Below are 281,464 nucleotides of genomic sequence, written 5' to 3'. Positions count from 1 at the left end.
GAAGGCTTTGGTCAGAGTATCTGCCTGAAACTCCACCGTTCAAGTGTCTCCTTTAAAGGCAGCATTAAGATATTTCTGTTCCACAGATTTGAAACCCTGAACAACATACTTCAAAGTAAAAAAGAGTCAAATACGTTTCCAGATGCTGGGGAAAGCACACTAAAGGCTCTGAGAAGACCTGCATGGAAGGACCTGCTTTAGCTTTGTTTAACTCCCACACACCTTTTAGCATAGCCTCGAAGGTCTACAGCTCCTGGAACATACTCTGACCAGCAAAAGCCCCCATTAAATGCCCATCATGACAGCCCAGAGGGGAGACTGAGGCAGTCAAGCTGCAGAGGGATCATGCCAACCCCCTGCACCTGGTGGGAGGGTGGGTGCAGCACGAGCTCTGCACGCCACCCCAGCCACAGGCCAGGCACATCCCCTCCCAAGGCGCTTCTGGAACAGGGCCGGCCCATCACTGCCCGCACCTCCTCCTACCGACCCACCACCACCCTGCTCCCACTCCAGCTCCTGGCTCTCTCTGAACTGCCAGTGCTCCCCTGAGACCCTGAGTTCTTCCCCCTGAAGTCATGTTTCCTGCTCCTGAATTCCATCCAGGCTGTGGCCGGGCCCCAGTGCCCACCCACACAGAGGCAGCATTGGTCTGTCAGCAAAATGCCAGCTTGGCTACTCGATAAGCCACAATGGCAGCAGTTAGTCGTTCATCTATTTTTCCTGACACCAGGGCTCAGACTTGAATCACAGAATCATGGACCCACCACATGGTCATGGTGAGGTAAGCTCGCCAGACCTCGTATGGAAAGCAGGGCCAGAGAAGGTGCCCATCACCGGGATTCCACAGGATGAGACCTGCCAAGTGCCAAGCCCGGGGTCTTCTCTGCTCACCACCTTCTAGGGCTCCCACCTCACACTGGGTAAAAGTTCAAGTCCTCAGAGTGACCCCCAAGGCCTTGCATGATGTGGCCATCACCTCCCCGACCTCACTCACTCTCCTCCAGCCACACGGGCCTCCTTAGGTTACTTGTTCAGTTCCATGAACAAATCAGGCCTGGTGCAACCTCAGGGCCTTTGCACTGCCTGTTCCCTCTGCCTGGTCACCCTATCTCCATTATCCTCCACTTCATTCACGTCTCTGCCTAAATGTCACCTTCCCTCACCTCCCTCTCTAAAAAGAGCACCCCCTTCTCTCTCTAGCCCTGCCCCAGGTTACTGTTCCTCACCACATAAAATATGATATTGTATCCGCTTAATGACATGTTACTTTTATCCCTGCTAAAACGTAAACACCGTGAGAGTGGAGACTTTGTCTTGTTCCCCTCCCTATACCAGGAGGCACAAAGGTGCCCAATACGTGCTCATGGTGTGCAGAGGCCACAGATAAGGGGGTACCTAAAAAGAGCTGCAGTCTGCTCTGATGGGGGGAGAACCTCTGCCTGCCCTTGGAACCTGACAGTCCGGTGAGGGATGAGGGGCCACAGGGCGTCCGTAGGAGAGGGGATGAATGGTGGGCCTGGAGGCTTCCTCCACTAACCATGGCGGGAGAGGACAGGAGCAACCTGGAGGAGCCTGGGCACGGGCTGATCCCTCTGCCCGGAGCAGCGCCCATTCCCCTCTCCTGCCCACATGCGTTGGGCCCCTCCATTGTCCCCTTCTCCCAAAAACATTCCGTGATTCCCACTCCTCCCTCCCCAGCCTGGGTCAGGCCCCTCCGCTGGGCTCCCAAGGCCCCTGTCCTCCCTGAAGGCCGCTGTCTGTTTGCTCCTCTGTCTCTGACCAGGCTGAGCTCCTGAGACAGGGATGGGTTATCTTGTTTTCTATGGCAGCCCCTACTTCCTCTCAATAAACATCTGTCACACGCGTAACAACAACCACAAGCGCTTCTGTGCTGGGGACTGTACCAGGCCTTTTACGAGCATTACCCATTGAATCTAACCCTCGCCACCACTCCACTAAATGAGAACTGCTATCCCCATTCCTCCGCTAGAGAAACTGAGGCTCAGTGAGTTTAACATCACGTTCAGAATCATGCAGCCTGCAAGCGGCAGGCAGGATTTGAACCCAGGTCTCTGCGGCCCAGCAGCCAGCACTAACCACTCTAGCAACTGTCCATGAGGAGGGCAGAATCCACGGCTCTGAGCTGGGTCCCTGGGGGCTCCCACATCTCCACAGACCCCTGGCTGCCCCAAGTGTCGCTGAAATTTGAGCTGCCTTTGACTGTCAGGCCCTAGAGAGCTGGGCTGTGGAGAGTGGGGGTTCAGGTTCCCAAACTCAGCAGACTCTCTAAGTATCTGTTTGTCGACTGAACAACGCCCCCCACCCCCACTCAGCAGGGCCAGCCCCCCAGCCCCAACCTCCACTTCCTGGGCTCCAGTAGCTCTGTGGCCTCATCAGGGAGGACCCCCTCTCTGGGTCTCAGACTCCAACTGTGAAAGGGAGATGGACAAAGCTGGTGTGAGTTGGGAGGACAGAGTTTGGTAGAGACCAGGGGACGACATGGGCTGTCCTGGGCCTTGCAGGGTGTTGAGCAGCCTATATCTGCTAGATGCCAGTAACGCCCCTGAGTCATGGCCAGAAACATCTCCAGGCACTATCAGCTGCCCCTGGGGGCTGGGGGAGGCATAACTGGCTCAGCATGAGCACCACCACCTCAACCCTGCTCCTTGGTGGCGCAGACAGTGGGCAGCATGGAGTGGTCCAGTTGCTGCAGCCCCCAGGAGGGTCCCCAGGGACTGTGGAGTCCACACCCGAGTCTGCCCAGGGCCAGTAATAATAACTAGGATGATAGCAGATGCTCATGTAGCACCTGCTACGCACCAGGCACCCTGGGTATATTCACTCACTTAATCCTCATGAGAACCCTGTGGGGGAAGGATTTGTAGATGGGGAACCTGAAGCACAGGGAGGTCGAGTGACTTGCCCAAAGTCACACAGCTGGTAAGTGGCAGAGCCAGAAAGTGAAGTCAGGTCCCCTGGCCCCAGAGTGTGCCCACCCACACCATCCAGCAGCCTGCCCAGGGTTCCCACCAGGGCTGCAGGGGTGAGGCTGGCGGACAGAAAAGAGAAGCTCTGGATTCAGCAGGAGGAGAACCTTCACGGGTGGCACCTAAGGACCTTCCATCCTGGGAGTCCCTGACCCTAATCTCTCAGCAGGGCTTTATTAAGCACCTACTGTGTGTTTGCTGCCTTGGCCAAGACAAGAGTAATGAAACTCATGGTGAGCTGTTCACCCACGACCCCTGTTCCTTCCTGCTGAGACTCTGTCCTACCTGGGACACCTTTCCCAGCTCTTACCCAACAGGCAGGAACTGAGCACCTACTGGGTGCCAATATTTGCATCTACATTTAACAGATACACAAACTGAGGCTCAGAGAGGCCAAGCAACATGCCAAGGACACACAGCGGCTGAACAGAACTTGAGTGGTTTGAGCCTTCACCTCTCCAGGTCCCCCTTGAACCTGAACTTGCCTACCAGAGGCTCGAGCCTGCACTGGGCCCCTCACGGGAAGCATCAGCATTTTGTTGTTCAAGTTCACAGCCCTGTTGAGTGACCCTTGTATTCACAGCACCTGGGGGCCAGAGTACACATTTGCTTTCTCTGGAGGTTTCTCCACTTCCTAGAGCCAAGGACGCAGCGCTGACAGGGCCCAGCAGGCCCGAGACTGAGCAGGTGTCTCTGTTCCCCTGACACTCCTGTCCCGCTAACCCTCTGGAGGGGGAGCTGCTTCCCTCCGGGTGGCCACAAGCCCTGTCTGCCTCCCTCTCCAGCTGGACATCACCCGTCCCAGTCCTGCTGCCCTCCCGGTCCTCCCCAGTGGCCTCCTGACTCCTGGTCCCGTCCTGCCCCAGACATGGGCCATCCCTGGAGACTGCAGCCAAATGCCGCTCTATCTGGGCACGACTTACCTGGGGATGTGTCGATGATGTCCAGGCAGACAGGCCACCCGCGGGGTGTCTGGTCCCCAACACCACCAGAGTGCTGGTCCGAGACGAAGAATTGGAGCTTAAGAAGCCAATGTGGGTTTCCCCCAGCCTGAGAGCCACTGTGGGCTCAGCACCCTCCTTACACACACGGGCTACGGATGTCACACCCCCGCTAGGGTTTCCCACTTGGGGGGGTTATTCACCCTCTGCTAGGTGCCCCAGAACCCCCTGGGATGGCCGCGGTGGCAGGACACAGGCAGAAGGCCCAAGGACAGACACTTAGCTGGACGGCCCCGTGGCAGCCCCTAGGCCCGAGCAGGGCAGGGACCTGGCCGGAAGGCCTGGTGTCTGGGGTGCTCTTGCCAGCGGGTTTCTCTGAAACTCAACCTATTTCCTTGATGTGAAGACAGGAAAGGGGGCTGTGCTTGAAGCTCACATCAAAGTCACAAAGTGCTGTGTTCAAGGAAAATCGCAGACCACGTGCTCAGGGGAGGGCAGAGGGCATTTCCGGGGCCAAGCAGTGCCTGCCCCAGCGGTGGGGTGGGACTTAAGGGGAGGTGAGGCTGGCTGAAGGCAGGAGCTGTACAAGGACGAGGATTCCAACAGCAGCCCCAAGCCCGAGGAGGGGAAGGCGGGACCTGTGTGCTGGAGTGGGGCTGGTAGCCGGGGGAGAGAGGGGACGCCCCAGCGCGCATTGGAAACTGGGATGCTCCCTCTTTCCCCTTCTAAGGGGCATCTGCCGGGGGCCTGCCCCTGGCTGAACCACCCATAGGGGTGATTCATTTATTCCATGGGCAGGTTAAAGCTGGGGGGAGGAGAAACCCTCTAAGTAAGTTAGCCCATGCTCTAAAGGTTTGGAGCTCCTTCTGCGTGCCAGGCATCAGGACGGCAATGACAGCCTGTCCCCGCCCTCAGATGGCTCCCAAGCTAGAGGGGGGCAGCTGGGTCCACAGGGAGACCAGGCCTGGGATGGCATGTACAGTGCCTGGCGTGTACAGTGCCCGGTGTGATAGTGCCCTGTGTGTACAGCCCCGGTGCAGCCTGGGGACCGTCAGGAAGGGTTCCAGGAGGAGGCAGACGAACAGTCAAGACACAGAGACAGGGTGTCTCGCCAGCACCCGCCCAGCCCCACCTGGGGCTTGCCCCACATGGCTGCACCTGGCTGATCACCACCTCCCACTCTGGCCACTGCCTCCCCTTCATCATCTTCCCCTCCCTTCCCTCACACTTGCACACCCCCCATGAGGGCACCCACCCACCCTCGGGCTGGGGGTCCCACGTCATATCCACACCCTCAGACGGGGGCCCACATAGCTGCTCCCTGGGCTCCATCTCTCCCTCCGGTGCCCCAAGGCCTCCTTGCCCTCTTGGGCACCTAGAGAGGTCTTCACAGCTCACCCGCCTGTGGGACCCACCTCAGGGACCTGTGTGGGACTGCCCTGGGTCCGCTGTTGAGTGCCCAAGAACCCTTCGGCTCTGGGTCCTGCCGCCCACAGGGGAAGTGGGCTGGGCTCCCCACTTTGCCCCGGGTTCCCTCCATGCCCCACCCTACGTCTCCTTCTTGGGGCCTCCTCCCCACATCTCTGCTCTCCTCTGGCCGCCTGAATCTCCCTTCATACTGGGCTCCAGGCTAGGATACTTTCACATAGATTCTCCGAAAGCTGTTTTGGTTTTTTTTTTTTTTTTTGGTTTTTCTTTTGAGACAGAGTCTCACTCTGTCACCCAGGCTAGAGTGCTGTGGCGTCAGCCGAGCTCACAGCAACCTCAAACTCCTGGGCTCAAGCAATCCTTCTGCCTCAGCCTCCCGAGTAGCTGGGACTACAGGCATTCGCCACCATGCCCGGCTAATTTTTTGTTTCCATTTTTAGTTGACTGCCTAATTTTCTTTCTATTTTTAGTAGAGACGGGGGGTCTCGCTCTTGCTCAGGTTGGTCTCGAACTCCTGAGCTCAAATGATCCACCCGCCTTGGCCTCCCAGAGTGCTAGGATTACAGCCTAAAGCTGTTTTTGTTAGAAGGATTCTCTGCCCCGGCAGGCATCAGTAAACTCAGGATGCAGGAAAAGTCTTTGTATCCCTGCTCCAAACTCTTTTCTTGGAGTATTGAGAGAAGACTCCAGAACACTGAAGAGAGGAGAAACTACAACATCAGAATCACATAAATACAGCAAGAATAAGAGTAGCACTTATCAGTGCCAGACAATGTCATAAGCACTTTGGGGATTAACAACCCACTTAATCCATCTTCCAGATGAGGTAAGTGAAGCCCAGAGAGGTTACCTGACACAACGGTCCCCAACCTTTTTGGCACCAGGGACCGGTTTCATGGAAGACAATTTTTCCATGGACTGAGGAGGGGGGTGTGCAAGAGAAGGTTTTGGAACGATTGAAGTGCATTATATGCATTGTGCAGTCAAACCTCTCTGCTAATCATAATCTGTATTTGCAGCCGCTCCCGGGCACTAGCATCACTGCCTCAGCTTCAGCTCAGATCATCAGGCATTAGAATCCCATAAGGTGTCATAATGACAGCATTATCGGCATAAACAAAAGGAAAAAGAAGAATCCCATAAGGAGCGCACCACCTAGATCCCTCACACTCGCAGTTTACAGCGGGCTTCGCTCTCCTATGAGAATCTAATGCCGCCACTGATCTCATAGGAGGCAGAGTTTATGCAGTGATATGAGTGATGGGGAGCGGCTGTAAATACAGATGAAGTTTTGCTCTCTTGCCCGCTGCTCACCTCCTGCTGTGCAGCTCAGTTGCTAACAGGCCAGGGGGCTGGGGACCTTAGAATTAACAGATGCCAGTGGCCAGGCAGTCTGGCCCCAGCCCACGCTGGTAGACATAAAAGAAGAAAACTGGTTGCAAAATACCTCCCTGTAGGGGGCCAGGACCCCAGAGAGCTGGGGGCTGAGCCAGCACATGGGCACCGCAGGGAGGCAGCGTTTGGAGCCCATGGGATGAGGCACCTCTGTGTGGGTGGGGGGCTTCCAGTCTCAGGGTCTCCAGGCCCTGAGAAGGGGAACTTCCAGCCTCTGCCCTACAGCCGTGCCTCTTCCTGTCCCAGAGACTGGTCCTGAAACTGCAAAGGAAAGCCAGTTCTGAGATTGGGCTGCAGATAATCTAGATTGGCCTGCAGATAAGGTCGTCTGTTCTGCCAGAGTGGAAGGAGGTGGATTCAATTTCTGAATGTTTACAGAAAAGGGTGAACGGATGGAAACATGGGCTGGGAAAGTTGCGGTGCACTTGCCCCGTTGGGTTCAGGTAAATGTTCACGCCAGACACCCTGAGGGCCTCGGAAGAAATTGATCACTCGCCTCCACTCCCCAGGTCTTTGCCCACGCTGTGTCCCTGGCTGAACTCTCTCCCCCAGCCTCTTCTACTGCCTGACTCCTAATCCTCTTTCAGCTCTCCCGTTAAACGTGGCTTCCTCCCAGAAGGTTTCCCCATCCTCAGACTGGGCAGGGGTGGGCTCTCCATTTCACCCAAGCTGAGCAGGCCAGGTCTGGCTGCACAGCTAAGCAGACACCAGGCCACCGCTGGGAAACACCAGCAGGTGGACCGGGGGGTGGAGGGTCCAGCCTGCGAGGATAGGGGTTACACCGCGGAACAGTGATCCCCCAAAGAAGGACAGCCCCCAGCACTCAGGGCCCTCCTGCATTCCCCCCCACACAACTGTGTGCAGCTCAGCTGCCTTGCCTCGGGGTGGACAAACGGTGGCTTTTATCTCCTTGTTCTTTTCTGGTTCTGCCATTTATCGCCTCAGGACCTGAAGCAAGTTCCTCCGCCTCTCAGTGCCTTAATTTCCTCATTTGGGAAATGGGGATGATAATGGCTCCTACCTCATAGAGCTGTTGTGAAAATTAAAATAGGGCTGAAAGCAAATGCTCCATTGTTGCCATCATCATCATCATCTTTCGATTTTCCCGGTTTCTGTAACTTGCTAGCGACTGCACGTGCAAGTGCAGCAACAGGGTTCCCTTGCGCCCTCCGGTGGCAGCTCTGGAGTATTGCACGCTGCCAAGCACAACTCAGGCGTCTGTAAAGGTTGCAAGCGACCACCGCCCTTCCCTGAAATGACAAGTTAGTCCAAGCTGGTTTAAGTCAGAAGAGAATTGGTTGGCCATATGCTGTGCCCTCCCCAGGAGGCTTCTCAAATGGCTGGCTCCTTCTGAATCCTTCGAACTGCCACAGCATTATCACCTTCTCAGAGGGCCCTTTCGGAGCTATTTATGCAACACGGATCACCTACTCTGTGCCAGCCTCTGTTCTAGGCACTGTCAATCTGCTCTGAACCACACGGATGAAAACCCCTTCCCTCGCAGGCTGACATTCGAGTCAGGGAGACAGAATTAAGAAAATAAATAAGTGTTCCACACAGTATGTCCCACGTTGCAAGTGCTAAGGAGTTAAATGAGAAGAGGGTAGGCGAGGGCTGTGGCATGTAATTTTAGAGAGAGAGGTCAGGGCAGGCCTTGCTGGGGGGATAACCTGTGAGTCAAGACTCGAGGGAGATGTGGGAGAGAGCGTGGAGATACAGGGGAACAGCACTCCAGGCAGAGGGAACAGCAGGTGCAAAGACCTGAGGCAGAACAAGGACATCTGTGAGGTGGGAACTGTCTTGTTCCCAGCTGTGTCCCCAACAACTGGAGGGGCACCTGGCACCAATAGTGCTCAATAAATACTGCATGGATGGATGAGAATCCCACATACGTGCTGCAGGAACAGCTTGCTCAGGGCTCAAGTGATGGCTGCAGTGTTGTTACCTCCTTCACCTGCTGGCTTCCTGCTCCCAGTAGTTTTCCCCCTGTGATCCAAGACAGCGACTCAGCTTTGAATCCCACTCAGGGAGCAAGAATCTGTCTCTCAGTATTCCCAGCAAAAGTCCCAACATGGCTCATTGGCTGCGTGGATCACATGTCCATCCCCCCAAAATCCCTGAAGCCAGTGGGATGGGGAAGTGGCTTAGGATGGGGTCACATCCCCTACCTCACCCCCAGCACAGTTTGGAAGGCAGGAGTGGCTGGAAGGAGGAGAAAGGAGGCTGGACAGGCAAAGAGCCAAAGTCTTGCAGAATAATAACAGCTACGATTCATTTATGTTAAACACTGTGCTGTGCTGGCCCCAGGTAAAGTACATTTAATACTTCTAACGGCCCCACCAAGTAGCAGGTTAGCCTCATTTTAGAGACATAAAAACTGAGGCCAAGAGGAAACTGAGGTTGAGATTTCACAGCTAGGAAGTGGTGGAGCCTGGGATCTCCTGGCTCAAAGGGAGCACGGAGGTGCCCCAGAGCTCGACCCTGAAGTCCCCTGTGCTGTCCTGTGGCCGCTCTCACCAAGCTAGGGGCAAGTAGGCTGGACCAGCCACTGAGCTGAAGGTGGGAGGGCTTAGCGTGAGGGCAACTGACAATACCAAGGCAACCACCTCTGTGATGGAGAAAGAGGAAAATCAAAATGATAGCGCTGGACAGGCTCCCAGTAGGCCCGCGGATAAGGAGGGGACTTCAGCAGAGGCCATAGGCAGCTGACCCAGCTTGTTCCTCAATGGAAACTCAGGGGTAGAAGGCCAATGGGGGCAGGGCTGCCTCTCAGGGCTGGGGTCCCCAGACGTTCTGATGAGGATGGGGTGAGGGTGCACATGCAACCTCCTGGGAATTCAAGGAAGAATGGCATTTGTGGTGTGCCCGCTGTATGCCCAACCCCTGACAGCTGCATCTCACGCCAGGCTCAGGAGGCCCCAGCAACCAGCTGTCGGGAAGGCTGCACCACCCACTTTCTACAGCGGCCCCAGCACCCAGCCCAGCACGGGGCCTGCACGCAGCAGGTGCTCAGTAAGTGTTTGCTGCTGAGCAGATCACCTGACAGCACTGTAAAGGGGGCAAATCATTAACCCCATTGCCAAGGTGAGGAAGCCAAGGCTCAGAGAAGGCCAAGGCAGGACCAGTACCCGAGTCCAGCTGGGCCTAGCTCCCCAGGGGGCCATGCCTGGGAAATGCCTGGCTCATGAGCTCTGGGGCAGACAGACACCAGGTGGAGCTGGCCACACTTCAGCTGCCACCGGTCCTCTCTTGGAGCACCTGCTCTGGCCAAGTACTGTGGCTGGCAGGTCACCCGGGGTGACTAGGACCCCATTCTTATGGAGTGTTCAGTCTTCCCATCCCCCTGCCCCCTGCCCCTGGCTTCAGTTTCCTTATCTGTGAAATGGGAATGGTCGTGCTACCTCACAGTGAAGGGGTAGATCACACAGGCCACACCCGTGGAGAGCTCTGGGAGGGCGGCATGATGGACATATTTGCCCACCAGGACACTGTGCCAGTGCAGGCAGGCACCCAATTAATGCTTACCTGAGTGGGACCAGTGCTCAATAAATACCATCTGAAGCTCCCTTCCCCTGCCCCACCCAATTCTTCTTCCCCATCCTCCTCCCACGTCACCCCTTACCCCCTCACCGCCCCCACCCCAGTTTCTCCCCCCCATCCAACACCTCCTCCCACCCCATTCCTCTGCCCTCCCCATAGGCACCCAATTCCTCTTCCCCTCATCCGTCCCCTTCCCCACCATTGTCCCCATCCTCCTCCCTCCCCTCCTTGCCCCTCAGCTTATTCCACCCCTTCCCCTCACAGCCCCCTCACCCCTCCATTCCCACCCACTTCTCCCCCTCCGCTCCCCCATGCCCTGAGGGCCAGGCCTGGATGGTGGAGTTAGGGGGTGGTGGCCAGGCCGGAGTTCAGCCTGGCTAATGCTTAAAGTTTCAGGTGGGAGTTTGACTGAACTGACATCATCCTTCACTGGTATGTAGCTGATGGGACTTTCTGTGTCACCTATTTGGGGACATGGAATTTGGAATTTTCATCCATAAACAGGACAAAATGGATGTTGATGGGCAAAAGTGATGAACTGGGCTTGACATTTTCAGTTTGCCTTTCTAAACCTGCTCTCTAATGTGGGGCTCAGAAACTGATACCCCCAAATATGGTGCTTTGACACGCTGAACTGAAGGAGCCCCAGTCTCTCTGACCTCCTCCCCCTTCCTGCTTCTCAATCCTCTGTTTCTCCCAAAGTTGTTCTCTGAGTTTCCCTTATCTGGCTAATGTCTGAAATGGATGTTGATGAGCAAAAGTGATGAACTGGGCTTGACATTTTCAGTTTGCGTTTCTAAACCTGCTCTCTAATGTGGGGCTCAGAAACCGATACCCCAAAATATGGTGCTTTGACATGCTGAACTGAAGGAGCCCCAGTCTCTCTGACCTCCTCCCGCTTCCTGCTTCTCAATCCTCTGTTTCTCCCAAAGTTGTTCTCTGAGTTTCCCTTATCTGGCTAATGTCTGGACCATCAAAGAAGAAAGCAATGACCTCTGGTCCCTTCCCTGAGTTTTCATTAACTGAACTCATATCACAAGAAAGACTGACATCTGTCAACACACCTGAACAGACTTTTGTCCCAAACCATTGTCTGCTCTGCGGGGCCGGCAAACCTTGTCCCAGGCCATCGTATGTTCTTCAAGCCCATTGAATTCCCCTAAAACTCATTTACTATGCCCCTAAAATCATCCACACTTGCACATCTCCCTTTCCTCTAAAAAGAAGGGTGGTTTCCATAGTGTAGTGGTAAAAAAAATAAAAATAAAAATTTTTAAAATAATAATAAATAAAAAGAAGTGTGTATAAGCATCTGTACCCCAGTGGGATATTGGGTCATCACTCTGTGGTTTTTCCCTGTGCACACTAATACATTTATATGTCATTTCTCCTATTAATCTGCCTTTTGTCAGTTGACTTTTCAGGGAACCCTCAGGACAAAGTGGATGTGGTGGCCCCTACACTGCTCTTCTCCACCTGCTCCATGGCCTGGGAGGCTGAGGACTGGCTCCAGTGACCCCCTTCCCTTCTAGCTTCCTGCTGGGTTTGGCCAATGGCAGCCATTTGCAGGAGAGTAAAGGGTGAGGGGAGGCAAGTTCAGGATGTTTATTCTCCTGATCTCTTCCTGTTGAGTGCTCACCGTGTGCCCATGTTCCTCCACCGAAGGGCACAGCCTCTCAGAGCCTCTCTCTTACTTTTCTAGATGTTGCAACTGCTCCCTCCCTTAATGGTAACAGCTTCCCATGCTTGCTCACACCAGGGGGCTTCATCATTCTTTGTTGGTTTCCCTTAACCCTGCTCACAGCTTTATAAATAACCCCTCTTCCTCACACTCTCAATCACCCCATTCCTGTGTCCTGGTCACTCAAGCAGGAAATGACCTCTCCTTCTGGTGAGCTCCCACGATTCTTACCAGTCTCTTCATATAATACTTGCCATATTCCACCTCCCGTGAAAGATGTTTAGTGCGGCAACGTTCTCACCCCACCCTAGACTGCGGTCTTGCTCAGGGCAGAATCTGTGCCTGATTAGTCTGTGGTTCCCTCATCGTGTTTTTGTATTGTCTACATATGAAGTGTTCTCTTAATATCTGTTCAGTGCATCAATACTTTATCAAATGAGTAAATCCATAGCTTGCCAGGTTTGTCCTTGGGTAAATCTGCTGAGTCTCCTGCTCTGGCCATCAGTGCCCTGTCCGCCCTAAGCATCCTGTGGTAAAGCGCTTTGTCTTGCCCATTCAAGATCTGGACAGGAAGGTAAACGTTTTTGCAGAATACACCTCACAGCCAGAAATGCAATGTCCTGTCCGCGGTGTTTGGATGGTGAATGTCCCCACATCACAGTAGCTTCAAGTCCTGGTTTGGCTGGCCCCACCACCTGGCTTAGACACAGAAATTGCACTTCAGCTGTGTCTGTTTTTTTCCAAATTCTCTGAGATTCTTTTCTTCAGAATTTTGCCACCAAGTCTTTCCATTCATTATAAAAATATTATATGTCATGTGTGCCGGAGGAGATCTAAAACAAAACACAACAAAAACCATACTGCTCAACGAAATGCATAAGAATTCTGAGGGTCTGCTTTTTGGGCAGTGAAAGAGGCTGATGCCTCCAAGGGGCAAGGATTCTCCTTCCCGGCAGGAAGGAGTGGGCAGGAAGGAGTGTCGGCTATGAAACGCGTTTTGCCTCTGGACAGCACAGAGCCTCCGGGAAGCCCCCTTCCCCCACTTTCCCATGCAACTGAGGCCACCCACAGCTTTGTCTCTGTAGGGTGAACCCACAGTCCTGACCACTTCTTTTGGTACCTCAAGGGGCAGGGAGGAAACATGGTGGGCCTGATGGACCAGCCCTGGTTAGAGGAGGAAGCTGGACTCGAGGGGTAGGTGGCTCCAGCCTGAATGGGCTACCAGTCCCAGGAGCCTTGGCATAGGGAAAGCAATGCCACTCCTGGGTCAGAAGACATTTCATCCCCCATGCACACCTCCACCCCCTTTCCCTGGGGGCAAGCTGAGCCGAGGGGCCCTTGGGTAGCTGCTCTTCCTTCTGCAATCGGGAATGTGTGTCCCCAGGGATGCAACACAGGGCACAAAATTGGGAAGTGCAGACTATTTGTTTTGTGGCATCTGCTCATGGTCAGCCCATGGTCATAACCAAACACTCAACAGCTGGCGCTGACCAGTCACAATGACCACTGGAGCAGAGCCCTGGGGCCCACTGCTGTGCCAGGCGTTAACCCTTCATTTGCAGGATCATGGGGAAGTCAGTGGGAGGTTCTGGGAAGTGGCTTTCAATACTCTAAGAGGCAGTGCGCCTCTGTCAGTGTGAATGAGCTGAACATCAGCCCTGCTCTCACCTCTCCCCCATGGCCTCATCCCTCCCCACCCTCTTATAGTCACATTTTCCTTTCTTTTCTACATCCATATTCTATTTGCCAATCTTTCAGCCAGAGGCTATGCCCTCTTTTCCTTCAGTAGCCCTCCATATGGGGACAGGTGTGGCCTTGAGAGGACAGCATGGCCCAAACCAGGGATCCCAAAACCTGGCAGTGCATCAGAATCACCCAGGCTGTGCCTGACACCGATAGCCCAGGTCACGTGTACTTTTACGGAGCGTGCCAGTGATGCTGAAGCATAACCAGGTTTAGTGGTCCCTGCCTTCCCCCTAAATCCAGGATCAGCAGGAAGCGCCAGGGGCAACGTTGCTTCAAACACACTCGAGTTCTTGGAAGGAAGGTCAGCGCTAAGAGCCACTCACAATGGCTGTTTCCTCCTGATGCATGTGATCAACCCCAGCAGCAACAGCACGGTGGCCGTGAGGATTGCTGCCACGGAGACAGCAGCGATGATGATGTTCCTCTGCAGGAAGTGCAGAAGCTGCCCGCAGGGCATACTCCTATAGGGAACATCTAAAGGAGAAGACAGGGCAGAGTGAACCAAGACAGATCCCTGCTGAGTTACCCAGACCAGGACCAAACCTGCAAGGACAATCATTAGTTCTGCTCATAGCAGAAATGAAAACCTTGGATCTCAGCCACTGGTTCCAGAAATTCTCTTGGGGGAAGGAACTGGCTTTGTTTGGGGAAATACATTCATAAGCTGTGTGGTGGTAAGATGAGATGCTGCTGGGTGGTGGAGATGAGATGCTAGGGTGTGCGCTGGCAGGCAACAAAGCAACCAAAAAGAGGGTTCAACAAACCAGTCTGTAGGAGGTGTTCAGAGGCAGGGGAGAGGGGAGGCAGGGGCATCACAGGAGGTAGAAAAGTCCTGCAGCAAGGGCTTTTAAGAACAATGGAGGCCAGGTGCAGTGGCTCACACCTATAATCCTAGCACTCTGGGAGGCCGAGGCGGTCGGATCATTTGAGCTCAGTTTGAGACCAGCCTGAGCAAGAGCGAGGCCCCATCTCTACTAAAAAAAAATAGAAAGAAATTAGATGGACAACTAAAAATATATAGAAAAAATTAGCCGGGCATGGTGGCGCATGCCTGTAGTCCCAGCTACTTGGGAGGCTGAGGCAGGAGGATTGCTTGAGCCCAGGAGTTTGAGGTTGCTGTGAGCTAGGCTGATGCCACGGCACTCTAGCCAGGGTAACAGACTCTGTCTCAAAAAAAAAAAAAAAGAACAATGGAGGCAAATACTCAGTTTGCAGCTTTCCATAGGGCAGTAACATAACCTCTTTTCTGCTGCCTCCTCCCTGCCCCTCGGCTTCAGGCAATTCTGCTGTATATACCATCCACCTTGTGTGTGTATGTTTGCGGGGGTGGGGGGGTTTCATGTCTGCACCAACATGAGGCAAACGTAATGCCAGAGGTGATTCAAGCTTGTGTGGCTCTCTAAGGACTTAACAGAAATCTTGAGGGTAGATTTGGAATACCCCAAGCACCAGTTTGGGAGTACAAGGCAACCTTTGCTAGATTTCAAAGAAGGGAGATACCAGCTGACATGGGGGACTCCTAGAGCTTCTGTCACCCCATTTGTGATGTGACCAAAAAAGAAAAAGAAATCAGGGAAATGGGGCATAGAAGTATGACCACAGGAACCAGCTGGTGGAGGACACCCAATGATGCAGGCAGGAGAGGGCGGGCCAAGGGCCTTCTTGGGTTATGGGGAGAAAATTGGGCATGTCCAGCTTCCACCTTCATCTGTGCTATGAGAAGAGGCAGCTTATCAAGCAGCTCTAAGGGCTTTGTGCAATAATTCAGCATTTAATTTCTGAGTTAGGAAGTCACAACCCCACTATAATTTTGACAGTGGCTGGCTGCGTGGAGGGGGTGTACCGGGCTTGGTGCCGGCCTGGGCGAGTTTCTACCCACTCTGAACAGGCCTGGGCTCAGGAGTGAACAAGAATGAAGATGCTAGGCCCTTCAGGGACTAGGTCAACATTTGGCATTTACTCTCCTGCTTATTCAAAGCCTCTGTGCCCAGCACTGGCCAGGGCGTGGCAGATGACACTCATGTTATGAATGACCCTGGCTGTGTAGAAATAACTTAAAAGTGGCATCTTCTTGAAAGGGTAGTCCAATTTCTGGAGTTAGTTTAGTTCCTAATTTTAACTGCAGATCATATGCTTTTGCGGTGAATTAAAGGTGTCAGTCAAAATACCATGAAAGGCAAAAGAGACGTTCTGGAGCCATCTGTACTTAAGTATCATAAGTACTTAATTTCACGCTGTTTAGATTATTACCTGTTTTAACTGCTTCTTGAAGTGTTTCTTTATCTACAGTAGTTAATTGCTTACTTAAATCCCTGTTGGATAGAGAGGATTCTCTGACCCTTTTCTCCTCTGAAATGTGATCTACAAAAGACAAAATGTGTTTAGCTATAAACAACCATTGGCCTGTGATCAGTTCTGTTTTTATGATGAAAGTAGCTTATTCTAGAGTCAAAGTGAGGAGTTAGGGAGGGATCAAGGGAAGAGTCTAAATGTGATACAGTACATCGGCATTTTGGTTTTGTTTATTTTTTTAAATCTAACAAATTCTTGGGTAAGCCACCCCTAGCTGAGGCAGTGTTTCTCACACTCGATTGTGCATCAGAATCGCTGAGGGGCCTTATTAAAACCCAGATTGCTGGGCCCCACCCCAGGGGTTCTGATTCCATAGGCGTGGGGTCAGCCTGAGAACGTGCATGTCTCGCAGATCCCAAGAGATGCATTAGCTGCCAGTTGGGGACCACGCTTACAGGACCCAAGAAAGAACCTCTCAGCCAGTCACTGAGCCTCCCTGAGCCCCAGCCTCGGTCTCCACTTGCGTAAAATACAGATAAGACCTACCTCACAGATAGCAAAATGTTCATGAAAATAATTTTTAAACCACCAAGTACTATAAAAAATGTTTCTTGAATTGCAAGGACAAGATAGGAAAACTACCCTGAAATATGCATTTATTGGTAGAAGGATTGCAGAATAGTAGGAAGAAGACAGAGTCGAAATGAGAAATATTTGCATTCTAGCTCTGCCACTGGGACCCGCGGAAGGGCCTGAGTTCAGCTTGGAGAAAATGGGGAGGCCAGGACGGCTGTCTCCCCCAGACGCGCTGTGGCCTGGGGAGTGGCTGAGAGATGTTCTGAGAAGTTCCAGGGAGCAAATTAGAACCAATAGGTAGGTGCTCCAGATAAATCTGTTTGGACTGTTTAGTATTAGGAAGTAGAGCTATGAAAAAGGGAATAGGAGAAAATGAGAAGTAATGAATCTCAAGGCCCCAGAAGACTTCCAGGCAGGCTGGAGCCCCCAAGCCCAGATGGGAGGACTCTGAGAGCCAGGGGGCAGCTTTGGATGAGTTTGGCACGTCTTTGTTGGCCAGGTTCATGAACGGACAGAGAATTATCGAAATGTGATTAGGATTATTATGTGGGTGTATGATACCAGCCTCATGAAGTTCTGATTATTCCTGGGAAAAGAGAGGAATTTGTTCCTTATTCAACTTGTCTTAGAAAAGAGAGAAAACTCTCAATTTAATATGACTCATACTTAACTTGACTTTTGAAATAACAACTTGTCAAATCAAAGTCAAGATATGAACCGCCACAGACAGAGAACTCTGGATAGCATGGAGCTGTCCGTGAAGGGGTTGTGCCTGCCTTGCTCTCTCATAGAGCTGTAAGAAAGAATAGATTTGACACTTGAACACAGGTCTTTACTTTCCTTGTCTCTATACCCGGGCAGGGGGAGCGACAGAATTAAGAGCCACTGTCTGTACTTATCATCAATATGGTTGTAAGTTTTCATTTACCTAAGGTTCTTTGGACAGTTTGAAGGATGTTTTTCACGTGTGATGGGCTGTGATTTTGATCATTTGTTGGATTATTTCTAGTGGGGAAAAATAAGCACAATTATCAAGTTTTCTTCTAGTTTGAGCTGCTGTCCACAGACCCGGGCACACCTTTTACAAGACACATCACTTCTCAAAGGGTAATTCCCCAGCCCTCTTCCTATGCAGCCCTTTTTGACTGTTGTTTTTTTATTATTATTATTGGAATGGTCACTGCTGCCAAGGAGGAGGTGCAGTCAGTGTAGTCTGGAATTTCCCGGTCCTTGCAGAGTGGCCTCAGAGCAGCTCCCTACCTCTGAAGATGGACATGGTCAGCCCCCTTACCTGGGGCGTGTGACCCTCACCACTGCCCTCAGGGTCTGCTCAGCCCTCTTCTTTCCTCACTCTCTCTACTAGGTTGACTCTCCTATGAGCTGTGAGCTCTGGGAGGACAAGAATGCCTCATTTAGCTTTCTAGCTTCTGGCATAGTACCTATGACCAGGTAGGAGAGGTCAGTAGCTAGGTCTTGAGTGAGAGAATGAGTCTTGAAGAATCTTGGCTGCAGCCTCAGGAGAGACTCTGAGCCAGAACCACCTCACTAAAACCTGTCTCGTTAGCCAAGACTGCCATCCTCTGAAGGCTGACCAGCACCGGAAGGTCTGTTTCCAAGATCACTCATACAGCAGTTGGCAGAAGGCCTCACCTCCTCACTGGCTGTTGGCAGGGGGGTTCAGTTCCTCACCACAAGGACTTCTCCTTAGGACTGCTTGACTATCCTCACAGCATGGCAGCTGACTTTCGCCAGAGTGAGTGATCCAAGACACAGCAAAGCAGAAACCACAATATCTTTTATGACCTAATCTATGAAGTAGCACACCATCACTTCTGCCATGTTCTAGTCATTAGAAGCAAGCCACTAAGTCCAAGCCACACGCATGGGGGAGCTCCACCTTTTGAAGGGAGAGGTAGCAAAGAATTTGTGGACATATTTTAAAACCATGATACGAATGGAATTCCAAAAACCATTGCTGAGTAAAGTAAACATGTGCTTGTGTCCATATGAACATGGATTTAAATCTGCTACCTCTGGCTTTCTGCAAGAATTGTGGCTGAAGAGAAATGACTCCCTTTCTGAGGCATTTACACTCTGCAAGAAGCCTGGACCTGGGTATGTGACCTGTACCATTAAGCAGAGACCCATGAATGGTTTCCAAGATATTAATAGTTAAGTTTAGCCATATGAGATTGTTGATATTTGACCATTTTTGACCTACATAAACAGTAAGTTCAAATGACTCAACCTCACATTATAGTCTCAAGGGAAGTTTTCTAATCTACATATTTCTCCTAATTTTGAGGTTCCTAGAAACCCAAAATCACTGATTATCAAGACAAATGTGATGACCAATTTGTAATGTGATTCTTTCTTAATAAAAAAATATAATATGTAATTGACTTCAAACCTAGTTTATATTGATTGCTGCACACCTTGAGGTCTGGGAAGATAGAGGAAGATAAGCCCACTTTGTACTTAGAAAGTGATTGAGCATTGAGTCAAGCTCCTATACGGGAGAAAAATACCAAAGGTGATGTCATCTTTGGTACTGTGCAAAAGTTCTAGAAAAAATCTATCAACACTGGAGGTTGAAACCTGCCACAGAGATCTGGGAAGTGAGTCATGCTTATTCCAGGGAAGCTGAGCTCAGCGGGTTCCCGGTCCCCTCCAATGTTACCACAGTGGAGCAGACAGTGATCATAGTCAGCTTTTATATTTGAAAAAGTATTTCATACAGTGAATACTTGAAAGGGAAAACACTACCCTCATTGCTCTCCAATGGCACAGGTGGAATCCACTCGGCACGAGGCAGAATGGCTAAAGGCAGAGTTTCCAACCTTAGGGACACTGGGCTACTGGTCTGGTTAGAAAATCTAAGGACTAGTCGTAAGAAATAATGGGAATTATTGCTTTATGTGATGACTGTGAAACTTTCTGCCTCAACATTTTTTGTTTTTTTGTTTTTGTTTTTGTTTTTGAGACAGTCTCATTCTGTCACTTGAGCTAGAGTGCCGTGGTATCAGCCTAGCTCACAGCAACCTCAAACTCCTAAGCTAAACAATCCTCCTGCCTCAGCCTCCCGAGTAGCTAGAACTACACACATGCAATGTTCTTTCGCGTATCCTTAAAATGGACACAAACTACGCAAGATAACTGGTGTCTCTTATAGGCATCCTGAGTTCAAAGACCAGCACTGTCTCCTACAAGGGGCTTGACCTGTGGGAAGTTACTTAACTTCAGTTTTCACGTATGTGAAATGGGGGTATAATAATGCTACCTACATAGGACTGCTGCAGGAATTAAATGAGATCATGTAGCTGAAAACTTCCACATCTTGCACACAGAAAGTACTCAGTAAGTGGTAATTTTATCATTATAATAGTGATTATTGTTACAGAGAAATGTGTCATTCATTCATTAACATATTATTCATTTAGCAAATATTACAAAGCACCTGCTACGTGCCAGACACTAACTCCTCATCCCTGGGGACACACAGTCTAGTGACCACACCAGAAAGTGTTAAGATTCGTCTTTTGGTCATTTCAGTGTATGTACTGAAACAATGATTACCAGTAAATTTAAAGGGAGAAATGGAAGGCCTTAAACCATAAGGCATTAAATAGAACATAATGTTTGCAAAGAAAAGAGGGAGATTATAAATTAATTCTAGTGTTAAAAGAAAACTTTGTCCTAGTTCCTCCTGAAGGAAAAATAAAGGTTTGAAAGTAAACTTTCTGGAAGCAACTGAATGAAGAAATAGTTTTACAAATCACAGGCTCAAGCTAGATAGTAATCTTTCTATCCCCTGAGTATATCATTTAATTATACTTAAACAATGAGCAATTGCATGTTATTATCCAGGGGCTAAGGTACATTATTATGCAGGGACTCAGGTGTTCTAGCGCTACAGTGTACACTCCTGAGCAGGCCACAACCAACATTTGCAGGCACCAGCACAAGAGCACAAATGGATCAACAAATGGTGCTGGGAAAACTGGATATCCACATGCAAAAGAATTAAGTTGGACATTTATCCAATACCATATACAAAAATTAACTCAAAATGGATGAGAGACCAAAATGTAAGACCTAAAACTATAAAACTCTTAGAAGAAAATACAGGACAGAAGCTTCATGACATTGGATTTGGGAGTGATTTCTTTGATATGACACCAAAGGCACAGGCAAGCAAAGAGAAAATAGACAAAATGGACTTTATGAAATTTTTAAAAGACAATATCAACAGAGTAAAAAGGCACCTCACGGAATGGGAGAAAATATTTGTAAACCATATACATGATAAGGGATTAATATCCAGAATATATAGAGGACTCCTAAAACCCAACAATAAAAAAAATTCAACAATTGGCAAAGGACTTGAATAAATATTTTTCCAAAGAAGATATACAAATGGTCAATAGCACACGAAAAGATACTCAACATCACTAATCATTAGGGAAATGCAAATCAAAACTGCAGTGAAATACTACGTCATACCCATTAGGATGGCTACTAAAAAAAACCCCAGAAAATATCAAGTGTTGGCAAGGATATGGAGAAATTGGAACACTTGCGCACTGTTGTTGGGAATGTAAAATGGTATAGCTGCTGTGGAAAACACTGTGGATGTTCTTCAAAAAGTTAAAAATAGAATTCCATGAGATCCAGCAATTCTACTTCTGGGTATATACCCAAAAGAATTGAAAGTAGTTATTTGTACACCTATGTTCATAGTAGCATTTTTCACAATAGCTAACATGTGGAAGCAACCAAAGTGTTCATCAAGGGATGAGTGGATAAGCAAAATGTGGTAACATACAATGGAATATTATTCAACTTTTAAAAGGAAGGAATATTCTAACATATGCTACAACACGGATGAATCTTGAGGACATTATGCTAAATGAAATGTCAGTCACAAAAATACTGAATACTGTATGATTGCATTTACGAGAGATACTTAGAGTTGTCAAAATCATACAGCAAGTAGAATATTGGTTGCAAGGGATACCGAGAAGGCAGAATGGGAGTTATTATTTAATGCATATAGAGTTTCAGTTTTATAAAAAGAGTTATGGAGATGGATGGTGGTGATGGTTGTACAACATTATGAATGTATTTAATAACACTGAACTGTACACTTAAAAACAGTTAAGATGAAAAAATTTACATTATGTATATTTTACCACAATTTAAAACTTGGAAAAAAGAGTACAAATGGAGTAACACATATATATCAACAATTAAAAATTATAAATTATGGCTCAGTCTACATATCTAAACAAGAACCTGCTGCTTCCTTGGTAGCTAAAGGAGCCCCAAGGCTCCTTCTCAGTCCCCCTGACAGTCTGAGTGATAACACAGATTTGCTGAAACAGGACAAAAGCTGGGCTCAGGCCCAAGACTCCTGAGCAGTGACTGGACTCACCAAATGTCACCGGGACCAAGTGGGATTTATTCCAGGAATACAAGATTGGTTCAACATTAGGAAATTAGTAGCATATGCAATCTTAATAGATTTAAGGAAAAAACTTATTAGTTCCATGGATGCTTTAAATAACCTCTCATAAAATTCAACACTCACTCCTGATTTTAAAAATACTCAAGCAAATATAACAAGTGTTCGTGAGGATGTGGAGAAATCACAACCTTTGCACACTGCCAGTGGGATTATAAAACGGTGCAGCCACTATGGAAAACAGTATGGAGGTTTCTCAAAAAATTAAAAATAGATCTACCTCACAATCCCACTGCTGGGCATATCTCCTAAAGAATTGAAAACAGGGTATTGGAGAGATATTTGCACACCCATATTCATAATAGCCAAGATGTGGGGGCAACCCAAGTGTCCATCAACAGATAAATGGATAAAGAAATGTGGTATACACCACAATGGAATATTATTCATCCTTAAGAAGGAAGGAAATCCTATCATATGCTACAGTATAGATTAACCTTGAGGACATTATGCTATATGAACTAAGCCAATAACAAAAAGACAAATACGGTACGATTCAACTTTTATGAGTTATTGAAAATAAGCTTATGGAAAACAGTATGAAGAGTTCTCAAAGAACTAAAAATAGAACTACCATTGGACACAGCAATCTCACTTTGGGTACAAAGGAAAAGAAACCATTACATCAAAACGAGACCTGCACTCATATGTTTATCACAGCACTATTCACAACAGCAAAGATGTGGAATCAACCTAAGTGTCCATCAACAGATGACTGAATAAAGAAAATCCAATCATTGTGGCATATATAATGGAATACTATTTGGCCATAAAAAAGAATGAAGTCATGTCTTTTGTAGGAACATAGATGGAGCTGGAGGCCATTATCTTAAGTGAAACAACTCAGAAACAGAAAGACAAAAACTGCATATTCTCACTTAGAAATGTAAACTAAATAATGTGTACACATAGACATAGAGTGTGGAACGACAGACAATGAAGACTCGGTAGGGGAGCTACGAGGGAGGTGGATGATGAGAAATTACTTAATGGGTATAAAGTATGTTATGTGAGTGATGAATACACTAGAAGTTCAGACTTCACCATTACACAGTATATCCATGTAACAAAATTATACTTGTACCCCTTAAATTTATATGAATTTTTAAAATAAAGTAATTAAACTCATAGGAACAGAAAAAATAATCAAATAGAAATGGACACACACATTCTCAATATGAATATATGTATATATGTATGTGTGCATGTGTGTGGGTGGACAGATGGATAGATGGCTAGATAATGTCTTACTCATATTAGTCCTACAATCAGTGTCTCATCAGGAAAACCTAAAGGCATTTCCCATAAGAGCAGGAACAAAGCAGATGCCCACTGTATCTCCAACAACTACTCAGGATTGCCTTAGAGGTATTAGCAATGCAATAAACATGATAAATAAATCAGAAGCACAATAATTGGTCAAACTATCTCTATTTGCAGATTATATACAGTATATGTAGAACTGAATAAAGCAGTAGGACATAAAATTAACATACAAAAATCAAGCCTTCCTATACCCAAACATTAAGTAGGTAGAGGATATAATGACAGAGAAACCCCCCCACTCATGCTAGCAACACAGAAAATTAAATTACTTAGGAATAAACTTAACAAGATATGTGGAAAAATATCTATATAAGGAAAACTTTAACATACACTGTAAGAAAACTTGAAGAACTGAAAAGACATTCCCATTTCTGGCATAGAATGATTCAGTATCAGTTTTCCCAAAGTGAATACTGCATTATAAACTTAATGCAATACCAATAAGAACACCAGTAGGCTTTTATTGAAGTTAGACAGGTTGATACTGAAGTTCATATGGAAAAATAAACATGCAAGAAGAGCCAGGAAAACATTTAAAAAAAAAAAAAAACTACACGCTGGGCGGGGTGGCTCATGCCTGTAATCCTAGCACTCTGGGAGGCCGAGGCGGGCAGATGGTTTGAGCTAAGGAGTTCGAGACCAGCCTGAGCAAGAGCCAGACCTGTCTCTACTAAACATAGAAAGAAATTAGCTGGACATCTAAAAATATATATAGAAAAAATTAGCCGGGCATGGTGACACATGCCTGTAGTCCCAGCTACTTGGGAGGCTGAAGCAGGAAGATTCCTTGAGCCCAGGAGTTTGAGGTTGCTGTGAGCTAGGCTGACACCATGGCACTCTAGCCGGGGCAACAGAGTAAGATCCTGTCTCAAAAAAAAAAAAAAAAAAAAACTACAAAAGGGGGACTAATCTACAAGACATTAAAACATACTATGTCAGCCTCTAATTAAAACACCCCCACCCCAGGCTGGCGCATGGTCAGGCTTAGGAACCACTGGCTCAGTTCCTATGCCTGCACCCAGGTAAGACCCCAAACTTGCCAGTGATATATTTGGCCTCGTTTTTTCTTTTAAATCTCTAAGTCTTCCGAGACAAGAAATGGTTCATGGGATTCTAGTTGCTCATCCTGTCTTCAGAGCCAACCTGCCTCTGCCTTCGTCACATCCGTGAGATCAGCCTCCGCTCAGGGGCTGGAGGGAGCGCTTTCCCACGCTCCCGATGCGGAGGGAGAGAATCCCTGGGGTGTCACCTCAGGAATGCGCTCAGCCCCTGCCTACCCACCACCACCACCCGGGGGAGGAAGGGCCTTTCCGGTGAGTTTGGGAGGGGGAGCCCGGTGCCTGCGGCCAGCTCTCCGTCCTTTTGTCACTCATCTGCCTGCAGAGAACAAACACTCTGACCTCGTCTGCGCAGTCTGTTTTACAGAAGCAGGCTCTCACGGGGTGCGGGGGTGGGAAATCACGGGTATCCTAACCACGATTGGGGCGCTCTTCCTAACTCGGGGTGAAGCGCCCACGTTATCCCGGCAAGCACACGGATTTGTCTACGAGAGAGCGTGAGCGCCACCTGCCGGACCCTCGGCTTGGCTCACATTCGGTCCTGAGCTCGGGCAAGAGGACAAAGAATGACCACTTTATGACCCCCGCTCCCATTTTATCCATATGCGTTTACCATTAGCGGGAATTTTGTCCACAATGCTAAAGAAATATTCTGGTCCAGGTGAATTCCAGGCAACATTGGCTTCTTTGGTGAAATGCATGAGAAAAAAATAAGAAAAAAGGTTTTTTTCAGTACACACTTAAAGGCAGCTTGGGTCCGTTTTGTTTTACACTTTTAAGCTGAAATGCTAATATAGAATTCAACTTGTATGTGGAAACGTGTGTTTGAAAGTTAATACACCAACGTAGAGAGAGGTGTCATCTGCTGATTGCAGAGGGGCCCAAGCAGCTGCCTAGGAAACCACCCTCAGGAATTGGAATGCACATCTGTACGCATAATGCCAACCCAGTACTCATTCCTCCTCCCTGCCCGGCCCTTGCATGCACTGCTGGCAGATTTCTGATACACAGTTCTATCCTTATGACCTGTGATCAAATACCTATCTTAATCCCCAAAGTGCTACTTTTTTCCCACAATATGAAGCCACTTTGGGGAAAGAGTATGTTCTTCAGTTTTGTCATTTCTATGGGTGTGCATAAGGCAGGTCGTTTATTTGGTCTTAACATCCACTGAATGGGGTATTAATGACACTGACCCTCTCAAACCACATCATACCCTTGAAATTACAAAATGTGTTGAGTGGAACGTTATCATGCTGCTAAGGGCTCCTGTTGTCAAGAATAGGGAACCACACTTGCAAATTGGGTTCCTGTCCCCTGAACAGCCTCCTGATGCTGCACATCAGGGATCACCCCAAAATACACAGATGTTCACACTTTAGACCATAGATTCCATAGTCAGTGGAAGGTTATAGAGACGATTTCAGACATTCTTTCTTTCACAGCTCAGTTTGGTTTTGCCCCACCAGTAGTTGGTTAAAAGAATGCTAAAATGATAGCATAGCACACTTAAGATAATACATAGGCCTGTAGAACTATGTACAGTTATATTGTTAGTGACATATACTTGCTTTCTTTCATGTTTCTCTTTGTGATTGATTTGACTGCTGTTCTTGTTTCATCAAATGGTGAATGGTAATATGGAACTTTGGAAAGAACTTGCAGTAAAATTTCATCTCAAGTGAAGCAAACAAAGAGGCATGTTAATACAGGCAACGCAATATTTTTCTCTCTAAGTACATAAAACAGTTTATGAATACTGTGAATAAATGACACAAACTCAATGCATATGGGACGTTAAGCCCTAAAATACTTTGTCTTGGGAAGGGAAACTCCAACTATCTAAATCATTTCTGGAAAAGCTGTGATTGTGTGAGATATCCTAGGCAGTAAACAATGCCCACTAAAGATAGGGCCCCAAATCTCATGCCATAATTTTCCTTCTTGTTCGCATTGTCACTCTGACCCACCTCTGAGAATGTCTCCAAAATGACCCATAGAAATGGGGCAGAGGCTGTGGGGTAGAAACGGAACAGATTCGATAAGCTCAGAAAGGTCTTGGTTCATAAAACTGTTGCTAATTTTTCAAGGTTACATTTTTTGAAATATATTAAGTTCTCTTTCCCTTTTAAAGATTTCAGGCTTCTACTTTCTCTGGGAAGTAGCAGTTTTACTTTCCCTTCTTTTTGATACCATTAAATGGAATCTTTTTCTTAATTTCCTTTTTGGGTTGTTCTTTTTTAATATAGAGAAACACAACTGATTTTTGTGTGAATTTGTATACTGCAACTTTATTAAATTCATTTATTGGTTATAACAGTTTTTGTGGAGTCTATAGAGTCCAACATTTAAGATAAAGTCAACACCAAACAGAAATGATTTTACCTCTTCCTTACCAATTTGGATGCTCATTTCTTTTTCTTGCCTGCTTACTCTGGCTAAGACTTCCAGTACTATGTTAAGTAGAAGTGGTGAGAGCAGGCATCCTTGTCTTGTTCTTGATCTTAGGGGAAAGCTTTCAGTCTTTCATCATTGAGTATAATGTTATCTGTGGGTTTTTCAATAGGTTTTTCTTATGCTGAGGTCGTTTCCTTCTATTTCTGGTTTGTGGAGTGTTTTTTATCATGAAAGGATGTTGAATTTGCTTAAATGCTATATCTGTATCGAGATGATCATATGGGTTTTATTCTTCATTCTGTTATTGTAGTATATTACATTGATTGATTTTGTATGTTAAACCATCCTTACATTCCAGAAATAAATCCTACTTGGTCTGGTGCATAATCTTTTTAATATGCTGCTGGATGGAAGTAATGTTCATCAGGTGCTGGGAGGGTGGCAGGGGGAGGTGGAGATGGGTAAACTCACAACTAGTGGGTACAGAGCCCACTGTATGGGAGATGGGCATGCTTGTCGCTCTGGCTTGGGTGAGGCACAGGCATTATATGTAAACAAAATGTTTGTACCCCCATAATATTCTGAAATTTAAAAATATATATATATGCTGCTGGATTTGGTTTGCTAATATTTTATTGAGGATTTTTGCATTTTTATTTATAAGGGATGTTGGTGTGTAGTTTTCTTGTAGTGTCTTTATCTGCCTTTGGCATCAGGGTAACACTGGGCTCTCAGAATGAGTTATGAAGTGTTTCCTCTTCTTCAATTTTTTGGAAGAGTTTGAGGAGGATTGGTGTTCATTCTTATTTATACGTTTTGTAGATTTTGCTAGTGAACCCACCTGATCCTGGGCTTTCTTTCTTAGGAAGTTTTAATTACTAATTCAGTCTCTTTACTTATTATATGTCTATTCAGATTTTCTATCTCTTCTGGAGTCAATTTTGATAGTTTGTGTGGTTTCAGGAATTTTTTAATTTCATCTAGGTTATCCAGTTTGTTGGCATACAAATGTTACATTGTTCTTCTATAATCCTTTTTATTTCTGGAAAAGTAGTAGTAATGTTCCACTTTCATTTCTGAATTGATGAGTCATCTTTGTTTTTTTTTTTTTTTTGTCAATCTAGCTAGAGTTCTGTCAATTTTGTTGATCTTTTAAGTAACTAACTTTTGGTTTCATTGATTTTCTTCTATAGTTTTTCTATTCTCTATTTCATTTCTTTCCACTATATACTTTACTATTTCCTTCTTTCTGCTAGCTTTCAATTTAACATGCTGTTCTTTTGCTAGCTCCTTTTGGTATATAGTTAATTATTTTAAGTCTTTCTTCTTTTGTAATGAATCTATTTATAGCTGTAATTTCCCTCTTAGCATTGCTTTCACTGCATCCCACAAGTTTTGGTATGTTGTGTTTGATTCTCATTCATCTCAGAATAATTTCTGATTTTCCTTGTTATCTCTTCTTTGACCCATTATTTGTTTACGAGTGTGTTGCTTAATTTCCACATATTTGTAAATATTCCAGTTTTCTTTTGTTGTAGATTCCTAGTTTCATTCCATTATCATCTGAAAAGATACCTCGTACAATTTCTATCTTGTTCATTTTATTAAACCTGTTTTCTGTCCTAACATATGGACAATCCTGGGGAATATTCCACGTGTAGTTCAGAAGAATGTATATTCTGCTGTTGTTGGGTGGATTGTTCTGTATATGTCTATTAGATATGATTGGTTTACAGTGTTGTTCGGGTCTTCTATTTCTTTGGTGTTCTTCTGTCTAATTGCTCTATTCCTTATTGAAAATAGGTTATTAAAATCTCCAACTATTCTTGTCTTTTGTAAATGTTTTGTTTTAAACCCTATTTTGTCTGAAAATAATATAGCCACCCCAGCTCTCTTTTGGCTACTATTTGCATGATACACATATTCCATCCTTTTACTTTCAATCTCTTGTGTTCTTATACCCTAAGTAAATCCCCTGTAGACAACATACACATAGATGGGTTTTTTAATCCAATCTCCTAATCTCTTCCTTTTAATGGTTTAATCACATCTAAAGTGATTACTGACAAAGAAGTATTTAATCTGACCTTCAGCTATTTGTTTTGTGTGTTGTATTTTTTCCTCAATTTTCCATTACTCTTTTTAGTTAGTTTTTTATAATGTTCCATTTTGATTTCCCTTCTTTTTTCTTTTACTATATATTTTTTAGCTATTTTCTCATGGTTACATTAAGGACACCTAGTTAAACTTAAACATCTAGTTATCTTAAACTTATAACAACTGGCTGGGCACAGTAGCTCATGCCTGTAATCCCAGCACTTTGGGAGGCCAAGGCCAGAGGATCACTTGAGACCAGGACTTTGAGACCAGCCTGGGCAGCAAAGCAAGACTCTGTCTCTACAAAATTGTTTTTAAAAACTTAGCCAGACATGGTGGCATGTGCCTGTAGTCCCAGCTACTTAGGAGGCTCAGGCAGGAGCATTGCTTGAACCCAGGAATTTGAGGTTATAGTGAGCTATGATTGGGCCACTGTACTTTCAGCTCAAGCAACAGAACAAGATCCCACCCCTAAAAATAAAAATTAAAAAAATTATAGGCCAGGCGTGGTGGCTCACACCTGTAATCCTAGCACTCTGGGAGGCCGAGGCGGGTGGATAGCTCGAGGTCAGGAGTTTGAGACCAGCCTGAGCAAGAGCGAGACCCCGTCTCTACTAAAAATAGAAAGAAATTATCTGGCCAACTAAAAATATATATAGAAAAAATTAGCCGGGCCTGGTGGCACATGCCTGTAGTCCCAGCTACTCGGGAGGCTGAGGCAGTAGGATCGCTTGAGCCCAGGAGTTTGAGGTTGCTGTGAGCTAGGCTGACACCACGGCACTCACTCTACCCCGGGCAACAAAGCGAGACTCTGTCTCAAAAAAAAAAAAAAAATTATAAACTTATAACAACCTACTTTGAATAGTATCAGCTTAGTTTCAATAGTATACACTCTGCTCTTATATATCGTCATACCCTCATTCCCTCCCCCTTTGTATTGTTATTGTTATTGTCACAGATTATATCTTTATATATTGTACACCCATTAACATAGATTTTTAATTGTTACTTTATGTATTTGCCTTTTAAACAATATAGCAAAAAGACTACTACCTACCTGGAGATAACAAAAAATAATAATGATAATGATAATAATAACAAACAAAAAACAGAGAAGTTACAGACCCACCAAAAGTACAATAATATTAGCTTTTATAGCTGGCAGTAACCTTTACTAGTGTTTTTTTTTCCCCCTATGGCTGCAAGTTACTGTCTAGCATCCTTTCATTTCAGCCTGAAGGGCTCCTTTAGCATTTCGTGTAGGGCAGGTCTCTCAGCCTTTGTTATCTGAAAATGTTCTGTTTCTCCTTTATTCTTTTTTTTTTTTTTTTTGAGACAGAGTGTCATTTTGTTGCCCTGGCTAGAGTGAGGGCCATGGCGTCAGCCTAGCTCACAGCAACCTCAAACTCCTGGGCTTAAGTGATCCTACTGCCTCAGCCTCCCGAGTAGCTGGGACTACAGGCATGTGCCACCATGCCTGGCTAATTTTTTTTCTATATATGTTTCAGTTGGCCAGATAATTTCTTTCTATTTTTAGTAGAGATGGGGTCTCGCTCTTGCTTAGGCTGGTCTCGAACTCCTGACCTTGAGCAATCCACCCGCCTCGGCCTCCCAGAGTGCTAGGATTACAAGCGTGAGCCACCACGCCCGGCCTCTCCTTTATTCTTGATGGATAGTTTTGTCAGATATAAAATTCTTGCCTGAAAGTATTTTCTTTTTCAGGACTTTAAATATGCTATTATTATTATTATTACTATTACTACTACTATTATTATTATTATTATTATTTTAGAGACAATGCCTTGCTCTGTAACCTCTAACTCATGGGCTCAAGCGATCCTCCCACCTCAACCTCCCAAAGTGCTAGGATCATGAACATGAGCCACTGCAACCAGCCTTTAATTATGCCTTTTGGCCTCCATAGTTTTTGAGAAGAAATGAGCTGTGAATCTTATTGAGGATCTCTTATATGTAATGAATCACTTCTCTTTTGCTGCCTTCAAGATTCTCTGTGTCTGGCTTTTGACAATTTGACTATAATGTGTTTCAATATAAATCTCTTTGTCCATTTCTAAACATAAAATTATAAAACATACAAAGAAACAAGAAAGTATGAATCACTCACAGGAAAAAGGAATTTGGCAGAACTCATTCCTGAGGAAGTTTATAGTTCTTCTTGGGTCATTTAGCTTCTTGGATGTGTATATTCATGCCTTTCATCAGATTTGGGGAGTTTTGGGCCATTATTTCTTCAAATATTTTCTTTGCCTTTCTCTCTCTCTTCTTCTTCTTCTTAGATTCCCATAACATGTATTTTTGTATGCTTGATGGTGTCCCAAAAGTCTCACATGTTCTATTTATTTTCTTTTCATTCTTTTTCTTTCTGTTCCTCAGACTGGATAATTTCAATGTCTTCTCTTCAAGTTTACTGATCTTTTCTTCTGCCCGCTCAAATCTGCTGTTAAACTTCTCTAGTGATTTTTTCATTTCAGTTATTGCATTTTTCAGCTCCAGAATTCGTCTTTGGCTCCTTTTCATAATTTCTATCTTTTTATTGATATTCTCAATTTGTTTATGCATTGTTTTCCTGATTTCCTTAAGTTCTTTGTCCATGGTTTCCCTTAGCTCATTGGACATATTTAAGACAGTTGACTTAACACCTTTGACTAATAATTCCAATGCCTAGCCTTCCTTAGGAATGAGTTCTGCCCAATTCCTTTTTGCTGTGAGTGAGCCATACTTTCCTGTTTCTTTGTATGTTTTATAATTTTATGTTGAGAAATGGACATTCTAAGTATTATATTTTGGTAACTCTGGAAATCTAATCCTCCCACTTTTCAGGGATTGCTGTTTTTTCTTGTCAAGGGCTGACACCATCCATTGGTGACTTTTTCAAACCATTTTTGCAAAGTGTACATTCCTTGTTATGTGAGGGTACTGAATTTCCTGTTTTGTTATCTCTGAGGTCAGTCAGTGACCCAGCAAAGGCTTCCTTAAGTGTCTATCTCCCAAAGGGAAACAAAAAAAATTGTCCCTTCAAATCCCCTTAACAGCCCATTGGATTTTTAAATGGATGTTTAACATTTAAACAATGATCAGTCTCAGTGCCAGCCCCTTGGTAATCTAAAGTAGCAATCAACAATCACAACACACACCCCAAGTTTTGGAGGACCAGGTCCCTATTTCCACCCTGGCACCAGCAGGCCACCAGGTATATGGACTGCTATTCACACAGCTGCTTGCCACAGGGCTTGGGAATGGAGAATAGTAGCGCTACATGAAATGATGAAATTCACCAAAATTTACAAGCCTCTTTATCAAGCTCACCGCTGGACACTGCAAGTGTTCAACTAGACATCAATGCTCTATAATAGCTACTTAAGTTAGTTCTTGCCAGCACCATTGTTGTTTTGGTGAAGGTACAGATTCCTGGAGCTTCCCACCCCACTGTCTTCCATCTGGGCCTTAGTTTATCTCAAGAGGTAAATGAGAGGCTTAGGGTAGGTCAGTGAGTCACAGCCTAGAATCACCAGCAGGGCTTGAAAACTGCTGATGCAAAGGTCTCACCCCACACCACAGAATCTGATTACTGGGGGTGGGGTGAAATGTCTCTTTTTACCATATGAATATGGGATTCTCCTGCTCCCGGAAGATGGCCCTGCTCCTCCTACATGGATTACTCTTTGAGAACCAGGGTCCTTTCCAACTGTTTATTTTCTATGTTTTGTTTAATTCCTTGGCACTTTGACACTTTGAGGAACAGATTCAAGCCTCAAGGCAAAGCACTTGCTTTCCCTTCAATCCAGCAGAAACAGGTCACCTGGGAGACAGTCACAAGGACAAACCTGTAACTCTTCAAATACAGCCTAAAGGTTTCACATGAGGAGATTACTTACCAAATATTTTAGCCAAGTGTTCCTCTCGCTTAGTTGAACTTGATGAAAATTCAAAATTTTTCAAGCTCGTTTTTTTGGAATAACCTGTGGGAAAATAAAACTTAGCTGGAATTAAAACTTTTGTTGTATCTGTATATATTCTCTTTAAATTAATAGTCTTCTGCATAGTATTTTGAGAGGCGCATCATATAGCTGGCCTACACCCATCTATTCTGAATGCCACAGAGCATTCATGAAGTATCGTGATCCTCTGAAGTTCCAACACAAAACCAAGAACTAAGCTCATTTTCACAAGATTTCTTTTTAAAAAAAAATTTTTTTTAAGAGAAAGGGTCTCACTCTGTTGCCCAGCTGGTCTCAAACTCCTGGCCTCAAATGATCCTCCTACCTTGGCCTTCCACAGTGCTGGGATTACAGACGTGAGCTATCACATCTGGCCCACAAGGTTCTTGGCAGACAATATGCATAGCAGTTGAGTAATTTGTGCACATAGCAGCTTTAACTCTACAGGAAAATTTGTAGAAAGGTCTGCATGGTGTATGCCAAATGATTTTAAGTACGGCTACTTTCATCCGGTACATGGAAAATGCACAGTTCTCTCTTAATGAGACATTGATGAATCAGGAATAGATACACTTAATCATGCAACCACTTTGCTAAAAATGTGTTTATCATACTGTGTCAGCCAAGAGAACATAATAAAACGTGGTGCAGGGCAAGCTATCAAGATTATGCAGTAAAATGTTCACACTTTTTCTTAATTGTGTGGCTCATGCATTGACATTAGTTATAAAGTTGGTTTACTGATAGTCTTATAATTCACAGCATACATGCCTGGCTTATCCTAATTAGCCTTTCTCAATTTTCTTCCTAATGTAGATATTGTCCATCTTAAAGGGTTTCTCTATTATTTATGGGATTTGGAGCTAAGGTGTGTGTGTTTCTTGTTTGTTTGTTTGTTTGTTTTTGCATATGAGACCAGTTGGTCCCTCTCAGCTTGGGCATTTGAGCATCAGTACTAAATCAGCTCTGCTGCTGTGGGCAAATATTTTACAGAGGCTGGGGTGGAGGTGGAGGTGATGGGGAGGGATATGGGAAGGCTTTGCTCTCCCTAGCCAGTGACTGGGGCACTCATGGGCAGTGAACTGTAAAGTGCTGTTGAATAGAAAGTTATCACACTACTCACAGCTCATGATGCAAGGAACACTGAAGCCCACTTGCAAATTGGTTTCCTGTCCTCTGAACAGCCTCTAGAGTGCAGAACCTGCCTAACTCTACACACCAGGGATCACCCCAAAATACAGGGATAGTCACACTTTAGACCATACACTCCCATAGTTGGTGGAAGGTTACAGAGAGGATTTCAGACAATTCCTTCCTTCTCATCTCAATTTGGTTTTTCTCCACAAGTAGTTGGTTTAAAGGATGCTAAAAGGATAAGGTAGTATAAATAATACAATACATAGGTCTATCGAAATATGAGCACTTATTGTAACAACATATACTTGCTTTCTTTCATGACTCTCTTTGTAACTGATTCAACTGATGATCTTGTTCCATCAAATGGTGAATCATATGGAACTTTGGAAAATACTTGCGGTAGAATTTCATCTAAAGCAAAGCAAACAAAGTCATGTTAACACTGGCAATGTAGGATTAATATATTTTGCTCTTTAAGTACCTAAAGTGGTTTATGAGTACAGTGAATAAATGATACAAACTCAATCAATATGGGACATTATGCCCTAAAATGGCTTGTCTTAGGAAGGTAAACTCCAATTACCTAAATAATTTCTGGAAAATTGTAATTGCACAAGATATCCTGGACAGTAAACACTGTCCACTAAAGATATGGCCCCAAATCTCATGATATTTAGTATCATAATTTTCTTTCTTGTTCCTGTTGTCACTCTGACCCATCTCTGAGAGTGTCCCCCAAGCCATCCCTACATATGAATAAACCACTTTCCTGTTTCTACAAGATGCACCTCATTTTCTTCCTTTAAGATCTTATTCCCTCTCCTAGGAAGCTTTACACAGTGAAAATCTTGATTTTGTGGCAGACAGAACTAGACCCAAACCCTGATTGTATAAAATATAATCACGGGCAAGTAACTTTACCTCTTGGATCTTCGGTTCCCACACCATTAGGATGGGGATACTATTATTTAACTCATGGGACTTTTGTGAAAATTGAATAAAACAATGTCTGTAAAAGTATTAAACACAGTGACAGTGTAAGGATCATGCTGAAGGCAAAATATCCGGAAAGTGTCCATCACCGTCTTTTTTATAACAGTAACCCCCAGATCAGCTAGTAACTTTTAAATGTTGCTACACAAGTGGAATATGTGGGTCAAGAATAAAAAAATACAATACAAAGGAAACAAAGATGTCACTAATATATGACAGAAAAAAGAGGAGTCTGCTGCAGATTCTATGGCACTTCCATCCCCACTCTTCCATTCCCACGCTCCCTGGCAGCCAGGGCAGGGCCATGGGACATGCAGAGGTCTTCAGAAGATTCCTGGGACCCAGGAAGAATGTTGCTTCTCTGGATAGAAGAGAAAGAAGTGCTGGGGCTGTGCTTCCCCACCCACTTTTCCTCCAGCCTTGAAAGCAGATGTGATGTCTGGGGCTGCAGAAGCCACCTTACCACCAGGAGACACAAGCATGGGGAAGGTCCTGTGATCTCAGAGAAACTGGCCCTACCTGAGCTACCGCATCAAAGCCATGTTGCCTCCCTCAGATGGCTTGTGACAGATGGAAAATAAACCACTCTCTATTTAATCCCCCGTAAGTCAGGTTTTTGGGTAATTGCAGCCAAGTGCATCCCTAACTGGCACAGTGATTATGCCAGTTAGGACTATGGCAACATGTGAACGCCCCTCACTGAGATGATCTTGGCTGCTCAGTTGTTATGACCCATTACTGTTTGGAGGAACCAAGCCTAAGTTCCTAAAGATCATAATGCTCGTGTAGATTGGGATAGAGTAGAAGACAGCATGTCATTCATACTACAAGCTTTTACCAAGCCCTAGCTCTGCAAAGAAACCGTCATGGTGCTGGGGTTCAGAAAGGAGGGTGACGTTCCGTGCTCTGCATCCCTGAGCCACCTAGACACATGGGAGAGGCAAACAAGTACACAGATGACCAGACACACTGACACAGCCACACAGAGCAGCAAAGCAAGGGCCAGGGGCAGAGAGGACAGAAGAAATCCAACTGGGCCATGGCAGCCAGAAGACAGGCGCTTGGCTGAGCAGACTTCAGGAGAGAGAAGTGGGCCGTGCCAGGTGAGGCTGAGTTCTGGATCCACTGGATCATGGTATTTACTGAGACCCCAAGGTCCCTCCTGTTCACAGCTGTTGAATGCTTCCGTCAGCTCTCTTCACCAACAATCTGATGCTCATGGTCTCACAGCAGCCCTAGTGGGCTAGTAAGTGACATGCAAGACACCTGGAAACAGCCTCTTGGAGACACTCACCAATGAGCTTCAAGCATCATGAAAAGTCCTCCAAGCAGTCATCGAGGGGCTGCCACAGACTAACACAGCCCGTACCAAGATCACATGTGACACCCCCCCCATCCCTATGCCATCAGGGAAGGACCTGGAGCGAGAAGGGTCTGACCCCAACCCTTCCATAACATTAGGACTGCCCAGGACCCAATAAACCCAAAGGGAAAGGTTGTCCTCAGCTTTAAAACTCATTTACAAATGTTGTTTATGAAAATTACACCCATAAAAATGGGGCAGAGGCTGTGGGGTAGAAACAGAACAGATTCTATAAGCTCAGAAAGCTCTTTGGTCATAAAACTGCTGCTGATTTTTCAGGGTTATATTTTTTGAAATATATTAAGTTCTCCTTCCCTTTTAAAGATTTCAGGCTTCTACTTTCCCTGGGAAGTAGCAGTTGTACTTTCCCTTCTAGATTTTCTTGCTAAGCCACAGAAAACAATGCTCACAAATCCCATTCATTTTGTACACATCCCCAGGCCATGTTCAAGGGCTCTCAGTGCTTTGGTGGGGGTTCTTCTCGCTTGATGGAATAGGTGCTTAGGACGGAGACACTGGAAAATAACTGTTAGAGTCACCAGGAAAATGATGAGTTCTCCTCACTACCCCCTCCTTGATGAATGTGTTGACCTACCAGTTCCTGAAAATGCTGCTCAGGGAGAACCTGGGGGGTTGAGAACCTCCAACGCCAGGGCCCACACTGGCTCATGCTGGGCAGGTCAGCAGGCCTTTGGGGGATGACGGGATCTTCCCAAACCCTGAACCAGACTCCTGCCTTCAGAGGCACTGGTTGCCCTCCCGCACATGTGGGACTGGATGCAGAGACATTGGGTCACCTGCAAGGCCAAAAACAAGCCTCCTGCCTCCTAGACATCAGGTGCTAAAGCACAGCGAGTGGGACTGCAAGTGCTGCCTACAGCTGTTCCTTCATTCCATCCTGGTCACCTGCCAGTCGGCCATCAATGCAGATTGCCTGAGCCTCTGTGATGGCACACGTGGAGAGGAGCAAACCCAGGGCTCCTGACACAGGGCTCCCAGAACAAAGGGTCCATCACGTGTCAAGAGATGGCCCCTCTTGCAAGCAGAAATCAGCAGGCATCACTCTGTGGTCACACCTCTGATCCAGCAGCTCTTCAAGCAAAAGGACACATCAGTGCTCACTCTCCTGGGAGCACCTTCTCACACCTGAGGCCACCCTCAGTCTCCACGTCTGACCCACACACAGGCGCCAGGGAGGAGAGACCTCATGGCATCTGGACAGCTTCGGTCAGCAGATGGCTGTGGTTCAGATCTGAATTCTCAATTTCAGCTCTCTGCTAGAGAGGACTTGCCTGGCCCTTAGTTTTTCTCAGATGTTAAATGAAAGGCTTAAAGTGGATCAATGAGTCTTAGCCTGGAGTCACCTGGAGGGTTTTAAAAACTACTAATGCAAAGATCTCTCCCCACACCACAGAATCCTCATCACTGTCTCTGTCTCCATTGTTAAAAGGAGAATTCTCCCAGGGCATTTCCATGCCCAATTAGGGCTAGGAACCCTGGGAGAAGCTCAGCTCAGCCTCAGGGCCTTGCCATCTCTAACTTGCAGAAACTGTGAGCACAGCTGGTCTGAGGTTGGGTCGACGCTGCAGTTGCAGGTTGCTCCCAGATGGCCTGCTCTGCTATGTGGACCCCTTGTTGGGTAGGGTCCCTTCCCAGTGTTTATCTACAATGTTTTGCCTAATTTGGGGGACTTTGACACTTAAAGGAACAGATTCAAGTCTCAAGGCAAAGCACTGCCTTCCTCTGAAAGCAACAGGAAGGGGTTACCTGGGAGACCACCAGAGACAAGCATGTGACTCTCCAAATAGCCTAAAGGTTTCACATGAAAAGGTTACTTACCAAATATTTTGGCCAAACCTTCATCTAGATTTTTCGAATTTGAGGAAAAGTCATTATTTGAACCTGTGGGGGAAATAGACTTAGCTGTGATTAAACCTGCCCCTGGATCTGCATGAGTTCTCTTTAAGTCATACTCTTACCCTTGGTAGTTTGAGAGGGGCATGGGCCGATTGCCTGCTCTACCCTGTGAGTGCTGAGTTGTCTCGGGCAGTACAGTTCTGTAGATTTGGTTCTCTAGCCTGAGGTCTGGACAACCCACAGGAAGTCACAGGATGGTGGGGATGCACATAAAATTTGCCGACATGATCTGTAGACTAAAAAGTGTCCCATTCTTATCATCATTCGGTGTTGTTATCCATCGTGAACTGCAGTACGTGATGCTGGTTCCAAGGATGGTGAGCTCGAGCTCAGTTTCGGAGGGAGAATGGCAAATGGTCACACATTTCAGGTTTTTTAATGAGAAACTTTCCCCTCCCTAAGGAATGATGCTGATAAGGAGTGACTGACCACTCTGGAAATGCGTTGCTGTCTTGGTTCGGAGAAGAGGGCAAAATGCTATTGCAAACTCTGCACAGATCCACACTGCAGGTCTCTATTTGGGAGGGGCTTAGAGGGCCTGAGCTGTCCCTACTTGACCTGTTTGTTAAGCACAAGGAATTCCTGATGTTGTTATTGATGAATGAAAAAAAAGGAAGGTACAAAGGAAGTGGACTGGGTCAAGAATCTCCCCTGGGACCTCAGGGACTGATCTCAAGACTTCTGCGGTTACTCACGTGCTACCTCGTGGATGTGAATGAATTGTGCTAAAAGATCGTAGCCATCTATGGAGATTTTGAGCTATAATTTCAGTCTTTTTTCTTTATTTTTTTTCTTCAAGTGAAACCCACTTCATCAGGCTTTTCTTTTTGAAGCTGTGATGATGTCTCAGTGTCCCAGTGTCCGACACATTTCCTTGATTCAAGGTCAAAGCTAATTCTTTTTTCTGGCCCCAGGGGAGTGTGGAAATCCACTGGGAAGGAGAAACCTATCCCCTAATAAAGGGGTTGGCAGGGTCACACCACCTGCCTATTCTAAGTGTCATGGAGCATTTATCTGCAAGAATCTGAAGTTCCAACACAAAACCAGTAGCAAAGGTCATTTTCACATGGTTTCCTGACCGACAGACTGAGTCTCTAGATTGAGCAATTGAGCCGTCTGGGCACATGACAGCTTTCAACTTTACAGGAAAATTGGTCATCAGGTCTAATGGTGCATTGGATATTGCTTCCAGGTGGGACAGCTTTTTGGCAAATGAAAACAACAAAAAGTTTCCTTTTGCTGAGATATTTGTGAATCATTAAGAATCAATACAATGCCAGTTTAAGTCATCTAGCAAGCCCGCGCAGCAAAACGTCACAAAAACCCTTTGGGTTTTAAAACATCCTGACAGACTAGTTACTTTCTCCCTTTTCCTGCTGTCACCCTGACTGACAGTCTCATCATTTAAAGTGATGCATCCCCTAGGCCATATGACACTTAATGTTTGCATAAGGCACCTGCTGTCCTCCATGGCAGAGGGCACTATTTAGTTTTGTGATTTTCGTACACTTAATTATTGGAGAACAATACTGGAGCCTCCTCCATCAGAACTGTGTCTACAGCTTTTACTTTTCTCTGCAGCTCTGACATCTTTAATCTGAGAGAATTTCATGGAATGTGGTCAGTCAATTAGTAAACAGCAAAAGTGGTTCCAAATGCGGTGAGACTCTAAAAATAGAGGAAGGAAATCTAATGTTCACTTTGAAGTGCTATGTTCATAACAGCACTATTCATAATAGCCAAATGGTGGAAAAAAACAAATGTCTATCAAATGATGAATGGGTAAACAAAATGTAGCATATGCATACAATGGAATATTACCCAGCCATGGAAAGGAATGAAGTGCTGACACATGCTACAACATGGATGAACCTTGAAAACATAGTAAGTGAAAGAAGCCAGTCACCAAAGTCCACATATTATATGATTGCACTTATATGGAATGTCTAGAACAGGCACATCTATAGAGCACACAGTATGGGGAATGGGGAGTGACTGCTAGTAAGTAGTACAAGGGGACTCTTCAAGGTGGAGAAAATGTTCACAACTCTGTAAATATACTAAAAACTGCTGAATTATACATTTTTGAAAGGGTGAATTTTATGGTATAAGAATTATATCTCCATAAAGCTGTTATTTTAAAAAATTGTGTGGGTGTGTGTAGATAAATCCAGGTTGGTGTTTCTTTATACCAATCTTTTTTGGTATATTTTGTATATACATTTTTGTGTATATATATATATATATATATATATATATATATATATATATATATCTTTTGCATATGTTTGAAAATTTGTAAAATAAAAAGTTAAAATCTACATGTACACTACCCTGTCATGGAGCACTGGATTTTGAGAAAGCTTCAAAGTTGGGAAAACTTTTTAAGTCACTCCCTTCTCCCAAGTTACAAATCCCTAATGGCAAATTGGGGGTTCCAACACATCAGTGGTAAATTTGGGGTGGTGAGGAAGGCAGGGTAGGGCAAAAGCCTATATTCACCACACCTGTGGGAGGGGTACATGATCCCCTTCCTGATTTGGACTCACAGCAAGTCTCACGTTTCTCTCTCGCTGCCACAATATACTTGTGACAGTACCTTGGATCAGGAGGAGAACAAAGGAGAGGGTCACAGCTCCACTCATCTTTGCCATAGTCTGTGTACCATCAGGGGAGCCAGTCTTCTGAGCAGCCTTCAGACTCAACACCAGCACTTCAGGATGCTGCGGAACCCAGGGGTCTGTGAAGTCATACCCAGAAGTGGGGTGGGGGGTGGGGTTGCTCTACAGTGCGAAGGAGGAAGGGACGGAGGGGCATGCTGGTGGCCCTGAACTAACAACCTCTCTGCTCACGTCCCTTAGCTCTCTAGTGCCTTCCTCAATCCTGCATGTTCTGCAGCATAAGGCAGTAGAATATTAACCAGGACTCTTAGGTTGCGAGTGACAAAAACTCAACTAAATCAACTTAAGTGAATTGGAAGTAGCTAAAGTAGCCAGAAAAGTGTGAAATTAATCAAGATATCACACTAATAAAGTGCTGTTATTTATTGTATTATATAAAATTATAACAACAAAAGTAGCATAGACCAATTGATAACGTCCGTGTGGTTACTCATGCATTGCTACTTCCCCATTACATTTTGTACGTGTTAAACTAGTTTCAAACTAAAAATCTTTATATTTCAGCACCTTTAACTGTGCTTTTTTACCTAGTTTTTTCCTGCATTTTTATTCTGTACTGGGTCCCACAAATTATGTAGCTGGCCCTGCCCTTGAGCCCTCATGTTCTCACATTGTGTGCAGTAGCTGGGATGGAGGACATCTTTTGTGGGCAGAAAGTCACACAAACAGTTAAACAGCAGTATTCTGGGCAGCTCAGGTGTATTAGTTTGCTAGGACTGCCATAACAAAGTCCCACAAAATAGGTGGCTTAAACCAAAGAAATGTACCAGCTGATCCTTGAGCAACACGGGGTTAGCTTAGGGGTGCTGATGCCCCACACAGTCAAAAATCCACATATAACTTTTGACTCCCCCAAAAACTTTAGTAATTTTTGTAATTACTAAAGTAATTAATAATGACTAATAGCCTACTGTTGAGCAAAGGCCTTACCAATAACATAAACATCAATTAACACATATTTTCTATATTACATGTATTATATAGTGTATTCTCACAATAAAGTAGCTAGAGAAAATGTTATTAAGAAAATCCCAAAGATGAGAAAATATATTTATTATTCATTAAGTGGAAGTGGATCATCATAAAGGTCTTCATCCTCATCATCTTTATGTTGAGTAGGCTGAGGAGGAGGAGGAGGAAGGGGGGTGGGTCTTTCTGTCTCAGGGGGTGGCAGAGGTACAAGAGGTGGAGGAGGTGGAAGGGGAGGCAAGAGAGGCAGGCACACTCCATGTAACTTTTACTGAAAAAAATTCATGTATAAGTGGACCTGTACAGTTCAAATCCATGTTGTTCAAGATTCCACTGGGCCGGGCGAGGTGGCTCACACCTGCAATCCTAGCACTCTGGGAAGCTGAGGCAGGAGGATTGCTTGAGCTCAGGAGTTCGAGACCAGCCTGAGCAAGAGCGAGACCCCAACTCTACTAAAAATAGAAAAATTATATGGATTTGGTGGTGGGTGGCTGTAGTCCCAGCTATTCAGGAGGCTGAGGCAGGAGCATCATTTAAGCCCAGGAGTTTGAGGTTGCAGTGAGCTGTGATGACACCACTGCACTCTAACCGGGGCGACAGAGTGAGACACTGTCTCAAAAAAAAAATTTCCACTGTATTGTCTCACAGTTCTGGAAGCTGGAAGTCTGATACCAAGATGCCAACAGGGTTAGTTCTTTATGAGGGCCATGAGGGAAGGATCTCTTCCAGGACTTGGCCTGTAGGTGGCCATCTTCTCCTTGAGAACCAAATTTCCTCTTATAAGGACACAGGTCACATTGGATTAGGGGACACCCTAATAAACTCATTTTAACTTGATTACCTCTGTGAACACCCTATCTCCAGACACAGTCACACGCTGAGGCACGGGGGGTGGGGAGTTAGCACTTCAAAATATGAATGTGGGGGGAACACAATTCAATCCATAACATCAAGTAATGGCAGCAGCAGAAAGCTTATTTCTTTAAAATACCTTCAAAAAATAAAACTAGAACAAAAAGTAACAGAAAGATTATATAAAACAACACAAACCCCAACACCCTCAGTATAACCAGAAGACAGAAAATGTCCAAATTCAAACGACCAGTAAATAGAAAAATAAATGCGGCCGGGCGTGGTGGCTCACGTCTGTAATCCTAGCACTCTGGGAGGCCGAGGCGGGTGGATCGCTCGAGGTCAGGAGTTCAAGACCAGCCTGAGCAAGAGCAAGACCCCGTCTCTACTAAAAATAGAAAGAAATTATCTGGCCAACTAAAAATACATATAGAAAAAATTAGCCGGGCATGGTGGCGCATGCCTGTAGTCCCAGCTACTCGGAAGGCTGAGGCAGTAGGATCGCTTAAGCCCAGGAGTTTGAGGTTGCTGTGAGCTAGGCTGACGCCACAGCACTCACTCTCACCCGAGCAACAGAGCGAGACTCTGTCTCAAAAAAAAAAAAAAAGAAAGAAAGAAAAAGAAATGCTAACCCAGCTCCATCTCTTTCGTTTCTGCTACTGGTCTTTGTAAAGAGGAAACTCGGCAGCCCAAGATGGTCTAAAATCTCCACCCTCAATTTGGAAGTGCTGAAAATGTGTCCTGGTAGATCAGAACAAATACCCAGCAGTGGGGAAGCCACGGGAAAGGAAATTGGTAAGATTGCAGTAGAGCAAGACCCTGGACTGGGCTCCGTGTGGGCCGTTTGGAAGCTGTTTACCAAGAAGATTTCATACAACACTGAGGGTGAATAGAAACCAAAGTAGGGGAAATAGGCTAGCACCAAACTTAAGATGCACAACCCCCTAACTTTATTTTAAGAGACAAAGTCTCACTCTGTCACCCAGACTAGAGTGCGGTGGCATCATCATAGCTCACTGCAGCCTCAGACTCCTGGGCTCAAGCAATCCTCCTGCCTCAGCCTCCTGAGTAGCTGGGACTACAGGTATGTACCACCATGCCCAGCCCCCCTAACTTTTGATCCCCACAGCATACTCCTGTAACCTCGCCCCATCTTCCTCATCTCAGCAGTGTCAAACCTAAATGACAGAGAAAGATTCTTTAAAAGAAAATGGTATTTATTCAGGCATGGACATTGCAGTGGGAATACATGTGGATAGATTCAGGGTGATAAAGGAAGACAAAGGTTTTTAAAGGAAAAATGAAGAGGGTTATGTAAGTTGTTTTAAGACAATTATCCTTGGCTACAAGGATCAATAACAAGGGTGGCAGCAATCCAAGGTTACACAGGCAGTTGCTGGGCAGCTGTCCTCACAAAAGTATGTTTTGTGTAAAGTTGTGGTGGCCTTTGTGCAAGGCTGTGGCCTCTGCAGATTCTTTGGTGATCGTTCTTGTTATCAGGTACATTTTCATAAAAACCTGCCCTTTGTGGTCTTCCCCCACTCCATTTGTCAGAGTTTGACACAGTGACTCCATTTTGACTCTGACAACTTTCACAGCAGCCAATCCATCTTTCCACTTGCTCAGGCTGAAATCAGGGGTTCCGTTCCAGACTCCTCTCTTTCTCGCCACCATCTATCCCATCCCTAAGCAAGTCCTCTCAGTTCTGTTTTCACATTAGTCTCCAAAGCTGCCACCTTCCCCACCTCCACTCCCCCAGTGAAACCAGGCCAGAGTCATCTTCATTTTATTGGCAATGAAATGAGAGGCCAACAAAGTCCCCTGAACATTCCTGGCCACTGTTGAATTCTAATGAGTCCCATTACCAAAATCCTCACCACCTCCTCTCCCACTCACCCCTTCCCTTCTCTCCCACCTCCTCCCATTACCAGAGGAAGAGAATATGGGCTGCTTTGCAACCTAGGTGCACCATGGGGCATGTGGGCGATTCATTAATTGCCTTTACCTGCTCATCAGACTTCCTTTGCCTGATTTCTGTCATTTCCAGGCAGCTCTGTCGAGGATCTAGACATGAGAGAAAAACATCTATTTTTATGCAGTCACCCAGGTCTAGAGCAAGAATCAACAAATTTTTTTTTGTAAAGACCAGACAGAAAATATTTTACGCTTTGGAGGCCACATATGTCTCTGTAACATATTCTTTGTTGTTGCTGCTTTAAAAATGTAAAAATCATTGAAATGTAAAAATCATTGAAAGAAAAACAATGAAACCAAAAACTGGTTCTTTGAGAAAATCAATAAAATATAAAAATGTCTAGCCAGACTGATCAGGGAAAAAGATAGAAGCCACACATTGCCAATATCAGAAATGAGAATAGACATCATTATAGATACCACAGACGTTAAAAGGAAAATAAGTGTACAATATGAACAACTTTTTGCCAATAAACTTGACAAGTTAAATAAAATGGACAAATTTCATGACAAACACAAACTAACAAAGCTTACTTAAGAAGAAATAAATAACCAGAATAGCTCCACATCTATTTTAAAGATTGAATTTGTGGGTAACAACATTCCCACAAAGAAAACTCAAAGCCCAGATGGCTTTACTGGTAAACTCTGTCAATATTTAAGGAAGAAATATCACCAATTCTACTCAAACTCTTCTAGAAAAATTGAAGATGAGGGAATACTTCTCAACTCATTCTATGAGACCAGTATTATCTTTTTTTTTTTTTTTTTTTGAAACAGGGTCTTGCTCTGTCGCCCCAGCTAGACTAGAGACCAGCATTACCTTGATACCAAACTAGACAAAGATATTATGGAAAAGAAGACTATAGATCGGCCGGGCGCAGTGGCTCACGCCTGTAATCCTAGCACTCTGCGAGGCCAAGGCAGGAGGATCATTGGAGCTCAGGAGTTCAAGACCAGCCTGAGCAAAAGCGAGACCCTGTCTCTACTAAAAAAATAGAAAGAAATCATATAGACAGCTAAAAATATATATAGAAAAATGAGCCAGGCATGGTGGCCAATGCCTGTAGTCCCAGCTACTTGGGAGGCTGAGGCAGGAGGATTGCTTGAGCCCAGGAGTTTGAGGTTGCTGTGAGCTAGGCTGATGCCATGGCACTCTAGCCTGGGCAACAGAGTGAGACTCTGTCTCAAAAAAAATAAAAATAAAAAATAAGTCATCTCTGACAAGGAACAGGCCAGTGACTGAGAGGAATGGGGCTTCTGGGGTGCTGGCCATGCCCCCTCCCCTCCCCGCCTCCTTGAAAGGAGGTCTGACTCTGTTGCCCAGGCCAGAGTGCAGTGGGCCGATCATAGCTCACTGTAACCTTGAACTCCTGGGCTCAAGCTATCTTCCCACCTCAGCGTCCCAAGCAGCAGAGATTACAGGCGCGCAAGACCACGCCCGGGCACGCTGTTTCTTGAACTCAGTGACAGTTATACAAGCGCATCCACATTTCTGCACATTTCTGTATGATACTGTGCTTCCATATTACAAAGTTTAAGCTCACAGTCTAGCAGGAGAGGTATATAAAGAGAGAGATAACTATGGGTCCCTTTAGTAAATGAATTTAGGACTCAACTATCTCATACTCTTGCAGCGCCTGAACCCAGTGCGGCCCGGGCTGCCCGCCTAGCTCAGTAACCCTGGGCAGGTTACCTATGTGTGAGGCTCCTCGGTTTCCTTACCTGTAAAATGGGAATAATAATACAACAGCAGAGATTGAATGTAACCTATGTAAAGTGGGTAGAAGGGTTCCGCAGGCACTTAGCAGGTACTCCATCAACGCCAGGACCAATTTACCACAAAACTGTAATTTTTACAAGGAAAGGAATCCTCCTGGCCGGGCGCGGTGGCTCACGCCTGTAATCCTAGCACTTGGGAGGCCGAGGCGGGCGGGTCGTTTGAACTCAGGAGTTCGAGACCAGCCTGAGCAAGAGCGAGACCCCGCCTTTACTAAAAAAAAAAAATAGAAAGAAATTAGCTGGACAACTAAAAATATATATAGAAAAAATTAGCCGGGCATGGTGGCGCATGCCTGTAGTCCCAGCTACTCGGGAGGCTGAGGCAGAAGGATTGCTTAAGCCCAGGAGTTTGAGGTTGCTGTGAGCTACGCTGACGCCATGGCACTCACTCTAGCCCGGGCAACAGAGCCAGACTCTGTCTCAAAAAAAAAAAAAAGAATCCTCCTCAATGCTCAGTAAAGAAATACTTTGGGTGAAATATCCAGGGACTGCCTCCTCGGAAAAGGTAGGCTCACAAAAGAACGTGGTCTGAGGTGCTGGAGCGCGGGAAAGACGTCTTCCTGGACGGGTGACGGGCCCGACTCGGTCCGCATCTCCACGTTCTACCGCCCGCGTCCCCTTTAAAAACAGAGCCGTGGCGTCATCCCCGACGCGGCTCAGCCTACCTTGACAACGCCCCGGCTATTCTTCTGGACGGCCTCAATTGGCTGGCCAGCCCCAGGAGGCCCCGCCCCCTGCCCCGCAGTCGGCCCCAGGCGTCTGCTGTCAATCGGGCCAGGTGGGAGCGGTGATTGGCCACGGGGCCCGCCCTCCAGACAGCCCCGCCGGGCTCGCGTAGGCTGCGCGCTGGGGATGGGAGGGGCGCGGCGCCGCGTCTGGAGCCGCCGCCGTCCGTGTCCGCCTGCCCGTCGGTCGCTCTTGCAGCCCGCCTGCTGGGCAGGGCCGGCCCGGCCCGGCCATGGAGTCCTACGACATCATCGCCAACCAGCCCGTGGTCATCGACAATGTGAGGCCCGGCAGCCAGGGGGAGGGCGGGCGCCCTGCCCCCGGGGGCGCACGCGGCTGCTCGGGGAGGGACCCCTGCCCGTCTCGGCTCTTCCTCCGCTCACTGCCCGTCCGCTGTGCCCGGCGTGCCCGCTCGGTTCGCCCCAGGGCCTCGCGCACACACCTGGCCCTGTAGCCCTGGCCTTGGGGCCAGCCCCCTCGCCGACATCGCGGAGCCCCTTCCCTGAGCCCTCGCCGAGCCGGGCGGGGAAGTCCGGGAGAGCTAGAGTGACAGCCGGGCGGCCAACCGGTGCACCTGTGCACCTGTGCGTCAGGCCGGCGACGGCGCACTTCAGACCCTTCTCTGTTGAGAGTGGAGTCACTGGGCAGGTTTCGACCCCAGCCCCTTTACCCATCCTTCGGCCCTGGCTCTGGCTGCCTGGTGGAGATGGGATTTGCATTTGCCCTTTTGCACACTGCTGGCCTCATCTTTTGGAGAGGGTTGACCAGGTGATCTGAACAACAGCACATCCCAGGGGGCTGCTCCCCAATGCGAAAAATGCAAGTTACTCTCTACCAGCCACATGTCCACCACTACTTGGTTGACCTTTTGGCTACTTTGATCCCCTTCTGAGGGGCTCCCTGTGCTGAGCAGAAATTCCACTGCCAGCAGGAAGAATTTAGAGCCACTGTTCCCAGGCCCGACAAGCAGTTTGGGGTAATTGTCTGGAAGCCTCAGAAGAAAGATATCTGGCTTCCTGTGGCCTTGTCCTTCAGCACTGGGGTTCGGCTTGCTTTCAGCTGCCCTGGGGGAATTTCTGGCCTCAGAGCCCTGACATGGGAAGAAAATAAGGGCCCGGGTCTATGGACCTGTCCCTAGCTGGGTACCCGCCTCTGCAGTGGGGACCGTGAAGTTTTTTGATAATGACTCACTTCTGCTCATTCTGGGATCTGTCTCCCTCCCACATGACCCTGTAGGGTCCCTGAATGGCTGTCTTTTTTGGGAGTACCCGTGTGGGCTCACCTGAGTCACAGCAGGGGATGTTTAATAAGGAGCCTAGAACTGGGCTTGGGGATGTGCTGTCACACCAGCTCTCCAGGAGGCTATAGGAAGGACCAGGCTACTTCCTTTCTTGTTGGGCAAATAATTCATGAAGGCTAATCAACAGGCTTATGAGTTCAGAAAGCAACTGCTTGGCCCCTCCGGGCTTCCAGCCCCTACTCTGTAACTTGTAGGTGTTTATTTCTGCTAGACCTGGAGGGTTGTGATGAAGATTGGTGGGAAGCGGGTTTGAGAAGCTGGTTCCTTCTCTGGGTGAGAGGTTTCTAAAATACAAGGTTGTTTTGGAAACCCTAAGTCCAGCTTCTAGGCAGGAGCAGTGGCAGAATCAAGACATTCTCCTTGTAGTCTCTAAGGAAGCCACTGGAGGAAAGGTGCCAGTTGTCCCATGCACCCAGTGGTCTTCCCCAGCAAGCCCTGTATGTGGTCCATGTCTGCTGGGGAGGCGGGGGGAGCTGTTGGGAAAGAAAAACATGCTGAGAGGTTTCTTCTCACTGTCTTTTGAGAGTAGCTTGTACCATGGAATCCTACTGCATAGAGCTGGTACTTGAGTGTGCAGAAGAGAATGTACTTGGTGGTTTCTCAATCTCTCTGCTATTGGCATTCTGGGCTGGATAATTAGTGGAGTCTGGCCTGTGCGTTGTAGGATGTTTAGCAGCATCTCTGGCTTCTACCACTAGATACCAGCACCGCGCCTCACATGCCTCCCTCCCCAGTTGCCAGACATTGCCAAGTATTCCTAGGGCTCAGGGATAAAAAATTGCCCCCGGTTTAGAACCACTGGTATGCTTGTAAGTGATCTTGTCCTCTTGGCAGGGTCTCTGGCTTCCTGCCCCACCTGCCTTGAAGGGGCAGCGAGCTCTCTCCCCTCCAGAGCACTATCTTCATCTGGAGGTGAATGTTGGGAGCTAAACATTGTTTTTCCTTGCAGGGTTCAGGGGTGATCAAGGCTGGCTTTGCAGGAGACCAGATTCCAAAGTACTGTTTCCCAAACTAGTAAGTGTTGGCTCAGGCAGCAGCCCTACGCCTTTTGTTTACTTCCCTTGAGAACATTGGCCCTGTGTCACAGCTGTCTTTGAGGACAACTCTTGCCCCTACCTGTAAGGAAAAACATGAAATTTGTGAGGTTGACACTACCCAGAGAGCTTGAAAGGGCAAGGCAGGTGCTCAGGGTTTCCTCTTCCTCTTTGGAGTCTCATTTGGTCTCTCCTTGAGCCAGTGAGGAGAAGCAGCCAGCATTCCCCTGAGGTGGGGTGTGGTAGCAGCTGCAGAATAAAAGGGAGATATCTCCAAAGGGAGACCTAAGCTTGGAGCAGAATAAATAGGGAGTTATAACTCCCAGCCAGCCCTTCCTCTCTAGAAATGTTTTTTTCAGGGCTTATTTATTTTCAGACTCTAGAAAATGTTTTGTTTCAGTCAAGGGAGGTCTTTCCCTGGATAGTGCTTGTAGTGGCAGGAATAAGAGGGAGGTGCAAACCCAGAGAGAGCCTGGAGTGCTCCTTAGGCCACCCTAGCCTATCAGGAAAGTTTCCCTCAGGAGTGCCTCTTCCCAAATCCTGGAGGCTTTGGAATTATTGTCCTAAAGGCAGGGGGCAGAGGAAGCCCCTAAGGCCCCCAAAGTGGCTTGGCCATAGGCCCCAGGCCTGGTCTGTGGACAGAGCCAGCATAGAGCACCTTAGCTTCTACTTTCCTCTCTGAACTCTAATCAAAGGTTCCTGTTAATGTGTGGGGAGCTTGGGTCAAATTTTGGAATGGTAGTTCATCAGATCTTACAGTTTCCGAGAACTGACTCTGTTCTGGTAGCTCTCACAATGGGAAGGGGCAGCATCCTCTGAGTGAGAGAGGGCTGTGCAGGGAAGCCCTGACTGCTGCCGGTGAGAGCAGTCGGCCCCTCTGAAGTCAAGAGCGTGGGCTGAGTCATTGTGGCTGCAGGAGCCTGACCCTCTGCCAGGTCTGGGCCATGGAAGCTGGGATTTCAGCTCTCAGTGGGAGGGACATCGTTCCTTCCGGCCCTGAGCTTCCTGTCTTGCCAAGGCCTACTCTGTAGGTCCGTATCCATATCCCCCAGGCCCCAGTTCCGACCTGTGCCCCATGGCCAAGTCCTGGTGCTTTAGAGGACAGTTACCCTCCGGACCATTGGAGTTGGACTTTGGTTTTCCTGGACACAAGCTCAGCCATGGCCCCTGCCCACCCCACTGATTTTATGTCCTCACAGTGTTGGGCGGCCTAAGCACATGCGGGTGATGGCTGGAGCCCTGGAAGGGGACCTCTTCATTGGACCAAAAGCAGAGGTAACACTGTGGGGCCTACCTTTCCCTAGGTTTGGGTCCTCAGTCACAGGGGCACTGGCCAGTGGTCAGAGGGCTCTGTTCTCAGGCCTCTGCAGATGCCATCTTGGTCCCCATTATATACTAGCTGTGGATCGCTGCACTGTGCACCTCTCCTCTGTGAGATAGAGTGACGGTTCATGTTCTAGGGAACATGAGTAGACCTCATCATATCCTGTCTTTTAGAAGCTATTTGGAAGCTACAGAGGAAAGAACTGATTCAAAAGGGACTTAAGAGTCAGAATCACCCAGACTTGCTGACTGCTCTGACGAGGGGGCTGCCTCTCATGTTCTGTCTGGGGTGACCTACCTAGGGGCTGCAGGGCCAGATCAGAACCTCAGGAAGAGCAGACAAGGGTGTGGGGAGATTTGGGCAAGCGCAGTTTGGGCATTTGGGGAACACAGCCTGGGGTGCTGGAGCATGCATGGGGCATGGTTCTGGGCCTGGAGAGGGGAGGCATGAGCTGGTGGTGCAGATGTGGGGCTCTCAGGAGATGCAGTCAGTAGCAGTCAAGGTGGCTGAGAGGAGCTTAGTAGTGCTCAGCAAGAAGAGGTGCACCTGGGGAGACATCACAGGGCAGGCGGAGGCAGCATGTGGGTGCAGGGGGCTGTCGAGAACCCGATGAAGGGCTGGCTGGCGGTGGGGTGGTGGGTGCAGGAGAGGCCATGTTGGATCAGCCAGGAGGAGGCACTGGTGCTGACAGGAAGTGGTGGGGATGGAAGTTGGCAGTGTGCAAGGAGAGGATGGGGAGCATGCACCATTAAGAGTGGAGGAGCGAGAAGCATGGCCGTGGGCTGTGGGATGGGAGGGGCTGGAGAAGCTGCTAGATGGATGAAGCTGTGCTGAGGACACCCAGTGAACAGGAAGGTTCTAGTCAGGGCAGGTGGGGGGCAGCTTCCAGAAGCATTGGCAGCAACTGCTGGGTGAGGGCCCTGGTGCCACATCTGGCCATCCCACCCCCTCCCCAGGAGCACCGGGGGCTGCTGGCCATCCGCTATCCCATGGAGCATGGCGTGGTGCGGGACTGGAACGACATGGAGCGCATCTGGCAGTATGTCTACTCCAAGGATCAGCTGCAGACCTTCTCCGAGGAGGTGTGGCAGCCAGCCCCTCCCACCAGGCTCTGAACTCCCTCCTCTGCTTCCTTCCTGGTCGGGCTCCCACATTTCCTCTCTGCATGTTGGGAGGGGAACATGCCTTTTCACTGTGTGTCTGGGTGTATATATATAGCCAGCGGCTGCCAGGCAAAATTTTCCAGAAAGACCTAGATCTTTGGAAGAGTAACTGCAGGCAAATAATGGGATGGTGCCCTCAGGAAGGAAAGGAGTCTGCAACTACCTAGGCTCATAGTGGGGGCCCTGGCTCTCTGGAAAGATCGTTTTAGGGCCTAGCATGTTGCCTTTGTGCATGCCCGTTATCCTCCCGTCTCCTGTAGCATCCTGTTCTTCTAACGGAGGCCCCACTCAACCCAAGTAAGAACCGGGAGAAAGCAGCAGAGGTGTTCTTTGAGACCTTCAACGTGCCGGCCCTGTTCATCTCCATGCAGGCCGTGCTCAGTCTGTGAGTGCGCCCTAAACCCTGGGCTCCCGAGTCCTCGTCCTCCCTGTGTTGTCCTCCTACTTGTGATGACCAGGCATCTGACTTCCTTGGAGAAACAGCCCCTTGATGACTATCCCTTTAGGGAGTTCCTCATGTCCCTTTTTCAGACTAGCTAATGCAAATTCCCAGGGTCCCTTTCGGGGTGAGGAGGTCCCTGTGCCTCAGTGGCTGAGGTGAGGGATGCTGACCTGGTGACAGGTACGCAACAGGACGCACGACAGGAGTGGTTTTAGACTCTGGGGACGGGGTCACTCACGCAGTCCCCATCTATGAGGGCTTTGCCATGCCACACTCCATCATGCGGGTGGACATTGCTGGCCGTGATGTCTCCCGCTATCTCCGGCTGCTGCTGCGTAAGGAAGGGGTCGACTTTCACACCTCAGCTGAATTTGAGGTTGTCCGGACCATCAAAGAGGTGACGAGGGGCAGGAGGGTATGGATACAATCTGGTCGGGGTGGAGAAAGGGGGGTGGGACCAAGGTTGAGCCCTGGGCTGTGGGTATCCTGGCTGCAGCCTTCTGAGGGTTGCGTCCCTGCCCCCACAGCGAGCCTGCTACCTGTCCATCAACCCGCAGAAGGACGAGGCTCTGGAGACAGAGAAGGTGCAGTACACCTTGCCAGATGGCAGCATGCTCGATGTAAGTGGCCAGGCCTGGCACTAGGGGGGCAGCAGTGTTAGGCCTGGAGGAAAAGGAGGCCTGGCTTCCTGGGGTACCTCTCTGCCTCAACCTTGTGCTCCAAAGGTGGGGCCTGCACGATTCCGGGCTCCCGAGCTGCTGTTCCAGCCGGACCTGGTGGGGGAGGAGAGTGAGGGGCTCCATGAGGTGCTGGCCTTCTCCATCCACAAGTCCGACATGGACCTTCGCCGGACACTATTTGCCAACATCGTGCTCTCGGGTGGCTCAACACTTTTCAAAGGTACTGTGGTTTAGGAGGTGGAGGTGGTCAAACAAGGCCAAGGGCAGCTGGACCCTCAGAGACTGTGCCCCCCCCCCCCCCGCAGAGCATGGACATGACCATTTTCTATTGGCTTTTTGGTAGTGCTCAGTGAGCATTAAAATTAAATTTTATTTCCTCTGAATGTATTATGGGGTATCAGTTGAGAAAGCATGCGGGGTCAGGTAGAACAGTGTGACTTGGGGTTTTGTCTCATGTGGCCTCTCTGAGGAAGCTGGGCCCACCCGCAGCTATGGAGCTGGATCTTTTCTGCCTTGGGGTGGCTCATCCCTGCCCTTAATTCTGGGGAGAACTGCTGAGAGGGACAGCAGCAACTGGTGGGGAGGGGGCTGGAGGCTGGATGCGGGGGGCTAGTAGCAAGGAGGTCGGACGTGGGTCCCCAGCTCTGCCACCCTTGTGTTCACAGGCTTCAGTCTTGTGTTCACAGGTTTTGGTGACCGATTACTAAGTGAAGTGAAGAAGCTTGCCCCGAAGGATGTCAAAATCAAGGTGAGGTTCCTGAGAGTTCCGTTAGGGCACCAGGAGTGCTGGGCAACCTTGGCCTGGGGAGGGAGGAAGGGCATATGCCACCTCTAGACTCCCTCTCCCGTCCATGCTCACCCAGCCCTGCTCCTCCTGGTTTGGCTATGCCCACTCCCAGCTTCGGCCCTGGCTGCCTGACCTCGGCCCTGGAGAGATGCCCCCTAGGCTGGGAGGGTGGCTGCTGTGTGGGGACCGGGCACTTACATGGCCACTTGTCCCCTCTAGATCTCAGCCCCCCAGGAACGGCTGTACTCCACGTGGATTGGGTGAGGCGGGGCTCAAGGGGAGGGCTCTGGGAGGAGACCATTTTGCCCTGGACGCTTCTCCCAGGGTTGGCCCAGGCCAGGTGGAGGTGGGTGGATTTCCCTCCCAGGTAAGGGAAAGGGAGCTCTGAGTGCCCAGGGAGGGCGGTCGACTCAGCCCACAGGTCCACAAGAATACTATCCCTCCGTCCTCACAGTGGCTCCATCCTGGCCTCGCTGGACACTTTTAAGAAGATGTGGGTGTCCAAAAAGGAGTATGAAGAGGATGGCTCTCGTGCTATTCATCGCAAAACCTTCTAGTGCCCCAGGAGGGTGGAGCATGTTGGGAGAATGGGAGGAAGGGGGAGCCAGAGCCCTTAACCCTTTTTGGTCTGGGCTCACATACTAGGCTTAGGGTCCCCTGCATGCCCTGAACCCGCAGGCAGGTGGTGCAGCAGTGCTCCCCTGCAGCCCTCCCCCCCATCCCCTGCCGCCACACACATATACATACACACACACGGTAATGTTTAGCTGTGTGGATGGGAGTCTTGAGCTGGAGCGTAGGAATTGAGGAGCCCAGTGTTGGGTTGTTCTGGGTGTCCCTTCAGCAGGGCCAGTTAGGCCTGTGGTTCCTTGCTCTGAGTCTCGGGGCTGCTTCCCGGAGCTCGCAGGGCCAGAGTGCCTGGATGCCTGTGTAACTAGCCTTGGCGGTGGACCAGGGGTGGCCAACAAGTCCACTGGTGCATCATTGTGTCCATTGCCACCTCCTCTTCCTGACCTGAAAGGGCAGCCTAGACCCTTTCACACGCTGTCTTCCTGGGCAGAGCCCTGGTGTAGGGCAGAGTACTGGGTAGTCTTCTGTCCCCAGCGAGGGGGTGTGGCCTGGGTCAGACCCTCCAGAGCCAGGGCAGAGGATGAGCAGTTGTCATGATCTCCCCTTCAAAGCACTTCATTGACTTGCTGCTCCCTCTCCTTTACCCTCAATTCCCTGCACGGGAAAGGATTAATGGTCTTCATTTGTTGAGTGGAAGCCACTTAATCAGGAGTCAGACCTGAGGAGGTAGGGGACATTTCCTTCTCTACCTCCCCTAAGAAAGAGGTCATCACTTTCGCTGTAGACAGGACCCCACCACCTCTCTTCCAGATATGTACAATAATTTATCACAGTTGCCTGAAAAAAAACCTTTTTTTAAAAATCATTATAGTAATAATTATGGACAAGGCACAATGTGTGGCTCTGTTTTCTTTGGTTCTTTGTGCTGTTGTTTGCTCATCCATCCCTGGGGACTTTCAAAGAAAGGACCAGAGAGAACACAGTGTGGCTCCGGCTCTAGCTCAGAAGCTTGAGCGTTTCAGTGGTTGGCAGGGCAACATGGCACAGGAGGCTGGGCTCTCACCCTGGAGCATAATTCCCGAGCCTCGTTACCTGCTTGCTACAGTCCACCAGGGGAAGCAGAGAACAAGGCTGCCTTCATCTGCGTTGTTCCTGGACAGGACCTAGGAGCATGGAGGCATCATCTGTTCTGTTGGACGCCTCTGCATGCCCCATTGGGCCAGGGCTAAAGCTGGCAGACACCAGCGATGATGCAGGCTCATTAGTTCAGACAGGTTGGTGTCGTGAAGGGAGAGAAGGACAGAAGAGGCAAAGCAGCAGGGGGAGGAGGGGCAGAGGAGCCCAAGGGAGCAGTGAGGAAATGAAAGTGTCTGCTCTTTTCTTTCTTGATTAAGTATTTAAGCACCTACTGTGTGTCCGGGAGGGTTCCGTGTATTTGGGCAAATGGTAGACAAGATAGATCCTTGCCCCAACAAACATACAGGTCCAGAGTAAGAGAAACAAGCCATTTTGGTAGAGTTGTGGGGACAAAGAGGACAAGCGTCTAACCCAACAGGTGGGTAGGCTGACTCACAAGGGCCCAGGTGTTAGCCAGATAGGGGGAAGGTGTCCCAGGCAGAGGTAAGAGCTCAAACAAGCGCCTGGGACCAGTGGGGCTGGAGAGAAGGGCATGCACCTGATGCCTCGGCAGGGAAGGGTAAGTGGTCTCCTATGGCTATAGTGTGAAATAAACCAAAAAGGTTTGATGGGTTGGGCTGGCATGTGGAGGGCCTTGAGGGGGTTGTTAGCTGTCTTTTGGATGGTGGGATGCCAGCCATGGAAGGTTGGTGACCAGACCTGTGTGTTGAAGGCAGTTGAGGTTTGTGGGGGACAAGGGAGGGCCCAGAACTGAAGAGATCAGGCAGGAGGGGAGAAAGTACTGAGTCAGACCTCTCTGCACAGGACATTTTTGTGAGGCTTTTTGGTCACGGGGCAGTTACACTGGCACATGCCCTCAAGGGGAAAACAATTTGTTCCAAGAACTCAGTAGGATGCCCTCCCGACCAACTCCTCCCACAGGGTTTTGTTCATGGTTCCATTGGCCCCAAGCCTGGAGCCTTGTCACTTGACTCCTGCCTCTTCCTTATGTCCCCCTCACTCAGTTACCAAGTCCCATGGTTCTGTGGTACCTTTCCCACCATCCTTTCTTTCCACTATGGTTACCACCACCTGAGTTCATGACCACAGCTCCATTCCCCTGCCCACCTGATCCATTTGCTCTCGGACCTAAAGGCCAGATAACCTTGGTTCTGGCACTTCCTACTCCAAAATGTCAAGCAGTTGTGTTCTCCACTGCCTGAGGAAATGAAACCAAATTGATGTGATGCTGGTAAAATCACCTTCATGAAGCACCCATTGTTGCATGTGGTTCAAGCCCCCTGAGATGCTTCTCCCCTGTGGTAGGCTTACCCATCGTCACATCCTTTGCCTGCTTGCCTCTGCGCTTGCTGTTCTCTCCATGGGAATGGCCTTCTTTATGTCCATAAAAATCCCGTTCTTCAAGGCAAAGCACAGTGCAGCATCCTCCCTGCCCCCTCTTCTGCCAGGGATAGTATGGTTAGCTCAGGCTCTGCTGGGATTCTCATCGTTGGAGAGAAGCTACAGATAAGGAAGATAGTATGGCTGGAATGAACCTTGGGTTGGACTAGAGTTGGAGGTACTGTGAACTCATGGTTTTGATATGCATACCGATAGACACGGAAGTAAATGCTTGTATATGTGAGTGCCAGGGTTAGAATATATACACGCATTTCCTAGCCCTGTCTGCTGGGAAGGCCTAGAAGCGTGACATCGGAGTAGCAATAAGCACGTACAATGTCCAGATCTTGGTTTCTAAATACCATTCTGGGAAAAAGTTCCTTCTTTACTTGCAGATAGTTTAATAAATACCATTAGAATGAGAACTATGTTCTTCCTTGGTGAGGGGAACAGGATCCAGTTAAACTGCTAAGCGGCCATAGGTTCAGATGGAGCCCACTTCTATCCAAGAGCAAAGGTTTGGTCCTTCTAGTGGGGCATCACATTTCCCCTGAGACAGGGAAAAATGCAAGATGAGCCTGGACTATCTTGTGGTACCACAAAATAAGGAAGCCCTTAAAAAAAGAAGGGGCTTGTCTCAAGGACACAGGAACAGCTTGGAGTGCACAGTGCTCAAATCTGCAATGGATGATAAGCCATAGCATAAGATATTTGTTACTCATACTGATATAAATAAATGAGTAAATATATACATGGGGGGAGAAGGAACAGCTCTCCCTTAAGATAGAATTCCAATGAATGTCAAAGGAATAATGAAAAAAAAAATCACCGTTGAGCAAACACCACAGTGATAATTGTTGCAGGCAAGAATGGATGCAAAAATCAATGGGCAAAAATAAGGATATTTGCATTGTCTCAAGAGTATCTCCCTACAAGATGCTTATTGATTACAAAAGGAAAAATAGTAGCTTTATGGTAGAGAAACCCAGTAAACACCACTTTAGCCAAATGGTCAAAGTTTACATCTTCAGTAATAAGTAAGTCATTGTCTCTTGATGATGCTCTAAGTGGGCCCTGTTTCACCTGTGATATTCGTGCATCACCTCAATCTACCCAGGAGCAAGCAGCAGGCAAACCCAGACAGAGGCAGTCTACAAATTAATGGCTCAGTTCTCTTGTTCAAAAGTGACAGGTCATGAAGACAAGACCAAGTACAATGTGAGACTCTGGGTTGGAAAAGACCTTACTGGGCTTTGCCCCGCAAAATCCAGATACGTCCTATTGATTAGTTAATAGTACTGCATCAGTGTTACTTTCTTGGTCTTAATGATTGTACTATAGTAATGGCAGGTGTTAACATTAGGGAAAATTGGGTGAAAGGTAAATAGGAACTCTACTATTTTTGCAACTTTTCTCTAAGTCTAAAATTATTTTAAAATAAAAAATTAGGAGGAAAAAGAGTTCAGGCTCTGGAGCTAAATGGTCTGGGTTCACAATCCTGCCACTACAAATTGCTAGCTACATAGTCCTGAGCTGTTCCTAGGTTTCCCCATCTCTGTCATGAGGGCGATAATAATAGCACCTGTTTCATGGGTTTATTAACAGCCTGGAAGATGAGCCTGGAACGTTTTGTGCTAGAAAATAAAAGAAGTGCTCAAAGAATGATAGGGGCATGTCAAAAGGCCACAGGAGCTTTAAGAGGTTCCCGGTGGCCAAATTTGGAACAAATTTAATGTCAAAAAATAATGATAGACATGGATTATAATCCACTGAATAAAATAAGAAAGCACAAATCTATACTGATATAAATAAATACATTGAAAGTTTAATGAGAAACAAAGTATTGACATCACAAAGTATTGCCCCGTAAGATACTTAGTAAAGAGCAACTTCACCGTGGAGAAGTTTGGCAGACAGTAGCTTAATCAAGTGACCAAAGTAAACCTCATCAGCAATGGGACAAGTCAGCATCATGTGCCTCCCAAGAAAGGTACAACATCACTTGTCCAAGATGCATAACCTGAATCCAATCACGAGGGAACAAACTCAAGTTGGTATAATTCTCAAAAGTGCCAAGGTCAGGAGAGTCAAGGAAATATTGAGGAAATGTTCCAGACAGGACAACCAAAGGCAACATGTGATTCTGAACCGATCCTTTTACTATAGAAGACATTATTGGAACTTTTAGCAAAACTTGAATAGAATCTGAGGATTAGATGGTAGAAATATGTAAATCGTACTTCCTGATTTTGATGGCCATATTGTGGGTATTAAGAGAATGTCTTTGCAAGAAATACACACTCATTAATAAATGTGATGGGACGTCAAATCAGCAACTTACCCTCAAATAGTCCTGGGAAAATGTTCTTCATTCTGTACTTGCAGATAGTTTAATAAATACCATTAGAGTGAGGCCTATATTCTTCCTTGGTGAGGGGAGATGGGATCCAATTTCTAAGATGGAGCCCACTTCTACTCAGGAGCAAAGGTTTGGTCCTCTTAGTAGGGGGCATTACATTTCCTTTTGGCCTCTAGGGTTTCCAGTTATCAAGAGAAAAGCAAATGAACTATTCACGTTTACATGGTTAGCCCAAAGCAGAGGTTCTTAGCCTTCCTGTTTTAAAGTTCTGATGTCTGGGTTCCACCCCTAGATACTCTGCTTTAATGGTCTGGGTGTGGCTTGGGCACTGGGATTTGTAGAAGATCCCCAGGTGATTCTGATGTGCAGCTAAATATAAGACCACTTACCCAGGAGGTAGCTGTTAAATTTACTGGTCTGTGTATTAGTTTCCTATTACTGCCACAAAAAATTATCCCAAACTTAGTGGCTTAAAAGAACACAAGTTTATAGTTCTGCGTAGGTCTGACGTGGGTCTCACTGAGTTAAAATCAAAGTGTCAGCAGGATTTAGTCCCTTTCTGGAGACTCTAGGGGAGAATCATTTCCTTGCCTTTTCCAGCTTTTAGAGGCTACTTGAATTCCTTGTCTCCTGGCCCCCTTCCCCCATCCAGCAACATTGCATCTCTCTGGCCATTCCAACATAGTCACGTCTCTCTTCTGCTTCCCTAGTTTTTGGAACCCACCTAGATAATCCAGGATAATCTCCCTATTTTAAGGCCAGCTGATTAACAACCTTAATTCCATCTGCAGTCTTAATTCCTTTTTGCTATGTGACCTAACATATTCACAGGTTCTGGGGATTGGGACGTGGACATCTTTGGGGGATCATTAGTCTGCCTACCACTGTCTGGAAATGTCCTGGAGATTTTTCTTTCTTTAGGATTGAATTGGGTAAAATTTAAATGAAAAAGGACTTGGAAATGAGGGAGGAAGACTGGAGCAATTATGTGGAGAGTCAAAAGCACCCCCTAAACAGTTTGGGTTATAAGAGGGGAAAGGGAAAGGGAAGTGCAGGCCAGCCAAACAGGACACCTTAGTGGTGGCACCAGACCAGTTTTAAAGGTAAATTATTGGAAAACTTGTTTAGAACAGCATTTAAGTGGGAGTGCTGGGGTTAGATTTAATAGATGGCCATCTAGGGACTCTCCTTCCCAGAGGGAAGGGCCTCAAAGGACAGATAAATGTTTGGGCATTTCCTGGCAACAGCTAATGACAGCAAGGAATGGAAGCAATAGCTCTGACTACACCTTCTAGACAGGTCAGCCAAGATAGGAGAAAGGGCTTTTTTCTTTGACTCTCCTATCATCAGTTCCCAGTAAAAGGTCAAGTTTGAACCAATTTTGTGGAGATAGTAACTGAAGCCACCTCTGGCTAATCTCCACACAAAATGAAAAGGCATTTCCATTTTATAGATAAGTTTTTGAGAACTTGTCCCAAAGTGTCAAAAGTATGAAGTAGCTGAAGTGGGTTTTGGTGTTTCTCCCAACTAATATTTCCATAAGAACACCTAACTCTATAAACACACCTAAAAATTTAATAAATGCCTAAATATCAATTATCCAATTGTATAAAAGTTCAAATTATTTTTTCCCTTTACAATTGTTTTTTTCAAATCAAGATTCACAGTACTCCATGGTGTACATATAAAGAAAAAAAATAAAAATGTTTTTAAAGATTCAAACAAGGTCCATACATTGTTGTTTGGTGTATCTCCCTGTTTTACTCTAAAGGTTTTTCCTAAGTATTTTCCCCCCACTCGTTGCAATTTATGTAAAGAAACATGGTCATTGGTTTCTGGAATTGCCCCATATTCTGAATTTTTCAGCTGGTATCCCCATGAACTCATTTCAACCTGGGTCCCTCAAGACTTCAAGGTCCCTAAAACTCTTCTCACATGGCCACCCCCTCTCTAAAGTGATACTGTAAAGACCTACTATCTGCCAGGGCTCTTTACACATTATTATTACTTCTGATAACTCACAAGGTATTTATCTTTTTTTAGATGTAACTGACCTTCAGAGAACATGCCCACAGTGACACAGCCAAATAATCGAGCCAATATTGTAAGTCCAAGCAGCCTGAATCCACAACCCATCCTTTTCCCTTGTACCAGGTGGTCCCAATCATTGCATTATGCGTTGTCAACCTATTTTTATTATTAATCTAAGCACTGTACACTGGTTGTACACTTTAAGTGGATGGCAAACTAGTATTAAGAAATAGCTATTCCCAAAGTAAGAATATTCCAAGCCTACCCAAAAATACAGGAAGGAAGTAAGACCAGCTACCTATGGGAGGAGCCAAACAATGGCTAGTCTTTAATGGAAAGAAGAAACTTTACAGCACATTTTGAGTAAATTAGTGCACGGGCTCAGTGTGCAAACTGGTGGGGCACCAGTTTGTAATGGGTTCCACAATTAGGGCATCGCTGGGTCTCGCCTTTGTGCAGCCAGAACCAGATGACGGCAGTGTTGTCCTCTTCACCTAAAAGGAAAAGAGGTGGCTGAAGGTCATACAGCCTAGAAAGGGACACTTTCAACATTGATTTCTTTTCCAAACTATGGCTGCCATCTTAAGACATCAGTTCAAGCTCTCCTCGTTTTTCAGATGAAATTAAGGCCCTGCATTTACCTGTGAGTAAACTGACCTTATGTCTGGGTCATTCGAAATTATAACAATTCCCATGCCTATGTAGAATCCCAAAGCAGGGTCCACTCTGGCATGTATCCCTAGTGCCTAAAACAGTGCCTGGCACAGAAGCAATACAACAATAAGTATTTTCTGGACGAATATTCCTTCTTCATGATGCACTTCCAGTGAGCCAGTCTTGTTGCTGTTCTCTTTCCAGTAAGGATGACCTACTCAGGCACAATGAGGCTTAAGAGGGCCAAGACACTTAGAACGACTTATTTACAAACATGGACTCACACACACAACACAAAAGATTTGAAGCAGCTTATAGACAACAATACAGCAGGATACATTAAACAAATGGATAAGAAAATAAAGGTGAGGTACTTACAGATACAGCCTACTATTCGCTTGTCGGTAATGGAAGGGACTAAATTAGGATCTTCTTTAGTGCCTGAAGCTGCTTTTGGGGGTAGCAAATTGTATGGGTCCTGAAAAAGACAAGAATTGAGCCATCATTCCAAATAGCCCCTCCCCTCCAGAAGCTCGGGGGTTGTGTCTGCAAGCCAGGTTTCCTGGATCAAATGCTTCCAGAGAGACTACTCTGATCCCACCCAAGACCATAAGCTCCACAGAAGATACAGAAGGGAGTTTCTCACCAGTCCCTTCCGTGCAGCCATCAAGACCTCCCTCTCCAGCCCAGTCGCCTGCTCATCATCAGTAGGAACACCACCTAAAGGAAGATGAGTAAATTACAGTACTGACTGAAATGATCGAGATAGAAAAGTACACATGGAAATGATCACCATAGGAAATGCGAAATTTAAACTTCTGCCTAAGTTTTCATGGGCTCACAAGCTCCTAAAGGCTACCCATAGCCACGGTTCCCTAAGGACCACCAAGTCACGATAACCCAAGGTGGCAGCTAGCTGAAGCCTTCCTTCCTCCAACCACAGAGGCCAATTTTTCTAAAAGCAGGTCAGAGCCCATCCGTCTTGAGGTAGGCGTAGGTTTGAAGGGCGGCCGGGCCCCTCCCCATCCCGGCTGCCAGCCTCTGCCCTCCAAGGTCACCCCCGCATCTCTGTTTAGGACACTTTCGCAGCGGGCTCAATTCGGCGAGCCGTGGCCCAGAATTACAGTGAAACGCCCAAGGCGCCTGAGGCACTCCGGGCCGTAAGGTGGTCACTGGGGCCCCGAAGAGCTGCACGGCCCGGCCTGGCCCGCTTTGCTGGCCCAGGACTACCCCGGGAGCGCAGCGGCGGCGGTCCCTGGCGCGCCCGGCGAGCCGAGTACCTCGAGACGCCATGGAGCGCACCGCAGCCGGCGCATTGGGACCGCGGGCCCTCAGGGCTTGCGCGGCCACAGCTCCAGCTCCGCGAAGTAACCTTGAAGCCATCACGCCCGCGACAAACAGCAACACTTCCGGGACGAGGCTGCAGAGACGGGCGGGATTTCCGGGGGCGGGGCTCTTTCCTCCTCCCGCTCGGCCTTCCGCCGTCTCCCCGCCCACTCACGCGACGCGAGGGAGGGAGTGCGCATGCCCGGGTCTGCCTGGCTGCCTCCGCCGCGCAGCCTCGGAGGCTTGTGGGGTATGGGTATCGATTGTGTCATGTCGAGGCTTTGCTGTTAGTAACGCATGTGATGTAGGCGAGTTATCTTGCATCCCTGGAACTCAGTGTCCCAACCACACTGGAATTCCTGTGTGTCTTGCCTGATAGTTCTGTTCAGCTAACGTGGAGGCTGCTGGTGAAAGTCATTAAGTTCTGGTCTGTCCAGAGACCTGCTGAACCCTAAATGACTTGAATTTAGGAGTGGGCTCCTAAAGACCACTGTGTTCGTTGATAGGCTAGTTAGTTAATGGCCATGCTGGTTCACCTCGCATGCGTGAGCCATTGCGAACTTGTTGCATTGGCCAGAACTTGAACAGGACCTACTTGCAGTCGTAGCATCGCTTTCCTGTTACATTTGTACTGGGGGAGGGGACAGGGTCCGGGCCTGAGCAGAGCTGGTGAGGGGTAGAAAGTTAGGGCCAGACGTGGGACCCCACCCAGGACCAGTGCGTTTTGTGGGGTCATGTGGGGTGAGGAGGTTGCTACTCCTCGAGGTTATTAGAGGAGGAGGAGCAGGAAGGGGAGTTAATAATGGGAGATGGAGTCACATAACTTACTGTGGCTCCTCCCCGTTTACTAGAGTTCTTTGTTTAAAACAGAAACCGTCTTCCATAGCTCTCCATTGTCCAGAGGCTAAGGTTTGCAAGTTTCTTAGCAAGGTGGGCATTCAAGAGCCTTCGGAAATGGTATCCCCTCCATCAGCTCCTAACACTTAATTCACAGCGTCAGTATAGTCCTGTAGCATTCTAGCTGCATGCAGTGTCTGTGTTTCCTTACCAGATGGAAAATCCCTTCGTTGTGGGAATTACGCTCTATTCATCATTGAATCCCCAGCGCATTGCAGAGGCCTGGGATATAATAGCATCCAGTAATTTTCAGAAAATTTAATACTTGGACAGAATATACAAAAACAGTGTATAGAACTTCTGGCCCAATGAGGTCAATATGAAGTAAATTGGGGAGGACTGAAGTCCCAGGTGTTCCCACCTGACCCGTGCAGGTTATGCTTTTTTTTCTTTATTTAAACCATGACGTTGTCTACAGGGTGGTCATAGCTTACTGCAGTATCAAACTCCTGGGCTCAAGCAATCCTCCAGCCTCAGCTTCCCAAGTAGCTGGGACCACAGGCATGAACCACCAGGCCCAGCTCCAGGTTATAATATTTTCAAAAGGTCCTGGTGAATGAAGCATTGCTTCATAGGATCATATCTGATCTTCCTGCCTTCTCCCATACTTCCACTGCATCCCCTCCAAATTAAATTTGAAAAAAAATTCTGAGGCATGTTCCCCAAGGATGTATAATTTATTAATACCTGTGGTTAGATGTTTGGTGGGGGAAAAAGTATTGGTCATAGCATCGCTAAAACAGCTAGCCCCACCAGCTAGTTCAGCCAGTCACTTTTTCTCCTTTTGGCTACCATTTCCTCATCAGTAAAACTATAATTAGACTAGGTATTTCCCTAGAATCCAAGTCTCTAGATATGCTCTCAAGAAAAAGTTGTTAAGACAGGGAAGTCCCACATTTAATGACCATCCTCTTGGAGATGCACACTAGCGCATATTAAAGGCTCTGATAAGGCCTGCAGCAAAGAATCATTTAATTTACATGTGGGTTTTCTTAGGGTTTTTTTTTGTTTTGGGGTTTTTTTGTTGTTTTTTTTTTTTTTGAAACAGTCTCGCTCTATTGCCTGGGCTAGAGTACCGTGGCATCAGCCTACCTCACAGCAACCTCAAACTCCTGGGCTCAAGCCTGAGCCTCCCAAGTAGCTGGGACTACAGGCATGTGCCACCATGCATGGCCAATTTTTTGTTTCTATTTTTAGTTGTCCAGCTAATTTTTTTCTATTTTTAGTAGAGATGGGGTCTGGCTCTTGCTCAGGCTGGTCTGGAACTCCTAACCTCAAGCAATCCTCCCACCTCAGCCTCCCACAGTGCTAGGATTATAGGCGTAAGCCACCGCGCCCAGCCTACCTGTGGTTAAAGACAGAGTTTTCCTATCTTAATTGACCACACAACCCTTTCCTGAGGAACAGCTACTAACCTGCCCCTCAGCAGACCAATGAGATATTCAGCTCCGATGTGTGATGATTCCCTGCTTCCTGACCATAGGTGGTTTAGCCCAGGCTATGAAAAGGAAATTGAGTTGCAGCTTGTTTCTCACTCTCATAGTAGGCTTGCCTCGTAATTGGGAAATTTTTGCAGGCCCCTGTCCCGGTCAGGAAAACCTCAATTGCACCCTGGGATTATTCAGATTGTGTGGGTGAGCTCCAAGGTCAGGACCAAGCCCCCCACCCATCCCCTGCTGCCTCCAGCTTCCACCACTCTCCTCTCACACCCCTGCCCACTCAGGTCTCCTTGGGACACAGTTTGACTTGGCAAACAGACTGCCACTCCTGCTCCATCATTGTCTTTGCCAGAACAATAAACTTTTATTGAATATTATTTTTTACTTTATAGGATAATTTTTAGTTGTCAAAATAAATGCACATTGTAATAAGTCAAACAACACAGATGTGTAAGGAAAAAGTTAACAGTGTGGTGTTTATGCTTTTTTTCTTTACGCCAGGGTTTCTCGACCTCAGTGCAACTGACATTTGGGGCTGGTAATTGTGGGGTGGGGTGGGGGTCCTGTGTTGTGTTCATTATATGGCTATGTCATTCAGTCATGATAACCAAAAATGTCTTCAGCTGTTGCCACATGTCCCCAGGGGGAAGGGGGACAAAACTGTCCCCAGTGGAGCATCATTGCTCTATGCATATATGAACATATTCAAACAAATACACACATATAGGACATTTCTGAAAAATACTGTATATATAAATATGAAACAAAAATATATAACTACTATACAAATTATTAATAAATTGCTTTTTTCACTTAAAATATTTTGTGAACATCTCTCCAGATCAATACATATAGATCTAACTTAACATAATTCCCGTAAACATTGCTTTCTATGAATGTACTGTAATTTACCCAGCCATTCCCCCTTCATGAGTATGCAGATGGCTTCTACTTTTGCCTCTCAAACAATGCTGCAGTGCACATCTGTGTACATATAACCTTGTATTCTAGAGCTTTTGTTTCTGAGGAATGGGGTCAAAAGGCATGTGTGTTAAACATTTTAATACATTTTACCACATTGCTTTCCCCCAAATTTGAAGCAATTCATGCTCCCACTGGTAGGACATGTTAGTATGAGTCCCCACCTCCAAGCCTGAGAGTAACAGGCCTTTTTTGAAGTCTGCTCACTGGATGAATGAAATATGAGGTGCTGTTAGTGCTGTTGGTATTTACATTTTCAGTTCCCTGACCTCTAAGGCAGCTGAGCATCTTTTCAGATGTTGACGGTTCATCTGCATTTCCTCAGGGCTGTGAACTGCTGGACTCAACCACTCAAACTACTTAACCTCTTTTTGCCTTAGTTTTGTTTTCTTTAAAATGGGCATAGCACCTACCTCTCAGGGCTATGGTGAGGAGGGAGTTAACACTTATAAAGTGCTTAGAACAGTGCTTAAGACATTGTAAGTGCTCAGGAAATGTTAGCTTAAAATCATCTACTCAATATATTTGTAGTTGCTTCTGTTTACCTAAAGGAACTCTGGAAGGATGCATAGGAAACTAATGTAAGTCATTACCTGTGTGTGGGCACTGGGGATTGGTGGAAGGAATTGGGCTCATAAAGGCAGGGGTGGGAACAAGACTTTTCACTGTGAACCTCTTACTCTACTTTGAATTTTTTGTTTTAACTATGTGAGTGTATTACCTACTATTAGGGCTCAGGACATACCACCCTACAGTATAACTGTAGGAAACCTGAATATGGCACCCCCAAATATACTTTTTTGGCATATTTTGAGCTGGTTATTCTGAGAAACTGCAGACACAGGAGTAGCTCTGAACAGCTGTCCTTTTGTAAAAGAAATTTACAACTATAAGGGAAATCTACATCAGTAAAAGTGTCTGTATCTGCAAGAGGGCTGCTCCAGACAACTTTTATTACCTGAGAGATTTATCTGCATAACAAGATAATCTTTATTCACCATATACTTTCTCCCCTCACCCTCCTATAACTTGTGTGACCACGAACCCACAAAAGCCCAAGCCCCTCTTCCTTTCTGTAGCTCAGGATGCTATATAAGCTTCAATCATCTGGCCCTTCTTAGAGTCTCATGTCATGTGTATGCATGTAATTAAATACGGTTTTTCTCTATGCTAATCTGTCTTATGTCAATTCCATTCCTAGCCCAGCCAAAGAACCTAGATGGGCAGAAGGAAGCCATTTTCCCCACCCCTACACTATTCAGAAATAAAATAAACATTTTTTAAATTGGCTATTCATATTCTTACTTTTTTTTTTTTTTTTTGTAAAGACGGGATCTCATTTCACCATCCAGGCTGAAGTGCAGTGGTGTGATCATAGCTCAATGTAACCTTGAACTCCTGGGCTCAAGCCATCCTCCTGTCTCAGCATCCTGTGTAGCTGGGACTACAGGTGCACGCCATCACACCCAGCTAATTTTTCCTATTTTTTGTAGAGATGGGGTCTTGCTGTGTTTTCCAGGCTGGTCTTGAATCCTGGCCTCAACAATCCTCCTACCTCAGCCTCCCAAAGTGCTGGGATTACAGGTATGAACTACTCCACCTGAACATATTCTTACTTTGAAGCGTTGTTTATCTTATTGATTTGCCAAGACTCTGAACATTAGGGAGATTATATTGAGTCCTTTCCTTGGGCCAAGGCTGGTCACTTTTCAAGAGTAAGTAAAACGTGGTATCTGCCTTAAATCCATTGCAAGAAAGAGAAAGGAACGAGGATTGTTCTTGGTTTCACAGAATCCACACAAGCTTGAAGTAATGGGGTCAAAAAAAGGGACTATTCTGCATTTCTGTTGCCTGAGGAGCAGCTGTGACTGGACCACAAAGCCCCAAGCATTTAAGACGGTGGGTGTTCAGCCAGCTTTTCGTTACAACTGGGCAAAGGGGAAGACTGCTGCATCCTGGGACAGCCCAGACCCAGGGCCCCTTCTGGAAGCCTAAGGAAGATGAGACAAAGTGGCTTAGCCTCTGGTGGGCTGCTGGAAGCTGGGACCTTTCCAACCAAAAGCCAGGTCAAAACAAACCATCTTTATGCAGATGCCACAAACCCAAAATGGGTCACCTAGACATCTGTCAGCATGGGGCCTGGCTGAAGCTTGGCTCAGAGGGGTCAGAGGAGCCTTATTTAAAGCATTTTTTTTTAATTTTAGGAAACAATAGGAGTCTGGCGCAGTCCTCTCCCTGCATTGGGCACCTTCCTTCAGCCTTCAAGGACGCTCAGACAGGAGTCTGTCAGCAGTGCAGCGCCTCTCTCACCACTCACCTGTCTTCTCTTTCCATTTCCGGCTAGACTTCTTGGAAGAGCTGTTCCCTCCCTGTCTCTACCCTTGCAGTGACCACTTACAGGTGGTCTCACCCGACCTGCCTTCTGGCCCCACTGTGCCCTGAAAATTCTATCACTTAGGTCACCCTTGGCCTCTTATTTGCCAAACCCCAGACTCTGTTTACAACCTTATTCTCACAGCCACCTTTCAGCTGTTAACTGCCTCCTCCTTACCACTCTCAAAACTAAGCTTCCTTGCCCGTGGCTTTTCAGCCTCTCTTGGTGGCCCTTCTTCCTCTGTCAGGTGTTGGTACCCAGCAGCCATTGTCCCGTCAGGCCCCCTCAGAGCTCTGTGGCCGCTCACAGCCCGCTCTCCCCAGCTAACCTGGCTACCCTCTTCTCCACTTCGTGGTTCCTAAGAGACTCCAAAGTCAAGTTACCCAGAACTCACCTTCTTTCCCCTCTGAGTTTCCTCTACCTCTTCCTCCCCCATCCATTTCTTCCCTGCTTACAAACCTTCAGTGATTCCTCCTGTTCCAGAGAATCAAGGCCAAATATCCTGGCAAGTCTAAATTCTGCCTCCTGCTGCCCTTGTCCTTGGCATTCCAACCACAACATATTCTTTGCCATTTTTCCAAATGCTTTTTCTGTAGGAGACTTCAAGACCAGTCCTGACACCTGTCTCCTGGGGTGGGCAGTTAATCATTCCTCATCTGTTTTCTCACAGCACTTTAAACAAATCTATGGAGTTGGGTTTAGATCCACTGTCCCCTTTTTATTAGCTCTATAACCTTGGTCAAGTAGCTTAACCTCTCTGAACTTCTATAAAATAGTGACAGAAATGCCCACATCAGTCCAGAAACAACCCCATATATTTATGGTCAATTGATTTTCAACAAGGATGCAAAGACATTTCAATAGGGAAATGCGTAGTCTTTTAAACAAATGGTGTTGGGAGCACTACAAATCCACATGCAAAAGAATGTGGACCTTTGCACATCACATACAAAAGTTAACTCAAAAGCAATCAAAGACCTAAATCAAAGCTCAAAGAAAGCACAGCTATAAATCTTAGTGACCTTGGATTAGGCAATGGTTTCTTAGATATGGCATCTAATTAACAAGCAATAAAAGAGAAAATAAAGTGGACTTCATCAAAACTAAAAACTTTGTGCTTCAAAGGACAATATCAAAAAAGTGAAAAGAACCCAGAGAATAGGAGACAATATCTGTAAATCATTTATTTTATAAGGGTCTGATATCCAGGATATATTTAACTAAAAAGACAAAACCTCTTACAACTCAATTTAAAAAAAACCCAAGTAATCCAATTGAAAAGTGGACAAAGGATTTAAATAGGTGTTTTTCCACAGAAGACAGACAAATGGGCAATAAACACATGGAAATGTGGTCAACATTACTAGTCACCAAAGAAATGCAAATCAAAACTACAATGATACCACCTTATACCCAATAGTATAACAAAAATAAATAAAAAAGACAAATAATAACAAATGTTAGCAAAGATGTGGAGAAATCAGACCCTCACACACTGTTGATGGAAATGTAAAATTGTGTAGCTGCTTTGAAAAACAATTTGGCAGTTCTTCAAAGAGTTAAACATAGAGTTACCATGTGACCCAGCAATTCCACTCCTAGGTATACCCCGGACAGAACTGAAAACAGGTGTCCACGCTGAAACTTGTGTGCAAACATTTATAGCCGCATTATTCATAATAGCCAAAAGGTAGGAACAACCCAAATGTTCATCAATGGATGAATGGATAAACGAAAAGTGGTACATCCATACAATGGAATATTATGCAGTCATAAAAAGGAATGAAGTATTGATATGTACCTGATATGTGCTACTTTTGATATGTGCTACTATGTGTACTGATATGGATGAACCTTGAAACATTATACTAAATAGAAGAAGCCAGACACGCAATGATTCTATTTATATGAAATGTTCAGATTAGGCAAATTCATACAGACAGAAAGTAGATTAGCAGTTGCCAGGGCCTGGGGGAAAGGGGGATTGGGGAGGGGCTGCTAATGGCTACTGAGTTTCTCTTTGGAGAATTTTGGGAAATTAGATAGTGATAATGATTACAAAACCTTGTGCATATACTAAAAACCACTGAATTATACACTTTAAAAGGGTGAATTTTATGGCATATGGATTATGTCTCAATTTTTAAAAATCAAGCATCAAGAAAGCAAGCAAGCAAGCAAGGCGCACCTCACAGGATTTTAGTGTGGCAGCGTGTGAAAAGCTCTGGTGCTCATGGCGGGGGGCTGCGTATCCACCTCTCTCTCCTACTAGAGTGTGAGCTCCTCAAGGGCAGGACCCCCCAGAACATATCCATCTCGTTATCCAAGTGCCTTGCACAGGCCCCAGCACAATGTATTCAATAAATCCTGACGGGCTGTGTGAAAGAGAATTCTGCTGGTTTTTGTAAGCCAAAAGACATTATAGATAAGCACACATGCGTGGGTGTATATTCAAGAAATAAGTGAATGAGTCTGCAGGGATGTTGGGACAATTCATCTGAACTGGACGCTTGTCTCGAACAACAGTCCAGATCAGAGTGAGCAGAAGATTCAGTATAGGAAGCTTCAAGAAGGTTCTTTTTCCAAAATGACGTAACAGAGCATGAGCTCAAATCATCTTCTACCTATATGGTTTAAGAAAAAAAAAGGAAAAGTGACGTTTAAGGAAGATAATGAAGATATGTGCCCTTTATTCATCCCTCATCCTGGAATCTCAGTTCTATCCTCAGGGGAGGCATTTTATGCCCCCAAAGGAATCCTGGGCCCATTGGTGGAGTCTTGAACAGTGTCACCTTCACTGGCTTTTGTCTGATATTATATGCTCAATCTGTAAGAATAACTTCCTGTTAGACCTCAGTCCCTGAATCCTCTGTGGGCTCTTAAAATTGGCAGGGCTTCCAAAGGAACTCACCTCGAGTCCACTCACCTTGTTAATGGGGTCTGTCCTCTGAGCTGACAAAATGGAGTACCCCACCCATCTCTCCCTCATGTCAGTCTCTTGGTTCTTCCTCAGCAATAGTCCCCAGAGTGGTCCCTATAAGGAAGGGCCTTGCCATCCACTCCCACAAGCACCCTTACAACCACCTCCTTTGGGACTCCCTGTTTCCAATTCCTCCCATTTCTGTTTGGCCCCTGTTCCTTCAATACTGAACAGAACTGGATTCTGCCCCTCCCTGTGAGGTCTTCCTCAGGCTGGCTGACACCTAGGAATCCTGCACTTCCCCACTGATAACTGACATCCCAGTCCTCAAGTACTCCATTTGCATTTATGCCCTCGCACATTCTGTTCCCTTTTCCTTGAAAGCTTTTCCTCCTTTTGGAGATAATATGCAAATCCAACTCAAATTTAAAAATTTTGGGCAAATGTTACCTTGCCTGAGGTCACAGACTCCCCCAGGCAGGGCTGTCATCTCACTTCCGTGTGCCTCAGGAGCACTCTGGGCACATGTCCATTATGAGGCTGATTACATTGCAGGGTTATTATCTTTTTGCACGTTTTGAGTCTAGGCAACATGGTAAGTGCTCAACATTTGTTGAATGACTATAGGATGGATGAATGCATTACAGAAGACAATTGTTTGTTTATCCATCTTTTGATATATCTGGTTATTCAAAACTTTGTTTATTTTATTATATAACATCCTTGTATAAGATGGTACATGAGAAATTACTTTGGAAATTGAAAATAAGGAAAAAAGTGTTATTTCCTTCTACCATAGAGACTCTATATTATAGACAAAAGCATGGAGCCCTTCGTGTCCCCTCCACTTTTTATTTTTCTTGTGTTCAAGAAGCTCAGACAGATTTAATGTTCATTGGCAATCATCACATTAGCCCTTCTGAACAAAATTTGGCTCTTCCTCTTCTTTGTGGTTTTGATTTTCTATCTTTTTTCTAATAACCTTTCTGAAATCAGGCAGTGGAATATGGAGGAAAAGGTATAGACTCTGGAGAAACATGAGTTCAAATAGCTCTGTACCTCATGGCTGTGTAGCTTGGGCAACTTACTTAACCTCTCTGAACCTCCAATTTCCCTTTTATAGGGTTATTATAAGGATTAAGTTACAATGCACATAGTGTATGTAGCACACACTAGAGAATCAATAAATGGTAATTATATGAAGTGAAGACTATAAATGAATAAAACAATTGAAAGTGTCACTCCAGGCTGGCCTTTGGAAGAATAAGCAGCCACTCGTATGAGATGACTTGGGAAGAGGCAAGGCCAACTTGCCTAAAGCCCATCTCCGCTGAGTCAGTCCCAATACTGGGATCACCATTCAAAGGACTCTTGAAAAGATACCTTTTTAACTGGGTGAAGAGATCAACTCACTAGGAGTAGGCACACACAGCATGTAGTTTCAGAGAAGGGCCTAAGGAAACAGAGATCCTAACAGAAGGAGGGAGGAAGAGGAGAAGGAAGAGGAAGAGACAGGGTAGGTCCTCAGCTGGGCATGGCCAGGCCCTGCAAGGGTCCTCTATACTGGGTGGCTGAGCTGCCTGAAGCAGCTCCATTTGCCAAAAATTTCCTTTTCTGCTCCTTACAGAGTCCTCTGGGAGGAATATAGAGGGTTTCAAGGATACAGAGCCTGAACACAGAGGAAGAAGTTAGGGCAATGGGTCCCTAAAGTGAGGGCAAAACCCTGGGGGATGTGGGGAAAGATAGGCCAGCAGCAAGACCCCTGGGCTTGAATCCCAGCTCTCATAACCCAGTGTATGGCCCTGAGCCCAGCAGGTGGCCCCCAAGCCTCAGTTTCTTCATCTGAAAAATGAGACTAGTAATAGCTTCCTCCAGCCTGCTGTGAAGATCAAATGAAGTAATGTTTCTGGAAGCAATTTGTACACCAAAAAAAGGGTTATTCTTCTGTAGGTTATTATGCTCAATTTTTCCTGGAGCTGGCTGTCTCTTTATATTAAACTTCCAAATGGTGCTCATTAAAATGGACCTACCTATATATGTTTAAAACATTTTAAATGGCAGTAGTTCTCCAAAGACCAGGAAGAAGTTTGGAGGGGATCCTTTCAACCTCTTCAATATTCTTTTTGACAATTGCAAGTCAGATGAATGAATGGGCCCAAACTCTTAGAGGACTTAATCAAAAAAAGTAAAGGTCAAGTACTAATTGTTGCTGGGAAGATGTTGCCAATACACCAGGACAGCTGCCCTCCCACCTATCATATCCTGGCCCCCAAAGAGAGGGCTTGCTCAGAGGACCGACTTGGCCAGAGTCCCAGCTGCACTCTGGCAAAGCTCAGCTCAGCTCAGCTCAGCTCAGCTCTACGGCCCTCTTGCCTGGGGAACCACACAGGAGAATCATTAATTAGTTATTCATGATGCCTAATTAAAAATCACTTCCCCACCCAGAAGTATAGGGCATGGGTTTGCATTGATTACAGAGCTGCTAGGATAAGGCAAAACAATGTGTGTAAACGGCCTAACTCAATGCCAAGCGCAGGGGCCCGGGTTCAGCTAGTATTTGTTGAGCGTGCATCTGAGGGCTGAAATACCCTAAAGCGCATAGACAGACAGACAGACAGACAGACACACACACACACACACACACACACACACACACACACACACACATACACACAGGTAAAGACCCAGGACAGATCTCTTTTCAAAGCAAAATGTGGCGAATAATAATCGTGGATGGTGGTCATGAGCAGAGTACTCTAAACACACACTCCTGTTAGCGTCTCACCTTTGTAAAGATCCGAATGGTCTGACCATGGAGTGGCTGCAGTCTGTTCTGAGTTCAAATGCTGACGCCACCCCCTTCTGTCCGGGTACCCTTGACAAGTGGCCCTTTCCCTCTGTGCCTCAGTGTCCTCCTCATTAAAAAGTCCTCCTCCGCAGGTGAGGGTTTAGTGACTTAATACACAAAAACGTCCGACAGGGCGCAGGCTCAGTGTAAGCACCAGCCAGGGCTGCGAGCGGCCCGCGTCAATGCAACGCGCACGTGGCTGCGGGCTCCGTGCTGCAGTGCGCAGGCGACCCCTAGGCCTGGAGTCCCCACTAGACGTCTGTTGGCCGAGCAAGTGCCCTGTTGGTGGCTCAGGGAGGCCCGGCGGCTCTCCCCAGACCTTCCGCTCCACCGCGGTGGGAGCCTGCTCCCACTTCCGGTCCCCGCTAGCCGGCCCCCTCCTCCGTGGCCTGCGCCCGTGCTGGCCTCCTGACCTCCTGACCCCTGCCCTTCCGCCCTCCGTGTGGAAGGTACCAGGTTTGGGCCTCGACCTGTAGCTCAAGTGGTAGGATCACCAACTCCATTTTACAGGTGAGTAAACCGAGACCGAAAACCCTCAGGGGTCTGGGGGGGGGCGGGGGGACAGATAGTAAAGGACCCAGAGGGGACCCCTATCTGTCCGAGCCCGGCCTCGGCAGCGCCAGCACAGCCGCCAGGCTCCGCTTTCCCCTTTCGTGGATCCTTGTCTGACGCTTGTGTTTGTGTTTCTCCCTGAGCCGGGCACTATGCGGGCGCGGGGACAGGCCACCCCGAGACGGGCTGGCCGTCCTCTCCAGCTACCAAGGCGTGGCTGGCTTTGCTGGGTGGTACTTTCCTCAAACTAATTTGGGAACTGGTTTATATTTTGGTTGATTTGGAGTGTTTTGTTTTGTTTTGTTTTCAGTGTTCCCCAGGGCACAAAGGGTAGCTGGTGTTTTTCTTTCCAGAAAGGCTTTCTGTTCCTAGTCCCTGCCCAGTTTGATGGATGTAGAGTTTATGATAGTAGAGACCGTTTTACTTTTCTTTTTGGATAAAACTCATCTCCTTTCATGTTTCAAATTGTGAGCTTAGGCCTTGCTGACCGGAGCCTGCTCTCACTAGCATTCCTAGGCTGTTAAATATTGGTTTAAAAGGACAGATATGAAACATGGTGTTAGGAGTAAGCCATCTCACAAAAACAAGACTACTGTAATATTCTTAATTAATCTTGGCTCTTCTGACATCAAGACTCAAAGCATTTTCAAGTCCATAATTATTTGGCCTCTTAGCTACGTTTTAAGACAGATTTTTTTTCTTGTAATCAGGAAAGTAAAAGAACAAAAAAGTAAAATGACATATGTTGAAATCATGCGATGGAGAGTGGGAGAGTGTGGGGAGGGAGGCTGAATGCTAAAGGCTGTGAGCCTGGGTTTGCAGGATTTGGAGAGGCACTAACCCAGGCAGAGGGATGTGGTAGGCAGATGGAGCCACAGTCCTTGGGCTGGATTGTAGAGTGAGTCTGGCTGAGCTAAAGAACCAACCTCCAAGATGGTTTCAGTCCTTAGCCTGGAAAATATATGAGTGAAATGGAGGAGGAACAGGTCCTGGCTGGGTGGGTACTGGGGGCTCAGGAGGGAGAGGGCAAAAGAAGAAGTGAAGTTTAGATGTTAAGTCTGTCTCCCTTTGACTGTAGGAAGGCCTTGACATTGTCACTTTTGTTCCCTCCCATTTTTCTTCCACACCTAGTGTACAGCATTTGGAGCATGTCAGACTAACCCAAACGATCTTTTTCTTTTTTTTTCTTTTTTTTAATTTTTTCTTCTTCATTTTTTTTTTTAGTAGAGATGGGGTCTCACGCTTGCTCAGGCTAGTCTCAAACTCCTGAGCTCAAACGATCCACCCACCTCGGCCTCCCAGAGTTCTAGGATTACAGGCGTGAGCCACTGTGCCTGGCCGCAAATGATCATTTTTCATTGATTCTAGGATGCATTTTTGTTCACATTTTTACAGCTCTGAAGTTGGGGTGAGTCTCACAGTTGATGGTGTCTTTCTTTGTGTCATCATTCACTTGACAGCTTTTTGTCTGTCTTAGTGGCACAGAGAGTCACAATGCCCTTAAGCTCAGCAGCATCTTAGCTCTGATGAAGTAGGGCAGTCAACTGTGGACTTGGTCCAGTAATTGCAGGTTTCAGAATTGGAGACCTGATCTAATCATGAGTAAACAACACACAAACCCAAACTGATAGTGTTAGGTTCATCTGTGTGGATGTTCCCTGGTCCCCTGGTTCCCAGTGTCGAGAATGAGTACTGGTACCGAGTCAACCTGATGACAGAGTGATCACAAACACAGAGCAACTTAATATAAACAATTTATCACATAATAGAAAGAATGAAAGTAAAGGAAGCTACACGAAACGAAAATAAATTCCAGAGAGAGTGGAGCGAGTCAGTCCCCACGAGTGGAGAAAGACACTAGAGGCTGAGCACATGTTGCCTTGTATAAGCCCACTAGTCTGTTCCACCTTTCCCCTGGCAGAATTGGTTGCCATTTCCTGCCTTTGGGGTGATTGACAGGCGGGTGTTATATAACAGATCACATGACAGTTTACAAAATGGGGTAGGTTATATAACGATTTCCCTTCCTGCACATGGGTCTTTTCTAGAATTTTCCACGAAGCTCCACCCATGTTATGCTAATTAGATGGTAATGAGCTCTAAGTCAGTTAAAGGTTACTAGGAACTTTTTACCATGTATGTTCCCACTAGGGAACAGTTCCTAGCCTCAATTTGGTTCCTAGCTACAGTTTGGCTCCCACTCTCTGCCCCTAGCCACCTCCTTGTCACCTGTTTACCCTGCATCAGACCTAACAATAGAATCTACAAAATGTATGATCTAGCAGCATCAAGGTCATATATTTACACACACACTCTAGAGAGAATTAATGATAAAGCAAACACAGTAAAATGTTAACATTTGGGGAATGTGGATGAAGGACATATGAGAATTCTTCGTATTACTTTTGTAACTTTTAGTGAGTCTGAAATTACTTCAAAATAACAAAATAGAAAAAACTGATTTTCACAATTTTTTCCAATAAAAATTATAAATGTGAGAAAGGATACAATAAGTTACATGTATTTGGCAGAGAGAGCTTGACAAATCTGTGTTGTTTTTGTAGTATGGTAACACTAAAACCTTGTGTATCCTGATAGATATCCAACAGAAACTAGTGCTTATGTCCTCCTAAAGACATGTATAGAAATATTCATAGCAGATTTATTCATAATGCCCTGAAACAAGAAACAACCCAAATGTCCAACAGGAGAATGGATAAATTGTGGTATATTCATATGAGAAAATACCATATAGTAATGAAAATTACTGAACTACTGCTGCATGCAACAACATGGATGAATCTCACATGCATAATGTTGAGCAGAATATAATCAGACACGAGAGAGTATAAAATGTATGATTTTATGTATATGAATGAAGTTCAAGAACAGGCAAAATAATTGATGGTAATAGAGGCAAGAGTAGTGCTCCTTTTGGGGGTTTTTGACAGGAAGAGATTTTTCTAGGGTATAAGAAATGTTCAATATCTTGATCTGGGTAATGGTTACTATATGTATGTATATGTATATATACACACACTTTTATACCAAATATACACATATGTATGTAAAAATTCATCAAGCTGAACATTTAAGATTTATGTACTGGCCGGGCGCGGTGGCTCACGCCTGTAATCCTAGCACTCTGGGAGGCTGAGGCGGGTGGATTGTTTGAGCTCAGGAGTTCGAGACCAGCCTGAGCAAGAGCGAGACCCTATCTCTACTAAAAAAATAGAAAGAAATCATATAGACAGCTAAAAATATGTATAGAAAAATGAGCCAGGCATGGTGGCACATGCCTGTAGTCTCAGCTACTTGGGAGACTGAGGCAGAAGGATTGCTGGAGCCCAGGAGTTTGAGGTTGCTGTGAGCTAGGCTGATGCCACAGCTCTCTAGCCCAGGCAACAGAGTGAAACTGTCTCAAAAAAAAAAAGATTTGTGTACTTTATCTAAGTTATATATCAATAAAAAATAAAGTAAAAATGTATCTTGTGTGGATTATAGATCCAAATGTGACATATAAAATAATAAAATTATCAAGGATAACATGAGAATATGTTTATGGTTTTGGAATAAGGGAAGGCTTCTTAAACAGGATACGGAAAGCACTAACCATAGGGAAAATGAACACTTACAAAGGTAACACTGAACAAAAGAAACCTGACAAAAGAATCCATACTGCATGATTCCATTTACACAATATTTTAAAAACCAGCAAAATGAATCTATGGGGTTAAGGTCCTACCTTTGGGACAGCAGGTGGGAGTACCAATTGGGAGGGGGCACATTGAAGACTGATTATGTGCTATTTTGTTTTGGGTAATGGTTACCTAGGTGAGTTCACTTTGTGAAAATTCATTGAGCTCTATTCTTATCTGGTACACATTTGTGTATGTATATTATACTTTAATTTCAACTTGATTAACTTAATTTGCATCTAGTGTAAATGTTTGGTATACTGCATGTTAATATACAGTAGCACCAAGTACCTGATTTTCTGAGAAACCATTCTGAGCCAGGCCCTGGGCTGGGCTCTGGGGTACAGAGACAAGACTTCTGTGTACTGTAGTGATACAAGAAGACAAATCGCTTATCAGTGTGGTATAGATTCACGGGAGGATGAAGAGGAGGGGCTGAGAAATTACATCATTTTTTTCAGTCAGCAATGACACATTTTCTCCTATGATAGACTTTAAAGTGCTCCCCCTTCTGTGCTCCCCTTGGAGCATAAACTGCTGAACTTACAGAAAGCAGAACATGCTGGGCTTCATGATCTTGAGAAGCAGCCAAAACTGGAACAGCAAAAACCGTCAACTCTGGAGTGGAACAAAGACTGGTATTATGTTTCCTGAACTTAGTGGGCGCTACATTGTTAGGATGACACAGAAAGCACTGTGCTCAGAAAAGAAACTGGTCTAAAAAGGAGAAAATATCCTTTCCTCCCAGTCCCCCCTCCCCATTGCATACAGCTTTTGCTGCATGGCATTGGCCTCATGGGTGCATCAGCAGTTTCTGCTTCTTTTTATATTTTATCTTTATCATCTCTATGGATTCTGAACACTGAAATGTTTGCTTGGTGTAGTTGGTAAAATTTTTCTTATTTTTGGCAAATGGTCCAAACTCATTAAGATCCCTAAATAAAAAATTTTTTAAAGAGCAGTTTCAATTCCTACCCCCACCGTAAATTCTCAAAAGGCATAATTATTCACATCAAGTTTTTCTAGAAAATTTGAGCTTTACTTTTTATACTTTGCTGCTCTTTTCCTTGTTGCTCCTTGATCAGCAGCTCAACGTGAGCCACTTTTAGCGTGTTTTCCAGTGTTTTGTTGCTGTGCCTTTTGTCCTTTTGGAAGGTCCAACTGCATCGTCAGCAGTGATCTTTAATTTTACTTTCTTTATACTTACTTTTGTTGTGTTTTTTCAACACAGGGTCTTACTCCGTCCCAGGGTAGAGTGCAGTGGCATCGTCATAGCTCACTGCAGCCTCAAACTCCTTGGCTCAAGCAATCTTCCTGCCTCAGCCTCAGAGTAGCTGGGACAACAGGTGTGAGCTACCACGCCCAGTTAATTTTTTCTATTTTTGGTAGAGATAAGGTCTTGCTCTTGCTGTTGCTTGGGCTGGTCTCAAACTCCTGAGCTCAAGCCATCCTCCCGCCTCAGCCTCCCAGAGTGCTAGCATTACAGGCATGAGCCACCACACCTGGCCCTATACTTACTTTAAAAAAAAAAACAGTTTTATTGAGATATAATTCACATACAATTTACCCATTTAAAGTGTACAGTCCATAAAGTTGTACTACCTTTACCACAATTTTATAACATTTTCATCACCCTCAAAAAGGAATACTCATATCCCTTAGCTATTACTCCCCAACTTCCCTCCTCTCTCCCAGCCCCAGGCAACTATTAATCTGTTTTCTGTCTGTATGGATTTGCATATTCTGGACATTTTATATAAATAGAACCATACAATATGTGCTCTTTTGTGACTGGTTTCTTTCACTTAGCATAATGTTTTTAAGGTTCACCCATGTTGTGGCATATTTCAGTACTTCATTCCTTTTAATGGCTGAATAATATTCCATTTTATGGATATACTATATTTTGTTTATACACTCTGCAATTGATGGACATCTGGGCTGTTTCTACTTTTTGACTTTTATGAATAATGCTGCTGTAGATATTTGCATACAAGATTTTGTGTGAGCATTTGTTTTCAACTCTCTTGGATTTTTCATCGTGATCAGAAGATAATGATTTTAATCTTTTTAAGTTTTTTAAGACTTGTTTGGTGGCCTAACAGCTGATCTGTCCTGAAGAATGTTCTATGTGTACTTAAGAAGATTGTGTATTCTACTGTTACAGCATGAAGTGTTCTGTATATGTCCATCCATCAGGTCCAGTGGTTTATAGTGTTGTCCTCTATTTTCTTTTGTCATTCTGTTTAGTTATTGCCTTATTGAAGTAGGGTGTTAAAGACTCAACTATTACTTTATAACTCTATTTCTCCCTTCAGATCTGTCAGTTTGCTTCATATATGTTGGGCTCTGTTTTTAGGCGCAAATGTATTTATAATTCTTATAACTTCTTTTAAAATTAATTATTTTAATTGACAAATAAAAGCTGTATATAGTAGCCCCTCCTTATCTGTGAGGGATACATTCCAAAACCCCCAGCATATGTCCAAAACCTCTGATAGTACCGAACCCTATATATACTATGTTTTTTCCTATACCTACATACCTATGATAAAGTTTAATCTATAAATTAGGCACAGTAAGAGGTTAACACTAAAAATAAAACAGAAAAATTATAGCAGTGTACTGTAATAAAAGTTATTATACACTGTGGCTGTAACTGGTGCAATTTGAGATGCAACAGCAAAACTAGCATGAATTTCTTTTTCCTTCTTCACAATTTAACAGAAGATTCCTTACTATACATTTTAGCAACTTCAGCATACAATTTTTTCCTTAGTAAGTTGAAAACTTTCATCTTTTTATTTAAAGGAAGCACTCTGTGGTTTCTCTTTGACATATCCAATTTGCCATCATTACTACTATTGCACTTTTGGGTCATTATTAAGTAAAATAAGTGTTACTTGAACACAAATAATCTTATACCATGACAGTTAATCTGATAAATGAGACAGCTAATAAGAGACTAATGGGTGGGTAGCATATAGAGTGTGGATATACTGGACAAAGGGATGATTCATGTCCTGGGCAGGATGGAGCAGGATGGCGTGAGATTTCATCATGCTGCTCAGAATAGTGTGCAATTTAAAACTTATGAATTGTTTATTTCTGGAATTTTCCATGTAGTATTTTTGGACCATGATTGACTGCAGGTAACCAAAATTGCAGACAGCAAAACCAAGGATATGGGAGGATTACTGTCTATTTATCATGACAACATGTTGTTTTGAAATAAGTATATGAGGGGGGGTAGGAGGAGAGGGAATGAAGAGAGGTTGATTAATGGGTACAAATATACAGTTTGATAGATGAAATAAGACCTAGTATTTGATAGATCAGTAGGGTAACTATAGTTTACAGTAATGTATTGTATATTTCAAAATAACTAGAAGAAAATAATTTGAATGTTTCTAGCATAAAGAAAAGACAAATATTTAAGGTGTTAGATATCTCAATTATACCAATTTGATCTTTACAAATTACATGAATGTATTAAATTATCACATGTACCCCCAAAATATGTACATCTATTATGTATCAATTTAAAATTTTTAATAAAAAAAGTAAGTATACATTGTGAAATGGCTATATTAAGATAATTAACATATATTACTTCACATACCTTTTTTTCTGGTGAAAACACTTAAAATCTACTCTCCTAGCAACTTTCAAGAATACTATATGTTGTTTTTAATTGTACCATGTTGTACAATAGAGCTCTTGAACTTATTACTCCTATCTAACTGAAATTTGTGTCCTTTGACCAACATCTCTGTTATAGCTTCTTGATGATTGATCCTTACATCAACATATAATGTCTTTTTTTGTCTCTTGGAATTTTTGACTTAAAGTCTGTTTTGTCTGATACTAGTATAACTACCCCAGTTCTCTTTTGGTTACTATTTGCATGGGATGTCTTTTTCCATCCTAGTATTTACATTTTTTTTTACTTTTAATTATTATGGGTACATAATAGTTGTATGTGTTTATAGGGTACATGTAATGTCTTGATACAAGCATACAATGTGAGTTAATCAAATCAGGGTAATTGGGATTCCATCACTTCAGGCATTTATCATTTCTTTGTGTTAGGAACATTCCTATTCCATTCTTTTAGTTATTCTGCAGTGCACCTGATTGATTATGGTCACTTTGTTGTGCTATCAAATATTGCTCATTCTGTCTAACTGTATTTTTGCACCATTAACCATCCCCATTTTATTCATCCCCACCCCCACTACACTTCTGAGACTCTGGTAACCATCATTCTAACCATCTCTGTCTCTGTGAGATCAATTATTTTTAATATTTAGCTCCCACATATGAGTGAGAATATGTGAATTTGTCTTTCTGTGCTTGGCTTATTTCACTTAACATAATGTTCTCCAGTTCTAGCCATGTTGTTGCAAATGGCAACATTTCATTCTTTTTGTGAATATATAATATTCCGTGGTGTATATGTACCACAGTTTCTTTGTCCGTTCATCTGTTGATGCACACTTAGGTTGATTCCAAATCTTGGATATTGTGAATAGCACTGCAATAAACATGGGAGTGCGGATACCTTTTTGATATACTGAATTCCCCTCCTTTGGATATATACTCAGCAGTGGGATTGCTGGGTCATATGGTAATTCTATTTACAAGCCTTTTTCTCTATTTTTCCTGAATTTGAAAATGAATAAATCTAGTTTTTTTGAGGAACCTCCATTCTGTTCTCCATAGTGGTTGCACTAATTTACATTCCCACCAACAGCATACGAGGATTCCCTTTTGTCTGCATCCTTATTCGTTATTGCCTGTCTTTTTGATAAAAGCCATTTTAACTGGGGTGAGATGACACCTTATTGTAGTTTTGATTTACATTTCTCTAACGAGTAATGATATTGAACATTTTTTCATACACCTGTTGGCCATCTGTATGTCTTCTTTTGAGAAATGTCTATTTAGATCCTTTGCCCATTTTAAAATCAGATTATTTGACTTTTTCTTATTGAGTTATTGGAGCTCCTTATATATTCTAATTATTAATTCCTTGTCAGATGGGTAATTTGCAAATATTTTTTCCCATTCTGTGGGTTGTGTCTTCACTTGATTGTTTCCTTTGCCATGCAAAAGCTTTTTAGATTGGTATGATCCCATTTGTCCAATTTTGCTTTTCATCTTTGCGTCTTCAACCTGTTTGTATCTTTGGATCCAAACCGAGTCTCTTATAGACGTCATATAATTGGATCATGTTTTCTTTTTTTTTTTTTTGAGACAGAGTCTCACTCTGTTGCCTTTGCCGTGGCATCAGCCTAGCTCACAGCAACCTCAGACTCCTGGGCTCAAGCAATCCTCCTGCCTCAGCCTCTCAAGTAGCTGGGAGTACAGGCATGTGCCACCATGCCTGGCTAATTTTTTCGATATATATTTTTAGGTGTCCATATAATTTCTTTCTATTTTTAATAGAGATAGGGTCTCGTTCTTGCTCAGGCTGGTCTCGAACTCCTGAGCTCAAACAATCGACCCGCCTCGGCCTCCCAGAGTGATAGGATTACAGGCATGAGCCACCCTGCCTGGCCTAGGATCATGTTTTCTTAAAGCCATTTTGCCAATCTCTGCCTTTTGATTGAAAAATTTAATCTCTTTACATTTAAACTAGTTGTTGATAAAGACTTCTGCCAATTTGCTCTTTGTTTTCTGTATGTCTTATACCTTTTTTGTTCCTCCATTATTGCCTTCTTTTCTGTTTAATTCATTTTCTTATAGTGTACTGTTTTGAATGCCTCTTCATTTCCTTTTCTGTATATTTTTAAGTCATTTTCTTAGTGGTTACCCTGCAGATTATATTTCATATCTTAAATTTATAACAAACTATTTGAATTCATACCAGTTTAGCTTCAGTGGTATACAAAACCCCAGCTTTTTTTACAATTCCCTCCCCTTTATGTTTTTATTGTCACAAATTGCATCTTTATGCATTACATGTCTATTAACATAGATGTATAATTATTGTTTTATGCATTTGTCTTTTAAATTATGTAGGGGAAAAAAAGAGCAGTTACAAACCAAAATACAATAATACTTCTTATTTTCCTATAAATAGTAGTTCACAATCTAGTTTGGATTAATACCAACTTAATTTCAATGGTATGCGTAACTTTCGCACCTATATAGCTCTGTTTTCTCTCCCCCTTCTGTGCTGTTATTCTCATTTAAATTATATCTTTATATGGCTTTATATAGTTGTTTATCCATCAAAACAGATTTTTAGTTATTGCTTTGAATCAGGAGAATAAATAGATACAAAGAAAAATACATTTATACTGTACTATGTTTATCTCTGTAATTATAATATCTTTATTGGTACTGTTTATATTTTCATGTGGATTCAAGTTACTCTCTAATATCCTTTGATTTCAGCCTGAAGGGTATTTCTGGTAAGACAGGTTTGTTATCAATAAATTTTCTCAGTTTTTATTTATCAAGAATGTCTTAATTTCTTCTCCTGTTGTTGGATATAGTATTCTTGGTTAGCAGTCTTTTTCTTTCAGTACTTTGAATATTTCATCCCACTGCTTTCTTCCCTCCATGGTTTCTGATGAGAAGCTGGCTGTTAATCTTGTTGAGAATTCCTTGTATCTGATACATCACTTTTCTCTTCCTGCTGTTAAGATTCTCTCTGTCTTTGGCTTTTAACAGTATGATTGTGATGTATTTAGTTGTGTATTTCTTTAAGTTTGACCTATTTGTAGGCGAGTGAACTTCTTGAAAGTGTAAATTCATGTTTTTATCAAATATAAGAAGGTTTCAGCCGTTATTTCTTCAAATGTTTTTTCTGCTTTTTTATCTCTCTCTTCTCTCCTTGTGGGACTCCCACTATGTACATATTGATATGCTTAACGGTGACCCACTGGTCTTTGAGGCTCTGTTCATTTTCAACATTCTTTTTGGGTTTTGTTCCTTAGACTGGATAATCTCAATTGACCTGTCTAAAAGTTCATGGATTCTTTCTTCTGCCTACACAAATCAAATGTTGAGACCCTTTACTGAGTTTTTCATTTCAGTTTTGTTCAAGTCCAGAATTTCCATTTGGTTCCTTTTTATAATTTCTACCTTTTTCTTGGTATTCTCTACTTGGTGAGACATCATTCTAGTCTCCTGGTTTCTGTCAGTTCTTTGTCCATGGTTTTGTTTATATTGTTGAGGGGTTTTTGTTTGTTTGTTTGTTTGTTTGAGACAGGGTCTCACTCTGTCACCCAGGCTAGAGTACAGTGGTATCATCATAGCTCACTGCAACCTCAAACTCCTGAGCTCAAGTGATCCTCCTGCCTCAGCCTCCTGAGTAGCTGGTGGGACTACAGATGCCACCATGCCTGGCTAATTTTTCTATTTCTTTGTGGAGATGGAGTCTCACTCTTGCTCAGGCTGGTCTCAAACTCCTGACCTCAAGCACTCTCCCACCTCTGCTTCCCAAAATGCTAGAATTACAGGCATGATCCACTGCACCCATGCTTTACTTTAATTCTGAGTATATTTAAGACAGTTGATTTAAAGTTTTGTCTAGTGAGTTCAATGTCTGGGCTTCCTCAGGAACAGTTTCTGTTTATTTCCTTTTTTTCCATATTCTCTTGTTTCTTTGCATGCCTTGTAATTTTTTGTTGAAAACTGGACATTTTGACTATTATAACACAGTAACTCAGGCAATCAGATTCTTCTACTGCCCCTACTTGTTGTGGGTTGTACTTGTTTGTTTGTTTAAGTGACTTTTCTAAACTGTTTTTGTAAAGACTATATTATTTTATTGAGTATGGTTACTGGTCTCTGTTCTTTTAGCTTTAGTGGTCAACTGATGATTTGATAGATATTAAACATATAGAGCCAAAAACAAAAACAGAAAAGAAAATTCCCCTGGTCCTTGCAGATTGACTGTGTTGGGGTACTCCTCCAGTGCTTAGCCAGGCCTTTTGCAACTCTACCTTAACTTTCACGTTCTGGTGATATGGAGCCAAAAGATGAGCCAGAGGTGAAAGCTGAGGGTCTTCTCAGGTCTTTCCTCAGCATGCTTCTAGCCTTGGGCACGCGTGTGGCCTTCTAGATTCTCTGGTTTATATGAGAGCTTTTCAAAGTCTTTATTTTCCCTCATGTATCTCCTTCGCTATCCTCTTCCTTTTCAGGCTTTGTGGTTTTCATTAGTTTTTTATTAGAACTCAGAGTTCCCTAAGTATTGGTTCTGACAATTTTTCCCAGCTTACTTGTTGTGTTTGTGGAGAGGCAGATTTTTGGGACTTCCCACTCCTCTATTTTCATTGATGTCGCTCCCAGATATGGACATTTTGGCAGTTATTTTTGTATTGATAGATTGCCATCTAAAAAGAGTAAACTATTTTCAATGCTAATAGCAATACATTTCCTCACAACTGTGTCAACATTCATTGTTATAGATTTTAATTTTTGATGATTATTGAATCATATGTCATAGTCATATTAATTTGATTTCTTTCACTGTTGTTGAGTTTGAACCCTTGTTGAGTTAGTGTTAGTTTTTCGTAAACTTCCGTTTCCTTTGATCCTTAGACTCTTTAGCCTTTCATCTGCATTGCAGTCTATCTGAGCCTGAGCCTGATCCAGTGGGAGACGTCTGTGTATGTGCCATGGCTCCCCTTGGCTGGAGATGGGCTGCTCCTCATGCTGGAGGAGGCTTGTTGGGCCAGCCCTAGGGTCTCTTTTTAAATCACTTGTTCATTCAACAGGAATGCACAGATCCCTACTGTGTGCCAGATCTGTGCTGGCACTTGGGGATCAGACATCCCTGCCTCACCCCTGTGAGCAAACAGCCTTTCTTACATGGTGACACCAAGCAAGCAAGACATGAGAGACATCGTGTAACACAGCTTTTCTGCTAAGCTGTTTCAACTTTGTATGCATTTTAAAAAAATGTTGATGTCCTTACAGTTGCTGGTCACGTCCTTGAAATGAGAAGTCAGATTGTGTCCCCTTCACCTCTGCAGCTTGACCTTGGTGGTACCACAATGCTTGGTCCTCAAGGTGGACCTGGAGGAAGAATCCCTCCTGGATACTGTTGGGCCCCAGGCCCTCATCTCTGGGATACTTAGGGGTTCAGAGCCTTTAGCTTTCTTCTGGAGGTTCACCTCACCTGACAGGCAGGCAGTTCTTTCCAGGACAGAACGTCGCATGGTTTGAAGATGGCCAGCCCCCAGAAGACTCTGCTGCCCCTCCCTCTGGGAGAAGGTAGGCGTCCCTCACCTGCACAGGTAGAGCCCACATGAAGTTTGGGGCCAAGAGGGAATAGAAAACCCACAGTTGAGGGATTTCCCTTGTATACTGCCCACACAAGGCCCATGTTGCCCCCTCACCCAGTTGCTCCTCTCATCACCCAGCATGGCTTGATGTCTGGGACAGTGGTGGGCAGGGGCACCACAGTTCTCGGTACCATCTGCAGGGGTCCAGGCAGCCGCCACTGTGCCCATCCTCTTGCCCAACCTGAACCACAGCTTCTTCGACCATCCCGTGAATCCGGGGCTCCTCAGCCCTGTCCGGCGGCCCTGCAGTCCCTCCTCGGCTCTGACACCCAGTGAGCCAAAGAAGCCCAAGATGCAGGTGCCTGGGGACATGTTCCCCACCGACTGGAGCCCACCACCTGTAGAGTTCCTAAATCTGAGGGTACTGCAGGCTGGCCAGGAGGCCCCAGCCCAGAGGTGTGTGGCGGCGGGCCCCCAGGGCCTGAGGAGACTGGCCTGCCAGCCACCCAAGGAATTGGAACAGGAACCCCCGGACTCACAGGAGCAGCTGTTCTGCAACATGGCAGGTCTGTGCCAGCAGGCTGTGGCCCCAGAGGTGGATGTCCATGCCTCGGTAAGCAAGTGTCTACCCCTTTGCCTCCCCTCCTTGGCTCTCCCTCTTCAGCCACCCTTTCATAGTCCCCTCAGGCCACAACTTTTGGCCACCCCTCCTCAGCCACGCCCCAGCTGCCCTTCCTTAGCCACCTCCCCTTGGCTATCCCTCCTTGGCCACACATGTCCAACCTCTCTGCAGCCCTTGGGCCTACGTGTCTGGGAGCATAGGCCCCCAAGTCTGGGTTGCTAATGGATGATTTGGAGGTGGCACCAAATCCGTGCCACTTCTGCATGGAGCCCGTCAAGGCTTCTATGGCTAAGGTGACAATTATGGCCCTGGAGCAAGGGGGGGGGGCTTGACAGGGCACAAAGACTGGTGCTGACTCTGGTCTAGTGGATCAGGATTCCTAGGTGGAGATTTCAGTAATGAACTTCCAATAGAGAATAGACTGCTGTTGCTAGGTAGACTGTGGGAACATTTAAGGACCCATAGATCCAGGAAATTTATTCTAAGAATAGGGCTTCAATTATTGGTAATAGCTCAAGATTATCAATAACCTAAATGTCTACCACTAAGGAATTAATAAATTATGTTTTAGTCATATATCAGAATACCCTGAAAATGTTTTTTAAAGAGAGAGAGAGAGGCCGGGCGCGGTGGCTCACGCCTGTAATCCTAGCACTCTGGGAGGCCGAGGCGGGTGGATTGCTCAAGGTCAGGAGTTCGAGACCAGCCTGAGTGAGACCCCATCTCTACTAAAAATAGAAAGAAATTATCTGGCCAACTAAAAATATATATAGCAAAAAAAAAAAAAAATTAGCCGGACATGGTGGCACATGCCTGTAGTCCCAGCTACTCGGGAGGCTGAGGCAGTAGGATCGTTTAAGCCCAGGAGTGTGAGGTTGCTGTGAGCAAGGCTGACGCCACGGCACTCACTCTAGCCTGGGCAACAAAGTGAGACTCTGTCTCAAAAAAAAAAAAAAACAAAACAAAAAAGAGAGAGAGAGAGAGAGATTGAAAATATGAGAATCCCTTTGGCATTGTTGGGAAATGATCCTCAGGACATTGTGAACTGAAAAGAGCAAAGTGCAGAATGAGGTGTTTGCTACCATTTGTGTTAGAGGGGGAAGCTATGACACAGTACTGCTTGTCTCCATAAAATCTCTCAGAAAGCACACAAGGAATGCCCACCTGTGGGCACCTGTTGGGCGGAACTAGGTGGCTGGGGTGAGGGGTTTAGTCATATAAATGCATTACCTAATCAGAAAAGTAAACAAAATAAATCAAGGGCTTAATTTAGATTTTTTTGTTGTTGTTGTTTTCCCTCTATCTTTGTCTTTCTCTTTCTTCCTCATTCTCATGTCTCGTTTCTCCAGTTCGCCTCTGGGGGCTCAGAAAGCTATGTCAACAGTTTGGATTACTTACTGCAGGAAAAGAGGTGAGTATGAGAAATAGCCCATTATGGGGTGTTCATGTCTACGGCGTTGGCAGCAATCCAGGACTCACAGCAAATTCCTGTCAGAATAAAGCAGCCTGCCCCCCGTAGACACTGTGTGCTCTGATTGACAATGAGCACGTGTACGGTAGCTAGGTCAGAGGGCCGCATCACCAAGGCAGAGAGCTCCTAGACCCCCAAAGCCCTCGTCCCAGGTCCTCTCTCCACCTTACTGCCGTTCCCCCCAACTCATGCCAGTTGGGGGTGTCATGACTCTCACTCACGTGTTCTGTTAGAGGCAAGTGGAAAATCAGGCAGCTTTGCTGCTGAGGCGCACGGCCTGACAGGAGTTTCCCGCACTTCCCTGCTGCCCTGTCCTAGCATTTGGGCACACTTTGCCCATTTTCCCATAGACTTTATCTATTTCACGCCTGCCTTCTCCCTGGTATTACAGTGGAACCATGTCTCATGTAAAAGTTAGTTGCTGAACTAACTTCTAACTAGCTTTTCCACTCCCTACCCTAAGCAGTTTCTAAGGGCAGCACCAAAGGCAAAAATTGAATCTGATCGGAATTGGAAATCCCAGGGAGGTGCAGGTGGTGTTACAGACCACACCCTGTGGCTCTTTGTTCTGTCGAGTGCCTGCCGATGTCTTTGGCTTGCATTGAGGGGCTATTTTGGGTGAAAATACTAGATCCCTGCAGCACACAGTGGCTCCTCACGCTGTGAGAAGCCCAGGCTTGAGAGGACCGAGGCTGGCCGGGAACGGCCTGCTCCTGTGTTCAGGTCGTCTCCACTGGGGCGTGCCCTTCGATGGCATGTGGGCAGATTGCTCACGCTACCTAATTCTTGTGTCTTCTCTGCATTGTGTTGTTTTTCTCAGTGCGTGTACATTACATTTGCAGAAGTCACATGTAGGTGGGTTGATGCCACTGTTCAGCACTTTGGGTCCTGCCTCTCCTCTGCTGCTGGGAGGACTGATGCCTCTCGCGTCTCTGCTTTTCCCAGAGTTCCCAGCCCCATGTACTTTTCTGCAGGAGGAGGGAGTGAAACACGTGGGATGAATTATTGTTTTCTCTGCCTTTGTTCATTCCTGGCCCTGTGGCCCACCCCACAGTCATCTCATCTCCCTCCTCCATAGAGCTCCTCTGGGCTCTCTTACTATCCTGACACGTTCATCCTTTAACTCCTTCACCTGAGTATATTTTCTCCCAATTAGACTGTAAGTGGAGCAAGGGACCTTGTCTGTATATTTCCACAGTGCCCACTGTGCTGTAAATTTAACAGATGCTCAAAAATGTTGTCAGGAAAGCGAGCAATGGTGGGGACTCCTCATGCCCGGTCATCAGTATGCCTGGCATTGGAGGGTCTTGCTCTTAGCTTGGGCTGCTGTAACAGAATACTGCAGAACAGGGCTTAAACAACAGATTATTATTTCTCACAGTTCTAGAGGCTGGAAGTTCTGATCAAGTTCTGGAGATCAAGGTTCTGGCTGATTGGTTTCCCTTCAAGGCTCTTTTTCTGGCTTCTTGCTGTGTCCTCACATGGCAGAGAGAGAGTGTGAGCTTTCTGGAGGCTCTTCTAATAAGAGTGGGGCCCTGTCTGGTCAGGGCCCCACTCTATGACCTCATTTAACCTTAATCACTTCCTTACTCCAAATACAGCTACACTGGGGGGTTAGCACTTCAACATATGGATTTTGGGGCACACAAACATTCACTCCATAGCACACTATGTGCTGGGCCCCATGCCAGGCAATGGATAATAGCCATTGGTGCAGCCCCTGTTCACCTGGAAATTGAACATAATGATTACAGAATTCCCCATGCTGTACAATTGCTGTGGAGGGGCCCAGAAGAGTGACACTGAACCTGGAGGTCAGAAAATGCTCCCCAGAGGTGTCTTTGTCCTTGAACCTTGCAGTATATAAAGTTTTGGGTTTGTGAGGGGGGTGTCCTCACATGAAAAGGCAGGTAGGACAGACCATGCTGGTGAGGACCTGCATCCTCAGTGCTGAGGGGTGGGAGGGGCATGGCAGGAGATGCAGCCAAGGTGTGCTTGGGGCTACCTCACGAGGGCCCTGTGAACACAGGCTGGGTGATGGGAGAACTTTAAGCAGGCAGATATGCTTTCCTAGTGTGTAAGAAAGATCTCATCTTCTGCCTTTGGAGAATGGATGGGAAGGGCCAAAGAGGGCCAATGATGAGGGATGTGGGGGCCTGGGGAGGGGCTTACCCTGGGAGGTCCCTGGGAGGAGGCCAGTGTGGCACCTGATGGCCAGGGTAGTGGACACATGCCACTGGAAGGGCCTGGTCACATTAAGCTGGAAATCATCCAGTTACTGGCTGGCTTAGAAGATCTGAGCTCAGGATGGGCCTGAGCTGGAAAGAAAATATTTGAGACCTGAGGACCTGGGAGCACAGAAGACTTCGGGCCACTGTGGAACAGAGGGAGAGAGAGGGAATGACAGGAGCTGGAGGGCTGCCGTGTGTGGCCACTGAGTTGAGCCATGTTTCAGGAATACTGAGGCATGGGGGCACAGCCCTCTCCCAGTCGTGTGCCTGGGCCCCAGGAGGAACAGAAAGGCCAGGCCCAGGCCTTGGTGTATTAAAGCGAATGAAGCTGGGTGCAGTGGTGCACACCTCCAGTCCCAGCTATTCAGGAAACTAAGGCAGAAGGATCACTTGGGCCCAGTAGTTTGAGACCAGCCTGGGCCACATGGTGAGACCCTATCTCTGAAAAAAAAGAAAGACAGGTAAATGAAGGCCAGAACAAAATACAGAAATAAAGACACATTTGAAATTGTGTAGTAAGAAACATCTTCCTTCAGGAGCTGTCTGTTCATCTCTGGTCATTTGAAAACAGCACAATCTATGCAATGCAACCCCTCCCTCCTCTTCTAAAAATCTAAATTTGAGAGCCTTTCTGAAGGTAGACCAGGCCAGTGCAGCCCTCTGGTTCATTGGCTCTAGGTGGGGGTCCCTGCAGCCTGGTGCTGGGGCTGGACAACCAGGAACAGCACTGACCTCTGGCTTTGGCTCTAATCCCCCTGCAGGCAACAGGCCCTGGAGTTGGAGCGAGAGAAACTACTTCTGCACGACTGTCTCAGTCTCAACTCCCTGCATTTTGATGAAGATGAAGTGTCTCTCACACCTGAGCATAGGTGAGAGTCCAGGGCCCTGAAGGGGAAGGACTTAAGTGTCCACCCACTGTGGTTTTGGACAGAGTTTGACCAGCAATTTGTATGCCATTTATGAGTTCTAAAGCTGCCTTCTTCTTTTAAAGCTGCATTCATTCATTGATTTGAGAAATATCCGATCACCTGCTGTGCATCAAGATCGAGTTTGAGCCTTTGAGGACACAGGGATCATAAAACACAGCCTGCTCTGCCCCCATTATCTGCCCAAATTTATGTAATAGAACCAGCTCTCTTGGGAAAATAGCTGCACAAAACCACAATCCAAATGAAAAAATGCCCTTCAAGGGGAGATTACAGCCACAGGACATTTTTCATCTTCCCTTGTCTGGGGAAAAGAAAGTGGCTCTGTCTGTGCTGTCATCTGGGTGGGGGCTCTGCTGCCTTGATTTAATTGGGCATTTGGCTGGAGAGAGGGCTGGATTCATCTGCACCACAGAGTCTCAGAGACGCCCAGGGGCCACGGTTGAATCCATCCTCAGCGTATGTTGGTTTCCATCTGTCTTAGTCCGTTTGGGCTGCTAGAACAAAGTGCCATAGACTGGGTGGCTCATAAACAACTAAGATCTGTTCCTTACAGTTCTGGAGGCTAGAAATCCAAGACCAGGTGCCAGCATGGTTGGGTTCTGGCGAGGGCCCTCTTCCCGGTTGTAGACTGCTACCTTCTTGTTGTGTCTTCACATGGTGGAAAGCAGTAGAGAGGCTCTGTGGCCTCTTTTATAAGGACAATAATGCCATTCATGAGGGCTCTGCCTTCATGACCTCCCCAAAGCCCCACCTCCTAACACTGTCACCTTGGGGTGAGGATTCAACATATGAATTTGGGGAGGACATAAACAGTCTGTAACACCATCTATACATTTGTCTGTCTGTCCATCCTCATCTGTCCAACAAATGTTTATTGAGTGCCAGCCATGTGCCAGGCTCTGTTACAGCCTCTGAGGATATAGCAGGAACAAAACCAGACAGATCACTGCCTTCATGTTGCTCACTTTCAGGCTGGGGAGAGAAACAATAAACAAGATAAATGAAACTCCATGACAACTGCTCATAAGAAAGCATAAAGCGGCAGTGGGGGTGAGATTTTGGACAAGGGGTCAAGGAATGCCTCCATGAACAGGTGACTTTTAAGCCAAGTCTGAAGGAGGTGAGAGCCAGCTGTGGGCATCCCTGCCATCGAAGTGCACCTGGTGTGCTGGGGAGCAGCGAGGAGGGGATGTGTGAGGGGACAGGAGGGCAAGGAGGCCAAGGGCAGGTGCTGGATCTCAGAGCTTTGCCTCTGAGCCGGCCACCGTCAATCTCAAACGTCAAAACATTTGCACCGGCCCCTTTGGCTGCGGTGTTGAGGAAAGACCAGTGAGGTGTGGTGGCGAGGGCCAGAGGGGGACCAGGGCCAGATGAGGCCATAACCCAGGAGCAGTGGTGGTGCCTGGGTGAGGTGAGCGGTGAGGGGTGGGCCAGTTCTGGAGATGTGTTCAGGGTAGAAGTGACAGGATTTGCTGGATGGAAGGTGTGGGAGAAAGAGGAATGAAAGGAGACCCCAGGAATTGGGCCTATGCAACTGAAAGGCTGGAATTATCTTTAATTAAAGTGGGGGAGACCAAGTGACCATAGGCTGTAGTGAGGGGTGGGCACAGGATCAAGAGTTCATTTGGGACATCCAGGGGCAAGATCTGGTAGGTGGTTCGGATGTGCATCCAGAGAGGCAAGCTTGGGAGTCCCCATGTACTGATAACACTTAAAGCCACGAAACCGGATGAGATCCCCTGGGGGGTGAGAAGAGGGAGCAGAGCAAGGCCCCCAGGGCACAGGGCCAATGGCATTTGGGGGCCAGAGGAGGAGGCAGCAAAGGATGCTGAGCAGGTTGGAGGGAAGCCAGGTGTCCAAATGCTGGGCTGCTGGTAGCTACAGTGTGGGGATGACTGAGAAATGACCATTACATTTGGCAACGTAGAGGTCACAGTGACCTAGACAAGAGCAGCACTGGTGGGCTGGTGGGGATGGTCCTGACTGGAGTGGGAGGTTCATGGGAGAACAGGAGGAGAGCATGAAAGAGAAAAATGAGCAGTAACTGAAGAGGGCAGTGGGATCAGGACAGGTTGGTTGGTTTCTTTCTATCTGTCTGTCTCTGTTTCTCTTTCTTTCATGGAGGAAGTAACAGAATGTAGGCTAATGGGAATGACCCAGGAGAGGAGGAAATTCATGTGGAGAGGGCCAGAGGGGGAACTTTAGGAACCATGTGCCCAAGAGGGGACGGGGTGGGATGGGGTGGGCTGCAGGAGACGGGACAGCCTCAGCTGTGTGGCCAGGGCAGGCTGGTCGGCACACCCTGCTGGCCTGCTGTCCAGGCCTTGCTGCTTCTGTGAGCCTGAGTTGTATTACTTGGCACTGGTCCAAGCAGTGATGGGTGAAGTTTGGGTACATACTTTAAGTTAGCATTCCGCATCCACTCCCTGTGGGACCATTGAGTGATAACATACAGACTTGCTCCAGGGTCCCTGCCTCTCAGATCCTCAAGTGATTTACACTGTATGGTCACCCAAAGGCAATTACCAGCCATGCCTAGGCTGCCACTTGCCTTGTTCTCAAATTTTTCTGATAATCATCTCTTGACTAGGTCAGGGAGCAACAAACTTTTTCTGAATAGTTGGTAAATAGATAGTAAATATTTGGGGCTCTGAGGGCCACATGATCTCCACCATAACTACTCCACTCTGCTGTTGTAGCGTGAACACTCCCACACACGATAGGTACATGAATGAGCGTGGCTGTGTTGCAGTAAGACTTTGTTTATGGAAACGGGCCATGGGCAGCGCTGGGCTGCAGGCTGTTGTTTGCTTGGTCTAGATTAGGAGGACCCCTGCCTCCTGGCTCGTACCAGTTTTCACCATGAAAATCTGGGAGTGTGTTCAGATTTGAACAGCATTCCACATAGGCAAAGAGAGCTCCATGCACACTGCACCGACGTTGAATCCCAAAAGGGCAGGTGCTGGGTCCTTTCTGATGTCTCAGGAAGCATCTGGATAGATATGGTGGAGCATGAAGACTGAATTTAATCATTGTGTTTAGGGCCAAAGGCCTCCTTTGACAAGAGTGCCATGGTGGGTATTATATGAAGTGAAAGCAATTTTCTCTCTGAGCTGAGACTTATGGATTTGGTTTCCAGGTTTTCTGCTCACTAGATAGATAGCCTTGAAATTAAACCTTTTAAACCCTTTTTAAAATTGCTGTAGTAAGAATCATTCTCCTAGTTCTTTACCTTCCTACCGAGTGTATCCAGGATTCCAGAAGTCATGGCTTGGATGTTTGGAAAGGGAGCTATCTGCGTGACCAGCTTAAGGCAGAAGGTATTCCTGGCTTTGAAATCACTGCTAATTTTCCAGGCATGTGAATTTCCCAGTGGTGCTTTGACAAAGCCTTTTTGACAACAGCCACTTTGAGGTGGTTGTTTTGATGTGAGATCATTTTGATGGGACTGTTCAACTTTCTGCTTTAAAGAAATCACTCACTGATACACAAAGCCAGCAGCCTCTTCCATCCCTGAATGGGGCCAGAGGAAGTGGTGGGGGCCAGGGAAGGGGCTGTGGGTCAGGAAGGGGTGAGGCTGAGGGTGGGGGCTAGACACCATCTGCCAGACAAGGCATCCTATGATTGCCACAACTGCCTGTACAGAAAGGACCCCTGGTCATCCTGAGCAGACCACCTGCGCATGCTCTAAGACTGGGGGCTTGTATCTTGGGTGGATGACATCCTAAATACTCCGTTTCTTAAAGTTGAAAGACCTCGTGTGTGTGTGTGTGTGTGTGTGTGTGTGTGTGCGCTGAGGCTGGGGGAGAGGCGGACACTTAAACCACAACATCATCCTTTATCCTCAGCTGTACAGGAAATCCTCAATTAGATATATGCATCGTCTCAGAACTCTTAATAATGCACATACATTATAGTTAATATCACAAAAGTCCCTTTGAATGATAGTTTTGGGGACAGAGCTAGGACCCATTACAGATTAGGCTAGTTCTTAGAGACTTTTAATAATTGTACATTTTTTCCTAACTGTAAAAGCAGTACATAGGAAGCAATAGAAACAAAACTCTAATGGCAAAAACATGAACAAAACAGAAAATTATTTTACCATTTGTGTTGCAGTTTGCTGAGACTGCTTTCAAAAGCCTGCAGGTCAGAATCCTCTTGGTTTTCCAACATCATTTCCATTTTGGGGGGCCATTTCATTCTCAGGATGGCCCTGCCATGTGGGTTGGGGCCTTACTTTGGGTCACTTGACTAGAAAGTGAGACAGATTTTGTGGGAGCCAGCCGGCATGCCACAGAGTAGGCCACTCCACCTCCAGCACCAGCTGCTTGTGTCCAGATCCTAAGGGGGCCTCTCCTGTGCTTGCTGTCTCAGACAGTGGGCCTGGCTGGAAACCTGGGTATGGGCCGTCTTCTGGTGAGAGGAGGGGAAGCAATGTCCGCAGCTTGTTAAGTGTGTGTTATATTGCTACAAAGTCAAGCAGAAGACAGTTATATGAAGTAAAACAAGAAGTGTCTCCTCTTTCTCTCCCGTCTCCCGATTCTGTTCCCTAGGGATGACCCTAGATAGTAGCTGGGTGTAGCCCACGTATGTGGGGTGCTGTGTGCATGTCTAAGTATGTCTGTATGTGCATATGTGTATAGAGACATACACACACACAGACACCCCTTCTGCAGCTTGCTGTTTTCACCCACCAGCATACTGGGTCAGGTACCCACACCAGTCCTTCATCATGCAGAGATTTAGCTCACTCTTAAGGAGTCATCTCAGCTGCCTCCCTTTTCCCCTTCCCCATGTCAGTGGGTCCTTAAGTCTGGACAGTTTTTACCTCTCCCTAATATAGTTGAAATGTATCTCCTCTCCTTTGTTCCTTCCCTGTCCATGGGCCCAGCTCCAACCTGCTAAATCAGACTCTCTGGACGGGACAGGGCCAGGATGTGCACTGCAGCACCCTCCCTGACCCTAGCCGCACCTCTCTCCTCTCCCTCTTGCAGAGCCACCCAGTAGTCTGCTCTGTCAGTTGTTCTACTAGCCAAGGGTGTTGCAGTGATTTGTTTACACTTTTCCTGGCTGCCCACACCTGACTCATCCTTCAGCACCTGGCATTGTAAACACACAGTGAAAGTTTGACCTAAGAGAGCCAATGGGTGGGGCTGGGGCTGTGATTATGACCAGCTCTTTTGGCTCCTGGAGTAGTGTGCTGAGAGGAGGAGTGTCTTGGCAGAGTGGAGAGCGAAGGGCTCCTTAGTCTGCACCTGATGGGCTCTTCCTGCATCAACAGGTGGCGCTGTCCCCCTGACCTGTGGGGAGTACTGCAGGGCAAAGAGCACCTGGCCTTCCCTGGGCCTGCCACCATGCTGCAGACCCAGGTGCACCTGCTAACCCCGGCTCTTCCGCGCCTTGCTTTGCCAGGATGCTGCTGGAGAAGTACTCCTTGCCACAGCAGGTCATCCCGCCAGTACATCCAGGCGAGACTGTGTTTCTGCCCAGGAGTCATCCCCTGCCTTGCATCCTGGACTCTTCACACATAAAACCACGAAACCACCTGGAAGGGCTGTTCCTCAGGTAAGTATGTGTGAGGGAGGGGGAAGGGGCTGCGCAGCCTGGACAGGTCCCCTCCCTCCTGGAGCCCAGGGATAGAGCCACCACAAAGGAGGAGATCCAAAGCAGTATTTTGGCCTATTTGGGTATGTCAGCTTTTAGGGATATAGGTGACATACTCACACATATCTATTTATAGTATTTACTAATTTTGATGCACATACTTTTTAAAAAATCTGCATTATAGCAAATATCTGGTTGTGCATTTACATGTTCATGTTGCTTTCTCTTCCCACACACCCCAGTTGCACAGAATAGTTTGAGTCAAACTCATCATACATGCCTTTGGGGTTATATCTCTCTCGGCCCTGAGGCCACTTTCTGGGCCATCCAGCGCATTTGGTGGTCTCTTCCATCTACTTTTTAGGGACACGGCACTTCTCCAGTCAGTATATGGTACTGACACTGAAAGGTTTGTCCCCAGCCCCAAGTACACTCTATAACACTAGGACAGCTGCTTTGTTCCTCTTCTTTTTGAGAGTAAATTCATGATCATTATCATATAACCACTGACTATGTTGCTTTTTAGGATGATTTTTAAAAGATTTACCACAATCATATCCAACACTTGCAATTGTGAGCTAATATATCCAAGAATAAGAGAAAGAAAAAGCCCACAGGATTCAGTGCAATGGCCATCCAGGGCTGGCACCCTGCTGGATTGGAGGCCAGGGGCAATGGGGGGGGGCACCCTGGCCCACCCAGTAAGGAGCTTAAAGGTTGGGCTGCTTCTGTAGTTTTTTCAGTTACCTTAGCACTTGAACACAGGACTCTTGCTCTCTTTTCCAGCTACTCAGGGCTTTCTTATGTTTATTTCATTAAGTTAAATTAATCTAATTAAATCCATCTTATTTTATAATATGAAGATTACCCTTAACATTTTGACATGCTTCCTTTAAAAGTTCTTATCACAGGAAGTTGCAAGTGCCTATAAATGTATGGAGACCGGTATAATATACCTCTGTACAGCCATCCCTTGGCTTCAGCAAGGACCAACTCAAAGCCAATCTTGTTTCCTCTCAACCCCTGCCCAATAACACCATCCCCACAGGACTACTTTTAAGCAAATCTTGTATATAATTTAATCTGTAAATATTTCAGGTTGTGTCTCTAATATTAATACATAAGACTCTATTTTTAGATGTAACATCAACACCATTATTATACCTAAAGAAATAGTTATTTCTTGATAGCATTAATATGTTAGTGTTGTTTCAATTGTTTTATAAATGTTTTTTATAGGTTGCTCAAATAAGAATCTGAACAAGGTCCAAACATTGCAATTAGACAATATAATGTTCATGAAATAATGTAACATTACATTGATGCTCTAACATATTTAACCATTTTCCTCATTTTTTTGAACATATACATTATTTCCCGATTTCCTCTATTATAAACAATGTGGTGGAGGATATTCTTATACATAAATATTTGCCTGGAGGTCTAGAATATATTCCTAGCTGCAGTGTGAGATTATCCTAAGTGTAAAAACATTAGTAAAGGTTCACACTGTCATATTGACATGATATCCAATAAAAAGATGAAAAGATAAAAAGAGGGAACAAAGGAAAAAGAAGAAAGAGTAGAGCTGGAGAAAAGAGAGGGACAAAGAAGAGGCTGGGCAGGAACTGCAATGGACACACAGGAAGGCGTCTTCCTGGGCTGCTTTGGCCTCAGGGTTTGTGCCAAGAGCAGGTTTTCTGTCCCAGACTGGATGGCGGGCAGGAAGTGTTTTGACAGATGAGATGGCCCATGGAGTGGTGACCTGGGATCAGAGCAGCCCTGCCAAATGGGGCCAGGTGGCTGCCCAGCTTCTCTGGAGTGCGGGATCCAGGCCCTCCTCCCTCAGATATGCTAATGAGGGACAGTGGAAATGGTGTTGCCAGCCCCTCAGATATGTGACTTTGGGAATCTGAGTGTAGCTTCCTGGAGGAATGCCTGCTGTGTGACTCTGTGACTGGGTCCGGGACTCCTGCTGGGCAGTGGTAAGGGCCGCTTCCTGGAGGTCACCATTTAGCCCGGGGTCATCTTTCATTTCCTGTTTGTGCCAAGGACTTCAAGTCCAGAGACACAAGAGTGAGAGATACTAGTCTTTCAATAATGACCCACCATATTCAGCCAGAAGCATGGCCATGAGGAGGACAACAAAGTCACTGGATCTCTTAAGAAGCAGTCAGTCCAATTTCTTGCCATACAGAAAGTGAACACTGTGAGCTGACAGGTAATTTTTTATTTTCCTCATTTTACTCCTCTGTATATTCCAAATTCTCTACAGTGAACATACATCACTTTTATCAGAGGCGGGAAAAGTGAATGGCATTTTTTAAAAATCACCTCTTGAAATGGATTCACTTCTTCTACCCTTTTGTGAAGGGGGAAAAATATCTTTCTTCCCTCCGAACAAAATGGGAAATGTCAGCACAAATTAAACAAGCAGTTTGTTTCAGATCACAGGGCAAGTACAGGCAGACAGACCTGGTGTCTGAGCCCCACAGCCTCCCTGTGGGACCGCGCAGGTTTATGTGTGAGGCCGCCCCCGCCCCTGCTGAGCAATTGCAGATGGCCCGGATGACCCTTTCTCAGTCTGACCTGGGGTCAGTCCCTGGGACCAAAGTCACATGCCTTTGTGACAGAAGCTGGTACCAGCCATTATCAGGAGCTGAACTTTTTCCTCCTCCCTCAACAGCGTTTCAAAAGGAAATCTGATCCTCCTGAGTGGAAAAGCATCATGACAGAAGCCATGTACAACTGAGGGGCAGAAGCAGGCTCCGTCAGAGGGGTGGAGGTGGACTTGCCCTGCTGAATTACTCACAGGCCTGCCCATGGTGTTTGCAAGGGTATCAGGGTCCACGTTTGTCCTCTGGGTGCATCTGCCACTGTGGTGTGAGGACCGGTGGGCTCTCCGGAAGCCCAGTGCCTGGCGTTCCCCGTGGACACGCCAGCAGGTGGGGTGGTGCAGGTGGGTGAGGCTGAGCTTCGCTTCTCCCTGAGGCCTGGCAGCCCCGGCTCTTGTTTTGCCGCAAGCTCCTCCTCTTCCTAGAAGAAGATGCCGAGGTTGAAACCCAGGTGAAATAAATCCAGCAGTTACGGAGTGTGGACAGGGATGAGCCGTTCAACTGGCTGCATCTGGCCCTGAAAGTAAGGAGCAAGCAGCAGGGCTACGGGGCTGCTGCGGGGACCTGCCTGCACTGGTGCCTGCTTATCTTTAAACAGAGGAAAGAAAGAAAAAGAGGGACACAGGTGAAAGCTTTGACCATTATGTGTTTCTGTTGTATTTAGGGATTTTATTTAGCCTTTCATTTGAGTAATTTGGCAAAGGCCCAGAAACTGATACTATATAAATAACCACACTTGGTGTTTATCCTTCCACCATCACTTGGGATTCCCAGGCATTTGAAGACTTTGCCCTCTGGGACTGCTGCCCATTAAATAGATGAGGAGGTAGAGGCTGGAGAATCTTTCCTTGATGGAAATTTCGAGGAGAAGGCTAGAGCTGAATGGCGCTGGCCCCCTGTTTGTTGTTACTTATTTTTTGTGTTTCCCCTTTTTGGCTCATTTCCTCTCCTTCCTTCCTTCTGTTTCAATGGGCAGCGAGAGTGGAAGCAGACACTTGCCCGCTGTCATTGCTGGGGATTAGCAGTGTTCTGACTGTGGCTGTGCCTTGTGCCTCTCTCATTCCCACTCATGGCTGAGGGCCCCAGTCGGAACCTCCCTTCACTGGGATCCTTGGGCCTGACAGCTGGGGTCTTCACGCTCAGCCAGGCCTGAGTGGCATCTGCTGCCCAGGGAGGCTCTGTCCCTCCCCTTCTCCCTCCAGGGTCCTCTGACATTCTCAGGATAACTTCCCATCTCAGCATTGGCTTGCCCATGGGCAAAGGCATGCACATGGACCCAGCGTCAGCGTTCTTGGTGTGGGGATGTGACCCTAACAACAGCTGATCCTGTCACCCAAGGATATTTAGCTTTCACTGCACACATCCTCCCTCTACCTTCCCGGACCCCTGTTTCCTTTTCTTCCAGGCTTCCCTAACTGGGTGCCTGGGCGGGTTCCCTCCTTCCTGCCCCAGAGTCAGGACAGTGTATGCACACGAGGCCCATTCCCTGCCCTGCAGCCAAGCTCGAGGTCACCTTGTGCCATCGTAAACTGCATAGAAGGGTTTATGGCTGAGCCAAGGGGAGCACTTCCCTCCTGCCAAGTGTGCACCCAGCCTGCAGAGGGAATCCTGACATCTCATCTAGCCCTAGACACAGAATTCCTTGAAAGCCATTCACTCCAGGGCAGAGCAGGACTATGTCCTTTCTGGCTCTCTCTCTCTCCTGGTCTTACAGAAGAAACCCAACTCAGCAGCAATGAACTTGAAGGCCGACCGATCATTCATTTCTCCGGCAGAAACTGCACAGCAAGGCCAGCATAGCAGAAGGGAGACATTGCAACCTGCCGGGTCTCCCCCTTCAGAGCACCAGTTAGTAATGTGTTGATCTGAGCCAACAGGGGCTTGTACAATCAATTCCCCTGCTGGGAAACTGGCAGGGTGGAATGCCAGAGGCAGAGTCTCTCTCCTCAGAGTCCCTGAAGCGCCAGCCTTCTCACCACATGGCCTCTGGTGGGGTCCTGTCAATTTGCAAGGTCTGCCTGGGTATTGTCTGCATTCAGGGTGCTGTGCATGTACTTGAACCATGCATCTTGGGGGTCAGCCCATGAAAGTCTCTGTGTGACCAGGCACGTGGAGTACAGCAGAGTGTGCCAGCAGCCCTGGGGTGCACACGTGTTTATATGTACAAATAAAGGTCTATTTCAGAGTGGTAAACTTCACAACCATGGGAACAAAGCTGCTTTCTCCTCTGAACTTAAATGACTTAGAAAAAAAGCATACAATTTGTAAATTGCCTGGACATACTCAGGGAGACAGCAGCTTGGCTCAGAGGAGAATCTTTGTTTTGTAGCATTCTGTTCCTAGCAGATTAAAGTATAATGTCCTTTTGAAAAAAGGAAAAGGAGGAGGAGGAGATTGGGCTGACTGAGGAACTTTTTATCTAGGGTCATGACATTAAATACTATCTGAAATGTTCTTTCCATGGATTTGGACCATTAAAAAGAAGAACAAACATGGAATTACTTTTTTATTTCCTGGAGCCCATATTAATTGTCATTGAAACATCGTCGAGAAAGAGAGAGAAAGAGCGCTCAAAGGAATAGTCACAAAATGCACAGGGAGTAGGACAATCCTACCCCAAACCCAATCTCTCTGGGGATGACCAGGAGTTCAAGAAGGGTGACAAAGTCCAGCTGACCCTTCATTAAAATGGCCTCTGAAGCACCTTCCACCAGAGGCCCTACAACTACAAGAAATATTTGAACTCCTCATTTTATAGACCTGGGATCTTATAGGTCAAGGTGATCTGCAAAGCAGTGACATACTCAGGGCAGGGCTCCTCTGCATGCCAGTGGTCTGATTTTCAGAGCTCCTGTTAGAAGGGAGAGGCCCAATGGGATGGTGTGGGTGGACACGCAGGTTCTGACCATAGCCTCGGGGCCAGTCTGAGTGCCTTTCCCCTGACTCTGGGACAGCTGCTGCTCACATGCTTTCCAAAGAATCATCTGTGGATTGAGATTTCCTTCCCAGAGTTTCCCTGTCCTGGGCTTCTTTCTGTTAATTTCCCATCTTCTCAGGTGTCCACTTTGTGTCAGAAAAGCACAAGGCAGCAGAAACGTCCTGTGAAACTAGATCCCCAGCCTCTGGCTGTGGCTGGGGGTAATCCTGCCCACCCTTCTCAGCCTGGAACCCAAGGCTAAGACCTCTGAGGAGGGCTCCCTCCTCCCCTCGCCAAATCCTGTTCACACCCCTGGCAAAGAGTTTGGTCTCCCCTTCTGTCAAATGGAAAGGACAAAATGTGCTCCTCAGCCCTATGTTTTAAACACTGTGAGATATGTTCATGAAAAGCACTGGAAAAAAGCAGATGATTCTGATGATGGCGTGGGTTGCTTTTCCTTCCAAGTTCCGCACATCCAGGGCTCCAAAAGCGTGTTTGTCCGTGGCATCGGGAAAGTGCTTCCCAGAGTCCCAGTGAAGCTGAGCGGTGACGGTCTCCCGCAGTGTTACTGAGGCAGGCGTGCCATGGGGCCGCTGCATGGAGCCTCTCCTAACCTGGCCTCTCTGCCCACAGCTCCCCTCTGGCCCAGCAGCTCTCCCTTCTGCGCAGCGGCCTCCTGAGCACGCTCTACCTGCACGTGCCCGACTGCCCGGTGCCCCTGCTCCAGTGGCTGTTCCAGGTGAGAACCACAGACCTGCCACTAGGTGGCGGGAGCGTTGCGGCCTGGTAGCCCCGGGCACTTAACCTCTTCTTGCCTTGGGTGCCGCTGGGCTGGGCGCAGGAGAGGTGGGAGGAAGGTTGATTGGGCATTAATCCTCACCGTAATGCTAAGGATACCAAGGTCAGGGAGGTGCAGGGACTCGCCTGTGGTCCCACAGAGCTGGCGACCGCCTGGGGGCCTCTGCCTCCCACCTTAGAGTGTGCATCTCAGGGTGCTGCCTGTGCCTTTCCTGAGGGGCCTGGTGTTCCAAGTGAACTTAAGGTCTAGCCTCTCAGTGATTCAGTCCAGGCCACTCAACAAGTGCTTCTGTTGTGTCAAAGCTCGTCTCAGGGCCCACCGCGGCCCTGCAGCACCCCTTGAAGTGTGGGGCCCTCATGAATCTGGAGCTGAGGCTACTTGGGTGTTTGAGCATTTGCTTTCCTCTGTGCAGTTGTAGGTTAGCTGGAAAAGCCTAGAATAGCTTTGTCCACACCGCCTCATTTCTTCCCTCACGGCTGCTGCTAGAACATTTTGCCTTGGGGGACATGCGTTCTGCCCAGGGCTTGAAACCTTTGCACAGAGGAAGACCGTGAGAGGCCAGCAGGACAGCCCAGGACCCACCTGCTGTGGTCTGAATGCACGGCATGAGGATGCCAGCCTGGCCTTGGCCACCGCCCAGGACCATCTCTGTCCAGGGAAAGGCAGGTCACAAGTTCCAGCTGGTCCCATTCCTGCCAGTTGGAGCCTGGACCCCAGCTGTAAATCAGAGCCACCATGCAGGGTGGATTATTCCAGGAACTCCTCAGCTCAGCAGGCTGGCCGCAGTCCAGAAGGAGCCCTCCAGCTCTCTCTTCTTCCTCTGGGGTCTTTCACATTGCTCATCCCTGCCCCAGAGGAAGAGGACACACGGGCTCCTGGGGTCCTCGTGTGTAGCTGTTGCCCCCCACCCCAAGGCCCAGAAGGAACAGTGGTGAGTAGCAGGAACAGTGGGGCCATTCTTCTTTACCCTAGTCAGTGCAGCCTCTCTGCTCCTTGCACAGTATAGACAAAATGTACAATTGGGCATTGGGAGGCACAAAGAGCCTGTCTGAGACAGTGCCCACAGAGGGTCCTTGTGTGACCCTGACACGGCGTGGCATGCCTTCCCTGTTGGTCCATCGGTTTCCACAAGGTTCTGTGAGCCCAGCCCCAGGAGGCACGGGCCAGCCCTCCCCAGCTCTTCCCCCACCTCCATCACGCTAGGAGACATAGAGGAGGGGAGTCAGGAAGCCAGCCCTGGGGTCACACAAACTAGGTGTGAGTTCTGGCTCTGCCTCTTGCCACCGTGTCGCCTTGGGGGAGTTACTTGGCATCAGTTCTGTGCCTCAGGATGCTGGGGCCCACGGTGCATGTGGAGGTTAGATGGGTGAATCCTGTGAACTTCCTTGTCCTTACGGTCCCCCACAGCTCTGCTCAGGGCCTGGCCATCGTCTGCAAGGAATGATGTTACTGTAGGGGTTTACACTCCGCAGGAAGGAGAAACAAATGCACCCCCCTCCCACGCAGCTGAAGGCAGGTCCATGAAAGGCATGCACTTGGCTTGGGGAGCCTTCTGGGCAGTGTACTCGGTGTGCTGCAGAACCTTGTGCAGGACTGTGGTTGCAAGAAGCAGAAATCCATGGGGGCTCCCTGAAGCCTCCAGGGGGATTCTGAAAAAGGTGCAGGGGATCCCAGGGCAAGGATATGCTGGGTCTTAGGAAGAGCTGGAACCAGGGGTGAGCAAGGGCTGGGATCCTAAGACAGGCCTCTGCTTCTCTTCCCTCCCCAGACTCCACAGCCAAGTAAGGCCAGATCCTGTTCCCATATCTAATTCCCCAGGAAGGAGAATCTGGTTAGGCTAAGAGGGGTTAAGTGGTCCCCCAGTCTAATCAAAGACAGCTAGGCAAGCGGCATCCCATGGCTGCCAGGGGCCACATGGGTGGGTGAGGAGGGCACACCTCTCCAACTCTGTTTGTTCAACTTTCTTTGAAAGGACATCCTGAGTTCTCTCAGGGACTTGGTCCTACTGCCCACCCTCCTCCCCTCTCCCGGGGGCTGCAGTGGGGTATACAGTGGGCACTTGGGCATTGGCTAAACAGGTTACAGCCTCAGTGCTGAAGATCTCTGTGGCTTGTCCTGGAGCCCTCGCACATACCTGCAGGTGAGGTATGGGGTAGGGGGACAAAAGCAGGTAGGGGGTAGGGGGACAAAAGCAGGTAGGCTATATCTTCAGTGAATTTATATTCTTGTTAGGAGATATGCAAGGATTCAACTACGAAAAAATTACCAGAAAGTACTAAAGGAGGAGAAAGGCACAGTTGTGGACGCTGAGCTGGTGGTTTCCATGCAGGTTTACTGGGGAGCACTCTCAACCACACATGTGAGGGAGGAAGAGCAGTCTCCTTGGGGCTCTGTAACCCCATGACCCTTTAGAGTTGTCCCGATTGAGGCAAGGAGTCCAGGCCCTTGGACCCAGCACCAGCCACTGGTCAGATGCGGGTTGCACTTGTTGAGGGACACGACCTTGGGCCAGGTGATTCCTCTAAGGTCAATGCCCAGAGAGAGCTTGGGCTCAGGGTCCCCCAGCAACTGTGCCCAGTCCCTGGGGAAACAAAGAGCCTCATCCTGAAAGGGGATATGCCCACAGTGCCACCACAGCAGGCTTGTCTCAGCATTCTTGGGAGAAGCAGTGTAATGGGCAGCACTGCCAGTCACGGAGGAGCCCCACCTCTGAGTGTCTGCAGACCGGTTGGCATTCGTGGGCAGGTCCTGTCCCATTGCTCATCTCCATGTTCCAAATCTCCAGCTTACGCCCCTCAGACTGAAAGAACATTCAGGTAAAGACCCCAGTGAGTCTGAGTCAGGTGTGTGACTGCCCTCTCAACCATTGTTTGAGGACCTGTGCTCAGTACCAAGGACCTTCCAAGCCAGTAGTCTCAGATGACAGGTTAAAGTGTTGACCTGGAAATGATTCAAAGGTCACAGAGAGGGGCTGCCCCCGTCTTTGTCCAGCTGACTGTGGTCAGTGCCTGCAAGCTCCTTCTCTCCTCCACACTGGCCCCTGCGGAGGGCATAGCTGCGACCAGGAGAACCAAGACTCCCACACAGGAAGGTGACCAGAGTAGGTTTCAAGTGACACAGACCTGAACTTGAATCCTGGCTTTGCTGCTTACTGTGTGATCCTGGGTGAATTGCTTGACCTCTCTGAGCTTGGTTTCCTCATATGTAAAATGGCAATAATAACAGTATCCTCCTACTGCGTGGACTTATGAGGATTAAATGGGATTTGTTCAATATGGAGTAGTAGAATTTTGCTACTATTACTCCATGGGAATGACCCAGCTAACCTTTGTTTATTTCCTCCTAGCTGCTGACATGGCCTCCAGAAACTTCTTTGGGAGCCTTTGGTCTCCTGTGGGATCTCAGTGTGGATGGGCTCTTCTGTCAGTCTGGTCAGTACCGAGGTGTGGGGTGGAGACTGGAGTCCTGAGTGCCCAAACTCTCAAGCCTGTAGGATATGTGACCCTCAGTCCCCCTGGAGCCCAGCGTGCAGGGGAGGTGCTGGTGGGGGCATTGCATCACCAGGATTGGAGACATCAGGTCATCTTTGGCTCTGGCTCCAGTCTTAGTAAAAAGCTGAGGTGACAGGCTCCTTGGCACCTTGATCCAGGTCACGCAGCCAAGTCCAAGCTGACCTCACAGACTCTCAGGATCCCAGAGCAGTCCAGGAACCGGGCTCAGACCAAGGCAGTGTCTGGGTCTGAGGGACTTCTTGCCTCCAGGTTCTTCCCAAGAGCCCCAGTTTGTTTGGGAGGGTTCCAGGAACATCTGCATCAAATCAGGGCAGCTCCTTGGGTTGGGGTCACAAAAGGGGAGGTCCCTAAAGCTGTCCCCCCACTGACAGCCCTGTTTGGCTGATAGGGCATCAGTGGTACCCCTGAGTCTGGTCTGGGCTGGAATGAGAGCCTCAAGTCCGTTCCTTGGTCATGGCATTTAGGAGGTGTATTTAATTTGTGTTTATGATACTGTAAGATGTGCAGAGTTCCACAGAAACAATTAATTTTCCCCTCAGTGGCTGCACCCTTCCCAGGCTGTCATCATTCAATACCTGAACCTAGACACTTTGGCACCAAAAAATATCATGTAACCAGTTAAAAGTTGCTTACAGCAGATGGTGAGAGGGATTCACAGGTGCCCAGACCCCGCCTTTGCCCCAACTGTAGTCTGCTCTCCCTCCTGCCAAAGCACAGAAGCACATAGCTCTGAAGGCCAAGGTTATAGACCTGTGATGCACCGTTTTCCCCTTAGACCTTTGAGTTTCTGCTTTTGTGCCTCTTCTGCTTTAGGAGTTGACTAAGCTGGGGAGCCATCTGTCAAATTAGAGCATTCCAGACTTGCCCCACACCCCACCATGGACCCCGCTAACTGAGGTCTTCTGAATAGCACCAGTCTTAGCACCCTCTCCCTTTCTGTAACCTCTGCCCCTGCAGCCCCAGCTGCCCTTTGGAGCCCCGGGGGCCGTCTCTGTGGCATGCCTGCCCTTTTGGGAACAGAGGCCTCCCTTGTCCTGCTCTTGTCCTCTGTGCAGTGGTATGTGTCTCCTCCGCAGAGGCAGAGGGGATGTCCTACCCTCCTTTGCTTCTTGCCACGTTGTTTCTGATTCACCCTCCATCACAGGGGCCAGAAACCAGTTCCCGGGTTACTGGTCAGCTCAGATCTGGCTCTCCTGACTCTAGAACATCTCCTGTGGACATTACATGAAAGCCCAACCTGGAATTCTGTTCCTCTGCTTAGTGGAATAGAAACTGATCTAGAGGATCTCTACTGATGAGGGGAAAGTCAGAGGCTGGGACCACAAGAGAACTGAAAGCAGGGACTTGAATAGATAGTTGCATACCTGGGTTCTTAATGGTGTTATTTACAATAGCCAAGAGGTGGAGTCAACCCAGGTGTCCAGTGAGAAATGGATAAACAAAATGTGGTATACACATAATGGCGGAATATTATTTAGCCTTAAAAGGAAGGCATTTCTTTGAATGTCATGATATGTTGTAAAAAAAAAAAAAGGGAAATTCTGATACTGCTACAACATGTACCCTTGAAAACATCATGCTAAGAGAAATAAAACACAAAAGAACAAATACTATATGATTGAACTTACATGAGGTACCCAAAGTAGTCAAATTCATGGAGACAGAAAGTGGAAAGGTGCTTGCCAGGGGCTGGTAGGAGGGGAAAATTGGGAGTAGTTGTTTAATGGATACAGAGTTTCAGTTTGGGAAGATGAAAAAGTTCTGGAGGTGGATGGTGGTGACGGTTGCACAACAATGTGAATGTACTTAATGCCACTGAATTGTACACTTAGAAATGGTAAAGATGGTAAATTTTATGTTATGTGGATTTTACCACAATTGGAAAAACCAAAAAAAGGCTGGTAGAGAGCAAAGAGCCAGGTGCCAGGAGAGAATCTGCCAAAAGTTAGAACTAAAATCGACCACCAGTTCAGGAAGCATTTCCAAGTGTAGATTAGATCCAGGATTGATGCAAAAGGAAGTCATGCTCCTCAGGTTTCACTGACAACCTGGGTGCTCTGAGTGTGTCTGAGAGGACTGCAGGGCTCTGGGGTACAGAGCTCGGGGCAGAAGGCTGACTCCCTTCCTTTCTGTATCCATGATTGTATGTGTGTGTTTTCAAGTGGCCATCCTTTCTCATATGTAAAACGTGAGATTTGTGTGCATGTAAACTTCTGTCTTTTCTGGACTTTGTGGTGACCGACAGTTCTTCCCAGAGTATGTGGGAAGGGTCTTATGCAATTGTCTTTATTCCAACCCACTCCCTGAGTAAGGGGAGAGTGGAGGGGCCCAGGACAGGGCCTGGGACCTGGACTTCAGAGCGTTGACTGTTATGAGTGTGCTCCAGTGACTGGGGCTGAGGGCTGAGCAGCCCAGGGTACACTGGTATAGGGGGTATGACGGGAAATTATATTCCTGGATTGAGAAGCAGCACACATCACTTGTGCAAAGCTCTTGATGAGCTTAGAGAATAGGATGTTCGAGAACATTGCCACTCTTCATTGCAGGGAGTATTTATTTATTTATTCAGGAAAGATGCATTCAGTACCTCCTGTGTTCAGGCACCTCGCTAAATAGCAAAGGGAGGTACAGGGATGAACAAGGCATGGTCCCTGTCCTCAGAAGGCTGATAGCCAGGGAGGAGGGGAGGAAATGAGCAAGTACAGTAGGAGATAACAAGGAGGCAAAGGAGAGAGTAATTATTTCTAGATTGGTGGGGCTTGGGTGTGGGGAGGCAGGAATCAGAAAGTGCTTTGTAGAAGAGGGGGCAGTTGAGCCATCTCAGGAAAGATAGGTAGGGCAGGGATTGCAAACCCAGTTGCCTACGGGGACCAAGTGAGCTCAGAGACAAGAGAGCTCCTGCCCTGTCTAAAGGGGCTGTCTGCACCAGTTTTGGTGCAGGTAAATGTAGGTCCAGTATTGCCAGATCATTCCATTTTCAAGAGAAGCCACATTTTAGTTAGGATATATTTTGACCATTAGTAACAAATACTCAGTTAAGAGAAGTTTGTTGTCACACATGACAAGAAATCCAGAGGTAGGTGATTCCATGATATGTTCAGCAGATCTGTAGTATCAGGGCTCTGGATTCTGTGTCTGCCCTTGTCACTACTTTCCCTCAAGATTGCAAAATGGCTACCATAGCTCCAGACATCATGTTCTCATGAGACAACAGTGTTCAAGGCAGAAAGGGAAAGGATAGGGCAGAAGAGGTCATCACCACTCATACTTTCCCTCTCTTTTTATCAGGACATTATTTCCATTTTGTTTCATTAGACAGAATTGGGTCACAGGCTTTAGAGGATACTTGCCAAGTTTTCCATCTGCCCAGTGCCTTTTGAACACCCTGGCTATACCTGAAGAATTTCCAGCCTCATGAATCCTACCCCTTTCAGGTAGAACCTAGGAGACTCGCTTTTCTAGCCTCCTTTTAGATATTTGAATTTTTAGTTTTGGAATTTCCATTTGGTTCTTTAATTTTTTTTATAGTTTCTAGTTCTCTACTAGATTTCCTGTTTGTTCATTATGAGCTTATTTTCTTTTACCATCTTGAGCACAGTTGTAATAGCTGCTTTAAAATCCTTATCTGTAATTCTAACATTCAGTATGAACGTGAACATCTATTTAGCATGAGTAAAGAAATCATACCGAGTGCTAGACCTTTGGAGATTGAAGTCCCTTTCTGCTCTATCTCTCTGGGATAGTTTCCAGAAATGTGCTCATAGCAATGCTTGCTGATTGCAACCTGGCTTCCCTACCTACCCTAGAACACTCACAGGGGCTCATGCAAGTGAGGGACCCTGGAGCCTAAGCTTACTTGGCTATGTGGTAGAGTGTCTTCCGGCATATAATAAACCTGTTTTCTGCTGAAGTAGCCAGAGCTTGTTTCTGTTGCCTGCAGCTCAGAGCTCTGACTGCTCAAGTAGCCACCTTAGGTGAGCCTCTGCAAAGGTGAGTGGAATGACATAGTTCTGCTGGGGTGGACGCACCTCCTTGAGCTGACACCAGAACAAAACCAGAGTTCCCTTAGCAGAGAAGAAGGGGATAAGGGTTCTTGGATGGGCAGCCAACAGAATCTGCCACAGCCAGAATATGAATATTTACTTGAAATCGCCTCTTGGTAACTAATTCAGTTAACAATGACAATTTAAAAAACACTATGAACCCATCTGCAGACATCATTCAACTACAAACCACTGATTTGCAGCCTTGAGAATAGGATTTGGGTGTGCAGAGATTTAAGGGAAGTAGAGAACAGTGGGAACAGATAAGGAGGTGGGAAGAAGGGGGCTTCCTTAAAGGGGGCAGAGTAGGAAATGAGACTGAAAATTTGGGGCCATTGCAGGCAAAGTGGGGCTTTATTAATATTTGGCAAGATGAGGATGAAATTGTTGTTTTTTTAAAGATATAAGTCACATGCCATACAGTTTACCCTTTTAAAGTGTATGATTCAGTGGTTTTTAGTACATTTACAGTTGTTCAACCGTCACCACTGTCTAATTCCGGAACATTTTCATCACCCCAAAAAGAAATCTCTCGCCCATCAGCAGTCACACCCCATTCTTCCCTCCTGCAACCCCTGGCAATTATTAATCTACTTTCTGTCTCTATGGATTTGCCTATTCTGGACATTTCATACAAATGGAATCATACACTATATGACCTTTTTTTCTGGCTTCTTTTCTTAGCAATATTTTCAAGGTTCATGCATGTGATAGCGTATATCAGTCATCATTTATTTTTACTTCTCTGTTCATCAATTGATGGACATTTAGGTTGTTTCTACCTTTTGGCTATTATGAATAATACTGTTATGAACATTTGCATACACATATTCATGTGGACATGTGTTTTCACTTCTCTTGGGTATATATTAATTACCCAGTATTAATATACTTAAGAGTAGAATTGCTGGATCACATGGTAGCTCTCTGTGTTTAACCTTTTGGAACTTCCAAACTGTTTTCTGAAGTGGCTACATCATTTTACATTTCCATTAGCAACACATGAGGATTCCAATTTTTCCACAACCTTGCAAACATTTGTTGTTGTCCATCTTTTTGATAGTAGTCATCCTGGTGGGTGTGAAGTAATATCTCATTGTGGTTTGCATTTCCCTGATGACTAGGCTTGTTGAGCATCTTTTCATGTTCTTACTGACCATTTTTATATTTTCTCTGGGAAAATATCTAGTCAATTTCAATTGGATTGTTTGTCTTTGTTGAGTTGCAGGAGTTCTTTATATATTCTTGGTATTAGACCCTTACTAGTTATGTGATTTGGACAAATATTTTTCTCTCATTCTGTGGGTTGTCTTTTCACTCTCTTGGTAGTGTCCTTTGATGCATAAAAGTTTTTAATTTTTGATGAAATCTATTTTATTTTTTTCCTTCGTGGCCTGTGCCTTTGGTGTCAAACTTAAAGACACCATTGCCTAATCTAAGGTCATGAAAATTTTCATCTATGTTTTCTTCTAGGAGTTTTATAATTTTAGCTCATAAATTTAGGTCCTTGATCCATTTTTGAGTTTATTTTTGTATATGATGTGAAATAGGAGTACAACTTCATTCTTTTATATGTGGATATCAGTTGTCCCAGCACTGTTTGCTGAAGACTGTTCTGTCCCCATTGAATTGTCTTGGCACCCTTATTGAAAATCAATTGACCATAAATGTAAGGGTTTATTTCTGGTCTCTCTAAATTCTTGATTACTGTAGCTTATAGTAAGTTTTAAAATAGAGAAGTGTGAGTCTTCCAAGTATTATACTCTTAAAAATTATTTTGGCTATTCTGGGTTCCTTGCATTTCCATAGGAATTTTAGGATCAGCTTGTCAATTGCTGCAAAATGACAGTGGGGGTTTTGAGAGTGATTGTTTTGATTCTATAGATAACTTTGGGTAGTATTGCCATCTTAATAATAATAAGTCTTCCAATCCATGAACATGGGATATCTTTCCATTTATTTAGATCTTTTTTAATTTCTTTCAACAATGTGTTACAGTTTTCAGTATATGTGTCTAATACCTCTTTTGTTAAATTTATTCATAAATATTTAATTGTTTTTGGTGCTATTATAAATGGAATTGTTTTCTTAATTTCCTTTTGGGATTGTTCATTGCTAGTGTGTAGAAATACAACAGATTTTTGTATATTGACCTTGTATCCTACAACCTTGCTACACCCATTTATTAGCTCTAATAGTTTTTTGTGTGTGTGTATGGTAGAATTTGGTTTTGAAAGCAAACATATTCTTGTGCAACTAATTGCTTGAGAGAAATGACCTCATGTTTCTTTAACAAAAATGTTTTGGCTGAGCCAGTGTAGGACTGGCCATTAACCCAGCACCAGTCTCGAAGCAGTGCCTCAAGAAAAGGAGCTCCATCGGCAAGATTGAAACACTTTAGAAAAGGAGCAAAGCACGCGTGGGTTCTTTCCCATTAGCTTCCAAGACAATGTTGTTCATTTTTACCTACCCATTCCATTCTGTATGAGCTTCTGTAATATTTGTGTAGGAGGAGGGGGATATAAAAAAATAGAATGACCCTGGCCAGTACATTCTTTGGATATTTTGAAAGTGGGCGAGATGTTCAGCTCTAAGAACAAAATAAGTTTCATTTTCATGAGCAGGGCCTTTGGACCCTTTATTCTTCGTTGCTTGGTCACCACACTTTTCGCTTTGTTCTTGGAGCTCTGGTATCATAGACACTTGGGCTTTGGGGTTCTCTTATACAGGCCCCCATTTCATGGGTCACTTTGTTTTTTTTTTTGGACAGAGTCTTGCTCTGCCCAGGCTAGAGTGCTGTGGCATCAGCCTAACTCAGAGCAACCTCAAACTCCTGGGTTCAAGCAATCCTCTTGCCTCAGCCTCCTGAGTAGCTGGGACTACAGGTGCTCACCATCATACCCGGCTAATTTTTTGTTTCTATTTTTAGTTGCTTGGCTAATTTTTTCTGTTTTTTTAATAGACACAGGGTCTCTCTCTTGCTCAGGCTGGTCTTGAACTCCTGACCTCAAGCAATCCTCCCACCTTGGCCTCCCAGAGTGCTAGGATTATAGGAGTGAACCACTACACCTGGCTGGCCACTTTCTTTTTGCCATTGTTTACTTGCATTTTTTTCCTTCTTCCCTCCCTTCCTTCCTTTCTTCCTCCTACCTTCCTTCTCTCCCAGATAACATTCATAAAATTGCTTCTTGTAAAAAGAATAAAACAAAAATAAGATGGCCAGTAGTCTCACCACCCAAGTAACCCCTATCATAATTTTTTAAAGTCCTCTATGTACCAAGTTTAGCAAATTCAAATCCTAGAGAAAGATGTAGAATAAAAACTGAAAGCCTCCCTGACCAGCCACTCCCACGACTACTTCCTCCCCCAAAGTACTCATTAGTAATAGTTTCTTGTGATTATTTCCAGGAACAAAATTAATGCACAATCCACATTTTATATGTATATTTTTGGTTATATATTTATCTATACTGTATTTCTTTTCCCACATCAGTATCAATCTGAAATTACCTCCCATGGAGAGTTGTTCTTCTAGAAATTTCCCAGTTCTCTCCCATGGGTGTCTGGAGAGGCCACAGCCTGCACAAGTCTGGTCAAGTGGGGGTCTAGGAGGTGGGATAGCCACTGGGGTACAGAAAGAAAACCTTAACATTTATATTAATATTTTAGCTCATCCTTCTTTTAAAAACAGCTTTATTGAGGTATAATTGACATATATTAATTTGTACACATTTGTACTTGTACAGCATATATATGTATACCCATAAAACCTCACCACAATCAAGCTAGTAAGTATATCCATTGCCCCCAAAAGTTTCCTTATGCCTCTTCATAATTGATCTCTGCCTCCACTCTTGTCTGTAGGAAACCACTGACCTACTTTCTTTTACTACAAATTAGTCTGTATTTTCTAGACTTTTATATAAATGGAATCACATGTAGGTACTCTTTTTTGTTGTTGTTGGTCTGGATTCTTTCACATAGCATAATTGTCTTAAAATTTATCCATGTCATTGCATGAATCAGTAGTTTATTTCCTTTCATTGCTGAGTATTATTTCATTGTGTGGATATAACATGGTTTGTTTATCCAGTCACCTGTTGACAGGCATTTTGGTTGTTTCCAGATTTGAGGCTATTTAAAATAAAGCTGCTGTAAACATTCTTATGCGAGTCTTTGTGTGGACATCTGTTTTCATTCCTATCAGGTAAATATCTAGGAGTGGAATGGCTGGGTCACATGGCAAATGTATGTTTACATCTTTAAGAAATTGCCAAACATTTCCAAAGTGGTTCTATCATTTTCCACCAGGACTGTACAAGACTTCCAGTGCTCCACATCCTTGCCAGCACTGGTTAGGGTCCATCTTTTTAATAGGTGGTAGCTCATTGTGATTTTACTTTACATTTACCTAAAGACTAATGATCTTCTTTTGGGCTTATTTGCCATCTGTATTATCTTCCTTGGCAAAGAGTCTATTTGTGTTGTTTTGCCTATGTTCTTACTAGGTTGTTTGTCTTCTTATTGAATTGTAAGAATTCTTTATGTAATCTAGTTACAATCCTTTATTAGATACATGTTTTGCCAATATTCTCTCCCAATATGTGGTTTCTCTTCATTAGCATGACATTATCTTTTGAAAAGCAAAAGTTTTTACACTTTAATAAAGTCTGACTTATTGATATTTTATACTTTGTGCTTTTTGTATCATATTTAAGGAATATTTGTGAAACTTGAGTCATTGAGGTCTCTCCCTGTTTTTTTCTAGTTTTATAATTTTAGCTCTTACATTTAAGTCTGTAATCCATTTTGAGTGAATTTTTGTTTATGATATTGGGTAAGGTCAATCTTTTTACATATGGCTATCCACTGTTCCAGCACCATTTGTTGAAAAGATTATTCTTTCCCCACTTAATTACCTTGGCACCTTTATCAAAAATCAGTTGATCATGTGTATGTGGGTCTATTTCTGGACTCCATTCTATTTTCTTGGTTTATATGTCTAAGCCTACCCCACTATCTTCATTATAAGTGTCTCTATTTGTAAGTGTTGAAATTGGATAGTTTAAATCCTTTAACTTTGCTCTTCTTTTTCAAAGTTGTTTTGGCTCCTTTTGAACCTTTGTATTTTCATATAAATTTTAGAATGAGCTTGTTGTTTTCTACCAAAAAAAAAAAAGTCTTGCTAGAGTTTTTATTGGTATTGCATTGAATCTATTGATCAATTTGGGGTAAAATTAACATCTTAACAATATTAACAATATTCACCTTCTAATCCACAAACATGGGATATGTTTTCATTTATTTAGATCTTCTTTAGTTTCTTTCAACATTTCAGTGTACAAGTCTCATAATTCTTTTGCTAAATTCCTAAGTATTTTATTCTTTTTTTTTTTTTTTTTTGGCGACAGGGTCTTGCTCTGTTGCCCAGGCTTTAGTGCAGTGGCATGATCAGCTCACTACAGCCTTGAACTCCTGAGTTCAAATGATCCTCCTACCTCAACCTCTCAAGGAGTTAGGATTACAGGTGTGCACCACCACACCTGGCTAATTTTTTAATTTTCTTATAGAGATAGGGTCTTGTCTCTAACTCCTGGCCTCAAGCAATCCTCACACCTCACCTTCCCAAAGTGCTGGGATTACAAGTATGAGCCACTTCTGGCCATTTTATTCTTTTTGATGTATTATAAATTGAATTGTTTTCTTAATTTCATTTTTAGATTGTTCATTGCTAGTATATTAAAAAACAACTGATTTTTGTATATTGACCTTTTATCCTATAATATAACCTTAATAAACTCCTACTTTGCTGAGAATTTTTATCAGAAATGGATGTTGGATTTTTTTTTTTTAAACAAGGTCTCCCTTTGTTACCCAGGCCTGAGGGCAGTGGCATGATCATAGCTCACTGCAGCCTCAAACTTCTGGGCTCAAGTGATCCTCCTGCCTCAGCCTCCTGAGTAGCTGGGATGCCAAGCATGTGCCACCATTCCTGGCTAATTTTTCTATTTTTTATAGAGACAGGGTCTCACTACATTGCTCAGGCTAGTCTTGAATTCCTGACCTGAAACAATCCTCTCTCCTCAGCCTCCCAAAGTGCTAGGATTACAGGTGTGAGCCACTGTGCCTGGCCTGGATATTGGATTTTGAGATAATCAAATGGTTTTCCTTTTTTAGTCTCTCAATACGGTAAATTAAATTGATTTTTGAATGTTCATTCGTTCTTGCATTCTGGAATAAATTCCACTTGGTCAATCTGTGTATTAATTTTTTTATGTGTTCAATTTGGTAAATTTTTGTTAGGATCTTTTGCATTTATTTTAATAAAGCTATTAGTCTATGGTGTTCTCTTTCTAATTGTGGTTTCATAATAATGCTGGCTTCATAGACTATGTTGGGAAGTATTCTCTCCTCTTCAGTTTTCTGGCAGAATTTGTGTAGAAGTAGTATTTTTCCTTAAATGTTTGGCAAAATTAGCCAGTGAAGTCATAGGGGCTCTTAGTCTTCTGTGTGGAAAGGTTTTTAACTATAAATCTGATTTCTTTAATAGATATAAGGCTATTTATATTATCTATTTCTTCTTGGGTAGACTTTGCTAGTTTATGTTCATTTCATCTGTCAAATTTATTGGCTTAGATTTGTTCATAGTATTTGTTTATTGTCCTTTTAATGTCTGTGGGGTCAGTGATGATGACCCTTTTTTTGTTCTGATATTGGTCATTTGTGTTTTTTTCTTCTTTCTGATCAATCAGGTTCAAAGTTTATCAACTTTATTGATGTTCTCAAAGAACCAGCTTTTGATTTCTTTGACTTTCTTTATTGTCTTCCTGTTTTTGGTTTCATTGATTTCTGTTATCTGTATTGCTTCCTTTCTTCTGCTTACTTTGCTCTTTTTTCTCCAGTTTCTTAAGGTGAAGACTTCGACCATAGTAGCTCACCTTTTTTTAAGTTCCTTTTTCAGTATAACTTATAATGTGCATATAGCATATTAGTATCATGTTACATTTATATAGTTTATAAATATATATTTGTTGGAGGCATAAATTAAACATTTTAAAATGATATGTATGCACCATCAAGAAAACAGTTTAGGGATCAGCGAAAGCAATCTTTGACTGGGGCCCTGGGCTGACTCCTCATCGTAAGTTCTTGAGACATGCATGGGAACATGAGGATGCATGATTGGGGGCAGTGTAGGGTGGGGTGGCTGGAGTGGAGGCAGAATGTCCTACAGTCAATCCCTTGGGAAAAACCCTCCAGTGGCATGGAGCAGTGTGAGGACACAGGTGGAGCTTGGACTGACAAGTACTCACCTGAGTTGCCAGCACTGAGCTGTCAGGATTGTTTTAAGGGTTAGAGGTAATAATGTATGTGAAACACGTGGTGCATAGTGGCCGCTCAAAACGTGATAGCTATTATCAAAACAAAAATCTATTTCTTTATGAAGCAGAGATCATGAGATAAACTGAAGGGACTGAGTAACACAGATGTTCTAAGTACCATCTACACCTCTTAATTTCTGTAGTTCTGTTTTGGCCATTTCTATTTCAACTTATTCTCAGATGGTTAGCTTTTTTTTTTCTTTTTGTTTTCTCAGATGGTTTTTAAGCAGTCAAAAGTCTTTGAGGCTGTCCATCTGGCTGACACTTCCTGCTCTTTGCTGTCTTATTAGGAGGTGTCCTCACCTTACCTGATCTGCCTCTCTCCTGGTGGTCAGGACGGCCTCCTGGTGGGGTGGCAGGAAGTGAGCCAATCAGAACCTCCTGGAGCTCCCGGGAGTGGGGGCCCCACTTGTGGACAGCTGCCTGCTGGAGCTCCACAACCCTGTCATCAGCGGATCACAACTCCTGTGGTGGCCCTGGCAGCTGCCCACATACGTGGGGCACTTTTGTGCCTGGGCCTTGGGCCCAACACTGTTCATGTGCATGGCGCCCTTTACTCCTTAATTCCACAGAGCTGGTCCCATTGTCCCCAAGCCCGGGAAAGCGGGCTGGGATCCAGATCTGCCACCCCAGCTGCACTCAGTCCCCACGCTGGTGCTGTGAGAATGTTGTGTAGACCCAAAGAGGCAGGAAAACACTTGGAGGACCACCCAGGAGGCCCCGTGGCCCAGCTCCCTCGGAGCCATCATTTGCCTGGCATGGCTCCTTCAAAGTCTCCAATTAGAATTAGATAATAACAGTAATTCAACTTCATAATTGATCCTTGTTTTTAAAATATATTATTGTTGGATCTGATAATAAAAGTAATTTAACTAAAAATAATAGCTAACATTTCTAGAGAACTTAATTTGTGCCAGGCACCAAGCCCAGGGTTTGGCCTATCTCATTTAATTGCCACAACTACCCAACAAGTAGATACTATTATTTTCCCTTATTGCAAATAATCAGGGAGCTGGAAAGCATGAGGAATGCTCGCCCAAGCTTCACACTGTTTGCATGATACATGGCACCTCCAGCGTGGGCAGCCAACCCCACCCAGCTTATCTGATCTCATCCTTGCTCTGACTCTCTGCACTCCAGCCTCACTGCCCTCCTTTTCTTCCATCTTCCCTCCTGCCACAGGGCCTTTGCATGTGCCAGTCTCTCCACCTGGGATGCTCTCCTCTCTCCCCAGCAGCCCCCTGACTTTGCCTCCTTACCTCCATCTATTCCACTCAGTTACTTGGCTTCTCTGGCATTAGCTGAGCAGGGAGGCCTGCCCTGCCCCCAGGTCCAGACCCTGTCCCTCTATGCTCAGGTCCCTCTTCCACTCTTTGTGGCTTTAGTCATAGTTGATGGTACATTCTTTGGTTAATATTGTCTTTCCTGGTAGGCTCTGAGCTCCAGAGTGTGGGGACCATGTCGTTGTTTTATTTTTAGTTTTAGTCATCTCTTGGGTTCCTGGCAGCTACATGAGCCAGGTACACACTGGGATGCAGGTAGTTTTTGTTGAATGAGTAGATGAGTCTTGAGGAACACCTGCATTACCTGCAGTGGACATCAGCGTCTTCTGCATATGGCTGCTCTAATCCTGGGTGGTCAGTCGGCTGTAGAGCCGCATGTGCCAGCCAAGCTCTGATACTCTGTCTGATCCTACAGGGTCAGGACATGGGGTCTACTGGGCCTGCGGGGACAGGCATGAATGCTTTACCCCAGCTCAGCTGGCATCTCCCCCATCTCCCTGCCTTGTGGAGCGTTTGAACCTTGTCCCCGCCACTACATCCCACACCTGTACAGCGGCGATGCTGTGGTGCTGCTCCCTCAGGTGCTGGCGAGGCTCAGGTGAGTTAGTTTCTACAATGCACTTAGGATAGTACCTGTCACCAGGATTTTTTAACGCTCCCAGGTGATTCTAACATGCAGCTGGGGCTGAGACACTCCAGGTTTATGAGGACTTTGGCTAAGAACATGAACCTCTTGGAGGAGGAGAGAGTGGCCATGCAATTACAGAGGCCTAGCCCACCTCTTTAGCTCAAGACTCTCAAACTGCTTTTTAAAATAAATTTTAAAAAGGGCAAACTAAATTTAAGTGATTTGAATTTGGAGAGAACTTCTTAGTGTTTGACTTTTAGACCCTGATCAGAGGGTGTCTGTGGCTCCCCCAGGACTCAGCCTCAGATGTGGCTATTTTCATTTGTAGCTGAACTTTAAAAAGGGCTGATGCCCAGGTCCTGCCCTCTGAGATCAGTTGGGGGTGCAGTCTGGGCATGCGTGTTTTGAAACCTCCCCTGTGACTCCAGCAGCCAAATGGAGCTGAGAACGCCCGGGCTACTGGGCCACGGGCAGTTGGTGTGAGAGGCAAGGCCAAGAACTTTGAGCATGAGGGTGAGGGTGAGCTGGGTCTCGTGTCCACTGATCGTGCCCACCCGCACCCCCTTATCATCTGCCTGAGTACGTGAGGGTGACCCTGGTGCTGCTCTGGAATGAGGGCCATGGCTTTCATTAGCTCAGTGGAGCCCAAACTTGGCTGCATATTAGAATCACTTGGGAATTTAAAAAAATTCCAAAGCCCAGGCCACACCCCAGACTAATTAAACTGCAATTGCTGGGATTGGGGCACAGGTGGCAGTAATTTTTGAAGCTCCCTAAGTGATTCCAAAATGTGCAGACAACTCTGAGAACCACTGCATCGGGTTCTCAACTGGGTCCTTGATCCCACAGGGAGCACACACCACCATCCCTTACACTGCAGGGTCCACTGTGCTGCCCACGGTGCTGTGTGTGGAGACCTCTCCTTCTGTTTCTTTCTTTCTTTTTTAAGAGTGCTTTTGTTGTATTTTTAACAGCCTTCATTTTTTAGAACAGTTTTAGGCTTACAGGAAAATTGATCAGAAACTACAAAGAGTTCCCATATCCTCCCCTCTCTGCTCCCACCCACTGATATTGCCTATTACTTACCTCTTGCATTAGTGTGTACATTTGTTACAATTGATGAGCCAGTAGTGATATGTTATTCATTGAAGTCCATGGTTTAAATTAGGATTGTGTTGTATGGTTCTGTGGGTTTTAACAAGTGTATAGAGGTGGCCATCATTACTGTAGCATACAGAAGGGTTTCATTCCCTAAAAATGCCCTGTGTTCCACATGTTCATCTCATCCATTCTCCCCCTAGCCCCTAGTCCCTGGCGACCACTGGTGTTTTTACTGTCTCTATAGTCTTGCCTTTTCTAGAATGTCATATAGCTGGAATCATACAGTACATAGTCTTTTCACATCGTCCACTCAGCAATAAGCATTTAGGGTTTTTTGTTTGTTTGTTTGTTTGTTTTGAGACAGAGTCTCGCTCTGTTGCCCCAGCTAGAGTGAGTGCCGTGGTGTCAGCCTAGCTCACAGCAACCTCAAACTCTTGGGCCTAAGGTGATCCTACTGCCTCAGCCTCCCGAGTAGCTGGGACTACAGGCATGCGCCACCATGCCCGGCTAATTTTTTCCATATATATTTTTTGTTGGCCAGATAATTTGTTTCTATTTTTAGTAGAGACGGGGTCTCGCTCCTGCTCAGGCTGGTCTCGAACTCCTGACCTGGAGCAATCCGCCCACCTCGGCCTCCCAGAGTGCTAGGATTACAGGTGTGAGCCACCGCGCCCGGCCAGTATTTAGGGTTTTTCCATGTCTTTTTATGGGTCAATAGCTCCTTTCTTTTTTATTGCTGAATAATATTCCATTATATGCACCATAGCTTATCTGTTCACTTGTTGAAAGCCATCTTAGTTGCTTCCAATTTTTGACAGTTACAAATGATGCTGCTGTAAACACACATGTTACACTTGGGAGAGTGATTTGCTGCTACCTTCCTGAGTCATAGTGAAGGAGCCCTGCATCCTTAAAAACTACCCAAGAATGCATACTTAGGTGACAGCATGAGAAAGTGATTGCCTGTAGTTGAAACGTAATAGCTGGGCCTCCAGCAGCCATCCTGGATCATGAGGTGGCCTTGAGCATGAGAGGCACATGCGGATGGCAGACCAGGAAGACAGGCACCCGAGATCCTACAGGGGTAGTCAGTTCTCTGCACCAGCTGTGATCTGCTCACCTCTAGACTTCTTTTTCATCAGAGAATAAAATTCTAGCTTATTGAGGCCCAGGAGGGGCTTTTGTTGTTTGGTTTTGCTTTTGTTTTTGTTTTTCAATTGTGTTTTTTTTTTGTTATTTGCAGCCTAACCTAATTCTAGCAGATTTGAGTGGTTCTGTGGTTTGGCACAATGCAACTCTGTCCTGAACACCAGGGGCCTCAAATGCTCAGCGGTGTTAGGTGATACCAGGCAGTGTGAGTTACAGAGGGCAGGAGAGAGGAGAGGTGGCCTGGGGACAGCATCACCTACCCTGTACACACACTCCCATGAATAAACAGGCCAGGGGCCTGCAGAGATGGTGTTGGGGGTGTGTGCAGGGTGGGTTACAGCAAGGCAGGGAGGATGTCAGGGGCACCAAAAGGAGGGCCTCAGGCTCGGGGTAGGTGGGGAGAAGAGGGAAAATGAACGTGCCCATGGAGCTGGTTGCAGGATGGAGAAGAAACCAAAAGAAGATTACAAAAGCAAGTGGGTACAGCTCTGGAAAAAAGGCATTGTTGGGGGAGAGGCCAAGAACAGCAAGTGGGTCAGAATTTATCAAGGTCTCCTGGGCACGTGGATCTCTGTGGGGAGAGGCAGTGTCAGTCTCAGGGAGACCTCGGCCTGTGTCCTGTGCTTATACTGCAGTTGGGGTGACAGAATGTGCACATTTTTAAAATACGACGTGACACAGGATTTTGGCCGTGTCCCCGGCTACAAGGCCTGCCCTGTCTGCCCCTTACCCACCCCCACTCTTCATCCCCACCCCTGGCCTTGTGCCCTTCCAGCTCCCTGGGCCTCTTGCTCCCCCTAAAACAAGGAGATGCCCTGGCCTCAGGTCTCTGTGAGGCTCTTTCTTCTGTCTGCAACATCGTCCTCTGCATCACTTGGGGGGTGCTCCAATGTCCACCGTTCCTCCAATCCATTTTTGCCACCCGGTGTCATTTTGTATATTCGTATATTTGCATTGTGCGGTTCCCCCACCAGACCATCCACCAGGAGAGCAGGACTTCTGTCTGTTGTGCTCCCTGCTGGGTCCTCAGATTTTAGAAAAGCGCCTGGTGTTCCATTAACATTGGCTGAGTGAATAAACAGTTTAAATGAATAAAGCTAAAGCTAATTGACTAAAGCTAGTAATATTGAGACAGTTTAAATTTAAGTACAAAAGTGGTGAGGGAAGTTAAGTAATTAGAGTTGGGAGGATACGAAATGATCAAATTTTAGGCCTCCCGTAAACATTGTGAGCCCTGCACTCCAGGTAGGATCAGAGTTCAGTCTGGTGGGTGGCTTGCTTTCCTTTAGGAACCAGCGCGTCACTGCAGGGTCAGAGAATTCGGACCCAAGGCAGCAGGTGCTCCTGGTGCAGCCACCCCCGTGCTCCTCAGCTGGTTGATTGTTGGGGTGGGGAGAACAAGAACAGAGCCCGCTGCTGTCATGCCGCTGAGACCCAAGATGAGAAAAGGGGGAGAATGTAGGCCCAGGGAGGGGAGCTGGAGCCAGACTTTAGAGCTGCAGGGGCTGGCACACAGGGCACCAAGGAGGTTCTTGGGATGTGCAAGGGCGGTTTTCTCATTCCATGTAAACGGTGCCAGGAGGACAGTGGGGGATTAACAGCTTCTTCCAGAGCCCAGATGGAAAAGTCACTTTTATTTTAGGCTTGCCACTTTTCTTCCCTTGCCTATCCCCGGAAGCATCAGTTCCGTCCCAGGAGAGAGACCTAAAGGAACGCCTCCAGACTCACAGCCTCTGCAGAGCCTGGGTGCAGCTCTGTTAGCGCTGGCATTTTAAAAGGCACGCTTCCCTGGGGCCCCCCTAGGAATCACCTAAAACGCCTGTTCTGTGCATGGAGGAACTGAGTTAGCGAGCTGGAGCCTGGCAGCTTCGTGTCTGAGTTTTCCTCTGTGTCAGCTCTCCAGAAATCCCTCATTTGGGACAAACAGTGCTCAGGAAAAGCTGAGCGTGTGTCCTACTTAGAGGCAGTGTTAATTATGGGCTTTGGGGTAGTATTTTCCTGTCGTCACATAACCAACTTTTAGGGCTGTTGATGGGGACTGATTTATCTTGAGACCTCCCAGGCCTCTCCTCTGACATGCTCATGACACCTCAGCCTGGGCCATGCCATGGTCTAGAGCAATTACTGGGTAGGAGAGGAGACAGGGAAGGATGCCAGCCTCCAGGCTTGAGGCTGGTGGGGTCAGCACTGCTGCCCATTGAGGTGTTTCACAGCAAAAAATGCACCAGTGTGGGCTGAGGTGGGGCTCGAGACGGGTGGCTGGACAAAGCCCGCTTTGGGGGCTCCCAGCAAAAGGTTCCAGCTTAACTGGGCCTCCCAGGGCCTCGCTCTGGGTCAATTGTCTTTTCCTCCCAGGAAAGTTCATGCACCCACCCACAGATGTGTGCACATACGTGCACAGTCCCCCAAAGGCCCTGGTAAACACTTCTTTCTTGCAAGTGGAATCTCTTTGTGTTTTGCAGATTTCATTCTTCCCAGCTTATTTGTGAAGTGGGCAAGGGGTATCATTATCACTCTCTACCTTGTTAAGTTGCCCAAGAGGGAAAAAAACAAACAAAGTTTTTCCTCCTCCAAGAGTCTAATTACTTGTTGGGTGAGTCCCGACCCATATACATTTCCGAAGAGAGAGACACTCAATGCCTGCTGAAGAAATGTCCTTGGACGGGTTTCAGAGACCCTCTGCTTGCCATTCCATTGTCTGCAGACACTGCAGCCCTGCAAGACTGTTGCTGAAACTTCTCGATGAGTTTAGGAAACTTTCTTGTAGTTGGCCTTGCGGAAGTGTCCAGTTCGCTCCAGCCTTCCCTTTTCTGTGCCCCATTCTTGCCTCTGGTCTCAACATGCCATGCCCTTTCATGTTGTCTTGCCTCTATCATCTCTGTCCCTATGATGGGCATCCAGTTCCCTTCCCGTTACTTGTGATGTGTCTCCTGCCTTGCCCCTTCCCCACGCCCACTTAATACCCCCTCTTCTGAGCAGACTTTGTGCCTCATATTTATTTACCTGCCTGGCTCTTCTCCCCACCAGACTGTGAGCTTCCTGAGGTCAGGATCTCCACTGGGTCACCTTTTTATCTTTTCATACCTGGGTAGTTCCTGCACAGAGTGGGTTGCACTGAAGTGGATCCTTAGGATGGAACACTCACCCTGCAGGATGGTGAAGGTTCAAGCATGTGCTTCTAATGCATCCCTAATCCAGCCTCCAAGTTCTTGATCCCAATGCCTTACCCATTGTCAAATTCAACATCTGTGTTCTTCACACTGCCAGCCCATCTTGTGACTTGTTTTCAGTTTCCCTCTGTCTTAGTCCATTTGAGATGCTATAACCCAGTACCTTAGACTGGGTAATTTACAAATAACAGAAATTTATTACTGACAGTTCTGGAGGCTGGGAAGTCCAAGATTGAGGTGCCAGCAGATCTGAGGTCTGGTGAGGGCTCAGTCTTTGCCTCAAAGATGACACCCTCTTGCTGTGTCCTCCCAAGCTTGCTCCGGCCTCTTTTATAAGGGTGCTAATCCCATTCAGAAGGGCCCCCCTCATGATATAATCATCTCCCGAAGGCTGCACTGCTTGACACTGTCATATTGGGGGTTAAGTCTCAATGTGTGAACCTTGTGAGGACACAGACACTCGGAACATAGCAAGCTTTTAGCTGTGTACTATTCAGATTTGTTTTGAATTCTCTTCATTCATTCATTCCAATTCTTCTACGCACCAGCCACTCTTTTTAGGCATGGGGCATGTGGAGATCAATACAGATGTAGGCCCTGCCCTCATCTAACAGGAAGAGACAGACAAGAAGCAAGTACATTGATGAGTAAGATACTGTGGAGGAATGATAATGGGGTAGAGACGTAGACGCTGCCTGTCCATGGAGTGTGGGAGGTCACAACACAGAGAACACAGGGGATGGATGATCTTGTGCAGCCATCTTTGGAAAAGATGCACAGAAATGTTATTTTTTATTTTTCTACTCTCCCAGTTGTACAAATGTCCTTAAATAGTCAGAGGAAAGGCCCTGAGTATGTAAGGTTTGTCCTATTGGTTGGTGTGGTCAGATTATCGTTCATGTTTTGTTAAATTGGTCAAGAGAGACTGGTACCTATAGCCCACCCTTGCTGAGAGGACATGTCCCAGGCTGTGGAAGGGAGGCAAGGTGTGCTCCTGGTAGGGGTCGTGGACCAGGGGACACCCAGATGTTGCAGAAGAGTGATGGTGAGTCAGCAGTGGACTCTGTCCTGGCCTTAGCACAGAGAGCCTGAGGGTGCTGAGACTGGTGTCTTCTGAGCCTTGCAGTGTCAGGGCCTCTCTTGTCACTTAACCATGAGCAGCTGAGCACCCTGACTGCTGCCTGATGTGGGTGGTCAGAGGGTTAGGGTGAGGGTGTCCTTGGGCCCTTGAACTGCAGTGCAGCCACACTGTGAGGACTCGATAAGGATGAATGTCCAGGTTCACAGAGCTCCAGTGATACTTGAAAACCCCTGGTTGCTTCATTTCTGCAGATTAACACCTGTGCTGTCAGAGAACATAGAAACCGGTTACTGGGGCTAGGGGTTGTCAGAGCCTGCCCCCTCTCTCCTCCTCTAACTCTCTGCCCTCCTTTGCTCACCTGACAGATGAAGACATGCACTTGTGGTGCCCCTCGCTGCCGGAGGTCATGGAGGCATTTCACAGCCTGGGAGCCCACATCCCTGCTCTGTACCCCCTGGGGCCCTTTCAGCATGGCAGCAGGTGAGCACTTCCCCTTCCTCCTGCTGTTTCTCCTTTGTTTGAAAGTTGCTGGGCTAGGGCTGTAGCCCACGTGGTGGGGGAGCACAGAACAACCGCATACAACACACCTGCCTGTGAATGGCATGTGAATTTCCACACTCCCAGCCTCAGGGAAGCACTGGGAGTGGGTGAGCCTGGCTGCTTTGTCTCACCGCTGTTTCTGCCACTTACTGACTCAGAGCCCTTCCTGCACAACCCCTCCCCCCACCTCTGGAGACACCCAGACTTCCCAGCCTAGTTAGTATCTTCCTAGACACGTTCCTGTCTCTTTTGTCTGTCTTCAGGCCTCTTGTTTGGCCAATTACTTAATATCAACTCATGAACAGCAAAGTACTGGTTTACATTTCCAGGATGCTGGGTTTTGTTTTGTGAGTGCCCCCTTTGTGCCCTGAGTTGGGTCTGGTTGGTGGTGAACAATGATGTTAATTTGCATATTCATTGTCCCTGCCCTCTAAGAACAGAGCCACCCAGTGCATAAACAACTATTGTCAGTGGATGGTGACTAGGTCAGAGCTGTAAAAGAGTTATAATCTTGTTCTACAAATGATAGCACATCTAAACTCTTTCTTAAGAATCCTTTGAGAAGTTGGTTTGAGAGAGCGTTTAGAACCTGGAGGGCTGTTACATAGGACCTCCTCCCGTGCATCCTGCCAATGATCACAGGCCCAGGAGGTGCCAGGACCCTTTCCTTTGCCTTGACAGGCAGATGTTCCTCTGCAGGGAAAGCCAGAGCTTTCTTAATAACCTGTTCCATGACCATGTTTAATAATTGTCTGCCAAACCAAAGCACATTCGGCTCTGCTATAAATACCCCAAGCATGTACCAGCCTGCCACGCTCCTGCCCCTCTCCCTCTCTCCCTCCGAGTTCTGTATCTTTTGTCATAAGCTACTTGCCTCTTCCTAACATGGAACTTCAATCACACCACCATCTTCGATGAGTGGGGGAAAGAACTACACTCAGAAAAACAAATGCATGTCACAGGGAGGGCCTGGGGGTGCCGTGGGGTTCAGAAGAACCACTTCTGACTGCTCTGATGAGCACCCAGTGTGTCTGTCCACCTGGGAAGTGGGAGATGACACTGCAGACCTATATCCACCTAGGTCACACTTCACTCTGCAAAGAGCCACTTTCCCCTCCCCTTCCTCCCAGCTCTCCCAGGATTTAATTGCTTGCTGCCTGCCCTTCATGCTGCAGGACAAATCTGTCTCCATCTCTGGGGTGGGGGGGTGGGGTGCTGTGGGGTGGGCATGAGAACTGTGGTCCTTTAAACGCATCACCTCAAGTACTTTGGAACACACACCCCAGCACGCAGACTTCAGCTTTCCCAGGCGTAGCTAAGCTCTGTGTGGGAGGAGGCAGAGCCATGTTTTCCTAAGCAGGGCCCAGAGAGCTGCCAAAGTCTGGCATTGCATTCCCAGACAGGCCATTTTGACACCCTGCCTCCTTTCCTGAGGAAAGACCTTGGCCTGGCTGTTGACACTGTTTCCCTCAAGAGGATTCACAACTGCCCTGGAGGATCTGGCTGATGGCCACAGGGGTGATTTCTCCGCTTGAGGCTCTGTAAGAGCAGGCTGGGGACTACCTGCCAAGCCACTCAGGGCTAGGAAGGTTTTTCTGCCTAGAGACCCCTCCCGTATCTTCCCTGGGGTATATGGATGGTGAAAATGCTCTAGGAGGTTTCCTGGCTGCCGCACTGGGGAAGCTCTGGGGGTCATGGGGTTGGAGGACAGCTCCTCCACAGTATTCAGGAAGCACCAAGAAGGTTCTGGCATCATCCACCAAGGGCACAACATCCTTCAGGCCACAAGGGAAACCTCAGGGCAGGCACCTTCTCCCCACGGTCCTTCTCATCCTTGTTCCTGACCAAACTCAGAGGTTTGTCTGGTGCCAGCTGGTTCCATGTAGGGCATCTCTTTTCTGTTGACTTCCAGGGATGTTTTCATCTAGGGCTCCCCTGGCAGAACAGATGCCTCTGTGACTCCTCTGGGGGCACCCACAGAGCTTCATACTAGCTGAGGCAGGAAAAGAGGGGCTGGGATGTCTCTGTGGATGGCCCCACGACTGGGCTGTCTAGTTGCTATGAGAAAGACAAGTCTTTCACCATTTGTTCCTCATCTCAGATTTCCTGCAAAGCCATCGCCATCTCCCATCTAGTGCTTCAAGAATTCCTTTCAAAAACACACAGTCCTTCTGCAGCAGATCATCTGATGTCCACCTTGTTGAAAACAGAATGGCTCTGCTCAGTGATAAGGCTGGGGAGGGGAACATGGGAGGACATTTGAGAGTGGAAGGGAGAAGAGGAGGGACCAGAGTATGCTGTGTGAAGAGGGAGGGAGCAGGAAGAAAGGCGTCAGCAACCTCGGCAGGGGAGGGGATGTGCCCACACCACTGTGCAGAATGGGCTTTGTCAGGCGCTCTGGTCTCACCTAGGAACATAGGGAAGGTCCTTAGGTAGCTACGGCTGTTCCTCCAAGGCTGCTTCTCCATACAAAGGCCAGCTGAAGAGCCCTGCTCAGATACACAGGCCTGGCCACTAAAGACCTGCAGCCTGGAGGTGCTGCCTGGTGCCAAAAGCCTTTGTGCACTTGGTTCTCAAAAGAGCAGCCCCTTGCATAGGCCAAACTGGTAAATAAATGACAATTAATACATTGACAGGGTACCCTATCAAGTGTGGGGCAGTTGGTAACTGGCCATCTTGGAACAGTGTATTTCGATCCAGGTAAAATTTGCATGTGTCCCCTCTTCCAGTAGCTCAGGGTCAATTCCTTTTCATTGCATTGAGCTGAGATGACAGGCGAGCTTTGGTTTAGCAGTACAGGCCTGTGGGAGAGCACCCTGCTAACTGCCAGCACACAGCCAGCGTGCCGGTGCCCCGGCCACAGGGCGCCTTCGGAGGGCTCTCGGTTACAGTGGTCGTGGTGTGCAGACACTTTGCTTACCATCTTCCCTCTGAGGACATGGGAGTGCCACATACATTGTCACTTTATTATTCAACTTTTGGGGGGAAAAGATGTAGAAACCCAGGTAGAGGTCAATGATGTGCCCCTCGTAAAATTACTTAATGAGCGTAGAGCAGTGTCACTGGGACCCAAATACCAGCTCCTGGATGCTGGCCTCAGACAGGCTAGGAGCCCCAACTAGCACAGGCAGCCTGGGTGGGGAATGGGGGTGGGACCTATCAGGCCACCCTGCTTGTGGAGCCCAGTGATGGAGCCATCAGCTCCCTCTTAACCTGCTGAGTCCAGGAGGGGAGCAGGAATGACAGGCTGTGACTTCCCCGTGCTGTGCTGTGTGGCCTCTTGCTGGGGGCAGTGGTGGAGTCCTGGGGATCAGCTCATGATACGTCTCAGAATAGCAGTCACAGATGCCAGCTCTTCAGTCAAGTGAGTCCTTAGGCAAGGAATAGAGGACCCCCATTATACTGCCTGTCAGCCTGCTGTTCCCAAGGAGAAATGGGCCAGGGGAAACGGTGGAGCTCGCACCAGGAGGCCATCCACCCCCTCACTTGGGAGGGCTGACATTCCTTCCCAAGGAGGAGAGGGCCCTTGTCGCAGCCACACTTCCCCTCCCTAGCTCACGCTTTCTATACTCCTCCCTTTGGCAGCACCAAATTTCTGAAAGCCCATTTCTCTTCAGACTTTTGAAGTCGACTCTGGCTGCCCTGCCCTTTGGGAAATCTGAAAGCATGACCACCCATGCTTGCTCATTTGGTGCATGCTCACAGGCTGGTACAAACCAGGACTCCCCCTCACATACTGGAGCATACAGGCCCCGTGTGTGCCCGCATGTGCAAACACCTCACCCATTATCCGGCCCTAATAAATGCTACAATCTGGAAGGAGGGCTGAACCCAGACCCCCACACTAACTTTGGTTTGTTGGTGCTAGCTTCCCACTGCCTAGGAGACGGATCTCTCCTCCTTCCCCTCTGAGCGCAGCGCCAGTGTCAGGAAGTAAAGAAAAGCAGAAACTTCACGCTCTTCCCCTTGCCCATGGCAGGGTGGCCACCTGGGAGCCCATTGTCGTCATCAGCACTAACTGCGTTTACTGCCAGCCTGATGTTCCCAGGAACACTAAGCGAGCTCAGGAGAGCTGAGCAGTAGTTGAGACAGCACAGGGGAGCCTCCTCGTAAGCTCACCCAACGTATCTGTAATCAACAGTGCACATTTGCCAGAGAGAGGACAATGTCGCGAGGGGGGCCTGGGAAGCTGCAGGACGGGTGGTGGGACTGTGCCGTCTTCTAGGGTGAGCCTCTTGCCACCCTGAGTGTGGCTCTGGTCTTTACAGGGGGTTGTTTTTGCACACAGCCCTGGCCTCTACCCTCATCTGGGGCTCAGTCAGATACATCTCATCACCAGGAGAACTGGCCACGCTGGGCTTGTCAGAAGACAACACTCAGCTCAAGGCAACACCTGTGGAGGAGGGTTTGCAAGGAACGATTTGCATTCTGACTTTCACCTTGCTGACTTTAGAAACTAATCCCCAGGTTAGCTAGCACATGCTGTGCCTTGCAGTGCACGCAGTCTCCACCATCAAGTGGAAAGAGAGAACTCTTTTGAGGAAGACCCTTTAGGTGGACTGGAGGTATAATTTTCTGGTTTCCAAGTCCCAGAAAACTGAAGCTGGAGGCCTCACGGGAATGGCAGCGTGCGGGAGTCACCCCCAAGGGGCCCTGTGGATGCCCACCTCCTGGTATTCACACCCGGTGGAGCCCCTCCCACACCAAGTCAGGCCAGCCTGTGTGACCAGGAGTCAGCTGCAGAGATGGGATGTCGCTCCAAGATTAGGTTATGAAGGGCTGCAGCTCTATCTCCCGCATATATTCCCCCTCCTTCTTCCCCAGATAGCTAGCTTTGGGGAGACCAGCTGCCATGTCACAAAACTTGTGATGAGGCCCATGTAGCAAGGAACTGGGGCCTGCTGCTCAGTGAACTTGGAGGCAGATCCTGCAGCCCAGTCAAGCTGAGACAACTGCAGCCCTGCCCAACATCTCCAGGGCAACCTGCTGAGACCCTGAGCCAGAACCACCCTGCTTAGCTGCCCCTGCATGCTTGGCTCCCAGAAACTGTGAGATACCAAATGCTGTTTTTGAGCCACTGGGTTTTGGAGTAACTTGTTATACTGCAGTAGATGACCAACACACAGGGTGACGATATCCTTGCAGAATGGGTCTTCTGAGTTCTCTGCCCCTGAGCAGAGGCCTCCCTCTGCCTCAGTTCTCCCGTTATGCCCGCCTCCTGCTTCATTGTCATCTCTGTTGTCTTACCTTAGAGTGCTTAGAAGTGAGGCTGGCCTGAGCGGAAATGAGCAGCAGGACACTCCCCAGGAGGTTGCCTTGGACATTAGTCTGAGCTACATCTATAAGGTGAGTCAGGCTGCCTGCCTCTCCCCGGAGCGCTCTTGGCTTGAAATCCAGACCCATTCAGCAGTTTAATTCAGTGTCATCGAGCATCTCTGGTGAGCTCAGCACCATCCCGGGCACTGTGCTGGCTGTGAGGCCTGACTGATGCTGCAGAAAGCACACCCGCTGCATGCCTGTGCCTGCCTCCGGGGACCCCAGAAGGGGCCTCGACTCCAGGCCTTGCTGCTTGTTTTCTCAGCTCCTACCCAGTTTGGCCAAGGGGCTGGCAGTGCCGACTATCTCCCAAGGAGATGGTCCTCTAAATCCTCTCCCCAACCCCTGCCCTCGTTTTCTCCCTCTCCGTCCAGTTCCTCACGCTGTGTGCCCTGGCCCAGCCGGGGACTTACACTGACGGGAGCCTCGTGGGCCTGATTGAGCTGCTGTGTCGCGCCAGCCTAGACGTGGGGCTCCGACTGCTGCCTAAGGCCGACCTGCAGCAGCTCCTGCTCCTGCTCCTGGAGAACATCCAGGAGTGGCCAGGGAAGGTACTGCATGCGCTGCGCCTGACCCTCGCACAGCTTTGTCACTGGGGACTGAGGTGGCCTCTTGAGTGTCCTGGATGGGGACAGCACTCCTGGGAGGTCATCAGAATGTGCCTGGCCTCTGTGACTGTCCCCGTTACTCCCTGAGCGGGCTGGGTGGCGAGGTCAGAGTGGAAGGCAGCTCGGTCTGCAGCCTGCCCGGTGCCTTCTTTCCCCGCAGCTCCAGCAGCTGTGCCGCACCCTGAGCCAGGTGTCCGACCACCACCACAACCTGCTGGCGCTCGTGCAGCTCTTCCTGGACGTGACCTCCCGGAGCAGGTGGGTGCAGCTCCTCCTCCTCCCTCGACACTCCTCCCCACGGGGTCCTGCCTGGATCCAGGATCCTCCCCAGCAGCCCCAACAAACCTCCCGCCCAACTTATAAACCCCAGGGAGGAAGAACTAAAAATACAACTTACTAATGAGTTCTTTACAAATGAAAAAAAGCCTAATTTTCTTAACATGGTCTTATTAGCAAAACAATTGCCTTGTGCAATTAGGTCCTGCCTGTGCAATTAGGTCCTCCTTTCTCTGGGGCTCCCTCGCCAGTCTGGCTGCAGTTCCTTCTTGCCATTGGGGCCTCAGCTGAATTACGTCCCCTGATCACCCGCCTCCCGCCCCTCCCAAACTCTCAATTCATCATTCTGTTTTACTTTGTGCACAGCGTCTATCGCTGCTGAAATTATCTTACTCTTTGTGTCCTTGTTTATGGCTGTCTCTCCAAGTCATCTGCACCAGAGCAGGTACCTGATTGGGGGCACTGCCATATTGCCCCAGATCTAGAATGGTGCCTGGCACGCTGTTGGCACTTCATAAATTCTTTTCCAATGAATGAACGAGCTGAACAAACTCAGCACAGAAGGGACAAGACCCATTGGCTAGATCTGGCCCTGTCTCTCCTCATCTCTCCACCTTCCTTGTCCCACTTTTGCCGACAGTGTCAGGGCATTCCCTGGCCTTCCCTGCACAGACCACTCCCTGTCTCCTCTCCTCCCTTCTCCCCTCTGGGCCTGTCCAGCTCCTCCACCTGGCATGACGCTCTTCTCAGCCCCAGCCTTCAGCAGGCACCTCTGCAGCCACCCTCCCCACTGGGCCCCGTTCCCTTGGGACTCCCTGGAGGGTGGCCTATGGGAGCAGCCTTGGGGCTTGAATAGCCTCACACCCCCAGGGCCCAGCCAGGTAAGAGCTCTGCTCACTGACCAAATGAGTAAGTCAGGTACAGCTATCCTGGGCTCAACTTCGATCCTGAGGTGGGGAGCTCCATCTCTTTCTCGTGAATCTGGTTAGAAGAGAGCCTGACTTTCCACAGTCCTGAGAGTGAAGTTTTTACCCTGTATTTGAAAAAACTGGGTTTCTGGTTAGCTCTGTCCAAGGCCTCCAGGGGCCTCAGTGGTTGCCACCTTCATTCAGCTTAGACATCTGGGATTTCTTTCCATGTGATCTGGAGTGGCTAACCCCTGCCTCCCGGTTCCCTGGCATCCCACAAGCCACTCATCCACTCCATTGCCCAGGCTGGAAATTGCAGTGCTAGAGATTTCTGCCATCCTTGCCTCGTTGTTATCCTTTCATCCTAAATCCTGTCCATTCTGCCTTCTGAATCCTAAACCATTATCTGTGGCTACCTCTCCATGTCAACTTAGGTCACTTCTAATCAGTCATCTCCTTTCCACCCTGTCCTACTTTCTCACCAGCTCACCTGGAGGGTGGCAGACACATTCTGTCTCTTCCTTCCCCACCCCAAAGTCTATCCGCCTTGCCTTGCTCCCCCTTGCCTGCAGGGCCAGGGCCAGGCACCTCCGGCTGACCCCCAAGGCCACATCATCCAGCCCAATTTCCCATTTTCTCCAGCCAGGCCATGTTGTTTGTGGTTGTTTATCACACACACACATATGATGAACCTCGCTCTTTTTCATAGCTGCATAGTATTCCCTAGTATGTGTGCAACCAGTCCTCTAACTCTGGACATTCATCCAATGACTGTCCAGGTATCTGAGCTTTGGGTATCTGTGCAAATATTTCTGTGGGATGAATTGTTTAAAGCAAAATTGCAGTCTTAAAGTATATACATTTAAAATTTAGCCTCCATAAAAAAGCTGAACCTATTAATAATACCACCCAATGGATACGAAAATGCCTGTTTTTCCACATTCTCATTAACACTACATATTCTCAGTTTTGTTTTTAAGTTTTAATTAATCTGGTGAGTGGAAAATATCTTGTGGTTCTAATTTTCATTTCCCTGATTGCCAGTGATATTGAGTTTCTTTTCATGTTTATTGGTCTCTTGTGTTTGTCTTACTGTAGATTATCTTTTGATATTTCTTACCCACTTTTCTATCAGCTAATTTATCTGATTAACTATATTGATCTACATGTTGCTCATTATATACATCACAATACATTTTCTCCTAAGGTTGTAAATTGTACTTTTTAAATTTTTCTGTGTTGTGTCTTTCAGTGAAGTAGAATTTGTTTTGGTTTTCTTTTTTACTTTTTCAATAGATTTTAAATTTCAGAATAGATTTAGACTTATAGGAAAGTTTCAGTACAGAGTTTCTGGATAGTACAGAGTTTTGATTGAGATTTTTGTGTAATTGAATCTTTCTATCTTGAATAGGAAGGCCTTCCCTACCCCAAGACCATAAAAATAGCATGTTCTATTTTCTTTCAGTGCTTACATAACTATGTTTCTATCAGCTCTTAATGCCATCTGTAATCTATTTTTCCTAGGTATGAGGCGAGGATCTAACTTGATTTTTTTCCACCTCAAAAGAGCCAGTGTACCCAACAGCAGTTATTTTTGTTTTAATATTAAATAATTCATCCTTTTGCAACAGATTTGAAGCTATCTTTGTCATATCCTAAGTATATGACTTTGCTGGTTCATTTGCTAGCCACATTAAACTGATTTCAGAAATCAGTGTCTTTTGCAGGGTCTCTGTAGCTGCAGGGCCTGTGGTAAGTGCCCCTTCAATGCCGAGGAGTGAATGAAACAGATGCCCTTCCCTTTTCAGACAGACACGTCAGCAGCGTAGTACCTTGTGCCAAGAGCTTTGCTAGGGAAGAGGGTTCCTCGTCGTAATCGGTGTTATTTATTATATATTTTTATTAAATTTATTTGTTTTTCTAAATAGATAGAGCATTCAAATAGTACAAAATTCAAAAGGTGCCAAGGAGTAGATATTGCAAAGGGGTCCCTACCCCTGTGCCAGAGCCACCTGGCTGGTCCCCAGTCTTCGTGTGCTTGTGCATGTGTATGCATGTTCTGCCCACGCCTTCTTTTTACTTCAAGGTATATTTTGGGAGTCGTTCCAAATTGGTTGGTAAAGAGCTTCTAATTCTTTTTTCCAACTGTGTTGTATTCACTGTGGGTCTTTAGTTAGCCGCTGCCCCACTGTGCTGCCTGTGGTGGTGGTGGAGAAGCGTGCTGGCTGCAAGCTCTGTCCTTGCTGGTGGCTGCCCCACTGGGCTCAGTGCCCAGACTGACCCCAGGAGGAAGGGCGGATTGTTATACAGGGGCTGTCACACTCCTGGTCTACTCGACTGACTGGTTAAGCACAAAGCCAGAACTCCCACTGGCATTTGTGCATTCCCCTCCACCACCCTGCCTTGTTGATCAAGACTTCATGGGATGTGCTGCAAATTTAAGGAAGAGTTGAGCTTCACCATGAAAAATGAAAGTAAATACTAGGGCAAACCACCTGAAATGGGGCCAATGGGAAGAGGAAGTCCTTGGAGGGAAGCCTGCCTTGGGAAGGTGGCCTTGCTGGGGTAGCTCTGGGGAGCTGTTGGGAAGAGCCACTCCCATCCCAGCTTCTGCTGAGGGCTGCAGCGTGCGCAGGAGCCCTGCCAGGAGAAGGAGAGAGGCTGTTCGCCCTCCACTGAAAGCTGATGTTCCCAGGCCCTGGGGACCTGCTTGTGTCACCATCTGTGGCTGTTTATTAAACATCCTGTGCATGCTCCTTCAACGTAGAGGGGACAATGAAACCAGCTTAAGCAGACTGCCTGGTCTGCCTGGTCAGATGGAGGAGTGGACCAAGGCTTCCAAAAACGGTTCACAAAACTGGCCCTGACACTGACGTAGAGTTCTTCACCCAGCAGATCGGCATAGATCTGAAAGGACAGTGCTGCCCAATGTTGGCAGGGTGTGAGGAAGAGGCATATGCTTCTCTGCTCACAAGGTGCCTGCCCGCAATCCCTCTGGAGGCCAGTTTGGCAAAATCAAGCAAATGGCTTAAGACTGTGCGAACCCTTCCACAAACAATTTAACCTAAGGGAACTAGATCGTGAGCAAAGATTTATTGACAAGGATGTTTAGCATAGTTATGTTCATAATAGTAAAAAATTGGAAACAGTCTCATCCCCACGATAAGTTAAGTTCTGCCCATACTATGGAATATTTTATAGTACTTAAAATGACATCACAGAAGAAAGGGAAAGTGAATCAAATAATGCTAAATGAAAAAAAGGCTTTAAAACCATATGTAGGCTGGGTGCGGTGGCTCACGCCTGTAATCCTAGTACTCTGGGAGGCCGAGGCAGGTGGATCATTTGAGCTCAGGAGTTTGAGACCAGCCTGAGCAAGAGCAAGACCCCCATCTCTACTAAAAAACAGAAAGAAATTAGCTGGACATCTAAAAATATATAGAAAAAATTAGCCAGGCATGGTGGCACATGCCTGTAGTCCCAGCTACTTGGGAGGCTGAGGCAGGAGGATTGCTTGAGCCCAGGAGTTTGAGGTTGCTGTGAGCTAGGCTGATGCCATGGCACTCTAGCCCAGGCAACAGAGTGAGACTCTGTCTAGGAAAAAAAAAAAAAAACCATATGTAAAGTGTGACGCCAGTTTTGTTTGAGGGGAAAAAAGGGTAAGTTTGCCGAGCACTGTGGCTCACACCTGTAATCCTAGCAGTTTGGGAGGCCAAGGCCAGAGGATTGTTTGAGGCCAGGAGTTGGAGACCAGCCTGAGCAACATAGCAAGACCTCATCTCTACAAAAAATTTTCTTAAAAATTAGCCAGGCGTGGTGGCACACTCCTGTAGTCCCAGCTACTCAGGAGGCTGAGGCAGGAGGATCACTTAAGCCCAGGAATTTGAAGTTGCAGTGAGCTATGGTGACACTACTGCACTGTAGCCCCAGCAACAGAGCGAGACCCTGTCTCAAATAACAAAAATATTATCTGTCGGTGTTGAGATCAATACAAATGAACTAGCTATCTGTGGGCTTGTTTTTCCTTTCTAAATACCCTATTGGCCTCCTGGCTTCTCCTCTCACCCTTACAGCCAGTTCTCACCATGTAGCGAGAATCACTTTTATTTACCAAATATTTCCTAAGCACCCATGATATCCTAGTCACCATTCTAGGTGCTGGGGACACAGCCATAAAGGAGACACAGGCCTCACCCTCAGGGATCTTACACTCTGATGGGTGAGGGAGCATAAGGTTTTTTAAGTTTTGTTATAGAAAATTTCAGAACATGTACAGAAGTAGAGAGGACAGAGAAGTGGACTCCACGCACCCATGTTCCATCTCAGCAGATACTCACTATGGCCACGGCAATTCCTCTTGCCTTCAGCCACTCCCCACCCCTGCTCCAGATCATGGTGAAACTAATCCCGTACTTCTTATCATCTCATTCAGTAGGTATCTCTAAAAGATAAGCCCCTAGTAGGTTTTTAAAAACATAATTACAACATTATTATCAAACCTAAAACATATAGCAACAAAAGAACTACCATAAGCAATTGAGTCACTTCCCTGCCCCAGGCTCCCCTCTTCCAAGCCTTCCTTGTCCTGCAAGGAAGCCTGGAGTCCTGAAGATGGCCCATAAGGCCCCTTGACTCACCTGGGCTCTTCCCCTCGCTGGCCTTGGCGCACGGTGAACACTTGCATCTTGACACCCACCAAAAACTGGCCAGAGACGCCCACTTTCACAGTCATCACTGTAGAGCCCTCAGCTGATCGTCCCTTCCAGATTAGCTCCCCCCTCAGAGCTCTCTAGAACCTCACTTTTCTCTATTTTTCTTCACCGACTTACCAGTACCAGAAATTTATTCGTTCGTGTGTCATCTGTCCTCTTGCCCATCAGAACATAAGCTCCCTGAGGGTGAGGCCTGTGTCTCCTTCACGGCCGTGTCCCCAGCAGCTAGAACCCTGACTAGGCTATCATGGGTGCTTAGTAAATATTTGATAAGTAAATGCCAACATTTGACTCTCATCTTTACTCCGTTTCTGTAATGGAAATATATTGAGGTTTTTTTCCGAGGGGGGAGTGTTCCCCAAACTGGCCATCCTGTTTTGGGGAAAATTCCTCATGCTTCCCTCTACACGGAAGCTCAGAGCCAAATCTTCCCTTGTTCCACCTCCTGGGAGCTAGATCCAGCTTAACTGACTGGCTGCTACTGAGGCAAGGACCCAGGGACAGCAGCCCTCACCAGCCTTGCCTGGGCCAGTGCTGCCCAGGGCCCCTTGGCCAGCTTTTCTACCTTCCCGTGAATTCCGGAGCTCCCCAGTATCCTCTCAGCGCCTGTTCTAGCTGAAGCAGCCAGCAAGGGAGGTGGTGTCTGAGCAGCGAGGAGGAACTGGCCGGTGGAGCAGGGGTGCAGGCAGCCGGGCAGAGAGCAGCCCTCGAAGTCGTCAGGCCTGCAGCAGGGACGTGTCAGCTGCCCCGGAGCTTCCCTCGACGCCCTCCGGTCTCCTCCCTGCCCCCGCTCACTCTCCTCACTGTGGGATGAGAGGGCCCCACCTTTCCTTCTCCAAGCTCACCACTGTGTCCAGGCCCTGAGTCAGTTCCTGGAGCCCGTGCTCCACCGTACACTCCCTCTCTTGTTCTTTAGATCTGCCTGCGCTGAACCTGCGCAGCCACATGGAGTGGTGCCACACGCAGATCCTTGACCCCACCTTGGCCCCTGACCCCTTTGGGCTGCCAGGAGTTCCTGGTCAGCCTCCTCCGGTCCTCAGCAGATTCCAGACTCCATCCCGCTTCCTGCTCCTGACGCCTCTGCATTTCTGCAAACAGTGTTGTCCCTGACACCTCTGCTCTGCAAACCCAGTACGAAATCTCACCTCCTTCCTTTCTGTCGGACCCACAGTTCTGAATCTCAGCAGTTGCCTCTTCCAGAATCTTTCTTCTGCAGTCACCTCTCTGTGCTCCTGTACTGTTAGCTTTCCATCCTCTGCGGTCTCACTCTCCACAGCAAATAAAGGCGCTCGTGTCTCCCACCTTGAGATGGCAATTCTGCCTCCACCCACAGCTGCCTTCAGCTCCTGCCAGCCCCAGGCTTCCTTCCCCCACTTCCCCGTGTCTGAATCCTGCCCACCCTTGACACGTTGGATTCTTCAGAGCCACGGAGTAAAGTTCTCACAGGAAAAGACATTCAGGCTTCTGGGGTGGACAAGGCCAGAACATTCTGGAAGGAAGCAGGCAAGGTCCAATTAACCCGAAGATTTCAGAAAGGCACCAAATCTGGTGGAGCAAGAAGCTGGGAGGAAGACAGCAAAGGAAAACTGCTCTGTCACCAGTGACCTCCTAAGGCCTTTCCTGATGAACAGTCATCACCTTCTTCCTTGGGCTGCACAGTGCCACTCTCCTGACCTCCTCTCTCTCTCTGGCCACCTCAGTTGCCATCACGGATGGACCTTCTTCCACTAGCCCTCGAGTCTTGGTATGCCTCAGGATTCTGTCCCAGTCCCTGTGCTCTCATGGCTCAGGCCCACAGAGCCAGCTGTGCTGGGTGCTCCACCCAGATTTCCTCACTTCGGGACTGACGCGCTCCCTCCCCAGCTGCTGGGAGTGTTGCCCTGCTGGCCTGCTGCAGGAATCGCCTCTGCAAAAGGAGGTCGCCTTACTTGGGGTTGGGCCCCTTCCTTGAGAGCAGCCCAGTGCCTCAGTTCAGGAAGACTCTGAAGGACCTTACCAGCCCCAGAGCCCCTCACAGGGCCAGCTGAGGCCTTCACTGTGACTGTGTGGCAGCCCAGCTTTCTCTGCTGCCCAGACCTGCTTCCTTTGCTCCCCTACAGGAGCTGGTCCTAAGGGCACCCTCCTCCCTCCTGGCCTCCATACGTTTCTGGCATGCTGATGTCCATTTCAGAGTCCACTTCCTGGGGAAGCCAACCGGAGACACCATCTCATCCACATCTGAGGATTCCACTCCAAGCACATGCTAGCAGCTCCCAGTTCAATACTTTTGTCCTGACTTCTGCTAAGCACCAGATCCAGGCGAGTGTTTCGGATTCAGTGTGGGAAACAAAGCCACAACCTTCTAAGGAGGACCACCTTGCAATGTCTTTCACAGCTCCGTGAAGCTGGAGTGCAGCTCATAGCTCACTGCAGCCTTGAGCTCCTGGGCTCAAGCAGTCTTCTCACCTCAGCCTTCCGAGTAGCAGCGAGGATGACAAGTGCAGCACCACCACACCCAGAGAATTTTTTTGTGGACATAGGGCCCAACTGGCTGCCTCCCTTCACTGACCCTGGGCTGTGAGCATTGTAGGGACAGGGCTGTGGCTTTGTTCTCTGGGTCCTCGGAACCCAGCACAGAGGAGGGGCTTGGCGAGCATGCATGTGCAGTTGCTTCTGGAGGGAAGATTTCAAAAAAGTGTAGGGAAAGAGATAGGACTTATTAAAATGTCTTTTTAGTAGCAGATTCTAAAATGAAGGCAGGCTCAGGTGGGCTGGGAGACAGTGCATTAAAACTTGGAATATGGATTGCAAGTGAACCCAGTGAGGAAAAGGGGAAAGTATCTAAAGGCTGCAGAGGCTACACCTGGAGCTTATGCATGATCTCAGGTTTTAAAAGACATGGAAGATAGAAGGGTACAAAGCAAGGCAACTGGACGAGTGGCATGGACCAGTGGTAGTATGGTTGGGAAATGCTAAGAGCCATAAAAGGGGCTTCTGTGTAGTTATTTTTGAAGCCTGGAGTGCTGTTTTGGGCTGACAGTAAAATGTTAACGCTGACGAAGAGAGAGCAGCACCACATGATTCCTATTTTGCTTCTCTCTTCTTTGTTGAGAATAATTTTCACCTGAAATCCAATATTGGCCGGAGGTAGTTAAAGCCTAAGATAGTGCAGGAAGCCATATGACGGCACCTCGCTGTGCAGATGAGGTTCAGTGCCCTCCAGTGGGAGCATGTCCCACCCCTTCTGGGAGACATGCCGGTGGGTGCCCTGACTCCATGGGGACCTGTGGAGGTGGAGGGTTTTTGCGAAATGGGGTGATGGTGCTTGATATGCCCCTCAATCCCCCAGGGCACAGTTTGTGAGCACGTACTTAGAAAAGGAAGCACTGGTTTCTAGAAGTCCTAAGACTAAATCAGGCCAGGTGTGGTGGCTCACACCTGTAATCCCAGCACTTTGGGAGGCTGAGGAGGGAAGATCACTTCAGGCCAGGAGCTCCAGACCAGCTGCGCAACATAGTGAGACCCCATCTCTACAACAAATAAAATAATTAGGTATGGTAGTGTGTGCCTGTCATCCTAGCTATTTGGGAGGCTGAGGCAGGAGAATTGCTTGAGCCCAGGAGTTTGAGGCTGCAGTGAGCTATGATCATGCCATGGCACTCTAGCCTGGGCAACAGAGTGAGAGAGACCCTGTCTCTTAAAAATAAATGAATAAATATACCAGGCTGGCCTCACTTATTTTTTGACAGGTCAACCAGAACCATGCTTTGGAGAGGACTGTGGAGTACGTGTATCTAGGTTTTAGTATGGTATTTGGTAGATCTGTCATCACATCCTGGGGACAATGTGAAGGAACGTGGGCTGAATGATGGTAGAATGAGGCGGGCTGGCCATCAGAGCGCACCCGGAGGGCAGGCCCCTGTGGCACTGGAGTTCCGTCTTCACTGACAGGTTGGCCAGGGCAGAACCAGGGTTTTGGATGAGGCCATTAATGAAACAATGGTCAGATTCACAGATGACCTGAATACAACTGACAGCAGATTGAAGATCCCAGAAGATCTCAACAGACCGTAATGATGGGCTGAGAGAAAAGAGAAGCCCAGCTGCACAATTAAGAACAGGATCTGGGAAATGGGATTTGACAGCAAGACGTGTGAAAAAAAAGACTTTGGGCTCAATCTGTTAACTGCGTCGCATTGTGGGGCTGCCAAGAAAATGAGCATCAGCCTCAGCTCCAAGCGTCTCACTTGACAGGGAACATTGACAACCCCCAGGCCTTCAGAGGACCCAAACCAAAATGGCAAATCGATTCCAAAAGATGGGAACATGGGGCTGTTGTTACAGCAGAAGGGGCAGCCAGGGGAAGGCAGCAGCTTCCTTCACCGGTCAGAAGGCTCCCTCCTGGGGCCCCCAAAGTACAGGATCCAGAAGCTTTGGGTAGAAGTCCCAGAAGAACAGATTTTGGCAAAATGTGGGAACAAGCTTCCTTTGGTTAGTTCCAATAAATGAACTGGGCTGTCTTGGCAGATACTGCACTTCCTTTGCTGAAATGAACACTTGTTAGGGGTGTGGCAAAGGGAATTAAATGGATAACTATGGTGGCTCACGCCTGTAATCCTAGCACTCTGGGAGGCTGAGGTGGGTGGATCGCTCGAGGTCGGGAGTTCGAGACCAGCCAGAGCAAGAGCGAGACCCCGTCTCTACTAAAAATAGAAAGAAATTATATGGACAGCTAAAAATATATATAGAAAGCCGGGCATGGTGGCACATGCCTGTAGTCCCAGCTACTCGGGAGGCTGAGGCAGAAGGATTGCTTGAGCCCAGGAGTTTGAGGTTGCTGTGAGCTAGGCTGGCACCACAGCACTCACTCTAGCCCAGGCAACAGAGCAAGACTCTGTCTCAAAAAAAAAAAAAAAAATGGATAACTATGCAGACATTAGAGTAGGTGACTTGGGTATTTTCTAAGCCTGAGGTTCTACAATCATATAATACAAAGAAAGAGAGATATCAGGCAGGTCTGCAGCTCTGTAAGAACAAAAAAGGAAAAGAAAGCTAAGAAGAATGCAAAGTGGGTTATGATTGTCTACATGTACCTTTTTATTTACTTATACATGCAGGAAAGGACACATATCATAGATGGACACTGTGGGCACTTTGCAGACACCATCTGTGTACCTCTTGACCGTGGGACAGAGCGTCAGTCGCTCCCTGGAGCCCCCTCTGCAGAGGCAGCGGCTTCCCTGCCTTCCATCACACAGGCTCACTTGCCTGTCTGCACATTTGTATATTAATATTAATAGCTTCCTTAGCGCAGCGTTTGTTTTGTGGGATTCCTCCCTGTTGATGTGAGTGGTTGTGGACAGACCCCTTGTGTGGTGGGTCTGTGGCCGGCTGTATCCTGCTGCCTCCTCCTGTGCACGCCACATGCCAAACATGTACGTGAATGACCAGTCTGGTGGCCATGGGCTTGCCACCAGGGAGGTCACACCAGCTTCTGAGCCCAAGCCCTGGCTTTTCCTGCCTGGGTAGCACACACTCACGTGCGAGATAGAGGAGTCCAAGTGAAGGGCTGAGGAGCGGTTGGTGTGACAGGCAGCGGATGGATGAGAGGGGCCATGGACAGCCCCAGGGACTCAAGCCGGGCAGAGCCCTGAGCAGGGTGTCAGGCAGCATTTCCCCAGCGGAACAGGCCACTTCTGTTGCTTCCTGAGCTGCCCTAGAGACGTGGAAAAGGCAGCTCATGCCTTTGGCCAGATGCCTGACAGCCTTTTAGGGCAGTGCAGCCTTGGCAGGGCCTGGTTCCCCTCTGAGGGACCGAAGACAAGGGGATCCAGAGGGGCTGCACTGACCCGTGTCATCACCATGACGTCCCAGTGGCCCATATGGCCTTTGCCTTTGCCTTCCTCCCTCGGTGCCCCTGCATTGCCTGCCCAGCTGCACTTCGAGGGGGCTGGGAGGCAGAGCGTCCGTATTCCACTTCCCGCCTCTGTGCTCTGGGTTTGGAAAAGTCATTTCCAAATTTCCCAGTGCCTTAGGCTCCTTTGAGTGCTAATCCAGTGTCCTGGTCTTACAGAGGCCCCTGGTGGGGTGGAGGGGGCGGAGGCGGAGGCTGGCTTGGCCTGGCCTGGCCTGGTGTGAGCGCCAGGGCTGGAGCCTGCTGCCTTATATGACAGTGGCTGGGATGGCTCCAGTGGCTTCCTCGTCCTCCTTTGCCTGCCTGGTTTGAGTTCTGGGGAGACTTTGCCAGGTGGGATCAGGCCTCTTCTGGGGGAGGAAGAGCACACAGCCAGCCGCAGCGGGCCCCTCTGCTTGCCCTCTGCAATTTGGCTGGTGTTAGGGGTGAGGCTTTTCTTTTTCCCCTCCGCGGAGTAAGTCCTCAGTCTGTAAAATAAAAAAGTGGTGCCACCACCCCACTGCATCCCGGCGGGAACTGAGAATGCAGGACTGTGTTTAAAAGGCAGGGAGGGCCATCAGGATGAAAGGCTGTGGGCAGGGAAGGGGCTTGCTGCTCTCAGATGTGGGTTCCTTTTCATCCATTCACCCGTTTGCTTTTTCTGGTGCTTTTCTTCGTTTCTGTCAGCCCCGTCCTGACCCACCCGCCTGCCTCTTCCCTTCTGAAACCACCCCAGCACTGCTCTGTTGGCTCCCCGCACCCCCAGCTCAGCCCCTCCCTGCCTGCTGTGCATAGAGAGCTCCCGGTGCAGGCCTCAGCTGGATTAATGAAGCCCAGATGCAGGACTTCTGACTCTGGCTATGGAGCAGCAGCCCAGCTCAGAGGGGCTGTTTACCTCCCACAGTGCTCCTGGCCAGCTGCTGTTGGGCTCCTGTGAACAGCTGGAAAGCTGGTCCTGGCAGAGGCCTGGTGGGGGGGGATGGGGAGAAAACTGAAGGTTGGGGCGGAGGTGTGGCCTGCACCCACGGGCGTCTGGCGTGGGGGCCATGGGTCGGGGAGAGTGGGGATGACGGGCTTCTGTTTGCTGTCGCATGGTTCAGTCCCGATGGAGGCTGCCTCTCCTCAGCACCCTAGTCCAGGGCACTGGGGAAGGCTGAGTGGGCACACGGTAGCCCTCTGCAGAGAGGTGTCAAGACTAAAGGGAGAGGACGTGGTGGCTCACACCTGCAATCCCAGCAATTTGGGAGGAGGAGGTGGGAGTATTGCTTGAGCTCAGGAATCTGAGGTTGCAGTGAGCTATGAAACCCAGTGGAGGTGTTCATCCCTGAAGTAGAGATATCTGCTGCATCGTGAGTGAGTCAGTCAGGACTGCTCCCACCTTCAAGCCCACCTCCCTCTCAGATTGTCACACCCTCTCAGGCTTTGTCACTCCTTCTCTCTCAGGCAGCTTCGAAGCCAGCTCAGCCTCGTGGTCATTGCCCGAATGTTGGGCCAGCAAGAGACGCTCCCTCTCTGGCAAGAGAAGACCCACGTGAGTCTTTGCCTTAGCTGGGGCAGGGAGGCCTGTGGGTGGGCAAAACACTCTCCCCACAGCCTGCTCACTCCCGAGGCTTCTCCCAAAGCCTAGGAGCCTCGGGCCTGGAGAGCTAAGCTGGGTTTGAATTTTCTACACGTTCTTTCATTCATTAGTTACTGTTTGCATGCTGACCATGAGCTAGGAGCAGTAAGCTGGGGAGGCTTTAGTACTTTTTAAAAAATTGTAAAGTATACATAACATAAAATTTACCATTTCAACTTTTTTTTAACCATCTTAACTTTTTTGTGGGTTATTTTTGTTGTTGTTTTTAGAGACAGGGTCTTGCTCTGTCACCCAGGCTGGAGTGCAATAGCATCATCATAGCTCACTGCAGCTTCAAATTCCTGGGCTCAAGTGATCCTCCCACCTCAGCCTCCCAGATAGCTGGGACTACAGGCATGTGCCACCATGCCTGGCTAATTGTTAAATTTTTTGTAGTGACAGGATCTCACTATGTTGCCCAGTCTGGTCTCAAACTCTTGGCCTCAAATGATCCTCCTGCCTTGGCCTCCCAAAGTGCTGGGATTACAGGTGTGAGCCACCACCCCTGGCCCTTAACTATTTTTAAGTATAGAGTTCCAACCATTTTTAAGTGTACAATTCAGGGGCCTTAAGTCCATTCATGTTGTTGTGTAGCCATCACCACCATCCGTCTCCAGAACTTTATCTTCTTCCCAAGATGAAACTCCATACCCATCAAACACTAACTCTGCACTCCTCCCTCCCTCCCAGTCCCTGGTTATATTGCTTTTTATAGGTGGAAAAACAATAACGATGAAAACAAATACTATTAAAACTACTCCCTCCAGTGTCCCTTTGGTCCCAGAGTTAGGCATCCTTGGGGCAGCAAGGACGTCTTCCTTCCCTGTTCTTCTTCTCTCCAAAAAGCTCTGACTGCAACCCCTTGGCAGCTCAGAGGCCATCGCTTCAGAGGTTCTGGGGGCAGTGTGGGTCACTGCCAGCCTGCGGATGGATGCTCGGGATGTCCTCACCTCCCGAGAAATCTCCCTGGAATCCCATAGAGTTGCTGGGTCCAGCTGCTCTCCAGCTCAGCAACACTAGAGGGCCAAGGTGCCCCAGACGGAAAGCAGTGTGCATCTCTAGTCGCTGGAGGTATACAGGGCGACCTTGTGTAACCCCTTGCCCAGAATGCTGGGATAATGTTCTGACACATCCCTGGGTGAGGTTGGACAATGACTGCAGTGCGGGAGCTGAGAGAGGTGACCAATTAAGTTGTCAGAGTGGCCTTGGCCTTGCTTTTGCTCCAGTTACCCCCTTTGCCTTGAATGCTTCCCCCTAAGACTTAGCATGGCTGGAGCTTCCTGTCATTCCAACTCCAGCTGAAACGTCACCTCCTCAAGGAGGCCTCCTGCCCACCCAACCTAAAGTGCCCCAGCACTGTCTATCACTCCACCTTAAATCGCACATGGCAATCACCTCCTGGTGTTTTCCTATTTGTTCAGCATCTGTGTTCTCCACCCTTCTCTCCCAGCAGAACATAGCCCTGGAGAACAGGGAACAAATGGTGTCTGCTCCCCACTGCCTTTCAGCACCTAGCAGTGCCTGGCACCAGCAGGAAGGCAGTGCACTCTGTGGAAGGAACAGACACCGGGTGGATTGTTGGGGCACATGGGGGAGAATGCACCCCAGGCCAAGACCTTGGGAGGCGTGGCAAGGCAGTAGCCTGCACTGAGGTCACTTCACAGATGGTCCCTGTGAGGAAGGGAGAGCAAAAGGACCAAACGATGTCATGAGGGACACCCAGCAATTAAAGGCAGGGCAGCAGAGATGCAGTGTGGGGGGCACAAGACAGAGGGACCCTGAGGGCTCTGGAAGGCAGGCATTGGCGTTGGCCAGAGGGGTCACTGAGCCCTGAGGAGCACAGCACAGTGCAGAGTGCGATGGCAGTGGGGCAGTCCTCCAGGAGCAATCTTGGCAGTGACCTGAAAGAGAGACAGTTGCTTGAATATAGGGGCCAATTCAAGCCTTGGGGTTTTGCTTTGATTTCTTTTTGCTTGGCCAGAGCCCCTGCAGGGGGAGTGCGGGGAGCATGGTAGAGCTGTGTTCCTGTTGGAGGCCGAGTGGCCGAGGGCAAGTGTCAGGAGTTCAGGCTGGGTCATGTGGGCCTGGAGGGAACTGCAAGGAGACAAGTGAAAAGGGCATGTGGGTGGCACCACCTCTCCCAGAGAGACCCTGGCCCACGAGGTCTCCTCAGCTCCCAAGGGGCTGGGACCTCCTGGAGCCAGGTCCAGCCCGGCCTTTGCAGTTGCCAGCCCCAGAGGCTTTTGCACACCCCAGTCAGCCCCCCTGCCTTGCACCTACCATGTGCTGCGTGTACGTTAGGCACTAGCTGAGCAGCCCGTGTACCAGGCTCTGCAGCAGGCGCCGACAGACACTGGGGAGACAGCACCCAGACGACCTCAGAAGAGAGGGTGAGCAAGCTGGCCACAGCCACAGTGACTAATGCTGCCCGGGGACAGTGAGGCGGCTTCTAGAGAAGACGACCTGAGCCAGGTCTTGGAGGATGAGTCAGTGCTTGTACTGCAGAAAGGAGAGAGGGAGTGAGAGGTGCATGGAGGCTGGAAGGATAGGAAGGACCAGCAGGGGCCTGCCCATGGCCTTGTTGATGTACTTCCCCATCTCACTGCAAGTCCAGGGCTGCTCACAGCCTCCTCCCAGGTCTCTGGGCTGCCAGGCACTCCCCTTTCCAGTCTGGCCTGTCAGACTGATCCTGAAACACGCCTTCAAAGGGCCACCTCGGCCCCACGGCGCCCACTCAAGCCCACATGCCCCCTTCCCAACTTCTCAACACGCCTGCCCAGTGCTGCCTGCTCTCCTTGTCCTCCTTGCAGGCCGGCCCAGCTTGCCCTCTGCACGCAGTCCTGGTGTGCACTGGTCCTCTTTTCCTTTCCACATGTCACACCCCCCTGCAATAGTGGTGGCTACCACAAACACAGCACTTGCTGTGTCCCAGATTCTGTTCTCAGTCCTTGCCCCTCGGCTGTAAGGACTGTTGCTGTCATCCATACTTTACAGATGGAGAAACTGAGGCAGGGGAACTTCTCAGGGTCACCTAGCAGGGAAGCAGAGAAGCTGGGAGTCAAGTCTTGCCCTTGCCCACTGCAGTGTGCTGTCTCAGCCTCTCCAGCCCCTTGCTTGGCTCTTGGCAACCTGGACCACACCTGCCACGTCACACTGAAGATGCCCTGCTGGCCCCTTGAGCTTAGTCCTAGATCACAGACAGGACAAAGGCTGTCCCTTCCTCTCCCTGATCGATGCACAAGTGCTCGATAAATCTTATCAGTTGATTGACTGTGAAGAGGGGTGCAAGGGTTGAGAATCTACTTGTGTAGGAGCAGAGGACCTGGGTTTAGCTCGGGGCAGAGCAATTCGCAGGGCACCAGGGGCAGGAGGCATCCCTGATGCCCAAATTGCTTGGCTCTGCCTCTCCCACAAGTGGCAGTCTGAGGCCCCGGGATCAGGAGCAGACACTGGAGAACTGAACTTGAGGGACAAGACTTCTGCAGGTGGTCAGGATGCTACAACGCCAAAGGTTACATTTTCCAGGAGAGCCCCAGGGTCAGACAGTGTGTCCTGGTGTTCCTGGGAATCCTAGTGGCCTCAGGTCCCAGTGGGCACTGAAGATACCACAGAGCAGAACTGAGTTCCTCCCCCTGGAAACTTAGTCCAGAGCGAGGCAGACACAGGCATCGAGGAGGAAGTCACTTTTTGGAATACCTGATGGTGATAAGTGCTGTGGAGAAGAATAAAGCTGATGAAAGGGGACTATAAGGATAAACAGAACAGGACATTTAAGCACAGACCTGAAGGAGTCAGGTAGGTTTCTTGGCAAAGAACATTCTAGGCAGAGGGAATAGCAAGTGCAAAGCCCCTGGGACATGCAAAGGCCTCTTAGGTTGGAGGGAAAACAGAGGCCAGTGTGGCTGGAGCAGAGGGCTGAGAGTGAAATAGTAGGAGTTGAGGTCAGACGAGTAAGTGGAGGCTTAGTCAGCCAGAGCCTCAAGGCCGTAGTGAGGGTTTCGACTTTTATGCCGAAGTGGAAAGCCACTGGAAGGTTTTGAGCAGAGGAAAAACAAAACCTGATTTGTAAACATTTTAAAAATTACTCTGGCTGCTGTGTTGAGAATAGACTATTGAGAGTGGAGAGAAAGGAGGCAGTTGCAGTAATCCTGGCGAGAGACAATGGCAGTTTGGCCCGGGGAGACAGCAGCGTAGGTGGTGAGAAGTGGTCAGACTGTAGGTGCGTTTCCCAAGTACAGCCAGTGGGACGTGCATGGGAGAGAGAGGAGACAAGGACTCCAAGGTCTGTGCAACTGGCAGGATGGAGACGCCCTTTACCAAGCTAGGCAAGACACAAGTGGAGCAGGTTTGGGGAGGAAATCAGGAGTTTGTTTCTTATCCCAGGCCACCTCTTGCAACACAGCAAACCTCTTTTGTCAAACCATGTCTTTGTTTGGGGTTTGGAAAACACAGCTTCAAGTGGCTGAAATCAAGGGGGATAAAGGTTTGCATCTCCTAGGAAAAGGTAGCTGCAGTCCTGGCTATTCATTTATTCACTCATTCATTTAACAGATGCTTATTAAACATATGCCATTGCTGGGCACAGTGCTAGGTTATGGAACATTGCAGTGGACAGAACTGCCCTCAGAGGGCGTACATCCAGTGAGGGGAGGGGCACAGCTGATAAATAAGAACGGAGTAAATTGCAAAGGCTGTTAGAAGGTGATAAATGCCATGGAAAGAAGTGTAGGGTAAGGGCATTGGCATGGGCTGCAGGGGGAGATGGGGAGCTCAGGTGGGCCCGGAGCAAAGGCTGGAATGGAAGGAGGAGAGAAGCAAGCCTTGCAGTGTCTGGTCAGAAGGCCCAGTCAGGACACTGGCTCCAGGGAGCAGCAGAAAGGTCACTAGGACCACTTGGGGCCTCGCAGACACTTAAGATCTTGGCTTCCTCCCCTGGGTGAATAGGAGCTGCTGCCAGGACTTGAGCGCAGGAGCTGCATGCTGTGTGGACAGGTGCCTTTCTGGAAATCAGCCTCAGCCACCGCTTGCGGGCCTCTTACAGGGCTGGCCTGTCTTGCTAGGTGATCATTTGCTTCTTGCCCTAGGTGTCTGCCCTAATGGGCTGAGGGTTTGCAGTGCGGGCTCCCAGCAGTGGGGTGGGGGTGGGGAGGGTGCCGGCCTGGCCTCAGCCTCACTGGGACCCACGAGGCCCAAGCAAGCCCTTATCCTGGAGAGGGGTTTGTCTGTGGTAGTGACGCTGGCTGGAGCGTCCTGGGCTGGAAACAAAAGAAAATAAGCAATCAGAAGGCACCATGGCAGAGGCAGATCGCAGGGGCAGCCGCTTGCTGCGCTAAGTACAGCCGAGCTGTGTTCGTGGAGAGGAAAAACAAGAGCAAGTGAGCAGCAAGCAGCTGTCGGCTGTCCTGTGCTCCCCTCCCCAGCCCAGCCCTGCCCAGGCCTCCTGTAGCAGGGAGGGTCCCAGCGAGGCGAGGCTGGCTGCCCCAGGGCCACTCTAGGGGCGTGGGCTGCAGGGCCTGGCCCCTGTGCTTGCACAGCTGTGAACCCTGAGCAGGCAGGGCTTTTTGGAAACAATCTTGATTGTGAAGCCTGAGCAAGGCGGCACAGCTATGGTTTTGCTGGAGCCCCAAATGATGCCTCTCTTCACCCAGAACCTTCCTCCTCTTTCTCCTCTCCCCTTCCAAAGGGATCAGACATTAGGCCAAGAAGCCCTGGCTTCCTTCCAGAAGCCAAGGCCCCAGACCTGACTCCATCCCCAGCCCAGCTGCTCTTATGAGCTAAGCCCATGGCCGGCTGAGGTGCTGAGCAGGTGTTCGTGGGTGAATCACAGGAGGAAGCCAGGCGTGCCAGCCCGGCTGGGCTCAAGCAGGGAGCTGGGCCAGGGGACGTGGGCCTCTAGCCCATGGCCACCCTGCACCTGAGCGATCTTAAAAGATGGTGCCTCTGCGAGCTACCTGGCTCTGCTCCGGTATTCTTCCCCACCCTGTGCAGCTGGGCAGCCCTTGTTGGGGCCCCGCTGAAGCTGCTCAAATTGGGCACATGGGCTGGGCCTGAGGGAGTGGCTAGCTGTAGACACCTGGACTTATGCAGCTCACGTTCCCTCCCAAGCCTATTTGTTCAGTGGGGTTGGGCAGTTTCTTCAAAAACAAACAGGGGATGGGGCAGCTAGTGGATGAAGGGACATGTCTGCCACATGCAGTGTGCGGGCCTTGTGGGGAATCTGCATCCGCACAGACCAACTGGAAGAGGACATTTTTGAGACAAAGCAAACTGAACACAGGTGTTGGATGGTGATAAGAGATTCTTAGTAATTTTGTTGGGCACGAAATGGTATTGTGATTATATAGAGGGAAAAAAATCCTTATCCTTTTCTGTTAGAAGTTCTTTATGGGTAAAATGATATGATGTTTGTATTTGCTTTAAAATTCTCTGGAAGGAAAAGGGGCAGGCAAGGGGTGGAGAGGAGATGAGTGACGAAACAGGCAAGGCCAGATGATGATGGTGCGGTCATTGCTCGTAGTGATGGCCAGGTGGGGACTTAGCACACGGTTTGTCCTCTTCACATATGTTGAATCTCCACAGTGAAGAGATCGTGAAAAGAGAGGCACACAGGGGAGGGCGGGCTGCAGAGGTGTAGTGGCAGCTCAGATGGGCAGGGTCCTCTGCGTGTGAGACCCTCCTCTTCTGGGAAGAGGGCATGTGGTCCATTTTATAGGTTAAGAACTCAGGCTCCGGGAGACCACACAGCTCATTTTGTATTTCATTTTATTTTATTATATATTTTTTTTTGAGATAAGAGTCTTGCTCTGTCACCCGGGGCTAGAGTGCCCTGGCATAAACCTAGCTCACAGCAACCTCAAACTCCTGGGCTCAAGCGATCCTCCTGCCTCAGCCTCCCGAGTAGCTGGGACTACAGGCATGCGCCACCATGCCCGGCTAATTTCTTCTATTTTTAGTTGTTTGGCTAATTTCTTTCTATTTTTTTTAGTAGAAATGGGGTCTCACTCTTGCTCAGGCTGGTCTCGAACTCTTGAGCTCAAGCAATCCTCCTGCCTCGGCCTCCCAGAGTGCTAGGATTACAGGCGTGAGCCACCGCGCCCGGCCCACACAGCTCATAAGTGAGGTGGATCCAGGTCTTAGAGGCAGGTGTTCTGACCCGCTGCCGCCAGCTGAGGTGTCTGGGCCCAGAGTCCCTGGAGCACCCTGAGCTCTCAGCTGCCACTCTCCGTGAGTGACAGCCTTCCTTCTTCTCCTCAGCTATCCTTGCTTGGCCGGCTCCTGAGCCTCATGAGGCCATCATCCCTTGGGCAGTACCTGGGCTCTGAGTCCCTGCCACCCTGCCAGGAACAACAGCCAAAGGCCAGTGCCGAGCTAGACTACAAGGTGAGCACCCAACACTGCCTGCCTCCCCCAGGGCGTTGCCACCACAGGCAGCGGGGGAAGGCAGGACTGTCCACGCTGCACAGCCTGCGGGTCCTTGTGGCTGCCGGAACAGAGACCTACAGGCTGCCTCCCCGTGTTGAGAGGAGGTGCTTTTCGTCTCCCACGGTCTGTAATTGGTGCCCTCGTGCACGTACTGCTCACACAGGTGCAGGGGATGCTGTGTGCATAGGCGTGCGGGCAGGACGGCTGCCTGGCCCTGCTCGTGCACCCACTGCAACCTTCATAGCCTGGCATGGCTTTGTGAGCTGCGGGGTTCTCTGGGGCTCTCTGTTATTCTTACACCACAGTTCTGTTTCGGGAGGGTGCAGAACTGAAATACTGGTGTGGGGGAGGAGGAGGGGAGCATTCAGAGGAGAAGTGCAGGGGATGTCTGGACGTGAGGGGCGTCCTTTATCCTGGGAGACAGAGCTGGGCCCAGCCTCTCTTTTCTTTTTCACTATGGTTGTCATTGAGGCTGAGTCCTTGGCCTGTCCCCAGTTCTTTCTAATTGACTTTCCAGACATTGCCCTTCTTTCCTGAAAGCCAAGCTTTGGCAGGAGTCAGGGGCCAGGAGGTGCCCCACGGCCTGGAAGTTGTGGGATTTGGAACAGTGAGGCCTGTGGGGTCCCTGGAGTGAATGTCAGAGCATGGGTGGTGGTGGGTATGGGGGCTTCAGGGTAGCATCCCAGGCCCAGCTCCCTTGCGCGCAGGGGGTAGCTGTCAGTGAGCTCTCCTATCCCTGGGGACTGACTGGGGGATGAAGAATGGAGATAGAGATCATCCTAATTTGGGAGGGTGGTAATTGCAAAACTTCATTCAGAGGTTGAATGTTGATAATCCAGGAGTCCAACCTTTGGGCACCCCTCTGCAAATCAGATAAATGAATTAATTACTTAATGAACACAAATGAACCATTAAGAAAATATGCTAATCCCCAGATGCCTTCTCCTTTTCTGGAACGTGTAGGGAAGGTTATCTTTCAGTTGTGCCTAATATTAGTGCACTTATGAGTGCTGTCTCCCTGGAGAGTGTGAGCTGTCTGCAGCCTCTTCTCCTCTGCCAAGTATTTCCCAGGAAACTGGAGCTGGTGGGGGAGGGGGCTCTGGAGTGGAGGTGGGGCAGCCCCTCAGGGTGTCTGAGCAGGTCTGGGGTGGGGAAGGAGGGGGTGGTGAGAGAGAAAAGAAGAGGCTTGTGTCTGGTCTGGTCATGAAGAGGGAGGCTTCCTGGCGCCTTGGGGGACAGTCCTCTACCTTGCCTAGCATAGGTGTGGCCCATCCATGTTTCAGAGCCTTCTGGCCGCAGAAAATGTACGTTCTACAGTGTAGAGGAGGGGGAGTGAGTGGGCTGAGGGTATCCTTTATTTTGAGGACTGTCCCCATACATGTAAAGGAGGCTTGAAAAGCATCCCCCAGGGAAGCTGCCATATTGGAAATGACCGTTTGGCCTGAAAACATGGAGGGGCCAGCATGTCCCAGCAGAGTACACCAAAAGTGTTGGGTGTGCCAGTTCAGAGCAATGGACGGGGCAAGTGAGGCCAAGGCAGCTCTCAGAACACCTTTCCTGCAGCCTGAGGCTACGTTGGAGCCTACTGGGCTTCCCTTGACCTCTGCCTCCCTCCAGTGAGGTGGCCAAGGGCAGAGGAGGCTGCACAGGTGGAGAAAAGTGTGAAATGGCCTCCTTGCGTCCCCTGGGGTGGTTGCTGTTCTGACTGGGAGGGGCCAGGTGGGGCAGGTGACTGGGCTTCTCACCCACCTCAACCCAACCGACTGACTCCTCATTAGGCCTGAGCATGTTTCATCTTCAAAGAGGATGGCTGGGCTACTCACCAGTCAGAAAGAGCAGCAGCGTCACCCACCCTGTTTTACAGGGAGTGGTGGTCTGGACCCTGGCTGAGCCTTTCATCCCCAGAGCTCAAAGCCTTCGCCTTTTTCCCCCTCCAGTGCAATGGGGAAACTGAGGCCAAAGTAAGGTTGGCCTGCGGTGACCCAGCCTGAAGGAAATGGCTACTTTCCCAGCCCTCAGGGCTACCGTGCAGAGCTTTTTGATGCCTGCCCAGCCCCCAGGCCCAGCTCACTCCTGTCTGGGAGATTTCCTGCCCTACACTGTAGGGTCACAGCTCTCCTCCAGCCCTGCAGATAAACACTTCTGCCAGGCTCCTCTGTCCTCACCCCCCTCCTCCTGTCTCTGCCTCAGGCCTTGGCCCAGGCTCCTCCCTCCCTCTAAGAGGCTGGAAGAGCTGCTCCCTGGTGCCCAGGGCAGAATTTTCCCTCCTCTTTGATCCCATGGCTTCACAATCTTCCCTTTACTTGCCTGGCTGTCCAGCTAGACTGTGGGCACATTTGGTATCTCTCAGCACTGTAGCATATATTTGGCACTAGATGAATAAATGCATGCATCCCATTTTAATTCCTCTCTCCCTCTGAACTCCCTTTTTCCACACTGTTCTGGCCATCCACTCTCCTGTCCCCATTCTGGAAACCTCCCTTTCCCTGCATACCATCTGACCAGCCTCTGAGTGGCAGCCCTCTGGGCTTCTCCTGTTGGAGGCCCTGGACTTCATAAGTGTTACCTGTGTGTGAGGGAATCAATCCCAGCACATTGTTTGTAATTATAAGCTAGTGAGGTTCCTCCTGAGAAAGCTAAGCACCGAAAACTTTCAGGAAAGAAGCAACAAGCTCCTGTTACGCACTGCAGGTTGTGGGTAGGGGGGGGAGTTAGAGAGGAGGCTTTTTGTCCCAACTTGGTCAAAGTCCTGGCTTAGCAAATCATGGCAGAGTTCACATGGAATATAAAAGCTTCTTGTGATATCCTGCTTAACAAGCTAATTATTAATAGAGTACTTTTAGCATTTTAAAGAGCTTTTGGATAAAGAAAATGGTTGCCGAGTGCCTTGGTAACTGTGGACCACACTGTGCGTGCCTGGTTTGAGCTGGGCTCTCCCAGAGAAAGATAAACATCTGGGTCTGAGTGATGCTTGGGGGTCTGGTACAGCCCAGTGAGGGGCAGGTGCCCTGTTTGGCAGGGCGAGGTGGGAGAGGGTGTTTTCATACAGGAGAGTCTAATGCTCAGAGTTGGCCTCCCTTCTGCAAAAGCCATTGCCTTGACTGCTTTCCCAGGCCTCCCTTTGCGAGACTGTCCTTCTGGCCCCAGGCAGACAAATGTTACATAACTTAATTCAGTTTGCCACTATCTCCTCAAAGCTACCCGCGTGGCCCTCCAACCCAGAACCAGGGGCTTCCTGGGGCATTTTGTTTTCTTTCAGCTGACTTGCATAAACCATACCCGGCCAGATATTGTCTAGTTGTGTTCTGTCCAGTCTCGGTCATGCCCATTCGCTTCTATTGAGATTATTGATATCTGGGTCTTTCCAAACCTGCCGTTGCACATGGTGCTCGTACTTACCACATTTTCCTGTTGTTTCTTGCTTTCCCCAGGCCTTTTCTTGTACCAGTGCTCTACTGATGGGAGTTTTTTAATTCCGTTTTTCTTCTTAGGGATTTGTAAGGTACATAGAACCAGTATCTTTAAGGTGGATGGAATTTTTTCCGTAGTTGGTTAAATGTGGGAACTGCGAGGAAATTAACTGTCTCCCATTGTCTGGAGAGAGAACTAAGGACCACAAAGGAGGAAGTCCCAGAGCTGAGGCAGAATTGAGGTACCAGGGGCCTGGTTCCTAGCTCCCCACGTGCTTCCTGGCTGTGTCCTCCTCCCAGCCTGGTGATGTCCTTACGTGACGACAACCTGGGGCTCTGTGAGCGTTCTGCTTCTGTGACTTCCCTGGAGGGAGCACCACCCAGACCAAGCTGGAGCTGACTGCAGGTGGCTCCAGCCAGCTTCCTCAAGGGGCTCTATGCTCCTGGGCCTGGGGATGGCTTGTTTATTGGAGAAGTGCGTTTGCAAAGAGTTGATTTTGTTGGGGAAGCGTATGTGCTCCTGAGCTTGGGTGATACTCTGGGGTGAACTCAGCCCAACTGCACCAACTCCCCTGAGGTCACTTTGAGTGTCTCTGCCCATCTTCTGCGGAGGGCATGGCCTGCCATGTGTTTGTGTGCAAGTGCATTGTGTGTATCTCCCGTATATCCTGTGGTGTGCCGAGTGTGTCGATAGAGTTGGCAAACAAGTTTTACTGCTTTTTCTCTGGCTGCAGGATTGTAGCTGTCTGTCCCTGTGCCCGGTAACCCTGCCAAGAGCTGCCTTAATGGAGATTGTGGTAGGGAGAGGCCTGGCTCTCGCTACAGGGGCAGGGTAGGGAGGATGCCACTGCCCTCTGGCAGCTCTACGCTTGCCTCTGCCCTCTCACTGGCACGCTTAGCCCTAGCAAGGGACATGTGTTCCCTCCGGCACAGGCCACTTGCCCTGTGTCACCCTGAAAGACAGGTGGAGCCTCTGCTCCCCACCACTGTGGTGCTCTCTGCCTTCTCACCTGGAAGTGCATGTGCTTTCCTTCCTGCCTCACAGTCAGGCCAAGGTCAGAAGGGTTAGGAGGAAACTGGTTTTGAGGAACAGAAAATGGATATTCAGGACTCTTGAGTTCCTACCCTGGCTAGTCTGTGGTTGCTTCTGTCTTACTTCCTCCAGTGAGGAGCATCAGACATCTTTTAAAATAAACCTCAAAGAAGTGGCCTCTGGGAAGCTGACCCTGTGGGGAGAGGGGAGACGTCTGCAGGTCTGGAGATGGGTTGGTACTTCTGAGCATCCCACGGCCAGGCAGGGCCCTGGCCAGCTTTGTTTGGGTCCCAGGAATTCTGGCTTCTTTGCAAGTCTCCAAGCAGGCTTCAAGTGACAGAGTTAAACTGGGGAGGGCAGACTTGGATTCTTTAGACAGCCTCTGGGGCTGCTCTCTGCCCTGCCCCACCCAGGCCCAGTCCTCCTGGGGACACTTTGGGGTCCCTTTCCCTAGGCAGATGGTTCATCAGCTTCTGACCTAACATTCTGCCTGTGTGTCTTCATCCGTTAAGTCCTCCTGGACAACTCTGTGGATTGTCTTCCTCCCATTCTAACTTAGGAAAGATAGATGCTAGTACCTGTCACATTATACTCAAACCTTGCCACCCAGAGCCTCCGCCAGCTGGCCCTATTCATCCACGTGGCTTTACCCCTGTATGTCAAGGCATGACATTTGAATCCAAGCATGACTGTCTCTCCCAGAAACCCTCCGCGTTTGTGCCCATGTCTTTGCTCCTGTTTTCCTCTTCCTGCAGTGTCCACCCTGTGTCTCCTGTTCTTGGATTCCTGCAGGCATTACTCAATCTGTGGCTGGTCCACACGTTGCTTCATGGACCTAAACAGAGTTGCCTATGAGGGCCAGTCTGGAGTCTTATCCCAGCTGCACTCGTCACTGTCCCTACTGAAATGCCTGGCCCTGAGCAGGTGCAGCCTATGTGAGGGACCCTTCCCCACTTCCCCTGCACCCAGCCCCACCCAGCTGCCTTCCGGCCCTGAGCCAGCCCAGAGAACAGGTGCAGAAGCAAGACTCTCCAGGCAGCTCAGGCGCAGCTCCCAGCTCAGGAAGATCTGGAATGAGTGGGGAAGGTCCCACACACCACCCTCAGTCTGTAGGAGCAATCGCCAGGCAGACCACAGCCTTCTGGACTGCTTTCTACTCATCACGTTTTCCACACCTTCTTCCCTGTCTTTGCCAGGCCTCTCTAGTGATGGAAACACAAACACAAATCCTGAAAAGCCCTGGGACAGCTAGGGCTTAGCTGGATCCGGTGGCTAAACTGTGTTGTGAAACTTCAGTGTTGCTCTCTCCACCCCTCACCTCTCCCGCCTGGTACATTCCCAGGTCGTGAGAAACTCCAGGCTTGCCTCCTGCCCTCAGCAACCCTAGCCAGGTGGGTGGGGGTTCGGAAGAGCTTCTGTCCTAGTGACCTGTGTCCCAGAGTTGAGCCTTGTTGACTTGGCTTGGGTCATGTGCCCATCTCTAAGTCAGTCACATAGCCAGGCTGGCGTATAGTGACTTGGCCAGCCTGGGATGCATGTCTGCCCCTCAAGTCAGGGCTGACATCACCACCATGGAACAACTTGGCCTGAGTGTAGGACATAGGAGGCTGGGACACTCTTACAAAGAAGGAGAAGGATCCTGGGTGCTCATAAACATTGGATCTCCACAGCATCCCCCTGCTGCTCAGTCACAGGCAGTGGGCTTGTGCTCTGGTATCCCTGGGAAGTGTGGGAGGGCAGTGATTGCCAGGCTCTGGCCGTGCCAACACCCTAGGAGACAATTCAGTGAAGGAGAAAGATAAGGTAAGGGAGAAGCCATGGCTTTCAAGGAAATGGCTTTTCAGGAAGCCATTGCTCCATGAGGATGGCCATGCAAGCTCACCGGCTGGTGTCAGTGGCTCCCTCCTGCACCCCCGAGCACTCACACCCATGCACTGACGTGCACGTGCACGTGTGTACAGGCGTAGACTCTCACACATACGCACTGAGAATTGTGTCCCTCCCTGGGCAGCCAGCAGAGCTGGGTTTTCCGGTCTAGATCCCCCTGGGGTCAGGGTCTGTGGTCCCGGCTGGAGGAGCAGGAAGAGCCTGCCAATCCCTGCGTGTCATCTCCCCAGCCCCCACCACCAGCAGGAAGCCAGAGAGGAAGGGTGGGCTGGGTGGGAGCACTCTGGCAAGGATCTGCCCCAGCACCGTGGTTCCTTCCACTGGCCACAGAGGAACAGGTCAGACATTCTGAGATAACCTCCCTACGGCAGATCCACAGGAATACAAAGCCCTCAGCCTTCCTGCTGTTGTCCCAGCCCCCCTCTCTTTTCCACCCCAACCCCACTGTGCCACGGCCTCCTTGTTCCCTGCCTGTCCTCAGTACCAAGAGCGGGAGCCAGTGCTGCTTAGAGTCCAATTGCAAGTTCGGGATAGAGCTTAAAAGAGTCCCACTGTGAGGGGGTCTCAGGTCTCTGAACTCACTCTCTGGGAAGCTAGAGGCACAGGTGAGGCTCCCGTCCTGAGGAAGTGGAGGGTGTGGACACATGCTGGGCTTCTCAGTCCTCCACAGCCTGGGAAGAGACAGCCCACCTCTCCACCCAGCGGGCCCCGAGAGCAACTTTCCATGCAGTGGCCGTTCCCAGCAGCTGAGCCGGAAGTCCTGTTCCTGTCCAGATGCTACCAGCCTGTCTCCCATCACCCTAAATTGGCCTCATCCCTGCTCCATGTTTAGGGCTCCACCCACCCCCACACCCAACAAGCACTTTCATTTACAGAACTGGGTGTCCTGCCTGTCAAAGCCCGTGGTGAGGCTGGCAGGCTCCACCTATGACGTCTGCTCTCTGGCCTCTCGGCCTTCTGTCTTCAGGGACCCCGGGTTAGGGAGAGGTGTTGTGTCATCCGCCCCAGTTCCTAGCGGTTGCTCATGTGTCCTTGTCATTTCCTTCTCACTAGAGCTTATGACTGGTGATCTTTTCTGGTCAGAGTCACTTCCCAAGTCAGCTTTCCTTTGGCAACAGAACTTTGGGTGCAGCCCTTTGCGTGCTTCTTTAGTGCCTGCCAAAGCCAAGGTCAGGGGGTGTAACTTTGGAAGGAGAGCTGCCTGGGCGAGGGGAGTAGGTCATGCAGGTTGCTCATGGGGGCAGGGAAGAAATGACAGCCTAGCAATGATGGCTGGTGCCACACTCCCAGACAGGTTCAGATGGGGTGTACCTACAAAAATGCATCCCCTCTCTTCTGGTGTTCTGGTGGACAAGCTCTGGCTCTCTCCCCAGACTGAGGCTCTTGGCTTGAGGCCTGCAAGTAGCCCTACCTCAGGATTGCTCATGACTAATTATTGTTGTATGCCCAACCTGTGGTGGAGTACCTAGACCATGCCCTAGGGGCTCAGGCTGCAAAGGGCATTCTACTGCCTGGGGAGAGTGGCCTTGGCCTTGCCCTGTCCTGCCTCTAGGAGGCCTGTGGACCCTGGCTTCAGGGTACAGAAGGGCCTTGCTCTTGGGTGTCCACAGTGTCAATCCCCTTTAGGGACCCCCCACACACACACACACACTCAGGGAGCTTGTCCTGCTGAAGGGTGAGAGCCAAGACATGTGCTTCTGGACCAGACCCACCCCGACTGGACAGGGGCCACGTGCATAAGGGACCTCTTCCAGCCTCAGCCTCCACATCTGAGGATGTGGGGATCACCAGGCCCTTTCTACATGCCCCTCTGGGTCAGGAAGCTGTGAAGTGAGGCTATATAGGTTTAAATTTATTAAAGAAGGAAAAAGAAGGATCAGATCATGCCCAGATCTAGCCTTGGGTCTGCAATGGCCCAAGATAGACCAGCACAGCTCCAGTCTTTCCCATGCTAGATTGTTTCTAGAGTTGATCTTCAGTACATGTGCTTGCATCTAAGTCCCTGAGAGGACCCACTTATGGCAATGATGGCATCTAGGGCAGAATTCTTCTCCTGGGGTCAGTCGTCTGGCTCGGCTGGACCTCCAGGCCCTTGAGACTGGGCTGAGAGCGGCCCAGGCAGATTGGAGCTGAATGCATGTTCCCCAGGGTGGCACCCAAAGCCTGTGAGCATGGAGAGGCAAAAACAAAAGAAGCTGCTCTGGGATCTTGAGGTGCCAGGCAGGTAGCCTGGCAGCAGCAGGCATTCAGGGCCAGCTTCCTAAGTGAGAGGCAAGGACACCTGTTAGGGGAGCCCCTGGGCTCCAGCAGCCTGGCTGGTTGAGCCATGTCCTTTAGATTTGTCTTGGTCCTTCCCAGCAGGTGTTCCTGGGTCAGGCTTGGTTCTTCCCCACCACAACAGCTGCTCCAAAGCCTGGCTGGACCTGCTCCCACAGGGTCCTCCTGCCAATGGCAAGATCTGCCATCCCCACCCTGTCTGGCAGCCTCCAGGAAAAGGGCTTGGTTTGAAGACTTGCCCAGGGTAAGGCTGGATTCTTGGTCATGACCCGAGGTGGGAGAAACCATGATGTTCTGGCCAGAGCAAGTAGCTTCCTGGGAGAGACTCTCCCTCCCCCTTTCCTGCCTTCTTCAGCATAAATTACCCAGGCCACAGCCTGCACCCTTGGCATTAGCTAGAGGGGAATTTTCTAAAGGATGAAGTTCCTGGGAAATGTCCACCCTTTTTTCCTTTTGTCTTATGACAAAAGTGCTGCTAATGGATCCCGCTTGACCTGGGAGACTTGGCTGGGGGTTCCTGGGGTCAGAACCAGCTAAACCAGAACACAGAGACGTTGACCTTCCCCTCCTCTGGTGACAGTCCCAGTAGGCTGTCTACTATCACACATCCTCGTCATCCTTTCCCAGGGGGAGAGTATGCCCCACTTCTAGATCCAGAAATGAGGCATCCTGTGTGGAACTTCTGGGAAGAGTCAGCCCACCAGACTCTGGGGAGAGACCCAGAAGATGGAAGCTGCAGGACTTACTGGCAGCGGCGGCAGGGATGGTCCCATCTTGTCAGTATTGGGTCTGGGCACGTCCGATTCCTCACCCTCAGACTCTGCCTCTCCCCATGTTATTGACTGAGGTTTCCTGGGTCTCATTTCCTGTCAGGGCTTCCCAGCCTCCACTTACCTCCAGAGGGGGTGGAGCTGGGCTGCCCTAGCTGATCAGGGCCCCATCTTCAGACAAGGTCCTGAGCCTGGGCAAGCATTGCCCCCACGACCCCAGAGGGCTAACTCTGAAGCCACACTGACGCCCCCTCCCCCCCCAACACACACACCAGGCAGTCCTGAGAGACCTGGAAGGGCCTCCCTCAGGTGCGTGGCATTCCCAGCGGTGGAGTGGGCAAGGCAGGCGAGTGGGAAGGAGCTCGGCCTCTGCTCAGCCTCCCCTCCCTGTGTCTTGAAAGGCAATATGAGGAACCCCGTCTCTGCGGTGCCAGCCAGGACAGGAGCGGGCTTGCTAAGTTCAGGAGCTGGTCACACCAGGGAGGGAGGGAGGGAGCAGGAAGCACACCTGGCTGTTTACCTGTCCTCCTGCTGAGAACAGCCCCTGCTGGCCCACCCCTGCCCAAACTGCAAACTGCAAACTGCGCTTCAGGCCTGCCCTTGCATTTCTGCCTGCTCCTGGCCACAGAGCTCCGAGTTTCTGCTGATGATTTGTGCCTGGGACCTTCAAACAAATGGAGGAGGAGTAGGGGGAGGGTGGGGACTTCTTCACCCTTTCTGTGGAAGGCAAGAGGAGGAGATAGAAGTCTGGGAGCTTCCTGTGCCAATAATAAAGCCTTTTTTCAAAAGCTGCACTGGACACCCAGGTCTGGCCAAGCCCCCAGCGGTGCTCTAAGGAAGGGGACCTGCGCAGCTGCAGGCTTTGGCATGATTTCTGGCCACAGATGGAAAATTATTCCTTTAAATTGGGTCAAAGACTTCCTTAAAGGGCCTCCCCTCACCTAGGCCCAACTACAGGGAGCACCCTCAAATGGGAGGAAAGTATACACCCAGCCTCCAGACAGTGGCAGGTTTATTTTTTTCCCTTTGGGAAAAGCAGCTTATTAAGTGTGGTTAACAGGGCTTTTCTTTAGGGCCACCATTTCCTACTTGCTATCCCCAGCCCCTTCCCCCTTCCAAAATAACACATTGGAGTAGTTTTCCTGGGATTTTCCCTGCAGATTCAATTATGGGAATCAGCATAAGAACCAAGTTGTGAAACCAGTGAATCCCGACTGCATGGGGTAAATCCTGCTGAGAGACTTTCCTCCCTGGTATTCCTCCATCCTAAGGTCCACCCTCCCCACCTCAAGGATGCTGCACCCGGCTGCCACCTCTTCCTTCTCTTCCTCCTCCTCCTCCTCCCGGGAAGATGAGTTCTGCAGCCAGGCCTCTGTAATATGGAGACTTCCACCAGTGAACTGGGCCCCTCAGGTGCTGGGAATGTTTACAGGTGAAAGGTCTGGGAGGTGCCAGTCCCCCTTCTCAGCTCCCAGGCCAGCACATCCTCCCTGCAGACAGCCCCCGGGGTGCCTCCCCCAGCCACCCTCAAGACCTGACCCATGGCCCTTGGATATTTTCCTCGGCATCCCCTGCCACATCTCACCGCCAGTTCGCTCAACGCCAAGTGCTTTGCCCTCTCAAGGAAGGGCCTCAGCTTCTCCTCAAGGTCATGTCCCTCTTCCTTGCCCCACACCCACCCCAAACCCAGTTAGGCTCAATCAGTTATAATTGGCAGTGTCTTGTTAAGATTTCCCTTAAAAACTGACTTTCATTGTATTCTCATTATATGAGTAAAGCACACATATTGTAGAGAAATAATCTTAAAAAGAAAGATGGACATCCTGCAATTCTTTCTTCCAGTGCCCCGTTTTCACACTGGTATATTCCATCCCACCAATATGGGATATGGCCACATTCCATCACCCACAACTCTCTGCTGCCAGCCCTGTCCCCAGGTGGCCCCTCACCCACCCCTGCTCCCGCCCACCTGGCCTCTAGTCCCCAGTGTGCCCTGCCTCTGTTTCTTGCATCAGCCCTCAGGATCCATCTGGTGGTGTAATCTCCCACCTCCACCCCCACAGGGCCATCTCTGCCTCAAATCCTACTGTTCCTTTGAGGCCCTCTTTAGCTTAGTCACTTCTTCCCTGAAGCTTCTAAGTTTTATTTTCCCCCTCCAAAAAAAAAAAAAAAAAACCACACACAAGCCCTAGAAAGACCCTTTCTCCTTCTGGTCAGTGGGGAAGCTGAAGTTTGGTATTTTCTGACCACCAAATGATTGCCTTCTTTCTCCCTCTGATGTCCTTGTGTGTGCCCTTGTGTCTTAGTCACGGCAGTGTCTGGCACACAGGCCTGAGCCTGCTTTGTAAGAAGGGGCCAATGAACTGTTGCCAGGACTGCAAAGGCTGGAAGGAGTCCCAAAGGCTGTGGACCCTCCCTAGGGCAAGGCCAGGCTGGAAGAAGGGGAGCCCAGGGAGCCACGGAGCACTATGCACAGGACAAGCAGTGGCTCACCAGCAAGCCAGCCTGGCCAGGTGACTCAGGCCCCCGGTGCATGGGCAGCTGCAGGGCCCCAGCAGGTGGAGTGAGGCTTCAGAGAGGCTGGGTCTTCCCCACCCCAAGGCAGTCCCCCTGGAGGCACACCCAGCAGCCACCTGGTTCCGCCACTGTGTCTCCTCTGTGCCTGCCATGCGCAAGGCCACAGGGTCTGGTTAGCCTGTGGAGTGAGGCCCCCTGTGGGCCTTCGCTGTTGTGCTGAAGAGCAGGCTGGGTCCTAGGCAGGGCAGGTGCAGCTGGTGGGGGCCCCAGGTGGCCTCTGTCCTCCGGATTTTGCACCGTAGTGTTTGGGTTCAAGAAGTTAGTCGATAGTGCCAAGTCTGGTGCCTTCAGAAATGGTTCTGACTCCTGTCCTAAGCAGGCTCCTGGGTCTGTGCAAAGAGGCTGCTGCTGTTTCTTGGGCCCACGTGGCACTCTGAGAGGGTGAGATGACAAGGCAGGGAAGCTGGGGTACAGGGGCCTTGGGCTGGTTCTGAGCTCTGGCCCTATTCTCACCAGCCGGCCATCTCTAGAGCCTGCCCCTCCCACCGCCGCTTATCCTTGGGCTGCCACCCTCCTGATCCTGGATGTAAAGAATCTGAAGGGGACAGGTAGCAGGGACCGCTGAGTGGTGGAGGGGTCGCCCACAGACAGCAGTTAGGGTGCCGAGGGCAGGCTCTCTTCCCCTCAGAAGCCTCATCTGTCTTTGGGATGCTCCCTGTATCTCATTTTCTCTGAACAGCAGGCAAATGTCTCATAAATGACGCAACAGTGCCCAGGGTACCCTGGGATCAAACTGTCTGTGATCAGATGGAATTGGTCTGTGTCCTATTTTCACCTCTGAGAGTGCCCAGTGGGCAAGAATGAGGGTGGAGTTGGCGGATAAGGTGTGCAAGTGCTTAACCCAAACCACCTCCCATCCATTCCTCTCTCCTCACCTGCCTCCTCCTGTCAGCAGGTTTGACTGTCCAGGCAGGCTGTGCCTGTGTTTGTGCAGGTGGCATTCCGCCGAGGGCAAGCCGAATGCTGGAACTATGTACCCATGGGCCACGTCCCCCCAGAGGGGCTCCCTTTGCCATTTGCACAGAGGTGCTGTGGGGGATAGAGGTCAGAGTGGATGGCCCTTCTCCCCAGAGGGCTCTCTCTGCTGGAGCCCCAGGACAAGGTTGGAGGACAGTGTGGGTTTCTGGATGGCAGAGATTCCTTCTTTTTCTGACGGAAGGGAGGGCAGTACTTCATGAGAGGGAAAGCTAGGAAAGCCTGCTGGGGGGATTCCCAGCCCTGAGTGAGAGGGGCCTGGAGCCCTCCTCACCCAGGTCTCCCTGAAGATGGAGGTGGAGTGATGGGCTGTGTCCCCATCCCAGGGGGCGACTGGGCTGAAAGCAGGATCTGCAGGTGAAGGAGTAGACACTGTGCTGCCCTGGGGCGGAGTTAGGGAAGTGGCTCTCAGTTCTTGCTGTGCTCTCTTTCCAGGCCTGTTACCTGTGCCACAGCCTCCTGACACTGGCCGGCGTGGTGGTCAGCTGCCAGGACATTACTCCAGACCAATGGGTGAGTCTCCCAAGAGGCCAGGGTGGGGTCAGGTGGGGTAGGGTTGGCCGGGATGGAGCCCAACCCACTGTCAGGAGCCACGAAGAGGGGGAGGCTGAGAAGGAGGCCAGTCTAGGGAGCCATGGCCTCTTCCTCCCCACAGTGTCCCATGAGCCATTCCTCAGGGACACTGACCCATGCCCCAGCAGTTGCACTGGCTCTCTCCTCCTTTTCCTGCTCAGCTGCTGAGCAGTCACTCAAATATGCCCCTCTCCTTCTCTGACTTTGTTCTCCTGACCCCCTTTGGCTGTGCCCGGCATGCCGAACCCTCCCCCACAGCCTCGGCCTCTCCCTCTGCAGGATGAGCTGCAGCTGCTGTGCATACAGCTGGACCGCCACATCAGCGCCCATATCCGGGAGAGCCCCCGGGCCATGCACCGCACCAAACTCAAGGACTTGGCTGCCCAGACCTACATCCGTTGGCAGGAGCTGCTGGCCCACTGCCCTCCCCAGGTGGTGCCCCTGCAGCCCCCAGACCTGGGAGGGGAGGGAAGTGGTCAGGCAGGGCTGGCCAAGCCCGCAGCGTGTCCACCCCCACTGCAGCTGCTGAGCTCCTGGCAAGGCCATGGGTGGAGAGGGCAACGTGGGGGCAGGGTGAGGATGCCTGGGAACCTTCACCGTTCTTACCTAGAAGCCAGTGCCCAGGCTGGGGAGGGGTCTGGGGGACACAGAGGAGCCTACTCTTGAGCAAATGCAAGGAAACACAGCCCCAGAGACGGAAGAGCCTGGGCCAGGAGTACCAATTTGTCATGAATGGTGCCAGGAAGGGGCACCAGAGGCACCAGCTGTCCACGCTCTGCCCACTTGTCCTGCGGGCCTGAGGCTGGCCTCCTACTCTGTTAGGAGGAAGCTCCCAGGCTTTCCTGCCCCTCTCCCCCAGGTAATAATATTCATAGCTAACATTTATTGTATGAAGACTCCTTTCTATGTGAACCCAGATAAGCCCCCATGAGGCAGGTTGTTAAGAGCCCATTTTATAGATGAGCAAACTAACCAGAGGCCCTGAGAGGTTAAAAATGGCTTGCCCCATCACGAAGGCAGCTTGCGGAGATGTCAGAATCAGGGCCCAGAGCCAGTCTGACTCCCAAGCCCGCCAACCTAGCCACAGTCCAGCCCCTGCTTTGGCACCCTCCCTTCTGCCTCAGTCTCTCCAACAAGCAGCACCAGCTGGGCTGGCTTAGAGGCTCTTCCCTTCCTGAGCCCCCAGCCCTTGATGGAGATGAGCAGGGCCATGTCCCCAGCCCCAGTGCTCCTCAGCTATCAACTTGCTTCTCCTCTGACTCCTCTCCTCCCTCCCCTGTAACCTCTGACTTGGGGCTGACACATTGGCCACAGGCTGTGGCTTGGGTCTCAGATTTCGCAAGTCTCTAAGAAAGCTGAAGAGCAAACCTCACCCTCAATCCCCAGGGAACTAGATCACACTAGTCTCTGGTGGGAAGCAGTGTGTTTGTCACGAAAAGAAGGAAAAGTGATTCGGAGCCTGGTGGGGGCAGGTACCACCTTCCTTTCACACTTCCTGCACCTGCAGGCCATGAGTAAAGGGGCCCTGGCAGACCCATCAGACCTGTTGACCTGCCTATCCTCGATCCTTGCCTGTGCTGTGAGCCCCAGGAGTCCTGCTCACTCAGTGAGGGAGCCTATGATGGATGTTGAGTGGAAGCTGGGAGTCCAGGGAGTTGCAGGGCAGTGGGCAGCCGTGGGGCCCAGGCTGTCACAGCCCGTTTTTCTCCTTGCCACAGGCCCAGTACTTCAGCCCCTGGAAAGACACCTAATGGAGCAGGGTCGGGACAGCCCAGGGCTCTGGGCTTCAGCAGGCGGTAACCAGGGCTCAGGGAACTGGAGGAAGCGAAGAATCAAAGCCAGAGGAGGGCCAGATGCTGACCAGCCTGATGAAGCAAGAGCCTGCCTCTGCCACTGCCCCTGCCCCCCCTCTGCCAGGGACGCCTCTCCCTGCCTGGCCCACCCTCAGCTCTCCTCCCCTCCCAGCCATCTCTTCTTCCCTAAGGCCTTTGTCTCCATAGCTCTGGTTTCCCTGGGCCTCCTGGGCCCTCCCGGGCCTCAGTCCTCCCCACCCTCCTTCCTCCCTTGCTCTGTCACTAATGTGAGGTTTCTTTGTGCACATTAAAGTCTTATTTCAGCATCAGTGGTTTAGAAGACTTCCTTCAATCCCTGTCCTGAGGGCTGTGCCCAGCGTCCAATCTCCTGACGTCTCTGCTAGAGTTCTGCTGAGTTCTCACCTCCGACAGTTATGTGACTAGGGCCCAGGCTCCGCCCCCTGCAACAGAGGGCCGTTTGCAAATCCCCAGGGAGGAGCAGTTATCCCTGTGGCCCTGCTGTGGCCTGAGAGCTGTCAGAAACTCAGGGATGGGGAACATTTGTTTGGACCCAGTCTGGGACCACTCTCCCCTCCCCATCCCTGCTGGGGAGAATACACAGAGTGAGATGGTGGATCAGGGCTGTAATTACCCTTAATTCAATTTATTGCTGAGCTCTGAAATCAACTCCCCAGACTCGGGAGTGAGGGCGGGTACAAAAGACAGTTCCGGATCTGCTCTTGCTTCCCCTCGGACTTGCCCAGATCAGTTCATGAGACCTGATCCCTAATGGGGTACTGAGTATCTTTGGCCTGAACCCCTTGAGAAGTGAGTGGGCCCTTTGTGCCCCAAGAGACCCCTTAGTATCAACCTTGCTTACTCCCCCAACCCTAAGAATCCATGCTTACTCTCGGGCCCCTCCTGACTCTTTCTGGGTTGGAATGGGGTTTTGCAGGAGGCACAAAAGGTAGCTAGGAAGTGGCAGAGGATTACCCCTGACAGATTGGCCTATACCCACTCCTCAGTCCTGGGTGTCCACTTAGTAGGAGAGAGACCTCCCCAAAATAAAGAACCTTCAGGCCGAGTGGCTCAGTGTGCCGAAGTGAAGCTCATTACTTCCTGGGCCTGCCTCAGACACAGCTGCCTCCTTCACTGGGTCCCCAGATGCTAGGAGTAGGGGGTATCTATTATTCAGAGGGCACGGGCACAGGCACGACACAGTGCTGGGTACCACACAGGGCACCTTTCTGCCTCACAGCCTTTGCCAAATGAGAGATGGAAGAAACCCTGGGCCAGGGTGACTTGGATCCCCAGGCAACTTGACTGAGAGTTCCAGTTTCTGTTCCTGGCTATGTCACATGCCCCCCTTGGCCGGGGCACCACCGAAGCTGCAGCAGCATCAGCTCAGCCTCTGATAAAAGAGTGGGCCTGGTGAGCCAGCCTTCTTCACCCTCCCTCAGGGTTTCCCTGCTTCTGACACTGCACATCCTGACAGTTAATCTTCAGCTATTCAGTTTGCTCTGGAAACCTGGAAATCACCTTTGAAATTTCCCTTCTTTGTTCTTACTGCCAAGGGCAAAAAGGGAATAGGGAGGCCCTACAGGCAGAACCAGGGAGTTTCCAGGTGTCGAGCTGGCCCTACCTGGCTCTGAGAAAGGGATCGACAGAGCTGTCCATCAGCATAGGCATCTGGAGCCTTCCTGCCCAGTCCTGGCTCTTGGACACTGTCCCCTCCTCCCCTGCTCCCCAACATACTCATCCCCATGAGAGAAATAGACACCAGGAGGAGAGGAGGTGTCGGTGACAACTCAGTCCCTCCAGAGACCTGGCTGTAACCTGAGCAGAGGTGTGCACTGTGAGGTCATCCAAGGGCGTACGATATCCCCTGGGACATGTAATGGGCCCTCTCTGGGACTGGCTGGGAGCTGACCAGATCTCCTAAAACTAGTCTGCGGTCAGTTAGAGACTCAGCCTCCTCAGGGCCATGAATTCCACAGGGGTGCTGGCAGTTTTACCACTTGCCCTCCAGGTCTGTGACCTTCCCAGATCCCTAACCCCTGGGGAAAGGCTGGGGATATCCTGATAGGAGCCACTGGAAAAGCGGCATCCGGGGCTGTGATGACGGATGTTTTCCTGCTTCCTTTTGGCGATGGTGGCAGGGAGGGGCTGGGAAGGGAAAGGCTTCCCAGGTGGACGGCTTTGATAACTCTCCTTTTGGAGGAAGTAAAGAGGGAGAGTCCTTTTCTTATGTCCCCAGTCACCGCAGTCCCCAGGCCCTCAGAAAGACCCCTGAAGGGTGGCTGACCCAAGTGTTCTCACTTCCCATCTGTGGGTTGACAGCAGCTCCTGCTGCCTTGGAAATCAATGAGGCAGCGTTGACCATAGAACCCAGGGGCACCCTGGGCCCTCCTCCTGCCAGAAAGCTGCTTCAGGAGAGCTGGCAGGTGAGTAGCTCAAATGAAGGGCACCGTGGCCCATGACCAATGTGTAAGAGAGAGAGAGGACTTGCTTTTCAAGAAAGACTCCTGGGCCATCTCTCAGGGCCAGCCTAAGCTGCTAGTGGATCCCTGGAGAGCCTTGGGAAGCATCTAGCATGTCTCTGTCTTTCCTTACTTGGCCACAAGCAGTTGAACAAATGGAGGGTCTGTCAAGGCCAGAGTCCTGAAGGGTGGGCACCTCCCATAGGATATGCCAGGCAGGCCCCAGGGAGGCTAGACAGGTACACGAGCCTTTCTCCCCCAACCCCCGCCCCACACCTGTAGTAGTAATTTTTTCTTAATTGAAGACCCAGGAATCCTCATTTTTCTGCCAGTTGTGCTTTTATTTAAAAGTATGAATCATGAGCAAGTAGTCATGCAGGAAACTTATCCTCTGCCCACCCACCCAGGGAAAAGGCCAGTGCTGAGAATGAACAGAATAGAGCCGGAAATGCACGAAGGTGGAAAAGGGGAGGAGGAGCTGCAACCTTATCTCTGAGGAGCGTTTGGGAGGGACTGCTCATGGAGTCTGTCAGCTGGGGGGCGTCTGTCAGCTGGGGGGTTCTACAGTTCTACATAACTGGCCCTCCTGGAACCCAAACGCCCGCCACTGAGGTGCACAAGAAGACTGTGCCTGCCAGTGAAACCAAACCGCCTTTTGAAACTTTCCACTGGGGCCACCTTGGAGGTAGAGCCAGGGAGCTCAGGTCTCTGCCTGGTAACCCTCACACCTAGAGGCTGGGGCTGAGTCTTGAAGGTGAAGAAAAACAGCAGGAAACAGAGCGCTGTCAGGATATATGGTGACTTCATGGGAAAAAAAGACAGCATTGGGAGTCCCAAGACCTGAGTTAAAATTCTGACCTTCCTTATTATCTAGGAGACTTAGGGCCACTTGCTTAAACTTTCTGAGACTCATCTATAAAAGGGAAAGAAACAATACCTATTTTTTAAAGGGTGGTCATGAGTGAGTAGAGTAAGAAAATGTATGTGAAGGCAGGTTACAAAGTCTATAGCACAGAACAAATGTGAGAGGCACAGGCCAGGCATGGTGGCTCACACCTGTAATCCTAGCACTTTGGGAGGCCAAGGTAGGACGATTGCTTGAGGTCAAGAGTTTGAGACCAGCCTGAGCAAGAGTGAGACCTCGTCTCTACCAAAAATGGAAATATTAGCTGGGCATAGTAGACTGTGCTGGAGTCCCATTACTCGGGAGGCTGAGGCAGGAGGATCGCTTCAGCCCAGGAGTTTCAGGTTGCAGTGAGCTATGATGATGCCACTGCACTCTAACTGGGGTGGCAGAGCAAGACCCTGTCTCAAAAAAAAAAAAAAGTGAAGGCATTTGCATACCAGTTTACCCCACTTAGACACAGGGTCGGCCCATCTTCTCCCTCCCTGTCAGCTGAAGCAGGGCCTTCCCTGCCCACCCTGTGGTGATTGTTATCTCCAGCATCTCCAAGGCCACAGCTTTTTTTCTAGCAGAAAGGAGCTGGGAAATGTGGCTTTGGCCAGCAAGGGAGAAGGGGCCTTTATGTGTACCAGCAAAGACCCAATTGTTACTGAAACCAAAATGGGCTGCTTTTCTCAATTATCTCCACTACTCTTCTGGTCTCCACTTTTCAGATGCCAAGTTTTAAACAGACAAAAGCTGCTGTCGGGACTGATTTATAATCCAGATCTGCTGACAGGGCCTAAAGTGTTCCTCCCCTCCAGGACTGCACCCTGGCTTAAAGTTACCATCCAAGCCTCAGGGCCTCAGGTCCCTTCACCCCTGCCCTTTGCCCCTAGCCAGGAGGTGGCATTTGTCTCCAAGTGCCCGTTGGGGTGTCCTCCCTGAGGCTTTCTGTCCACCTGCCCAGCTCCCAGGACCAGCTGGCAGGAAGGAGGACATCCCAGCACCGCCCAGAAGGCGAGAGCTACAAGTTACTTCTAGGAGCGGCTGTGGGCGGAGGCTGGAGGTTCTGAGGTGCTGGTGCTCCCGCGTGGCTCTCCCCAGCCCCTTTCATCTGAACATTAGGGCTCGTGCCGCTTGTTAATCAGCCTTCCAGTGGCACCAGAAGGAGTCATTTCCTGGGGGTAGGCTCTGCCCGGAGCGTGAGAAACAGGCCCAGACTGTCTCCCGAGACTTGAGGGTCTTCCTGGCTGGTAAAGCTAGTCTGAGGGCAGGGACCAGTGGCGTTGGGGCCAAAAAAGAAGGCAGAATTTGGGGCCACAAGACAGACCTCTCTCGCCTGCCCAGAAGAGAAGCCTCGGTCTCCCCAGCGCTCCTCCCTCGGATAATCGCCCCGAGGTGGCTGGCCCGCGTTCGTCGCAGTAACTGGAGCGTTGGGAGCCCCTCAAGCCCGATTCCCGAGCCCGCCGTAGGTCTACCAGGGACACTTCGGAAAGACCGGGTGAGTCCGATTCAGCCGTGGCAATGCCCCGAGTCCCTCCTCCGCCCCACCTCCCTCCAGGCGCTGTGGCGCAGACCGCGACTCCGAGGCGCGGGGCGGCTGGGCACCGGCAGGGACAGAGGCCGGAGCCCCCCCGGCGGAGAGCGGGCGGGCCCGCGGGTCGTGGCGGGTCGCAGCCCCCTCCTGAGCTGGCCTTCGCGTCCCGCCCCCGGCCTCCGCTCGACCCCCCCGCCTGACGTCAGGGGGGAGGGGGCGGAGAGCCGCGGCAGCGGTGGAGAAAGAGCCGGCGCCCGCCGCGGTGGCGCGGGGAGCCCGAGCCTAGGGGCGCTGAGCCGGGACCGAGGGGCGGTGGCAGAGGGGCAGTGGAGGAGCGCTGGTGGGCGCGCGCGGGCGGGCACCGGCGCGGGGACAGGGGCGGACCGCGGTCGGTGGCGAACGCGAGGGCGGCGCCCAGGGATTCGAGCTGCGCGCAAGAGGTGAGTGAGGCCGGGCTTGCGTGGAGCCAGCACCGCGGGGCTCCGGAGCCGCCGCTTTGTCCCTTTGCTCGGGCAGGGGCTGCCGCACGCGCGAGGCAAAGGGTCTAGGGGCGCAGGGAGGGGCGACGGCGGAGACAGCTGTCCGCCCGAGATCCTTCCTGCGCCCCCCGCGGGCTGCCTCTCGGGGGCTCGGGAGCGGGGCGTGCAGTGCCTGCGGCCCCTGGGACTGTAGGGGCGGACTGGTGAGGGGCTCCAGGGTTCCTCGTGCTGTCCGGTCCACGGCGGGGATCCTCGCCAGGCTCCCGAACTGTCCTCGGCTCCCCCACTGCCGACGGAAAGTTTGGGGCGGGCTTGAACAGAGGCTGATGTTGTGGGATCGGATTTCCCTGCCGCGGCCCCCCGCCCCCCCGTTCCGCTGGGGAGGCGGGTTGTCCCGGAAAGCCAGGCCCCCGGCCCGAGCCGGGACGCCCTGACCCGGCTGGAGCGCTCGCCCTGCACCCGCGGGAGCGCCGCCGTCCACTGCCGGCAGCTTGGGGTGAGCAAGGGTGCAGGGTGCACCGCCTGGACCCCGCACCCCTCCGCCCCCACGCCCCTGGCTGCCCGTTCCTCCCGCGCTGGGAGGAGCTGGGGGTGGGGGCACCGCTGCGCGGGCGGATCCTCGGAGCGCGCCTCCGGGTTCGGCCAGGGTCTGGGGTAAGGAGCTGAGGGAGGGCTGGGGGTGTATTGGGGGCCGGTCGCGGGCGAACGCAGCCTCAGCCCCCCGCCCTTCCCGCGCTGGGGTTCTGGGCCGACAGGGGGCGTCCGCAGGCCGGGCTCCGCCACGCTCCCAGCGCCGCCGCTTTGTTTGCATTCAAATCCCTGGAGCTGGGGGAGGGGAGGACCCGGGGGGACCCTGGACGGGGTCTTGGCGGGTACCCTTTGTTTTGGGGTGAGCACGTCCCCAGCTTCTGTGTCTCTGTGCCCAGCATGGGAGGGCTGAAGCAGTGGAAACCAAACCCGATGGCCTGCTTAGGCCAGGGTCCCTGGGGCGTAATCCCCGAGTTGGGAAGGTTCGTCAGACCCGGGGGAGCGCAGCGGGCGCCGGCCATGCGGTCCAAGAGGAACCCCCCTCGTGCTCCCCCAGCTCATCCCCCACGCCCCCGCCTGCCAGCGCCGCCGGGAGATCCCTGATTAGACCCGAGCCTGCTCTGTTACCCCGCCGCCTCTCAGCCCGAGGGCTAGTGTCTCCTAGAAGGCTGTGCGAGGAACAGGATGAGGCCCTGGTCATTTCCACGCCCATCCCACCCACTTCCTGCCTCCCTCTTGGGCAACAAAGGGGCCTCGGGAAGCGGGGCCCCTTCGGCTCCCGGCCCCACTCCCACCCCTGCCCTGCTGCTGTGGAACGGGGTTCTGGGCTCTGCCCGGCTATTGTCTGTGCTGGGGGAGGGGTCGGGCTGGGGCGGGACTTCGCACGCAGCCTGCTGCACCAAGTCCCCCTGTGCGGGTTCTCCCCACAGCCTGCCCCACCGCCTGCCCCACCACATGCCTCCTCACCGGGCTGAGGGGTTTGCCTCCCAGAATTGGGTCTTGGGGCGGGCTGCAGCCCCAGTGGATGCAGGTCCTGCTTCCTGAGGTTTTTTCTTCTAAGGAACTCTCAAACCTTTTAGGCCTGAGTTGGGGGGGGGGTGTCCTCTTTATTTTTTTAAACAACTTCCTGTTGAGAGCAAGTGGGGGGAGGCCTGGAGGCCAGGGAGGGCTTCTTGGAGTCTGTCCACGCCTCCAGCTGAGTCAGCTCCTCCGAGCCGCCAGGGGAGACCCCATATCTTTTGGGGGCTGAGGTCAGGTGTGAGGTACCAGGTTCTCCTCCAGAGGGAGTAGCCAGGGGGGCTTCCAGGGGCTCCTGGAGAGGCCTGATCAGGTGTCCAGTCGCCTCTTGGTGTGGGCCCCCTTCGGTTTGTTTTCTCTGGCTGTGATTCTGACCATTTCTTTTCCCTCAGCAGGCAGCTGGCCTGGAGCATAGAGCCGGCGTGTGCCATGGCCCCACACTGGGCTGTCTGGCTGCTGGCAGTGGGGCTGTGGGGCCTGGGCATTGGGGCTGAGGTGTGGTGGAACCTTGTGCCCCGGAAGACAGTATCTTCTGGGGGTGAGTGCCTGGAGTCCTGGGGGAAAAGCCATGTGGGAGGCAGGAGGGACAGCAGGGGAGGAGGGGTGCTCTCAGGGAGTGCAGGGGCAGGCTGCTAAGGAATCATCCCCAATAACGTGCCCACTTTATTCTGATGTGTGTGGCCCTGGGGGTCCAGAAGGGTAGTACAGGTCAGTAGTACAGGTCAGGACCTGGGATTTGCCTCCTTCTGACACTTAGAATGGCTCTGGGGGAGCTCTTACCAACTCCTTGCCCCAGACTGGCTGCCCAGGTATGAAAGGGAGAGAGGCCATTCTGCACGCCTCACTTCTTGAATTGTCACTAGCACTGGGAGCCTAGAGAGAGAAACCTGAACCAGGATGGTGTAAACCGAAGCTCTGTCCCCTGCTCCCCTCAGTCTTTCTAGCTGCCTGTCCCCAGTATCCCCCTTATCAACCCTAATACCGCCCCAGTACTCATGCCATCTGGTGGCTCTGGATGGGTGTGTGTATGTGCACATGCCTGTACCGAGGGACAGAGTGGACCTGGCAGCTCTCCTTGTGCACACACACCTGTATGAAGAGGTGATGTCAGGTGTTTGTATCATCTGTGCGCTCCGGGGACCTGGGATGAGCTCACCTCCCACAGGCTCCACTCAGGTGCTAATGAAGCCCTCCCGTGCCAGCCTGTGTCTGGGTCCATCCTTGCCTCAGAGACTGAGGCTGGTTTGAGAGGACCCTGAGGACAGGTGGGCCACTGTTTTGGGGACTGACGTAGGAATCACATGACTATATAAATGGCATAGTGCCCTGGCTTCCCGGGCCCCAGCAGGCTTCAGCCCCATCTCTGGTCCCTTAGCTTCTGGTTTCCCCCAGCCTCTCTGGTCTGGCTTCCCAGCCTCGATGCCTTCCCCTCCTGCCATCCCTGCCTGTCCTGGTGGCCACCTGTGCTTGCATCTCTGGCAGCATAGATTTGGGTCCTGTGGGGGTAAAGGCTTTCCTGAGGCAAAGAGCACTCACAACTGTTCTGTACCTCATGCCCTGCTGGGTGGGTGGCCAGGGCCTGGCTGGCCCCTAATGTGGACAGTGAGCAGCAGAGCACAGAAGGAAGCAGCAGCCAAGGAAGCAGGGGGTGGGGAGGGTGAGGGTGCACAGCCCGGCAGCCGGAGGTGCCACTGACCCTGAGAGCGAGAGCCATCAGTCTGATGGCTTCCTCTGGCCGGAAGCTGTGGCTGAGAGATCCGTCCTTCCTTTTCAGCAGCCTGGATCTGCCTCCTCCCAGGCTAGAGAAGGCTGAGGAGGCCTAGGTGGAGCTGTCAGAGCCAAAAGGCTATTCCAAAAATGCCCTCTATTGCCAGTCAGGAGGCTTGGCTGGCACTGCTGTGGGGTCCAGGCTCTAATGCGGGGAACTGGGGAATGCAGGAGACCAGTGCATAGAGGAAGGCTGACTCTGAGAGGTGCCTGTTCAACAACAGTCCTGCTCACCCTACCTTGCCTTTGTCCCTGCAGAGCTGGCCACAGTGGTACGGCGGTTTTCCCAAACGGGCATCCAGGACTTCCTGACACTGACCCTGACGGAGCAGACCGGGCTCCTGTACGTGGGGGCCCGAGAGGCCCTTTTTGCCTTCAGCGTGGAGGCTCTGGAGCTGCAAGGAGTGGTGAGAGGTGGGGCAGCGGGAGGCACACAGGCCTGGGAGAGAGAGCAGGGCCCAGAGGGGCTTCGCTTGGGCGGGCTGTCCCTCTGCCTAGCTGCCCTCGTGGAAGTCTTGTTCAACTTCCAGGGCCCGCGAGCTCATCAGGATTGGCTAGCTCTTTCCCCTCCTGTAGCATTTACTAGATTCTGTGTAGTGGGGCTGTGTGGGGCTTCTGTACTTTACTGAAAGAAGCCCGCAGAGAATGGGGACATCTTTGCACTGGGTTGCTGCCACAGGCAGTGTTTGTGACACATGCATGGTACATACCTGTGACATTGCTGATGTCCTCCTCCCTGTCTCCAGATCTCCTGGGAGGCCCCAGTGGAGAAGAAGACTGAGTGTATTCAGAAAGGGAAGAGTAACCAGGTGGGTGCTCGGGCCCTGATCACCTGCCGCGCCTTGCAGTACAGGTGCATGCTGTCCTGGGGCTGCCCCTCATACTCTCACTAACTGGACGCCTTTCTGCCCCAGACGGAGTGCTTCAACTTCATACGCTTCCTGCAGCCCTACAACGCCTCCCACCTGTACGTCTGCGGCACCTATGCCTTCCAGCCCAAGTGCACCTACATTGTGAGTGCTGTTCCTCCCTCCTCGCTGGGCCCCGCCCACACCCTCCCAGCCCTGCTCTGGGCTCCAGCCCCCAGGGCCCCTGCCCTTGGGCAGCTCCCTCTCATCCCCTCTCTCCCTGCTCCTAGGACATGCTCACCTTCACTTTGGAGCGTGGAGAGTTTGAGGACGGGAAGGGGAAGTGTCCCTATGACCCAGCTAAGGGCCACACTGGCCTCCTTGTGGGTGAGTGGCTGCTCCTGACATGGGCTGGGTGAGTCCCCCGGGGCTTGAGTGTGTCTCTACCTCACTTCTGGCCTGACTGACCCTCTCTCCCATAGACGGTGAGCTGTACTCAGCCACGCTCAACAACTTCCTGGGCACGGAGCCTGTTATCCTGCGTAACATGGGGCCCCACCACTCCATGAAGACAGAGTACCTGGCCTTTTGGCTCAACGGTGAGCCCCGAGGCATTGGCGTGGGCCCTGGGGCAGCTGTGGGGGGAGGCCCGTGAGGGGCCCAGCACCTCACTGCTTGCCATCCTCCCCTTCCCACAGAACCTCATTTTGTAGGCTCTGCCTACATACCTGAGAGTGTAGGGAGCTTCACGGGGGACGATGACAAGATCTACTTCTTCTTCAGCGAGCGGGCAGTGGAGTACGACTGCTATGCCGAGCAGGTGGTGGCTCGTGTGGCCCGTGTCTGCAAGGTACCGAGTCCCGCAGCAGGGGGCCCTGGGAGCCCTGCCAGCCTGGTGAGACTGACCGACATTGTCCTTTTGCCATCTGCCAGGGTGACATGGGGGGCGCACGGACACTGCAGAGGAAGTGGACCACGTTCCTAAAGGCGAGACTGGTGTGCTCTGCCCCCGACTGGCAGCTCTACTTCAACCAGCTGCAGGCGATGCACACCCTGCAGGGCACCTCCTGGCACAACACCACCTTCTTTGGGGTTTTTCGGGCGCGATGGTGAGTTGGCCATGGAGCCTTGGGGGTGGAGAGGAGCAGGTGTTCAGGTTAGGGATGGTGTGTGGAGGTGAGAGCCTGGGCAGGGCCTCTGCAGGAGGTTCAGGTGGTCAGTTGTCCTGAAGCAAGGGAGACTCCTGGGCACCTGCCCCTTCCAGAGCTCCCCATGGAGGTGGGCAGGGTCTTGCCCTGGGGTGGCACTTTAGAACTGCCAGTGCATTCTTGTGCTCATGACTGCATTGTGCTGGGCCCTGCCATCGTACTACTTGCCTGGAGCTGGGGTAAAATGGGATAAGATGGGTACCTGACCCTTGGGGTCCCTGCCTCTCTGTGTCAGGGGTGATGTGGACCTGTCGGCAGTCTGCGAGTATCAGTTGGAAGAGATCCAGCGGGTGTTCGAGGGTCCCTACAAGGAGTATCGTGAGCAAGCGCAGAAGTGGGGCCGCTATACCGACCCAGTACCCAGCCCTCGGCCTGGCTCGGTGAGTCCTGGGGCAGGGATGTGTTCCCACCCTCAGCTCAGCTCCAGTGCCATTCCCGCCTGGCTGATGGCTCTCCTCCCCACCTCCCTGCTCCCAGTGCATCAACAACTGGCACCGACGCCACGGCTACACCAGTTCTCTGGAGCTCCCTGACAACACCCTCAACTTCATCAAGAAGCACCCACTGATGGAGGAGCAGGTGGGGCCTCGGTGGGGCCGCCCCCTGCTTGTGAAGAAGGACACCAACTTCACTCACTTGGTGGCCGACCGGGTTACAGGGCTTGATGGAACCACCTATACTGTGCTGTTCATTGGCACAGGTAGGCGCGTGGGTGTGCGGGGATGGTTGCTGGAGGCTGGGTGAAGGCCCTGTGCCCAGAGCCAGGAGATCTGGAGACGCCCTGGGGCCTTGTGCCCCCATTTACACCTTGCCCCTCCGCAGGAGATGGCTGGCTGCTCAAAGCTGTGAGCCTGGGGCCCTGGGTCCACCTGATCGAGGAGCTGCAGGTGTTTGACCAGGAGCCAGTGGAAAGCCTGGTGCTGTCTCAGAGCAAGGTAGTAAGTCAGGCCCCCCACACCGCTGTCCTCAGCACCGTCCTATCTCCCTCCTTGTCTGCCTGCCTTTCCCAGTTGGGCTTATGCGCTTGGCCATTGCAGAGGTAGGGACATGTGCATGCCAACCCACTCACACGTTGCATAGCTTGGGGTGGGTTCCTGGAAATAAGCATGCTGAAGTGACGTAATCTGCACTCCAAAGGACTGTTACATATAGCTGGGTCCGAGGAGCTGTGTTCTCAGAGGCAGGCCTTGGCAACTGCTCTCGTGTTTTCTTTAGAGCCCTCAGAGTTGTGCTTTAGCCGAGGCTATAGCTCTTCCCTGGTCACACCCCTGCTGGCCAGACCACCCAGGCTGCGAGATGTTTATGATGCCCGCACGATGTCGGTTTCCTGCCAGCCCCCAGTTGCTCTCTGGTCCCAACCCTCTGTTTCATTTCCTTGACCGCTTCCCAGAGTGCTTGCATTTTACCTTATGCAATACTCTTTTCTGGCATGTTTGCAGCACCCCTTGAACTTTGATTTGTTTGCCTTTTATCAACTATAGTGATTCCAAATTATTCCCCAGAACATAGAATAATGGCAGAAAGAAAGCGTGTGGTTGAATAAACACAGAGATTAGCATTCACCATTCAAACAGAGGAAAACACCTTATTTTATGCTGGTGCTATTGTGAGGGTTGATGGGCCTTGAGGAGAACGTACTTCCTGCACTGTGTGTGTGAGTGTGATTACACATCCAGCCTCACGCTTCTGTCATCCCTTTGTAATAAGGTCATGTCTGTAAGGTACTTAGGATTGTGTCTGGCTTGTGTAAGTCCTCAGTGAGTTGTATGGCTCTTAGATTTCCCTCTTCAGGACTATAGCTTGCTGTCTTCCTCCTGCTGGCTCCTTTGTCCTTGTGTACCCTGCAGGAGTCCGGGAGCCCCCTGTGCTGTGTCCTGGCCTGGCTGCCACCCACAGATGTGGACCTGGCTGACCCTCCTGGGCCCTAATTCTCTTGCAGAAGCTGCTCTTTGCTGGCTCCCGCTCTCAGCTGGTGCAGCTGCCACTGGCGGACTGCATGAAGTATCGCTCCTGTGCAGACTGTGTCCTCGCCCGGGACCCCTACTGTGCCTGGAGTGTCAACACCAGCCGCTGTGTGTCTGTGGGTGGCCACTCTGGGTGAGCTGGGCTCTGCACGGGCCAGGGCCAGGGCCAGGAGGGAGGGCAGGGAGGTCGGAGCTGGGCTGCTGACTGACATCCCCTGCGTCCCCTATTAGATCCCTGCTGATCCAGCATGTGACAATCTCAGACACGTCGGGCATTTGTAACTTCCGTGGCAATAAGAAAGGTGAGCTGTCCGTTTTGTCCCCCTCCCATTGAGGTGAGCCCTGGACGCAGTCCTGGGCTTCCTGTACTAATTCTGCTCTCTCTTTGCTGCTGCAGTGAGGCCCACTCCTAAAAACATCACAGTGGTGGCAGGCACAGACCTGGTGCTGCCCTGCCGACTCTCCTCCAACCTGGCCCATGCCCGCTGGACCTTTGGGGGCCGGGACCTGCCTGCAGAACAACCTGGCTCCTTCCTCTATGACGCCCGGCTCCAGGCCCTGGTCGTGATGGCTGCCCAGCCCCGCCATGCTGGGGCCTACCACTGCTTTTCAGAGGAGCAGGGGGCACGGCTGGCTGCCGAAGGCTACCTTGTGGCTGTAGTGGCGGGCCCATCAGTGACCCTGGAGGCCCGGGCCCCCCTGGAAAACCTGGGGCTGGTGTGGCTGGCTGTGGTGGCCCTGGGGGCTGTGTGCCTGGTGCTGCTGCTGCTTGTTTTGTCCCTGCGCCGGCGGCTGCGAGAAGAGCTGGAGAAAGGAGCCAAGGCAGCCGAGAGGACCCTGGTGTACCCTCTGGAGCTGCCCAAGGAACCCACCAGTCCCCCCTTCCGGCCTGGCCCTGAAACAGATGAGAAACTTTGGGACCCTGTTGGCTACTACTACTCCGATGGCTCCCTTAAGATTGTACCTGGACACGCCCGGTGCCAGCCTGGGGGGGGCCCCCCTTCTCCGCCCCCTGGCATCCCTGGCCAGCCCCTGCCTTCTCCAACTCGGCTTCACCTGGGGGGCGGGAGGAACTCAAATGCCAATGGTTACGTGCGCTTACAACTAGGAGGGGAGGACCGGGGAGGGCTCGGGCACCCCCTGCCTGAGCTCGCTGATGAACTGAGACGCAAACTGCAGCAGCGCCAGCCACTGCCCGACTCCAACCCCGAGGAGTCGTCAGTATGAGGCGAACCCCCCACCGCATCGGCGGGGGGAGCGTGGGAGGTGCAGCTCCTACTTTTGCACAGGCACCAGCTACCTCAGGGACATGGCATGGGCACCTGCTCTGCCTGGGACAGACCCTGCCCAGCACCCGCCCGGCCATGAGGACCTGCTCTGCTCAGCATGGGCACTGCCACTTGGTGTGGCTCACCAGGGCACCAGCCTCGCAGAAGGCATCTTCCTCCTCTGTGAAGCACGGACACATGGGACCCCAGCAGCCAAAACTTTTCAAGGCAGAAGTTTCAAGATGTGGGTGTGTTTGTGTTCATATGTGTTTGCACGTGTGCGTGTGTATGTGTGTATGTGTGGCATAGCCTTCCTGTTTCTGTCCAGTCTTCCCTAGGCCTGGGGTCCTCCTGATGAGTCATTGGAACTATGAAGGGGAAGGGGTCGTATCATGTTGCCTCTCCTGCCCCCATCTGTCCCAAGTGTGGGGCAGTGATGTACATATGGGGGTGGGGCGGGCAGGGTGCTGTACCCCTTTAGGGGGAGTGCAGGGCTCAGGGGTGGGCCTAGTCCTTCCCCTAGGGCTGTGAATGTTTTCAGGGTGGGGGGAGGGAGATGGAGCCTCCTGTGTGTTTGAGGGGAAGGGTGGGAGGGGCCTCCCACTTGGCCCCTGGGTTCCGTGGTATTTTATACTTGTCCTCTTCCAGTATAGGGCTGGGAAGGGTTGTGCTGGGGGAGGGAAGGGAGAGAGGGTGGGCATGCTGTGGATATTAGCATATCCTCTCCCAGCCCTAGGAGGAGGGCTCCTAACAGTGTAACTTATTGTGTCCCCGCGTATTTATTTGTTGTAAATATTTGAGTATTTTTATATTGACAAATAAAATGGAGAAAATGAAACTATTACTGCGATGGGGATAAACCTTCTGGGCCAAAACCCTTCTGGGTGCCAGGAGGGAAGACACTGGGTTGAGCAAGGCTGGGCCGGGCCTCCCCATTCTCAGGGCAGCCACCCCTTCTGTGGTCCTGCCTGCTTGTGCCCCTCTCAGGAGGAGGGACAACGCAGCTCCAGTGTTTTCCCACAGTGGTGGCTTTGGGGCTGGGAACTAGACCACGGCCACAGCCCCTTGGGAGCCAGCCTTGGCTTCTAGCCAAATGGACAAGTCAGGGCGCTGGGAGTCAGGCGGGGAGAAGAGGAGGGGCCTGCCTTCCCAGAACTCTGGGGAGGGCTAGTAGGAGTGACGGGCCGGAGGAGGGGAACTTCCTAGAAGCAGCCAAAGGTTGTACAGATGGGTAGTTGCTTGGATGAAACTGGGGCTCCCGAGCTTAGGGGAGGAAAGATTACTTCCAGCCTTCTACCCTCCAGGAATGCTAGAGTCTTGAGTGCTCCACCAAGCCACTATCTTGATCAGGGAGTGGTACAGGGCCCAGCTGTTTGTGAGAGAAACAGGACCCAGGCTCGATTCTGTCCATGCATCATTTCTCAATGCCCCTGATGGCTTTAGACACATTAATCTAACCCATGCCCCCCGATAGAGGTGGTGGAGATGAAGTCTCCCCCAGTACGCTGGATTGTGGCTAGAAGGGGCTTAGGGCATGGTCCGCAGGCAGCAGCCCAGAGGATGTTTTGATAATAGGAAGATTAATTCGGTAAACTCAGCCCACTGCAGAAGCGGAGGCTTCTCACAAATGGAGGCCCTCTCCCTGCCCTTGGGGCTTATGTGGAGTTAGTTGATTCCAGTGGCAGGACGAGTTGTGGCCACCTGCCTGCCCCTTACTGGATATTTAAGGAGTTGGGGGAAAGAGGGTCTCGAGGCTCACACCACCGCCCTGGGCAGTCGGCCCGGGCCTGGGGTGCGGGCAAGAAGGGGTGAAGGACCCCCTGCCCTGGGGAGCCCGGTGGGACGAGGTTGGTAACGGGAAGAGCCCGAGAAGCCTCTTGAGGGCTGGGTTCTGGCGGAGGTAACGTAAACGCTCCGGGCCGCGCCTAGCTGCCTCGTCCCACACCCTACAAGGTCTCGCCCGCCTCCGCGGCGAGCGGCCCCCAAGACCGAGCACCGCCGCGCCGCCGCCCTGCGCTTAGCCTAGGGCGCCCTCGCGTGGCGGCCTTGGGACACGGCCCGGCGCAGCCAGTCCCACCGCGCCGCCGCAATTGGTTCTCGAGCTGAGGTCTGGATATTTGATTGGCGAACTCCGGCGAGGTGGCGGGACTAGGAGGCCAGCCGTGGACGCTGAATGGTCAGATCCGGGACGGCGGAGCGGGCCCTGCGTCCGTCCGCCCCGCCCTCCAAGGCCGAGCTGGCTACCCGCAGCGCCGAGGCTGGGATGGCGGCGTCGCGGCCCGGTGCGGACGGTCCCTGTTGCTCCCACCTCAGTGCGGTGCCCAGCGTGCAGCAGACCCTGGAGGAGATGGACTTCGAGAGGGGTGAGGCGGCCTCGCGGCCCTGCCGGCGCTCCCCAGGCCCGCGGCCGGGCCTTCGGGGCCCTCACCGACGTGGGCAAAGGAGGGGGCGGTGAACGGGACCCCGAGCTTCCGAGCCTGGCGCGTTACTGAGAGCCTGCCGGCGGCCTGGCCCGAGCTCTTGGCCGTTAGACACCTCGTCTCGCGTGCAGGCGGGGAAACTGAGACATTGGTTTCGGTAACTTTCCCAGGTGGTGGGGCTGGGCCTGATTCCTCACCTTACCTGGGAGACGCAAGCCAGCTCAGGTGTCAGAGAGGGGCCAGGGGGGCAGAGTCTGTATTGCACGCGCTCTGGGGGCATGGAGCTTCGGTGGAGGGGACCAGCCCTTGCGGAGCCCCGGTGTGTCAGGCAGTGCACAAGCTTTAGGTAGGGCAAAGCCCTTCTCACAGACAGCCCTGGAGGCAGGACTGGTATTCCTGCCTATGGGGCCCAGAGAGGCAACTCTTTTGCCCCCGATTATACTGAGATTATGCTGCTAGTAGGAACAGAGGAAAGCAGGAAACCAAGGTTCCTCTTCTCCGAGTTGGAAACCACTGTGCTGACATGCTTTATCACCTCTCCGTGCACAGGCAGCTTACTCAGTAATAATAACACTGCCAAAAATTGCTGGGTAGATCCTACTGCTTTATATGCCTTTGTATTTAACTATTACTAGACAATTGTTCCCACATCTGCCTACTTCTCTGCCTCTCCTACGACCCTCCTCTGTGCCCTACTGTAGTGGTTCCCTCCGTGGGCCTTTCCATTGTTGCCTTCCTGCAGTGTTTTGTACTCCACACAGCAGCCAGAGTGGCTTTTTGAAAATATGAAATTAGAGCATTCCCATTGTGGCCTACAAAGCTCTTTGGACCTAACCCACGCCTACTTTACTTCTCTACCCTCATTTTATTTCTCATCCTTTCCTTCTCCCAATCACTATGCTTTAGCCACACAGTTCTTGTTTGGGTTTCTCAAGTAGGCAAGACCTTTTCCTGAGTTAAGGCCTTAGTTAACTTGTCCCGTCTCCTTAGAAAGAACTTCCTGCAACCATTAGGCTAGCTTATGCTTTTCCTTCAGATCTCAGCTCAAATGTCTCAGAGGGACTTTCCCTAAATACCCCATTCTAGTCGTTCTCAGTTGGGGGCAATTCTGCCATTTGAGGGACTTTGGCAATGTCTAGAGACATTTTTGTTGTCACAACTGGAGAGAGTGCTACAAGTATCTAGTAGGTAGAGACAAGGGATGCTATATACATCCTACACTGCACAGGACAGCTCTCCACAACAGGAATTATCTGGCCCAACATGTCAGTTGTGCTGCTGTTGAGAAAGAAATTTTGCCCTATCCAAAGTTAGGCCTCTTCCACTCTAGGTTACTCTGATACCTCTATCATCTTGCTTTCATCAAAATAATTTTTATAATCTGACGTCATTTTGTTTGCTTACTCATTTATTATTTCCCACACACAGAAAAGATCATTATCTATTTTGTTATGTGGACTTTTTTTCTTCAAATCATGTCTTCCTTCTGGATTCATTTTCCTTTTTTTCAAAAGTGCATTGTTTAATAGTTTTTTCAGTGAAAGATGCCTCTCCTTGCCCACCAACCCCTGCCACACATACACTTGTGATAGCTTAGCTGATTATAAAATTATAAAATTCTAGGTTGACAGGGTTTTTTTCCCCTCAACTTTCTGGAAATATTTTTCCTTTATCTTCTTGTATCTACTACTGCTGTTAAATCTGTTGATAATCTAATTGTTGGTCTTTGATGGGTGATGATCTTTTCTTTTTGTTAACACTAACACATTGACTGCCATGCCAGAAAAAAAAATTTTTTCCTTGGGGCCATGGTGTTTTATTATGAAAATAGAATAAAAACTTCGAAAACAAAATGATCCTTTCTAATTTAATGAAAAATTTATTTTTTATTGTTTTCTGTACAATTAAATTGTCAATATTATTTGTAGCAATAAGAACATCAACAAGTAAGATTTTCACGAACCAACTTCAGGGTTCTGCCCCGGGGGCCACCCGTCACATAACTCATATGCTACAGCATGGTAGTTTGAGTTGCCTGCACACCACACGACTCCCAAGGTAAAAAGACGTGTGAGAGTTACATATGCTTCACAAGGCCCCGAGCGCAAAACTAGTGTGAGTTAAATACAACTCATGTAGCAGTTAATATGTTAAAATGTTCTCTTATTTTTGATAGTAAGTCATTTCACCATGCTAGATTTGTTATTATTAATGCTTGGGATTTAGTGTGGTTTTTCATCTGAGGAATCAAGGTTGTCTTTAATTCTGGATAAGTCTTAGTTGTTACCTCCTCAAACATTACTTCTCTTCCATTGTATCCAGTTTCTTTCTCTCTCTGGAACTCTTGTTAGACAAATGTTGATACATTGTCTTCCATGTTTCTTTGCTGCTCTTTAATATTTTTCTCTAACATAAAAAGAATATCTGTGATGAACATAGATAAAAAAAATCATCAACAAGATATTAGCAAACTAAATTCAACAGCACAATTAAAAGATTATTCACCATAATATTTTTTTCTTTATCATTTTGTGCTGCATTCTGAATTCTAAATCACTAACTCTCTCTTCAACTGGGTCTGCAATACTGTTCAACCCATCTATTGTTGTCATTTTATTTCAGTGATTCTACTCCTTTTTTTTTTTTTTTCCAGAGGCAGAGTTTTGCTCTGTCACTCAGGCTGCAGTGCAGTGGCACAATCACAGTTCACTGCAGCCTTAAACTCCTGCCCTCAAGTAATCCTCCCGCCTCAGCCTCCCGAGTAGCTGGGATTACAAGTGCAAGCCACCACACCCAGCTCAAAGATTCTACTTTTTAATTTATTGACTTTTCTGTTTCAGATCTGCCTGTTTTTTTTTTCCCTAATGTTCTGTTGATTTGTGAAGTCTATTCCTTTGTGTTTGTGAATACATTAAACATTGTTGTTTTAAAGTCTTTTTTAGATTGTGCTATAATGGCTAATTTATGAGGCATGTATTTTCCCATTTGTATTTTTGCTGTCATCTTATGGCAGTAGATTACTTGTTTTGTAATTTTTAGTCTTTGAGCTGCTGAGGGGATCCTCTTTTTTGGGAGAGTCTCACACTGCTTTGGCTGGCTTCTGGAGGGATCCTAATAGGGTATTTTTTCTAAGTTACCTCTGCCTGCTCCTTACAGGGTTCAGTTGTCTGGATCACCTTTTATGACAGTCCAGACTATAACAGATTCTTAGCTTGGGGTTTTTGTTTCCCGAAGGTGCAGTTAATAGGCCCCATACCTCCAGGTTGCATAAGTCAGGGTATCTCATTTTTTAGGTTTTTCTCTGCTTTTGCTATCTTCTCACACTATTTGAATGGTGCTTTCTCTAATTTCCTTTAGGTTTCTATTCAAATGTTACCTGATGAGAGGCCATGCCTGACCACTGCTTATTCTTCTTCCCTGCTTTTCCTTTAGAGCACTTAGAACCAACTTACTTATTTTATAAAATATATAGAATATGTATATAAAATTATATGTATAATTAGGCCAGGCACGGTGGTTCACTCCCATAATCCTAGCACTTTGGGAGGCTAAGACAAGAGGATTGCTTGAGACCAGGAGTTCAAGACCAGCCTGGGCAATAGTGAGACCCTGTCTCTACAAAAAATAAAAAATTAGCTGGCATGGTAGCACATGCCTGTAGTCCCAGCTACTCGGGAAGCTGAGGCAAGAGGATCACTTGAGCCCAGGAGTTTGAGGTTGCAGTGAGCTATGGTGATGCCACTGCGTTCTAGCCCAGGCAACAAGAGAGACCCTGTCCCCTTATGCCCCCCAATTATATGTATACAATTATATATAAAATATTTAATATACATAAATATATAACAAATATATATGTATGTCTATTTAGACAATATGTATATAAATAAATATATATGTATTTGCTTCTTGTCTTTCTCCTTTAATTAGAATGTAAGCTCTATAGGGCCAAATTTTAGGGGGGAATCTTTGATACTTGGCTGATCCCCAGTGCCTAGAACATAGCAGTTCTGATAATAGAACATAGAAGATCCTTAGTGCCATGTACATAGTAAGTATTCAGTAAATAGTTGCTAAATAACCAAATTGCCTAGGCTTGGTAGCTTTCTTCTTGCTGCTCTGCAGCAGGGCAGGGAAGTAGAGATTCTCTAGTCTCAGTTCCTCTGTGCTATGGGACTTCCTGCCTCCTAACTTTGTGCACAGAGCCTTGCTTTAGCTCCCTGCCATGCATGTGGCCTGCAGCTTTCACTCTGGACCCTCCTCAAGCATTTGCACCAAAGCCCCTGATGTGTGTGTATAGTTCCAAGTGCCCTTTGGATTCTACAGCTTCAGTACCTGCTCACCACTTTGGCTATGATTTCCACTTTATGAAATTTCCTTTTCTTGCTTTGAATTTGACTGTAGATTCAAACCTTTTTTTTTTTTTTTAGAGACAGGGTCTCACTCTGTCTGCCCAGGATGGAGTGCAGTAGCCTAATCACAGCTCACTGAACCTTGAACTCCTGGGCTCAAGTGATCCTCTTGCCTCAGCCTCCTGAGTAGCTGGGACTACAAGCCTGTGCCACCACACCCAGCTGATTTTTAAAATTTTTTTTATGGAGACACGGTCTTGCTATGTTGCTTGGTTTCAAGCACTCCTTCCACTTTGGCCTCCCAAAATGCTGGGATTACAGGTGTGAGCCACTACGCCAGCCGAAAATTACTTCATCCAACATTTCTATGTTTGAAGTGGGAAGAAGGGATTTCTTTGTCTGCTTAATGCTACTGTTCTGATTAGACAGGCCCCCTGTCTGTCTTGTTCACAGCTATGTCACCAGCACCTAGAATAATTCTTGGCACAGAAGAGGTGCTCAATTAATATTTATTGAAGGAACGGATATCCTCCATTTTATAGACTAGCTGACACTCAGAAAACTGAGGTCAAGAGGTAAAGGAAGTACTAAAGGTCCCCATTCATCTGACCTTATTCAGTACTTTGGATGCTTTCTGCAGGGATCTGGTCGGCAGCCCTGAATGGAGACCTGGGCCGAGTGAAGTATTTAATCCAGAAGGCAACGGACCCTAGTCAGCCCGACTCCACTGGCTACACTGCTCTGGTGAGCTGGGGAGGAACGCAGAAGACAGAGAAGCTTTAACTCGGGGATACCTGCTCTCTGAGAAGGGGGAATTGATGTTTACCTTTTATCTTCTCCCCCCGCCCTTTCTTCCAGCAAAGTGTCTGTTTTAAACATCATGTGAACCTGGGTTTTAATTAGTGTAAGAGCATTACATCAATTATTTAATTTTATTTTCATAACAATCCTGTGAGGTAGGAATGATCATTTTCCCTATTTTCCAATTGAAGAAGCTGAGGTTAGAAATGAAGAAGCTTGCCCAGGCCATTCGGCTGCTAGAGGTGGCACCTAGGATGACTCCAGACCCCTCACTACAGGACTGTGCCCTCACCTCTCCAGCACCCTTGTGGCCTGCCTGGCCTCTGCTGTCTGACCTTGGTCTCTGTTCTCTGCAGCACTACGCCAGCCGCAATGGGCACTATGCTGTGTGCCAGTTCCTGCTGGAAAGTGGAGCCAAGTGTGATGCCCAGACCCATGGGGGTGCCACTGCTCTGCACCGGGCCAGCTACTGTGGGCACACTGAAATCGCACGGCTGCTGCTCTCACATGGGTCCAACCCCAGGCTGGTAGATGCCGATGGCATGACCAGTCTACATAAGGTATGCTCCTTCCCCCTTCTTTTCTTATTCTGAAAGTTGTCACGTGTTCATGTGGAAAACATGGAGAGAACAAAAACACATGGAGAAGAAAATAAAATCATTTGTAATCTCAGTGCTCACCTGTCATCACTTTAGGATTAATGTGTGATTTTCCAGCCTTTTTCCTACGTGTGCAAATTAAAATTAAAATGCACAGTGCCATTTTATTGTTCTTTTCCTTAGTGATAAGTCATGAAGACTTTTCCATGTAATTAGTTTTCTGAAACTTGTACCTACTCTTGCCTGTCCCTCTGGTCCACCTTCTGCGTTATAGCCAGAGTAATCATTTAATTGAACTCTTTCTAACTGGAAATACTGACACATAGTAAATAATTTGAGGAGTACAAAAGGATATGCCATGAAAATGAGTTTCCCTTCCACCTGACCCCTCATCCCTCAGTCTTCTAGATCACCTCCTTCGAGGCATTCACTTTATTAATTTCTTATGCATCTTTGAGAGGTGGTCTCTGCATATTTATGCATTATGTGTGTAAATATAGTTCTCTCTTGTCCCTGCTTGGATCTTCTCCTAGAGCGATATTTTAGAAAACAGTTCGGATCATGCCATGCCCTCACTTGGAATCCTTCAGAGGCTTTCTTTTCCCAAGTCCATAAGCCAATTTACAAGGTGCAGGTAGCTCCTGCCTTCCTCTCCAGTTTTATCCTGAGCTCTCATCCCCTTTGTCCTTTACACTCAGGCGCTGCTAGTCATTTTTGTTTTCTTGAACCTACTATTCTGTCACCCCAGGGGCATGCATTACAAGCTATTCTCCTGTCTGGATGCCTCTCCCCTCCCATTTTTCATCTGGCTTATTTCTGCCCTTCATTCTGGGTCTCAGTTTACACATCACACCCCCAGATATCCTTCCCTGATCCCCAAACATGCTTAGCTCACCCAGATGTATGCCTAGCTACGTGCACCCTCGATTCAACTGTTCTTAACTCCTCTCTACCTTACAATTCCCTATTTGAGGTCTGTCTCTCTCACTAGAGACAGCTGGGACTTTATTTTGTTTACTGTTGTAGCCCTAGCAGTTAGCACAGGTGCTCAATGGATATGTGCTGAGTGAACAGCTGGACATTGGGTTTGTTTTTTAATCCTTGCCAATTGGATAGGCAGATTGCTTATTTCTTAATGGTCTAAACTGGTGTTGCTCAGGCTTTTTACTGCTACAGTTCACATGGTGGATATTTACAGGCAGGTTGCTGCTGTGGGTATACCTGGCTGGTATAACCCACAGCTTGCAGCATTTTAGATGCATCTCCATCTATTTTTCTCTCATTCAGAGAATGAAAATGTCTGAGGGATATGAATTGTTCTTTTGTGTGTTGTTTTTTTAAAATAAACTATTTGGTACTTTACTTTTTGCTAAAGTATATTTGGAATGCATCTCACAACTGCTTACAACATATCACTGCCTGAATTGAGGTACTGAAATTGAGAATCTTGGGTCTGTAGTCACCAAGAGGACCTGCTCGGTAGGTGCAGTGGCTCATGCTTGTAATCCCAGTTGCTTTGAGAGGCCGAGGCAGGAAGATTGCTTGAGGCCAGGAGTTCAAGACCAGCCTAGGCAATATAGCGAGACCCCATCTCTACAAAAAAAAATTTAGCTGGGTGTAGTGGCACGGGCCTGTAGTCCCAGCTACTCAGGAGGCTGAAGCAGCAGGATCGCTTGAGCCCAGAATCTTGAGGTTGCAGTGAGCTATGATTGCATCACTGCACTCCAGTGTGGGTGACACAGCGAGACTTCGTCTCTAAAAAAAAAAAAGAAGAGGACCTGTTAAATAAAGATTGGGTTAAAATTTGGTATAGTAATTGCTATTAGTATTAATTTTGATACTTCTCAAAAGCCACTGTAGTCCATCAATTTGTCTGTTGGGAGGAGTAGGGAATATAGTGGTTACCATAGTTATTAAGAGTTTAGACTTTGAAGTCAGACAAACCTGGGATTCTAAACCACTCTAGCTCTATGTCCTTTCTTAGGCAAGTTACTTATATAAGCCTAAATTTCTTCATCTGTAAAATGAGAATAATGATGGTTCTTACCTCAGAGGATTATTGTGAAAGTTACATAAGATAACCTACATAAATCATTGAACTCTGTTATTGGGAGGGGAGTTATAAATTAATGTCCAGATTGGGGTCATCTGCCTTAAAGAAGAAGAGGAGAAAGCTGGGAACCTGGGCCGCTTTCTTTCCCTGCTCATCTAAAAGTTGCCAAAGGGCAGGGCTGTGCCTGGTATATCTTGTGCCCAGCACCTTGTGGATGACATGTGAATGTTTGTGAAAGACGCTTAAAGATCCAAGGTTCTGTGCTTGTTTTTAATGTGTAAGTCTGGCCAAAGACAAGAATGGCCACTGGGCAAAGGACACACGAAAGAAAAACTCAGGCTAATTGCCAGATGGCACTGAGGTATTCCACCAATCTGCATAAAGTCAGTGGGATGTGGTAGGAAATCTACTCAAACAGCCAGTGTCTCTATTTCCACAAAACCTCTTTTTTAGGAGCAAGAGGTCCCCAGAAGTGGAGCAGGAAAGAGCAGAGCCCAATGGGGGGCATGCCTTTTGATTTGGGACTCTCTCCACAGGCTGCTGAGAAGGGGCACATGGATATTTGCTCCCTCCTGTTGCAACATAGCCCAGCCCTGAAGGCCGTCCGGGATCGGAAGGCACGTCTAGCATGTGACCTGCTGCCCTGCAACAGTGACCTGCGGGACCTTCTGGCCAGCTGAGTCACCACTCTCCTGTCTTGGGCTGCCCTTGAAGGGTACACAGACCAGCTCTCCAATCCCTGCCTTGGTCAGCATCCATGCTGCAGGGCACGAAGCTGCGGCCAGAAGACACGGGAAGAGCCCCAGTTTGGCTACTGTGGAGGCCAGGGAGTAGGCTTGTTGGGGCTGGAAGTGTTTAAGCCCAGACAGATGATCATATTCTAAATGAGTTCATGTGAGACATCTATCCATTTGGAAAAAAATAAAGTTATATCCTTATCTCATCCCACACACACAAAAAAAAAAAATCACAAGATTAAAGATCTAAATATAAAAACTACGTAAGTATTAGAAGAAAATATGGAATATGTGACAAAAGCTGCTTTCTAGCTGAATGACCTTGGCACAAGTCACTTTACCTGTCTGTCCCTCAGTTTCTTCATCTGAAAGACGAAAATGACTGTAATAGGGCCTGCCTCAGTCATTGTGGGGACGAAATGAGCGAACATCAGGGGAGCACTTGAGAGAGCCTGGCACGTGGGAAGCAGAGGAGGGCCTGCTGCCCGGCACCCCACCCCACGGGCTTTCGTGCCCTGGTTTCATTACTGTCGGCGGACTGGTAGGTAGGAAAGTGCCATTCCTTTCTTTTGCGTTGCTGATGACTAGTCCTAATTGCCTGTTTTCTGTGAACTTCCTGCCCATGCCTATTTTAAAAATGTTTTCTCTTTTATTGATTCATAAGAGTTTATATTCTGGATATTGATTCTTTGTTTTTTTATATATACATATATTTATATACATTTTAAAATCTTTTTTCTCTTTTTCTTTCATGCTGTCACTTGTCTTAACTTGCTGGTATCTGTTCGTGGAAGTTGGTATAGCCACTGTAGATGGCCGTTTGGCAATATCTATTTAAATGTAAATGAGCAGGGCCGAGAATTTGATTTCTCTGTAGCTTCCTGGAGAAATGTTCTTCCATGGTTACAAAGATGTTTATTCACAGGGGCATTTACAGAGATGGGCATTGGAGCATGGAGTGTAACGTAAAAAAACCATGGGGACAGGCCGACTGCTCCCCAGTAGGGAAAGGTTAAGTCGTGCAAGCACGTCACTGGCGTGCAGTGCAGCTGAGCGTGGTGTGTGCGGGTGGAACAAGGGCCACGTGTGTCTGCAACATGATGCCTTTCCAAACAAAACACGTCTATAGAAACAGATCGAGTGCAGAAACGTGTGGATGTACGTACACAAAATATACAGAGGGAAAGGCGGGAGGACGTACATTAAACTGGTACCCATGGATTTTCCCAGGCCACGGAGGCAAGACGTCTAGAGCATTATATTTATGTTTGAATTTTTTTTAATAAAGAATTTTTTTTTTTTAAGTCAGAGTTAGTAGCAGTTTCACGTGGATCAGGCTGGTTTTCTGCTGAGAATTTCAGATGAAGCCTATTAATGCAAAATACCCTTTTCCTCAAATGTTGAAGGAGGGGAATTTTAGAGTCAGGAGTGGACAGTGGCGTCCAGAGCTGAAGTTTACTTTTTCTTGTCTGTTTGCCCTCTAAAATTTTAGGTAACTTTCCCTCCTCATAACCAAAAGCAAGAAATCACCTTTGTCTGAAAAAAGTACTCTCAAGCATAAGAACTGAGTTTCTTTAAAAAGCTCTGCACTTCCCTAAGTTCTCTCAAAACTTGGAAGCACTTCCAAGAAGCCAGCCCTGTGGGTGGGACCACTGGCAGCCCTTTGGGGCCTTTGGTCATTCTCAACCCACAGTTCTCCCTTCCTGTCCTTCTGGTCATCTCTGCTCATGTTATTCTGGTTCTGGAGTCTTATTTACAGGCTATCTGATTTCCTTTCAAAGGTCAAGGTAGAGTTCGAGGCATAACTGGGTGAAGGGCATGCATGGCTTCTTAAGGAGAATTAGGAGATGTGATGTTGGTGTCTTGAGACAGATTGCTCCTTGGCAGGAGTTCATGGTTATCGTTACATATGGGGACCCGGAGCGGGTCTCAATCTCCCCTTCCCTGTGGAAGGGCACACTCCCTGCCTGGAGAGCATCTGACAGGGACGTGCGTGCGGGCGTGGAAGACTTTTCCAGAGGCATGAGTATCAACAGAGCAGGCCTGGCTCCTGATGCTGGGGCAGCGTAATGTGTTGGCTCCCAGAACGGTGAGGGATAAGTGGGGGACCCCGGGAAGGGAGACCATCAAGCACAAGGAGGGCAGCCTTGAAACGGGCCAGTTGGGAGATCAGGTGAAGTGTGGTTTCCTCCTGTAGATGCCATGAGGATCCCTGAGGCAGTGGGCCAAGCTGCTTCCGTCCTTGCCCAGGCCTTCCTTGGGATTCTGGCCTCCTTGTGCTATGGCAACTGGGCAGGGTCTTTGAGGTTTCTCAGGCAGCCAGACCTACACCATAGGAGCTCAAGCGGGATGTTTTTCATGAGTGGGATCTTAACTTAGGAGCATGGGAAACATTTTCCCCCTGAATCTGGGCTTGTGGTCCGGTCATTCAAGGACATACGTGTTGGTTAAGTGACTCCTGAGTAAATGTGGGGAGTAAATGGCAGAGGTGCAGACTAGCAGGTGTCTGAGGATATGACAGACACATCTCCAAACAGTTCCTTTTCCTGTCCCCAGTGGGCTACATTCCCAGACTGGTATTTTTGTTAGTATGACAGAGCCACACAGTCATCTGGCCCAGGCACAGCCTCTGTCCTTCCCTTTCTGCCCCTGCCCCTGAGAGAGGCTCCTATAAAAGGGCTGAGCAACTCAGCTCCTCTCACTAGGTGATGTGAAGAGCAGGGGGGACCATGGACTTCATCAGCATTCAGCAGTTGGTAAGGACATGGGGCAGAGGCGGGAGGTACCCTGAGACCAGCCTGGCAGAGTGATGCCATCTGGCTAGAGGGCTGCCTGCTTCTTTCTGTGGTCTGAGGGTCAAATTTTAAGAACAAGGGAGCATGCACTTTTTTTTTTTACTTATTTAAGAAATTTTTTGAGACAAGGTCTCACTATGCTGCCCAAGCTGGAGTCAAACTCCTGGGCTCAAGCGATCCTCCCACTTTGGCCTCCTGAGTAGCTGGGACTTGAGGTGTGCACCACCGTGCCTAGCTGAGCATGCAGTTCTCTTCTGGTCCGTGTGCCTGATTCTCACATGAGTTGGTTGAGGGGCTTAGGGAGCAAGAGAGGGAAGTTGAATGGGAAAGATGTGAAGACTCTTGAGTTTAGCGAGTTTTGCCCTGGACTGTGATGGTGAAAGAGAAACAAGAAATGGCAGGTTCCCTTGGAAGATGTGGGTGTAGCTGTGGTGTTTGTTTAGCTCAAGCACCATGATTGCTGTTGTTCTGGAAGTCCAGAGGGTCTGGCAGCCTTGGTCAGGGAGATGGAGGGGGCGCACTGGCATTCCCTGGGCCATGAGAGGAACAATGACCCTTAGGCTGTCAGTTTTGGGGAGGTGGGTCATGGACGTGTGAGGCCCAGGACGTTGCATTGCCCAGCAGTGGCCGCTGACCCCAGCTGGCCCCAGCCTGGTACAGCCTCTGCCAGGAGGCCGATTGCAGGGCAGTGTTAGGTTGCCAGAGTTGCTGTAGAAGGGAATATGGCTAGAAGCCCTCTCTTACCCTTGTCATTCCAAGCTTTCCTCTCCCCACAGCATGTTTAGTCCTCAGTGCTCCCAGCACCTGAACTCATGGGGCTGGGGCATGGGGGGTGGGGGAAGAATGGATGTTTGCTGTGGTAGGCTCTGCTCCAGGTCACAATAACTCATACAGTCTCCCCAGATGCTTTAGGTAAATGCTAGTTTGAGCCTGAATGTAGCTTCAGAAAGAGCCAAGAATTGAACTCAGGAATTTAGAAGTTTACCCAGGGGGCATCTCCTCTGTCCCTCTGAGCTTGGAGTCAGGTGGCATGATGGCGTGATCTGGTAGGAATCTAAGGACAACAGCCCAGGAGGGAAGCTAAGGTGTCATCTGCCCTGAGGCTACTTGGGCACAAGCCCAGTGGTATAAATAGATGTGATGTCATCCTGCTGACAGGAGCAGGGTAGGCAGTGATCAGTTGTCCCCCCAGGGCCTCAGCTGACACCACGGTTGGTGGAGCCAGAAGCAACCATGGGGTCCGGGAGCTTGCCAACGCTCGGACCGCCACAGAGCTGCCAGAAGGAAGGGGCAGGCCGACCCTCAAATCCAGAGCACTCATCTCTGTGCATCAACTCTTGTCAGAGATCTCCCTGGTACTGCACAACTCTGTCTTCTAAGGTTCCTCCAATTTTCCTGATTCTTTATCCACATCCTGTTCCTACAGGTATGTGGAGAAAGAGTAGAAAGGAAAGTGTTGGGATTGGGACATAGAGTTCCTGATCCCGGAGGCTGGCCTAGTGACTGGAGGATGGCACCCCAAGAGGCTGTGGCCCGGGAGAAGCTGAAATTGGAAGAGGAGAAGAAGAAGAAAGTGAGAGTGCTGTGGGGGTGGGGCAGGGGGGCGGGGTGGCTGGTGCGCTGTGGGCAGGCTCTGGCCCAGGACCAACAGCCTGACCAACCAAGAGCCTGTCCCCACGGCTCCCACGGCCAGTGGCTGACGGCCGGCATGGTCTTGTCTTCTGCCCACTTTCTGCCCCAGCTCGAAAGATTTAACAGTTCCAGACTTAATCTAGAGACTCTGGCTGAGTTGGAAAACTTGGTTCAAAGACGAAGAGAAAAGCGACTGAAACGTAGGGTCCCCCCCAGGGAAACTGAGCCCGTGGTTAAGGTGAGTGGGAAGTCGGGACTGAGGGAACATACATGGCCGGGGCTCAGGTCCCAGAGGAAGGGCTTCTGCCCTGTGGGGATTTGTCTGCTTGAGCTGCTATAAAAGTGCCAGACTAGATGGCTTAAACAGCAGAAATGTATTGTCTCATAGTCCTGGAGGCTAGATGTCTGACGTCAAGGAGTCAGCAGGGTTGCTTATCTCTGAGGGCTGTGAGGGAGAATCTTCTGTGCTTCTCTCCAGGTTCTGTGTTGGCCATCACTGGCGTCCCTCAGCTTGTAGATCCATCACCCCACCTCTGCCTTCATGTTCACGTGGTGTTCTCCCTGCACGTGTGCCCGTGTCCAAGCGTCCCCTTTTTATAAGGACGCCAGAACTGGATTAGGGCCCACTTTAACACAAGCCATGTTGGATAGGGGCCTACTCTACTCTAGTATGACCTCATGGTAACTAATTATATCCACAATGACTCTATTTCCAAATAAGGTCTTGTGCTGAGGCACTGGGGGTTAGGCCTTCATATGAACTGTGGGGGGACTAACCGTGGGGGGACACAAGTCCATCCATAACACACACACACACACACATACACACAATGTTATCAATCAGAATCTCTTGGGGATGGATTAAAAATCAAAACTATATTTGCAAGTGCCAACAGTGTGCTGGTCCTCAGTCAGCTGCTTGGGAACCACTGGGCCAGACTGGTGAAGCTGTTGTCACGGGTACCACAGTCTTGGGGAGTGATTTGGTCTTGTCCTTCAACTTACCCAGCCGCAGCCCCAGGCCCAGGTGGAGTCTGTGGACCTGGAGATGTTCCTGAAGGCAGCTGCTGAGAACCAGGAGGCCCTGATTGACAAGTTCCTGGCAGACGGAGGGGACCCCAATGCCCATGACAAGGTAGCACAGGCAGGGCTGCAGAAGTGCTGTCTCCAGTGTGTTGTGGCCCTGTCCTGGGAAGCTGTAGTGATTTCCAGTCTTACGGGCATGAATCCGGTGGTGCCTCCAGAGGGAGGGGAGAGAAGCCCTTTGCATGATGGGGGAATAGGCAACTCTGTTCAGGGACCTGGCCCTGAGAATGGGAACGGGTGGGGCCTCTAGAGGCTGCGTTCCTTCTGCCTAATCTCCTGTCTCTGCCCCCAGCTCCACCGCACGGCCTTGCACTGGGCCTGTCTGAAGGGTCACAGCCAGCTGGTGAACAAGCTGCTGGCAGCAGGTGCCATTGTGGACCCTCGGGACTTGGTGAGAACTGGGGATGGCCCCTGCTGTGGCCAATGTCCTGCCTAGCATCCCAGCAGGTCAGAGTGCTTTGGTGCTTTTGTTTTGCAGCTGGACAGGACACCCATGTTCTGGGCCTGCCGTGGAGGACATCTGGATATCCTCAAACAGCTGCTCAACCAGGGAGCCCGGGTCAACGCCCGGGACAAGGTGAGAGGCATGCCACTTTGGGTGCCAGTTGAGCAGTACACAGGGGAGTGGGTGCTATTCCTGGAGAAGAGAAAGCATGGCCCTGTGGGACTAGGAGGCGGCCTTGCCAGTCCAGACCCCACACTAATCCCCATGTGCTTTTAGATCTGGAGCACCCCCCTCCACGTGGCAGTGCGCACTGGGCACTCCGACTGCTTGGAGCACCTCATCGAGTGTGGAGCCCACCTCAACGCACAGGATAAGGTAAGTAGTTGTCTTCCAGCTGGGGGCAAAGGGGGACGGTGACTGAGGAGCCCAAGCCAAAGGTATAGGACCAAAGGTGCTGTCTGCTCAGTGACAGCCCCTGCCAACCTGACCTTCCTGCATGATGAGGGCCGGAGGGTAGGAGCATGACTTCTCCCTTTCTCAACAGGAAGGGGACACAGCTCTACATGAGGCTGTGCGGCATGGCCGTTACAAAGCCATGAAGCTGCTGCTGCTCTATGGAGCCAAGCTGGGTGTGCAGAATGTGGTGAGTATGAGCAGGGCCCAGGCCCTGGCACTTGTTCCAAGGAGGCTGGACAGAGCTCCTCGGAGGAAAGGACTGACCCATCATCCTTGTTCCCAGGCCTCCATGACTCCAGTGCAGCTGGCCCGAGACTGGCAGCGGGGCATCCAGGAAGCACTGCAGGCCCATGTTGCACATCCCCGCACCCGGTGCTGACAACAGGCCTGCGGGTCACCCACAGCCACCATTCCAACCCCTCCCCTCCCCTGCATCTGCACCCTCTGTGGTTCTTGCCTCAGTCTGATTCCTCTCAGGCCTCTAAGGCAGCCCTGTCAGAACTGAGGAGCAGTGGCGAGCCCGGCACGTGGAGAACGCAGGCCTCCTTGGCTTCGCATGTCAAGAGGTGCTGTGTTCCCTGCTGGGGCTGGAGCTGAAAGGGCTGAAGCAGAGGACCACGGGGCAGCAGAAAGCAAAGTGGGTCCAGATGAGGGCCAGGGAGAGGAGTGGAAGCCAAGATGGAGCAGGAAGTGAGCAGCCCCAGGCCCGAGCTACCCAGGGCTGGGTGCTAGACTTCCTCAGTGTCCACTAATCCTGAGTCTGGGAGGTTTTGCCCTTGCTCTGTACAAGGGTCAGTCTCCTGCAGGTGGTGACTGAGCCTGTGGCCAGCAGCTGCCATCCAGGACACACAAGAGCAACCAAAGTAGGCCACACAGGTGCCAGGTGTTTCTGCAGCTGGCCAATGCCCTTGGGCAGGGGTTTCCCCAGAGGACTCCATTCCTATCAGCAGCAACCCTGATAGTGTCTGGAGTGGCTCCAGACAGCTTTCGTCTTAGGGACACTGGAGGTGGGTTCTGACAGTCTGGAGGGGGCTGTGCAACAGGATTGAGGCCCCACAGCACCAGAAGTCCAGGACCCACCAGGTTGCCCCAGAAGCCCCAAGACTGATGAGCTGGAGCTGATACCTGAGGGGAACCTTCTGCCCACTTGTCTAAAGGCTTCAGTCAGGCCTGCCTGCCACACTGTTGTTGGGCTGGCTGGTAGTGCTCCTTGTAGGGGTAAGGTGCCTGGGTGCTGGGGATTGCTTGTGGCCCACCCAACTCTTGGGGCGGTGGCCCGTAACCTTAGTTTGCCTTAGGCACTGATGTCCCCCTGGTACTGGAGTTTGAGCTCTTGCCTGGAACCCTGCAGCTACATCCACTCTGCTTGACCCCACACAGAGGACAGGGCACTGGGGAGCTCTGAGCTTAGCCCATGGGGAAGCAGGGCAAGGCAGGGCAGGCCCTCCTGCCCCTTGTCCGCTAACTGGGGTACAATGACTCACCCTCACAACAGCTCCCTAAAGGTTCCTTCTTCTTGCATCATTCTTTACGTTTCAAGTTTCACTGGTATAGACCTATACTACTGGCAGGGCTGGGTCCTTAAATGCCAGAGTGAATTTTAAAGAGCTCTGCTCTAAACCAAGAACCATAGGCTGAGAAAAGGGCTAAAAGATAAAGGTTTAGCCTCCCTCACATGGGTCCTGGGTTACATAAGGTACCTGGGTGATATCAATTTTGCAGCAGTTATTTTGAGTCTAACTTTGGTGGCCTTCTCAGGCCAAGACCAAGGCCATTGTTACTATGTGAAAAAGCTGACAAGGGCTCCACACACCTTTCCATGGGCAGCCCCTGCCCTATGGTGACAGAGCCAGCATGCGCTCAGATACTGGCGCCACGGGCTAAACAGGCATTCAAGACCATGGAGAAGACAACTCCTCATCTAGAAAATGAGGACACTTAAGTGACAGAGAAAAACACCTTTTTATACGGATCAGTATTTTTTGTTCATTAAAACTGGTTGATTATCCATCACAGCTTACTCGTCTTTTCTGGGCTGGAGGAGCCAGTACATTGGGCACCAGGGACTGGCTGGCAGGGCCCAAGGCCTTGTCCTCAGCAGCAAAGCCCCACCGTGTTAACCATGCTGGCTGACAGCAAGACAGGCCACCAAGTATGGACTGGGCAGTATGTGGGTTCCCAGCACGTGGCTTTTGTGCTCAAGGCATCTCTGCTCATTGATGGACAAGTTGAAAGAGCAATGGTTCTCAGCCTCAGCTGTTTATCAGAATCACCAAAGAAGGTTTTAAAAGTCCTAAAGTCCAAACTGATTAAGTCAGAAGCCTGGAGGGTAGGACCCAGGTACTGGTACTATCATGCAGATGACAATGCTTATCTATGTAGGAAATCCTAGGAATCTACAGAAAACAAAGACACCCACCTAGAATAAGGGAATTCAGCAAGGTCTCAGGTTACAAGATAAACATACAAAAACCTCTACCTACTAAAAATTAACGTGGACATAGAAATTAAAAATAAAATACTGTTTTACAATTGCTTAAAAAAATGAGATACTTAGGTTTAAATCTAACAAAACATGTAAGGACTTGCATGCTGAAAATTACAAAACACTAATGAATGAAATCAAAGATTTGAATAAACAGAGACATACTGTGTTCATGGATTGTTAGACACAACATAGTGAAGCTGTCATTTCTACCCCAAATTAATATACCGGTTTAACACAGTTCCAACCAAAATCCCAGCAAGATGTTTTGTAGGCATAGATAATATTATTCTAAAATTCATATGAAAGTTTACAGCTAAAACAAATTTTAAAAATAAAGTGAAAGGAGGAATCAGTCTACCTGATTTTACGACTTATTATATAGCTACAATAACGAAGAGTGTGGTATCGGCAGAAGGAAAGACACATAGATCAATGGAACAGAGAACACAACCCGTAGGACCACACAAATATCCTCAACTGACTGTTGACAAAGGTGCAAAAACTATTTAATGAAGAAAAGAAAGCCTTTTCAACAAACGGTGCCATCTATAGGCAAAAAAAAAAAGAACCTTGACCTAAGTCCTATGTCTAATACAAAAATGAACTCAAAATGCATTAGGAACTTAAAGGTAAAACTATAAAACTTGTAGAAAAAAACAGACCACCTTTGGGATCTAAGATTAAGTAGAGTTCTTAGCGGTGACACTAAAAGCACTATCCACTAAAAACACTGGTAAAATGGATGTCGTCAAAATTAAAAACTTTTGCTCTGTATAAGGCCCTGTCAAGAAGATGAAAATATAAGCTACAGACTGGGAAAAAATATTTGCAAACCAAAAATCCAACAAAGGACTCTCAAATAGAATAAAGAACCCTCAAAAATAGTAAAAGACAAACAATCCCATTAGAAAATGGGTGAAAGACACGGACATATTCCACCCAAGAGAAAACCCATGAAAAGATATACGACATTAGCCACTAGGGAAAGGCAAATGGAAACCGCAAGGTATCACTGCACAGCTATCAGAACAGCTGAAGTGAAAAACAGCGACTCCACCAAATGCTGGTGAGCATTCGGAGAAACAAGCATCCTACACTGCTGGTGAGAACAAACACTGTACAGCCACGCAGAAAACGTTTGGCGGTTTCTTTAAAAAAACTAAACATACAACAACCATATTACCTAGAAATTGCACTCCTGGCATTTATCCCAGAGAAAAAACTAATCTTTATGCAAAAACCTGTACACGAATGTTCACAGCAGCTTTATTTGAAATAACCAAAAACTGGAAACAATCCAGATGTCCTTCATCGGGACGAGCATACCATGGATACCACGGGGCAGTAAAAAGGAATGATCTACTGACAACATGAAACAACCTGGATGAATCTCCAGAGAATTATGCCGAGTGAAAAAAAGCCAATCCCAAATGGTTACATACTGTATGATTCCATTTATACAATATTCTTGAAATGTCAAAATAATGGAGATGATCAGATCAGTGGTTTCCAGGGGGAAGGGGTGGTGGGGGAGGGGTCTAAAGGGGTAGTCCAAGGGAGATCTCAGTGGTGATGAGACAGTTCTGTATGGATTGTTACAGTAGTTACATAAATGTGCATGTGACAAAATGATGTAGAACTATACAACCACATTGCACAGAGGTCAAAGTTTTGGTTCTGATACTGTATTCTAATTACGTAAGATATAACCATTGAGGGAGCCTGAACGAACAGTCCATGGGACCTCTATCTTTGCAACTTCCTATGAATCTAATTATTTTAAAATCTAAAGTTAGGGAAAAAAGCAATAGTTCTAACTGCAACTTGATATCCTGGATTGGATCCTGCAAAAGGATATTATTGGAAACAAAAAAGGTAAAATCCAAATTAAGTCTGTAGTTTACTTAACAGTATCATGTATCATTGCACCAATGTTAATTTTTTAGTTTTGATAAATATACCAAGGTTATGTTAACATTAGGGGAAGCTAGGTGAAAGGTGTATGAAACCCTTCAGTGAATCTAAAAACATTCTGAAAATATAATAAAATCCTGATGCCCAGGCTGATTAAATCAGATGCCCTGGGGACAGGCCCAGGCATCAGTGTTTTAATTTGCCAGGTGATTCCGATGTGTAGCCAAGGTTAAGAACCACTGTTCTGGAGAGACGATTTCAAAGTATTTGTTTCCCACCTGGGTTTGCTCTTAGAGTGCACTCCTTGAGGACAATTTTTGAACAAGCATACCACTGTTCCTGTGGCCTTCAGTCCCATTTATAAGGGCCCAAATTCCTTTAAGAAAAGTTCCAGAAATCCTCCTCCCTCCCCAATCTATGATCCTATGTCCCTGTGATACCCTAGTTTCCACATAGCTAAAGAACTGTGGAAGGAAAATACAAGTAAATTAGAAGAAAAAGACAAATGCCTTCTCATTCCCACTTCTCTAAAACCCAGTAGCTAGGAACAGAAAAAAGGCAAAGCACTTGAAATGTTTTAGAGATATAAGAAAAACTTATTTTTTTTTTTAAAGAAAGGTAACGAGGGTCCACCTGGTTCATAAACAGTCCCCGCTCCCTGCTGCTCTGCACGCTACAGCCACGTAGCACCTCCACGGAGGCCTGTGGGAAAGGCACGAAGCAGATCTAACAGGCAATACTCTCTTCTGGGGTCACACGAGGAAGAAAGGATCAGATGCAGCAAGAAGGTCCTTTCCTCCCAGGCATGACCTCTTAGAACACAGAAACCGACAATACTGCTAGTGGCAACTCAGCATGGCAGGCAAGGGAGCAGGCCCCTCGGCGCCACCAGAGCCAACTCTCTCGGGGCCCTGGAAGGGGTCAAAAAATCAACCTCCACAGGAGGGAGCAGGACCAGAGGGACAGACTGGTGGGTAACCGTGCTTCTGGCTTGGCACAGGGGAGAGGCTGGGGTGCGTGCTCTGAAATGTGGCATTGTCAGGGAACCCAGACAGCACACCAAGGGTGAGGGCATGGATTTGAACCCCCAGCCAAATCTGGTGTTCTCTGTTCAAAAAGTGCTGCCAGCAGCAGAAGATTGGCAAAAAGCAAAGTGAGTACAGGTCACGGCCACATAAAGGCAGTAACTGTGCACTCACTTGGTGGCTTGGCCCGAAGAGGTATAAATACACTGCACTGTCACAGCCTCAGGGGAGCAGGGAAGGCTGGGCCCTGGGGACTAGAGATGATGCTATTCCTTTCGGTCCTTCCAGAACAAGCAGGCCTGGAGGGCTGTGCCTTGCTGACCCTACCTCCTAAAGAAGGGCGGGGCCGGCTGAAGGTGCTAGGCACTGATGCCCGATTCTGAGGATGCCCAGGACCCACATCTACAAGGGCCATCTAAAACGTGGCCTGGAGGAGTGGGGGCAGGCTGGCACAAAGCTTCTGCTCAGTTCCCTCCAGCTCCCCACATGCTTGTCCGCTCCCCATATCCGGGGCTGCCTGGCAAGCAGTTAAACTCCTGGGTTCCGCCCAGGGCTCTCCTCCACTGGGACGCCCGGCCAGCTGTGGTTGGACCCTAAAAGGAGAGGGAGAGGCAAATTAGTATCAAAGCCAGTAGCGGGAGAGTCCTATCCAAACCAAGCGCTAACTGCTCTTTAGGACAGGAAGGGGCAGGTAAGGCAGAAGGGCCTCAGGATACCTCGGAGGAACCAAGGCAAGGCTGGGAGTGATCAGTCAGGAAACAGCCTAACTCGGCTCCACAAGAGAAAACCACTGAGGACACATGCCACCCCTGAGACCTGGAATGCAGGGCCCGTGGGTTTCTGACTCCAGGGGGCCCAGGCCATTACACTGGAGGAACCTGCCTGGGACAATAAAGCGCCCTCTGCTAGAAGGAAGCTTGATTTTCCAAGGCTGCAGTGTTTCATGATCCCTCCTGTTTTCCAGAAAGATGAAATATAGCACCCACTCCCCACTGCAGGGAAATGCCTCCCAGTGTGAGGTGCACCACAGCTAAAGGGCTGGGAAAGGAAAGCAGGCAGGAAGGGAAAAGGAAGATATTTACCTTGGGTGTGCTCTTAAAACAAAAAATGCTCACTAGTCCACAGTCACTTATCAACTGCAGTTTCCAAATGTGCCAAAGAGGGAAAGGTCTACTGGGAAGGCTAAAGAGAGCAGAGAGAAAGAAGAGGAGAGAAGCCATTGAGCTGAAGCAGCAGCGCCTCTCGGCTCCAGGCAGCACCATGAAGGGGGCCAACTCCCCAGCCAGGGGGGCAGTGGGGCAGATGCCTCAGCTGCTGCTCCAGATGGCAGAGGGAAATCGGGAAGCACAGCGTCGAGCACTGACTTTCCCTTGGAAAAAGTTCCGTGAATGGCTGATGTGGAGGACGTAGAAGTTGAAATGGTAGGACAGGGGACAGAAAAGGACCAGTATTTTTAGGTTTTGTAGGCCATATGGTATTGGTCACAACAACTCAACTCCACTGCTGTAACTCAAAGGCAGCCACACACAATCCATGAACAGATGGGTAGGTTCCAATAAAACTTTATTTACAAAAACAGGCAGCTGGCCAGATTTGGCCCTTGCACCAACCATATTGGCCAGATTTTGGCCCTTAGCCAACCCCTGCTGTTGGCAATTTAAAATTATTGGGTCTTCCAAGGATTTCAATAAAGGTATTTTTCTCCCAGGGATCTAGTGCCAAAGTCTCCAGAAAATGGTTTTCACCTGCACTATTCAAGCAGCGCCCCCACGGAAATCTCCACATGTGCACCACCATGAAGCTTCTCTGGGCAGTGACTTGCCAAGCTAACAGGGACAATCTGCAGAAAGACCCCAGAGAGTTTAGACAAGGAGCCAAAAGACAGCAGCCAAGCCTCACTGGGGGCAACTGTCAGGTTGCACGTAGGTGAAAATAACTGACACTATGTCTATAGAATAGTGGATAATCAGTTACAAAGAGGAAAGGACCCAGAAAGCCATTATAAATTATTCTCTTAGAGGATGCCCCAATGAGCAGCTGAAGCCAAGAGGATTTTTGAGACTCTCTGGGTGTATGATAAAAGATGCAACAATGGGAGAACCATCATTCCTGGGTTAGGTCTGCACCTTCAATATAACACGTGCTGTCTGAGTAGCAGGTGGAGCCAGTGGGAAAACCAAAACCAAAAGGCTCACATTTTAAAGAACACAACTTCTTGGCCCCTGAGACCCAAGTTTAATGTGACAGTGTGAAATTCTTTACAAGGCTTACCCCATAAAGTAACATTACAGTGGATAAACACAGGAGCTTAGTCAACCCTAAAAGGTGCAGCACCAGTTGTGCATGGAGGTGCACACACCTGTAGTCCCACCAACTACTCAGGAGGCTGAGGTGGCAGGATCGCTTGAGCCCAGGAGTTTTAGGTCAGCCGAGGCAGCATAGCAAGATCCTGTCTCTAAATATATATATATATATATATATATATAAAACACAGATACACACACACAAATATATAAATATATATAAAAGTACAACAGCATCTTTAGAGATTCCTTTAGAAAGGGAGTGACCCATGCCCAGATCCAGGACTTAAGCACAGCCTCACCTGCCCTTTTACCAACACTCAGAGCTGCAGCTCACAAGGGTGAGCCATCAGTGTGGCCCAGGGTGGGGTTCTCTGTCCCGTATACCTACATGTCACCTCACAATTCAAAAATGACTTTTATAAAAGCACATTTTCAGCCAGGCAGGGTGGCTCATGCCTGTAATCCTAGCACTCTGGGAGGCTGAGGCAGGAGGATCGCTTGAGGCCAGGAGTTTGAGACCAGCCTGAGCAAGAATGAGACCCCGTCTCTACAAAAAATAGAAAAATTAGCCAAGCATGGTAGTGCGTGCCTGTAGTCCCAGCTACTCAGGAGGCTGAGGCAGGAGGATCACTTGAGTCCGGGAGTTCAAGGCTGCAGTGAGCTATCATGAGGCCACTGCACTCCAGCTTGGCCACAGAGTAAGACTCTGTCTCACCAAAAAAAAAAAAAAAAATCTTCAAACACAAAAACAAGAAAGCCCCTGATTTTTCACACTCCAACCCAGACCCCACACCTCAGGCTCCTTTTGAATTTCCTTTGTTCCACAGCCGCTCATTTTTATTTGCAAAGTCTGTTTCTTTCAACATGATCTTTCTGCTCACAATGGAGCCCTTGGATGGGATGTGCTTTCCATGTTAGCATGACCTGACCACGACCCTCAGCAAGTGCCCTCCAGCTTCTGGGATGGTGTCCACCACCCACCCACCCACCCGCCCTGTGAGCCAGGGTACTGCTGACCCAAATCTTCATTTTCCAAGTAACCTAACCCTAAATGGCCAAGAGTGTCCGAATTAGATCTTAATCCCATTTACCAACAATTCTGTAAGTAATTCCATTCTAAGAGGTCCTTGAGGGACAATGTTGACTTAATAGACTAAATACCAGTTGGTCTATAGCTCAGTGTCATTCAAGCTACCAAAAACAACAAGAAGGGAAAAGAATGGGGAGAAAAACACAGAGACAAGAACACAAGGCAGGGCAGAATAAGGAGAGAGCAAGCCTGTGCGTGTGAGCAGCAAGGGCTGGCCAAGAGCTCCTGGCCACGGGGTACACACCGCAGGGCGTGCTGCCTGGTGCTCACCTGCCGCAGCAGTGGTCTTCTCACTGAGGAGCTTGGTCTGGCTGCCTGGGATGACCTGGAGGTCGGTGTTCTCAGGGGACTGCGGCACGTTGTGGGCTCGCGTCGCCAGGAGTGCGTTGAGGTACTGCAGCCGGGTAACCTAGAGGACGGGAGGCATTACCCGGCAGATGCAATTTGTGAAGCAAGATGCAAAAGATAGGTTCAAGAGGTCACACCTTGCCGGAAAAGGACAAAGGAAGAACTTTAAGCTAGTTAAGGGTAGAAAAAAGCAACTCAGCAGCGTTTGTGAGAAAGTGAGTGCAGAGGCCTGGAGAGGGAGACCAGACCACCAGTAGTAAAGTGGGAGCTCCAGGGAGCCAAAGCCTCTGTCCTGCAAGGCAAACGCAGGGCCTTGTTCTGGGCGGTCTGGGACTAGCTGGTCTAGCCCCTTGGGGACACAAAGCCGGCTAAAGCCAGCACTCGTGAGCAGCCCTTATTGTTGTCACCTTAATGAGCTGCAGGTCGGAGAGTGCTCTCACGGTGTAGTCAGGACAATACGCAGAAGAGCGGGTACCGTCGGCTGGCTCTGGCTGCAGGTCATGGCGGATGGGCTGGAGTGAGGACACTGGCGACTGGTGAACTATCAGAAGGAACAATCAGTGATGGCAGAAGCTGGAGCTGGGGAGCCCGCCCCTACCCTGGCGAGGACAAGCACACAGCCTCAAAGACCCACCCTACAAATCACCCTTGATTTGAGAAGGAACAAGGGTAGGAATTTGGAAGAGGGTGTTCTGCAGAGATGGGAGTGAGCAACAAAGATGAGCAATGAAGAGATGCTGCCCCCTCCCTCCAGGCAGCCCGGAGACAACAGACCGCCCGGCGGGGGGTGTGCTTACCGGAGGATGGCACTGTCAGGGCAGATACTCCATAGTAGGTGAAGGCCCCATTCTCGAACTTCAGGCCCTCTTTCCCGATCTCCACCTCAACCCTGCCCTGGGCGGGCGGACGGGCAAGGGAGAGAAACAGATGCGACAGGTTACCTTTCCCCAGAGAAGAGAGCAAAAGGAGGAACCAACAACCCCGATTATTCCGGAGCGGGGGGGATCTCCCTGCTCCCCACCTCTCCTCTCCTCACAGACCCTTTCCTAGTCTCTGAGGAAGCGGGAGGCTCCAGGCCTGGGATCCCAGTCACCTGCAAGATGAGAATGAAGTAATCCACCGGCTGGCTGCGCTGGTACAGGTAATGGTGTGCGGCCAGGCGGTCGCTCTCGTCAAACTTCACCTCCTGATTGACACTGGGATGCTTAAGCAGGTGCAGCAGGACCTTCTCGGAGATTCGCAGGGGGCTGAATACATCCACTTCTGCCCCACGGTAGAAAAAAGGGACAGTGTCCACCACGGCCACAGTGGCATGTGTAGCCACACCCTACTCCTGGTGCCCACCGGGCTCTCCCTGGACAGCCTGCAAGATGCCGTGCCTCCGTACCACGCGAGAGCGCGGGGCAGCGCACACACCTGCCCGCTGAGGTGCTGTGCCCCCAGGTGTGGCACCACCTGGCCCTGCTCTCAACCACCTGGTAGAGAGGAGCCACCTCTCAGGTGACCCAAGATGCTGGCAGGGTTGCAGAGAGAAGCACAGAAGTTCTCCTCGAGACTCTTCTGCTGACTAGGCATGGGGAGCAGAGTCAGTGCAGGCCCTGGGTGGTCTCCGGACCCAGCAGTGAGCGAGAGCAGGGGGCAAGGACCACCCTACCCCCTCACCTCGGGAAAGGAAGCGCTGGGTGGCCAAGAGCAGCTGAGGTGAGATTTTTACTTTATATTCATCGTCAGACACCTTAAACAAGGAGAATTCCTCCTTCCGCTTGAGAGGGGCGATGAGAGAGACAGGTTTCTTCCTCACCACGCCGTCTCCTGCGGTGGAAGAAGATGGCATGCTTAGGCACAGCAGCCCGCCTGACCAGTGTGACCAAACCAAGGGGCCATGCTGCCCACTCCTTCTTCCCTCGGCCAGGAGGTGTCAATGTGCATGGCATCAGAGCCCCAAGGACCCGTCCATGGCACCCTGCTGCCATTCCCACCACATAGCAATCCCAGTGCCCAGGACGGAGGGGCAGCGGCCCATGTTCCAGCTATGTCCCAAGAAGTGCAGAAGGGACTGCTCCTTGCCTTGGAGTTGGCTGAAGAGAAGGCTGATATGGTAGCAACGCAGCTTATGTAAAATAACAGGCCTCCCCAGCCATCAAGAGACCCGTGGCTGGGAAATGTGTATCTGAGGATTACTGGTACAAGACGGCAGCAGCTAACCTAAAGCTCCCATGCCTATGGCCATTTTGGGAACCAAACTAAACATGCTGCATTGGTGAGACGTGTGGGCAAAGCAACACACGTGAAAGCTCACAGGGGTGGGCGGCCCCAGCCATCAAACACAGGCTCTGTGTCTGCCCTGTGTCGCCCTATGAGGGAGATAATCCTGAGATGCCATCAAGGGCCCCAGGATCGTCTGCTTTAGGAAGACTCTTGGTGGTAAAGAACCTCTGAAAACAAAAGCACCGGGGAAGACAGAAGAACGGAAAAGGCCCATGACGGATGGGGCCTTCCCTCAGTGGTGGAGGAAACAAACAGACAGCTGCCCATGACACCCCAGGCAAGCGCCGGGATTACAAGGCCTCCACTGGGATGGGCCGCCATGGCTTGCATCGAAGTGCAGGTGTGAGCCCTCCCGAGAGGCGGCAATGCTGGCTCTCACAGGGCTAAGAAGAACGGGGCCTGGCTGGGGGCCCGGCTGGCTTCCAGCAGCACAGAGACCCGCTGGCCTCCGGTACACATGTACCTCAGGAAGCTTAAGGACCAGGCGAGACAGAAAACCAAAGCCAGGAGCCAAAACTCACGATAGTCTTCAGACTCGTCCAGGATCTCGGACTTGATGATCTCCTCAATGACGTCCTCCAGGGTGACCAGGCCCAGGACCTCGTAGAAGGGGTCGCCCTCGCCCTCGTTGTTCACCTTCTGCACGATGGCCAGGTGGGACTTCCCTGTTTGGGGAGGACACTCATAGAACAGCTTGCTGGGGTCCTCCCATTTTTCTTAGTCTCCCCTGGGACAAACCCACCAAAAGGACAAAAGCTAATGTTCATGCTCCTAAAGTGTGCTGGGCACTAGGCCAGACTCTTTCCTAGGTTTTTACTTGAGACTCTCAATATGCTTATGAGGATTAGCCTCACTTTACCTATAGGAAAAGGAAATCTCAGAGGATCATACTCATCTGCACAAGGCCCCCAGGCAGAGAAGGGCAGAGCTGGGATCCAGCCCCAGGTCTGTGCGACTCCCAGCCATGATGTGGTTTCGATAAGGATGCGTCCAGCTGAGAACACAAATGTTCATACAGCAACCAGACTGCAGGCGTGAGCTAACAGGGCAGCACCCTCAGAAACACAGGCTCCCTGGGACAGTCTAAACAGGGGAGCAGAGCAGGGCCACCCAACCTCTGTGGGAGGTCTTCCTGGTTCTAGAAGCTGCCCTTTAGAGGGGTCTCATCCAGGGGATGAAGATAAATGGCCATTCGGAAGCCAAACTGTGCAGGGGAGAAGAGCAATGGCTAGAACTTTCCACCTTGCTCCTACGTGTCTTTCTCATGTTAGTTTCCTATTTGATGTATTTAGTGAGGAAACATAAGCTTGCAAAAAAAGCTGAAGTCTCAAGAGTACTGGGCAATGTCAGGGAAGCTTCAGGAATTTATTCTCCATCTGGTAAATGCTTTTCATCCATAAATCTTTAGACTTGTCTGAAAGAAACAGAATGCAAGCCATGTGTGTGATTTAAAATCGCTGAATAGCTACGTTAAAAAAATTCAAGAGAAACAGGTGAAATTAGTTTAATAATATATCGTAAGTAATGCAATATAGTCAAAATATAATCTTAATATGTAATCTACATATACCAAAAAAAAAAGGCTCTTTTACCTTTCTTTTGCACTAAGTCTCTGAAATCTGGTGTGTGTTCTGCACTTACAACACATCTCAATTCTGACTTGTCACTTTTCAGGTGGTCACAGCCACAGGCTGAGATAGGGAATTGGGAGCAAATCATCTCCACTATGCCCTTCTTTGTCACTAGTGAAAAAAGCTGAGGGCAGGCCGGGCGCGGTGGCTCACGCCTGTAATCCTAGCCCTTTGGGAGGCCGAGACGGGTGGATCGCTCCAGGTCAGGAGTTCGAGACCAGCCTGAGCGAGACCCTGTCTCTACTAAATATAGAAATAAATTATCTGGACAACTAAAAATATATATATAGAAAAAATTAGCCGGGCATGGTGGTGCATGCCTGTAGTCCCAGCTACTCGGGAGGCTGAGGCAGTAGGATCGCTTAAGCCCAGGAGTTTGAGGTTGCTGTGAGCTAGGCTGACGCCACGGCACTCACTCTAGCCCGGCACTCACTCTAGCCCGGCACTCACTCTAGCCCGGCACTCACTCTAGCCCGGGCAACAAAATGAGACTTGTCTCAAAAAAAAAAAAAGCTGAGGGCAAAAGCCGGCCTGGACCTGCACGTGAGGGAGTATTTGCCTCAAGAATCTTTTGAGAAATTAAAAAATCAAGTTCACATCTTTGTCTCAATCATACTTTGCGTGCCGTGGGCTTAATTAAGTAAAGCATCATCCTTTGGGATGCTCGAATACCCTCAGACAAAAATTAAAGGTGGAAATGACCACATTACGTCGTCTCCCCCTTCACAGGAGGAAAGGCCGGGGTCCCTGGAGAACTCCACTCAGTCCTGCTGAGCCAGAGGCACTGACCCAGGGATGTGGTGGCCCCAGATGCCTTCTTTCCCTCTGTGTTTGTGTTGGGCACCATTTGGGCAAGGGCCATGGCTGTCCTGCCACAGAATACAAACCTGTCTGGCCAAGGCCAGACCAGGAAGGCCAAGGGTGCGACACACGGTTCTGGCCAGCAGTCTGGGAACCAAAGCCCAGGTTCTAAATGGCCGCCTCAGAGCAGACAGGCCTCTTACAGCCCCTTCCTCCAGGAAGCTGCTCCCTTCGGCAGATTACCGACAGGACACGATTAACTTCTCCTTTGCTTTCAAACTTCCATAACATAGGCACATGTTTCTCCGTGACCTGCCACACTGGGATGATTCAATAATGAACAGAAGAAAGCAGATTCCCCAGAACAGTGGCTGTGTGATTTAATCTCAAGACACAATATCTTGAGGGGTCCAGAGGCAACCAAAGCAAGAAGCAGGCACAGAACAGGGCAGGGATTAAAGTTCACTTCTCCTCTGAGAGGACAAACTGCCCTGAGGCCCAGCCGGCCGACTGGATGAACTATTCGCATAGGCACACCCGTACTCTTTACTGAGCGAGATCTAGAGTCACAGGAGGGTGCACGGTGCGTCTTGCTGACATCAACCAGAACACTCTGAAAAAGCTGTTTAAACTTTTGTTATCTTGTTTTTTTGAGACAGGGTCTCACTTTGTCACCCAGGCTGGAGTGCAGTGGCACTATCATAGTTCACTGCAGCCACGAACTCCAGGGTTCAAGCAATGCTCCCACCTTGCCCTCCTGAGTATCTGGGATTACAGGGCTAATTTTTAAATTTTTTGTAGAGAAGGGGTCTCACGATGTTGCCCAGCCTGGTCTCAAACTCCTAGCCTCAAGCAATCCTTCCATCTTGGCCTCCTGAAATGCTGGGATTACAGGTGTGAGCCACCGCACCTAGCTGAGTTTTAATTTTCATTATCAGGCTCAAGGGTACTCCAATTATTTCATAATGCCTAATTTCTAGGATATTCTAACAAAGCAGTTGGAGTTTAATCTTCCCCTTCCTTTCCCCCTTTCCCCCTTTTTTGTTTTCTAAACCAACTGGGTGAATAAGTACTAAGAGAAAGAGAAAAGTAATGTGTGGACACTCCTGCGTTGTGGTAATCGTTTGGCTTCCTTCAGACAGGAAACCAGAACTCAGCTGATTTAAAGCAGGACTCTGAAAAGCTCTTTCAGCCTAATTCTTTCCTTGGAAGAATGCCCTTGAATGGTCTCACGTGGGTTGACAAGGAAGACAGGGGTTAATGGCTTTACAGTCCCTGACTTAAGACAGTTCAGCTTACAATTTTTTTGACTTTACGAGGGTGCGAAAGCCATACACATTTGAGTAGAAACCATACTTCAAGTATCCATATAACTATTATTTTTCACTTTCAGTATAGTGTTCAATAAATTACACGAGCTATTCAACACTTCATTATAAAACAGACTTTGTGTTAGATGCTTTTGCTTAAATGTAGGCTAATGTGAGCATTCTGAGCACATTTAAGGTAGGCTAGGCTAAACTATAATGTTAAGTTAGGTGTATTAAATGCACTTTCAATTTACAACGTGTTTAACAGGACCCAACCCCATCGTAAGTGAAGGAGCAGCTGCACAAGTTATTTACTATGGCTCCAAAGCATTCACTCTTCCTGGGGACATCTGCACAAAATAAGTGGTGCCATCGCAAGTCTGCACTAACTCAGGGGTGACCAGGTTACAAAGTTCCCAAACAGATGCAGCAAGAGGAACAGGGCCTGGAATGGAAGCTGCCAAGACGCCAGGAACTCCAGCTCCAGGAAATTCAGAGGGTATCACCACTACATACGCTTGGCAGTGATGGGGAAGGGAAATAATTTTTAAAACTTCACGCACATGAAGACTGCAACATGCCCTTTGTTCATAAGCACAGGAATGCCTAAGAAGGTCAAGAAAAGCAGGACTTTAACAAAGAAAAATAAAGATACCCGCCAAAGGATTGCACTAAACTAGAGAAGCAGAAAAAGCTCCAGATGTCCTTGGAAAGACCCAGCCATTCTGGAGCAGTGCAGAAAGGGCTGTACTTGTCACAAGAGCAAGGAAGTCCAAGGGCTAAAGGCTCCCCATTCAACCTTCAGGTTCCAGAAACCTCCTCCACTGGTTTCTAGGAGGAGGCTATTCAGCATGTTGCCTGGCAGCTTCTAGAACAGTCTGATGAAAGCAGAAAGGCTCTCAATCCCCAAATCCTCTGGCATCACGCTGCTTGAAACCTGGTCAGTTCTCCAGAAGTGATCAGAGGCCACCCAGCCCAGGACAGGAGCAGCCTGTACTGTGGCCTTCCCTCTCTACTTTTCCCTCCTTCATCATTTCAACCTAAACCTGCTCAACTTGCCCATCTTAACACCGAAGCGCAGAAGGCCTCCTCCCCTGCCCCACATCCTCTGCCGGCCACTGCTTTCTGGCTCCTGCTTTGCAGCCCCACTCTGCAGAAGGCCTGTCTATGCTAGCTCTCACACCTCTTCATGTCTCATTCGTTCCCCAAATTGCTCCTGCCATGGCACCAATGTGCTCCTGCAAAGGTTAAGGGCATCGTGGTTGCTGGCCTCTTCTGATCACTTGCCTCCCCTTAGAAAATGTTCTTTCCTTAGCTTCCAGGACATTCTGCACCTGTGCTCTTCTCCCTCAAAGGTCTTACCTTTTGACAATTTCTCCTCCGCTTCCCCCTGCCCCTGGGGTTTAGGCTCTGTGCTCCACTCCTGTGGCTCGAGGGACCATGTGCATTTCACATCAACTGCCTGCTAGGACTTTGCCTCTTGGGACACTGGACAGACACAGATTCCAATGTCCAAAACAAACTTACCTGCTCCCCACCCTCAGCCCTTAGGGAAGGGCAGTCAGAAATCTGGGCTTATCCTAAGCTCCTCCCTCTCCCTCCACAGCCCCTCAGCAAACCACCAAACCTTCCTAATCCCACCTTCTGATGCCCTCTGGGGTCTCTTCTCTAGGCCCACTGTGTACCTTGTCAGGCTACTGTCACCCCTCATCTGGATCCCACTCACAGCTGGTCTCCCCACCCTGGTGTCCACACCAGTCATGGATCAGTAAAAACAACCCAGATGGTTGCTCCCTGCTCACAGCCCTGGTGATCAAGTCCAGGTCCCTCACACAACATACAAGCCCCTGTGGGCCCACCCTGCCTGGAGGCTCCTTCCCCAGCAATGTGAATTGAACTCTTTAATTCTCCCCAACTGGGATCACCAACAGCCCTGGGTCAAGCTCAGCTGTCACATCTGAAGGGCGAGACTACAGATGGCAGTGAAGATCCTGATGCTAAGGGTTTGGAAAATGAAAAACAGCTTTCACCGACCTCAGCCTGAGCATCACAACCAACTCCTGAAGCTTCTCCCTTAAGTTTAGTTCCTGACAGCGCAACCCCTCCACCCCCATGCCCCAAATCTGTGCCTGGTGGCTGCTCATAGCTGTAGAATGCACGAGTCAGCTAAAGCCAGACACTAGAGTGAGCATTTTCTTAAGGAACCTAGAAACGTGAGTGCTTATGACACCAAAGGGACAACTATGGTATTCCATAAAAGACCCCTAAAAAATATCTCCCATAAAAGACTCTTCCCCTAAAAGAAGGAAGTCTGGTGACCTGCCTGGAAAAAATGGCATCTGCACTTCCAGGTTCAGCCTCTTGCTCTTGAGCTAGCAAACACCACCTATCAGCAAGCCTGCCCAGGAGCAACAGATAATCACCTTACTGACAGACACTCAGCATGTGCACTGGCCGAAGTGCAAGTGCTTTATAGGGTCTCCTCCCCCAGATCCTTTTACCCACTTTTATCACTAATAACGGAGGACCTTGAGCCATGAGAAGCTGAGCAGCCTTCCCAGCGCCTACGAGCAGGCAGAGTGGGGTGGAATCCATGGCCATACTACCAGCCTCCCCTCCAGAAGAACCACCAGTGCCTCAGGGGCTTTGGAGGCCCACATGGAGTACTTACCACCAGGAAGCTCTGTCTGAACCTCACCCCAGGTTCCCTCCCCAGAGCAGGGCTACATGGCCATATTCTAGGGAAATAGCCAAGAGCACCAGAGAGTCTATGGAGCTGCCCACTCAAGTCTCCCACCCTTTCCTGACCTACAGTAATAACAAAAAACCTGGCACCCAGGCCTCCTGCAAGGATTAATAGAGATGAGGCAATGGAGAGTGCCCACTAGAGCCTGGCACATGGCAGCGCTCCATGCAGGAGAGGCTGGTCATTACCACAAAGCCTGGCTTCCCACACTGACTGTCCTGGGGCTCAGAGAGCACCTCCCATGTGGACCTGGGCCAGGAGACTTCCCAGCTGCCAGCAATATCAGGGGGCTTTCCCAATTCTCTACCTCACATCAGGTAGTCTTTAGGGTCAAACCATCCAGCACCGGGGCATCAGGCTGCTTGAAACCTGATCAGTTCTCCAGAGGTGATCAGAGGCCACCCAGCCCAGAACAGGAGCAGCCTGTACTGTGGCCTTCCCTCTCTACTTTTCCCTCCTTCGTCATTTCAACCTAAACCTGCCCCCACTCCCATCCTGCAGGGGTTCAGGTGTGGGGGGCACCTCCAAGCCTGACAATGGAAAGGACTGCAGAGGAACCCACATCTTCACACTTGGAGGGTCTCAAAAGTTTTTACTTCAACCTTAGAACTGCTCAGATAAACCACGGAGAAAGGAAGGGTTAAAATTCAGAGTCAAGGGAGTACGTAGGAGACATACTTAAGGTTAGAAAAGAGGTGAAAAAAAAAAAAAGGGAGACAGGGGAAGGGGAGATTAAATCAGCACCCATGAAACTGCTTTTGATGAAAGCAAACCAAAAGTTTCCTCCATACCTGTAGGAAGTATTTAGGAGTCATTCCCTTATCTGCAATAAGGTCAGGGACCTTAACAATACTCTGGAAATATCACAGGTCCAGCCAATTTGACATTATGTGTGTAGATAACAGCATCCAGATATCTGGAGACTACTTTCTTTTCTATGCTCTTTTAGTTTCCATCCAGGAGTTTGGACCTGCTACAAAGCCAAGCACACAGATACGGCCTGGGAGAGGCAAAGAGCTGGGAGGTTAGAACCAAGTGGACACACCCCCCAAAAGGGGCGGAGAGCTATCCCAAAGGAAGTTAAAGGTGTTGCTTTCTACGGCATTCCATTCCCCTCTGAACCACAACCTTTAAGTATTTCAAAAGGTCGTTCCAAGCTGCAAGGCCAACACATTCTTGAAAAGGTCCTTAGAGGTCTCACTGCCCTCCACAAGGGTGGGACTCTTTCCTCCAAGCTTCCAAAACCCCCACCCCTTTTCCAGGGGAGGGCACTGGCATGGGTGTACTCTGCGATGCCCGTTATTACCTCGTTTGAACTCCTCCAGGACGGCATCCAGCTTGGTGTCATTGAAGACGAAATGGAGTGGGTGGTTGTAGAAGCGGGTGATGGTGCTGAGCGGCGTGCAGTCCTCGGGGTCCACGAAGGCCAAGTCCTTGAGGTACAACATGTCCACGATGTTGGAGCGTTCCTCCTCGTACACCGGAATGCGCGTGTAGCCGCTCTGCATGATACTGGCCAGGACGCCGAAGTCCAGCACCGCGCTGGCGTCCAGCATAAAGCAGTCTTCGAGCGGCGTGAGCACGTCCTCCACGGTCCGGCAGCGCAGCACGCCCTTGCTGAGGTCGTTGTAGGGGTCGCCGCCGCCGCGCGCCAGCTCCAGTACGCGCTCGCGCAGCCGCCCGGGCCGCGCCGCCAGCTCCAGCAGCTGCCCCACGGGCAGCGCCACCGGCAGGGTGAGCAGCACGGCCAGGCGGCTGAGGCTGAGCGCGCGCGGCGCCAGCGCCAGCGCCCAGCGCCCGCTCACGGCGGCCGGCACCACCTCGCCTACCAGGAATACGAGCCCCGCGCTGCCCAGCACGGCGGGCACAGCGCGCTGGCCGGCCGCGCGGTACAGCAGCACCGCCAGCGCCGCCTGTGCCAGACTGGCCAGCAGCAGCAGCGCGCCCAGGGCGCAGGCCGCCCAGCGCCGCGCGGGCTCCAGGCGCCGCGCCGCCGCACGCTCCGCCTCCGAGCCGCTCTCGCGCAGCACCTGCACCTCGGCCGGCGCCAGCGCCAGCGCGCTCAGCTGCAGGCCCCGCGCCAGCGCCGCCAGCGCCAGCAGCCCGGCCGCCCCCAGGCCCAGCGCCCAGGGCGGCGCCGCCTCCTCGGCCGCCCCGCCGCCCGGCTCCACGCGCACCGCCAGCAGCGCCGAGTGCGGGCACACAGCCTCACCGCGCAGGCGCAGCAGGGCGCGCCACTCGCCCGTGGGGGCCACCGCCTCCTCGGGCACCGCGGCCGGCCCGCCCTCGGGGCAGCCCGCCCCCTCGGGGGCGACCCAGGACCAGGAGCTGTTGGCGAAGCCCCGGCCGAAGAGGCGCAGGCGGAAGGTGGCCTCGGGGCCGGTCCGCACCGCCCCTCCGCGCTCCCACCCCGCGCCCGCAGCTCCGTCCTCCTCCAGACAGAAGCCCAGCACTCGCGGACAAGGCGCTGCCTCCCCCGCGGCGTTGCCCAGGCAGACCGCGGCGAGCAACCAGCCCAGCCGACCTGCCACCGCCGCCATCGCCTGCTGCCCCCTCTCGGCCTCTCGCGCAGCCTACCCCGCTCGCCCCGCACCTCCGCCTCTCCCGGGCCAATCGTCGCCGGCCTTCGCGCCTCCGCGGCCAATAGGCGGCTGCCGAGGGCGGGCCCCAGGGTCGGACTAGGCTGCGCCGGGGAGTAAACAAGCGGCGGCGCGGGGCGGGCCGGGGGCGTGGGGCTCTTGGCCCCGCCGCGGCTCCAAAGGCAGGGTTTGCGGACGCCCGGAGGACGCGGAGCGGCGGGCAGGCCTCCCGAGCCTGGCCGCTGTCGGCCTGCGCGTGGGGCCGGAGTCCCACTCCTCCGAGGCCACCCCCGCGAGCCTGAAGGCCCGGCCAGTGCTCAGGGACGTCCCGGGCTCAGGAGAGGAGCGGCCGCTCGGATGAACCGCGGGTCCAGGCGCGCCTTAAGTTGGGAGATGTGCGGTTTTCTTAGGAAAGGGGCCCGGGAACCAGGAAGGTGTTTAACCCCCTGACCTACAAGACAGAGGGCTGAAATGAGAACCAGTGACTGGGCGCCGGGAAGCTAAGGTTTATCGAAGGTGTTTATCGCAGCCACCTCTACCATAGGTCTGGGGACGTCAGGCAGTCCTTGCCTTCAAGGAGCTTGGTAAACAAACAAAACCACTACCTCATTGGATCCGGACAGCTACTTCATGTAGTTAATATCTTACAGGAGAAAAGTGAAGCTTAGAAAGATTCAGCATGGATGTTGGGTTACAACGCGACCTAACACCTGGTCACCTTCCCAGCCACACAAGGATATGGCAGCTCTGTTAGGAATTACTGGATCTGGTAATTCTACTTCTCACAGTTCATCCCTGGGAAAATAATTCCTTAGGATCAAAAAGAACTATACAGGAGGATCCTCACTAATGGAATGTTCTTTACCCATTACATATGATCTGTGATTAGGAAATGGACCAGCTACTAACAAGTTTTTTCTATAGGTGTCCAGATGAAGTGATTTTTGTATTTTTCTCTACACTTTCATGTTTTTTCAAATTTCCTAGTGTAATTAGATTTGGATAAGACTTTGTATATATGTATCATTTAAAATAATCATAGGGATTCTATAGAAACAATTTGCTATGTCATGAAAATAACAATCTAAAAAAGTATGGACGCTATGGCCACAATTAAAGTAAAACATGTTTGTGTGGAAGGTAATGTGTAAAAATGAGTAAGCCTATGGTGAATGACCAAAGGAAAAAACATTTTGTGAAAAACTCTTACAAAGATGGTAATAGTGTACCTTCTACATTGCAGAACTGTGACTAGGTCAATGGCAACTCCACATGCTCCCGTTTTTATTATCTAGATGATGCTGGTACCCTTTGAATAGTTTACCTCACTCTTGCAGATTACAGAGTAAGCCACCAGCAGAAGCAATAAAGACATTACTGAGCCTTTCCACTGGATCGTCGTATCTCCTTTGAAAAAAAAAGTGTGGGAACATTATAATAGATTCATCTCCTTTAGTTCTAACTTCTATCTCCAAGTCAAGATAAAATGCTAGCATTGAAGTAGAATGGTCTTTCGAAGGTAGCTACAGTAAAAAAATTTTCAGAAATAAAAAAAAAAGGAACAGATGACATGCTTAAAATGAGTCATGTGCCTAAAAAGTCATTAACTAGCAAAGAACAGCTCCAGAGGAAAGACAGGGAAAGCTCCCTATGTATTTAGAGACAGGGCTCTCACCTTTGACGAGTTACTTTTTCCTTGGCTGCCCTGGAAAACAGCCTATCATTAATTTTGGGGAGGAAAACCTTCAGGTGGAAGAACAATTGGATCAAACTTAGAAAACACAAATGGTCATTTAAACTGTCAATAGTCAAAGATACAAAGAATCCAGTACAGGCCAAATGAAGCTGCTCGTGGAGTAGTTTTCTGTTTACAGTAGAGGCCTCCAGTACCTCACCAGCTTCTCCTTTGGCTCTTTGTCATTCTTTGCCCCAGCCCTGACTAGTCAGTATCAATGGAGACACTTGACCTTCCTGTTCCTCGGTGGCCATCCCAGGCCATTTTACTCACAGGTCAATTACATTCAAGACATTTCTGTGTTTTATCTAAATATTTATTTTTGAGGTTTAAACCCATAACTATTAGGTGTGACCTCATGGGCTTACTCCTGCTCATCTCTTAAGTCTTAGCTCAAATGCCACTTCCTCCAAGTGATCTTCCTTGACCCTTTTGACTAAGTTAGGCCAAGGTTATGGGAACTATGTATGTGCTTCCCCCCATCACCCAGTACTAACGTGTTGTAAGAGTCATTCCTTTATTCATTCAACAAGTATTTCCTGCAGTGAGTGCTTGCAATGTACCAGGTACTGTTCTAGTGCTGGGACTAGAGTGAGAGTAAAATAAAGTCCTTACCTTTGTGGAGCTTAGATTCTAGTGCAGGGACAACTGAAAATACACAAGTCTATATTTTAATATCTGGTAGTAAGTGCAATGGAGAAAAACAAGGAAAGATATAGATAGAGGGATTGGGGCAATGCTGTTTGAGATGGGGTAGTCAGGGAAGTCTTCTTCATGGAGACATTTCAATAGAGGCTTAAATGAAATGAGGGGGAGCCTCACCAAAGACTTGGGAGGAATGTCCCAGGCGGAGGAGATAGCAATCAAAAGGCCCTGTGTAACTGGCTCCCTCAGGGGGTCTTCCTCATTAAACTCACTGAAGAGTTAGTAGCACCCGGCACATAGTAGAGGCTTAAATGTGTGGAACAGATGGATGAAAGTAATTTCCTCTTGCCTACCTATACACAAACTTTTGCATTTGTAACTCCTTTTATCTGCAATATCCTCTCTCCTTTTTGACCTACCTATGTGCCTCCCTTTCTTCAAACACCCCCCCCCCAATTTGTCTATTCCGTCAAGCCCAGCTGGCTTGAGCCCCAGCGGGCTCACTCGCAAGAGCCAGCCTGTAGCACCTGTGCACACCACAGGAGGAGTCTGCACAGCTGCCTCTTCGGGAGCGAGCTCACTCTCTGTTGGGCTCTTCAGGGGATGAACACTCCAACTTTGCAACCATAACCAGCCCGTAAGTGTGAACAAAAAGGCAACTTCATTCTATAAAACAATACAGTCATACTTCTGGATCAAGTGCCCTTCAGTCCCCTAGGGAGGGAGTAGGGGCAATTTGCTCATCTCAACTGCCCCGCCCGGGACCTGCAGGCAGAAGACCATATGGTATCTGGTTTTATGCTTGTGGCACTTGGGCACATTTGCCCTGTATGTCTACCAACAGCCACCACTCTCTAACTCCTGTGACAATAGCCTTGATTACATATATTTTATAAATTCTGCTTGCATTTCACCACTAAATAGCCCCAGAATCCTTTATTGCCCCTTGCCCTGTCACAAGTGATAGCCAGCCACAGCCACGTGTATCTCTACACAGATACTGAACACTGACAGATCTCAAACAGGCAAGTTGTAGACTCGCCAAGATTTATACACATTTCATTTTTTATTACCAATCAAAAATAAATTCCATATATTGTTTAGCAAATATTATCATTGTTTTGTGACAAAAGACACAAGAGTCATAACAACAAAACTCCCCGAGAGTCAAACTCATAACAATGCCAAAATAAATCACAAAAATATACAAATTAAAATCTTATGCAAAATAAATATGAGTTACTTGTTATGGCGGCCATGACCTGCCTACCCATTTGGATGCTATTTGCAAAGGCCTTCCCGTGAGGGTGGGCCAGTTCCAGGGTATGGCTCATCCCAGGAACCAAATATGGAAATAGGAAGTGAAAAATTGCACTAGGAGGAGGAAGTCATCGGACTGGTAATATGTGGAAATAATTATGACCCTCTGTAAGAAGTGATTAGCGATAGGGAAGGAGGAGGAGGGACACTCTGTTGGTAGTAACCGTGTGTGCAAAGAGGTAGCTGTGGAAGTGTGTGCACCTGCCCCTTTTGCTTCATACACACCTGTTTGGTTTGGGCCAATGCATTTTGCTCCACCTAGCACACAGCCCTCTAAGGAACACATGAGGACGCAGGAGCAAGATGCTCCTGGGTTAAACTAAAGGCTTTCCCTCAACAAGGAACAAAGGTCTGGTGTCTCTTTTCCTTATAGGTAAGAACCCATGGGCATCACCACCTTCTCTCCAGACTTCTAGGAGTCAATTCTGTGACTAGGGAAGACCTCAGACTGGCCAGGGGTAGGCATCCTTGGTGCAAAACAATCCCTGGTCCCAAGAGTTAGGATTCTCTAGGCACCTAGAGAGCAGAGCACTTGGGGTGATGACTCCACTGGTGAGGAAAGGAGTGAATGAACAATACTCAGGCAGAAGCCTGCCAAGTCTCACTCGCCTGGATCTTGGGCCCCAGCTCCTGTTGCCCCTGAGGGAAGGGCCAACGTGGACCCGGGTCCCATAGCCTCCTCCACGGTGATTCAGCCCCAGGGAAGAGGCGCTGGGACAGGACTTCATGTGGGGGTCGGGCTCTCGGCACAGTGCCACTAGCTTCAGCAAAGGCTGGTGTGATCTTTCACACTAGGATCACTCAGATGTGGAGAAATGGGGCTGCCAGCTGCATGCCTTTAGGTGGAACCCTCCTTTCTCAGGGTTCCATAAGCAGGTGAACAAGGTCAGGTGAGCTTCAGCCAGCCACAGAGGAAAAGGACATAAAGAACTTGCTTAGGTGGCTTCCAACATGTCCTCTTGTCCCCAACTCCCAAGGGGACTGGGGTTTTGGGATTAGAGAGTCTGGAAAGAAGGGCTTCATGGGTCAACAACTGAGCCTTGACTCTCCTTGGGGGGCAGGGGTGGTATTAACTGCTAACAACGCAGATGCTGATGACCAGATTCACTCCTGGAACCAAAAGCAATAACCCAGACAAGTCACCTCTAACTAGACACCCTCCCACGGGCGGAGAGGGGGGGAACCTTTGGTAAAAGTAAGGGCAGGGCCTGGGGAACAGGGACAAGAAATCACAAAGGTCTGAGACCCTGCCTAACACTCTTGAGTCAGCCCCATTACAGGGGGGAGTTGTCCAAAGGGGCAGAGGGGAGGCCAAGGGGAGAGTCTACAGTAGAGTCCCGACTCACCAGGAGAGGCCGTTAGCAGAGTTCTGGGAGATTCCTGGGTCCAGCAGTTGGCAGCAGATGTGCTCCTCTCTGTAGCTGGGATTATCATGTCCCTGATCATAGCTACCCAGAAGCCCTCAGCCTCAGCGATGTCCGATAAGCTGTGGCATTCATGTCCAGGCAGCTGATCTCAACGCCATTTGGTTCTTTGCTTCCTGGGAAGAGCTGTCTTCCTCCCAGGAGACAACCCTCCTCTGGCAGGCTCTGGGATCTCACCTCTGGAGGAGGAGGAGGAGGAGGAAGAGGAGGAGGAGGAGGAAGGGTGAGTTCCCTGAGTCAGGGACATAAGCTGGAAGGTCATGGTTGGGAGCAGATTATGGCTATTGCTTCCCGGGGTGAGAGACCCTTCCCCTTTTAAAGTTTTTGGAAAAAAAAAAATTTTTAAATAAAGTTCCTTAACCCTGTCTTCCCTTCCCAAAATAATATTTAAAAAGAGGAGCAATGAGCCTAGTTTAGAAATTCTCTCAGTAAAAAACAGCCTTTGCTCATGGTAGCTGGCCCGCTGCACCAGCAATCCAGGGCTGGGCAGGTGCCACCTCAGAGCAGTTCACAGGTCCCTGTTGGAGGCCAGATCCCCACAGACGGGGGCCATCTGGCGCTCAGTCAGACAGGCTATCTATCTACATCCTTTCTGGCCTAACAGGCTCCCTCTTTTCATGTGGGCCCACTAGGGAGACCCCCGCAGGGTGAGCGGGGGACCCCGGGCCCTCCTGTCAGATGGCGCTCTCGTGGGAGGCTTTGTGCAGGAAGGAGTTACGCTCGTTGAGAAGAGTTGTGGTCTCATCCACCATGGGCATCTCGGACTTCTCAGCACAGTTCTCTGTGCACACAGTGCACCCATCCGAGGGAAACTGAGGGCTGTTCTCCATGCATGAAGCCATCAGCCCATTCTGGTACTGCTGCCGAGTTACCTGCAGAAAGAAGAGATGGGTTCATGGACGGGAGTTGAGAGGCAGACCCTACGCCAGGCCTGGGGAAACGGGGCCAGGATTGAGGCTGCCAGTTAAGAAGAGAGGACAGGACCAGGCAGAGTCGCCAGAAATCCTTAAAACGAGCCAGGAGCAAAAGCAAGCAGCAGCAGCATCTCAGGTCTGGGCCCTCTGTGCTGGGTTTGGTGGATGAAAGAAAGAAGTTGCTGATTCCTGAGCAGAGATGAAGAAGATGGTGCTGCCCAGATGAGGGCAAGGGACACACTCACCTTGATGTACTGCAGGTCCATGAGCGCACGAACGCTGAAGTCAGAGATGTACTGGCCCAGGATGGAGCTGCCGAACTGGTTGCTGCCACCTGCCAAGGCTGCTGAGGTCGAGACATCTGTGCGGTCTGGGTAACTGAGGGAGGCTGAGCGACTAAGCTGGGCGGGGTGGGCTGGGGAGCGGTCTGCAGGGAGAGCAGAGGCTGTCAGGCCTGGTGCCCACTTGCAGCCTTTTGTCTGCCCTCATCCCATGGAAGCCCAGGAAATTGCTCTTAGGGACAAACAGAAGCACGTAGATGCTCTAACTGTAGAAGATCTGACCTTGTAAAGCAAATGAGTTAGTTTGTTTAGAAGAAGTGTTGTGCAACAAGTATTAAAAAGTCTGCCAAAACAAAACAACCAACCGAAAAATAAAAACCAAAGACACAGAAAGTTTATGGCTACAAGACTGCTCGTTTCTCCAACTAATCAGTTAAGCAACACAATAATCACCCTAGCAGGACAAGCTGCTATCCTTGTCTCAATACCCACTTATGACAAGTGATATAAACTGCATACTTTTAAATAAAAATGCCCTATGAAAACTAAGTATATATAGTTTGTACTCTCTCGCTACAAATACATACCCCCTCACATGTGGTGCCCTGTCATATCTTAAAATGCTCTTATGGGGTCAAAACAGTGTTCTTCAGGTGACCTGCTCAGCGTGGAACACAGTCCTCCCCACTTCTGTCTGCACCCCAGCACCTGGGAGAGGGATGGGGCAGCAGCAGGTCCCACTCACAGGATCCAGGGTCCCCTCATGTGAAGCAGAGCCTGGGTGGATGTGGTACATGCCATTTCCTGCCACTGGAGGCAGCACAGGCCTCCCTATCCAGGAAAGGGTCCTCACAATGTCAAATGAGGAAGGAAAGGGCTCCTTATTTTGAAGGAACCGCACGTGTTATTTATTGCATATCATTAACTCTTATTTTTGAGAACACTTAAAAAACCATGAAATGCACAAAGAAGTTAATTGTGAAGGCATGCAGGCTTGTTTTAAACAAACAGGAAGTGGACTAAGCTGACTTGCTTAGTTAACTAAGCAAGTTAACTAAGTTAGCTATTCTAGCCAATCGCCAAGTGAAGAGAGCAAGCATACTGAACCGAGTGACTCAGTGACCAACACAGCTTTTAACTCAGTGAAGCTGAACTGAGTAGTACTCTATTGTGTGCTTAAGTAAAGCTTCGGTTTTCATTTATAAACTAGGAAATTACAGTCTGGCTGTTCTGGGACTGGTTGTGGTCCCTCACACAGGAACAGGGAATGCTCACAGGATCACTAGAGGATTGTGTGCAAGCACCTAACTTAGGTAACATCTCTGATTAAGTTCCGAAAAAAAAAGAAATATTATGGGTATTACTTAATATTTCACAATAATAATTTGAATGATGGAATGATTTTAATTAATGCTTTGCTCAACACCCCAGAAACAGGAACTGAATTTAAAACCAACACAAATTAGTTACACCAAAATGTTTTCTTCTATGAGTAATGAAATTATGGTGCTTTTTAATTTTCTAAAGACTTTTTTCTATTTTCCCAATTTCCTAAATAAGCTATGTTATTTTTATGATTAAAACAAAACAACGAATATTAAAAAAAAAAAAAAACCTGGGGGGTTTTGACCTGGCAATTCTATTTCTGAAAGAATATCCTAAGGGCATAATCTTAAAAACAGAAAAAGCTTTTTGCATGAAGAGGTTTACATCACAGTGTTATTTATAAGAGACCCCCCCATGAATGTGGATAATGAGGAGGATTAACAGATGAAGGCACACCTGCTCTGTGGACCAGCACGTGGCCCTAACTAGGACGTTTAGGGCAAACCGTCTCTGTTCACGTAGTAAATGAAAACACCAGGATTTCAACCGTGAGTGCATGAACTCCTGGCCACCCGTGAGACAGGAGCAAGTGCTGAACAGGGGAGGGAGGCTGAGGTCACACTGGTGAGGCTGGAAAGGGACAGGGAGTGATTTCTTCTAAGTTACCTTTTCATTTATTTATTTATTTTTAAACAGAGGGTCAAAATAGCAAAGTGTGCTTTGGAACAGTTAAGAAGGAAAAAGCCCAACTATACAAATATCAAATTGGAAACAACTGACAGAAGTTTGAGGGCTGTTGGGGCACAAGGGCTCCAAGATGCTCATAATTGCTGCTAACCTGCCTGGGCCACGGGCTGATGGCACAACCAGCACCTCCGAGACCTCTGTGAACTCCACAACCTCAGCACCTGTGGGAATCTCAGTGAATTCCAAACATCATGAGTCTGGCCACACTGTTGCCACACCACAGACTCCTGGGACAGGTATCAGGGGTGTGACATATCCAAGGCCAGAAAGAGCATGTGGCATCTGGCCTCTTCAGAAAGACTTTCTGATTGGAATGCTACATTTTAGTTGTCATCAAGAAAAAACAAATAATAATAATTGAGCTCTAACTAAATACTTCATATCAATTCTCTCACCCTCCCTTAACTCTATGAAGTGGGTACACGCATTGTTCTCATTTCACAGATGAGGAAACCGAGACAGAGACCTATCATTTAGCTAGCAACTATAGAGATGGAATTTCCAAAGGACGGTCTGAGCCCGGGTGCACTCCTGCCGCACTGCTCCTGCCCCGGGCACATGGACACGAGCAGCTGAATGGGAAGCAAGCCTGTGCAGTTTTCTAGAGAAAGCTGATGAGCTGACAAGTCATCCTGCCAAGGTTTGTGGGTGGCCTGGAGCAAGGGGGTGCTGACCAGCAGGGCTCCATCTCCTCCGGGCTGTGGAGGGCAGCAGGCTGGCCAGCGCACACTTGGCCGGGCTAGGAGCGACCCTCTACTCCCAGCCTGTGCGCTGTGTGTGTATCTGTACCTATGGATCTGTGTTCTCAAAGACTAATGACCCTTCCAGGACTTGGGCAAAGCTGCTCAGAAACTGGGCTCTAGGCCAAGCAGAGCCAGTCCAAGTCAGGCTGGCCCACACGTGTGACCTGGTGAGATGCCCCCAGAAGCTGTTGAGAGCAGTTAATGCAGCTGCAATGTGCAGGCTCAGGCGACAGGTGGCAGTGCGAACTGCTTCAGCCATGCCCCGTTACCTGTGAGCCAGGAGAGCGGGGGATTCCGCTTGACAGGCGGACACCCGACCTGGGTTGAAGGCACTGGAGCAAAAGAGGAAAAGGTCAGTGACGTGTGTGCTCAGGAGACAGGACACAGAGCCACAGGTACAGGATGGAGAGGCAGGCCTGACAGGGGCCAGGCTCCTTCAGGCAGAGATGGGGTGCAGTGGAGAAAGGGACATGGCTCTGATGGGAAGAGTACTTAGGACAGACCACCGAGCCTGGGCAGTGAAGGGCAGCAGCTGCCGAGTGTGCCCAGTCATCTCTCCTCCCTTCTGGACAATCCAAGTGGGAACTGGGGGCCTACGGGTCGAGGGACAGAGCCCAGGACCCTGCCAGGCTTTTGAGGCATCCCTGCAGAGAGGCAGGAGAAGACTCCCATGCCTGCATGCCCTTCTCAACAAGATGTCCCCGAGTTGGACGGATGAGAGGCACTCTCAAGAGGGGCAGGCAAGTCCTCTCCAGGCCCAGTTTTCCCAGCAAGGCCCACCTGCCCCGGAGTCCAGCTCTGGAGCCTTGTCTGTCCTGCACCATGAGGGACAGAGGACACGGGATGAGCTGAGCTGAGTTTCAATATTCATGGCTGCCTTGCCCCCCCAGGGACCCCAGGGGTCCTTTTTCTCAAAGCATAGTGACAGGCACAGCACAGAGGTTCTCTAGGAGCTGCAACAGCCACCCACCCCACTAGCATGGCCTGTTCCTCAGCACCAAAGTGGACTTTCACTCTCCACCCTTCCGAGGTCGGAGGGCTCTCATGGAGGGAGGGGCTAAGCCGGGTGAGACTTGGGCCTTGTACCTGGGCCACAAGGCACCTCTGGCCAGGGAAGCCTAAGCCACCCAGAACTGCAGAGGGTGCCAGGGCGGCCACAGTGGCCCTTCCCTGGACCTTCCATAACACCCCTGGGGAGGGTGCCCAGTTCCCCCTTTGTCTGCCTCAAGGCCTTTGTGCCATTAGAGCTGACCTCTAAGCAAAAGATGTGGCTGAGACTCCCGAAAAGACAAAACCATCTGTAGCCCACCCTAGCACACAGGCCCTGGCCTGGCTCCCAGCGATGGGCACTTTGGGCACCTGGATTCCCTGTCCCAGTCCTCACAAGCAGGGCCCCATAAACCCACTCCACCTGCCTCCTACTCTCCACCTGTGTCAGTGAGGGCCCCAGGGGCTGGCTTGCCCTGCTGGTCCATTCTGCTCTTGTCATGCTTCCCCTGCTCCAGGGCCATTGACCACTTCCCACTTCCTATCACACCAAACTTCATCCCCTTTCTGGGGCTCCCGACATGCCCCTTCCTCTGCCCAGTCCTCCTCCACCACGGCAGGCTGGTGTCCTCCCCACCTCAGGACACGCCTTCTGCTGCCCCTAGGTCTTTGCTCAAAATCCCCCTCTTGTCTCTTCCCCTCTAGGCCCTGGACCCCGTCCAAAGGGGCAGGGCACTCTGCTCTTCCTGGCCACTTCCTCCGGCCTCACCAGCCTCCCTATGCCTGAGCCGCCTGGTTCCTAGCCATCGGACTGCCTTCCACCAATGCCTCCCAGCTCCCCGAAGGTGGCGCAAACCCAGCCCAACGACTCACCACAGGGGACAGAGGTCAGGGCCATGGTCCCGTAGTAGGAGAAGGCACCCGTCTCAAACTTCATATTCTCCTTCCCTGCCTCCACCTCCACCTTCCCCTGGAATCACAGAGTTCAGGGTTACAGAGTGACAAGAAAAACAACCAAGGGGGAAGGCAAAGGGCGAGGCAAGAGGAGGAAGTGAGGGAGGAACAGGAAGGTGGTGGGAAGGTGGTGTAGGAGGAGCTCCGGGCCCTGACCTGCAGGCTCAGGCTCAGGCTCAGGAGAGGGTGGTCCTCAGGGCAAGCAGCATCTCTGCAGCAGGAGGGAGGGAGGGCACTGGGGGGGGAATGTGGTATGGGAGGGGCAGGGGCACAGCCCACCTGGGCCCAGCGTCAGTGGTGCCCACCTGCAGGATGAGGATGAAGTAGTCGGCCGGCTTATTTCGGGTGTACAGGTAATGGAGGGGGTGGTACTTGTTGTGCTCGTCAAACTTGAGTTCCTGAATGACGTCTGGGTACTTGAGCAGCCGCAGCAGGATTTTCTCTGATATCAGAGAGCGGCTAAACTGGGGGACCTCTGTAGGAGGAGAGAGAGGAGATTCATACGCGGCCAGGCTGGGCGGCCCTCCAGCTTGGTCACTGCTGTGCCTCCACCCAAACTGCTGCGGTCGCTCTGTGCTGACGCGGCTCCCTCTCCGCTCAAGCCTGCAGGCTCTGCACCTCGCTGGGAAGGGGGCACTCATGGCTTCAGCCTGGTTAAAGTCTGCCTGCCCGCCTGGGCTTGAACGGTGGCTCCTGCAGGAACAGTGCATGACCTTGGGCAAATTTCCTAACCTGTGTCTCAGTTTCCTCATCTGTAAAATAGGGATGAAAACATCATAGGATGGGAAGCAGGCACAGTGGCTCATGTCTATTGTCCTGGTACTTTGGGAGGCCAAGGCAAGAGGATTTCTTGAACCTAGGAGATTTAGACCAGGCTGGACAGCATAGTGAGATTCCATCTCTACAAAAAAATTTTTAAAAATAAGCCGGGTGTGGTGGCATGGGCCTGTAGTCCCAGCTACTCTGGAGGCAGAGGTGGGAGGATTGCTTGAGCACAGGAATTCAAGGCTGCAGTAAGCTATGATCAGGCCACCTCACGCTAGCCTGGGTGACAAAGTGAGACCCATCTCTGTCAAAGGAAAAAAATACTTCATAGGGGGGTAAATGGGATCCCACGTGTAAAATGCTGAATAAATGCTATTATAATTATTACTACCATTACCAACATGAATATCCCTACAGGAAAAATAAAGAAGGAATTACGGCACCTTTAGCAAGTGAGGGGTGGGAAGGAAGTGGAACTGATGGGGAGGGGGTGGAGTGGGCAGGTGTTTTCTAATCTGTCACCTGGGCCCCCAAGGTGAATCAGGGATGATGAGAGAGAAATGTCACTGATCTAGAGGTGAATTCCTGCAGGAACCAGCGCACACAGGCAGAGGGGAGGATGGGAGGCATGAGAACAGAGCTGGACACAGATTCTTTGGAGCGCGAGAGTGGGCGAGGCATGTGTGCTGCATGCAGGCCCACAGCCAGTGGAAGGGCCCCGTTCCTTCCTACTCCACAAGCCCCCAGGGGCCTGGCAAGCCCAGGGGCCCACCTCAGTGGGTATTTTCAAAACTAATTCTGATGCTTCTTAGAAACTTGCAGTGGCAGCCCATGAACAGCACACAATCACAGGGAGAGCCCCAGGGATGGAGGGGACGCCTGGCCCCTCGTCTCCCAGGGGAGTAGCCAGAGGCCCAGGCCTTCTCCCTCTGTGACTGTACTTCCACTCACACAGGAAGGTCCTCCGCGCACTCTTACCCGTGGACAGGAAGCGATGAGCAGCCAGAAGGAGCTGAGGGGAAATTTTCACTTTGAGTTCATTGTCAGCATCCTTGAAGGCTGAGAAGTCACGCTTGTTCTTCTCAGCCACCCGTTTCCGGCTTCGGTTGTCAACTGCCAGAGGAAGAATGTGAACTGAGAACACTGTCCCCTGAGGACTTGGGAAGAGACTGGGACCTGCCCACCCTGCTCCTGATCTCCCATCCCACGCAGGAGCAGCAGGCTCTGGCCAGGCAGGGGCCGGGGCTGCCACCGAGGCAGGAGGCTGGGGCTGGGGGGCAGGGGGAAGGCGCAACAACATGCTCCCTCTCACCCTGGCCAGCACCAGGTACCTGGTCACTGGCCCACAGGGTGCTGGGGCCCCCTGTGTCCCCCTGCACTGTGGCCTTTCTACCTTGGGACACCAGATTTCAGATCCAAGCAGGAAAGATATTTGGGGGCCTGTGGAGAGGGCTGAACTCACTGAACATGTCCGACTCGTCCAGGATCTCGGACTTGATGATCTCCTCAATGACGTCCTCCAGGGTGACCAGGCCCAGGACCTCGTAGAAGGGGTCGCCCTCGCCCTCGTTGTTCACCTTCTGCACAATGGCCAGGTGGGACTTCCCTGTGGGAACAAATGCAATGAGTCAGACGAGAACACAGGGCCAGTCATGAGACTCCCTCCACCAAAATGAGAACACATCTAGGGTCATGAGTCACTGGGTGGGGTCACGGTGGTTTTTCCCTTTTCCAAATTTTCTGAAGTTTCTACTGCAAACAGATACTGCTTTTATGAGAAGAAAAACTAAAAGCATTTTTAAAAGCATTTCATTAAGGACACTTATTTAAATAGGATGAAAATGGCAAGGCCCTGCCTGGTGCTGTTTATCAGGGGCTCTTAGGGTCTGGGGGAGGGGAAAGGCCTACACTAACAAGGGCACAGTGAGCCCTTGGTTGGGGACAGGAGTGTGCCAGTGGGCCACAGGGCTCCATGGACAGAGTGTCCAGGCTGCCCACCCCTCCAGGGCCACAGGGGCTACGCTCACACTTGCTCACACAGCTCTCCTGGGCAGCCTCCCTGCAGGTACCAGGGGCTGCTGGGCCGCCCAAAGCAAAGGCTCTCATTCCCAAAGCCATGTGACAATTAGCCTACTGTGATTAGGCCGGGCAGAGACTATAATTAGAGAGGGCAACCCCCCCAACCCAAAGCAAGAAAGTCTGGAGCCAGGGGGGTAGGGCAGGACCCCCCACAGAAGCTTTGTGGGATGGTGTGGCTTCCCAGGCCCTCTTTTGGGGTGCCCACCCTGCTCTCATGCCCCAGTCCCAGAAAGCAGCAACAGGGAGACAGCCAAGAAGGGCTTGGCCCACTCTAGGCTGAATGGAGCTGTGTGCCCCACACGTGGGACACGGGTTTAGAGCAGCCTAAGGGGAAAAGCCCCAGGAGATCTGTGAGGTCAAGTCAGGGTCTCCTGAATGTCTTCTTCTTCACAACCCAAGCCACAGGGCCTCGCACTAAGGGCTGAAGGACACATCCTAAATACTGTTGCAAAGGGATGTTTTCCAGGTCTTTAAGGGCACAAAAACTCCCCCAGCCCCAAGATGGGCTCTTCAGAACTCCTAGGGGCCCCTTAGGGAGAACAGAGAATGCTAGGTCTCACGAATAAAGTAAAAATTACCACAGCACGTTCCATGTGATGGGGGGGGGCCTATTTTGTGACAGTTTTCACACACGTGCCAGTCGCTGTGATATACACATTCCTCACTACAGGTTGCTGGACAGAACTATGGCTGGACTGGATTTGAAATTCCTTAGTATCTTTCTAGAGAGAAGCCAGCAAGTGCACAAGATCTATGCTAGGGTCACCCAGCAGGGCAGCAGCTGGGCCAGGACCCTGGGGTCCTTGCCCTCGGCCTGGGCAGCCAGATAAACCACCTCACCAAATGGGGATGGGAATTAAAGCAAGACAGCTTTTACAGGTCAAGTATCCCTTCTTTGAAATGCTTGAGACCAGAAGTATTTTGGGTTTTGTATTATTTTGGATTTTGGAATATTTGCAGAATACAAACTGGTTGAGCACCCCAAATCCAAAAATTCAAAATCTAAAATATTCCAAGAGCATTTCCTTTGAGCACCACTTTGGAGCATTTCAGATTTTGGGTTTTTGGGTTTGGGGTGTTCAACCTGTACACCTTCCAGACTGGCACCCTCTAAAAAACTGGTAGTGCCCAGTGTTTGGGGAGTGGGTACAAACAGGCCCTCACACACACTCTGGTTGGTGACTAGGTGTAAGGGCACAACATCACAGGAGGCTAATTGGGCAGGATGTCTCAAAGTTAAGGGTCCCTAACCTTGGCCTCAGAAGTTCCACTTTTAGGAATTTACCCTACCGAGATGCAACCTTCACAAAAGCAGAACGCCACAAAAGCAAGGGGGTTCATGCCAATGTTCTTTTCAACAGCCCCAAATGAGAAACAACCTGAATCAACAGCGACAGGGCACAGGTACTCAACAGTGGCCACGGCTGCCCCAGGAAAATGTGGCTGAGCTGGATGGACGAAACACGAATGAAACCCAAGATACGCCATTAGTGGAGGAGCAAGTCACAAGACACAATGCACAGTGCCATCCGCCTGTGCAGAAATCAAAGGGCACTGTGTGGGCTTGAAGTGCCCTGGAAATGTCTGAATGCTGTCAGTGGTCACCTTTGGGGCTACCTGTAGTTGGGGGAGGAGCCCTATTATCCCTTTCCCTATATCCTTCTATTCTGTTCCATTGGATGGTCATGTTTTACTTTTATAATTTTTTAAAAACCAAGAAAAAATTAAGGGAAAAACAAAATTAAGGGGGACAAAGGGAAACTGGTGAGAATCTCTAGAGCGAGCAGGGACCCCCTGTGCCTCCCACTGCCACAGGGAATGGGGCTGTGTCACTGGACATGGTTCAGTGAACAGCACCTTGCTCAAACTCTAAGAAGCAGAAAACATCCTTCCCCACTGAAACCTCTAATTGCCCCACAGGCTCAGACCAAATCCCCACCTACAAATGTCATGGGTGTACTGGGCCTCACGGGGAAAGGCTGGTGGCTTCTCTAAAGGGCAGAAACGGCCCTCCTGCAGATGAAATGAGCTGATTCTCTGAGCAGGAACTTGGTGCCTCTCTTGCCTCCTGCCTCCTCTCCAAGGCCCCTTTGTGGGATCCACTGTTGTATATGGGCGCCCTCCGGTGGCAGCCACCTGCATGACAGGCACCCTTGGTGTGCAGCCCTGTGGCACCGCGTTCACCCCTGCTCTGTGAGCTAAAGCTTTGAGCACTGGCTGATGGCTGGCCAGGTGGGGTCCCATATAAAGGTTCCCAGCTAAGGCACCAGTCAGTCACCCTCTGCTGGGCCAGCCATGTGCCCCTGGGCTGTGTTTGCCTTTTTCTAATTTGTCTGCCCAGAGGGACAACTTTTTGTTCTGGCAGAACCTTTCCATCCCCCCTTGGGCAGAGAATATCCAGTCGAGGTCACTGATGACCTCCAATGGTGGGGTCTTATTCTCAGATGACTGCTGACCAAGGGTCACTCCCTCTCTTCTCCTGGAAAACCTTCCTCCCCTTGGCTTCCAGGACAAGCTGTCCCGTGTTCCTGACCTCAGGGGTAACTCCTCCATGACCACTTCAATGCTGGAGGGTCCAGGGCTCAGTCCTTGCCTCATGGCTTTAAATACAGCTATATGTCAAGGCGACCGTATAAACATTAGCAGCCCTGCCCTCTCCTGTGCCCTCCAGGCTCCTCTATTCAAACACCTTGAACTTAACACAGCTGAAAGCAGAGCCCCTCAACCCAGCCCTCCCATCTCCCTCCAGGGCAGCTCCGTCCCAGTAACCAGCTCACAGGGGAGTGCACCTGACGTCCTCTGTCCTTACCCCCCCCAACATCCATTCCGCAGGAGAAGAAAGGTAACCAATGAGGGAAAGAGGAAAGGGCTGTGGACTAGGGAAAGAATTATTTTGGATTTTAGAAATTAAGAATTTCCATACTTCAGAAATTACTGTTGATTTACCATTTAAAATAAGTAGATCAACTCAGGGTTTATATTTATGATTCTCATTGTATGGAACGTAATATAAAATTTTATTTTAACGAGCTATTTCATTTTATTATCGGTGTCCATTCAACTGGATAATTAGATTTTGGGAGTGGCTGGGGTGAAAAATGAAGCATGAAAATTTAGGTAATACATCTACAGCTGAAAATTCCACATTTTTGAAAGTAGTCCCTTTTTCAAAGAAAATGACTGAAGAAATACAGCAAAATGTTCATATTTGGTTGAGCCATATGAAATTGCTAATATTCGACTATTTTTGACCAGCAATTTCATATGGTTTAAATTAAGTATGGGGGATTCAGGATGGTTTTTTTTTTTTTTTTTTTTTGAGACAGAGTCTCGCTTTGTTGCACGGGCTAGAGTGAGTGCCGTGGCATCAGCCTAGCTCACAGCAACCTCAAACTCCTGGGCTCAAGCGATCCTACTGCCTCAGCCTCCCGAGTAGCTGGGACTACAGGAATGCGCCACCATGCCCGGCTAATTTTTTCTATATATATTTTTTAGTTGGCCAGATAATTTCTATTTTTAGTAGAGACGGGGTCTCGCTCTTGCTCAGGCTGGTCTCGAACTCCTGAGCTCAAGCAATCCACCCACCTCGGCCTCCCAGAGTGCTAGGATTACAGGCGTGAGCCACCGTGCCCGGCCCAGGATGGTTTTTTAATAGTATTTTTCCGTATAAAAATTCTAGGCATGCACAGTGGCTCACACCTGTAATCCCAGCACTTTGGGAGGCCAAGGCAGGAGGATCACTTGAGCCGAGGAGTTTGAGACCAGCCTGAGCAACACAGCAAGACCCTGCCTATACAAAACATAGAAAAATTAGCTGGGCACGCCTGTAGTCCCAACTACTCAGGAGGCTGAGGCAGGAGGATTCCTTGAGCCCAGGAGTTCAAGGCTGCAGTCAGCTATGATGACATCACTGCATTCCAGCCTAAGAGACAGAGTGAGATCCTGTCTTAAAAAAAAAAAAAAAAATTCCAAGTTTTCCATAATCAATAGCATTAATTTATAATCAGAAAGAAACACATACATTAAAATAACTTTTAAAAAAATTCAAGGGCCAGGTGCGGTGGCTCACACTTATAATCCTAGCACTCTGGAAGCCTGAGGCCGGAAGATTGCTTGAGCTCAAGAGTTCAAGATCAGCCTGAGCAAGGTTCCTGAGTGAGGTTCCTGGTGCTGGTCTGGAGGCCTGTGCCCTCTGGGCAGGATATTGAAAGAGCTGAGTGGCCTTGGCAATCTACCCAACCTTGAGAAGCTTCAAAAAAAGAAGAAAAAATAAGCAGGGGGCGGGGGGAAGAACAGCCTAAGCAAGAGCAAGATCCTGTCTCTACTAAAAATAGAAAAGTTAGCAGGGTGTTGTGGCATGCTCCTGTATTCCCAGCTACTCGGGAGGCTGAGGCAGGAGGATCGCTTGAGCCCAGGGGTTTGAGGCTGCAGTGTGCTATGATGACGCCATGGCACTCTAGCCCAGAGTAAGAGAGCGAAATTCTGTCTCGGGGAAAAAAAAAATTCTAATATTGCTTCCTCTGGGACTTGGGTTCCTGAACCTTCCTGAATTCAAGCACTGCTGGAATGGGCCAAGTTGACTGAAGGGGACCTGGGAAAGGAGGTGCCTGGTGATGGCCGTCTCCACTGTGTCCTCTGGGCCTCCCCCTTGCCGCATGCTCGCCCACTCTGCCCTTCGCTGACCTCTGTACAGCAGTAGCTAGGTGGGTCCTTCCCCTCCACAGCGGGACAGCATGTGAAGCCTCCAGAGCCCAGGACGGGTGGCAGACTGCAGGCAGCCAGCCTCAGTCTCCCTCACGGCCCCCTTCCACCTGGCACAGGTCACAAACCAGGGGTCGAGGAGTGACAGGACCAGGGGCTGTTGAGTGCCCCCCAGCACCGTCCCCTAGCTGCCCCCTGCCACTTCTTTATCCTTCTGCCCTCAGCTTCCTCATCAGCCCTCGCTGCCCTAGCCCCCAAACCGCTCCTTCCCTTCACCACGCTCCTTACCCTGCCACCCCGACCCCTCCCAGTCCTGCCTGGCCACTGCAGTGTTCCACACCCTTTGCTGGATAGAGAAAGGACAGTTCCCTGCCCTGCACAAGGCCCAATTTTAGCAAACTGCTGTGTCCTCCTCCCCATAAAAAAGACTTTACAGCCCCTCAGAGGCCATAAGGAAAACATTACTAGGTGTTGGGTTACAAAGTCCGCAGGGGCCCTGAGAGGGCCCTGCTCACCAGCTCCAGCTGCCTTTTCTCACGGGGAAGAACCAGAGGCCACCGATCAGACAAGCCCTACCACCACCCATGAGGGAGTCCTCTGTGTCTTCCTTGATGAGTCTTCCCGCAGTTCCAGCCCCTGAGATCCCACGTGCCCAGGATGGTCCTGAGCTCTCAGGCCCTCCCATGGGAGAGGCGCAGGCCCAGCTGACTGGAAGCCACAGCACTGGGCCATGGGTCTGCATCCTCAGATGGCTGGGCACCCTGATTTCCTGGCGACCCCTCCTCTTTCCTCCCTTCACTGGAGCTCGGGCAGGATTAAGCTGGCTATTAATAGTGCTGACCTCAACCAGCAGGAGGAGTGGTGGCCATCCCAGCAAGAAGGCAGGGCCAGGGCAAGAGAGGAGCCAGCCAGAGTGAGACAAGCCCCTTGCCTTCCAGCCTTGGGGAGGTTCGGGAGGGTTCATCCATAATCCTAGCAGGGCTCACCTACATTGCTCCCTTCCTCCCAGAGAAGCAGCTGGCAGTAGGGACAGTCAGTCTGGGCAAAGGCCAGAGACCAGAAGGCTGCAGTGTCCCAGCAGGCAGCCATACACACTCACTCCAAGACACCCTAGGGTTCCGAGGCTCCAAAAAAGCAAATTAGGTGCTGCCTGAGCACCTGGAGCAAAGGAAGGCCCCAAAGGCACAGGTGGCCATCCTAGACCACTATCCCCTAGAGCCACCCTGGCAGGCAGAGCCAGGAGGCTGTGCCACCTTCGAGAGGAAACAGAGAGCCTGGCTGCCCAACCGCCCAGAGGCTGTCAGACAAGCTGGGAGAGTTACATGGAAAAGAACACCGCAGCTGTCTCACGGAGGCCCAGCAAGGGAGCTGTTCAACCAATATGCAACTTAATACTGAGGCCACCCTTCATTTTAATACAAAGTAAAATGTAAGACTATAGAGATTAAAACAGCACAGTACTGGAGAAAACAATGAGAGTTCAGAAATAAACTCCAGCAAATTGGGAATATCGTGTATAATAAATCTGTAATTCTAAATCAATGGAGAAAAAAAAAGAGTATTCAATCAAAGGTATTGAGCTGACTGGTCCAATGTCACTGTTCAAATTTTTAAAATTAACCATCATGTTTTACCCATCATATTCACCAAGATTTATGAGATTGGTAATCTCAGTGTTAGCAGGAGAACTACCCATTACTGTTGAGACTTTAAATTTTTTCTTCAAGAATTTGGCAATATGTGTCAAATTGCAAAATGTGCAAGACCCTGGACTATCTCTCTCTTCCATTCCTAGGAAGTGACCTTAATACTAAGGAAATGCCCAGGCCAGTGTGCAAGGTGTGCCCAGGAGGGTGTGTCCACTGTTTTTTATAACATAATATTGCAGTCACCAAAAATGCCGACTGAGACATACATTTATTTAATGAGATGGTGTTTCACAGTTTTGTAAAGCAAAAAGTTACAAAACAGTATAGTATGAGGGAGTACTGGTTTCTTTCACTTTTGCTTAAAGCATTTTACACACATGTACTTTTTTTATTTTTACTCTCATAATCAGAAACAATAAGAATGCTATTTTCATTTTGAGTGGGGGGAAGCAATACAGTTTATTGCTGACTTACTAGAAGAAAATACACCAAAATATTCACATTTGGGATGATGGGATGATTTTCTTTTCTTTTTTTTTTTTTTTGAGACAGAGTCTTCACTCTGTCTCCCCAGGTAGAGTGCAGTGGCATCATAGTAGCTCACTACAACCTCAAACTCCTGGGCTCAAGCCATCCTCCTGCCTCAGCTTCCCAAGTAACTGGGACTACAGGCACATGCCACAATGCCCAGGTAATTTTTCTGTTTAGTAGAAACAGGGTTTGCTCTTGCTGAGGCTGGTCTCGAATTCCTGAGTTCAAGCAGTCCTCCCACCTTAGCCTCCCAGAGTGCTAAGATTATAGGCGTGAGCCACCACACCCGGCCTCATTTCTTAATCATCTTCCATTTTTCTAAAAGTTTCAACCAGGTGCTGTGGCTCACAGAATCCTAGCACTTTGAGAGGCCCAGGCAGAAGGATCACTTGAGCCCAGCAGTTCAAGGCTGCAAAGAGCAATGATCGCACCACTGCACTTCAGCCTACACCAGAGTGAGACTTCGTCTCTAAGGGGAAAAAAAAGTTTCTATAACATACTATTATTTTTTAAATTTTTAAATTAAGAAATATAATCTGCACTTTCTGCCTCTTGGTTTCTGCATTCCGCAATGTCACCAGAGCACAAAGCTCCATTTACTTCACTGGTTAGTCGTGCCAGGATGGATGAAACCCACTCCCTCCCTGCCAATGGGCATACAAATTGTTGCCAATCTTTTTTTTTACTGCAAACGATGCTGCAGTGTAAAGCCCTGTACATCCATCATTTGACCCACTTGAGATTATGATACATTTACAGACCTGGAGTTACTGAGCCCTAGAGTTTGTGTATTGGCAAACTTCATAGAACCCTCCAAAGTACCTTCCCCGGCAGGGGTCCCACTTCACACTCTCACCAGCAGAAATCACATTCAATGGTTCTTGATTCATTCCTCAATGCGTAGCATGAGGCTGAATATACAACAGGTGCTTAATAAATAAGCTGTTCAATAAACACCATCAATAAAAAATATTGCATTATAGCTGGTTATGAGGTTTTTTGTTTGTTTATTTTAGAGATGAAGTCTCGCTCTGTCACCCAGGCTGAAGTGCAGTGGTGTCATCATAGCTCACTGCAGCCTCGAACTCCTGGCTCAACTGATCCTCCTGCCTCAGACTCCCGAGTTGTTGGGACTACGAGCATGAGCCACTATGCCGGCTGGTTACATTTTTTAAAGGAAGGAAATGAAGATGGAAGACAAGAGAGACAAAGGGAAAACAGAGGAAAGTAGAAAAAAGATAATTGATAGAAGACAGCCATGTGGAAAAGAGAAATGAAAATGTAGACATCGGGGTCCACTTGCCAAAACTACAGAAGGGATCCACACGTAACTGACAAGATGCCCCAAGGCTTGCCCAGCCAACCCCAGCAACACAGCACAGCACAGCCAGATAACCTGCACAGACTTCCAGTGCACCAGGGCCGCCTGGAGCCTTTTAGAATGGAGTCTCCAAAGCAGTGCTCACCCCAGGCTATGGTAACTCTTTCTGACCCAAAATAAACAAGTTTAGCTTTTGTTCACACACACTGACAGTGGGCCCTGGGCGGCTCTGCATGTCACCATGGGAAGGGTCCCTTGCACGCACTCATTCACTTCCCAGCAAACTCGGGTGAACCTCAAATGAGGTGCTCTCAATCACACAGATTTACAGTTTAGGGTGAGGACAGTACTTTTTACCAAATAAATCCTCATAAAACGGATAGTGGCTTAACATGATCCCAACAAGGAAACAGGAGATTGAAGAGAACATGAATAAAGCAGAGAGCCTGCTATATAGCCAGAGCCAACCCTCTCCTCCTCAGCCAACCTTTGTACCATAGCACAGGGGAAACAATAACCATCTAGCCGGGACTGCCTCGGGCTTGGCCAAGATAGTTCCAAACTGTTAGGAACACTATCTGAAACAGACTTATAGCCACTGTCATTAAGATGAGTCATTAAGATGAGTAAGTGTATTTTGTGCCTTGAGAGAGTACAGAGTAGGTGCTAGAAATAACATGAAGGGATAACTGTTAGCAACATATTTAAAAACAAAGGTTATTTCATTTTTGTTTCTTTAAAAAATGTGTTTGTTTTATAATATATGTACTAGTAAAATAGTATATGTATATAATTTTTGAATGAATGGAAGTACAAACTAAAATAAAATGCTTTTTCTGATGGGGCACAATCAAAAGTTTGGAGAGCTCCCTTAGAATAGCCCTGTAAAGATGGCCACACCTCGGCTGCGCCTTTGCACAAGAGACATTGGGGTGTCCCCCTCATGGTCCACCACCCTTCAGCCACCAACCTTTCTGGGTGAGCATGTTCCCAGGAGGGGGGCCTGGGAGCTGCTCCTACCTCATCTATTGCCTGACCCACTGTTCACAGGAGGAAACTAGGGCTCAGAGAAGTCACACCCAGGGTCACACTGCAAGGGGGCAACCAGGCTGACACAGAATGCGATTTCTGCTCCAAATGGACTTCTTTTAACCCAAGTGCCCAGTGGGTGAAGCTACTGACAAACTGATAACAGGGACCCTAAGACTGGTCCCTTACCCTGGGGACAGGTCTTCATGCCTTTGATTTTTCATTTAGCCAGTAGTCTCTAATTTTTCAACCTTTTATTATGTTAAATGTCAAATATATGCAAAAGTAGGGGTAATAATATAATTATGCCCTCACCTAATTTAAACGATTAATAGCTCCTGTGGCCAGACTTGTTCCCTCCATACTCCAACTTGCTCTACTGGCTGATTTTGAAGCAAAGCCCAGATTTTATCTGTTAACAGATCCCAATCCCCATTAGGCTCTTAAATTGTGCCTCCTCCCCCTTTTTTTCATATGAAAATCCTTGTGTGTAAATATATTTTACTATTTCTCCATGTTCTTAAGATAGGAGTCAAAGGACAGTTTTGTTTTGTTTTGTTTTTGGTTTCTGAAGTTATCCAGTGAGTCAGTTCAGACCTAACGCATCCTGCAGGACACAGCCAGGACAGTTAGAAGGGCTCGGCACCACATCAGGGATCAAGAATCCAAAAATGGCAGGCTTAGGAATAAGGGCTGTCAGAAGGCAGGAGAAAAACACAGAACTTGAGCTATTTTATGCAGCAGAAGAAAATGAAGTGGGGAGAAGAGTGAATTGTGTCCTGCCCCAATGCTGACCTGGCTGATAAACTGGCCTCTGGAAGCTGGATCTCTCCAAAGGAAGGCACGGGCAGGCGTGTGGCCAGGAGGTGCCGAGGGGCAATCCTATCAGCACCACCAGCCTCCTTTTGAGTTTGGACCCCTCCAGCAAACTGCCTCTCCCTTTCCACCTCCTCCTCTCTTCTTAGGAGGCCCTGGGGCCTTTTCTCCTGGAACTGCAGTGCTAGAAGCATGGCTCACAGCCATCTGGCCTCCTCCCCCACCAGCCCTGGCCCAGGAGGAGCCCCTTCCTCATCACACCTTTGTTTGATTGCTTATAGAGACTCACAGCTTGCTTAATGCCTTGTGAGGCACCCCTCCTCTGTGCAACCAGCTAACAATCCACTGGCAAATCAATCTAAAATTTGGGTCATTAATGAGCCTACATGTCCCATGTTAGTCATAAAGATTTAATAGGAAATTCTGCTAAACACTTTGCTGACATCAAGACACATTTAGTCTGAGATTAGCTTTCCATTGAACTAATCTAGTAATCCTTACCCCCCCCACCCCACCCCCCCACACAAGAAATGAAAAAGAGCATTTTTCCCCTTAGTTGGTTCCTGGTAATCATACATCATTTCCAAATGTTTACAAATATTAAAAATCATTCTAGACCTTGATATCAAAACCTAAAGAGGAAGAAAAACTACAGCAAGTTGATGTGATGTCAGAGGCTCATACTGGTCCTTAGATGTAGGAGCAGGGAGGAGGAGGAAGAGGACAGGACTACTACTTGATACGTTCAAACTTGCTCACCTAAACTAGGATATTAATTATAGGGGAAAGGACTTAATTATTAAACAATTGTTTTACCTGCCATAAAAAAAAAAAGCTTAACAACATCCTATGAAGTCTTCCTGTTTTTTTTTTTAATAGCAGGAAAACAATTATAGACCCATCCCTCTCATGAACACAGATGCCAAAATTCTAAATAAAGATTTTAGCAAATCAAATCCTGTGATGTATAAAAAGGATGATACCACTAAGTTAGGTTTACTCCAGTCATGCAATAAATGTTGGATTAACACTAAAAAATCTACCAGTGTATTTCAGAATGAAGGAGATAAATCATTCATTCAATCGTCAACAGATACCAAAAAAAGCATCTGGCAAAATTCCATACCTATTAATCACAAAAATTTAGCAAACTAGGGAAAGAAGGGAACTTCTCTGATCTGATAAAGAAAATCTACCAAAAAACCCAGCAAAATCATACAAAATGGTCAACTTTGAAAGCCTTCCCCAGAGACCAAGAATGAGATGAGGACATATACTATCACCAGTTCAACATGATCCTACATGTCCTAAACAGAGAAATAAGGCAAGAGCAAGATATAAAATGTAGAAAGTTTAGCAATAAGTAAATAAAATTGCCATCATTCACAGGGAACAGAATTACATACGTACAAAATCCAAAAGAACCTAAAATAAGAATCATTAATTTACAGCAAAGTCAACATGTAAAAATTAATTCTATTTCTCTACACTTGTGTGGTATAATAAAAGGACATATCTGGTCTTTGACCCTGGTTCCTGGCAGAGAACTCAAACTTGGAATTTTCTGAGTGAAAGGAGTATCTTTGTTATGCTAACAAGGGTGGGCTCCTAGTTAGCTTCAGGAGAACTGGTCACCAGGAAACCCGGCACAGGATTACAGGGCTTGGGCTTTGAGCAGCCCTACTTCCAGCAAGGGAGTGGGGCTGAAGACTGAGTTCAACTCTGCGGTCAATGGCTTAATCCAGTGGCCCCAACCTTTTTGGCACCAGGGACTGGTTTCATGGAAGACAATTTTCCCATGGACGGCGGGGGTGGGCGCAGAGCTCAGGCGGTGATGTGAGTGATGTGGAGCGTCTGTAAATACAGATGCTTCACTCGCCCGCTTACTTCCTGCTGTTTCCCCTCCTCCCCCACTTTCCTAAGTTTCATGGAAGACAGTTTTCCCACAGATGGGGAGCGGGGGTTGGTGTACAGGAGAGGGTGCAGCAGCAGCGGACCTCTGCAGCCAGGTCCCTAACAGACCACTGACCACTAACGGTCGAGGCTCAGGCGGGTTAAGGACTGCAGACTTAATCAATTGTGCCTGTGTAAAGCCCAGATAAAAACTCCACCCCAAAGCTCAGTGGCACTTCCTGGTTGATGAATACATTAATGTCTCCAGGGACACACCCTGATTCCACTGGCAGAGGGCATAAGGCTCTTCCAGGACCCAACCAGACCTCCTCATATGTGTATCCTTCAAAATAAAACTGTAATCATAAGTGTGGCAGTTTCCTGAGTTCTGTGAGTTGTTCTAGGGAATTACTGAACCTGAGGAGGGTCAAGGGAACCCCCAAATTTACAGCCAGTTGATCAGAAGTGCACAAATGGGTAGTCTTGCAGAGGGCAGAGCCCCTAAACCTGTGGAGTCTGATGTTAACCTGGGGTGGCCGGGGTCAGAATTGCATTGCAGTACACCCCAGTTGGGACAGAAAAGCAACAAGCTGCAACAAGCTGCAACAAACATTTGGAAAAAATCACATTTCATTTAATTAATTAATTAATTAATTCATGAAGGGAGGAAGTTTTGTTGTTGTTGTTGTTGTTGTTGTTTTTTGAGACAATCTCACTCCGTCGCCCTGGGTAGAGTGCAGTGGTGTCAGCCTAGCTCACAGCAAACTCAAACTCATGGGACTACAGGAATGTGCCACTACGCCTGTCGAATTTTTTCTGTTTTCAGTAAAGATAGGATCTTGCTCTTGCGCAGGCTGGTCTTGAACTCCTGAGCTCAAGTGATCCTCCCGTCTTGGCCTCCCAGAGTGCTAGGATTACAGGCACAAGCGTGGTCTGAAAATCACATTTTAAAGACCTCATTTAAAATCATGAACTACCACTGGGCGGCGAGGTGGCTCACACCTGTAGTCCCAGCACTTTGGGAGGCTGAAGCAGAAGTATCCCTTGAGCCCAGGAGTTTGAGATTGCAGTGAGCTTTGATGGCACCACTGCACTACAGTCTGGGCAAGAAAGCAAGACTCTGTCTTAAACAAAATAAAAATAAAATAAAATCACCAAGTACCTAGGAATAAATCTAAGAAAAGATTTGTAAGATTTCTACACAGAAAACTTACAAAATATTATTTAGAGAAATTAAGAAGACAAGCAAATGGAGAGGTAACCATGTTTGCAGATTGGATGATTCATTACTATAAAATGTCATGTTAGGGTTGATCTCTAGATTCAGTGCAATTCCATAAAATTCCCAGGTGAAAAGCTAAGAATAGCTAAGACAATCTTCAAGAACAAAGGGCATAATATTACAAGATATCAAAACTCATAAAGCTACTGCAATTCAATGTGATACTGAAGCAAGGAAAAACAGACAGACCCACATATACAACCACAATTCAGTGAGAAAATAAGTCTTTTCAATAAGCAGTACTGTAGTAAGTAGTTGGGTATCTATATGGATTTTTTAAAAAAATCTTGGCTGGGCGCAATGGCTCATGCCTGTAATCCTAGCACTCTGGGAGGCCGAGGCAGGTGGATCCCTCAAGGTCAGGAGTTCGAGATCAGCCTGAGTGAGACCCCGTCTCTACTAAAAATAGAAATAAAAATTATCTGGACAACTAAAAATATATATAGAAAAAATTAGGCGGGCATGGTGGTGCATGCCTGTAGTCCCAGCTACTCGGGAGGCTGAGGCAGTAGGATCGCTTGAGCCCAGGAGTTTGAGGTTGCTGTGAGCTACGCTGATGCCACGGCACTCACTCTAGCCAGGGCAACAAAGCGAGACTCTGTCTCAAAGAAAAAAAAAAAACCTTAACCACTAACTCATATCAAAAACAAAAATAAATTTCAGAAGTGTTACAGATCTCAATGTGAAAAGACAAACAATATTATATCTATGAGATAACATAGAAGACTAACTCCCTGACTTGTGTACAAAGAATTTTAAACAGGATATCAAAAGCACTAACTAACCATAAAAGGAAAGGACTGATAAATTGGACTACACTAAAATTAAGAACTTCTAACTCCTTATTCTACTACTTTCCCCCCTTCTCACTACTGCACTTCATTAGTCTTAACAAAAAAAGAACTTCTAATCATCAAAAGATTCACTAAAAGAGTGAAAAGAGGGTTGGGGGGATTGGAGAGATACCAGTCAAAGGATCCAAAATTTCAGTTAGGGAATAAGTTCAAGAGATCTATTGTACAACATGGTGACTACAGTTAATAGCAGTATATTGTATACTTGAAAATTAACAGAGTAGATTAATTAAGTGTTCCCATAACCCCCCCCCAAAAGATAACTATGTGCTATGGTTTGAATGTATTAGAAAGTTAATTGCATTGTTGGGAGCTGGGATCCAATAAGGCCTAATAAGAGATGACTGAGTAAAGAGGATATTTCATGAATGGATTAATGTGGTTCTGCAGAAGTGGGTTAATTCTTGCAAGGGAGTGAGTTCTCCCTGGTGCTTCTCTCTGCACTTGTTTGCCCTTCTGTCTGTCATGGGATGAGGCACCAAGAAGGTCCTCACTAGATGCAGCCCCTCAATCTTGTTCTTCTCAGTCTCTAGGACTCTGAGCCAAATAAACTTCCCTTGTTTATAAATTACCCAGCCTCACAAAACAGACTAAGATACTATGTGAGGTAATGCATATTAATTAGCTTGATTTAGCCATTCTACAATGCACATATATATATATATATCAAAACATCATGTTGTATATCATAAATATATACAAGTTTTGTCAACTAACTAATTACTTAAAATTTAAACTTTTTTTAGGCTGGGTGCAGTGGCTTGCGCCTGTAATCCTAGCACTCTGGGAGGCTGAGGCAGGAGGATCGCTTGAGCTCAGGAGTTCAAGACCAGCCTGAACAAGAGACCTTATCTCTACTAAAAATAGAAAAAATTAGCTGGATGTGGTGGCACATGCCTGTAGTTCCAGCTACTTGGGAGGCTGAGGCAGGAGGATCAGTTGAGCCCAGGAGTTTGAGGTTGCTGTGAGCCAGGCTGACGCCACAGCATTCTACTGTGGGTAACAGAGCAAGACTCTGTCTTTAAAAAAAAAAAAAAAAATGGGCCGGGCAAGGTGGCTCACACCTGTAATCCTAGCACTCTGGGAGGCCAAGGCAGAAGGATCGCTTGAGGTCAGGAGTTCGAGACCAGCCTGAGCAAGAGTGAGACCCTGTCTCTACTAAAAATAGAAAGAAATTATTTGGACAGCTAAAAATATATATATAAAAGAAATTAGCTGGGGATGGTAGCGCGTGCCTGTAGTCCCAGCTACTCGGGAGGCTGAGGCAGAAGGATTCCTTAATCCCAGGAGTTTAAGGTTGCTGTGAGCTAGACTGACGCCACGGCACTCTAGCCTGGGCAACAGAGTGAGACTCTGTCTAAAAAAAAAAAAACCGTTTTTTTAAACCTATTTAAATGCCCAAATCCAAAAAAAAAAAAAAAGAGTGAAAAGGAAATCGACAAAGTAGGAGAATATATTTGCAATACATATGTCTGATACAGGGTTCATATATACATAAAAACAGAATATATAACCAGGCACAGTGGCTTGAGCTTGTAGTCCCAGCTACTCAGGAGGCTGAGGCAGGAGGGTTACTTGAGCCCAGGAGTGAAGAAACAAGACCTGGCATTTGATAGATTGGTAGGATAACCATAGTTAACATCAATCAATTGTACTTTCAAAATCAATTGTACTTTCTCTATAAAAAATAGAAAACTTAGCTAGACATGGTGGCACCCACCTGCAGTCCCAGCTACTCGGAGGCTGAGGCAGCATCCCTTGAGCTTGGGAGTTTGAGACTACAGTAAACTATGGTGACACCACTGCACTCTAGCCAGGGTGACAGAGTGAGACCCTGTCTCAAAAATATATATATATACACAAAATAAGTAGAAGAGAACAACTTGAATGTTCCTATCATAAAGTAAAGAAATATTTAAGGTAATGGATATTCTAATTACCCTGATTTATTTACATGAATGTATCAAATTCACATGTACCATGAAAATACCCCGTCTCTACTAAAAATAGAAATAAAAATTATCTGGACAACTAAAAATATATATAGAAAAAATTAGGCGGGCATGGTGGCGCATGCCTGTAGTCCCAGCTACTCGGGAGGCTGAGGCAGTAGGATCGCTTGAGCCCAGGAGTTTGAGGTTGCTGTGAGCTACGCTGATGCCACGGCACTCACTCTAGCCAGGGCAACAAAGCGAGACTCTGTCTCAAAGAAAAAAAAAAAACCTTAACCACTAACTCATATCAAAAACAAAAATAATAATAGCTATTACATATCAGTAAAAATACACACCTGACAATGCCAGAGTTGGTGGGGATAGGAATGTATACTTTGGAAAACTGTTTCATCTACACCTGTCTCGTGTCTTAGCAATTCCACTCCCAGGCACAGTCCCAGCAGAAATGCCGCTATATATTCACCAAGAGACATGCACAAGAGTGTTCTTAGCAGCATTATGTGTAATAGTCCCAGCCTGGAAATAACACAAATGCCCATCAACAGTACCACTATGGTGTATTTATACAATGGAATACTATACAGCAACAAAAAAGAATGAACTACAGCTACATGTAACATGGATGAAGTTCATAACCTTAATGTTGAGCAAAAGAAGGCAGACACAAAAGCATATATACTGTATGGTTCACTTATAATAGTTCATAAACAGGAAAAAACCCATGATGACTCAGGAAGCAGGGCAGGGACTGGGAGGGCACATAGGGCAGGGGCTTCTAGGGCGTTGGTTATATTTTATTGCTCAATGGTAATTACTCAGAGGTGTTCATTTTGTGCAAAACTATCAGGCTGTACACTCACAACTTATGCACTTCTCTCTATATTATGCTCTTTCGAAAAGTTTACTTAAAAAAAGAAATCTAGAACTGACTAAAATTTTCAGCCTTCAGTTATTGGAATCTCCCATTCTTCTGGTCTCTTTCTTCACAGCTACAATCTCATTGCAAGGAGACCCAGCATAGTGCTAAGAGCATGGCTTCTGCAGCCAAACAGCCTGGGGTTGTCTCTTAGCTGTCACCCAACTGGGAAAGGTCCTCAGCCTCTCTGAGCCCCAGTTCCCCATCTATGGCACTTGGAGGATTCAATGAGCATTCCACCAATGTTAACCATCAGCACAGGCCCTTCCTTCTTTTTTATTTTTTTTCTTTTTTTTTTGAGACAGAGTCTCACTCTGTTGCCCGGGCTAGACTGCCGTGGCGTCAGCCTAGCTCACAGCAACCTCAAACTCCTGGGCTCAAGCGATCCTCCTGCCTCAGCCTCCCGAGTAGCTGGGACTACAGGCATGCGCCACCATGCCCGGCTAATTTTTTCTATATATTTTTAGTTGTCCAGATAATTTCTTTCTATTTTTAGTAGAGACGGGGGTCTTGCTCTTGCTCAGGCTGGTCCCGAACTCCTGAGCTCAAATGATCCACCCACCTCGGCCTCCCAAGTGCTAGGATTACAGGCATGAGCCACCGCGCCCGGCCACAGGCCCTTCCTTCTTTACACTCTCTGCTTTCCCTGCGGTTAGAGTGAAGCCCCTTCTCCTCAGTGGGAGGACCTCATCCTTCTTGCCTTGAACACCTCTAAGAAAAGCATTCTCTGCTCTGGGGCATTTTCAGGGAGATTGGGCCTCTGAGTGAGGTTCTGTTCCCTTGGATCCCTCTCCTCTCGGCTGCCGTGGCCTCTGCCTTCCCTGAGACACCAGTCACACATTTACTTGAAAAACCCAAGTAGATGTGTGACTGGTCAATGAGGCCATGCTCCTTCCCCTGCCGCCTCCCAGAGCAGCCACCCTCCAATGACACTCCTGCAGTTGGAACACCAATGTGCTGGCACTCAGGATGGCAGGCTTAACTTGTCGCAATTTGCAGGGAGGAAAAAAAGAAGTAAATGAGAATTCCCTCAGTTTCTCTCCTATACATGTTTTTTTCCTTAAGCTCTGGTTTCTGTCACCCTTACTATATGCACTAAGGGGCAGGTAAGATGGCATCTGAATTAGCATATAATTACACAGTGAGCTCTTTTGAGCTCAATGTGTTTATAAATCCTAAAAATGCACCAATCTTGACAGTGGGGTCACTGCCAATGGAGCCGGTATATGAGAACCACTGTGGCCACAGGTTGATGGCAGTACCAACTGGGGCACCTTGTGGATAATAATAATTTTTAAAATAGCTGATATTTACCATATGGTTACATGGTGCTGGGCACCGAGTGAAGTGCTTTACATGCCTTACCTCAGTCAGTCCTCAGCACAACCTCTGAGGGGGACACAGTCATCCGAGTGGATGACCAAATCACCAGCAGCTGAAGAGAAATTTTTCTGAACCCCAGAGTCAGTCACTATTTTGAGTGTTTCATGAAAAAAACTGCACTGCACAAGCATTTACTCATTTTCTAAACTCGCTTTTAAATCTTAGGAAAGTTTCATGATGGATGTGTGCAGGAGTGAGCCTGTGTGTCTGTGTGGGGTGTGGGTGTGGGTGTGAATGTGAGGGTGTGAGCTTGCCGTGTATATATGGGGGTTGGGAGTGTGTGTGTGTGTGTGTGTGTGTGTGTGTGTGTGTGTGCGCGCGCGCGCGAGCCTGCCTGTACCTGTGGAGGGTGTGTGTGGGTATGGACATATGTGAGCATGGGGGGAGAAGTGAGCCTGTCTCCGTGCGTTTGTGTGTTTTGTGTGTGACAGAGAGGGCCTGCGTGTGCATACGTGGGGTGTGTGAGTATATAGGTATGGATGTACAGAGGTGAGCCTAGGAGGGTGTGAGTGTGTGGGTGTGGATGTGTGGGAGTGAGCCTGCCTGTGGGTGTGCATGTGTGTGTGTCTGTATGAGAGAAAGCGCACCTGCCTGTGCATATGTGGGGGGTGTGAGTGTACAGGTATCGATGTGTGTGTGTGTGTGTGTGTGTGTGTGTGTGTGTGTGTGTGTGTGTGTGTGTGTGCGCGCGCGCGCGCGCGCGCACCTGACTGTGCCTGCGGGAGTGGGAGTGTGCGGGTGTGGATGTGTGTGAGTACTGGGGGGAGGGCTGAGCCTGCCTGGAGTCGGGGTAGGGACCCTCCTTCCACTGAGGCTCCCAGCTGCTTGCTGGCCAGAGTCCAGGTGTTCCAGAGAGCCCGGGAAACCAGTCTTGCGAGAACCCTGCCCAGGTCACAGTAACTCAGCCCTGCAGCATGGAAGCCACTCAGTGCAACCGCTGGGGAATGCTCCAGCGACACCAGGTTTAACCCCCAGCAAAACAGGCTGGTGACTGCACAGCCAGCCTCTGGGCTCACCTTCCTGCAGAGCCCCACAGCTCTGTCCTGGTGCAAATCCTCTGAGAGGCTCCTCCCAAGGATGCCAGGGATAAAAAAGGATTTCACTTCTCATCAGAGGAGAAATCTCAAGACCTAATCTAAATTGTGTTCCAAAAAACAGGACACAAAATTGTACGTAGACTATGATTTCAATGTGAAAATACATATGGGCAGCTCCTGGGAAACAGTGTGGCTATAAAAAGAAAATGGTTTGGATCTTGTTGTTTGTCATAAGATTTTTAAAATTAAAACAATGAAAGTAAATTCCTAAAAAAGCTATCACCATAAGTCAAAATATTCAAAGTGGTTCCTTCTTGGTCACAGGCTCATGTTTAGATTTTTGTGTTTTCTAAAGTTCCGGCCAATGAGATGTATCTCTTTCATGGCTGGGGAAAAATAATAAACAATAATAAAAAAGAAAATCACCTCCTAAATGGAATAAGAACAGAAGTAAGGACCCCAGACTCTAGTCTACAAAATAAGCCAGGAGTCCTTAATGCAGTCTCAAAGCCTCTTATAAAAGGATGTCTTGGCGCGCTCAGTGTGAAGAGAGGGGTAACCGAGGAAGGGGACAGGCGGGAAGCAGGGCACAGTGGGGCAGGTCCCGAGGCCAGCTGTGCCCCCCCAGGAGACACAGGGGCTCAGACAAGGGCTGGACGAAATGGCAGCCACGGTGCCAGAAGGCCACTCCCCACTCTCTCAGAAGAGGGACACCTTGGACACCTCTGGGGAATTCTGTAACCCTCACACCTCAGGGCAAGCTCTACTGAGAGGGTCAAAGAATCCCTAAAACCACAGGAAGGCTTACAGGGAGCCAGCCCTAGGCCAAGCAAGGCAGCCCATAGCTCCCCACAGGCTGGGCTGAAGGAACCAAGAGGCTCTGCTAAAACAGTCACCAAGACAGCGAAGACAGCGACAGAAGCCTGGCCCATGCTCCCCTGCTATACACACCCTCCCTGGCTGTTCCGGCTTTCAGGAGCCAGCACGCAAGGCGCTGGCTGCCCCTGCCCTCAAGGAGACAGAGGCCCACAGATACATGTAACACGACGCTTGACTCCTTCAGAGAGGCCAGGCTTCCTTCCCCTCAAAGATGCCCTTGCTGTTCCATTAACCAGGCTCAGCGGACGACAGCACTAATGTGGAGGGGTGCTGAGAAGGCAAATGTCATCCGCGCCTCGAAATCCCTCCAGAAAAGGCTGAACAGCAGTCACAAGAGGCACCAAAGCTGGTGCAAAGGACTCATCAGCTCATTTCTCATCCTACAATTCCTGCCCAAGTTCTCCCAGAGCAAGAGGTACCAAAGTGGAAAATGCCATATCTATCGACCCTAGAATATTCAGCTGAAATGTCACCTCATTTGGAACATCTTCCCAGACTTTTACCGGCAAGACAAGCCTCCCCTTCCTAAGGGCCCCTTCCCCCAATCCACCGCTCCTGTAGGAAGTTCTGTGATTCTGTGTTCCTGTGCACTCATTTATTTTCCAGGTTAAACATCTGTTCAGTACTTCCCGTCCTGACCAGAGGTGTGCGGGAAAACACTGGAGCCGGGTTTCCTAACAAAATATAAGACTTGAAAAGTAAGCATCAATATGAGCTGAAAAGCTCTTCTAGGGCCTAGACCCAAGGCAGTGCCTTCCAGCACACGAACAAGGGCTGTAGGAAGAGAACTGTAATGGAAGACGCGTGAGGCTCCTCTCAGCTCTGGCTCCTCTGTGGGATCCAGCCCGTGGGGCTGCATGGGGCCAGCCAGGAAGGAGGTGCAGCTGCCCACCGGCTGGCACACACTGGCCCCTGCACATATCCCTGCTCCCTGCCCACAGCACCGCATGCCCGAGACAGAAAGTGAGAAGGAGGCTGGCTGGCGTTGTCAGCTGCCCTTGTCCCACACCCGGGAGTATCAACCTCGAGCAGGTAGCTCCTGTCACTCTCAGATACGAGGATCACTTGAGCCCCAGGCAGCTTCTCCAGATCAAATCACCGACCTGAGACTGTTTCCAAGTGGAGCTGATGGAGACCAGGTGGACAGTGGCCTTGGCTCTCCACCCATCTGAGGCTGCCCTAGCTGGGCACCTTGCAGCTAACAAGCCATCCCACAGTCTGTGCTCGGCCCTCACCGTGTCTGACCTGCTGAGGAGGCTCCCAAATACCATGCCTGCCCCTTGGTCCTTTTTTGTCTCCTTCAAGGAGCCCCTTCGGGCAGGCTGTCCTTGACACCTTGACACACTCTTTCACATTCTGCATGCTCTCAGCTGGCCTCACTCCTGAGCCCCACAGGGGCCTTTTCACCTGCACACCTGCCTAGAAGTTACTGCACACAGGTGTGCAGCATCTCAGGCAGCATCTGAGAGCCTGTCAGAAATGCAGCCCACATTCGAGACCCACTGACTTGAAATCTGCACTTTAACAAAATGTCCAGGCAGTCTGAGTGCATGTTCAAGTTTGAGAAGCTCTGGTGCACACCATGCTGAGCAGAGAGAAGGAGCCCAATACAAGGTAACACCACTATTATTACCACCACCCCTTCCTCAACCCTCACCAAACTGCCTCTTCATCCTCCTCTCCCTACTGCAATTAAATGACACCATCATCAACCAGAATCCCAAGCTAGAAACCTCAGACATTCACAACTACTTCCTGGCCCTGGCTCTCACATCTTCATAATGATTACCGAGTCCTGTTATTCTGACTTCAGAAGCATCTCGCTGGCCTAACTCGGCCCCAGTGCACCCTGTCTGTGAGCTGTGCACAGCCAAGCTTTGTTTACGTGTCTGTCTCCCTGGTAAGGCGGTGAGTGCTATGAATAGGGTTGTTCTATTCATCTCTGATTCCCAACAGCCAGCACAGTGTCTGACACATAGGCTTCAGAAAGTTAAATGTTTGTTGAACCAATGAGTGAACAGGCAGACGGAAGGGGGGTGGGCGGGGAGGATACATTACTTAAGGTGTGTCAGATGACAGGAACCAAAAATGAATGCAAAAATCATGCAGTGTTTTTTCTTGACTTTATAAAGTTGTTCCAGGAATAAAATTAAGTAGGTGGGAAAATCTGACATAGCACGTGATGGAAATATGGGAGGGATTTTTAATGAAAATATTTCTAGCTTTTTTTACCCTCCAATTTATACCACACTAACTTGCTGAGAAGAGCAGTTAACAGGTCCAAGGTCACCCATAGGTCAGTGACTGAGCTGGGTGGAGTTTACACCCAGGTTTGCAGAGTGGTCTAGGTGGTTATAAGGCAGGTGGGGAAAGATAAGATGGCTAAAGATGAGCTAAGTGCCAGGGCAGGGCAGGAGCGTCCCAGAGGGAGGGGCACAGTCAGAAGCTGGAAGCTGGGTTTCAATGGGGGGCTGGAGCTCAACCTCCACTTGGAAAATTCATTACTTTGCTTCGGGGTCTGGGAGAGGGTCACTGGTGAAGACAAAATGCAAACTGGGCCAGGAGTAGCTCCAGGCGCCTTTGTTATAAGATTCCAAGCTGTAGACAAAGCCACCCACAATAACACCCAGTACTGCAAACAGCCCTAGGCGAGGTTTAAGAGGAAGGGCCAAGGTTCAAATAGCCAGAGCCTCAGAAGCCTGAGGGCTTGTCTCATCAACTAGATGGTCTTACTCCTGAGATCCTGTAGTATCCAGCCTACACGCCTTGCACGTAGCACCGGGCTCTATAAATATCTAATGCTGAGGCTGGGTGTGGTGGCCTGTAAGGCCCAGGGGGAAGGATCACAAGGGCAGGAGTTCAAAACCAGTGTGGGGAACAGAGCAAGACCCTGTCTCTACAAACAATAAAAAATAAAAATAAAAATAAAAAAATTAGGCTGGGCGCGGTGACTCACGCCTATAATCCTTAGCACTCTGGGAGGCCGAGGTGTGAGGACTGCTTGAGCCCAGAGCTCAGAGTTTAAGACCGTCTCTACTAAAAACAGAAAACTTATACTAAAAGTAGAAAAATTAACCAGATGTTATGGCTCACACCTATAGTCCCAGCTACTCAAGAGGTTGAGGCAAGAGGATTCCTTGAGCCCAGGAATTTGAGGTTGCAGTGGGCTATGGTGACGCCACTGTACTTTACCCAGGCAGACAGAGCGAGACTCTGTCTCAAAAAAAAGAAAAAGAAAAAAAATTAACCAGGCATGGTGGTGGCACCTGTAGTTCTAGCTACTGGGGACGCTGAGGCAGGAGGATCACTTGAGACCAGGAGTTCAAGGTTACAGTGAGCTATGGTGGGATCACTGCTTGCCAGCCTGGGTGACAAAGTGAGACCCTGTCTCTCAAAAAATAAAATATCTAATGCTAATTGCCTCGAGTTGGGAGGCAAAAGCAGCTGAGAGGCTTGCCTTACTTCTAGGGAGGCTCAGCCCCCGCATGCCTGCACTGACTCCCCGAGCCTGTCTCCAAGTATGCAGGAGCACATTCATGACTCACCTAATGAGGGAAGCTTTGTGTAAACTGGTGGCCAAAGACCGCTTACTGGCAGGGAAACTGAGGCATGGGGGTGGGTAGGGAACCATGCATCACACTTGAGGCCCCAAACTCTGCTCCTTGGTCCCTGACCAAACCATCAATACACATGTCATCACAGGAGCTCCTTGTCCATCCTGCACAGCTGGAAATCCGAGCCCAGATAATGGCACTCATTTCTCTTCATCCCTCCTCAGGGCCTCAGAATTCATGCTCTCCAAACCTGAAAGGTATTCATTCACTCACATAGTCACTCAGTGACATGTCACTGAGGCCTCACTATATGCCTGCTGAGAGCCATTCTAGGGGCTAGAAATACATCAGTGAACACAATAGAGTCCTGCCCTTTGGACCTATATTCTCGTGGCAGAGACAGACTGTTGTATCAACACAGTAAATCAGCAAATTACACCGATGCTGGAGTGATGCAAGCTACGAGAAAAAGGAAAATTAGCACAGAGTAGGGGAGATTGGGAAGATGCAGTGGGATGGAGGTGCAGTTTTAAAGAGGGCGGCAGGAAAGCTTCACTGACGTGAGGGAGAGAGAGTGAGCCGTGCCAACTTCTAGGGAAGAACATTCCAACGCCAGGGAACAGCCAGGGCAAAGGGCCCAGGGTGGGAGCACCCTGGTATGCTTAAGAACAATAAAAATGCAAGTGGGGCCTGCCAGACAGTCATCAACTCATCTGTTCATTCACTCGTTGTTCAACAAACATCTACTGAAGACCCACCTCTGTGCCAGGCAAACACTCAAGAGGCACAGCCCCTTACCCTCAAGAAGCTTATAATGCTGAGGGGAAAGGTAGGAAAAAAGGGCCCTAAAAGAGGATTACACCAGGGCAGGAGGACGCTGGCAGAGCTAGGCTCAGGGCCTTCACACAACTTGGGCTGGAGGAGGGTCCAGGAAAGACCCTCAGAGAGACGCTGGGCCAGACAGTTGCCCCAGCCCAGACTTCAGTGCTGCTGACAACACTGGCTGTGCTAACCTTGCTCTCTTGTCTTTCTTAGTCAAAAAAGCCTTCCAAACACCAGACTAGTAAACCCTTTTAAGTTGCAGATGTACACTAGGTGTTTGCCATGTCCCGGATGGCCTCTGACTAAAAACGTGGATGCCAGATGGAAAGATCTGGAAGAGGCCACACTGGGAGGAACCCGGAGTGCAAGGAGTTAGGACTAGTTTTTGGAGACTTCTGGGAACTGGGGGAAGTGATGGCGTAAAGCCTCAGGGCCTGTTTGTTAGGGGCAACCATCACATCACACCCACGTGTCCAGGGCGGTCTGCTGCACTAGGAAGACTGTGCCTGCTTTTCCTTGGGATCACCAGCACCCCCTCTAGGGCTTGGCCTCAGGCTACCGGCCTCTGTGCAGTGGACTCAACCATGAATCTAAAGAGTTCAGCTCAGCAGAGCTCTGGCCTAAGAAAAGCTCACTCTGTTTTCCCAGCTTAATGAAAGGGCATTTCTTCACAAGACTGAGCCCAGAGACAGCCTGGGAGGCTCCCACCCAAGAAAGCTCAGGCCTGCATGGATCAGGGATGGGAAGCCTGGCTAGGTCAATCCATACTGGTTGGATTCAGATCCCAGCTGAACTGATGGGAACGTGCTGTTGGGTGTGTCACAAGCAATAGTCCTAAAGACTATAGCCCCTGCAAGGAGGAAGTGCCCTGTATCAGGTTCCTGACCACACACCCTGGGAGAAGTCTTCAGGCCCGAGGCTTTGGATAAGGGTGGGGCACAGATCCTCACTGCTCTTCTGTTCCCAGCTCAGGGACCTGGGAGAAAATAGGTTCCTGGGTCTGCACCCCCAAGTCCCCACAGTCTCTGCCACCAGGCGTCTATGTCTGTCTAGTCTCTGCAGCGAGGCTGCTTCCCCAAGGCTCTCTCCCACTCTGGCTTACATTCCTTACGTCATCCTCAGCCTCAGCTCCAATGCTGAGATTTAATCTGTGAAACTTACCAGGGAGGGTATCAACCAGGCACCCTGGCGCTGACCCCCAGCATCTTTTCAGACCAAACCTGGCAAGGCCAGCTCCTCCCTCTTCCACTCCAAGGCTGTCCTCCACTCTCCTCCCAGCTAGGGTCCTGAAGTCCCTCCTTAGCAGCCTCAGCCAGCAGGAGCTTTGCCCATCAGAAACGAAGCTGGGAGGGTGTCTGAAAAGCAAAGTCCCCAGGTTTACGATGAGATCCCCCCATTCCTTTCTGCCTCCTCACTTCCTTTGGCCTAGGAGGGTCCACTCCATAATTGGCTTGTTTACTGCCATTCTGAGGGCTTCTGAGTGGCAGATCTGGAAGGAAAGTTTTGTGGGAAGTAAGGAAAGGAGTGTGTGCCCTGAGCTTTGAGGCTGGTGAGTATAAAACTCTCCCAAGTGCCTCTCTACCTGAGAACTGGCCAAGAACCCAGGTGAGAAAAAACACAAGGCAGTGCAAGGCCAGTGGAAGATTCCCAGGGGACCACAGGAGGGAAGTTTATGTTTTGGTGCCTGGGAAAGACAGAACAATAACCAAAACTTAATCTGCTTGTTTCTGCTGAATAGTTGAAAGTGTTACTTGCGACTGTTCTGAGCGGACAGCCAAACGTAGATCTCCCAGTTCTGCTTCTGTGGGCTAGGAGATCCAGTGACGTCATTCCCCTGCTCAAAAACCTTCCACAGCTTCAAGCTTGGAGCAAACTTATTGTCCGTGATGGGGCCCCAAACTACTCCAGTCTCTCTCTCCCTGACCACTGATCAGGAGAACCAACATGCCAGCTAGCTAAACAGGACCACCTGCTGGGTCACAAGCACATCCTTTGCTTCCCCACTCAGGTTATCTGCTTATGGGGTTCCCTCTGCCTCAAGCACCAAGCCTCTCCATCTTTTAAGGCTCAATTCAAATGCTCCCTTCCCTGTGACAGCTTCCCCAGCCCCTTCCCCATCCACCTCATACTCTAAATCTCCATTGCCCTGCAGTTGGCCTCTTTTCAGGCATCTGCGTTACTCTGCCCTGCTTCAATAGCTCCCCAAGGCCTTGCTCTAGCCCTCCAAATGAACGAGCATGTCTTATTCAGCTTTGATTCAGCAGCAGCACAAAACACGTTACCTGGCAGACGGCAGATGCTTAAGAATTGTTTCTACTGCCCCGAATATAGTTCATCTCAGGGGCATGGGAAGTGATGGGCAAAGGAACACGAAGAGTCATACAAATAGAACCCTAAGCTCAGCAGACACAAAATACACCAGAGAACAAGAGGTGTCACAAAGAAATTTAACGGGGGAGTTGCGTCAGGCCTTACCCTTCTTGAACTCCTCCAGCATGGCATCCAACTTGGTGTCATGGAAGACAAAGTGCACTGGGTGGTTATAGAAGCGGGTGATGGTCTTGAGGGGGGTGCAGTCATCGGGGTCCACAAAGGCCAAGTCTTTGACGTAGAGAATATCTACAATATTGGATTGCTCATCTTCAAACACTGGGATGCGGGTGTAGCCACTTTCCATAATCTCTGACATTGTGTTGAAGTCCAGGATGGCATCGCTGGGGAGCATGAAGCAGTTTTGAAGCTGGGTCATGACATCCTCCACAGTTTTGGTCCGCAGTTCCAGGGCACCCTGGATCATATTTAGCTCCTCTTTCACGAGGTCATTATAGGGCTCTGTCACCTTCAACATCTCCATCAGCTTCTCCCGATTGTAAACAGTGCGAATCTCCTGACCCAGAAAAAAGTCCAGGAGCTTGCTGATGGGAAAACTGAGGGGAAAGGTGAGTAGCATAAAGAATTTGGTGAGAACGATAGTGTTGGCACCCACAGCCAGCCCGTGTCGGGAACACAGGGCCTGAGGTACGATCTCCCCAAAGATGACAATGCCAATGGTGGAGGAGGCCACCGCCATGAGGCCAGAGCCAATGAGGTTGTCCAGAAGGATAGTGAGAGAGGTGTTGACCAGCACGTTCCCCAGGAGCAGCGAGCAGAGCAAATAGTTGCCCTTGCGCCGGATAGGCTCAATCTTGCGGGCATACTTTCTTTCCTTCTGTGTGCCACAGTTTTGCACAATGCGCAGTTCCATGGGGTCCAGGGCCATAAGCCCCAGGTTGAGGCCAGAGAATATGCCCGACAGCACTAGCAGCACCATAATGAGGAGGATGTGCAGCCAGAGGGGCAGGAACCTTCCAGCCTCTTCCACCATGAAGAGCAGCGAGTCCTTGTCCGTCCACTTCAGCCAGGGCCCATCGGGCCGGGCCCGGGTGCACAGTGCATACAGCTTCATGTTCTCGCTCCTCCGGAGGAACTTGGTGAGCACCACCAGCACGCCAGACGTGTTCCCGCGGCTCACGTTAACCAGCTGCTGGACGACCAGGTCCTTGGTAAGCTCCAGGCAGTTGGTGGACTTGTGGGCGGTCTCCGCGTCGTCCACCTCTGTGAAGGAGATCAGGTTGCTAGAGATGTTTCCCAGGCTCTGGCCGTACAGCCTGAGGTTCACGGTGCTGCCCTCGGACACGAAGATGATGCCATCCGAGTCCATCCCACACGACTTGTTGCAGCTCGCCAGCCTCATGCCGACGATCGCGCCCGGCTGTGGGCTGCCCTGTCCCCGGGCCCCCCGCGCCCAAAGCAGCACCAGCAGCACCAGCGCCGCCAGGAGGAGGCGCCCTCGGGCAGGCCCGCCGCCCGGGCGCCCGCCCCCGCCCATCGGCGCCATGTTGCTGTAGCTCTGCCGCCGCCGCTCCCCACGCGCCCTGCCGCGCGGCCCAGCTCTGCACCGCCGCTCCGGCCGCTCCGGCCGCTCCGCCGCCGCTGAGCCAACTGCCCGGGCCGCGGGCCTGACGTCAGGTCAGCGCCCCGCCTGCCCCGCCCCGCCCCGCCCCGCCGACCCACGCCCCTCATTTGCATGGGAAGCCCCGCCCCGGGGCCGCGGCTCCAGCGCCCGTCCTTAAGGGAGTCCGGGCACTTAAGGTGGAGCGGCGCCGGAGCGCGGGAGCCGCCGCAGGGTGTCCGCCCCGCCCTCCGCCTCCTCGCATTTCCCCGCCTTTCCGCGGTGCCCGCGGGGACCAGCTGTCTCCTCCAGAACCTGGTCTCGCCGCGCCGTTCCTGTTCCGTGGCTCGCAGGGTCTCACACGCTCGGTTCCTTTCTTGTCCCCAGCAGCCTGCAGCTCAGCTTGGAGCCCCTCTTTGCAAGCACGGCGAGAAAAATGCTTTTCCTGATTTTGAAAAAGAAAAAGGGAACCTGAGGGCTTAGGCTGGCATTGCAGCCTGCCTCTTGGAGACTTTTCTGGCCTCTTCATTCCTGAGGTTTTTGCTGACCCCGTCCGAAGGCCAGAAGTAGGTTCCCCCAGCCCCAGCCCAAGGATGCCTCCATCAGCCAGTGGCTGCCTGGTGTGGAAGGCAGATCTGGGTAACTAAGGTTACCGAAGGGCCAGGCTCTGGCCTAGGCTTATCCCCTGTCACTTCCATTTAGGCACAATATTTACTGAGCACTTGTTATTAATATGTGCCAGGCTCTTGTGCTAGGCTCTGACAATATAGCAGTGAATAAGCCAAAGTTGCTGCCCATTGGAGTTTACAATCTAGAACAGAAAACAGGTGGTAAACAAGTAAACACATAAGTAATATTTACTTAATCCTCCCAACAACCCTGAGAGATAGGTAGTATATTTTCCATTTTACAGTTGCAGAAATTGAGCTGAGGCACAAATCCTAGTCCCTCCAGATTGTCATCTCTCAATCTGTTTCTTCATCTGTAAATGAGAGTAAGAATGATGATACAGCACCACTACACTAAGCTTGTGGGAACTGTTGGGCTAGAGATTGAACATGACAGGACAACTCTTTGTGAATATTCTTTGCTATGTAGTAGTAGTTGTTGTTGCTACCTGCCCTTCCAGGACCAAACCCCTAACCCCAAATTGTGGTGACTGGCCAGCTGGGGCAGCAGCTTGTGGAAAGGAGATGACAGGCGTGGGAGCAGGCCTAGCCCTGAAATGGCTGCTTCCTGGACTACCTCGGTGTCGATCGACAGCTATGAATTGAGCACCAAGCACTCAGGGTGTGTGGGTAAGACCACAGCTGCCCGCCCTGTGAGGGGGAAGGAGACAGACAGACAAATATCCTTACAATAATTGCAGAGGTGTGCTGAGAGGATCAAGTACTGGGTTGACCCCTGGGTCTCGGAGCAAGACTTTTCCTAGCTCTGAAGACACAGAATCCACTTTACTCTCTTCCTGCACCAACGCTTGTGTTTGTTTTTATTTTGGTATACTGTCTGCTAATAAAAGCAACAATCAGTACCAACTGGAAAGAGCCTAAACAGAAAGGGACAGTCATACAGTGTTATGGGAGGAGGAGTGGTGGTGGAGAGGCCTGATTCAAGAAAGCCCCATTAGCAGGGGTTGAGGGTTCTGCAAACTAGGCCAGCCTGAAGAAGTCCCTTGCAAGTAAGTGCCTCGCTTCCTAGTGAGTGTCCAGCAAGCCACTTTTTCAGGGAACAGGAGTCCCAGGATGGGCACTGGATAAGACAGAACAAAGGTAGAAACTTTGACTGACTGTTTCCACCTTGTCTCCACCAACCAGGAAGAGTCACCTGCACTGCCTCAAAGCAAGCGCAGCTCAGGAAGGCTTCTGCACAGCCCTCCTCAACTCTTCCAGCTAGCTTTAGCACCAGGGCCCTCCTCCACCACTTACAAACTTTCCCATTCTATTATCGACTGATTGGCTATTTTTATTTTGCCCTTTTCATGCTGTCTCCACTCAGAAGCTCTGTACATATGCATTAAGTCTCATGGCAGAAGCCAACAAAGGGAAGGAAAATAAGTTTTTGAGATACTTGGGTTAAAAGTGGGAGCAATGGTGAGGGTCTGCTAGGAAAAAAGCATTCTTGGTTAAAGTTCAGTTAATCATGCCATCCATGACTGCATTCACATGCATGATTAGGTGAACAGAGCAGATTCAAGGAAGTAAAGAAATGAAATGCATCTCTACCCTCTCAGGGCCTATGATCTAGCCGGGATGACAGGACTTGCTCTGCAAAATATGAATAAAACATAACTTGAGAGATGTCAGAGGAGGCACATGGAGCCCAGACTGGTGTCAAGGTTTAGTTGCTGCCAGCCTCATCCCTGCTTAGGACAGCTACCCTTTCCACATCTGCGAAGTTGAAGTACCCCTCTTGCAGAATTGTGGGGACAACATGGAGATAGGGGGTCATTAACATGCAGGGTCAGGAAGCCTGTGGCTCCCCTGTTAACCATGCTGTGAGAATGGTAGAAAGCAACCCTGCCAGCAAGAAGCCTCTCTCCTTTGGGAGGCAGGTGAAAGCATGTTTCTCAGAGGGGTCCTGCCCCATGACCCCTGAGTATGTAATAGCACTCCTCGGACCTGATCGGTTCTTTCTGGGTGTAGGCCCTGTGGCAGCACGTACACACCTCCCGTAATGGAGCCCACTCCTTTCTGGTCCTGTGCAGGGAAACAGGCTTAAAGGCTTATTGCCCCTTCGCTGGTACCTGGCATCATGCTGACACTGAGGATCCAAAGATGAACAAGGATCCTGAGTTAGTAACCCGGGATCTAATTCTCCCAGGCTGGCTTTTTAGCCCTCTTCATCCTCTGGGTCTCCAAGATGGGGAGCTGCTGGCAGAGAAGCTGCCCTTCTGCTGGTGGTGCTTAGAGCCTGAGGCCTTCCCTCGCCTCACCCTGGGCCCTAGAGTTGGAGAGCCTGGTTGGGGCAGTGGGACAACTTTTCAGTGTTAGCCACAGACCATCATCAATGTATGCAGTGGCCTGTTCATCAGCTGTCCACAAATCTACAATAACCTTGAACATTTTCAGGATACATCTATGCCATTAAGTTGTCTCAGGAAGGAAGGGGAAGTCACCCCTCTACAGAGGGACAGAGTGAGCATAGAGTTAGCTGGAGCGGTGCCTTGGCTCAAATCCCAACTCAGGTCATCCCAGCAAGTAGGGACATGAGGATGTGGATGAGAGGATGTCATGATTTCAACCTGAGACAGACATTTCATTGAGCCAGAGAAGTGGGTAAGAATATCTGGTTAGTGGATCCAGACCACTGAAAGGATGAACCTCTGGCAAGAGGTCGAATGCCAGAGCAGCAAAGGCAAAGGAGTGTTTTTTATTAACTGCGTATGTGGGTTTCGAGCCTACCCTGGCCAAAGGACAAATTGTTCTCCTGTGGGGGCAAGACTATGGGAGGCAGGATGCCCCACCATGGGGGTTCAGCACACTCATTGCCCGTGTGACCTGGGACTCTAGGACATTCTTGAGTGCTGAGAGAGAAGATGCCTGGTAAGTATTTCACAAGTGCCTGGCCCATGGGAAGAGCTCAATAAACATGCTTGGTAGCCACGATGATGACAGAAATGCTGCCACCAGGATTTTTAGAGGACACTTGCAAATTTCCTTAGCTCCAGTGTGCCTCTCCATCCAGCTGTGGCCAGCCTTCTTGTTCTTTCCCTTCCCTTTCCCCCTCAGTCGAGGATGCTGGGGGAAGAAGGGAGACACCTAGGACTATGCAAGACCACATCTGGACCCTTGGGCCTCCGTGGAGAGGGAAGAAAGGAGGCTGGGGTGGAGGTGAAGGCCGGCGAAGTGAGCCTGGTAGGGGCTTTCACAGCACAAAGGAGTCAAGCTGAAAAGGCTGGGCAAGTCAGGGAGAGAGGCAGCCTCTCACTCGGCATCGGAGATCTGGCAGGTCCTCAAGGCAAGGCCTGCCAGGGAAGCCCTTGCCAGTACCAGGGTCCCAGTGAGGAGTCATTCTTTTATGCTGCCTTCTGTCCCCAAGACTGGCTACCCCAGCAAGCTTTTCCTTCTGCCTCTGAAAACAGAAAGACTCCCTAAAGACGCTTTTTTATTTTAAGAGATTAACTATTAATCACTAGAGCAAAACAAGATAACAAACACTAAGTATTTACCAAGGCTTAAGAACAAAGTGCTTGAAGTTGTTGTCACAGTTTCTGACACTTTTTCTGAGTTGGCAAATAGCAAAAGGCTATAGCAGAAATGTCAAGGGCTCTGTCCGTTGCTAGATGTTGAACTAGGGCAAGGTGCTTCATTTCTCAGGGCTTTTGTTTCTCCATTTTTCACATGGGAATCAAGAGACCCTCCTCACCATGTTGAAAGGACTGCATGAGCTAGATTTGCAGAGCACTGTTCCATTAATGTTAGTTCCTTTCACATTACATCTCATTAATTTATTCATATGTGTATTTTTATGTTTTTACTGGGCTTCTAAAGTTGCAAAAGTCATATGTGCTCATTGCAACAAATTCAAATAACAAAGTGTATAGAGTAGAAAATGTACTTTCTCCTCCCCTCTCGTCCCAGTGCCCAGGGATTGGTTTTCTGTGAAGTATTTCACCACCGTCTGCCTTCTTCATTATCTTCTCTTTCCTCCTCTGGACCAGGGGCCATTTCCCACTGGATTGAGAGTCCCCCAAAGGCAAAAATGGTGTCATAGTCATCTCTGTATCCGGAGTGCTCAGTATTCCATATGTATTTATGGAATGAATTAGACTTTCCTTAAAAAGGGGTAAGAATAATACTTTGGGGGTGGGGAACAGGGGTAGGATATGAGGAAAAAGCACTGAGACAGTGGTTTCATATGTAAAATTATAATTCTGTTTCCAAGACTGTATTTACCCCTTGATACCATTTCTGTCCTATTCTATTTATTTTTTCAAAAAAAGGCCAGGCATGGTGGCTCACACCTGTAATCCTAGCACCCTGGAAGGCTGAGGCAGGAGGATTGCTTGAGCTCAGGAGTTCAGGACCCGCCTGAGCAAGAGTGAGACCCCGTCTCTACTAAAAAATAGAAAGAAATTTGACTGGGCAACTGAAAATATAAAAAATTAACTGGGCCTAGTGGTGCATGCCTGTAGTCCCAGCTGCTTGGGAGGCTGAAGCAGGACAATCCCTTGAACCCAGGAGTTTGAAGTTGCTGTGAGCTAAGCTGATGCCACGGCATTCTACTGGGCAACAGAGCAAGACTCTGTCTCAAAAAATAAAATAAAATAAAAATAAAAATAAAAATCTGGGCCGGGTGTGGGTGGCTCATGCCTATAATCCCAGCACTTTAGGAGGCCAAGGCAGGAGGATCACTTGAGGCCAGGAGTTCCAGATCAGCCTGGGGAACATAGTGAAACCTCATCTCTACAAAAAATTTTCAGAAATTAGCCAGGTGTGGTGGAGTACACCTGTAGTCCCAGCTACTCATGAGCCTAAGGCAGGAGGATCACCTGAGCCCAGGAATTCAAGGCTACAGTGAGCTACGACTGTGCCACTATACTCCAGCCTGGGCAGCAGAGCGAGACCCTGCCTCAAAAAAATAATTGGTAGATAAAGATTTTTTAAAAACCTGGGCTTGACCCTACTAAAATGATTTCTTGACTGATCCACTATTTGAAAAATATTGGTCTCATGTGTCACTCATGAGCATCCCAGTGGAATTCCCCTGGAGGCGGCCTACAAGGACTGGTGGGAGTTAGAATGCTCTCTGTGTAAGTGGCACCCACACCCACAGTACATGGCACAATCCACATGTGGCAATACATCACCAGAGGCATTCCATTAGGCGAGTTCCTGACTCCCCGATTTCATTGTGCCCCAGCCCACCGAGATATCAAGATAGCCTTTGAGGTCTCCATTCTCAAGGGTCCAGATTTCCTCGGGCTTGTCCCAAACAACTCCCAAGGCACCAAATACCTGTAGACCTCTAGCGACCAGCTCATCTTGCTGGGCTCCATCCGGGGCCTTTATCTTTAACATAAGAGGACTGGATCAGATAAACAGGTTCTATCTCAATTTAAATTCTTGGATGTATAATTCTTCCTGGGCAACAAAGGAAAGCATTACAACTGACTTCTGTAACGTAAAGGCAAAATCAGCAAAATCAAATGTAGTGGGCATCTGTTGTTTTGATCTGTCCAGCTTCCTGTGCTTTTTCTTACAACGAATGGTACCTCCCCTTTTTTCTGGGGACCTGTCCCTCCTCCCTTTCCAAGGGTTCTGGTGGGGATGGGCAACTGAGTAGGCACTGACAATCAGAGTACCTTTGACCACAACAATCGACCTAGGGTGGGCAAGCGACCAAGAAGCGTCAATCAGGAGTCTAACCTGGGCTTTTATATAAGGGGAGGGTCCCTAAATGAAGATTATAGAAACCTTAAGCTGTCTGCTGCTGTGTCCCCTCTCTCTGCTGAATGCTATATTTCTGTTCAGCTTCACAACAGCCCCGTAAGGGGCAGGGTAGGGGTACCATTAGTAGTCTCATTTTCCAAATGGAGATTTGGAAAGGTTAAGAAGCCTTTTCAGGATCACACAGAAATGGATTTCGATACTATTCAAATCTGTCTTGACTCTAAACCTTTGTAACCCCTGCACTGTGCTGCCCTTCGAAGGACTTGGGTTAAAGGAACAGAATTGCAACCAGTTTATTGAAGAATCTCAATTCAGTGGGACCTTAACATGACATGGTTTTATTTCTTTTCCATTCAAGGCTTTTAACCAATTTCTGCCAAATATCTCTTTCCCCTCTCTTCTTGAGGTTTTGGATAGATTCCATAGCTTTATGGCCGGGCACAGTGGCTCATACTTGTAATCCCTAGGACTCTGGGAGGCCAAGGCCGGAGGATTACTTGAGGTCAGGAGTTGGAGACCAACCTGGGCAAGAGCAAGACACTGTCTCTACTAAAAATAGAAACAATTAGCCAGACGTGGTGGCACATGCCACTAGTCCCAGCTACTTGGGAGGCTGAGGCAGGAGAATCCCTTGAGCCCCAGGAGTTTGAGGTTGCTGTGAGCTAGGCTGATGCCATGGCATTGTAGCCTGGGCAACAGAGCAAGACTCTGTCTCAAAAAAAAAAATTAGATTCCATAGCTTTAGTATGACTTTTAGTATCAAAAGCTCAAGCAGGTCCATTAAAAACTGCTGTCTTGGCCGGGAGCGGTGGCTCACGCCTGTAATCCTAGCACTCTGGGAGGCCGAGGCGGGTGGATCGTTTGAGCTCAGGAGTTTGAGATCAGCCTGAGCAAGAGCGAGACCCCATCTCTACTAAAAATAGAAAGAAATTATATGGACAACTAAAAAAAATATATATATATATAAAAAAAAATTAGCCGGGCATGGTGGCGCATGCCTGTAGTCTCAGCTACTCAGGAGGCTGAGGCAGAAGGATCGCTTGAGCCCAGGAGTTTGAGATTGCTGTGAGCTAGGCTGACGCCATGGCACTCTAGCCCGGGCAACAGAGCGAGACTCTGTCTCAAAAAAAAAAAAACACACACAAAAAAACTACTGTCTCATTTCTGATTTATATCACCTCTATCCCCTTCCTACCATCTGTCTCCAGGTTTGAGGACTAGTTTGAGGACTGCTCCGGGGACATGAAAGTGGGAAAGGCTTTGGTCAGCCTTTTGTTTCTCCAATTGCTGCAGTTGGTTGGAGGGGGAAATATGTTTGCATGTGAGTGCATGTGTCTGGTGTTGAGTAGATAGGTCATGGGTTTGTTCTGGGACACTTCCCCCTTCTTTTTCAGGGTCTAACTTCTCCAGTGTTGGGGCCTGGTAGGAGCAAGAGGGGAAGAAGGGTAATTTCTCTTTACTTAATCTCCCACAGTTTAACTCCCTCCCCCTTTGTGCTTATTGCTGCTTGACTGAGTGTGATTTGTGTGCAGATATTGGTCTCTTGTAGTGGGAGATTCAGCTCAGCCCCTGTCCTTGCCCCAGGTTCTTGTTGTTGGGGTACCCTTTGCCAGCAGGCAGCCCCTCTTTGGTGACTCCACCCACGGGTTGTAGTATAGACCATTCCACTGCCAACTCCTCTCTGCTCCAGCTCTCTCTCCAGTTCTCTCCTCCCTGTGCTGTAGGAGTCATGGGGAAAGAGCAGCAAATCCACTGCATGAGCAGAGGTCTGATCAGGCATGAGGTGCCAGTCTCCCTTCTTGTAGGGGCCCCCAAATTTTTCCTAAAGTACCCCCTTCACTTGTCTTTGAGAGGTATGTTAGTATCTATTGCTGCATTACAAATTATCCCAAACTCAGTGGCTTAAAACAATAAACTATGTCATAGTTTCTATGGGTCAGGAATTAGGAAGCAATTTAGCTGGGTGGTTCTGGCTCAGACTCTGTCGTGGGTTGCAGTCAATGTTGGCTGGGGCCGCAGTCATCTGAAGGCTTAATTGGGGCTGGAAGATCCACTTCCAAGCTCACTTACCTGGCTGTTGGCAAGAGGCCTCAGTTTTCAACACAAGGACCTGGCACCTAGGGCTGCTCACAACGTGGTAGCTGGCTTTCCCTAGAGTAGGTGATCCAGGAGAGAGGAAGACCAAGAGGGAAACCACAATGTCTTTTGTGACCTAGCCTCAGCAGTGTCACACTACTAATTATTCCATATTCTATTGGTCACGTGGACCAAGCACAATATGTGGGAAAGAAATACACAAGGGCATGCATAGCAGGAGGCAGGAGCCATTTGGAGGCAGCCGATTACAGGAAGTGAGGGAAAATCCTCTTTGCTGGGCATTGATCCACTGATAAATTTCCCCAACTCTGACCCCCAGCAGCTTCTCTTAAAGACTGAACATTTGGCTCACTGCAGGTTTTGTTTTTTTTGTTTGTTTGTTTTTGTTTTTGTTTTTGTTTTGAGACAGAGTCTTGCTCTGTTGCCCAGGGTAGAGTGCAATGGCATCATCATAACTTACTGCAACCTCAGACTCCTAGGCTCAAGCGATCCTCCCGCCTCAGCCTCCCAAGTAGCTGAGACTACAGGTGTGTGCCACCATGACTGACTAGTTTTTCTATTTTTTTTTTTTTTTTTTTTTTGAGATGAGGTCTCACTCTTGCTTAGGCTGGTTTTAAACTCCTGGCCTCAAGCAAGCCTCTCGCCTCAGCCTCCCAAAGTTCTAGGATTACAGGCTCAAGCTACTGAGCCAGAGAAGCCTATCTTTACACAATTTTTTTTTTTAATTAGCCAAGCATGGTGGTGTGTGCTGTACTCTAGCCTGCCCAACAGAGCGAGATCCTGTCTCTAAAAAACAAAACAAAAACCATAAGATACATTACAAACTCCTCTGATCAAAACCTTCCAGGGACTCTCCATTTCTTTTAAAGTAGCACCCCAAGTCTTGACATTAGCCTATAAACTGAAGAGTTTGGTCATAATCAAATTAGGGAGGGACAGAAGGTTTTTAGTGGGGAAGTGATGTTATGGAAACTAAAAATTTGGAAAGTTAATTGTTGGCAGCCTTTTGGGTAAGTGGAGAGGGGGAAGTCCAGCTGAGAAGCTGCCATCATAATCTAGACATGAGGGGACAAATAACAATAAATTAAAAAAAGCATCTCCCATTCATTGAGTGCTACGTCCAGGCACTGAGCTCTCCATTCCTCACCTTGTTTCAATCTTTATAGCAATTCTGTGAGGTAGGTATTATTAGCATTTCCCTTTTACAGATAGAAAAACTGGGTCCCAAAGAGGTTTAATAACTTGCCCAAAGTCATGCAGCTAGGCAAGGCCAACAGAGCCGAGTATTGAAATCCAACCTTGTCTACCTCCAATGTGTTCCAAGTTGTCATTTTTATTAAGAAATGTTGACACTAAGGGACATTGTAAAAGTCTTCATGATAAAAGATAGAAATCGTTTTTTAAAAAACCCCAGCCATGTGTGAGTCTGTTTAAAGAAATACCGAGTAGGGTGCAACTTTAAGAAATACAACCATATTTTTATAATTGGGCTCCTGCCTCATTAACCTTCAGTTTTTGTCCATCAATTTTCAGTCTAACCTTGACTTCCTGGCTTTCCCCCAGAGCCAACAATCCTCGATCTGACTTTCAGAAGTTGCCATTACCAAGGTGGCTCAGGACTTTGAGACAGGTTAACTGCGAAAGTCCCAGGCTAGTTTGCCTAGACCCCACAGCTTCCACTGCAGAAGAGCCTCGCCTGCCGTTCCTGGTAGCCATGCGCGCTGCGTGCCGCGCACGACAGGTATGCACCAGCTTCATCCACACCTCCCTTGGCTCCTGCCGTGGCTGCAGCTCAGCTTTACCCACACATGTCCCCACGCTCCCCCATTTGCTAGTCTTCCACCGGCAGGAGGCATGTGAGGAAAATTATACCCACCAAAACCTTTTCTTAGCTGTTTGAACTTCGAAGCTAAGCTTATGATATTTCTAATTATAAACCCCAGTGATAGGATTTGCACATTACTCACTTCTACCCTGCTTTCTAGATCCTTGAGCAATATCCCCAAATCAGCCAGTGGCTTCTCTTTCATTTAGAAATCTACTTCTGGCACGTGTGCTTTCTTCTAAAGGGACCAAACCCACTCTCCCAGAACACAGTTCAGAACATGAGCAGGCGCCATAACAAAGCTTCACATACAATAGTAATGTGTATACTGTTACTTACAGCACTTTTTAGAGTCTACAATGGGCATGTGCTCCCTTCATATAGTGTTTCATTTCATGAGCTCAGCAATCCAGTGTGGTAGGTTTCATCACACTCACTTTACAGATAGAGAATTTGAGGCTCACAGAATTTAAGTGATCTGCCTGAGGTTTTACAGCAGAGCTGGGGCAACTCAAATATGCCTGAGTTCTCCTCCCTCACCCCACCCCATTCTGCATGAATCTTCTGCCCCAGCTCTGTGGCCAGCAGGTGTCTGGATCCCTAGAGGCAGTCCCTGATTTGTGGGAGTTCTGCTGCTTCACTGAGTCACCACCGCAGATCTGAGATCTGGTCCTTGGGATATTGGTTTTTATTAATTCACTGATGGATAAACAGATTGGGGAGGATAAGTCACCCTGACTAAACTAACAGGTAACTACAGGATAAACCCCAATACATACATTTCTTAATTTATACAGAGAAATTAGATTGCTAAGAGGACTAGAATGTTAGCCTGGAAAGCCTTATGAATATGCTAGGAGAATAAGGTTGAATTGAATAAAGTTCAAAGGAGACTCAACACAGGATACTTAAAAATACTCTCTCCCCTTGACAGAACTGACACAACTCTGACATATTTTCATCCCTTTACTGTTCTTTTTCTAGATTGCAGACTCCTCTCTTTAGTTATGACATTATATTGGATGGGTCACAATGAACTTTACTAGATTATAGTTAATTACAGTTTTCATTCCCTTGGGGAAATTTAAAAAACACCACAAATGCATAGCCAGCATATTTCCTAATCATCTCCAGGGGAGAGTTGCAAAAGCCTTTTATTATGGAAACTCTCACACATACATAAAGCTAGAGGGAGTGCCACGTACCCATAACTCAGCTCCAACAGTTCCACGGTTATCAATACCCTGCTGGGTTTGTTCTCTTCTGTCATCTATCCTACCCTCCCTCAACACACACATACCACACACACACACACAATTTCCCCTCAGAGTGTTTTAAAGCAAATCTCTAAATCATATCTCTAAATTCAAGTAAGTGTTCGAGCCTGTTTGGAATGTACTCTATGAACTGAGAACAAATGTCCTAATCTTGAAGCCCACTAAGCCAAGTCATTGTGAAGTTGACATGAGATAGTGGACATGAAAGGGCTGTAGTTCGGAAAATTGATCTGCATATTAAATTCTCCAGGAGGTATTTTCAAAACCATATCCCCAAACCTTACCCCAAACCTATTGACTCAAGTGTCTGGGGATGGAGCCCAGGCACCTGTGTATTTCAAAGGTATACCAGGATATTTGTTGGGAGGCCAGTATTAAGAAGTCACCACCACCTAGCACTCTGGGAGGCTGAGGGGGGCAGACTGTTTGAGCTCAGGAGTTCGAGACCAGCCTGAGCAAGAGCGAGACCCCGTCTCTACTAAAAATAGAAAGAAATTATATGGACAGCTAAAAATATATATAGAAAAAATTAGCCAGGCATGGTGGCACATGCCTGTAGTCCCAGCTACTCGGGAGGCTGAGGCAGAAGGATTGCTTGAGTCCAGGAGTTTGAGGTTGTTGTGAGCTAGGGTGATGCCACAGCACTCACTCTAGCCTGGGCAACAGAGTGAGACTCTGTCTCAAAAAAAAAAGAAGTCACCACCAGGAAGTAGTTGGCTAGTTAGTGTTAGTGCTGCTGTCCTCTTCTACGCTCCAGAGTCTGCTTGGAGAACTGGAGGTACAGAGTGGTAGGATTGGTCAGCTGTGACTATGGGGCTGAAGATGGACCTGACCCTAAGGCCCCATTGGATCCCTCAGGAGGGATGGATGGTCATACCTGGCCTGGGAAGGGCTGATGTTAGGCCCTGCTTTTGGTCCCTGGGTAGGGGTAAACCTGAATGGAACAGCAAGGTTTATAAGTGAAGGATGGGAGGGAGAGGAAAGGATGGCCTAAGAGACTGCTTTGGAGCCTCTGTCATGGGTTGAGGGACATCCTGTTTGAAGGCGCTCCTGAGTGGAGGTACCTGTTTGGCTTTTTTTTCCTATTTCTTTTTCTTTTTTTGAGACAGAGTCTCACTCTGTTGCCCTGGGTAGAGTGCAGTGGCATCATCATAGCTCACTGCAGCCTCAAACTCCTGGGCTCAAGGGATCCTCCTATCTCAGCCTCCTGAGTAGCTGAGACTACAGGCATGTGCCACTATGCTCAGATAATTTTTTTATTTTTTTGGTAGAGACAGGGTCTCCCTCTTTCTCAGCTGGTCTCAAACTCCTGACCTCAAGTGATCCTCCTGTCTCGGCCTCCCAGAGTGTTAAGATTACAGGCACGAGCCACTGTGCCTGGCCTTGTTTGGCTTTGAAGACAGGAAAGTGAAAGAATCACCTGGAACTTCTAGAACGCACAACTTACATTGTATTTGTGCAGTCCTGGATCATAGGAGATGATTCCATGGAGAAAAAGGGGACTACCAGGTAGTTGAAAGGATGGTAGGTGAAGACCTGACCCAGCTTTCAGAAAGCGCCTCTGGGTGTGAGTAGGGCTGTGTTGTGGGGGCCTGACTCCTTGTTCTCTTTCCCTCCACCCCCCCAACAACTTGACAGTGTTAAACTAGCTGCACCCTGTGCTTCTGGAAAGCAGCTACAGTAAAGAACTCCCCAGCTGGGTGTGGTGGCCCAGGCCTGTAATCCTAGCACTCTGGGAAGCTGAGGCGGAAGTATTGCTTGAACGCAAGAGTTCGAGACCAGCCTGAGCAAGATGGAGAACCCATCTGTACTAAAAATAGAAAAATTACCCAGGCGTGGTGGCCTGCACCTATATTCTCAGCTACTTGGGAGGCTGAGGCAGGAGGATCACTTGAGCCCAGGAGTTGGAGGGATTGCAGTGAGCTATGATGATGCCACTGCACTCTAGCCAGGGCGACATAGTGAGACTGTCTCAAAAAAAAAAAAAATCCATCCCTCTTTTGTGTTCTAAGAAATGGCTAATCTTAAAAGACCACTCTCCTCTACAATATTCTAAGATAAGACCTACTTTCACCCTTCCTCAGTGACTCAGATAAGACCCTCTCCATCCTTCCTCATGATGACTCCCTTGCTTACCTGCCTCTCTAAAACCCCAGGTCTCCTTCCTTTTCTCTGATACATTCTTCATTAATGAGCATCCTCCCTATTGCAGCAGTCTGAACAAAATGATCTGATTTATTGTCCAGTGCATCTTGCCTTTCACACCCTTCTCCTTTATTCCCCTTTTCCTCATCATAAAGAATTTTACAAGAGATTTGCTGATGCTAATTATCAGAAATCCAGCTGGCAGGTCACACAACACTGTGAATGTACTTAATGCCTCTGAACTGTATACAGATGGTCCCCAATTTACGATAGTTTTGACTTATGATTTTTCCACTTTACAATGGGGTTGGTTTATCAGGAGATAAACCTATGGTAAGTTGAGGAGCATCTGTACTTAAAAATGGTTAACATGGTAAATTTTATCTTATGTGCATTTTGCCACAATAAAGCAATCCAGCTGACAGAGCAGTACAATGGAAATGACATTATTCAAAACAATTAGAACCCTTTACTATGTGCTGGGTGATGGGTTGGTGGTGGGGAAGTAGGTGAGACCTGGGGTAGGAAATGAGTAAGACCTACTTCCTGTGGCCCTAAAGCTCCCAGCTTTGCTGGGGAGACAAACCCTCTGTTAATTGAAGTACATAATTCCTGGTGACACACATCATAATAGACATGTGTACACCTTGATTTGAGTCAGGTTGCAAAGGGCCTTGAATGCTACACTAAAGAGCTTGGATTTTATCCTACAGTTAGTGGGAGCCATGAATAAATTCACTGCAGGTTCTTTTTTTTTTTTTTTTTTTTTGAGACAGAGTCTCGTTCTATCACACTGGGTAGAGTACAGTGGCATCATCATAGCTCACTGCAACCTCAAACTCCTGGGCTCAAGCAATCCTCCTGCCTCAGCCTCTCCAGTAGCTGGGAGTACAGACAGGCACCACCACACCCAGTTAATTTTTCTATTTTTACTAGAGACATGGTCTTGCTCTTGCTCAGGCTGGTCTCGAACTCCTGAGTTCAAGCGATCCTCCTGCCTTGGCCTCCCAGAGTTCTAGGATTACAGGTGTGAGCCACCTCACCTGGCCTCACTGCTATTCCTAAAGTCTTATCAGCATACAATTGCTTTGTGCAGCGGGTGCAAAAGATCAATGGCTGTGACAGATTTAATTTTAAAAATTGATCCCCTGTAAAGCAGGCTTATATTCATGTTTCTCTCATTGAATATATCTATGCTCAGGGAAGAGAGAGTTAACTTTGGTTAAGTCTATTGGGCAGACACAAACACAGATCTGGCAAGTACTCTGTAAGATATGTCCATGGAGCACTCTGAGAGCTCAGAGAGGGCCATCTGCCCTGGTCTGAGGGAGTTGGGGAAGGCCTCCAGAAGGAAGTGGGCTACCAATAAGAAGAGGGAAGAGAGGCAGCGGGAACATACTGATGGAGGAAGGGAGCTGTAGGCGGTAAGTTTAGGGCCAGATGGTAGAGAACTTTGTGTGCCAAGTTGAGGGGCTTGAATCTCCTCCCCACAGGTGATGAGGAGCCATCAAAGGCCACATCAATAACAATGGTTGTGATGTAACAGTGCTTACTACATGCCAGGCACTATTCTAAGAGGTTAACCAATATTGACTCATTTAATCCTGACACTAACCATGGTTAGATGGGTTAAATCACTTTGGTGCCATGGGGAGGATGGTGGCTAGATCAGTCCCGATACACCTGGTTCGGGAGAAAGATGAAGGGAAAAATGGAAAGTAAGTGATAGTTTTGAGAATTAATTTGTGTGCTTTCAATTCTTTTACATTTGTGGTTTGCTTTATGGCCCAGAATATCTTGGCAAA

At 49.0% G+C, this 281,464-nt stretch overlaps 10 protein-coding genes and 1 long non-coding RNA gene across 28 annotated transcripts in view; 5 read left to right on the top strand and 6 right to left on the bottom strand.

Annotated features, from left to right (window-relative positions):
* Positions 1-4,329, bottom strand: part of LOC123637224 (tyrosine-protein kinase ZAP-70) — a 24,952-nt gene extending 20,623 nt beyond the window's left edge. The window contains exon 1 of the mRNA XM_045550171.1: positions 3,911-4,329. The gene's annotated coding sequence lies outside the window, so the exon portion shown is untranslated. The remainder of the gene's footprint in view (positions 1-3,910) is intronic.
* An 8,100-nt stretch (positions 4,330-12,429) lies between these two features.
* On the bottom strand, positions 12,430-34,505 carry C4H2orf92 (chromosome 4 C2orf92 homolog; the record flags this gene model as incomplete). Its single annotated transcript, XM_045548906.1, has 7 exons — positions 12,430-12,805; positions 14,042-14,192; positions 15,969-16,079; positions 25,108-25,179; positions 26,066-26,170; positions 32,885-32,968; positions 34,394-34,505. Coding segments are annotated over 7 exons (768 nt in total), but the record flags the coding sequence as incomplete, so codon positions are not given.
* A 9,553-nt stretch (positions 34,506-44,058) lies between these two features.
* On the bottom strand, positions 44,059-46,774 carry LOC123637223. Its single transcript, XR_006734772.1, has 2 exons — positions 46,559-46,774; positions 44,059-44,923 (listed from the first exon to the last, which is right to left on the bottom strand). It is a non-coding gene; the product is annotated as an uncharacterized LOC123637223 (long non-coding RNA).
* Positions 46,775-47,366: 592 nt separating this feature from the next.
* On the top strand, positions 47,367-55,530 carry ACTR1B (actin related protein 1B). Of its 3 annotated transcripts, XM_045550167.1 has the most exons (11): positions 47,367-47,621; positions 49,591-49,655; positions 50,875-50,950; positions 51,956-52,081; positions 52,423-52,547; positions 52,785-53,001; positions 53,132-53,224; positions 53,330-53,504; positions 53,971-54,032; positions 54,291-54,331; positions 54,526-55,530. In XM_045550167.1, the coding sequence occupies exons 1-11, from the start codon at positions 47,574-47,576 to the stop codon at positions 54,626-54,628; spliced, it is 1,131 nt and encodes a 376-aa protein (XP_045406123.1). In that variant the 5' UTR covers positions 47,367-47,573; the 3' UTR covers positions 54,629-55,530. The 3 variants fall into 3 exon arrangements, with proteins under 3 accessions (XP_045406123.1, XP_045406122.1, XP_045406124.1); XM_045550166.1 differs by lacking the exon at positions 50,875-50,950 and having other exon boundaries at positions 47,448-47,621; XM_045550168.1 differs by lacking the exon at positions 49,591-49,655 and having other exon boundaries at positions 47,589-47,621.
* Positions 55,531-61,847: 6,317 nt separating this feature from the next.
* On the bottom strand, positions 61,848-63,635 carry LOC123637222 (cytochrome c oxidase subunit 5B, mitochondrial). The gene is made up of 4 exons (XM_045550169.1): positions 63,483-63,635; positions 62,849-62,922; positions 62,581-62,680; positions 61,848-62,042 (listed from the first exon to the last, which is right to left on the bottom strand). Exons 1-4 carry the CDS (start codon positions 63,583-63,585, stop codon positions 61,930-61,932), a joined length of 390 nt encoding a protein of 129 aa, XP_045406125.1. The 5' UTR covers positions 63,586-63,635; the 3' UTR covers positions 61,848-61,929.
* Positions 63,636-88,834: 25,199 nt separating this feature from the next.
* On the top strand, positions 88,835-171,918 carry FAM178B (family with sequence similarity 178 member B). 3 transcript variants are annotated; one of them, XM_045548903.1, is made up of 15 exons: positions 88,835-88,942; positions 88,985-89,077; positions 90,454-90,515; positions 99,151-99,303; positions 105,508-105,613; positions 109,020-109,104; positions 129,388-129,502; positions 134,815-134,908; positions 135,253-135,429; positions 135,647-135,744; positions 148,698-148,785; positions 156,127-156,252; positions 169,659-169,736; positions 170,076-170,228; positions 171,515-171,918. In XM_045548903.1, the coding sequence occupies exons 1-15, from the start codon at positions 88,835-88,837 to the stop codon at positions 171,545-171,547; spliced, it is 1,569 nt and encodes a 522-aa protein (XP_045404859.1). In that variant the 3' UTR covers positions 171,548-171,918. The 3 variants fall into 3 exon arrangements, with proteins under 3 accessions (XP_045404859.1, XP_045404861.1, XP_045404860.1); XM_045548905.1 differs by lacking the exons at positions 88,835-88,942; positions 88,985-89,077; positions 90,454-90,515; ... (5 more) ...; positions 135,253-135,429; positions 135,647-135,744 and adding an exon at positions 147,496-147,608; XM_045548904.1 differs by lacking the exons at positions 88,835-88,942; positions 88,985-89,077; positions 90,454-90,515; ... (5 more) ...; positions 135,253-135,429; positions 135,647-135,744 and adding an exon at positions 147,496-147,700.
* A 4,082-nt stretch (positions 171,919-176,000) lies between these two features.
* On the top strand, positions 176,001-186,409 carry SEMA4C (semaphorin 4C). 8 transcript variants are annotated; one of them, XM_045550159.1, is made up of 15 exons: positions 176,001-176,456; positions 178,912-179,054; positions 180,542-180,690; positions 181,030-181,092; positions 181,198-181,296; positions 181,422-181,518; positions 181,614-181,730; positions 181,830-181,981; positions 182,065-182,240; positions 182,575-182,719; positions 182,817-183,039; positions 183,162-183,274; positions 184,279-184,436; positions 184,535-184,605; positions 184,701-186,409. In XM_045550159.1, exons 2-15 carry the CDS (start codon positions 178,946-178,948, stop codon positions 185,528-185,530), a joined length of 2,502 nt encoding a protein of 833 aa, XP_045406115.1. In that variant the 5' UTR covers positions 176,001-176,456; positions 178,912-178,945; the 3' UTR covers positions 185,531-186,409. The 8 variants fall into 8 exon arrangements, with proteins under 8 accessions (XP_045406115.1, XP_045406118.1, XP_045406120.1 ...); XM_045550162.1 differs by having other exon boundaries at positions 178,909-179,054; XM_045550157.1 differs by lacking the exon at positions 176,001-176,456 and adding an exon at positions 176,729-176,932.
* Positions 186,410-187,799: 1,390 nt separating this feature from the next.
* On the top strand, positions 187,800-197,209 carry ANKRD39 (ankyrin repeat domain 39). Its single transcript, XM_045550156.1, has 4 exons — positions 187,800-187,934; positions 192,981-193,084; positions 193,498-193,701; positions 196,330-197,209. The coding sequence occupies exons 1-4, from the start codon at positions 187,835-187,837 to the stop codon at positions 196,471-196,473; spliced, it is 552 nt and encodes a 183-aa protein (XP_045406112.1). The 5' UTR covers positions 187,800-187,834; the 3' UTR covers positions 196,474-197,209.
* A 1,732-nt stretch (positions 197,210-198,941) lies between these two features.
* On the top strand, positions 198,942-204,957 carry ANKRD23 (ankyrin repeat domain 23). Of its 2 annotated transcripts, XM_045550154.1 has the most exons (9): positions 198,949-199,286; positions 200,752-200,898; positions 201,067-201,195; positions 201,967-202,092; positions 202,336-202,434; positions 202,522-202,620; positions 202,765-202,863; positions 203,033-203,131; positions 203,228-204,957. In XM_045550154.1, exons 1-9 carry the CDS (start codon positions 199,260-199,262, stop codon positions 203,321-203,323), a joined length of 921 nt encoding a protein of 306 aa, XP_045406110.1. In that variant the 5' UTR covers positions 198,949-199,259; the 3' UTR covers positions 203,324-204,957. The 2 variants fall into 2 exon arrangements, with proteins under 2 accessions (XP_045406111.1, XP_045406110.1); XM_045550155.1 differs by lacking the exon at positions 202,336-202,434 and having other exon boundaries at positions 198,942-199,286.
* A 1,719-nt stretch (positions 204,958-206,676) lies between these two features.
* Positions 206,677-223,425, bottom strand: CNNM3 (cyclin and CBS domain divalent metal cation transport mediator 3). 4 transcript variants are annotated; one of them, XR_006734771.1, is made up of 9 exons: positions 222,178-223,425; positions 214,905-215,048; positions 213,778-213,927; positions 213,209-213,378; positions 212,913-213,009; positions 212,523-212,656; positions 212,038-212,176; positions 209,454-209,553; positions 206,677-208,964 (listed from the first exon to the last, which is right to left on the bottom strand). XR_006734771.1 is itself a non-coding variant. In XM_045550150.1 (8 exons), the coding sequence occupies exons 1-8, from the start codon at positions 223,409-223,411 to the stop codon at positions 208,900-208,902; spliced, it is 2,133 nt and encodes a 710-aa protein (XP_045406106.1). In that variant the 5' UTR covers positions 223,412-223,425; the 3' UTR covers positions 206,677-208,899. The 4 variants fall into 4 exon arrangements, 3 of the variants coding, with proteins under 3 accessions (XP_045406106.1, XP_045406108.1, XP_045406109.1); XM_045550150.1 differs by lacking the exon at positions 209,454-209,553; XM_045550152.1 differs by lacking the exon at positions 206,677-208,964 and having other exon boundaries at positions 208,982-209,553.
* Positions 223,426-226,877: 3,452 nt separating this feature from the next.
* On the bottom strand, positions 226,878-265,877 carry CNNM4 (cyclin and CBS domain divalent metal cation transport mediator 4). Of its 3 annotated transcripts, XR_006734770.1 has the most exons (9): positions 264,468-265,877; positions 236,754-236,897; positions 236,270-236,404; positions 234,832-235,001; positions 234,446-234,542; positions 232,855-232,917; positions 229,734-229,915; positions 228,497-229,446; positions 226,878-228,260 (listed from the first exon to the last, which is right to left on the bottom strand). XR_006734770.1 is itself a non-coding variant. In XM_045550148.1 (8 exons), exons 1-8 carry the CDS (start codon positions 265,867-265,869, stop codon positions 229,249-229,251), a joined length of 2,391 nt encoding a protein of 796 aa, XP_045406104.1. In that variant the 5' UTR covers positions 265,870-265,877; the 3' UTR covers positions 226,878-229,248. The 3 variants fall into 3 exon arrangements, 2 of the variants coding, with proteins under 2 accessions (XP_045406104.1, XP_045406105.1); XM_045550148.1 differs by having other exon boundaries at positions 226,878-229,446; XM_045550149.1 differs by lacking the exon at positions 232,855-232,917 and having other exon boundaries at positions 226,878-229,446.
* Between the last annotated feature and the right edge of the window lie 15,587 nt (positions 265,878-281,464).

This window comes from Lemur catta, chromosome 4, assembly GCF_020740605.2.
Source record: "Lemur catta isolate mLemCat1 chromosome 4, mLemCat1.pri, whole genome shotgun sequence".
NCBI lineage: Eukaryota > Metazoa > Chordata > Mammalia > Primates > Lemuridae > Lemur > Lemur catta.
This window is presented reverse-complemented; position numbering and strand designations above follow the sequence as displayed.

Bases quoted from the DNA above. Each gene is read 5' to 3' on its own strand.
- ANKRD39 (XM_045550156.1), top strand. From the start codon at position 187,835: ATGGCGGCGTCGCGGCCCGGTGCGGACGGTCCCTGTTGCTCCCACCTC. The intron at 193,085-193,497 runs GTGAGCTGGGGA...TGTTCTCTGCAG, and splicing joins CCACTGGCTACACTGCTCTG to CACTACGCCAGCCGCAATGG. The intron at 193,702-196,329 runs GTATGCTCCTTC...CTCTCTCCACAG, and splicing joins GCATGACCAGTCTACATAAG to GCTGCTGAGAAGGGGCACAT.
- FAM178B (XM_045548903.1), top strand. From the start codon at position 88,835: ATGCAGGTGCCTGGGGACATGTTCCCCACCGACTGGAGCCCACCACCT. The intron at 129,503-134,814 runs GTGAGCACTTCC...GTCTTACCTTAG, and splicing joins CCCTTTCAGCATGGCAGCAG to AGTGCTTAGAAGTGAGGCTG. The intron at 134,909-135,252 runs GTGAGTCAGGCT...CTCTCCGTCCAG, and splicing joins GTCTGAGCTACATCTATAAG to TTCCTCACGCTGTGTGCCCT.
- CNNM4 (XM_045550148.1), bottom strand. From the start codon at position 265,869: ATGGCGCCGATGGGCGGGGGCGGGCGCCCGGGCGGCGGGCCTGCCCGA. The intron at 234,543-234,831 runs GTGGGCACCACT...CTGTGATTCCAG, and splicing joins ACTTCATCCTCATCCTGCAG to GGGAAGGTGGAGGTGGAGGC. The intron at 229,916-232,854 runs GTAACGGGGCAT...CTCTCCCTGCAG, and splicing joins CCCGCTCTCCTGGCTCACAG to ACCGCTCCCCAGCCCACCCC.
- ACTR1B (XM_045550166.1), top strand. From the start codon at position 47,468: ATGGGAGGGGCGCGGCGCCGCGTCTGGAGCCGCCGCCGTCCGTGTCCG. The intron at 53,505-53,970 runs GTACTGTGGTTT...TTGTGTTCACAG, and splicing joins TGGCTCAACACTTTTCAAAG to GTTTTGGTGACCGATTACTA. The intron at 54,033-54,290 runs GTGAGGTTCCTG...TGTCCCCTCTAG, and splicing joins CGAAGGATGTCAAAATCAAG to ATCTCAGCCCCCCAGGAACG.
- ANKRD23 (XM_045550154.1), top strand. From the start codon at position 199,260: ATGGACTTCATCAGCATTCAGCAGTTG. The intron at 199,287-200,751 runs GTAAGGACATGG...CTGTTCCTACAG, and splicing joins TCATCAGCATTCAGCAGTTG to GTATGTGGAGAAAGAGTAGA. The intron at 202,435-202,521 runs GTGAGAACTGGG...TTTGTTTTGCAG, and splicing joins TTGTGGACCCTCGGGACTTG to CTGGACAGGACACCCATGTT.
- SEMA4C (XM_045550159.1), top strand. From the start codon at position 178,946: ATGGCCCCACACTGGGCTGTCTGGCTGCTGGCAGTGGGGCTGTGGGGC. The intron at 180,691-181,029 runs GTGAGAGGTGGG...CCCTGTCTCCAG, and splicing joins CTCTGGAGCTGCAAGGAGTG to ATCTCCTGGGAGGCCCCAGT. The intron at 181,093-181,197 runs GTGGGTGCTCGG...TTTCTGCCCCAG, and splicing joins AGAAAGGGAAGAGTAACCAG to ACGGAGTGCTTCAACTTCAT.
- CNNM3 (XM_045550150.1), bottom strand. From the start codon at position 223,411: ATGGCGGCGGTGGCAGGTCGGCTGGGCTGGTTGCTCGCCGCGGTCTGC. The intron at 215,049-222,177 runs GTAATAACGGGC...CTCCCCAAACAG, and splicing joins CCTGGAGGAGTTCAAACGAG to GGAAGTCCCACCTGGCCATC. The intron at 213,010-213,208 runs GTGACTGGGATC...CCGCCCGCCCAG, and splicing joins ACTTCATTCTCATCTTGCAG to GGCAGGGTTGAGGTGGAGAT.
- LOC123637222 (XM_045550169.1), bottom strand. From the start codon at position 63,585: ATGGCTTCAAGGTTACTTCGCGGAGCTGGAGCTGTGGCCGCGCAAGCC. The intron at 62,923-63,482 runs GTACTCGGCTCG...ATCTTCCTTTAG, and splicing joins GCGCTCCATGGCGTCTCGAG to GTGGTGTTCCTACTGATGAT. The intron at 62,043-62,580 runs GTAAGTACCTCA...TTTTCCTTTTAG, and splicing joins GCGAATAGTAGGCTGTATCT to GTGAAGAGGACAACACTGCC.